The sequence below is a fragment of the Urocitellus parryii genome, chromosome 4 (genome assembly GCF_045843805.1).
Source record: "Urocitellus parryii isolate mUroPar1 chromosome 4, mUroPar1.hap1, whole genome shotgun sequence".
NCBI lineage: Eukaryota > Metazoa > Chordata > Mammalia > Rodentia > Sciuridae > Urocitellus > Urocitellus parryii.
In genome coordinates this window covers 113,566,437-113,854,794 of record NC_135534.1, presented here as the reverse complement: position 1 = coordinate 113,854,794, position 288,358 = coordinate 113,566,437, and the positions used below count along the sequence as shown (strand labels likewise).

At 47.7% G+C, this 288,358-nt stretch overlaps 2 protein-coding genes across 6 annotated transcripts; one reads left to right on the top strand and one right to left on the bottom strand.

Annotated features, from left to right (window-relative positions):
- Positions 1 to 110,719: 110,719 nt before the first annotated feature.
- Kirrel3 (kirre like nephrin family adhesion molecule 3) lies at positions 110,720 to 235,023 on the top strand. 2 transcript variants are annotated; one of them, XM_077797789.1, is made up of 16 exons: positions 110,720 to 110,791; positions 140,742 to 140,891; positions 146,292 to 146,441; positions 192,413 to 192,570; positions 201,075 to 201,225; positions 207,544 to 207,649; positions 212,781 to 212,929; positions 213,778 to 213,905; positions 214,874 to 215,000; positions 218,811 to 218,911; positions 221,350 to 221,548; positions 222,827 to 222,862; positions 226,209 to 226,316; positions 227,755 to 227,864; positions 233,048 to 233,134; positions 233,805 to 235,023. In XM_077797789.1, the coding sequence occupies exons 1-16, from the start codon at positions 110,758 to 110,760 to the stop codon at positions 234,246 to 234,248; spliced, it is 2,238 nt and encodes a 745-aa protein (XP_077653915.1). In that variant the 5' UTR covers positions 110,720 to 110,757; the 3' UTR covers positions 234,249 to 235,023. The 2 variants fall into 2 exon arrangements, with proteins under 2 accessions (XP_077653915.1, XP_077653916.1); XM_077797790.1 differs by lacking the exon at positions 222,827 to 222,862.
- A 9,621-nt stretch (positions 235,024 to 244,644) lies between these two features.
- Positions 244,645 to 287,794, bottom strand: St3gal4 (ST3 beta-galactoside alpha-2,3-sialyltransferase 4). 4 transcript variants are annotated; one of them, XM_077797787.1, is made up of 12 exons: positions 287,721 to 287,784; positions 279,735 to 279,822; positions 252,499 to 252,574; positions 252,117 to 252,201; positions 251,519 to 251,599; positions 251,204 to 251,301; positions 250,923 to 250,983; positions 250,299 to 250,394; positions 249,993 to 250,182; positions 249,113 to 249,256; positions 245,564 to 245,707; positions 244,645 to 245,273 (listed from the first exon to the last, which is right to left on the bottom strand). In XM_077797787.1, the coding sequence occupies exons 3-12, from the start codon at positions 252,512 to 252,514 to the stop codon at positions 245,187 to 245,189; spliced, it is 1,002 nt and encodes a 333-aa protein (XP_077653913.1). In that variant the 5' UTR covers positions 252,515 to 252,574; positions 279,735 to 279,822; positions 287,721 to 287,784; the 3' UTR covers positions 244,645 to 245,186. The 4 variants fall into 4 exon arrangements, with proteins under 4 accessions (XP_077653913.1, XP_026260338.1, XP_077653914.1 ...); XM_026404553.2 differs by lacking the exon at positions 279,735 to 279,822 and having other exon boundaries at positions 252,117 to 252,225; positions 287,721 to 287,794; XM_077797788.1 differs by lacking the exon at positions 252,499 to 252,574.
- Positions 287,795 to 288,358: the final 564 nt, after the last annotated feature.

Genomic DNA, 288,358 nt, shown 5'->3' with positions numbered 1-288,358 from the left:
AAGATTCATAGAGAAATCTCATTATAGTTTTAATTTGCATTTCCCTATGACAAATAATATTGAGCATCTTTTGATATGCTTATTTGCCATCTTTATATATTCTTTGATGAAAATTAAGTTCAGATCTTTCACTGTTGTTTTTTTTTTAATTGGACTGTTTTCTTACTGTTGAGTATTAAGATTTCCTTTTATATTTTGGATGCAAGTTCTTTTTCTGATATGTGATTTGCAAATATTTTCTCTTACTAACTTGTTTTTTCAATCTCTCAAGAGTGTCTTTAGCAGAGCAGAGGTTTTTAAATTTAATAATGCCTAAATTATCAAATCTTAGTTTTATGGATTGTGGTTTTGATATTAAATTAAAAACTCATCACCAAACCCAAGGTCATACAGATTCTCTCCTACATTTTCTTCTGCAAATGTTATAATTTTCTATTTCACATTTCAGTCTGTAATTTATTTTGAGTTTAGTATTATGTAGGGTTCAAAATCTGCTTCATTTTGTTGCATATATGTGGCAATTGTTTTGTTGAAAACATTGTCATTTCTACATTGAACTGCTTTTATGTCTTTATAAAAAATTAGTTGGGCTGGGGATGTGGCTCAAGTGGTAGTGCACTCGCCTGGCATGCATACGGCCCGGGTTCGATCCTCAGCACCACATACCAACAAAGATGTTGTGTCCGCCAAAAACTAAAAAATAAATATTAAAAATTCTCTCTCTCTCTCTCTCTAAAAAAAAAAGAAATTAGTTGACTTATTGCTGGGCACAGTGGCGCACACTTATATTCCTGCCAGTTTGGGAGACTGAGGCAGGAGGATTGTGAGTTCAAAGCCAGCCTCAGTAACTAAGGCCCTAAGCAACTTAGTGAGACCCTGTCTCAAAATAAAAAAAAAATTAAAAAGTAAACAATGGGCTGGGGATATGACACAGTGGTTAAGCACCACTGGTTCAATCTCTGGTACCAAAAAATTAGTTCACTTTACTTTTGTTGGTGTATTTCTGGGTTCTGCATTCTATTCCACACATCTATTTGACTATCATTACTCCAATACCATACTGTATTGATTACTATAGCTCTATATTAAGTCTTAAAATCAGGTAGTATGAGTTTTCCAATATGCGTGTGTGTGTGTGTGTGTGTGTGTGTGTGTGTGTGTTATGTCTGTGTGTTGTTCAGGGCTTTGCATATGCTAAGCAAATACTCTATCACTGAGCTATATCCCCAGTCTTTTTTATTTTATTTTGAGAATGGGTCTCTCTAAGTTCCCCAGGCTGGACTCAAACTTATGATCCTCTTGCCTCAGCCTCCTGAGGTGCTGAGATTACAAGTGTGCACCACCACACCCTAGCCTGACTTTGTTCTATTTTAGTATTGTGAACATTCTAGGTCCATTGCCTTTTCATGTAAAATTTATATTCACTTCATTGATATCGCAAAATAATTTTCTGAAATTTTGATTGAGATCACATTGGTTCTATCAACTGAAAAGAACTGACACCTTCATAATATTGAGTCTTCCTATTCATGAACATGAAATGTCTCTTCCATTTATTTAGATCTGTTTTGATTTCTTCCATCAGTGTTTTTAGTTTCTCACTTTAGGTGCTGTACATATTTTATTAGGTTTATACTTAAGTACTTAATTTGGGGGTTTTTTTGGTGGGAAGGGAGAATACTCTTACAAATGGTACTGTTTTCTTAATTTTGAACTCCATGTGGTCACTGTTGGTACAAGTAAAATAGTTAACTTCTTTTTTCATTCAAGACACCAATTTTTATTTCTTTCCATTAAACCATTTATCCCTATTCATAAAAGCAAAATGTAGTCTGCAAAGATAGGACAAGGCAAACACCTTGCCATGACTCTTTCTATTAAAAATCATTAACTTGTATATTCATCTTGTATCCTGAAACCTTGCTATACTGGTTTATTAGTTCTAGAAATTTTGTTTTGTTTTCTTTATAGATTCTTTGGAATATTCTACATGGGTAATCATATCATCTGTGAATAAAAACAGTTTATTTTCTTTCTTCTCAGTCCACATGGTTTTCATCTCTGTTACTTGTCTTATTCTACTTGCTAGGACTTTCAGGACAATGTTGAACACGAGCAGTGAGAACAGACATCCTTGACTCCCTCCAATTTTAGCACAAAACCATTCAGCCTTCTACCAATAAGTGCAATGTTATCTCTTGGTTTTTCTTATGCTCTTCCTATTGTTAATCATGTCCCCTATTCCTAATTATTTGATAGCTTTTATTATGAATGGATATTGAATTTTGTGGCAAATGTTGATTTTTTTTTACATGATCACACTGCCAGTTTTGTGGAGCATGGATTTTTAGGGTGCAGGAAAACTAACAGAGACCCTACAAGGGGAGTCTAAAACAAAAGCCCAGACAAGGGTTGTGCTACAATGACTGCAGTGGAGAGGTGCGAACAGATTCTGGATGTAGGTTGGAAAAAGAGTCAACAGGATTTTCTGGCATGTTGAATGTAGTGAGAGAAGGAAAGACAGAAATCAAGGAGAGTTTTTTCTATGGTGGGGTGGGGGTGGGTAAGCAGCTGGGTGGATGGCATTCAAATGTATTGGCATGTCGAAGACTGGGAGAGAAAGACTGGCAGGTCCAGGGCTGCACATCAATTTTGGACATATTATAGTCAATAGCTACTAAACCTCCAAAATATATTAAGGAAAGCAGTTGAATCCACAAATCTGGAGCTCATGGGATAAGTCAGGGCTGAATTTATAATTTTAAAAATTGTCTGTAACTCAATGGTATTTAATACCTTGGAATCTCATGCAATTATCTTGGGAGAAAAATGTAAATGGAGAAGAGAGGAAAGCCCACGACGAAGCCCAGGAGTCCTCCAACATTTGCTGGCTGACTGGGTAATCTGACTCCTGGGAGGCTTGAATGAGTCAACCATGGAGTTAACAATTTTCAGTGTGTGCTGCTGAGATCCGTAGCTGTGTGCTAGAAAAGATGTATTGGTTCCAAACCTGGAGTTAAAATTCTAACTGCCCCACAATTAACAAAGAAACCTTTAGATACACAGATACTATAAGAATTAACTAAAGAGATGGGAAGATTGAGGACTATGAATCGGTTAAAAATCGACAGTTCAGAGGGGACTGTTTTCTGGAGGAGGACAGGAAGGTGTCCCAGGGAAGGAGAAAGACCAGGTAAGCATTTGAAATAATCTGGGCTCAAGACCAGGACCCTAGACCTCAAGGTCCCCTTATTGTCATCTCTACAATGGACCTAGCAATTCCCTGCACTAGTCAAAAAAAAAAAAAAAGAGAGAGAGAGAGAGAAAGAGAGAGAGAGAGAGAGAGAGAGAGAGAGAGAGAGAGAGAGAGAGAGAGAGAATTCCTGCCAAAAGAAACAAGAGGTAGGTTCACATCCCAAAGAAGCAAGAAAACAAAAAGCCAACAAGTTGGGAAGTAGAAATTCCTTGATTGGTTTCCTATGGGAACACCTCTTGACATTGGTTGGGCTGGGAAGTCCTGGACAGATGAGTGAGACTTGGGGATGTCACTCATCTCAGCACTACACATCACCTCGACAGGAACAGGAAAGGTGGGCTGAAATTTTCCTTAGATGTAGAATAACCAAAAAACTCAGAAATAGATTCTTAGCTGCACACTCAGGGCTAGGAGTTTAAAATGGAGCTGAAAGTTATTAAAAACCAAGGTGAGCCACCTAGGGGAATTACATTTAAAAAAAAAAAAAAAAGAATGACCTGCCAACAGCTCTTTATAGATTTGAGGCAGAAAATGGCACGTTATCTGCCAACTCCCAGCCATCATGAAAAGTGAGAGGAGGCCCTTTTTGTCATCCTGGGGAATTGGGAAGAAACTAATGAAAAAGAAGCAGGAAGAGAAGCCATCACATCTCCCTGGGTCCAGTTGACAAGGTCTTTCTACCACAGGGGACACGCCCCAAACTTAGACAGCAGTCAGACTGTGGGGAAAGGGAAACAGTCTGGGGAGATCAAGTACCGTGTCCCTCTGAGGCCAGCATGCTAAGATCTGAGTGGTATGAGGACATTGGCATTCAGGAGGTGATTGGTGCCTGTATTAGTTAACTTTTCAATATCTGCGACAAAATACCTGAGGCAAACTACTTCTAAAGACAAAAAAAAAAAGAGGCTGATTTAGCTCACAGCTTGGGAAGTTAAGGAAATGACCACTCAGCTCTTGTGAGGCTTTTTTGGCTATGTCCCATAATGGTGGATGGCAGGGACAGAAGCACATGGAAACCAGCAATTGCATCTTGATACAAGGAGCCAGAGAAAGTTAGGTGGGACCTGGCTCTGGTCTTTATAACAGTGCTGTCTTGAGAACTACCAAGCAGTCACATGAGAACTACCTTAATCTCTTCCATGGACAGGGTCCCAGTGACCCAAGGACCTCCCGTGATGCTGCACCATCACTTCCCAGTACTACCTCCTTGAGCATGAAGCCTCCAACATGCAAACTCCTGAGGGAAAAACCAAATCCAAATCATGGCAATGCCCTGATAAAAGAGACCTAAGAGACACCCTTCCCCCCTTCCATCTGGTAGTGACACAGCTAAAAGTCACCATCTGTAAGAACATGCCCCTTCCCAGTCCTTGAACCCCTTGGCTCCTTGATGTTGCACTTCCCAGCATCCAAAATTGTGAAAAATAAATTTCAGTTGTTTATAAGCCACCCGGCCTTATGGCACTTTGTCATAGCAAGCTCAAATGGAATAAGTCACAGGGATTCAACTATCAATCGCCCAGGAAATACTGAAGTGGCTCAGAGACATAAGATTCTTTATAACCACAAATCACCAACGAGTGTGAACAACCAGCCCCAACCCAGGAGTTAGCTATAGGATTTTTCTCAGAGGTCCCAGGATTTAAATTGCTTTGTCTCAAGATGAGGGAACAAACCTCCCCACACCAGCCAAATCCAGGATCTTAACTCTTTTGTGCAGTACTCAAAGGGTCTCCCCACTCCTGCCCAAAGTAAGGTTTCCCCAAACATCACTATCCTTGTTATTTCTCTAAAATTGTACCTGCCACAGACACACATCTACACACTTACACACTTCTCAGTAATGGAAGTTGTAAATATCTCAGATGAGGTCCCGAGATGGGCCTTAGAATCCAGGTGGATGACCATTCAGCTGCGCCAAGGAGTGGAGATTGTGTCTGGAAGAGAAGTCTGGGCTAAATTGTTCGTTGAGTCCATCACAACAAAGTAGAAGTCATTACAGGCATGGCTCTCCAGAGAAAACAGCTCTGCGGAGGCTGTCTGTCTCTCTGTAGTCTCCCCCAAACTCCCCTCCACCCATATTGGGGGTCAAAAGTGCATCCTTAAAAACCCACTGTTTTCCAGGCAATTCCCTTCTACAAAACTCCATTAAACTCAGAGGCTACACCTATGTGCAAACAGCCAGTTCTTTCTAAAGCCACATTATTGTTGCTCCAGCAGCCATTTCTAGGCAGGCAGTTTTGATCCGAAATGTTTGCCAAGCAACTTAATATCCAACCGTGTGTGTACAGTGCTTCTGAAAGATATTTGCAACTGGAAATTGTTTGTGTAGAATTCAAGGGAATAGAAATGGACTTTTGTTATGATTGAATTCATTAGCCTCTTATTTTATTTTTCCCCTCTAGCCTCCCCACTTTCAAAGTTACTTTCTTGAGATGCTTTGTCCTCCATCATGAATAAGCCCAGAGCTTCCCCCACCTTTTTTTTTTTAACCCAAAGTGGTATCTGTCCCTGAGAGAACTTGGATGAAATGATCCAGAACTATTGGCAAATGAAAGCACCTTGTTCAAAAAGCTTCCAGATCACCTCAGAATTTCCTGAGAGAGTTATCAGGGACCTGAATTTTGTAGGACTGGGAATGTTGACCCTCATCCAAGCCCTCTTCCTCCCCAGGAGTCTTTCAACAGGTATTAACCCATTCCAGACCCAAAGTCAGCAACCCACACCAGCAGGGTGGATTGATCTAGAATAATGGTCTCTTATCCTTCTGATGAAAGACCTCATCATCAATATAAATAAAAAACCATAAAAGAGAAACCTTCACCAGAGGAAAAACAGAGCTGTTCTCACCCCTCAGTGTTAATATTGTGCAGCAAGAAAATGAGCCAAGTTGGTAAAGAAGCCCAAAAACTGGGCAGCACAAATCACTGATATTGTTTTCCTCATGCCATGGAAGTGAGAAAAATGTCTCTTCATTGTTTCTAAGTGAAGGAAATGGGTTATTGTTCAATAAACTTTGCAGTAACTTTCTTATCATTAGATTTGTCCCATCTTGGTTAGAAACCCTCAGGCAGCTCAGAGCCCCTGGGGAGCTCTGACCGTGGACAGCGGTCCATCATCTGGGGGCTGGAGCAGGTTGGTGCACCACCCCCACTCTTGAATTCTTCCCTTTCCTGGCTCTCAGGCACTCCCTCGCCCACTTGCATGCAGGCAGGAAGAAGAGCTGGTACCTCGGCAGGAAGTGAAACCCAAGGCTGTCTGTTTTAGATTCAGCAAGAAGGAGGATGGCAAGATCCCTTGAAATCATTTGCCAAATGAGATTGGATGCTAGGATTCCAAGAGCTTCCTACTTAACCAACATCCCACTGCACTTATTTATTATTAATTAATGTTTCCTCAACTTCTGTCATGTAAACAATCCAATGAGTGAGTGGTTCTGAAGCAAGGGCACAACTCAGAATCTCCTAAACTGTACTTTCCACATAAAGATGCCCAACTCAGACCTCCATGGTTTCTGATTTGGTAATAATAGCAACAACTTAGACTTACACTGTATAAGTGTCAACTACGCTAAGCCCTCTGTATAAATTCCCTCCTGAAGCAGCAGTTGTATACAAGAGGTTCTATTATGATTGCCAGTTTACAGATGGAGAACTGGACACACACAGAAGTCAATAAACTTTCCAAAGTCACGCAGCTAAGTTAGAGGCAGGTGGCAAACCCAAATTGCATTTTCCAAGTCCATTCCCTTAGCCACAGGACTCAAGTATATGCCTTAAACTATTTGGGCTGCCATCACAAAATCCCTTAGATTGGTGGATCTGTTGATCAGCTTGATTTAATCACTCCACATTGCACCCCATAAATGTATGCAAGTATGATTTGTGGATCAAAAATAATATTAATCATAAAGAGTAATAAAGAAAAAGAAATCAAGACTTGGGGAGATAATTAACTTGCCAAAAATCAAATAGCTAATAAGTAAGGGAAAGTGAATTTTAACAAAGAAGGGAGATTGGAGACTCAAGGTAACTACAAATCTTTCACACTCAAAAAATCATGTCTTAACTGGGTGTGGTACACATGTCTGTAATTCCAGCAGCTCTGGAGACTGAGGAAGAAGGATCGCAAGTTCAAAGCCTGCCTCAGCAACATAGCCAGGCCCTAAGCAACTTAGCAACACCCTGTCTCAAAGTAAAACTAAAAAGGGATGGGGATGGGGCTCAGTGGTTAATTGATCCTGTGTCCAATCCCCAGTTCCAAAAAAAAAAAAAAAAAGAAAGAAAGAAAAAGAAATCATATCTTTTCCACCAGGTTACCTTTCCTATCTGCCAAATAAGCAACACCCGGTCTTACAAAAAAGCACCTGAAATTGGGTAATTTTGTAAACAATAGAAATTTATTTCTCATAGTTCTGGAGGTTGGCAAGTTCAAGATCAAAGCGCCAGCAGCCTTGGTGTCTGGTGAGGACCCACTTTCTAGTTCAGGGATAGCAGCTTCTAGCTGGGTCCTCACATGGTGAAAGGGGCACGGCAGCTCTCTGGGGTCTCTTTTATAAGGGCACTTCTCCTGCTCATGATGGATTCACCCTCATGACCTAATCACCACCCAGAGGCCCCACCTCTTAATAGTATAGTGTTAGGGGTTAGGATTTCCACCTATGAATTGAGGGGGGAGATTGTTCAGACCATAACAGCCAATTTCTACTGAAATATATCCTGAAACGCATATCTGGCAAACAGCCACTGCACTAAATCTTATTCTAAATGTTCTCATAGTAGAGTTTTCTCCTCGGAGCTGGCAGTCTCATGTGGCAAACACAGGTGTAGCACAAACAGAATGTGTCAACCGCATCATCCCACAGACACCAGTTGCAGCGCGTATTGGCTGTGTTTGGATTTTCTTTTTAATGGGATCTGTTTTTCTGCATATGAATTGTTTTCTTGGTAACAGCAATGAGGCTCACTTCAAACAAGTGGAAGGAAGTTTATAATTTTAAAAAAATTTTACATGTGATTTGCCCTACACTTCACATAGAGGGTACCAACTTAATAATTTAGGGTGTGTAGAGATAATAATGTAGTATGATGGGAAAAAGAGACATGGTCCCAAGTAACACTAATATTATAAGTAGTATGTTGAAGGATGCAGAAGCTTAGAATAAGATCACTGTTAATTCTACCTGAAGGGAACAGGATAATGGCTTTCAAGCTGGTCATTGAAGGATGAGCACAGGTTACCTGTGGATAAACATGAGGACATTCCTAACTGTCTTAGTTGTTTTCTATTGCTATAACAAAATACCTGAAGTCAGGTAATTTATAAAGAATAGAAGCCTATTTGACTCACACTTCTGGGGATTAGAGGTCTAATATGAAGGTGCCAACATCTGGTGAGGTTATTCTTGCTGCTTCATTAAATGGCAGAGGGCATCACATGGTGAGACTGCAGGTGTGCTGGCTCAGGTCTCTCTTCCTCCTATAAAGCCACTAATGCCATCATGGTGGGCCCCCCTCTCATGGTCTCATCTGATTCTAATTACCTCTCAAAAGCCCTGCCTCCAAGTAGCATTAATACATGACGTTGGAGATTAAGTCTCCAACACATGAAGTCTGGGCAGACACATGTCTAAGGGCTCAGGATGTCTATGGAGTAGGGAACAGTGTCATGTGGCTACACCTAATGATGGAAAGTGAGTGACATTAAGCCAGTCTCCAGGGTCTCTGAAACAAGCACACCAGTTCTGAGGCATCCCACACTCAGGGAACAGTAGTGGGCATCTCCAAATGGAATTGGCCTTGGCTGTGTAGAAAGAGCATAACAGAGCTGGTAGGGACAGTGAACGCCCATCCAGGTGGCTCTGCTATGAAAATATCCCCAAGGGGTGAGACCCAAATTCAAGATCCCCATCCCCAGTAGAAGACCTGATGCCTACCCTCACTGGGACTGTTCCAGCCAGTGTTAGCAGAGCAGTCTCATTCAAGGAAGTAGATGGTAAAAGGTAGATGCTCCTCCATGATGAAGAGGTCAAGTCCACATCCAGGTCTCATCGTACTTCACTTCTACCTCTGCCTGCCTCCTCTTCCACTTTCGCCCTTCCTGCAACATAGGACAAGACAGGTACTGTGTGATCCTTTTTGGACTTTGCCTGCTCTGTATAATAGGTGCTGAGGATGAAGATAATCACTATGGGACATATGCTAATGGCCCCAGCAAACGTGCATGACCTCTCTCTGCTCTTCAGACCGGTAATGGAGGATGGAAGGTGCATTACAGATATTCCCACCCAACTTGATCTTAACAGCTTCAGTATTAATGGAAATTTTAATGAAAAACTAAGCCTTGATTAGGCTGCCATGCAGAATTCCCACAACATGCAGAGTCTGGTTAATTTCCCCTGTGCCGGGGGCATGGGCTCAAAATGACAGACACATTTACTCTCAGGCAAATTCCCTCCGATCTCTAGATCTTGCGCTTTCCTCTGCCTATCCAGCTCTTGAGGTCTACAGGATTGGGTGGCTCCCAGGCTCAGTGGCACTTTGGGAAAAGATGATTGTACCATTCCCCATTTCTTGCTCAGAGATCAGGAATTGCCAGGGAATTCTAGAAAGAGCATCCAAGTCTCTTGTCTCCTTCTTCTGCTCAGATGGAATCTGGAACTGACTCCGGGGAGCAATAGGCTCAGAGCTTAGAAATCCAAGGGCCTGGGTGCTGTGTCTCTTCCTTGCTGCCTAGCCCTAGAATGTCATGTGCTACTTCCCTGGGAACCTACCATGCTTAGCTGCTTGTGCATCTTCCAGAGAAACACAGAAGTGTCCACTCCCATGAGGTGTTTCAATCATGACAGGCAGATCTATCTAACCCGGTGTAGTAGAACACAGCTCCACACTAGGGAATGCAGGGCGTGCAGGAGAGCTGCAGTCTATAGCTTTGTCTTGTTAAATCCCAACACAATATAGAGACTTCCTCCTGCCCGCACAGCTCTCTGCTCATACTCCTTGGTCCCCTCCTCATGAATCCTGTGGGTGACACTGTACTCTCTCTGCCTATAGTTCTTGTCCTGCAAGGGGCAGTCCCACGGACATCTGCTCTGCCTCAGAATTTCTCAGAGAGGACGGTGAGTAGGGACTATGGATTCCTGGCTTCTATTCCAAGTAGAAATATGTAAGTAAGGAGAGGAGAGATGGAGCAAAGAAAGAGAAAAGAAATAACTTTGGAAGGAGTAAGATCCTACGTGCTACAAGGTGATGTTGAGACCCCATTTGAAGCTGAGGTGACTCACTGGGTCTCTTAGTTCTCTGTTCACAGGTCACTTCTGTATCATGCCACACGCTGCTTTTCTTCTCTCCTACTACCTGTGCCCAGCTTTCAAATGCCTTGCCATGGTTCCAGTCAGTGTCTCCAAAGGCCCAGGGTTGAAGGCTTAGTGGCCAGTCTGTGATGCTGTTAAAAAATGGGGGAACCTTTAAAAGGGGGTTCCCCCTGGGAGGAAGTTGGGTCACTGGGGAGTGCTCCTGGGACCCTGGCCCCTTTCTCTCTTTCTCATTGCTTCCCAGCTACCAGGCCTCTCCTCCTCATGTGCCTGCCATGATGTACTATGACACCACAGGTCCAGAACAACAGGACCGAGTGACCATGGACCGAAGCCTCTGAAACTAAGAACCAAATTAACCTTTCCTCTTTATAAGTTGATTTATCTCAGGTACTTTGATACAAAATAGGAAGCCTTTAGTATTCTCCAAGGGGCCTCTACCCAAACCATTTTCTGGTTTCTTTCATAGTCAAGAGATAGATTCCCAAAGTCAATTACAGTTGTTATGGTAATGGTCAGAGTGATGTATTTTGCCTTCTTTGAGCCCCTAATATTGCTATCCACCAGTCGCCTGACTCTTCTGTGATCACAGATAGAAATACTGGATTTTCCCGGGTGACATAATTTTCACCAGGTAGAGTAAACACATCCTTCACATTTTAGACCCTGGCTGAAAAAAAAAAAAACTATTTGGAGAAAACCCATATTATTTCTCCCCTCTCAATAAGCTATCTGGCTCGCTCCCTTTCTTCCTCCCCTCTCCCCCTCTTTTGCCTTCCTATTTGCCCCCCATCCCCCATGGCCATTTAGTTCCAGGAATCTTTTAAAGATAAGGAATGCTGTTTCCAAAGCCAGGCTTGATCCTCAGTTCTGGGAGTTGAAGTAGAGCTTCCTGTTGTTCCTCCCACCACCAAGAGGGCTTTTGCTTGGACCTCCTCCGCTCTGCTTGCATGTAAAATCTCCTTGGTGCTTTTTAAATTTACCCGTGGTGGGACCCCACCCCAGACGAACTAAATCAGAATCTCTGGCAGAGGAGCTTGTTCTGTTTTGTGCTTTATTTGCCTAGGATATTCCAATGTGCAGCCAGTGATGAAAGCTACCATGTCTAGCTCCTGTCCCAAACCATAGGCAGCTGCCCTCAGAACGCTATCATGTAATAATCGTACTGTTCATGTCCTCCAGCTCCGATTAGGAGGTAAGGGACAGGGGTTGACCAGGCACAAGTGAAGTCAGCAGATCTTGTGCTTCATAAGAGGACACATAAAAAAGACCCCCTGAGCACAGTGAAACCCTGGACAGAGGTTCTGTAACCCTCCTGAGTGATGTGCCTCTGCCTTCAATTACCCTTTAGCCCAGGTGATTCATGTCTCATTATTATTTGGGACAGAACACAGAATTGTAAAAGTTGTAGGGGACTTCTCTCATTCTTCTTGCAAAAGGCAGCTGCTCCTGAGCCTGTCTGACAATAGTATCTGTCCTCTTTGTGATAAACAGCATACAACTAAACAATACTTATCAGAAACCCACATGAGGCATGACCCTCTGCTAGTTGCTATTTATTCTAAGAGACAGCGTCCATGCCATCTGGGAGCTTATGTCATAAGAAAAATGACACCATCCAAAACATGGTTACCCAGAAGGTAGTTACAACTTTGTGCTTTTTTTTTTAAGTATGTTTTGGTTTTGAGATCTATTGGGGGTATTTTCCCATGATGTTATATGACAGAAGACTATGGCTGAGACACATAAACATCAGTGGTGTCTGTAAAGACTGGGTTGCTGTGGAGGCGTATTCCTCCCAAGTCTTTCATTCGGCCCCAGGTGATTTCCCCACTGGCCTGTATCTCATCCTCACTATGCAAAAGTCAAAGCAAAGCACTTATTTGCCAAGCCTCTGTCCCCTGTAGCCTCCAGGATGGTGTTAATCTACAGCCCAGGGAAAACCATATTGCATCTTTTATTGGTCCTGGGATGGCTTCATCCTTTACTAACCAAGCCTCATCTTTCTCAGAGTCAGTGCATGTTCTAGCTGGGGGACAGTTTTATGGTTTACTGACTTGGCAATCAATGTGACATTCTGAACAAGATTGCTTCTCCAGCCTGGGAATGGGCAGGTCATCCTTAAAAAAGTTTGCTCCTCCTCCAATGAGCACTCAACCGAATGTCTCCAGCCATTGATTTGGCTCTCTTGGGGAGTCCATATCATCCAGGCAAGAGTTCCCTGCTTGGAAATGGTCCAAAACACACAGTCAGTTCTCAATTAGCCATGCTAATGGAGGGGAGCAGCAGTGCAGACGATACAAACCAGCAGATTATCTGAAAATCACTTTTATTGGCTTCAGAACAAAGGCAATGATGCGACGCGTGTCAGTGTGCATATTCTCGTGTGTGTGCGTCCAGCAGGATCATGATTTCTGGGGGTTATCTGTGCTTTATGTGCCTCAGTGTCTGCATTCGCTGAGGTAACAGTATTTGGAAGTGGGAATAGGTGTCCCAACTGTGTTATGAGTGAGAGAGGAAAGCCAGGATGGAGTAGGAAGGCTCCCCAAGGTATTTACAGAGCAATGAAGAGGGGAGGGAGCTCTGTTTCAGCGGTTCTGTGGGTGGCTCTGGCTTCACGCCACCCCTTCCCTTAGGGGACACATTTTTCTCTGCACATTCTCCGAGGTTGGGGGGCCCACTCTCTGCCCCCAGATCCCAGCAGGGCTGTTGGGAGATATCCAAGCCACTCTCTACAGACTGTATATATGCCCCCGCTTGGTAGTGACCCCAAATTTTTATTGCCCCTTTCACTACCAGAAGGCCATATAGGAGGTGGAGCTTGTCAGATGCTCTACAGAATCAACGCGAGCACTCACCTTGCAAAATTTCTCTGAAAACTAAGCAACTTCTAGACTTTCTTGTAAGCTTATTGCAAGTTTTAGGGTTTTCTTTAAAGAGACCACTTGGTGGGCTAAAATTCTCAGATTTATTGAACTTAAGAATCACTGTGGAAATTGTTTTATTTGCGAATGCCTGGACCCTACTTAATGAAATTCCAGCTCATTTGTCTGAGGCACATCCTTTAATTTGCAGTGCCATCCAATGTACCATCCTTTGCAAGACACTCTCCAGGAAGATCTGTTTAGAGGATCTGATTTTGAGCTGCAGCTTGAAGATCACTTTTCTTTCAGGGACTTTTTCACTCCACAATCCATGAGCCTTGCTCCAAGACTAATGTTTGATGGGCCAGTAATTACTTAAGGATGCCAGGAAGCAAGGTGGCATGGTCAGGTGGGCTAGGCAGAGAACCCAGGTACTTGGGCCAGTGCATCTTCTTCCCAGCCTGACCATATCCAAAAATCCACGGGCAGCACACAAGCCACAGAGTCATCTTAGATGATACAATGATAATAACTCCTGCTTATTGAGCACTTACTAGGTGGTAAGCATTATGGTAAGTGTTCCACATGAATTTTCTGATTGAATTCTTTTAATCCTATGAGGTGTTATTCTCATTTTTGGGAGAACCTGTGGAGAATCTATCTCAGCCTTTGTAGAGCCAATTTTAAAATAAGAGAAACAAAATAAACAAACCCAGCATGTTTGAGATTCTTGAAGGAAAGACAGCATGTAAATCAACTAATTATTATTAACATTCATGACTACATCCTTGCAGGCAAGAGGAAAAGGGTCTGATTTTCTATAGTTTTCTAAGAAATAATTTAAAGCACAGTGATTAGCTAATTGGCCAGTCCAAATGGGGTTTCTCTTGATGGATGCCCACTGGCCTATTCTCCTTGCAAGACATAAGGGTTAGGTCAATCCAACAGCTGTGACCACTGTCTAAATAGAGTTATCACTTCGAAGAAATTCCGTGCTTCAAAGATCAGGACGGACTAAGTAACGAGTTTTATTGTTTATGTGATTGCTGACTTTCTAAAATAAGCAGGTAGATTCATGTTCCCATAAAGGACACTGTTTCCTATAGATTAACTGGATGTCAGTCTCCAGGCAGAATCATGCAGATCTAGTGGAGGAGCAGGGAGTGGAATGAAGGCCTAAGGCTACAGGAAGAGAATGCTGGTGACAGAGGCCCCTAAAGACAAAGAGCTTAACAAGATGCAAATCCCATTCAGGAAAGCTCTCCAAGTCAATAATTAAAGTATGTCCAGGAATGCAGGGCTGGTGAGGTATAAAAGATCAATAGGTTAAATACTTTATGTTGTTTAATCAGATACTTAGCACAAATCAAATATTACCTTCCTGAGGTTATTAGGCTAAATGAGGGCACTGCGGTGGTGAACATTCATTACTGACACACCAATGGATCATGAAAATAGCAAGGTACATTCCTGAGTCACCTCCAGCCTAAGATGAGAAAGAAGGAGACCAGAAAGCCTTTAGTCCCTGCACGGGACTGAAGTGGCATTTGTGCTTTTTCATAAGAATACTTAGGAAGTTGGGGTTATGTGTTTCCCTAGAAAATTAAAGGTACCAATCTTGAAATAAAATTAAAATAATGATCTCCTTGAAGCTGAGTATACCCACCATTGTACAAAAATGAGAAGAAATCCATATTATTCAGGACCATGGAAAGCCCCCTCATTCTTGCATAACAATGACTTCTTTATTTTGTCCATTACCATTGCAGACATGGCAGTTTTGGGGTATTAAAGCTGTGCATCTTGAAGGGTCTTTTCTTGAGAAGCAATCCAAGGAATCTGTAGCCATGACCGAGCCATGACAGTGCCAGTCTTTCTCTGTTAAGGGAATGGACATTCCCAAGGAGAACCTTGTGGATTGATCAGTCACTGGGCTCTGCCAACTTTAGCCTTCCTCTGGTCAGATTACTTCCCTGTCTTTTCCAGTAGTTTCTAGTGAAACCAGATTGGAATTTCTCTGAAAACAAAGAGGATGAAAAAGGCGATAGAAATGCAAAAAACTTCACAATGACTAGCTGAAGCACAGTTCTCTGCATGGACACATCCACCTGACCCCACCTGCAGAAACCTCATCAGGTCCTCCCAAGCTTATTCATCTTACTGTCTGCATGTGTTTCTCTGTCACTGTCTCCATCCCCTTAGGCCCCCTCACCCCAACCCATCTCCACAACTCCTGGCCCCCTCTGGATGAGAAAAGAAAACAAACACTGCCCTTGCTTTTCCAAAGTGCATGCTCCATTCTGCCATCAGTTCTGCAAGCACTCACCTTGCAAATCTGTTCCCTGCCATACTGAAAGTTTCTCCTGAGCTACTTCTTTCTGGGTTGGTTTTCTTAATCCACTAAAACATGTCAACCAGCAGGGTTGGTTAGGCAGGGTTCTACCTTTTTGGAAATGATTTACTGATTCCCTAACATTCTAACCCAGTAGTTTTCTAACTGGGTTCCTCAGAACCTTGAGGTTCCTGCAAGGTCCAAACCGCCTCTACAATCAGTGCAGAGGCTGAGCAGGCAATGCCCGTGACCCTTCCACTGCTTGTCACCCACTATCTTGTATCAGTTTTTTTTAAAAAATCTATTTAATATAAAAATTTCAGAAGTCATTATTCAAGGTTTTCTGGAGACTCCAATGATACTATCTGTCTTAGGGTACTTCATGCTGCTGTAACAAAATGCAACTCATTGGGTAATTTATTAAAAATAAAATTTATTTCTCTCTGTCTGGAGAAGTCCATGATCACCGTGTAAAGTGACACCAGGGTTGTCTGGTGAGGGCTGCTCTCTTCTTCCAAGATAGCACCTCATTGCTTCATTGCTGCCTGCAGAGCAGGGATGCTGTGTCCCCACATAGAGGGACATCAAAGGGCAAAAAAAGTAAATAAATAAAAGACAAATTTCCTCATCAACATTTTTAATAAGGACACCTAAGACCTCACGGCCTAATCACCTCTAAAGGCTCCTCCTGAACTTTAGAGGGGACACACCTAATTTTCTATTGCTATAATTTATTGTATTTTCTTCCACAACAAACATGATAACAACCCCAATGATAACTAACCATTTTTTCGGGTTAATTCTTTGTCAAGAGTTTCCAACATGTTGTCTTACATAACCCATTTTGCAAAAGAAAAAAACTGAGAAACTAGCCTGAGACCTTACAGGTACCTTAGTCACTGCAAACAGTGTCAGAAACAAAAAGAATAAGAGAAAATCACACTGTCCTCAAAATATAAAGAACTAGTGTTTGTTGCAGTGGTCACTGCTATGGCCTCCCCACGCACGCATAACTTAGTAGAGTAGATGGGACTTTTATCGTGTTACTATCACATAGAAACCCAAGCCAGGACACATCTAAGGAATCCAAGCCACCAGGACTGCCCTGTTTCCCAGCCTGGGATTTTCCCCCCAGTACTGCAGCCCCCTGCCATGATCTGATGTAGCTTTCCTAAGACTCTCTTAGGGCAGATTGGCACACCCTGCTCCAGGACAACAATTGTGTCATGAAAATTGCAGATCCACACCCTCCTTAAAGTGGTTTCTAGTCTCCAAGGTGATAGTACAGTGGCTTCCTTCGTGCCCTGGATAAGGAGGGAAACAACTTCAGAGGGGAAGACAGAGCTTTGGAGTTGACAAATAAAGAGATTTTTTTTACCCTTCCAAATTCAGTTGTTCATAGGGAGAGCAAAAAGGTGAAGGAGAGAAGAGCAGGTGTGAATGCTTCAGCAAGTCAGACTTTTCAGAGAAACATAAGCAGCATTTGTCAGAGCAGAGAGCTGCGTAAACCCACCGAGAATTCAAGCAGTTAGCACCCTGGCAAGCCCCTGCCTCTGCCAGCTCTGACCCAGTTTTGAGAGCTACCACTCATATTGTTTTCCAGATAAAAGCAAGCTGTAGCAAAAGCTCTCCACCCCTCCGTGAGGCTTTGACATCAGGGAAAATGATCCCGACTCAAGTGACTCCTCTCCTTTCTTACCCTTCCCTCTGCTCCAGCCCTTTGCCCTTCCCTCTCCTTCTCACACATCTCCCTCAGAGCTGTCAAATCACAAGCCTCAGCATGGAGACAGACAGCTCCACCACCACCTGCCTGCAGCTGGAGTGTCTCTCCATGCCTCCTTTCCTTCTGCTTAAAACTGAGCAGCTAAAGCTGTCTTTTGAAGGCCAAGACAGAGCAAGGAGATAGCTCTGGGTTGAAAGAATGAATGACCCTCTGCAGACTCCTGGCCTATTACCCAGTAGGTTAGTGGTAATGTATAAGTCATATGGAAGATGAGGCAGTGAAACCTTTAAAGAAGCAAACTCTTAAAACACCCAAACTTTTGTTGTTGTTGTTGTCTATTTTCAAGGGAGCATGGAAGGGGAAGGGGGTAGAGGCTTAGATATGCAGGATCCATATATTATGGTTTAGATGGGATGTCCCCCAACAGCTCGTGTGTGAGACAATGCAAAAAAGTTTGGAGGAGAAATGATTGGACTATAGCCTTAACCTAACCAGTGAATTGATCCCTGATGGGATTGACAGTGGTGACTGGAGGCAGGTGGGATGTGGCTGGAGGGAGTGGTTCATTGGGGGCGTAGCTATGGGGTGTATATTTGTATCTGGCAAGTAGAGACCTCTCTCTCTGCTTTCTGAACATCATGTGAGCTGATTCCCTCCATCACACTGTTCCCCCATGATGTCTTGCCTCACCTTGAGCCCAAAGGAATGAAGCCTGCTTCTATGGACTAAGACCTCTGAAACCATGAGCCTGCAAATAAACTCTTCTTCCTCCACAGTTGTGCTGCTTGGGTCTTTTAGTTGCAGTAGGGAAAGAGCTGACTAAAACACCATGGGAGGCCAGGAGACAGAACCGCTCAGATCTTCCTCCACCTCAGCCATGAGGTTGCCTGGCAGGAAAGGGCTCAGGATGTGGTCAGGCTAACGCCCCCTCCAGACAGATGCAGGAGGATGGTTTTAGGGTCATTGTGGTTTTAGCGTGGGCGAGGGGAGGAGATAACTGAAGCTGCCTACTGAGACAGAGAGGGGCTCCATTACCTGATGGGGTCCAGCTGGTGGCCCTGCTGCCATCCTGTCCCTGCCCATCCTCACTGAGCAATTCACACCCGACTTGCTCTGCAGAGCTTTCCTAGACTGTAGAAGGCCCCAGTGTTGTCTCCTCCATTTTCCTGTATCGAGCTTACTATCTGCACCTCTCAGATGCCTGGTTATTTAATCACTCTCTTGTTTACTTAACTTTTCAGCTGTGTACATATATTCTTCACAAGAAAATTATAAACAAGGTGTCTGCATACGCTTTATTATAACCTGCTCTCTTTCCCTCCTCCTCCCCCCTCCTCTACAAAACCCAATTAAGAGTGGAGGAGACATTTAACAAATACCGGCTGCTGAATGCATGAATGAATGACTTTTTTAATCAAATATAAATTAAACTGGTGTCTCATCCAAAAAAAAAAAAAAAAAGCTTTTTTGCATTAACCCCCATAGAGCCTTTCTTAATGATAAATGGTAATAGGGGATCAGTGAAGTGGCTGGTCCTTCAGCTGGGGACTTCAAGAGGTGAAATCAAAGGGCCTCTGTTCTAGTGATCACCTGAAAGTCTGAGATTAAGATTTCAAAAAAAGAGTAACTCTTCAGAGTTCCCCATTTGGTTAGTAATATTAAGGTAGTAATGATGGGGTTATAATATCAGCACTCTCTGGGTAATAGCAGGACCTATGGGAGGCCATGTACACAGGGTTCAAGGGCCAGGCTCCAAAATCAGACATTCCAGGAGCCTCAATTCCACTAGGGATTGAATGGATGACCTTGGGCAAATTCCTTGACCTCTTGTCTACAGTCCCCCAAAGTAGAGATAATAACAGACCTATTATGAGGATGAAATGATGTGTATATAAAATACCTGGCATGTGTTTGTTGTTTTTGCAATACTGGGAATGTAACTCAGAGCCTCATACATGCTAAGCACATGCTCTACCACTGAGCTACAGCCCCAGCTCTGCCCAACATTTGGAACGTGCCCAAAGTGTAGTGGCTCTTGCTCTTATTACCATAGATTCTCTGGGTGAGCTTGGCCAGCAGCCCCTCCTGCCTTGGTTCTTCCTCATGCCCTAAGGAGACAGCTGAGATTCACCATCCACAGAGACTCCAGCTTCTGGCTCCTGGCCAAGAGGGTACCAGCTCCACCCAAAGAACAACAGGGGCTAACAGATGCTGAGGCCCAATCCAAAGAAGCCCCTCCTTTTCTTCCAAGGAGCTGAAACCCCAGCCTTCCAGGGACCCTCAGAACCTCGGGTTCTTCTTAAAGGAATCGTCCAGACAGACCAGAGATCATGAGTGCCCATCTTCCTCCTGGCCCAGAATTAACAAGCCCTCACTGCTTCATTTATTCTTTGCTTAGCACAAGGTCGAAATCCCATTTTTGCCTCATTTTCCAGTTGGCACAATGACTTCTCCCACCTTCTTTTAAATATCTGAATTCAGAAACGTTAATTAGGGACTTCCCACGACTTTATGGAGGTGTCATGATTAGACCTATTATTACCGCCCCAAATGGGAAAATTGAACATCTACTGCTTTATGAACCCTTTATCACAATTAATGCTGTCTCTAAAGCTTTCCATTTATTGGGTTCTCTAGTATAATCATTCCTTATATGTGTTTCAAGACCTTGTACAAGTACAAATAATTTAAACTAATTAGCTTATTATAAAAAAGGAATGAAAACAAATGGCACATGAATGAATTGTGAGGTTTCATATGGAATTAATATCTCCCTAATACCCGCAAATTTGGTAAATTCATAATGCATCTATAATCAAACCTGATGAATCCCCTAGATAATTCAGAAGTAATTATGCATGAACTGCTGCCACTTATTTTAAAGTGCTACCAAAATAAGAGATTTATCCCCAAGATCCAGTCAGGCTCCAGGATAACTAGCTCTAACCTGACATCTCCTGACAAGATCAGCCAGGAGAAATTACACCAACTTTTCATCTCCCAAATGCTTTCCCCTGACATCTGTAAAGAGCAGCCACAACCCTCAGCAATAGTCTGCTTGGGGCACAGAGTTGACTTGTCACTGGGATTTTTTTTTTTTTTTTTTTTTTTTTGTCCATGAAGTTTGGGGAGGACGGAGAGGAATGCAGGTTGGAATATCCACCAAAGCCCTCAGAACACCATACATCGCACAAAGTCACCAATTCCCAAGAGCCTTTTTTGGTCTAGTTGAATGAATCTGTAGCAAGGAGCCTTTTTCCTCCCCCTTGTGATGGTTTAGATATGAGGTGTTCCCCAAAACCTCTTGTGCAAGACAATGCAAGAAAGTTTAGAGGTGAAATGGTTGGGGTGTGAGAGTATTAACCTAATCAGTGCATTGATCTCCTGATAGGGATTAACTGGGTGGAAACTGAAGGTAGACAGGGTGTGGCTGGAGGAGGTGGGTCACTGGAGTGTGCCTTTGGGTTATATATTTTGTCCTTATTGGGCAGCATTCTCTGTACCTCCTGGTGCTTTCCTCTACCACACCCTTCCACCATGATGTTCTGCCACATCTTGGGGATAGAGCAATGGACCTGGCTGTCTATAGACTGAGACCTCTGAAACTATGAGCCCCAAATAAACTTTTTCCCCTGTAAAATTGTTCCTGTTGGGTCTTGTGGTCACAGCAGAAAAAAAAAAAAAAAAAAAAAGCTGACTAAAATGCCCCTCCATAGGGGTTGCAGTTATTTTCCCATATGACCCACCTGTAGTTGTAGGGCCCTGACTTTAGTAGCCTGATCCCAACCAGGCAAAATTAATTCTCCTTTAAACCACCATTGACTTTAATTCTTAGCTTTCCTTAAGAAAAAAAAAAAAAAAACTCCTAGTTATTTTTAGATATAGCTCCTATTTGATTATATGTTCCTTGAAGACTATGATAGTGCTGTTTATTACATATGTTCATTATATACAAAATATTCAACAAATATTTCTAAATACCTGTATGCTAGGCCTTCATTTTTATTACATCAGTAAATAAAACAGACAACTCTCTAAGCCTTCATGGAAGATATTCTAGTGGGGGAAACATAAAATAAACAAGTAAGATAAATAATGTGTCAAGTGGGGGTAAGCACTCTGGGGACAAATAAAGAAGGGTGAGCCATAGGAGTGCCAGTACAGGGGAGGTGCACATTTTAAACAGAGTGGTCAGCCCAGAAAAGTTAGCAACTGGGCCATGTCCTGAGGAGGTGAGGAGCTGAGACTCAGATGACTGAGGTCAGAACATCTCAACCAGAGAGGACTGTGAGGCAGGAGCATGCTTGGTGTGTCAGAGGGACAACAAAGAGGCCAGAGTGACTGGAGCAGAATGAGCAAAGGACAATGAGGCAAAGACCATGGCAGACTCTGGACAACACAGAAAGGGTTTTGGCTTTTCCTCTGAGTAAGATAAGAAGCCTTTGAAATGTTTTGAACAGAAAAATGATTCTACCTGACTTATGTTTTAAAAAGCATCATTTTTCTCTGATGAGAATAGACAGTGGATGGCAAGGACAGAAGCAGGCTGTATTAGAAGGCTAGTATTAGAAGGCTCTGACCATCATCTAAGGTCTCTGTGACTCAGCCCACGGTGCAGCCACGGAAGGATGAGAAGTGGCCATATCCCCAATTTATTTTAAAGGAAGAGCCAATGGAATTTGCTAATGGATTCCATCTTCCTTATAAATGTCTCAGCTCCACAAGTGCATCTTCCACCTAGAAGGTGCCTGATGAATGTTTGCTGAATGAATGGAGCAAACACATGCATAAAGGAAGAATTCAAATAATTTGGACCCCACCCGGGGGCATGGGATTGAATTTGATTAGTGGGGAAAAGAACATACCTCATACATCTCAGCCTCTCTCCTGGGGCTGCGCTTCCTTACCTAGTAGAAACTCATTAAATATTTGTTGAATAGGTGAATAAACGAGTTAATTAAAATGAGTGTGCTAGACCTGGGCTTCCAACTGAAACACAGCAGGGAGCCATTGGGTCTGAGGGGTTCCCTTTCTTTAGCCCCTGGCAGGGTAGCAGGGGAACCCAGAGCTTCCTAAATACTGCAAAATGGTATTGATGCTGAGGTCCAGAAAAGTGCCTCAGATGATTGTCTGGCCTTGTGTTTGTCAGTGGTTGGGAGATGAGAAATACTTTTTAAGGACTTAAGTGCCATCATCATCACTAAATTGCTGTAGGACTAAAAATTCAGTTTATACTATTGAGGATCATTAAACTCTCTTCTGAATCTGATGCCAAAATTGAAATAATTGGCTCATCGGTGGTACAACATGGAATATAACTACCACATCGGCTTGCAGGGAAAGTGTTGTCTCAACAAGAAGAATGGAAGGGGAACTTGGGTGGGTAGATTGGTTTTGTTGGCAAAGTGTTGCTATGTTGCAATTACAGCTGACAGCATAGATCCTGATTAAAAATACTTGGAGCACAAATTTAGAGTTGCAGGAAAATAAATGGATTTTGCAATCAGACCAGAGTTTCTAATCCATTGGATTTTCCAAGGCCTGGTTAAATTCTTTTTCGAGAGGTCAACTACAGATCAGACTTACTGATACCCAGTGCAGGGGAGGCCCTAAACAAGAACAAAATAAATAACGATAATAATAGATTGAGCTACAGTCCAAGAACAAAGATGTGTTTTAAATGAAAATCATTACTCACAGATGCTGGAGCAAAACCCCAGACTGATTCAGTGCCGACTCTAAGGTAGGGGGGTAGTGCACAAGGCGATCAGATCACTAACCTGCAGCCGCTAATGCTGACCTGTGGCGGGGGGCGGGGTGGGTTAATTAGCTGCCGGTTGTAAAGCATTATTGCCTTGCTGAGTATTATTATTTTAATAAAAGAGGCTCATGAAAACGTCTCTGGTGGTAACTCATGAAGAATCATTTTGAGGACAAGAGTACTCGTACATCATTCTGAGTGCCGCCTATGTATTTGAGTATCAACAAAAAATTTACTGTTTAAACATAAATCTCTGGAAGAAGTTGAAGTTAATTAAAAAGGTTTAACAGCATATGCATTAGTATTAGCCCTGGCCCTCTTTAGCATGGAAGGAAGGGAAGGAAATAAAACAAGGTATGTGTGGAAGCAGTCAATGTAGGCATTTAATTAAATGTGGTCCAAAGCACAGGTAAAGATGCCACCTTATCTGCCATTCAGTGCAAGGAGAGAGAATGGGAGGTAGAGAACGTTTCCCTGAGGAGCTGTGCATGTTTTTAATTAACAATGGCTTTGAGAGTCCTTCCTACAGTTTTTTTTTTTTTTCTTTAGAAATTTAGGATTTCACCATGTGCCATGAGGTTTTCTGTTCAAATGCAGAAGACCCTGGCCAAATGCTGGAGACCAGTTCCCGGGCATATTCTCTGATTTATGCCCTGCCATTACTCATTGATTGGTCCATTCATGCTGCAGATATCTATGGAGCCCTCACTCTGCACCCTGCATCACACCCTGTTGCCTGAGGGGGTGCCAAGGTGGTCTGGTCTCTGCCCTTGACTGACTCCCAGCAGAGTGAGGAAGACTGGCATAACCACCAGGACCATTCGCTATGCCACGAGAGGGTTGTGTCCTCAGCATGTGGGGACTGCAGATCAGGATGTTGGAGGTTCATGTACAAATTAAAATACTGCAATTGGCCCAAGCCTGTGCCTGCAGGAGAATCAAGTGGGGATGGATCATTGGCTTTTACAGTTTCATGATGTCAGTCTTCATGCCTGTATTTTCGGGCCCCACTCTGTATTCCCCCCACTTTCTCCTTTATAATGTCCAGCTTGCATCCATCCTACACTAGCTTGGGAATACACCAAGTTTATTCCTCCTCTGTTCATTTATTCACTGTCCTAATGCTTAAAATCTCCCCTCCCAATTCCTCCCCCTCTTTCTTTTTTTAAAAATATTTATTTTTCAGCTTTAGGTGGACACAATATCTTTATTTTATTTTTATGTGGTGCTGAGGATGGAACCCAGTGCCCCACACATGACAGGCGAGCACACTGCTACTTGAGCCATATCGAGCCCATCCCCTCCTCCCCCTCTTTCAAGGTTCACTGCAAATCCACCTCTTCCAGGACAGGTGTCTTAATTCTCCTGGGCTGTGGTGGTGTCTCATGGGACTTGGAATGCTCACCATTTGTCAAAAGTCAAATGATTGTCAAAGGCTGTCCAAAGTCAGTGGCTGGTGAAAGGCGCCGCTCTCAAGTGACTGTGTGACCGTACCATACACTTTAGCACTTAAAATATTTGCTAGCTTTATAACCTATTGATTATTATTTGTTTCATGGGTAATCTTTGTCCCATCAACTTAAGATGTTAACTCATGGAGGCATTTAGTAGGAAATCAATCAATTGATTCTTCAGAGTGCTTTCTCCAGACCACTTCAAAATTCAAAAATTCCTCCCACTGTACCAATTTTTTTATTCTTCTCACCTCATCTGCAGATTTTCAGTACATGACCCCATCCCCTTGAGGATTTTAGCTCCAGGATCTCGGTTTCCTCACCCAACCTAACCCATCACCCATTTCATCCTTGATAACTTCAGACCCTTCCAAGCCTCTGACCTCTTCAGTTCCCAGCTGTCTTTGCTCTAGTAGTCTTTACCTGTAGCTCTGCATCTTGAAACTCATGACTCAGAACTGCTGAATATTCAGGTCCAATTGTCAAACTCCCGCTCTCTCCACACCCTTTTTCTCACTCCCTCTTGACCTGGTTTTCTGGTTTTCTCTTGGCCTTTGGTCCTTTCATCTTTTCCTCTTTTCCCACTTCCCTCCCCAGCTTCAGTCACTCTGAACTCTATGGCCAAAGGCTTCACCTCCACTCTTGCTAACACTCTAGAATTCCCTCTTTGTTGTCCTTCCACCTACTTGATTTTTTCAGCCCCCAATTCTCAGTCCACTACTCACTGGATCCATTTCAATCTAGCGTGCTAATCCCATAATCCAGGGGTTATTTGAGTCCTTCCCCACCATATCCGTCTCACACTTACAGTGGTACATATCAGGAACATGACTGTCCGTCCAGATCTCCAGCATTAGCCTGGGACCTGGGCTGACTGCAGGCACACTGTTCTCGCTGTATTGAGCTACCATACTGAAAAGTTTCCTGAAAAGTCCCTAATGCACCGTCTACAGTACAATTTACCCTCCTCCAAAAACTCTTGCATTCTCTGTGTTCCACACACTACAGTCAACATCAGGGTCTTCTCAATTTTCTCCCTAAACACCAAAGTTACCCTTGACCCTCCCTCTCTCTCACTCTCCATATCCCTTTGGTCTGCAACTCACATTGACTCTGTTCCCCTTCCCTTAGTCTCTATTGTCACCAACTTTGTTAAGATCCTTATTTGATCTCTCTGAGATCATTATTGCCCCCAAACTCCTCTACCTCCAACTCATCTCCAGTATGATCCAACCCATTTAATTGCCACATTGGTATTCCAAAACTCAGTCAGACCTTCCCTGAAATCTCTGATGATTCACATTTGCCCCAGGTTCAAGTCTTTGTCTTAGCATGGCAATCAAGACTTGTCATGATATAGCCTCATCCTTCATCTTCCATCCCATTTCCTGCTACTCACCTCTCCTGGAAGTACAATCTCCGCTCTCTCACTTCAGTACTTAAGCCGTTTCCTCTGTCTGAAATAGCTTCCATCTGTACATGTCAAAATCCTCTATGCCCTTCCAAACCATCTCAAATATTGTCCCTTCTATAAATTTCAGTCCAATCTCTCCCAACTATTGATGAGCTCTCCTCTGTGTTTCCCTAATGTTTTTTTCCTTTGGCAATTCATTCATTCAACTAATATTTATTAAGCATCTACTATGTGCCAAGAACTTTAATATACATTACTTTGTTTAACCCTCATGTTATCCCTATGAAATAGGTATAATTAATATTCTTGTTACAGAAATGAGAAAATGGAAGCTGTGTGAGTTGGAATTTTCTATTCAATATTACAATTAGTAGGTGGTAGAGTCAGTTTCTAAATCTGATTCCAACATTCTTCGCATCAGCCCAGAGTTGCCTGTCCTTAACTACATAATACACTTTGCATTGGATGGAAAGAGAAGGAGAAAAGAAAAGGAAGGAGGAAACGGAGGGAGTGAGGGAAAGGAGAATAGCAGGAAGGAAGGAAGACCCAACTGCCTTTTGGGCCCTTCTAGATTGAACTCAGGAACATGCCTGGTTCACCACTGAATTCTTCACTTTGAGCTTTATGCAGAGGAAATGCTTAATAAATGTTGACTTTATTTAATAAAATATACAGTTCAGAATTTTGCACATATAAAATCATAAACCTGGAAGAGGCATAAACCCATCCCCTGTCTGCATAAGATTAACCTTATAGCCCTTTCTGGTTCCAGCCCACCTCTTGGGTCGTCACCTCCTCCAACTCCTATCTGTCCCTAAGACCTTCCTTTCCTACAAGATGCTCTTGGCTTTCTTGAGGCATCTTGCTTGTTCATAGTTACTCTTAGGCTGTTCTCTTGGAGATGGTGGTCAATGTAGGAAATTGAAATTGATCTTTTTACATTGAGAGTTTGCTAGGAAAAGGTAAAGGAAAGGGAGGGAGTAGAAAGAGGAAGGCAGAGTTAGCATTTCCGGTGAGTTGAGTTTGTAATGCTCTTTCACAGAGAGGCAATTTCATCCCCCTCCTGTTCCCTCCAGGAGTCTAGAGCAAATGCAATGTTATCTCCCAGGAATGCATTGCCTAGTGTGGGCATAACCAGGATATGTGCCGGGAGACTTGGCACAGACAGAGCCTCTTGCTGGTCTCAGAAGTGGGAACAGTGAGAACTAATCACTAATCCCAGTGAGACCGGCGCAGAGAGGATTCTGAAGATGGAGCTAGAAGGCAGGGAGGCATCTATCAAAAATCCATTATTTGATGTGCTAACAAGATCGTTGGAGCCCCCTGCCCTCCTGTGGGTTCTGGAGACCTACCCTTTCTTTCCAAAGGGGACTTTGATTCTCCAGCAGCTGCCTATTGAGATCTGGGCTCTATCCCAAAGCATCCAAAGATATTCTCACGTTTCTGAGCATTTCAGAGGAAGACCCCTTCCAACTGGACATCTGCCTTTTGTAAGATGGAGAGAGGGTCTTTTCGTAGCTGCCACTTAGCACCATAAGCCGTTCTTTCCCACAGTAAGAAAAGAAGTTGGGAATATGCCAATCCACGCAAGAGTTCTGTCATGGGGGTTTCATCAAGTAACATGGGTTTCTATGTGGAAGTGGATTCACTCTGAATTCTTGAGTACACTATTAGTTGTTACATAAATGGATGACAGTATTTAAGTATAGTGGAGTCTCTGGATACAAAGAGAGGATTTTCTTGCACAGTAGAGAAAGAGCTAGTTGCAAGGATGGGGTGGGACATCGTGCATACCCAGTGTCCTCACAAGAAGCTGAGAGGTCTGTGTTGAATATAGCCTACAGAGGCCTTGGTGGGACATTTCTCACTCACAGGAACTTTCTTTGCTTACCATCTAGAGGGGAGGTGCAATTTTCTCCTTTCTTGTTACTAATTCCAAAGTTATCCCTTTAGCTCAGATCTTTGTAACCAGAGCTATATACTTTCACACGACACCCTGAACCCTGAAACGATAAAGTGGCAAATAGCTTAGTGAACACCAGGAGATTCCTCTGAGGCCAGGCCTGGAGTGAACATCCTGCTAAACTCAGAACCTGGAAGGGGCCATAGCAACCATCAGGAGAGCCAGTGATGACAGCTTGGACCAGGGTGACAGCAGAGGAAGTGGAGAAAGGTGGCGGCTTGTGGATATATTTTGAGACAACATGATAGGTTGACAGACTGGATATGGGTGCAAAAGAAAGAAAGTCTAGGAACACTCCAGGGTTTGTGGCCTGAGTAGCTAGAAGGATAAAACTTCTATTTACAAAGATGAGGAAGACTGTGAAAGGAGAAGGTCTATGGGAGAAGGTGGGAGCTCTCTTGGGACTTGGGATGCCTGTCAGACTTCCAAGAAGAGAAGAGTAGACAGTTAGTGTGTAATCTAGAGTTAAGGGTAGTGACCTGGGCTGTGAAGAGAAATTCGAGAGACATCAGAGTAGAGTGGGTATTTTAAAGTTCTAAGATTAATGAAGTTCAAGAATTGATGCACAGGATGCTGCTATGAAGGTCAAGGAGAGAAGGAAAAGAGGTCAGTGACCTAGGAGGAAAATGGTCAGTAGAGAAAACCCAGGGACATTCTCTCCCATGTGCCTTTACCATGATTTACTCCTCACAGAGTTGTGCATGAGGCCCTGTTGTTCACCCCCAGAGGTTCAAAAAGAACCTATGTGAAGCAGCAGCAAGCAATCTGAGAGGGTATATCTTTAAGACCAAATTGTGGGGTTCAGACAAGAGCTGTGGGGAGTATTAATCTGACTACTAGGGCTTCTTAGCCACACTTTTCAGGTACAGGCAGCCAGGAGGAAAAATCTGACTTTAATTCAGAGGCCAAATTCTTCCCTCAGATCTATGCATGTAATGTATGCAGGAAGCAGATTGGAGTGCTTTTGATGTTGCTAATCTGAATTGACAGTCTGTTTGCTAGTTCCAGATGAGGACACCTTTCAATTCCTTGTGTGTGTGTGTGTGTGTGTGTGTGTGTGTGTGTGTGTGTGTGTGTTTCCGTCAGAATTGACAGTCTCCTTTCCCAAACCAAATTGGGACCCTCAGATCCCCTCCTCTGCACCATCCACAGCTATTCCTCAGAGTGGCTTAAGCCAGTCTCTATCCTATAAATAACAGGAGCTCTTGGGGACCACTCAGCAGCTGCAGGAAAGTGAAGTGATGGACTCAGAAAATCAAAGCTTCCATGCCTTATTTTTTTTAGTCAATGCAGGAGAAAATAAAACAGTAATGGCTTGGGAAGGTGGGAGATTAATTGTCTTCTCTGGGCACGTTCATTTCATATTCATTGTCACAGTGCTGATCATAATGAAGTTATTTAGTATTCATGCAGATGTCACATCAAGTTCCTCCATAGATGTTTTACTGTAATTTAGCATAAGTTAATGGATATCTATATTAAAGTGTTCCCAATTAAGCAAGTGGCCTTTCTATTCTACAGGCCAGATTGGATTGGATGGCCATGAAGTGTAAGCAAACGAAGCCTTCTCAGATCCCAGCCGCAGAGGTCAAACCTGAAATGAGTTTAGCTCCTTCTTGTGTCTATTTCACAAGAATCCTAGTGGCTCAAAAATAACTTGGTAATTGACTGATCCAGACAGATGAGTTGGAAAGTGGGTGATTGATGGGCCCAATATATTTGAACAAAATCAACACCAGGGAGAATACTAATTGCACAGTTGGGCCAGCTAGCAGAGCTGACACAAGAACAGAGTCAGGATTAGCTGATCACATCTCCAGCTTGCAGAACCCTGAGACTTTCCAGCAACTGTCCTGGGATGCAATTGGTGGTTGTTTAGCATCTGTCATCTGAACTTTCCTGGATTAGAAGCTGCCACATTGGAAATGGTTTATTGAGCTCAGTGGAGGTTACTTTTAAAGGCTTAAGGGATTGGGTTCCATTAAAAAAAAATACAAACAATTTTTAAATGAGGTTTGGTCAAGCAAAAGAACTTTTTTTCCTTTATGCTTACCCAGAAGTGGAAAAAGAAAAGAAGCAAGAAATTCAAATAGAAGTACAAATAGCTGCTTAGACCTTCATTGGAGATAGGACTGATTCAGTCAATACATAGGTTTCTTTTTTTAAATGTTACCAAAAGGTCAGAGCCAGTGGCCTTTGAAGGCAAATCTCATCTGACAGGTGGCCCTCCAGAGCTTAAGTCTCCAGATCCATTAGCACTGAAGTGTTTCTCTTGATGGGCTTTAGGATGACTGGGGGCTGGCCAAGTCACAAAAAGGCTGCAAACTTTGGCAGCCCAGCCCAGGGCTGAGAGACGGCAGCAGGACAAATGGACATTTCTCTCATATTACTTGTAAATCTCAATTCATCCAACCAAAAGTCATTAAACTGCACTGTCCCAAGCCCTGGGGATACAGAGGTAAGCAAAACAAAGCTTACTCAGTATAGAAAAGGAGCTAGGTAATTAAACAATATCTAAACACTATGCCTTCTGTCACTGGGCTGGGGGGGGCATTGGGTGATGCCTCAGTCACCATCTGACTCTTAAGTCCTTCCACATAGTGGTCCCCTCTGCCACAGCAGCAACCTTCTTACCAAGGTTCCTACGCTAAGTGAATTTCATGTCCTTAGTCTGAATCCCAGCTCACCAAAGTTGATCTATGACCACAACTCATCACAAATGATTGCAGTGGTGGGAAAGTGTAGGATAAGCAAAGGAAAGATAAGAAGAGGTTGTATCAATATGCCACCCCATGGTACACATCCTCCCTTGCCCATCTAAGGCAAGATGGCTACCCTTCATCACTTCAGTTGTTTGTTAACATTGTTCCAACTTCATGGAGTCATGGTTTCTAAGTCTTGTGTAGATTCTGTGAGCCCAGGAAGACACAGGATAGAGTATGGAATAATTTTCATAGTCTTGGACTTATTTAAACCAGGGATAGTGAGAGTCCCTGGATCACCTACACAGACTGACTTCCATCACAGCCAGAAGACAGACAAGAGTTTTCCCAACAGGTCATGGAACAAAAAGAAACATCATGGAGCTTTGGTTCTTTAAGAATAACAAGGTATTTCTATTCCAATCTCTAGAGCATGGAAAATCTCATCAAGAGGAAGTCGGATTTCATAAATGTTCTGTATTCTTGGATTCTGACAAGTCAGCACTAAACCCGAAAGCAAAGTCTGTTATTTTCCTATTCTGAGCTCTCTATTCCCAAAACATTATAATTCTCCTCAAAATTTGAGAAGGTAAAGACATTATAAGATTACACAGATTATTGTCTTTGGTACCATATACAAACCAAGAAAAGCAAACTGTAAAGCTAAATTCTCCTTGTTCTTCAATCATTCATGCAAGTGTTCTTCCTAAGATAAGTGGTCCCATTCTTCCCACTGACCTAGTTATCTTTCCTCATGCTTCCACTGTGCTGTTAGCATGTTTCACACCACACAGTGATCATCAGTTTATTTGCCAGTCTTCCCAACCATAGGCATATCCCCAAAGCCTCATACTAGGCTCAGCACTTTGTAAACATGGATGGATGGATGGATGGATGGATGGATGATGGATGAATGAATGATTAATGCATATATGAAATCACTTACTATTTTTTTTCCTGAGGAAAACCCTCCTTTTTAAAGTGACAAATCAGAGCTGGGTGTGGTGACACATGCCTGTAATCCCAGAGACTCAGAAGGCTGAGGCAGAAGGATTGTGAATTCAAAACCAGCCTCAGTGACCTAGCAAGGCCCCAAGCAATTTAGTGATACCCTGTCTCAAAATTAAAAATATAAAGGCTAGGATGTGGCTCAGTGGTTAATTGCCTCTGGGTTAAATCCTCATTTCCACCCCCCCACAAAAAAGTGACCAATATGCAGAGGCATCCAACCTAAAAGAAAAAAAAAATAGGTCCCCCACTCTTCAAGCAGGATTTCATCAGCCCTGATGAAAAATAACATCAGCAGTCTGTTATTTAGACATGATTCACTTTTTTCTTTGAATTGAAAAAAACTCGTGTGTGTGTAATTTTCAAGAGGACAAGCTAGTTAAGTTTGCCTGCTGGAGTTATGGATAATCAAATGGGAAGAGGCCTGGATAAGAGATAGGAGAGTATCCAGAGGCTGACCCATAGTGCTGTGGAGGAAGTATGACATCTACAGCAGGAAGAGTGGGAGCATGAAGCCAAGGGCCAGGGGAGGGTCAGGCAGTGCTCACAATGGTGTTTAGAGCATGCAGACGGAGAAGGGAAAAGAGAGTGATTGCAACGTGAATTCACTAACGCAGCTAAATCACTAAATTTTCCCAGTTACTCTGAAATCAGTCCAGATGGAAATCAAAACTCAGCATACCAGCAAGGAAAGTCTGTTCCTTGCCCTTCAAAATAGGTCCAGCTAAGAAATCTACTTTAGTGTGGGTTTTCCAGAGTATAATGAAGAGATATGGGTGAATGGGGAATAGGGGCTCTGTCATTTGAAGAAGGAGCAACTCACCACCCTGCCCTGCCCTGTTTCTAAGTAGTGTTGAAGACCAGGGGAAGAAGAAGAAAAATATCCTAGTGCTGTTTAAGTCCTTGCCTTCCTAGGTACTTTCACATGTTTCTCTTTTATCTCTCAGTAATACCATGATGTAGGTGCCAATGTCATTTATTGATGTATCAGTGAGACCCAATGACATTAAACCACTTGCCTAAAGTTATACAATAAGCAGGTAAACCAGAATTCAAGTTCAAGGCTAGGTCATCTGGACTCCCAATTGGTGTTATTTTTGTACCCTCCACAGATCTGAGGAGGCACAAAGGGATTAGTTCAGCCCATCAGACTAAGGCCATGAGCAGCAAATCAAGGGCCCAGACAGATACCAAGGAAGGCCCAGCCAGGTAATGGGTGCTGGGAGAAGAGCAGACAGTGTGCTAAGATAGCAGAACAAAGACAGTAAGTAAGATCTAGGAGGCAAGATGAGTTTTGTACTGTGAAGGCAGAGCTCCCACATAGCCTGTGGCTTTATACCCTTTTCTCATGGGGTTAATTCCAATATCTGGGCATCACTGAGCTCTCAAAAGAACAAGCTCCAAAAGGTAGAAAAGGAAAGACGCGTACTTATAGGGCATTATTTATCTGCCAGGTGCTGCTTACCTGTCTCCTCATTTTATCCCCCTACTTCTTTGAAATGGGCATTTTGTCATAGTAAACAAAGATAATTAATCCAAAAATACAAATAATAACAACACTGGCCCACTTTATTGGGTAGATGCCCTGGGAATATCCTGAGCATCTAAAAACAGTGCTATGCTGTTACTACTTCTGTATTTCACAAACTGAAATTCAGAGTTTTATGTGTTTTTTTTTTCAAAATTCTAAAAATAATAATTGACAGAGTTGAGACATATCCCCATGTCTGTCACACTAACAGGGCCTGGTTTGGGGAGCAGTCTTTGACCTGGGGACATTGGAGTCTTAGAGGAATCCTATTGCTTCCTTCACTGATCCCTCCCACCACCTGAAGGCCTTCTGTGATTTACAAATAACCAGTTATTCCTTATCGTTTTCATCTTGGGAATGAGAAACAAAGGTGGACACCTTGGAGGAGAAGGATGAGGCACCTCACCTAGGCCCCACTCTGCTCTTTACCAGGTATTTTCATACCCACCACCTCTTCAGATAAAACCACCCCCTGGGGTAGGTAGAGCAGGAATTTCATCCCCATTTTACAGATAAGATATCTGGAGACTTAACCAAATATCCTATTTGTGACAAAGCCACATTTTGGACCTAGATCTGTCCAACAACTGACCCAAGATCTCTGGTCACTCCAATCTGAGTTGCTCATCTCTATGGGTATATACCCAACCTTGACCATTTCTCACCCCTCCAGGACCCTCTCCAGGCCATCAGCCACTGTTCAGCCTCCCAGCTTCCCATAGCTCAGGAGCCAGAGGGACACCTAATCAACCCAGCCTTTTTAATGAGGAAGCATCTCTGCTCCCCCTAAGCCATAATGAAATCCCCATTGACTTACATGTGACAAGGGAGGAAAAAACTAAAGACAATGATTTGCTCTGGACCCAGTAGGGCTATGCCTCTCTGCCTTTGAGGGAGGCACTGAACTATCCAATGAAGGGCTTTAGAGCAGAAGCCCTTCTGCAGCAGATGACATATGCATTTGCTATACCTGCCTAGAGGCAGAGATGTTCTGCCTGGCCTCCTATAGACCCTCTTGTTGGGAACCAAGTTTAAGATTCAATCCTGCTTGCTGAGCAGAGCTGCAAAAGGTCAGGCCTTTAAAAGTGTTCTTTGTGCTCATCCACTCAAACAAGCATGATTCCTGATCTAGGAGAAAGTTAGGGTTAAGTTAGAAGTTAGAACAATTCTGAGTGGGCTAGCTATGGCTAGGGGGCAAATGAGGTAATATATGGACTTTCTTCCCTAAGCTTCTCCTGGCTCACCCTTGTGAAACAAGTCCTGTTGGAGACCAGGAAGGTGGCAATGCATAGTGGGGAAAGCACCAGCAAAGGCTGCCAAGAGGGCCCAGACCCATAGTCTAGGGCCAGAAGTGTTGTTTTTTCGAAAATATGATATTTTATGAACAAGGTGCAAACTGTGCAGGCAGGATGGAAATTGGGTGTGAGGAGGGCTTGATGGGGGGGTGGACTGTGTTCTACCCAATATACTCTTTGCAATGTACCCAGGGCAATGCTACCAAAAGACTTGAATCCCTTTAATGTTTTTTGAGAAAGAAAAGGCAAACCTCCAACTTGGAGAACACTAGTCAAACCTCATTTCCTCCACAAAGTCCTGGTAGCCTCTTCAGCTCAGATGGTCTTCCTCTGGATGCCACAGAGACTTAATCTGCCCCCTCCCCAGTTTCGGCTCTATCTTCTAAGCACATCAGCTTAATGAGGTACCCAGATGAGAAGGTAGAGGTGCACCCAGGGGCACTGGAAACTATGATATTGTGACAGTACTGGATTTAGAGTGAAGACTTCTGGCTCTGTCACTGGTCAGCTGTATAAGGCAGGAAACAATAGCACCTCCTGTACTCAGTTATTATGAAAGACTGCATGAAATAATCCACATAAAAGGCACATCACAGAATCTGGTACAAAGCAGATGCTCAACTGGTAGCTCCTGCTGCTCTCACCACTCAGGGAAGCTAAAGTATGATCTGGTTCCACCCTACCCAGAGCCTTAAGTACCTGTAAACAGAGAAAGATAGACAACACACTCCATCCACATGCAAATTGACCTTTAATGCTGTATTGCCTCCAAAAAAAGAGAATTTTTCCCTTCAAGCTGGAGCTTTGGAAGGAGTTAAACCACATCCCCAGGCCAGAGCTCAGAAGAAGAGGGAAAAATTCCCCAAAGCGCAGTTCTGATTCATGTGAAGTAGACAGTACTTTCCAAGGAGGTGGAAGAAGGCAAGAAATGGTGTCTGAACAGGGACTTTGCAGCAGAAACATGACTAAACCATGTGAAATGAAATCCCTGCTGGATACATCCTTCCTATCTTTTTTATGTCTATGTGGTAGCTAAGCTGTCAGCACCCAGGTTCTGCCTAACTAAACATATATGCTGGTACAAAAATATACACTGATGGATGATGGAAAGGAAGACAAGATAATATTTAAACTGGATTTTAGCAGCTAAAGGGTGATTTAAAAAATTTAGACTCCAAGTGGCTGGGCATAGGGAGATAAGTACTGATGGGGCGTCGTCAGCATATTCCTCACCCCTACAGCCAACATGAGACTGAGGATGCTTGTGGGAAAATAAACAGCTGTGGAGCTGTCCGGTGCTGACGGCAGCCCTTTGCAGCCTCACTGCCCAGAATGCCTGGGGACAGAAACCAGGGGCTCAAATGAGTAAGACTTCCCCCCAGAATTGAATAGCTGGAGGCAGAAGATGGGTTCAGGATTGAAAAGGGATTAGAAAATAAGGAAAGTCCTACCTAGGAGCAGAATGCATGGACCCTGCCACACACAGAAACAGCAACTCCAAGGTCAACTCATGAAATGGAGAGCTGAGTGGTAGGTTCCCTGCTCCTGACAGGGCATATCAGGGACTTGGAATAAATGGGATATGAATGAGAAGGGTTCCCACCAAGTTCTGGCCATGCTACTCACAGTCCCTCACTCCACTGCCCCCTCCTCAGGGCTGCTCTGTGGCAGGACAGCAAAGAAACTGCAAGGAAAGGGGGTTGGTGGCAGGGAGAAGGGTGAGCAAGAAAAAAGCAGAGACAAGAAAGTATATGCTCAGTGCCGAGAGTAGGGAGAAGGGAGGGTAGGAAGGTAATCTGTGTTATTGCCAATGTGTCAGTCACAATTACTCACTAGCGAGAAAAGTAATAAAGTTACATTATTCACACATTACGTGGAACAAGCTATTCAATGCTGCCTTCCTCCGAGTCAAATATTGTGATAATTTTAGAGATCATAACTTAATTGAACAACGAATTAATAATCACATGTGTGGACATTTTCTTTTTGTATGTAGGAACCAAAAAGCCTGAGGTTTTCTTAACATTCTCTGGGCCACACAACCCTCAGTCAGTGAAGTAAGGCACACACAAATTGCTCACCTCAGGGAGACACACTCAAAGAGCAATTCTCTCTCTGTCTGGAGTTTCTCTAGCCCAGAATATAAGCCTGAGTAATAAAAAAATCCAGCTAAATATCCATAAGGCATTACTCTACATCCGGGGTTCTCAAAATGTGTGTCCCTGGACCAACAGCACCAACATCATCTGGGAACATAGTAAAAATGTAGATTCATGGCTCCACCTAGAACTCCTGAATCAGAAACTGTAGGAGTGGGACCCAGAAATCTTTTGTGATAGTCTTCCAGCTAATTCTGGTACCAAATTAAATTTGAGAATCACTGCTCTATATAATCTTGGTGACCTGGAATCCAAGAGTAATTGATTTGAGGGAGTTTAGAAAGCCATTTTTTCCCTTCAAATGGCTTGAAATTAGAATGTGGTGCAAGAAAAAGTGGGACACAGCACACACACCATAGAGCAAGAGTCAGGAATCCAGGTTCTCATCCAGGCTCCATGACTTGGGACCAATCACATAGCCTCCAAGCCTGTTCATCTGCAAAACAAGGGTAACAATTGCTGCCTCTTTGCAAGATTGTTGTGGGGATAAAACGAGCTAATGGATTTGAAAGTGCTTTGAAAACTACAAAGTGCTAACAAAAGTAAGGGATTGTTATTATGTCAGTACAGGGAAAGGCTGTGACAACAGTGACATGCACTCCCTTCTGCTACAGATGCAAATCATCTCAGGGTGAACTGGTTCCACCTACATCCACCCCACTCTTCTCTCTTGGAGTTTTCTCCCCTTGTCTCTTCCCATTTCTCTATTTTCTACACACATAGTTGTACCTGTTCTGAGCAGAGCCAATAGACACGTGGTTTGCAGGGAGGAGAGACAGAATCTGCTCAGGACCTTCTAATCCTACATATGAAAAATTTCAAATTGTGACTAGCACTGAGTTGGAGTTTGAGAGTTCACATGCTAATGCTTCAATCCCTGGATCCAACATTTACCAGCTGCCTGAACTGTGACTCTCAGCAAGCCACTTAGTCACTTTGACTCAGTTTCTTTGCATGTAACATGGCCAAAATCATGAAACACATTGTTTTGTAAGAATGAAAGGAGTTGATATTTGCAAATTCTGGCACCTAAGGGTTACTAAGTAAATATCGGAATGAATGAATGAGCAAATGAATGAAAATTGACTGATTGCAACAGACAAGTGAATGGAGAGTGAAAACAAAGAAACGACTGGATCATTATGAGATAAACTTCAGTTAATATTTTGGTGTGGGGAATCCTGGGCAAGGGTGAAACCTGACACTTTAGGCAAAAATGTATTAGGAGAAAGTATCTTTCTCAGTTTGGGGTAGTGTGGAAAGGAAGAGGACATAGTGGAGCAACACAAATACAGAGCAGCTGGCCACAGTGTCACTCAAGAGAGCACAGCTCACCTTGTGGAGTCACTGTGGGTGGTAGTGCTCACTGAAATCTGTTACTATGTGGGGTCTGGAGCAGCAAATAAAAATATCAGACAAGAAGGCCAATGAGGAGTTAAAAGACAAGTTCTTTGGCTGGGAGGGAGCATTCTTCTAAAAGCTCAGCTCCTTGGAATGAAGCAAAAACAGGAGACAACTAATCTGCTAAGTCAAGTTAATTGGCTCAAGGGTCCACACCAGGTAGAGGCAGGAAAATATACCACCATTGGAAAAGAAAGTCTGAGAGCTTGACAGGCAGGCTGTACCTCAGTGGAGTCCTTCCCAGCTCAAAGTCAAGGCCCTACTCACTTCCCCATCCATATACCTGAAATTCAGGATCTCATAGCAAATAGGGCCAATAACAAAAGGAACAATGAACAATAGAGGGAGATTCCCATCACTTGTTCTAGAATATCCACTTTAATTCTTTGCTGAATATTAGTTGGAGAAAGCATGCCTCATTAAATCCTGGTCAAATCACTCAACTATAGTGGCCTTATTCATAAAATAAAAATAGCATCATAGACACGCTGAAAACATTTGGAGAAACAATGAACCCCACTCCCACCTCACCCCTACTCTACTCACTTAGAAGACTTCTATTCCACCCAGCACAAATCTCTAGATAAGTATTATCATTGGTTCCTGGGAAGCAAACTCACTAGCACTTTTGCAAACCCAACTCATCTATATGGGAAAAGGAAGTTTCACCACTCATAAGACTGTTCTGCATCAAAGCTGGGATCCAGGGAATAATCTGAAGTCTACAAGATGCCTCCTCTGACCATGTGTCTGGTGCAAAGGAGTAGCCTGAAGATGATGATGATAAGGATCCTGGCAGAAAACAGAAGACACTCTTGAATTGGGTCATCTGGAGAGAGTAATAGAGGGACTATTTACTAGGTAGTGCCTGGGGGGGGGGGAGGATAACACATGGAATAGAGCAGCATCCTAGTGCTCAAAAGAATGGCAGCTTCCACTCCACCCCCAGTGGTGAGGGGCAAGAGTAGTGAACAGAACCAGAAAAGAGAACATCTTGTGCAGAAGCCACACCAACAAGGTACTATGTGCTTCCAACAAAAGACACAGCCAATCCTGAGATGTCCCTCAGACAAAGAGCCAGGTGAAGGTAGTACAACCTCATCTTCCTACTTCCTCCCATGTCCTGCCATGGCCTCCTCATTGGTCAGACCCAATCAGAAGCCTGTGGTAAGGACATCCCCTGATGACATCACATGGCTCAGACTCCAGGATGCAGGGCAGGGTGGACATGGATCTGGAGAAGCAAATGGAAGGCATCCAGTGAGTAGTCACCCCACCCCAGGGACAATAGTGCAAAGCCCTCTCACAGCTGCTTTGGCTCTCCACTCCATTTAGCCATTTGGAAAGAAAAGTATCATGAAAGGCCCAAGAAACACCCCTTTGGCCCAGAAGTCCCTCAGCTGGTTCCTCATCCCTCACCCCAGAGCTTCACCACAGGAAGCTCATGAGGCTGGCAGCTGCCACTCATTCATGAGCACTCTTGGATCCCTGCTGTGCTTCCTGGGGTATGGACATCTGCTTGGCTTGAGCAACAGAGTCCTGATCCGCCTCCACCCATGTGTGCACATTCCCTGTGAAACCAAACCTTCACAGTGTACCCATGCCAAAGAAGAGCACCAAATCCCCTCACACCCAAGAGAAGTAGAAATATGAGACGCCCACTTTTTGCACAGGCCTGGTCCAGAAGTAAGACATGTGCATCTTAGGGGGTGGAGGGGAGTAGGCAGAGGAGAACTAAAAACACAGAAGCATTTTAATTAAAATCTTCAGCCTGCATTTCATGGACAGTCATTCTGGTTCCCTTCATTAGAATGTGCCCTTTAAACATTCATTATCAAAGATTTACAAACTGTGTGGGTTTGGTGCTTCTGCTGGGCCCGGAAAGTCGGCCTCCCTGCTGCTGCCAGATGCTTTCACAACATCTCAGTTGCTCAGACTTCACTCAGGACAGACCCAGTACAGGGGCAGCTCTTCTGGAGAGGGAAATAGAGATGAGGTTTTGGCACCAGGAAGCAGGCTGGTGTCCAAGAAATCTGATTATTAAAGAAATACAGGAAAAGATGAGATAGAGAGGCTCAGTATATCACCTTGCAATATAGGTGGAAAGACCAAAAAGGTTCTGGTCTCTTCTTGGGACAAAGAGGTAACAGATCTGCCCTGTCCCAAGGAAGACATGAGTTGGTTCCCAGAAGACCATAGAAAGATTGGCAATGCAATAATCCTTGAAAGAAACCGTGAGTTCACCCACCACTATCATGAAGCTGCGAGAAGAGGTCACATTGCACTGTTCAGCAGACATTTATCCACTGCCTACTTTGTGCTCTGTGGATTCCAAGTTGAGATATGTGCTCAAAACCCCATGGGACAGTGGACTAAGGCAGGTCTACACCATCTGTGAGGTGAGGCACTGCTCGTCCTTCCTGCCAGGGTGGTTCTCCAGCAGCCAGAGGAAGGAGAGCATTTCCTGCTGGATGTTCTCATTTTCCTTCTTGTGGAGTAAGTGAGGCTGGGCTGGGCCTCCAAGGAGGGAGAGAGTTGGGGCCATATTGTGGGATGCTTGATGAGTGAGCAGACAACTTGAGTAGGAAGCAGGTAGGAAGATCTGGAAGGGTAGGGAGGCGTGTTCACAAGACCAGTCCTGCCTGAGCAAAGAATGCTCCCTGACACCCCAAGGTAGACATGCCCTGGCTTTATTTCTGTTGTTTTTATGAGTTTTATTCCTAAGAATAATTTAGTCCTTTGTTTCATTAGACCTACTCCACAAACCTCAGAGGTCGGTTGAGCCGGGATCATTACCATTCCTCAAGTGAGGCCGCTGTTAGATGATGGGAAAGACAGAATGAGGAGGCAGGCTTCCAGTTTCTGGACTGTCTTTCTGACCACACTGCCATCCACCCTATCTTCAAGGAGAAAAAAAAACAAGGCCCAAACCTCCACTGGACCCTGTGTGTTCTCTCTGCGCATCTGATATCCTACCAACACCCCCCATAGAGCATTCCTCTCCCTCCCCCTGCCACCAATGCCATCTCCCTTCTCTCGAGCTAATGAGGCAGCAGGCCCCATGCAGGGTCCCAGTGACAGCTGCTCAGAGCATGTTTACTGAAGGCGACCGCTGGACCTGACAAGACATGTTAATTAGGAGATGATGTACCGTGGTAGGGCACATGGGCCACGTGGCAGCTGGATGGGCAACGTCAGTCATCGGGAGCCAGGGAGCCACCATGACATTCTTAATTAAGGAGAAGCTTGTTCCCATCTCCTAGTGACAGCCTCAGATTTGGTGAAGACAGAGTCACTGATTGTCCAAGCAAGGGCCACCCTGAAGCTTGCCCAAGCAATAAGTTTTGCCTAGAGGGCTGCCTGTGGCATCACAGACAAGATGACAACACCGCCGCGCAGCTTCCAGAGCTCTTCGTAACTGGACTTTGGCTACTTCTCCTTCTTCATCTCTCCCAGGAATCCCAAAGCACCATACCATCACGTCTCCCACACAGGGCCATGCAAACTTCCGGGTTCCTTCAGTTCCTCGCCTGAGATTCCCTCGCCTCTACCTCCTTCTCTTCATATTGAAATACAACTAAAAATGAAAAGCTCTGTCTTCTTAGAAAAGTTTTGCCTCATTCCTCCCCCTCCCTCCACATACACACACACACACACACACACACACACACACACACACACCTTCCTCTTCCTCTATGGGTTAAAAACTGTGGCTGCCCTTTAATGACTGGCATGTACCAGTACAGCAGTACCAGGGCTGGTTGGAAAAATCCTGAAATATTTTCACATTGGCTAATCAGTAACCACTCTTCTAAGCCCCCTCACCCGAACTGCTTCTTTTCCTCCTCCCAGACCCTCTTCCAAGATACCCTCTACTGTCCAGCAACTGGAGAGTTAACACCTGGCACAAGGGGCACTTCCATAACTCTGCTGTAACCCTACAGCCTGTGCCCATTCTGACTGGTCATATAGCCTAACAGTTATTGAAAACCAGAATATCCATGTTGCTCACCAGCCTGATGCTTGTCAAAGTTAGCATGCTCCTTCCTCTGTTAGAATGTCAGATTCCGTTCCACAGGAGGCAGGTTGTTGTTCAGGGTCTCCATTTTCGAGGGACATAATGGTCAAAGAGCCCACTTAGCCCCCACCAAACCTCTCCAAAGGCCCCAACATGCTTCTGAGTTAAGACACTGTCTTTCTTCCCACGGGTCTCAGTCACCTGAGGGTAGCTCCTACACCTCGAACTACAGAAACACCAATTTTTTAGGTTTTTTGTTACAGAACCCATTTATCCATTCAGTGAATAAGCACATATAGGCACCTACTGTGTGACAAAAAGAGGAATATACAAGATAATATAAGATATATATGTACACATATATATATATATGTACATATATATGTGTGTGTATTTTATCTATTTCTATATGAGGCACATTCCTTGACCACAGAAATTCAAATTCCAAAGGAAAAAGACAAGAAAACAAATACAGCATCATAGGAAAGCTGTCAGGATAAGATGCAATACAGAGATAGTGATGTTCTATGGGATCTCAGCAGAGAAACTGTTCATAACTTCCCAGAAGAGGCAGGGGCGGTTCCCAAGGGCAGGGCAGAAGAGAACTGGCTCTTGAAGGATGGATAGGAAATTCCTGGACAGTAGGTAATGAAGAAATATTCCAGACACAGAATTCCATGTATGAAGTGTCAAGAGGATGAAAGGGCATAAAACGGTCAGCAGTATTCAGAGTGCTGGAAACAGGACTGCAGAGTGGGGGCAGAGAATGTACCGGTCGAGGAGTTTATCCTGCTGGCAGAGAGAGGCTGATGGAGGTCTTCATGCTAAGAAGTGACAAGATCAGATTTGTCTTGTAGCAAGATAATGTGAGCAGCATTATAGAGAATGAACTGGAGTGTAGGAAAGATGGGGCAGCCTGCAGAATTTGACTGAAATGGGATTTGTTTGAGAGTAATTGATTCCTGACAATTACCAACCCTGAGATTCTCACAGAGACTTTTTTTGGAAGGAAATATCACTTATTTCTAGCCATAAATTCAAATGGTTTCCAGAAATCTTACTAAAAGGTGATTAGGAATGGAACTGAGTAGCTGGGCGCAGTGATGCACACCTGTAATCCCAGCAATTAGAGAGGCTGAGGCAGGAGGATCGCAAGTTCAAAGCCAACCTCAACAACTTAAGGCCTTAAGAAACTTAATGAGACTCTGTCTCAAAATAAAAATCAAAAAAAAAAATTTAAAGGGCTGGGGATGTGGCTCAATAGTAAAGCACCCTGAGTTCAAACCCCAATAAAAAAATTTTTTAAAAATAGACCTGGGTAAGAAATCCTGAGACCTGAATTCTAGCCTAGTCTGTGACCAACTCGCTATGTGACCTTGAGCAAGTCACTTAAATTCTCTGAAAACAGTAACTAGAATCATGCACTGAAGTGGTCACCTGCTCTAGTCAAGCTGGACACAGGGTAGAAGCTGTTAGAATTACAGTAGTTCTGCTGCATTATTATCAGGAATAAATACCAGGGATATTTAACTTCTGGCTAAATAGGAGAGGAAACGCACTCTGTATTCTGAATCAGGGAAGAGTCTGACCTCCCAGTACCCATGGGATTACAGAAATTACAGAAAGAATTAATCATGTGTCTAAGATGATACAGCTGAAACTCACCGATGGTTTCTTCCTCTCTTCAACACACCTACATGGGTGGAAGATCTAGCAACATGTCCCGAGGAAAGAAAGTCAGAGGCATCTCTGCATAAAGACTGGCTGTTCCACCAGAGAATCTGTCCCCTCCCATGGGTACCGGGAGATTATGATGAAAGTTAGGGATGCCCATGCCTTCCAATGATCAGTGACCTTTGTGATAAGTGAATAGAAAAGGCTGTCCACGGATCACCTCTACTTCCAGCACCAGTCTTCACCATCCTGACCTTGGTAGGCCTTGAGAAAGTGCGGGCTCCTTCCCCAAACCCTGGGTCAGTGCCCCGGAGACCCTTCCCACAGCCCCACCCTCCATGGGTGGCTTCAAGTCAAACATCTTCAGGTCGCCCTGCATTACATCATGACAGATGTTATTGATGCTTGGGAATTACTCAGCCCTTTGAAAAATCACAGCCACAATATTTGTCTCCATTAACATCCATGGCAGCACTTCAGTGAATCAATAGGATACTTAATGCTGAATTACACGACATGCCCAGGCAGCCTGTCTCTGCTGAGCTTAATCTGTCAGGTGAATAGCACAAGAGAGTGTTCTGAACCCACTCTGAAGGCACCCAGAATGGGAAAGGGAGACTAAGGTTTTTACACCCAAACATGCGTGTGTTTATCTGCTAGAAATGAACCACTAATTCTTGCTCATTCAATTAGCATTGCGTTTTAAACTTTCCTCATCTTCCTGGTGTAAGTGATTCATGCTTCTTATTCTGGAAGAGACCTTGGGTTTTGTTTTCCTCCTAGTGGAAATCAGGAGAGAAGAGAAGAGAAGAGAAGAGAAGAGAAGAGAAGAGAAGAGAAGAGAAGAGAAGAGAAGAGAATAATCTGTTTAGGGAGAATAACAGATGACCCCAGCAGTAAACTTCCCACCACTCTCTGACCCACCCATCATTCACTCTGGCTTCCCCTCCTTCGTGTCCTACTTCTTCATTCCTATTGATTTGACCCAAAATACCATTTGCCTCACTGGTTGCTTGATCTGTCCTCCCGGGATCTCAAAGCACTAAATCTGCATCCATCACCAGTGAGGATGGTCCCTCCCAGAACACAGAGAAGCAGCTGTGGCTGATGAAGAGACACGCTTCCCCACTCTCCTTGTCTGAGTTGCTCTGTCTCCCACTCTAACCAGGACAAGTGCTACCTAATGAATTCAGGAACTGATCACAATAAATTTCTCAATGGGCTAACATATCTACCTGCCTGCGCCTTCTAATCCAGGAGGGGGAGGCATGCGTTTTATTGCTGGGTTCAATGGAAGGTTCAACACCTCCCATTGGGAGAATAGACGACTACTTTCTACATAGTAGAAAGGGACTACTATGTTTGATTTGTTCACTTTTTTTGAGGACCTTCAATGTATGTCTGTGTTTTCTATCTTAATGTTTATCCAGTGGCTTTCTCTTCACCTCTGTTGACTGGCCTGTTGTTTAAGAAAGCAAGAGGGCATGCCCTGCACACCGCCGGGCCATGACCACAGAGACCCTTTCTCCTTCCTCTCAGGCCCATAAACTTCGGCCCTTTGTGCTTTCCCACTTGCTCGCTCTGATCTGGCTTCCTCCTCTGCCATTCAGGAGTCACAGAGATGCTTTGCTGATCACTGGAAAGTGGCTAAAAACCTCAACAGCACATCAAGCAGTGAGCGTGGTAGAATACTGACACACTGACATAGCTCTTCCTTCAAAGGACTTGGAATGATAGTGAAGGGGCAGCGAGCAGAGAAGGCATGTTGGACATGATGCCCAGAGAGGTCAGAGGATCAAGAAGTTCCCTCCGTGCATTTGCACTTAATCCAGACAGAGTATTTGCTGCTCTGAACATTGACCCCAGGGGCTTGTCTCCGCACCATCAGGGAGGGGACAGATTATCTGGTGCAAACAGCCAGTCTTTATGCAGAGATGCCTTTGACTTCCCTTCCTTGGGGCATGTTGCTAGATCTTCCACCCACTTAGGTGTGTAGAAGAGAGGAAGAAACCATCCCATTGGTGAGTTTCAGCTGTATCACCTTTGACACATGATGAATTTTTTCTGAAATCTCTAAAATGGGACCAAAGGTTGTTGGGAAAATCAAACTAGACAGTGTGTGATTCTCTGTTAATTACCAATATGATATGTCTGTTCATTAATTAAGCAGCTAGACTCTAAGTCAAATTGGCTGGATGCATATTCTGGGACCAATCCTCACTACAGCTGTATGACCTTGGGCAAAAGACTTCCCATATTGGTGATTCAGTTTCTTCATCATCAGTTGGAGCACATAATAGTATCTGCCTTAGGAGATCCAGTGGAAGGATGGTAAGGAAGGATGGGTGAAGCACTTGGAGCAGAGTGGTGAGCACTACAGAAAGTATAGCTGTGTGATTATTTTCCCCTTTAGGAATCTGAGCCTTCTGAATAGCCAAGAATCTAGTCCCCTCTAAAGTATAATGAAAGTGCCAAGTCACTTGTGCCAAGACCTAATGAGAGTGTGTGGGATCTCACTGTGGTCTCAGGTGTCCCTCAGTCCCTCAGTTACATAAAGATGCCTTTCCTCCAGGGGGTTGAGAGACTTGAGACAGAACTGGCTCCTCTTCCCCCACCTGCACCCTGAGTCTCTTCCTGCAGACCCCAACACTTTTATTTTAAGAATGGGGATGCCAGGTTCCACCTGAGATGAGATGTGTCACCATTTTTAACAATGTTTAGGTGGCACCTTGGAAAAAGGTACTAAAACAGTACTCAAAGATTCCAGATAACTTTTTCTAAGAACATCAAGTTTTCCGCAGGCTGGTTTAGCAAATGAGCAATTACTGTATGCAAAGTATCTTGTAGATGCAGTGTGAGTCACAAACCCCAAGGGAGAGTGGCAAAATCGTGAGGCAAATGCGATCCCAAATTCCTCCTCTAATCTGGGATGAAAACGATGACCACACCCATCAGCATCCACGCAGCACATGGACAGCACCTCAACAGCACAGAAATAAACAACCATCAGTCCCAGAGACCACAGTGTACCTTCTCCACCTCAGATCCCCACCTCTGTCAGCATCCAGAAATGAGCATTTTTCATCCATGTAGGACAAGATCATTATCTTCAGAAGGTTTGAGAAACATGATGATATATCTCATTTTATATAGCACATTAAGGCTCGAGTTTAGTGCAAGGCAGTAAAACAAATCTAAAAATATAAGGTAATATAATAAAATCAATAGGGATTATTAGGAGCAAAGTGTTATATCTGAAGCAATAAAGCTTTGGAAATCCAAGAAAACAATGTTCTTGTAAAACTATAACAAATGACTATGATTTAATCACTTGGTAAATAACTTGGTGTTTCGATGGGTTTTATAGTTTCATAGTATTAAAAAAAAAGGCACATTAGGGATTCATCCAAGACGTGTCTTACAAAGAGCATATTCAAGACTAGTATCATTTTGACAATTTGTGCTTTTAAATAATAGCAAATTATTTTCTCCATGGATCTAGTTTTTAAGCCTCTGGCATGCTTTTAAGATATCACTGACTATTAGACTATCATACAATCTCAAGTCTTTTGAGCACATGAAATTGTTATTCAGAACCTTCTTAAACTATGCTATGTACATGTGTGGATACGTCACAGTGAACTCCACTTTTACGTATAACTATAATGTACCAAGTAAAAAATTAATTAGTAAAAGGAAGGCCAATAGAGTCAAGGAAGGAGATCAGGATTCAGGAGGTGGGGAGGGAAGCAGGTAGTATTGAGGAGTGAAATGGAGCAAATTATGTTATGTGCATTTATAAATATGTCAAAATAAACCCACAATTTTGTATAACTATAATGCACTAAATTTAAAAAAAAAAAAACTCCCAACTTCATAGAAAAGGCAAAGACTTGGAAATTCCTAGAGGAACTTGGTTTTCCTAACTATTTTTCCTTCAGCTGGGTACTAATTGCAAGACATCCAGACGCTGGTTTAGAAAATAGGAAGCCATTTTGTTTGAAGTTCTCATCACCTATTTAAATAACCCAAATCAAAAGGGGCTCTCCCCATCCCCCAGTCAGAGCTGTTCTGAATAGTCAAATGAAGATTAAACTCTTGATTTAAGTAGCTACATCTTAGCAGTAATTAACACGTACATCAAATACTTTTTTCCTTTGATATGATATGGTACTAGAATTTAAACCCTGATGAAGGTGCCAAAATTAACTGCAATGGGAAATGAATAATAAATCTTGTGAGATGACTTTGCCCTTTGCATTAGCTTACATTCAAGGTCTTTACCAGGTTCTGTGTCCTGCTCTTTGGGAGTCTGCAAGTGAGGAACACAGGTCAGTTCTGAAGATCTGAGTCCAGAAAAGAAAAAGGAAAATAAAAGAAACTAACCAAAAAAAAAAAAAAAAAACCCTCTGGCCCTGGACCCATTTCTCTAAATGTTCTCATCCCGCTAGTTGGGTACAGCCTTCCTCACCAGCGCCTGCTCTAAGAAAGCAGAAGCTGACTTCTTTGGGTTTGGAGGATGTTTAAGGAGCTAGGGAAGGAATTTAAAGTGGGGCATGAGGCAGGAAGAGGAGATCAAAAGATCTGTAAAGGCATTTGAAGCAGACAGGAAAAGAGTAAATGTGGGACCAGAGAGAGACTAATTTGTAGGTTTTGCTTAGTATAGAAATCCCTTAATTTAACTTCCTAGGGCAGTGAATCTCAAGGGCGAGGGTCTGTTTGAGACTTCCGTGAAGGCTGTGCAGACACAACCTACACATATACCATTGTATACAGGGTGTGTGGATGGACCCATCCATGGGCGAGAAGACCCAGATGAAGAAGCCTCCCCTCTAAAGACAGTCTGATACTCTTCATTACTGGGTATCCTTGAAGAGTCCTTCAGAATTCTGGGCTAGTCCAAAGTGGGTGCCACATTTTAACATGGGCAAATAAGAGATAAGCCAATGAAGAATGACCAAGATGGTAGGTGTGGAATCCCAGGACCAACTGAAGAACAAAGGACATTTAGAAAGAACTACAGGGAAATATGATGGTTGGTTAGGGAAAAAAAAATGGAAGAGGGAAGTAAGTAGCCTTTGGTTTGATTGGTTTGGGCTGTAAGACCCATCACTAAAAGAACCACATTTGACCAGCAGGAAAGAGAGCAATCTTGCCAACAATCTGAATTACCTCCTACAATTCAATCTCTACCCAGAATCTTTTTTAAGATCAGAATCACATTATGTCACTTTTCCATTCAGACCCATCTGATGGCATCTCACCACACTTAGGATGAAATCCAAAGCCCTCACAATAGCAGGTGGGCTGTGCACCATCTGGCTTCCACCTCCCTCCCTGAGCTCATCTTCTCCCATCCTCCCCCAGTTGCATTCTCTGGGCTGTTGGCCTTGTTTAATGTGCCAAACTCAGCCTTGCCTCAAAGCTTTGGTATCTCCTATTTCCTTTGCCTCAAATGACCTTCCCCCCAGATCTTTGGATGGTGTATCCTTCCTGTCATTCAGGTCTGGGCCAAGTTGTCAGCTCTTGAGCAGAATCTTTCCTAAGTATTCAATCCAAAGTGGTCCCCAGGCCCAGGCTCACTAGGCCACTCTGGTTTCTTGTCTCCATTGCATTTATCTCCACCTGAAACCCTTGTTGATTTGTTGCTATACTTTCGAGTGCTTGCTTCCCCAAACAGAAATCAAGATCCAAGAGAACCAGGCCTTTGTCTGGCTTGCCAGATTCTAGAATAGTGCCTGACAGAGAGTGGACATTTATTAAATATTCCTTGGATGAACAAACAGAGGATCCAACAGTGGAACTGCTGCCTTGTAGAGTAATCGCTGACTTTTGCATTAGCAGAGGTGGGTTAATCAAGGCACAGCCCTATCAGGGAGGCTGGGAAAGTTTCCTTGCATTAAATAGGTAAGTTGAGATGCACTCCAACTTCATAGTCACACATTCATAGCCCCATGTTCACAGAGAGGAAAGTGCACCTGCTGCTATGGATGGGTATGGTTAGAGCTTACTCCCCAAGCTCCCACATGGGAGCTTGGTTCTTAGTGTAGAGAGGTTGAGAGGTAGTAAAATCTTTGGAAGTGGGGCCTGGTTGAAGGTTTTTAGTTCTCAGTAGGATTCTGAGTCAGTTCTTGTTAGAACCAATTGTTATAAGAGTGAACTGTGTTGGTTTCCTGTCACATGATGTGATCTCTCATTCCCACATACGTTCCAGTCATGACCACTCACTCTTAGGTCCTCACCAGAGGCCACATCAAGGGGGCTGCCAGATCTTAGACTTTCAGCCTCCAAAACTATGACCTAAATAAATCTCTTTTCTTTGTAACGTCACCCAGACTCAGGTATTTCATTGTAGTAATAGAAAATGGACTGATACAGCTACCTTTGAAGTCAGACACACCTGGTTTCAAATCTTAGTTTCACTATGTATATATGGCAGAACTCTAGGAAAGTCAGTTAATCTCCTTCAACCTCAATTTTTACATCTGAAAAAAATGAGAATAGAAATGCCTATCTTGCTGAGTTGTGGGAAATATTTATGAAGACAATATGTGCAGTGTGCCTAACACGATGTTAAGTATCTACTAGGGATTTAATGAATGGCAGTTGTAGTTATGTATTCATAATTTGTTCTACCACCCATCAATGATTGATAAGAAGGGTGATTTGCTGGGAATATTCAAGCAAGAAAGCTATTAAGAGGGTGTCTTTTATTTTCCTGAGAAAATAGTTTGCCTCTTCAAATTCGTTTTGTGAGTAGATAAGTGTAAATTTTGAAAAACAGAAATAAAAATGAATATCCAGCCTCGAAGTTCTGTACTGCATATCCTATTCCCTAGAGAAAGCCCCAGATTTCTAGTGATCCCCTCTTCCCTCCTCTCAGAGTTACCTTGGAGAGTGACCATCTTTCTTCACAGCCTGCCATTTGGTTCTATCGGGAGGCCCTCTGTCCACATCTGTGTGGACAACTCCCTTCCTATTTGCAAGTAGGGGCATCTCGAGCTCTGTGGGTTGAGTCTGCAGCCTCAGTCTAGCAGGACACTAGGACCATGGCCTTCCCCTCAAAACTCACTGAGCTCTGTCTGCTTGTGTCAGCATCCTTCCTAAATCCCCAACTTCAGCGCAGCCTGCCCTAGTGGGAGACCTGAAGATGGCTTGAGAGAGTGAAATGAGTACAAGTCTTTGAGTCATATTTAGGTAAGCCTTGCTCATTCTAGTTTCTAAACTGAATCTTGGAAACACCTGTGAGTCTCAGTTTCCTCATCTGTAAAACAAGAATCCCATCACCTCCTGTCTGTATTGTTTATGAGCCACAAATGGGATGAGGCACAGTATTTCCAGAGCCCATCTCTCCACTGTTGCTCCCTCTTCCTCACTCCCACCACCCGGCCCCTCCAGAGTTTTCTATAACACATCTATGTCAACCAGAAGGGTTACCTTGGACTCCGACTTAATGCCCTCTTTCTAGGTAAGCCTTGATGTGGACTGTATTTAGGAGATGTGCCATTTTAAAGGACTCACCACCCCACCATTCCCATCCCTGTTTGCTCCCCATCCCGCATTTCCTTGTCCTGTGGCTCCATGGCCAGTCCAGCCCCTCTCCCATCCATTCTCCCAAACCTCCCTTTCACAGGTCCCCTTGCAGCCACCCACTAACTGGCAACGCCATCTCAGTAATACGACTTTGGTGCCTGCGGCTCTGCCAGCACTTTGATGAAAGATTTCCTTGGAGTGCGCACTCCCGGCCCTCTGCCATGCACTCTGAGCTGTGCGGTAATGCAATCACTGTCTGTGTGAAATGAAGGGAGATGCTAACACGATGTTTCATGGCCAGAGCAGTCATGCATCTGCCCACCCCACACAAACATACACCCAGCACGTCTCTCTCCATCCTGTCCTGTCGCCAGGGGCATACAAAAGAGTGTGCTCCCCAGACATGTCACCATGGAACTTAATGAGAAATGCAGGCAGGTGGCCAAGAAGGCCACATACCTATTACCTACAGATGACCGTCCCTGTCAAGAAAGCAGTGTCATCCCAGAGCTGTGCAGCCACAAGCCAGCCCCTTGCTGGTGGAGCCTGGGGTACAGGGCTGATAGAAACAGTAACCAGGTGACCTGGCTTTAAAAATCTGCTCAGCCTCTGGCTTTATCATCATGAGGGACTGTTCTAACTCAGTCCACACTCACTGCCATGGCACAAGCAAATCACCAAATATGCTTCAACTGGATTTCCTGTGAAGCTGGAGAGCTCTCTGTCTCCCCAGACAGCCCACCCAGGTCCTGGCGGGCAGGGTAGCACAATGGTCAGGAGCATGGGTTTTCAGCCAGGCAGGCCTGAGCTCACATCCAACCTCTGCTGCCTACTGGCTTTGACTTTAACTCTTTTTTTGCAACCTCCCTAAGCTCCAGTTTCCTTCACCATAGAGGGTTAACAAATGTACAGACCTTAGAAAGCTTTAGAAGGGCTAAGAGATGAAGCAAGGAAAGTGATTTGCATAGTGGGCATTAATGAGAGCAATTAAGAATCACAGAAATTATAATAAACATTTATTGAAGACTGTGTCAGGAACTGGATTAGGTGCTGAGAATACAGAGATGAGAACAATACAGTCTCCATGTAGAAAAGACGGTCATAAAAGCAGACCCTAAGACAGAGGTATGCACAGGGAATACAGGAGCACAGTTCAACATTCCAATTCTTCCTTATAATGCACTAAAATCTGCTCCCCTGACTTTACCCACTGGCCTGGGTTCGTTCATCCCTAGAGCATCTGAAATCACTCTGATCCCTCTACCTCTTGACAGTCCTTCTGCCTCTTGAAGACCACAAATCACGTCCCCCTAAGTCCCCTGGTTTCTAGGCTAAACATCCCTCATTCCAGTCTGAAAATAATAAGGCTGCCTTATCTCTCCACCTGCCTTTCTCCAAGGAACAACAGCTATTTTACCAGCCCCAGCTCATCCATCTTCTCAGCACCATGGGGCCACAAAGAAAGGAAGATTTACCTGACCCAACCCAGGTCTGGGACCAAGAGAAATTCAATTCCATCCAGGTTATCCCTAAAGTCCCCCATGGGGGCACCTCAACCCCCAGCACAGATCGCAACCCTGTGACTGTGGCTTCACTTGTCTGCAGACATATCTCACCAACCTCAGCTGGTGAGACACCCTCCAGATGAACAGAAATCTGGAGGAACGGATGAGATTATCTGGACCGGGTGCTCAGCCCTGGATTCAAGAGAATCATCGAGGTGTCTCAGATCAAAACACCAACACCCACCCCCAAAGAAATTCTGATTTAAAAGATCTAAGGGCCTGAGCATCAGTATAGTTTTCACAGCTCTTTGGGGCGTTCTGATATGCAGCCAGGATGAAAACCCATCTATCCTCACTTAGTATTTCCTTTTGCACTTGAGAAAACTGCCCCCAAAATGGAAGTGATTTGTCCAAGGTCACAAAGTTACTTAGAGTAGAGAACAGGATTAGGACTCCTGGCTTCTGGTTTTCAATCTAGTGTCTTTGGCACTACCTGGAAATTAACATTCTGACTTGGAATTGAAATCTTAAGCATGCGTCACTAGATGTCATAGAGAAGTAGATAATAGAGATAATTCTTCCAAACCCTAAAACTCACCATGCTAATTCTCCTAAATTGAATTTAGTTTATTCCTTTATTTGGTGTTGGGGATCAAACCTGGGGCCCTTTCAGCACATGCTCTACCATAGAGTTACACTCCCAGCCCTGTAGCCCTCCTTCTAGTCTTCTCTGTTTCCCTCTCACCAGCTATATTCTGTCTTAAAATGTGGTGTCAAAATGCCATCCACAAAGGGAGACCTCTATTCGGTTTTCAGCCAAGAGAATTACACAGAAAGGAACCTCATCGTAAATCAAGAGCCAAAAGCAATTCTTAAAACCAAATTAAGGCCCTGAGCATTCAGCGATGCCTCTTTAGAAATCAACCCGTCAGGTTCACCCCCTGCTAGATAAAGGCTACAGGAGGGGAAGAAAAAGCAACAATATTAAAATTCCAGAAATATAATCTGAAATAAATAAGTGATATTTTCTGGCCAAGGTAATGCAAGGGTTTTAGTTCCCAATGTGACGGAGCTACTTTACATTTTAATAAATGCACATTGAGAAAATAATATTATTGCTCTGATATTGGGAGATTATTTGTGAGCATAAAATATTAGAACTTGTCAGGCAGGCATTTATTTTCTTTTTCCTTCTTTCTCTACTGCAATATTCTTTCACCTAATAGAAGATGATTGCAAAAATAATTATATCAAACAGTGGCCAACACACACAAAATAAATGGGGAAAAATGAAGGTTATCTGGCGTCAGATGGGAAACATGAGAAGGGGAAGTGTGTGTCAGATCAGGGGGAGGTAATTGCACATCAATCAGATGATTACAGAGTGGGTGGAAAAAATTAAAGCGACTGATTGGTTGCTGAATGTTCCGATCCCAAATGAAAATCAGAACATGGATCAGAACTCATTAACCAAATTTTCCATTTCCCCTATCCATGTACAAAAGCCAAAAAAAATGTAAATGGAGTTTTATGTTTAGGAAAATAATCTAACTTTAAAATGCATCCATGTGTGAGGCTGTAATCACAGAAGATGGGAACCCATCATCAATTTCAGATGGTTCTTGAACCCCTGAAATCATGCATATTCACAAACATGCTTTTATCTGGCAAGAGGTTCCCTGGGTTTTAGTGTGTTTCTAAAGGGGTTCTTTATCAAAATTTAATAAAAATTAAAAATTAAGAACTGCTAAACCAGCCCACCCCTTCATGTAGAAATAAGGGCTGCAGGTGGTACTCAGTAGTAGTGCACTTGCCTAGCACACATGGGTTCTATACCCAGGACTGCAAAAAATAAAAACTAATTAATTAATTAATTAAAAGGAAAACTGTCTTTAGAAAGCAGTTTGGGAGTTCACAAAAAAAGTTAAACATAGCGTTATGGTTTGGATGTGAGGTGTCCCCCAAAAGCTCGGATGTGAGACACTGCAAGAAGGTTCAGAGGAGAATGATTGGGTTGTGAGAGTCTTAACCCAATCAGTGAATTAATCCCTGGTGGGATTAATTGAAGTGGGGAATTAGGGCGTGGCTTGAGGGATATATTTGTAGCTGGAAAGTGGAGTTTCTCTCTCTGCTTCTTGATTACCCTTTGAGCTGCTTCCCTCTGCCACACTCTCCCACCATGATGCTCAGCCTTACCTCGAGCCCTGAGGAATGGAGCCGGTCTTCTATGAACTAAGACCTCTGAATTCATGAGCCCTCAAATAAAAATTTCTTCTTCTGTAATTATTCTGGTCGAGTCCTTTAGTCACAGCAGCAAAAAAGCTGACTAAAACACACAGAGTTATCTATCACAGAACCCAGCCATTGTATTTATATATACATATAGAGAGATGAATAACCAAGAAAGCAAAAACATTCACACAAAAACTTACACCTATGTTCCTAGCAGCATTAGTCAAAAGAGCCAAAAAGTAGAAATAATCCAAATGTCCATCAACTGATGAGTGGAATTTTTAAATGTGATATGGCCACACAGTGGAATACTATTTGTCTATAAAAAATAATTAAGTACTAAAGCTTGCTATAACATATATAGAGCTTAAAAACATTGTGCTTACTTAGTGAAAGAAGACAGACACAAGAGGCCACATATTGTATTATTCCATTTAAATAAAATGCCCAAAATAGACAAAACCATAGAGACAGAGAGCAGATTAATGGTTGGTAGCAAGTGGAGAGGAATGGAGATTGATTGCTAATGGGGATGGGGTTTATTTGGGGGGTTATGAAATTGTTCTGAAATCATCTAGAGGCCTTGCTTGTACATGATATAAATATGCTTTAAAACTACTAAACTATATACTTTAAAAGGGCAAATTTTATGTTTCCTGAACAATATCTCTTTTTTAAATGAGTGTGATAAAGAAAATACTGTCCCTGGTAACTTACAGCTTCACCAGTTAGTAGCACAGCCAGATAACAGAAACATAATAACCACAGGTATGAGACAGAGAAAATTAATCCCAATGGATGTCACCTGAACTTATTCGCTCCAGTGCTGATAGAGCGCTATTGTAAGCCGGGGTGCCCGGGCCCTGAGGTGCCCCAGTGAACAAGGGGACGTGCTCCTGGCTCTCGGAGTTGTTACTCTGGTCGGGGGAGACAGTGCACCACACGACCAGTGAAGGAGGGGCCCAGGGGACGTGGGAAGAGCAAGGATGTGTAACGGACCTGCCGGGCCTGGGTCAGGAGGCTTCCTAGAGGAGGTGATCTCTTCGGGGAACCAAGAGCAGTAAGAAACTGAAGAAGATCCACGTGGCAAGGGCAGGAGTGACGTGAGTTCTAGAGGGACAGCATTGTCCTGCAGGTCAGGTGAAGTGCTAGATGTTCAGCCTAAGCTTGACCAAGCTGAGACGTGATCTGCTCAGCCACTGGAGAAATGATGGAAAGAGAGGCCGCTTGGACATCCAGAGGGTGTGGAGACTTCCATGGTCTCACCTGGCCCTGGGGTCAGAACCTGGCCATGTATGGCCTGGAGAGCTGCCAACGGTAGGATGCTTATGGGAAGGGCACGGAAAGTAAAGCTGGACAAATTATGTTACAACTGCATCTGGACTCTGCCTGCCACACCTCCAGAAAGAGAAACCAAGTGAAAAGGAAGGCCAGGAGATGGGGAAGGGGTCCTCAAAACCCAAGGGGACGCCTAGGCAGAACGGAGCATAGATTCTCCTCAATGGACGTGGATGACCTCCCAATAATCCCCTCCTGAGCTGAAATATCCCCAGTCGAAGATGCACTGGACACATCTACCCTGCCGCACACTCTGCCTTAGCAACACAAGGCACCGTAGTGTTGGGGTTTCCCCTTGTTGATGGCAGAAGCGATGGAGAGCTGAGATTCACTGCTCTGTCCAGCGTGGTGAGAGGATCATCCTGCAGATCACTGACCCAGGGAAAGATCAAGATTCAAAATCTGAAGAAGAGTTTGCACTGAATGTGCATCCACTTTTGCAGAGCCAAAGTGCCTTAACTTGGAGGATTGTTAAGTCAAAGACCATCTTATAGCTTAAACCAAGGATGTGAACAAGGTGGATAAAGACTGTTAAAGGGAACCCCAAATTTTGAAAGAAGCCTAATTTTATAAAAGGCATTGTCCCTCCATAATAGTCTGCTTTCTGCTGCTGTAACTGAATACCACAGACCAGCTTATTTATGAAGGACAGAAGTTTATTTGAGTCATGGTTCTGGAGGCTAGGAAGTCTAAGAGCATAGCATCTGCATCTAAGAAGCATCTGGGGAGGGCCTAGTCCATGCATCGTCACATGGCAGGACAGAGCAAATGTGCAGCTCAGGTCCCTTTTCCTCTTCTTATAAAGCAACTAATCCCATTATGGTGACTCCACACTCATGACCTCACCCAATCCTAATAACCTGCCCAAAGCCCCCCTTCAAATACCAATTGACATGTGAATTCAGAAATTAGGTTTTCAACATGTGAATGTTGAAACCATAGCACCCTAAAGGTATTAAAAGCTAAAAAATGCAAATAAGATATAAAAGGAAAATAATGAGAGGGTAGACGGTGGTGGTAACCGTAACAGTAATGACAGCACAGAGCATTGTGAGCCAAGAACTGGGCTAAGTTCATTACAACCGTTATCTCTTAATTTCCCCTTTTTCCCTATCATACGGTGGGTGAGGTGGTGCTTCTTCTCCCTCCTCCTCCTCCTCCTCCTCCTCCTCCTCCTCCTCCTCCTCCTCCTCCTCCTCCTCCTCCTCCTCCTCCTCCTCTTCTTCTTCTTCTTCTTCTTCTTCTTCTTCTTCTTCTTCTCTCCCCCATTTTTTTCTTTTTGGTGGTGGTGGTGGTGCTAGGGATTGAACCCAGAGGCATTTACCACTGAGCTACATCCCTAGTCCATAGGTATATATATATATATATATATATATATATATATATATATATATATATATATATAATGTGTTTATTGAGACAGGGTCTCCCTAAATTGCTGAGGGTCTTGTTATTTGCTGAGGCTGATCTCAAACTTGCAATATTCCTGCCTAGGACTCCTGATTTCCCTGATATAACAGGCGTGCACCTCCATGCCCAGACAAGGCAGGTGCCATTATTTTCCTTACCTCTCAGACCTTTCAGCTTCCATTAAGAACTTTCCCAAGGTCACACAACTAAGAAGCAGTGGCAGTAGATTTTAACATGGCCATCACTTCCTATATCTGTTTTCCTAGCCCCTAAGATACCCTGCCTCTTTCTGCAAAAGCCTCCACCACAGGTTGTCCAGAGGCCTCCAGATGCATCTCGTTTCCTCCTGCATCCAGGAGGTGTGTTTCTAAAACCTGCAGCCTCCAAAGCCCTGGCTGTGTCAAGCTGAGGAGGCCCAGAGCATCTTGGGCTAAGTTCCACCTTAGCCATCTGCAAGGAACAGATATTCTCAGCTCTGTGAGCAGGATGCTTCTGTCCAGATCTGCACAGACCTGGGGAGGCTTCTGAGACTGCTTCAAAAGTCCAGGCAGGAAACTGCCCTAAGGGAGATGGCCAGCCTTCTAAGGGACAAAGGGAAGGATGGATCTCTTCAGCAAGTTCCCACTGTCCCTAACCCTATAGTCCTGGCTCCTGAGGGGAAGAGAATGACCCCTGCAGACTCTCACTGTTGGCTCCCTTTCATGATAGTAGCAGAGCCTCATATTTGTAGAGTGCTCTGTAGGCCTCCTTCCTGAATCCTCTCTCATAGTGAGTAGATGGAAGTCATTATCCCCCAGTACCATAAGGTCACAGGCCAGGCCAGGTTAGCCTGTCCTCTTAGTCCTCATGCCCAACATGCTCATTTATTGATAAGTTTTATTGCTTGGAAAACTGTTCAATAAAATCCTCTTGCAGATGACAGTTCAGAATTCCCCCACTCTCTTGGCATTGATCTCATATTTTGAAGCTCAATGAAGTACAATGATTAACAGCACAGGTTTTAGAGTCAGGTCAGGTCTAACGTTGCGACTGAATTAATATGACACCTTGGACTAATTTCCTTAACCTCCTTGAGCCTCAGTTTCTTCATCTGTAAAGTAGAAATAATAATAGTATCATCCAACAACATTGGGTTGTTCTGAGGATTTGTTGAAGCTATGCACATGAGTCTTATCTCTTTGCCTATCGGATAGTAAGAGTTCAATTAATGTTAGCTGCTAGTTTGTTAATAATTAACAAGAAAAAATTCACAATAAGAATGAGTTGGAGGTATGAGTGATTCTCAGCTTTTGTTGCATATTAGAATCACAGGGAAAATTAAAACCTCAGAGTTCCTCCCCTATAACTATTAAATCAGCATTTCTGGTAAAGAATTAGTTGTACTTTTTAAAGCTTTCTCGGGTGGATCCAAACTGCAGCCAAAATGGAGAACCATTGGAACCAGATGATCCAAGATCCCAATTCTTTTAAAGTCCTCCCAGCTCAATTTCCCACAAGTAAGCATGCATCTGAGGTCCCCCAGCAAGGAGCAAGAGCAAAGCTGTCGCCTAATTCTGGCTTCAAACACATTTTCATGCCCCTGCACTTGCCTTTCCTGAAGTCACTCGTGGCCTCAAAGACAGGTTGAGAAAGAGACCTTCCTTACACATGTCCCAAGGCAGGAATAACTCTGGTCAGTTATCCGCCGATGTCACACTCAGGATAGACAAAAGGAAATCATAAATAATAAATGCCACATAAACAATGTCCAATTAACCCAGCCACCAGCCCCTGGAGGAAGGCATGCATTAGTTCTCCTGGCAAGAGGCTAAGCGGAGACATTAAGGGAGCTGCTTAAGGCAACACAGTTGTGCTCTCAAGCCTGCCCAGTCTTCCACAAGCTGCCCCTTCCCGCCAGCAGGAGTGACACAAACCCAAGTCACATGGATGGCCAGCTCTCCCTGAAGCGCTCCACAGTTAAGCACAATTTTGCATGGAGTTATCTCCAAGCTAGGTTTCCCCCCCATTCTCCCATAATACTAATTGCATTACATTTCTTTTTCGAAACAAATACCCCTCTGGCCTGAATGTTTCTGCTACCTCCCCTGACCCACAGTGATTCATTTGTTTATCAGGGCTCAGAATGAACTGCCTGAACTGTGTGCTTCTTCAGCTGGACTCCAGGGCTCCTCTGTGTCCCTGCTCCTCCTGCCAGGGCATGCTTTTCTCCCTGGGCCTCCTTATTGCCCATCTCTGTACCAGAAGCACACTGCTGGCAGGTAAGCCCCAGGAAATGCCAGTCATGTGTGCTAGTTCTCAGTTTGCGAGTGGGCCCAGTGCTCGGATGGCCCCTGCCTCCCTCCTCATTGAATTCCCAGCACCCAGGGACCACCATCCCCTTAACCAGGGAGGGTGAGGAGGGGCGGCTTCTACTGCAGCCACAGAGCTTTGTGGATGGATTAGTTCAGGGTGATTACTGAGCTCAGAAGAAAGGAACTTAGTGATTAAGGGAGCCGTTCAGGAAGGAGAGGAGAAGGATCCTAAAAACACCTGCTTGGGAACACTGGAGTAGCGCCAGGCAGGCGCCTCCCACAGACAAGAGGAAGGGCACCAGAGGCTAAATGTAGCGGAAAAGCAAGGTTAGTGAATTTAATGAGGTGATCTTAGGCAGCTTAATTCAGCTCGATAGCCTGGGGCTAGAAGAGGAGCCCTGTGTAGGAAGTCAGAAGTTAGGTCTGCACTAATTAGATTGCACAATCGCCTGCGTTATTCAGCACCTTGTTTCTCCAGCCTACCAGGTAGACGAGGCTCCTCAGAGGAGCTCCTCCAAGGGGCTTCTGGAACTGTCCCCTTCAACTACCTCCTGCCTTTTTCTCCCACTTGATCTGACGCAGCCCCACCCCTTACCCCAACCCCCCCCCTCCCGCAGTGTCCCAGAAATTGGCACCTAACTCAGACTCCACTGGGACCACACTTCCCTCCTCAGCACAACAAGGGTTGGCCAGAGAGCCTCAGGAGAGCCACAGTGGACTCAGCATGGCCTTGGCTGCTACAATGGGCTCGACAGTGGCCCTGGTGCCTGGGTGGTCCCTTTCCCCCAGCCTTGCCGCTATGGAGCTTACCCAGGAGTGGTGTTTGTCCCTGGGGAGAGTGAGGATTCTGTCTTATCACCCTGTTGGTTGCAAGCTCTCAGCGACCCTCTCTGTTCATCTGTGCACACTGCAGGGCTAAAACCCTGAAGGGGAAGGAGACGGAGTCTGTCCTTATAAAGTCATTGAGGACTCCGTTTCTCCATCTGTAAAATGACCAATTGCAGAAGGCTATCATAGGAGGGTCACAGAGCAAACCCTTGCAGAAGTGAAGCCTCATTTTGACCTTGCTAGAAATGGCTCTCAGGGTTAAGACTCTAAGGGCAGGGGCGGCCACTTAATGCCTACACGATAATAACAGCCAGCAATTAATAATGGCAATAATAGTTCTTTGAACACGGAGAGCTGCTTATCGATGGGCAAGGGAGCTGAGCTCCTGCTCCCAAGGGACAGCCCCACCTGTGGAGAGGCTGCTCCCCCCAGTGGAAGGAAGTGGTCATGGCCGGCGAGAGCCAGGCAGGGAATCCTGCTCTTCCTGCCTGCTTGTTCCAAAGGTCCTTCCTCTCCCAGCCAGATTGCAAGTCCACACCGGAAAACAGTCCCAGCCACATCAAATGGGACTGGTCTGTCCAGAACCACACCAATGTGTCAGCAAACTCTTCATATTGCCACTAGGGCCTCAGTTTTTTTTTTTTTTTCTTTTTTTTTGGGGGGGGGGTGGGGGGTAGATTCTGGGAATTGAACCCAGCGGCATTTTGCCACTGAATTCCACCCACAGCCTTTTAGAATTTTATTTTGAGACAGGGTCTCACTAAGTTGTCCAGGCTGGCCTTGAATTTGTGCACCATTACACCCAGCTCAGTTTATTTTCCTATAAAAGCTAGAGGTGGGCCATCCCAGCCCTGCTGCTCCTTCCGTGTCCCTGGGTTTTGGGAACGGGAGGCCCCACCATCCCCACTGGCTGAGCACTCCCACCCACTGTATGGCCTCCTGGGGGAGCCCTGGCTACTCAAAATCCCACAACAAAACATGCTGCCAGAGGGAGCCCCCTCAGAAGTGAGTGACTGCTTAATGAAGTAAACATGCAGATTATAAAACCCTGGACTAGCAGGCTGTAGGCAGGCAGGTTCCAAAGCTGCTTACTTCAGCTAGAAATTGCCTGCTGGCTGCCTTGGCCCCTCCCCATTATCCTCTGAGCTTCTGCCTCCCCACATCCAGGGCCTTCCCCCACCCCACAGATCAGCTAAGCTTTTAGAAAAAGTGGACGAGGGTAGGAGCGCAGAGGAAAGCAAGCGTGTCGATGCGTGCAGCAGTTCAGGAAGTTTGAAGGCCTCTGCAGAGTTCAGGGGGAATGTCCCCAGAATGTTAAACATGCTCCACCACCCTTCCCCTCACCGCCAACCTTGAACTAAGTTGCGAAGTTTGGAAACTTAGACTGGAGTCCTTCCCCTGCTCTGCAGCAGCACACCCCAGGTCCAGGGTCTCTGCCTCCCATCAGTCCCTGGGGTGTGCAGGGCCACCCAGGATGCAGCCCACTGACTACCTGACTGTGGTGAAATGGAGAAGGCAGTTCCCACAGAGTCTGGACTCCTTTCCCCATGGCCCTGTGAAGTCATCAATGATACTAATACCCCCAATGTTCATTGAGTCATTACTATGTCCCCTTTCTAAAGGATTTGCACATCTTAATTTGTTCAACCCCCCATGACAACCCTATAAGTACCCTATAAGTACCATAACTCTCCCATATTTTACAGATTAGGAAACTGAGACACAAAAAAAGTTAAACAATTTGTCCAGTATCACACAGCTAGTGATAGATGGAAAATCCAAACCCAGGCAGCGTGGCTCCGGAGCCCCTGTTCATAAACACACTCACGAAACGACTTCTTAATAAAAACAGTATTTTAAGACCACTGGCTCCAATCTGAGTGCTTTGTTTCCTCGGCGCTGCATAAGTGCTGTGCATGCCTTATAGCATAGAATGCTCACGAGGCGAATGCCATTATTATCTCCATTTTATAAATGAAAGAGTGGAGACTCAGAGAGATGAAATAACTCGTCTAAAGTCACACAGCTAGTAGCCAACGGGAATTCCTTCCCAAGTTGGGCTGAATCCATAGCCTGAGTCCTCTGAGCAGCAATACTACTCACAGCTTTCCTCCAAAAGCTACTATCTCACCTGGCTCAGTGGTGCACACCTACAACCCCAGCAACTTGGGAGGCTGAGGCAGGAGGATCAACAAGTTCATGGCCAGACTGGGCAATCTAGTGAGGCCCTGTCTCAAAATTTAAATGGACTGGCTATGTAGTTTAGGGGTAAAGTGCCCCTGGGTTCGACCCCAGTACCACAAAAAACACAGGGTAAAATCTCAGTGCCCCCCCTTCCCTTCTGCCCTGATTTGACCCCAGAGAAAAGGTGCAAGGCAAGGAGCCTCCCTGCTTCACTCCAGGGACCAGGTTCCCGGTCCTCCCAGACCTCAGCTCTCCAGTGATGGGCCACGTGCTCCCCCCCTTCCCCTGCTCATCAGGCCAGGATGCACAGCTCCAGGCCCAGTGTGACAGATATGCATAGCCAAGGATGGCGATGTATTTATTAAGTGAAACCGACAACTTTCATTAACCCAAGTAGACATTATTAAAACACACTGGTTGTCTCTGGAAAATGAAGTGTCTAGCGCAGTCTATGAGCAGAGACCTGCCTGCATGCGCCAAGCTACTCAGTGTAGGTAGGGCCTCTGTCCCGGCATCCTGCCTCCCATCCATCATTCTCCATGAAATGGGCCCCATTTGAGCCCCTACACCATTCTCCTTACAGCAGTGATTACATCCCTCTGAGTCATGAATCTCAACCCAGGTGGTCCGAGGCCTGGAGACCAAGGGTGCTCCATTATCCCCAGGCATCCACCTGGAGACGGAGCTGCCTGGTGGGGCCCTGATTGAAAACATTAAATGCAGCCCACGAACCCCCACCAGAATCCTGGCAGTGATGGAGGAGGTACCAACTGCACACGTGGCTTGGTGGGATTCCAGCTTTCAGCCCACCGGAGTCAATTACTAGAGAGAGTTATCTCCAGGGACCCCAGCCAGGGCCGCAGGAGAGCACAGAATGCAGAAGAAACGGCAAGAGGAGGGGAGGAACCGAAAAGAAGGAACAGGACCGAGAAGGGCTGGCAGGGCTGGGGCCACTTGGTCATGCATTGTCTGTGGCCATGGGTCTTTGCCAAGGTGCAAGAAGCAGTAATAACAATCACATCTGCTGCTTCGCAATTTGTAACACGCTTTCATACATGCCCTGCCGCTGGCTCCTCCCGAGTCCTGCTGCGAGGGTCATCACCTGGGCCTGATTCCCTTTTGCACCAATGTTGGGAGGAGGCTCAGGGGGTTCAGTGCAGAATTGAGGCTGCCAAGGGAGCAAGTTGGAGCTGCAGGACAAGCCCAGCATTGCTTCTCCACTTCACCTCGTCTCCAAGACCTCTTGCTTTACTACGTTCCAAACGGCAGTGGCTGGCAGAGTCCTGATGGTCTAGGTTAGAAGGATGCTGTGTCACGCAGCCCAGACACACCATCATGGGCACTGTGGTTTTGGACAGGGTGCTGTGTGCGTTCATCTTCCACTTGTGGCCCAGTGTGTCTGTGCAATGGACATGAAACCTCTTGCCATGGACGTAACACAGGTGTTAGGGCTGGCCAACAAAGACTGCACTACCAACTCACTGTGTACCACCCGATCCTCCACTTCCTTATCTGTACAATGGGCTATGGCAGAGACTCAATGAGATACTATACACGCGTGGTCTCGTGCTACCCTGGCACATAGTACATGTTCAATTAATGATGGCTCTTCTTGTCCTTATTAAAGAATAGAACAAAGTTGCCAGCCAAGAATGTAGCGCAGCCAGGGTGGATTGACTAGAATGGCTTCTTCCTGGGACAGAAGGTCTCAGATCTTCAAGATGGTCTCCATACCTGTCCCTATGTGGGCACTCATTCACTCTTGTCAGCTGGGTGTCCTTACCATGGGCTCAGAAATACAGTGGGCATGATGCTGAGGAGAGAGCACAGGGACAGGGGCCGTTGCTTATTCACCTATTCATTTCCACAGTTTGGCTTCGTCCCTTCTAAGAAGGAGCATCAATAAATACTAATGGATAGATATAAGTGAGAGGGGAAAGAAGGGGCAGAGGAAGAAAGGAAGAAGTCAAATTAAAAATAGTTTCATGACAGCTGGGCAAAGTGGCGCACACCTATAATCCCAGTGGTTCAGGAGGCTGAGGCAGGAGGATGGTGAGTGCAAAGCCAGCCTCAGCAAAAGCGAGACACTAAGCAACTCAGGAGACCCTGTCTCTAAATAAAATACAAAATAGGGCTGGGGGTATGGCTCAGTGGTCGAGTGCCCCTGAGTTCAATCCCTGGTACCAAAAAAAAAAAAAAATAGCTGTATGATAAAAATAATGACATCCTTTGGTGGACTGCTCCATCCAAAACAGACTTGGTTTCCTCTTAAAGACTCTGGAGTTGATCCTCAGTCTTGGGCTAGTGGGAGGAGGGATCTGTCCTACAGAACACAGGTAAAGCCCCTGTAGCAGGAAGGTGTAGGTCCTCTCTCCTCCCTGGCCTCTGCCTTATGTCTCTTCCCATCAGCAGCCTGGACAAGCAGAGCTACCCATCCCTCAGGGCCAGGAAAGGTGACAGCCCCAGCACACCTGCTAGCCAGGTGGCTGCTAGGCATTTGGCTCTGCAACCCAGAGAGTCATGCAAATGCCACCAGTGTTAGGGACCTGCCACATGGCTCCGACAGCTGCTCAGAAGGCTGACAGCCATCCATGTTTCTGCCAGGCCAGCAGGTCTGTGGCAGGTCAGAGGCGGGGAGCACACGGGAGCCGCTCACTAAGATCTCCCTGCTGTTCTTCTCTGCCGCCCTGTTCCTCCCAGGCTGGTCAAGGCCCCACATCCTCAGTGCCCAGGAGCACTAGCCCCCAGCCACGTTGCCCTCCTTCCTCAGGCTCCAGGGTGGTGTGGCTCCCGTATCTATCAGGAGCCAGGGCTCTCACAGGAAGGGAGAGAGGGAGATACCTCTTTTCAAACCAGCTGCTGCGACATGATGCCAGGAGGAGGCAGAGCTGGCATGCCCCCCCCCCCCGCCTGCCCATCCGTGTTCAACGTGAATTTATTGTTTTAATCAAAGCACTGAGCTAAACAGGGGCCCCAGTCTCCTCACCCTGGCACAAGGCACAGCAGTTCAGAGCGTGCATAGGGGGTTTTCAAAATGACAGTCCACCACTGCAAAATGAATTCCCTTCTTGGGTGTGCAAGCCCCTCCCCTGCAGGGTGGCCAGGTGGGCACAAGGGTGCCTGTCCTAAGGTCCCTCAGAGTCTAAGCTAGTACAGAAAACGACTCATAATGTCCTCTATGCCTTAGAAAGTCAGACTTCAATGATGGTTTCTAGAGACCCCCGTAAGTGTGGCTGAGGAGGAGAGGCCTGCCCTTGCTTGGCCCCTTGGGCTGACCCTGACCATGGCCCTAGACTTTGCCAAGGCAGTTCTTAGAAAGCTCACCCTTCTCAGTGGTCCCTCCAGCCAGCCAGAACAGCAAGTTCAAGGCAAGCAAGTTTATCAAGGCCATGGTTTCAAGGTCAAAGTAAGAATTACAGATGAGAAGCCTCGCCCAAGTGACCCGGGTCCAAAGAGAGAGTCAGGCTTCCGTGTTGACCTCAGAGCCACATGCCATCCTTTCTGTAATGGAGCTATGACAAAATGACGAGATTGGAGGCTTTGAAGTTCAAGTGTTCAGATGCAGGTCCTAGTTCTGCCACTTACTGGCTGTGTGACCTCAGACAAAAAGCTTGACCTCGGGCTGAGGTTGTGGCTCCATGGTACAGTGCGCGCCTCGCACATGTGAGGCACTGGGTTCCATCCTCAGCACCACATAAAAATAAATGAATAAAATAAAGGTATCTACAACTTTAAAAAAAAAGATTTTAAAAAGCTTGACCTCTCTGGGCCTCTCCCTCATCTGTCAAGTGAGGATGATACTGTAGAATGGTTGTGAGGATCAAATAAGTTAATGCCTATAGGAGCTTGTAAGCCAGGAGGCACTTTTGAGTTACTATTATTAGGACTTCTCCCGCCCGGGTCAGAAGTGCAGAAGGCCAGAGGCCAGGCCTGTGAGAAAGGAGTTGGAAAGCCAGGTTCCTCCAGATCAAGCCCCCACCACGCCACGGGCTCAGTGACCTCCAGACCTGGAAAGCTCCCAAAGCCAAGGTCTCCCTGTTGGCGCCACCTCTGACAGCGCACACACAATAAGCTCTTCCTCAGAGTCGCCAGATCCAGCCTCCATCAAAAGGCAAACAAAAATGCTGTGGGCTTGACCTCCTTGCCACGGCTCCCAGGGAAAGTCTTTGTTTTGCAAGGAAGGAGGGGAGCTGCTGTTCCCCTCTCGGTAAACAAACTCAGCCATTCAATTAGCTCCTGCGAGGTGTTGATCACTCCATGTGAAAAGGCCCAGCCCTCACCAAGCATGGGTCCCCTTTCACAGCAGAGGGGTTGAATCAAAGAGGCAGCCTCCTCCGGTAACCTTGTTTCATCTCAGCGGCTCACAGGATCCCTTGTCCCCTAAAACTCATGCTGTCCCACATCCTGCTGACGCAGCCCCAGGGCTACGATGGCCTCTTTTAGTACGGAGTCCCTGGGAGATGGTACCTGGGGATGTCATTCTGGAAAATGAGCACAGCCAGAGGTTGTGGTTTGGGGGTTAGCAGGAGACAGAATTCAAGGGGCCAAACTCCAAAGAACAAGCATCTAGGAACACAGATGGGAAGACGGACAGGGGGCAGCCCAGACCAGGTGCAGAAGGCAGCCCTGGCCTGGGCCTCCTTTCTCTGGTTCTGTTAGGTGCCTGGGGAGAAGGCTGGCTGAGGATTGAAGGAGAAGTCTTCTGTTTACAGCCATCTATCTCCCATAATTAGCCATTTAGGAAGAAAATAGCCTTCAAATTCAAAGGTAAATTGACTTACATTGGTATAATAACGTTTGATTGAGCACGGGAAGTTCATCTTTAGAGTATGAGAGCAAACAAATTGCTTTTCTTCCCTAGCGCTTGGAAAGAAACAAAATGAGATTGCAGGTGCTCCCAGGGCTGGGTTCCCACCGCCTCGGGGCATTAGCGGCCCGGCCTCCGCTGCAACACCAGAGGTGCCCACCGCAGCTCCGTCTCCCTGCCAGTTGTTTTCTGATCCTTGTTCTAGAGGGTTTTAAAATTATATTGCATCACATTGATGCAGCAATCAGTTATTATTGTCAACAAGAGCATGAAGAGACATAAATTCCCTCCCTTAGATAGAGGCTGGTTCGTAAATACATTTCTTTATTGCTTCCTAGATTGGAGAGATGGCTCCACTCTGGCTTCCTGGAACATCGGGGAGCTGGGGAGGGAGGAGAGACTAAGGGTTGGAAATTTTGCTTCTAACTAAAGTTGTGAAGTCTGGGGTGATTTCCTGTAGATGTCATTGCATGCTGAGCTTCTTGAGATTGGGGATATGTAACGGTGGGTGGACGGGTGGTGAGCAGGGGGAGGAGAGGACCGGCAAATCATGAAAATAGACAGTGTGCACCACACTCTGAAAGGCGAGGCCTGTGCCTGAATTATCAGAAGTCCATAAGGACCCCCAAGCCTTATCAATCGAGCCCCTTGGAGCACTTCGGATTCTGGCAAAAACTCAAATTTTATATATGATCCTAATAGGAAGCAGGAATCAACTCAGTGGGGCTTTGGTTTCGTGATTTCTTCCTTTTTCTTTTCTTTCGTTCTTTCATATATATATATATATATATATATATATATATATATATATATATATATATATATTGATCATGCATTATTGTAATAGGGGCAAAGGGACTCAGCAACCCATTGATTTCAGAGCATGTGGGAGGAGGGGGCACATGTGAGGGGGAGGGGGCATCTGCACCCCCCAGTAACATACTCGTGGATATGAATGGCATAAGAACCTTGAGTGTAGCCAGGTGTGGTGGCACAAGCCTGTAATCCCAGTGGCTCAGGAAGCTGAGGCAAGAGGATCACGCGTTCAAAGCCAGCCTCAGCAACAGCAAAGAGCTAAGCAACTCCGTGAGACTCTGTCTCTAAATAAAATACAAAATAGGGCTGGGGATGTGGCTCAGTGGTCGAGTGCCCCTGAGTTCAATCCCCGATACCCACCCACCCCCCCCCAAAAATAGAACCTTGAGTCCAAATATAGAGAAACAAAGAAACCATTTCTCTTTTGCTAGTGAGGACCTGTATTAGTTATCAATTGCCGTATTAACATTAACCGCCTAATAGAATGCATTTTCATTATCTCCAAATTTATGTGGGTCGAAAATCTGGACATGGCTTCTGGGTTCCCTGCTTTGGCCTCTCCTCAGGCTGGAACCAAGGCATTGGCCAAGCCTGTGGCCATCTCAAGGCTTCCCTGGAGCAGGGTTTGCTTCCAGGCTCACAGGGTTGTGGGTTGGATTCAGCTTCTTGGGCTGGAGGGTTGACGGCTCCATAGCTCACGGGATACAGGCCAAGGCCCACCCTTCGTTCCTGCCTCTGGGCTTCTCCTGGGGAGCAGCTGTCCTCCCCAGGTGGGAAAGACAGATGGACAACAAAGGGGAGTAAGTCAACAAGGCAGAGCACCCAGGCCAGTCCTTTACATCCCAGTTGCAGAAGTGATCCCTCCACTTCCACTGTATTTCCTGGTGAGAGGCAAGTCACTCCAGGTCCAGCGCACACCCAGAGAGTTTGAATCTGGAACATGAGTCACGTCTATGAGTCGAGGTCCACGTGTTAGAGGCTGCATCGGTTGAGAGGTGGCAGAAACTTAAGGGGCAGGGTCAACAGGGAGGTCTTCAGGCCATTGGAGATGTGCGCTCCAAAGGGACTAGAGCACCCCCAATCTCCTCCTCTTTCTCTCTCTGTCACTTTCTGGCCATAACATGAGTACTTTTGCTCCACCATGCACTCCAGCTATGATGTGGCCCCACGGGCCCAAAGCAACAGGGTTAAGCAATTATGGATGGAAAGCTTTAAAACTCTGAGTAAAAATCAACCTCTTCTTTGTGCAAGTCGATTGTCACAGGTATTTGTTAGAGTGCTGGAAAACCAACACCCAAGCTTTCGAGGGCTTGAAGACCCACAGACAGGACTTATCCAGAAAGTCAAGCCCCCTGATTTTAGACTAAGAAAATGGTCACCAGCAGTGGGTGGAGACAGGACTAGAGCCCTCGGTGTCTGGCTTGCCCTCCTTTGCAGAGAAGCTTCCACAGCTGAGGGTGGTTGATGGGTGGACTGGAATCAGGTGTTCCCTGCGGAAGCCAGCTTCTCTGTCCAGTGGGTGTACGCTGCAGCAGCCCATGGGGATCCCAGGAAGAGGTCTGCGTTGCAAGCAAAGGCAGTGGGGTGCCAATTTCCCATGCAAACCCGTGCCCCACCCGGATCCAGCCAAATGCCAAGAGAGGAAAGAGGTGAAGAAGACACACAGGGAGTTACGGGAACAAACAGCCCAAGAAGAACCGGTCACCTTTTCATTTTAAGAGTTAAAGGGAACAGAGAAGAAGAAGAAGAAGAAGAAAGGAGCCAGGAAATGAAATCAAGGGCACAGCCAAAAGCCAGCCTGCCTCAGAGAGAGTCCATTAGGGGCCACGACACCAAGGAGGACAATGCGGCCGAGACAATGAAGGCCGCTGAAAAGCCTGGAATAGGGTGCGAGCTGCCGGCTCCCGGGACAACTCAGCAGATTAATAAGGCTTTTGAGCATCTCCAGAAACGTCTCTATGAGTCAGAGCCTGACAGGGCCAACGTGGGCTCTTTGAAGCCTCCTTTTTAGCAGCTTGAAACAGCAGACTGTCTTGGCCCAGCTGGGAGGGTGAGGCCTAGGCGAGGAGGGAAAAGCTATTGTGTCTCTGGAAAATGGGAGCCCACGAGGGGGCTTGATAACAGCCTGAGCTGGCGATTGAAGCTGGAAGGCAGGCACATTCCCTGCATCAGGAACAATTATCTGGCTCAACAATGGGAGGGAGGCAGCACTGCCAGCCTAGGAAAGCCATGTGATCTTCAGAACACGTCCAGAACCTTCTGGGGAGCCTGCGAGTGGGCCTTGCAAGTCAGGAGTAACATTTACAAGGCAAAATGAGAGCACTGTTCCCACTATAGGAGTTAGGAACCTGAAGCTCAAAGTCATTAATGACCTACCCAAGTCCCTCAGGAGTGAATGACAGCATTGGCAATCCATCTGTGTCACTTTGACATGCAACTTTTTGAAACAGATATTCAAAGTAATATTTAGTGGCATAAGAAAACCAAGGGTTAACTTTATCTCACTTTACAGGAAATCTAAGGGAAGGTAGCCAGCTCATCCTTAGCACTAGTTTCCATTCTCAGGGCATAATCTCAGGTCATATAATAGCTGCTGAAACTCCAGTCATCAACTCCACATTTCACGCAGGGAGAAGAAAGTAAGAAGTGTACCTTCCAGGTGAATCAGCTGTCTTTAAAAAAAAATCCTCCCAGTGATTTTATATATATATATATATATATATATATATATATATATATATATATCTCATTAAGCAGCCCTAACTTCTCAAGGGAGGCTATGAAATTCATATTTCATTAATTGAAGCACATTGTCATGTCAACAATGTAAGTATTCTGATGGTGAATAACTGGCAGATGTATATTAAATAGGCAGACAACATTCTTTGGCGCAAGACCCAAATTTCCTGAGTGTAAATCTGAAGTCCTTCCTTTCCACTTTCTGTTCTGCCTGGTGACCATGGAAAACAAAGTAACCCAGACTTCCCTGACTACACTGAACTATTCACCATCAAGAATGTCCTGCTGTCCCCCACATTGGTGCCAGCCAAGGGGCTCCAGGAAAATACACCCAGGTGACCAAACCTTGAGCTTCCAGCTAGTGGCCAGGCCACATCCCTCCCCTAGGGGGCGCTGTCCACTCTGCTCAGGCTCACTCATGTCTATGGCTCTTGGGCCCCCCTAGGACCAGGCACAGGTCTTTATGTTCACTGTGGGATCATTATGGGATAGGGGAGTTGATTCCGTGGCTGTGTGCTTACTTTAGAGGTAGAGTATCTGTCCAGGTCTGTAGAGAAGTCTGGAAGGAACGGGCGCAAGAGGATGATGCCAGTTGCGTATATTTGAATTAATTCCTGAGACGGGGCAGGCTGCCATATTCTGCCATTGACACCTACTTTTATTCCACATCGGGTACACCAGGGCCCTGTTTTTCACTGGCAAAGCAAACAAGGACCCCCACAGGCAGCTGTGGGGGAGGCGTCCCAGAGAGCAGAGTGGGGCCCTTTGCCCTTTGAGACCAAAATAGTCCGGAGCTCCAAGTGGAAACCCTAAAGCCGATGGCAGGACAATGTGACAGCGTTGTCCTTCCCACCAGCTTCCTCTTCCCCCATTTCCAAATTTCTTCCTGTGACATTTCGAGTTACAAGGCTCCCATCTCAGAACTTTGACTTTGAATGTCTTTTCATATTGGCCTTAAAGAACATGGTGTCATCAGTGACCTTTTTAAAGGACCACGGGGGCTTAATTAAAAACTAAACTTAGCCACTTAATTCAGACAGTCCTGTCGACGCCTCAGCACTGATGTGTGCGCGCTCAGCCTTGTCAGCAGCTGGCACTGCCCTTTCGTGTCCCCACATTGAGGAGCCCCAGGGTGACAGACAGGCTTGGGTCTAGGCACCAAGGCAGGCCACACTGCTCTCCATAAGAGAGGGCACTGGCCACTGAAAATTGCCAGGCTCTGATAGTGGGGCACTTCCCGGATCATGCGTGCTGGGAACAGAGGGGCCACGCGGGCTCCTAGCGATGTCTGGTCTAAAGCAGGGTTCCTCAGAGGTGGGACCAAATGCCACTCCCCAAATCCTCCCACACCCTGGCTTTCCTGAATAATTTAGTGGAGGGTCTAGAATCCACACGATGCTCCATCCTGCTCCCTCTCCCTGCTTTGAAGAGATTCTAGGACAGGGCATGGGAACCTGGGCCCAAGCTGTGTCCCCCAGAGCCCTAGCAGCAGAGGGACCTTGGGACCTTCTAACTTGACGAGTACAGCCAGGCGGGCAGTTTCTGGATAGGCGCGAGGTCTGGGAAATGCATCACGAGGTGCTTTCCTCACTGTGTGAGCAGCACTGAGTACACTCAGCCCTGGAAGGTACAGCCTACATCACACCTAGACTAGGTGGTGTACCGAGAACGGCCTGCTCCCAGGCTGCGATCAACCACATGTGGTTCAGCCACGCACGAGGAAAAAATGGTGCTCCAGAGACCTGGTGAACCCGTGGGCTACAAGACTGGTGCCTGGGGCAACAACGGCCCTTCAGTAAATTTTTCTTTTACACGTAGAAGGAACACATGGTGAAATAACTATGAAAAAGTTAGAATATCATTTAGTGTCATCATCAAGCATTATTTACTGTCCAGTTAGAACTGAGCCCTGCTTCTTCTATCTCGCAGTGTGGTGTGTGCCAACATCACCCCAAACATCTGAGTGAGGCTTATACTATGACGTTATAGCGGTGATGACGTCACTAGGCTGTGGGAACTTTTCAGCTCCATCATAATCCTACGGTTTCAGGGCATGTGGCTCATCATTGACCAAAACGTCTTCTTGCAGTGCTGGGCTATAATGGCTTCCTGGCTCCTTTCTGGGAGGGGAAATCTGGGCTCCAAGTGGATAAGGGAGCCGAGGCACTGAAGAGACACACCTCCTCCCTGCTCCCACGTGCCCAAGGCACTGATGAACCATCTCTTTTTACCAAGCCTCATCCGCTAACCATAGACTCAATGCAGCTAAGAAACGAGGACAGAGCTGGTCAGAAGTGGAATCAGCTGCTTGACCAGAGGTCAAGAGGCATCACATTCCTACCTTCCCCTTTCAGAAGGAAGAGAGGAAAGTGAAATGAGACCTAAATTCTGGCACTTCCCTCACCACTAACTGGCTTTATCACTTTGGGCATGTTACTTGACCTCTCTGGGCCTCAAATGTCACTCCTATAAAATATGGTTTATCTGCAGATGATGGCCTTCTGGGTTTCCTTTCACTTAATTAATTCATTTGACAATTTACTGAGCATCTACTATGTGCTGGGTACTGCATAGGTCTGAATCTAAAACAGTGAGTAGAGCAGTCTTGCTAGGTGGCTTCATGGGCATGGACACTGGATTTGGGGGTTGCTGGGACTTCTTGACAGGTGCTTCTGGAGACTGGTGAACAGATTCTGGAGAAAGCAGCTCACACAGCCAGGATTCTCAACCTTGGCTTCTCTGGCTTTCCCTGGGGTTCACCAGAACCTCCAACACAGACTCATCCTGGAGTCTCCCCCCCTCCCCCGGAGCGCCAAGAGCTCTCCTAAAGGTAGAAAGAGTGCCAGCCTGTGACTCCAGCCCTTAAGTCACAATTTATTCCAAAGAAGACCCTTGAAAGCAGACCATGCCCATGCCAGCAAAGCTGGAGGAGGCCCCAGGGAAGGGTGTCCTGGCTGGCTTCGGTCCTGGTGGTACTCTGGAGGCTCTATGTGCCATCAGAGCTCATCAATTCTAGCAGTCCCTGTCACTCCAAAGGGACGAAGGCCCTAGAGGGTGGACAATTGACTGGACCCCCCTTGGGAAAGGAGACCTCATTTTGGTCCTGTCTTTGCCACTGACCTGCTATGTGGCCTTGGGCAAAGCACTCAGTCTCTCCGAGTCACAGCAACATCATCTTCCAGATATACTTTGTAAATTAAAGAGGCTCAAATGAAAGCCCAGGTTTCTGATTAGGGTGGAAAGAGGCCAAATCACAAGTCATCAACAGAACAGGGCCTCCCAAGGCCTCCCCTCCCAGAAATGGCTTATTCTCACCCTGCCTCCCCACTGGGACCACCAGCCTTGCCAGAGGTGCTCTGCCCCCTGTCCCCGACCCTGTCCCCGCCTCTGGATCTGCAGAGCCAGGCTGAAGAGGAGGCTGACTGGGGCTCCCTTGTCCGCCCAAATGAGCGCACACCCCCTTCAGCCCCTCCCACACTCCAGTGGGTTAAGAGGCTTGGAAAGAGAAGAGAAGGTCGATGAAGTGGCTCTCGAGTGCTCTCCAGCCGGGCTGACAGCCCACAGACCTTGTCCCTGTCCCCACAGCTGCATGGAAACAGTGCCACGGGCAGCTGAGGGACTCTGCATCCATATTCAGGGCATGCTTAGGAAGAGATGCTGCGCAAGTTGCCACCAGAAAGGCCCCTATGGGTCTGAGGGCCAGGCCAGCTGCAGGGTGGCTTTGCCAGGAAACACTGCCCCTCCTCCCAGAGGCTGGGCTACTGGCACCGAGGACTGAGAAACGCAAGGGGGACATGGCAGAGAACAGCAAGCCACTCCTGTGCACGGATTCCTTCTCTGAGGCTCCCGAATTTGGGTGATCTTTAGGACAATGACTTCCTCTATTTTCTGTTCGAGTCTCTGGCTGTGTGTGAGGACCAGGGACAGCCAGGAGTAGACATTAGGGAACTGCAGAGCTGACCCTAGAGACAGCTCCGGCAGGGCCTCATTGCACTTTCAAAGGTAGCACCCGTGAGAGGAAAAAGGACAGGTACAGCCGCTCCAGCAGGAGAAGGCTGTGGTGTGTGGCGAGGAAGGACTGTCCCCACCCTAGAGCCATGCCTGCCCTTCAGCTTTGTTATGGTTTGGCTCTGAAAATGTCACAAGAGCGCCTGTGTCAGGCAGCGGAGTGCCTGTGTTAGGTGAGAGACTGGCTTCTGAGAACTGTAACCTCATGAGTAGATTTGTCCATTTGGTGGATTAATAATTTGAATGAACTACTGAGTGCTAACTATAGGCAGGCGGGGCGTGGCTAGAGGAAGTAGGTCATTGGGAGAATGTCACTGGGGATTGTAACCTGTCCCGTGCTCCTCATCCGCCCCCACCCCCACCCCCACCCCACACTGCCATGAACTGAGCAGCTCTCCTCCACCTTGACCTTCTTCCCTGATGCTCTACCTCACCTCAGGCCCAGAGTGACAGAGGCACCCAACATGGACTGAATCTCCGAAACTTTGACCCCCAAAATAAACTATTTTTCCTCCTCTAAGTTGTTCTTGTCAGGTATTTTGGTCACAGCAGCAAGAAGCTAACCCAACCTTGCTCCTTAGTTTGCACCCACCTCTCCATCTTTCCCCGCCCACCTCTTCTGCCCTCCTTCTTCTCTCACTAAACCAGTCCCACGTCCTACCTCCCACAACGCAGGGCCTGTGACCAGTGGGGACACGCAGGGACGGGAAGCAGATGCACTTGGCCAACATGCAGAGGAAAGGGAGCCATGGGACATTTCTTTGCCCCAATAAGGCAGGACTCCTGCAGACGCCCAGTCCCTTCTGTCCCTCTGGGATTTGTCAATCAGCAAGCAGCCACTTGCACCCCCAGATGAGAAGACTGTGGACCCAGTTCTTTGTGGAGAAGTGATCTGAAACCCATGACTCAGAACTGGGCTTCCCAGCTCTCTGGAGGTCACAGCCCCTCTTGAGAGTCTACTGAAAGCTATGGGAGCTATAAAAGTGCTCCCTCCCTAAAGGCTTATAGTCATATTCACTCAAAATTAAGGAATTGAACAAGTTCTGCAAGTCACCCTACTTTGTGTACCTAAGACTCCCGTTGAGGACCCTGTTCTAGATTGGCTCCTGCAGATAAGGCGATGCAGCCACCGGAAGATGACTGGGAGGCAGGCAGTTCGTGCTGGACCGGCAGCAGGGAGCAGGGCCAGGTGGATAATCACCGCCCGCCCAGTACCCAGAGGGGCTGCTGCAGCCAGGCACGTGCTGGCCTTCCTGCCGCGCCCACGTAGCACGCTGCCCCATCCCCACAGGGAGCAGGGAGGGCTGCAGCTTGGGACTATGGAGTGTGCGACAAGTCCGCTTGCTGCCGTCAGCCAGAGAGAACTAGTGGAGTGGAAATGCCGGCACCCCTGCAGCCTCCCGGTAACGGTGCTAAATAAAGGTAATTTTCAAGTCACCAGTTAACAATGGCTGAGCGCGCAAGCGGTGACCGATGAGTCAGTCAATTATGGGGCGAGCTGTGGGGAAACGACTGTGAAGAGCGGCCTGGCCCTTGGTCCGCATCCACACAAGGGTGACCTGCAGGAGACAGTGCCTTGGCTCCATAGGAGGAAGCCAGGCCCACAACATTTGTTCCTCCAAAGCCCTGGCATTTTTCCTACTGGAGGACAAATCAGACAAGACACACGTCTGCAAAAGAGGTTGGCTCTGAGGCTTTGGCAGGCCAAGAAGCCCTTTATGCAAGCTTCCTGATGTGATGGGACCCTGTGCCTCCTCCCCTCTGCCCCCTGGGTCCCAGCCTGCTCCCAGTCCCCTCACAGAAAAGGCACGAGGTGCCCGTCCCTCTGTTGTGGGCTGCGGCCTGTTTGCAGCTAAGCTGAGAGGCTTTTGCTCCAGGCTCCTTCCTGCTCTGGCCATGCCCACCTCCAGGCGGCAGCTTTTATATCCCAGAGCACTTAGAACAGAGCCTCACCTCTGACTGCTGCCAAACTCACATCCATCCCAAGACCTCCTGGAGGGGCCTCCTGGACCTACCACCCTGGCACTCCCGGCCTCTACCCAAACTAAAGGGCTCGCTGGCCCCAGGTGCACTGCCTAGTGCCCTGAGCTACTGACAGCAGGGGCAGGGCCAAGCAGGTGACCATTGTCCACCAGGAGGATGCCATGATCCTTCCCATCCTGTGCGTTCTGTTTCCCCAACCCAGTCAGCAGCTCCAAGAGGAGACTGCCTCCTCCCTCCCCAGCCTCCCTTGGAATGTTACATGGTACAGGAGGAAGAGCATGAGTTTGGAATTACTTGAAACCACCCAATCTTGACTCCCCCACTTCTTAGCTCTGTGACTTTGTGCTTCCTCTTGCCTTGATTTCTCATCCATGTAAGGGGAAGGATGATACCTACTTCACTGTGTTGTTTTTAGGATTAAAATAAGAACTGTTTGGAAAATATCTAGAACAGGGCCTGGGACATCAGAGGCACCCGATACATGGAGGTCCCCAGCCAAGGGGCACTATAGGTTCTAGAATCTGATTTCATGGTCCACCCAGGGCAGTGAGCAAGCCCTCAGCTGCCTCATGGACTCCTCTCTGGAGAGACCACAGGCGAGCAGCGCCCTGCCTACCCTTGCAGACCCCTACACAGCAAGCAGTGCCCCAAGGAGATGGAATGGGGTGGGACTGTTGGCCCTGCAAGAGGCCTGGGGCTGGGGCTGCGGCTGGGACTGTTAGGACTCCAGGAACAGTGAGTAGGCCAGATGCTGACTTTTGAGGGCTATGTGGAAGTGACGTGACCTTTCTGATCTTCCGTTTCCTTACTGGCCAAACAGAACATGGTACGATAACTTACAAATTGATCTGAGTATTTGAAGATCCTGAAATAGTGTTAAGGCATAGCAAGGGATCAAGAAATTGTAGTGATAGTTATAGTTCTCCTGCCCCTCTCTCCTGGAGGACAGAGTTTTCTCTGACCATATCGGATCCTTCTAATAGCACTACACACCTGATGGGACCTGTGTTAATCAACTTTCCATTGCTGTGACAAAATACCTGAGATAATCAACTTAAAAAGAGGAAAAGTTTATTTGGGCTCCCAGTTTCAGAGGTTTCAGTCCATTGTCACTTGGCCCTGTTGCTTTGGGCCTGTGATGACTCAGTGTGTCATGGCAGGAGCATGTGGTGGAGGACAGCAGCCAGGGAGCGAAAGAGACAGGAAGGGACCAGGTCCCAAGATTGCCTTCAAGGGCACACCTCCAGTGACCTAACTTCCTTCCACTAGGTCCCACCTCTGAAAAGCTCCACCACTTCCCAATAGCACCACAGGCTGGGCTCAAGCCTTGAGCACAAGTCTTCAGGTGACATTCAAGATCTGAACTACAGCAGGACCCCAGAGTTAGCCTTAGGTTCGGGTGTAACGTAGGATGTGATCTGGATGCCTTAGGAGACACAGGAAGAGCTCGTCACTCAAAGTAACCCAGCTGGGCTCCCATCCCTGCCCTGCCACCCACTAGCAATGGGACCCTGGGAAAGACACACATCCCGGGGAGCTTCCATGTCTCGTCTTCGTGCAGTGCACGGTAATGCCCTCCCCGTGATAACCACTTGGGGCTGACACTACACAGACTGCCTTTCTTCCAGAACGTGGGGAATTTCATCCTGAGGGATACATGCCTTTAGGTGAAGGAATCCTCCTGTTCAAGATCTGCACCCTTGGGATACAGCTGACTACAAACATCAAAACCAATTGTTAGACTTTCACATCTTAATGCCACATTAGTGCCTTAGATCACTCGCTAATAAGACAAGTCCTCAAGGGAATGGGGTGAAATGAGACACACAGGACAAATAAATTTTGATGAGAGAAGAAGTGGGGAGAAGAGTGAAGGAAGGCCTGGGTCCCGGGTCCCTTGAGGCAGCTGTCCCGAGCAGCCTGGGCTCCCGATCCCAAGGTATCTCCGAGGACAGAGACCACTGCCTGTGTCCCCAGCCTCCTTGAGCCAGCACAGCAGCCCTACAGGCGCTGCTCAGGCCCTAATTACACCCTCCATCACTTTCCCACTGAGGCTGAAATGGGGACAGATCGCTCACTGAGAAACGGCAGTGACCTTCACAGACTGTTTGCCTCTACCCAGCCCCCGACTGGCCCAAGATGAGGTTCTTTCCTCTGCTGTGTCTGCTGTGAGCCACGGTGGGAGCCACAGGAAGACAGGACCTGCCGGGGGGAGCATGGCTGGGGGCCTCAGACCTCAGCCACACAGTGGCTTTCCCACGGAGGCCCATTTCTGGAAGCCCTGGGGAGTCAGGCAGAGCCCTATAGATGGAGGGCTAACTGAGCAGTGGAAGAGGAGCCCACCTGGGACGAAGAACCCGGGAAAGGGAGTGCCACCTGAGACAGAGTCAATGGCAAAGCAATTGGGCTTTGTTTGGTCAGACCACATCTGCATCTTTTTCTAGATTTGAAGGGGGATACTAATGAAACAGACTCATTGAGGTGGTTAAGGTGAAAGACCATGTCAAATGAGGAAGAGGCAGGACAGTATGATGACGAAGAACACAGACCTCAGACCTCCAGTTCCTGGGTTCAAAAAATTGTTCAACAGGGGTGGGAGTGCGGCTCAGAGGTAGAGCACGTGCCTAGCATGTATGAGGCACTGGGTTCCATCCTCAGCACCACATACAACTAAATAAATAAAATTTAAAAATTTCATCAACAATCAATAAAAAGTTTTAAAAAAGAAATGTTCAACATTCTAAGCCAGGTTGCTATTAACTGGTGTTTTAAACTCAGTGTCCAAGGGATTTCAGTGCACTTCTGCTATTGGCCTTGACTGGTATTCAAGAGGGAGCCCCGCTCCTAAGGATGGGGCCAACACCTGGCAAGTGAAACAGGGCCTCAGCCAGCAGCTCAGGTCCCAGGACAGGTCCTGCCCAAGGTTAGGCAAGGTTAAGCAAGGTGAGGTTGAAGGCAAGGTTAGGCAAGGTGAGGTTGAAGGCAAGGTTAGGCAAGGTGGCAGGATAAGGCGAGGTTGAAGTTAAGGGCTCATCACCTAGGCATCAATAGCTGGTACAATAGTGGGGAAACTGAGGTTGGGGAGTAAGGGGATGCACTTAACCCTTACAGGGAATGTCTACCCCACAGAGGATTCTGGGTGGAATGGAGAGTGGAGGCACTTGGGGTTTGGAAACATGGAAGTTCTTGCCCCAACAATACCAATTAACAAGTTGCATTACAGTCTCTCACACACACACACACACATCCTGGCCCCGGTGCCAGTGTCTGAAGAGATTAGTTTCAGATCCTCCGAGGACACCAAAATCCATGGATGTTCAAGTCCCATATATAAAATGGTGTAGTATTTGCCTAGAACCTGTATAAGACCTCCCACAAACTTTCAATCATCTCTGGATTACTTATACCACCCAAGTCAATATAAAATCAACATAAATACTTATTATGCTATATGGTTGAAGGGATATGACAAGAAAAAAGTCTGTTCATCTTCAGGTCTGATGCCACTTTTTTTTTTTTATGGTTTCGATCTGTGATTGGTTCAACCCATGCATGTGGAATCTGCTGATATGGAGAGCTGACTGTTTTTAACTTCTCTGAGTTTCCCTTCCTCATTTAAACACAGCAGCTATTTTACAGGGTTTTCAAGTGGAGGGAAAAGCACTTAGCAAGACACCTGAGGCAGGTGGCCCCTGATGGCATGCCAGCTCCTGCTGGGTGGTGCCTTGCACTTTCCCAAGAGCATCGGGGACTCTAAGCACCTGCCTGCAGGTGGGAGAGTGGGCTCAGCGGCCACAGCCCTGCCTGCCTTGGCCAGGAGCAGCACAAGTCACTGGCACACCCAGCCCCAAGTCCAAGAGCCATAACGCTGTCCCCCCACATGCCAATACTGCCACCAGCCCAGGCTCCCCCAGCTCTGGAGGGTTTGGAGGGGCCTTCATCTGCTGTACTGTCTTTTGTTGTCCCTGTTGTCATGATGAACAGAAAAGAAATATAGTCTCCAGCAGGTACTACAGGAGGCAGCCACCTCAAGAGTCAGCAGCTCCAGGACAGCAATAGTTACTCTGATGGGAAGGCATTTTGTCAGGTTGCTAGGAGGGGACAGGGAGATCAGCAAGGTTGTGGGTGCTTCCAGGGCTCAGAGAAAATTCCAGGGGCTTGTGGCTCCCTTGAAGAGCAGGTGCCAGGTTCCATGCTCCAAACTGCAGCTCTTTCTCCCTGCAGCAAGATCCCTACCAGAGTGACAGATGCACTCCGTTTACCCTGGTTCCCCAGCCTCCGCTCGTCATTCCCAGGAGATGGAGGTTCAGCCTCACTCATAAATCCATTCACTTGACATATCTTTCCTGGGCTCCTCCTAACTGGCCAGACTGTGCTCTGGGTGTTTGAGATACATCAAACTAAGAAACAGCTCCCTGCCCTTTGAACCAGGGAGGCTGACTGTAAACATGAACATAATACATAAATACTTCATACCGACTGTTACAATGAGTTCAATACTACTTAGGAAATACCAAGCAGGAAAAGGAAGATTGGGAGTGCCTGGGGCATATGCAAGGCTTGGAACTCCAAAGGGGAATTTCTCTTGGGGCTCCTCTCTTCCCTCCCCACTCCCAGGGCCCCAGCAAAGCTCCACCTCACCATGCCTGGTTGCTGTTCCCAGGAAAGAGATGCCCCCAGACTCCTGTTCCTACCCTTATCAGCCACATAGCCCTCCCAGGTGGCTTACATGATGCAAAGCACTTTTAACATGGAAAAATCCGATTTAAGCTTCTTTCCAAGGATACCCATGGTCACCTGCACTTATTCCCATTTTGTGGATTAGGCTCTGAGAGGCTGAGTAACAAAGGTCAAGGTCACACAGCTCCAGTAAGTGGTAGACCCAGAACTGGACAGGGACTTCCACCTCCCCACCCAAGCCTTTGGTCCATCTACAATATTGCTCTAACATATCTGACTTCATTCTATCCCTGCAACAATCCCATGAACCAGAAATTTTAATAGCCCATTTTGCTAAGGGGAAACTAATACTCTGAGAATTTATGTAACTTGCCTAAGGTCACGCACCTAGCAAATGACAGATCCATTGGGACTTGCCTCCCAACTGCCCAGGGCTTCTCCCTGCATACCAGAACCTGAGGCTTCCTGTCAGCCTCTCCCTTCCGCTGAAAGCCCTCCAAAGACAGACCTCAAACCCTCCCTGCCCCAGCCCCAGCTCTCCTAGGAGTCATTCATTCCTTGTATTCAATCACTCCCTGGAACACTAAAAGGAAGAGAAAAGATAGACGGCAATAAGAATTGTGTTCAACTATTTTACTTAAGTCATAATCATTCCTAATCTAAATTTGCTGGAATGTATTACACAACCTAATCATTCACATATATTGTGCAGCGGTTTCAATTTAGTGAAAAGTAAAAGCCATTCAGAAGGCAGAAATATGTTAAATGAACATCTCGCAGATTACAGTCCTTCAGTTAGATAAAGCACAGCCGGATCCTTTTGATTCTGGACTTGGTGCTGCCTGCTCTGGTTAGGGTGCATTTCCAGCTCTTCTTTCCTGCACAACTGAAGGCTAAAGACATTCAGAGCAAAACGGAAACTTTCCAGGCTATGGGGTTGAGGCAGAGAAGCACTAAGGGCTTGGGGACATGATGGCTCCATGACTCTCTGCTCCTGATTGGAAAGATGCCCAACCAGGTCTGCTAACTGCTTCTGCCATCTGACCACGGGCCTTTGCAAGTGCTGCATCTTCAGCGTGGAATATCTGAAGCCCCATCGTTATCTGCCCATCTCCCATCTGTCCTTCTGGCTTCAGCAGAGATGTCATGTCCCCCATGAGTGTTTTCTAAGAACTGCCATGTCTGATGAAGGGCTCCCCTGGGCATGGCCACGGTGCCCTGGCTCTCTCTTGTGAGAGCATTCATCTTACTGTACAGGTTGCACATCCCTTATCCAAAATGCTTGGGACCAGAAAGTGTTACAGATTCTTCATCTCTTTGGATTTGAGGTATTTGCATGTACATAATGAGATATCTAATGGATGGTTTCTCTATAAACACAATATTCACTTATGTTTCATGTTCCCCTTTACATTTAGCCAGAAGGTAATGTTATACAATATTTTTAGTGTGCCTACGTTTTGACTATGACAGGTCACATGAGGCCAGGTGTAGAATTTTCTACTTGTGGCATCAAATAGACATTCAGAAATTTTCAGATTTTGGATTTTTAGATTAGAGATGCTCAACCTGAATTATAATGGTCTGTTGACTTGCCTCTTTCACCAGACTATGAACTTCTATCAGGAACTCTCTTGTTTACAATTGTGTCCCTGAGCTTGGCCATAGTAGGTGCCCAATAAATGTTGACTGGCTGAATCAATAATGCTGAGACTTGGCCCACTGCACACTGCTCTGCCCTTCTCCCAGGATTCCTGGAGGCATACCAGCTTCAAGGCCTCCCTGTAAGCCCAGCCAGTATTGTCCTCATCAGTCTGAGTGGCTGCCAGTGAGTCCTCAGCAGATCTGAGACCAACAGAGGTAAAGCTGTGTCCTTGCTCCCAACCCAGTGCCTTCACTCTGCCACCCTGTAATAGCTGCTTCAACATGAGCAAGTGGCATGTCAAAGTCCTCACAGCCCAGAAATCATAACGAGACCTGATGTAATGTCATAAAAATAGGATTTGAAGTCAAAAGACTCAAGTTGGGCTTCCACTTCTGCTCTGTGTATTTTGTTGTTTTGAAAAAGTTCTCTGGTGAATCTCTTTGAGCCTGTTTTCGGGTTTCTAAGAGGGAGGGTAACTGTATTAGCTTTCTGTCACTGTGACAAAATACCTGAGATAAACAACTTAAAAGAGGAAAGGTCTATTTTGGCTCAGAGTCTCAGAGGTTTCAGTCCATGGTCAATTGGCTCCGTCATTGTGGGGACTGGGGTGAAACAGATCATCATCATGGTGAGGAGCTTATTGTGGAGCAAACTTGCTCAATTTATGGTTGCCAGAAAGCAGAGGAGGAAGAAGCCAGTGTCCTAGTATCCCCTCCAAGAACACACCCCCAAAGACCTAACTTCCTCCCACTAGGCTCCACCTCCCAATGGTTCCACCACTTCCTAGTAGCACCAAGCCTTTAACACATGGCCTGCAGTGGGTATTTAAGATCCAAAGCATAATGGTAATAATACCTGCTACCACTATCAAAGTGTTGTAATAAGGAACTGATGACAACCAAAGATGGCAGCAGGTTATATACCTCAAGGTGGCAGTGGCCAGGTGAGCAGAGAAGAATCATTCTCCAGCACCCTGCCCCCACAGCCAGGCATGGAGAGACGGCTCAGCAATACCTCCTGGTGAATGTCTAGCTCAAGTCAATTACCTAGTTACCCAGTTACTCCATAATGATGCAGACAGGGGAAATGGCTGCACTAAGCAATGTGATTCTTATTGACTTTGGCTCTGCATCCCTCATGAACAAGGACACGTGAAGAGCAGCCGCTGTCATCCGAGGTCCTCAGGTGCCTTTTCCAGGCCAAATGTCTCACTGTGTTTTCCCAAATGTGCACTGTAATCTGAGCTCATCGCTCACATCCCGTCGTCAGAAAGCAGCCACGTCTTGGGAGGGATCCTGCGGCTGAGTAATGCTCTCCAATAGAGAGTTTGTTTTTAAAGAGAGGAAGTAAAGAATAATGTTCCTGTTCCGAGCTGCTGAGGGAATTAGGAAGGCAGACGGCCATTACTCAGGTTGGAATCCTGCCAGAGCTTATGATATCATATTTATTTGCCAAGAAAAACACCTCCCTCATATCGCTCAGGCAGGGAAGGGAGCAGAAACCCAACGCCAATCACGTTTTGTTCGGTGGGTTTAAGGCGCACAGACGGAGTTTAATGATAACAACGGTCATTTATGTTTATAGAGTACCTTTTAGTGAGATGGACCCCCAGAGTTTGCCAAGCATTCTGGACAGATGAACAGACAGGCATGAAGGGCTAGGCACCGATCCCTTCCTCCCACAGTTCTTAGACGGGGCCTCCCTTGGGCCCTCTTTGACGTTTGGCATAAAGATGGAAATCAGGCAATTTTCCTATCCAGTCCTCTGCTTCCAAACACAGTTAAGAAAATAGTGGATGGAAACACATCCTGCTGGTAAAATTCCATGAACTATCTTGGAAATGGTTAATTCCTTTATGATACACCCTAGCAAGCTCTACCAATGAATTCCTAGTTGTCTGATATTTTATTAGATTGTGTTAAATGCCCATCACTGGGACTCTAGCTATTGATTGTGATCCATGTGTGGTAGAGATCTGACCTGCAATTTGAAGTGTGTCATGGTGGAGAATCTCTCCCCAAAATCTAAATAAAACTCTCCTCCTGCTTCACTGCAGCCCTGTCGGTCTGAGGGAGAGGGATGGGGAGCACCAACATCTCTTATCCTGAGCACCCTGGCATAGGAGGAGTAGAGATGAGCCCATGTGGAAAGTTTGGAAAGGCCAGCTATGCCACACACCACCTACCTTGACAGCCAGGTTGGGTACCACCCATTGAATTGGGCTGAGCCAGAGAAACATACACAAGATGAGTTTTGAGACCACTGGGGTCACATATCCAAAAAAAGAGGAAGGTGATCATCTGAGAATCCAGAAAAAAAGAGGAACAGCTCTGAGAAAAAGTGAACTTTGACAAATTCCAGGGACAGGCAAGAAAAGAAAGATAGGAATTGGCCACACCGTGTAGAGCTGTGCAGAATCTAGATCTGGCAGCAAAGAGATGAGAGCCCCAATCCCTTACTTCCAGAACCCCAACCTCCACACACCCTCCTAATAGCTGAATTGTGCTACCAGGTTCATGTTTATTGTCTGTTTTCCTTGCTCAAGCACACAGCCCAAGCCTGCAAGCATACACCGGTACCCTGACCACCGCCACCGTGTTGAATTTCTCAAATTTCACTCACGAGGACGGCTTTGTGGCAGATACATCATCTCATTTTCTTGGAGGTCCTGAGGGGCAGCCACCAGATTGTACACGCTGAATGTCAGCTACATTAAGCTAACACATTCACATCCTTGAAAAACCCTATTTACACATAATAAACATGGGGATAGATGCTGTGGAGGAAATAATATAGTATTGATTAAAACAATGTCCTGTAATGCCTTGTGAAAGGCAGCAGCCACCAGCGGCTTCATGGCTGCTCCAGACAGGCAGCCTCCCTACCTGGCAGCCTGAGGCCTGCCGTCAGCTGTCACTCTCCAAATTGAGAAGACAGGTGGTGATTCCACAGGCCACAGGAGCCTCTGTTGATGGAGCCCTCTCTGCGTGCCAGGCACTGTGCTTGTTCAGTTTGGTCCCATAGCAACATCTTGAGGTGAGTGGCATTACTGTTTCCATTTCACAAAGAAGGAAGTAGGCTCAGTGAGGACTCAGATGTCTTGCCCAGGGTGACACAATTAGTAAGTCCTGGAGCTGGGATAAACTTAGGTCTGTCTAACTCCAGAGCACATACAATACTGTACTCATCATGTTAGACACCTTTGTGTATTCAGTTTCTATCTAAATATGTAAATAGATGAAGAGGAAGAGAAGCTCTATGAGCTACACTGTGTATGTGGTGCTGGGGTCCGCGATGGGTTGTCATCTCTGGTTTGGTGGAGTTAGCCAAGAGGGGACTCTAAGCAGTTCAACCTTGGCTATAATCCCAGGCATCCTGAACCAGGAAGGACTGCAGTTTGGCAGACATGGAGTTTCCAGAGTCTCTAAAATGGAAAACCTCATTTTAGAAAGATAGCTTATTGCCCCAGAGCTGCAGGCAAGCCTAGAGCCAGGGCACCTTTTTCCCGGTAACTGCCCGATCTCTTCAGTTGGGAAGGAGACCAAACAGTCAACTGAGGACAGCAGGAGGGACCACAGATCGGGTGTATCAGATGGAGGAGGCTCCAGAAGCACACAAGAGTGTGGGCCCCGGCAGCAGGCTGACCATATCCAGGTAATTTTCCATGATGCCAGGTAACTAGTATGAGCTAGGGGACACAGAGGAGAGCCTGGCTGTCAAGAATAGATAGTGGTGTCCCCTGTCAGCCTTAAGCAGCTCTGTTCTGCTCTGCCATTGACTGATTGTGTGACTTTGGGCAAGTCGTTTAGGCTGAGCCTCACACCAAAATTAAGGATGATCCTGCTTCTTGTGTCCATGGTGTGAGGACTTAATAGGAAAACGTGCCGAGCTGCGACAAGCGGCTGGTTTGCTGCGCAATCCACATTCCATTAAAGTCAAATCGCCATCTTCCAACCTTCTGTGAAGACTGAGCGACCTTCCTCTTTCGTCTTACTGGGGCTTTAGACCTGCAGAGACCCCAGTCCTCTGCACTCAGCTCTCGCCCCTTCGCCACCTGACCCGGAGCTGCCTTCCCTGCCACGCGCCTGGATTTCGAAGGTAAATGGGCAGATTTTGCATCTGCTGAAATCCTTGCTTCACTGGGTTTCGCTTTCTTCCGCTATAGCGGAGGATTTCCACTAAACCCCCGAACCGTGTCTGGATTATTGCTTCCGGCAGCATCAGGGGAGTGCGTTCTGATACCAACTCGCAGAGGCAAAACACCAAAGGCAACAGCGCAAACCGGGGCTTAGCGAGGCGGCTGCCGCACCACCAGGCTGCCGCTGGCAAAATGCGAAACGAGGGCTGCCTGGCAAATAGCACATCCTGGCAGCCGGCAGCTGCAGGCAGGGAGCGAGGGAGCCGGCTCTGCTCTGACCCTGGCCAGCCAGGAGGACTGGCCCTATGCAGGACCCAATGAGACAGCAAAGAGACGCCCAGAGAGGTTCAAGGATTTGCTCAAGATCACTGAGTAAAGCCAGACCATTCCCACAGGCAGAATCAGGGTTAAGTCAAGGGGAGGAGCCTGCTTGGGGTTGGTGGGCCTGGTTTCCAAGCCCTTGGTCATTTAACTGTGTGACCTTGGGCAGTCTGCTTAAGTCCCAGGAGTCTCTGTTTACCCTCTGTGAAATGGAACTATAAATACCTGCCTCATAGGAACAGGGATGCATAAGGCCAGGTCTGGTCTCTTATGGGGACTCAGCAGGTGGACGATTCCTTTCCAGCACCCTCCTCTCGGCCCCTGAGGTTCTTTTCTCCCAGTCACTGGGACCCCAAGGCTCTCCATGCCAGGAACTTAGTCTCCCACTCTCTGCTTATACCTGATCCTTGCTCAAGAGGAGTCTCCTGCCTACTGTACAACAGCCTGATTGTAGATAAGTAATAACCATGGATTATATCATTGAAAATTGCTAGGAGAGTAGATTTGTTCTCAACACCCCTCCCCCCAAAAATTTATATGTGAGTATGTGAAGTAATGGAGACATTGATTTAGTTGTCCCTCAATGTATATATCTTGTAAATATATACAACTTCTGGCTAATAATTTTTAAAAATAAATGAAAGTCTTCAAAAACAAATATAACATGACCAGCTCTAAACCCTCAAACCATAGCAAAATTATTTTGATAACCTAATTAGTGAGTGGATGACCCAGCATTATCACTGAGCCTTGTCTCTAAGGTCATTGTCCTTCCTGTGCAAACTGTAAACTCTCATTGGAGTCACAGTCTGAGAAAGACTCTCAGACCTATTCAGGAGCTAGGGTATGGTGTATATATTAATATCTACCTAAAAAAAAGGATGCAGATCTTCACAGATTTATTTATTAGGAACATGCAAAGATTGATAGGAGGGACCACTGAAGGACAAGTGAAACTAAGTAACTATAAGGAAGAAGGAAGGGAGGGAGAGAGGGAAAGAAGGAGGGAGGGAGGAAGAGGAAGGAAGAAAGGATTGATTCTCCTGGTATAGGCAGGGTCAGGCAGAGGTTCCCTCAGAAGAGTCCACACCTGGTACTCCCTTCTTGGGCTCAGAAGGGCAGAACAGTCCTGGGCCACACATGGCCAAGTTTGTCCTGGGTACACAAAAATCATGCCACCTACCACAGGATACCCATGGGGAGGGCAATGAAGGAATGTCCCTGACACGGGGTTTGGCCTAGGTAAGCTGGAGACTCTCCATCATGAAGGAGGAGAAATTCCAGGCTCTACCCTGTGCAACAAAGTCCTCCACAGTGTGCCTGAACCTTTTTTTTTCCTAGAGACAAAGTGCCTGCCTTCCTGCCACATGCAGTACCTCCCTTTGCCCATTTCTACCCAAACCCTTGCTCAATCCATTCCTCCTGGCTGCAGTGCCACCCCCTCTGTAGCTGACATTCTCGGTGGCCCAGTCTATTCCCACCTTCTCCATGAAGACTTCCTGGCCAGACCAGCTCTGGTGGTTTGGGTTGCCCTTTGAATATGCATCATGTCTCCCCAACTAGGGTGGGGGACCCCGGAGAGGCTGAGATGGAATCCAGCGCATTTTTATTCTTTCAGTTTTTCTCTGCAACTGGCCCGTTTCAGCAAATAGATATTAAACTCCTATTGTGAACCAGGCACTGTGACAAGTATAGAAAGATAACTTGGCTTCTGCTCTTAAAGATGTTACAACCCAAGGAGACAGACACACAAACAGATAAATATAGCACAGTACTGGAGAGAGGCAGGGGGATTAAGGGGGCAGTGAGGAGGTTTGAGGACAATGGTGACCAGCAGTGGTAACTTGTAAGAACTGTCCAGATTCCAGGTACAAATCTGAATGTGGAGAATGACATAAATGCCACCCCACTTAGCAAGCTGCCCCTTTGGTCCAGAGCTGCTTCCACCTCCCGTGAGCCTGTCCTGTGCGTTCCTCCCCTCCTTTCTCATTCTCTGTCTCCCAGTTCTCCTGTTCCACGGGATTCCTGCTTGATCCTGGGCCCCGTCTTGTTCATGAAAGAAGTTATTGGTTAAATTAGAGAGTGGTTTCTGGAGACACTGAGTGTTCAGCTGAGGAAAGGCCTAGTAGAAATCTAATAAGTAAATCAGAGGGATAAAAGCTCAAACAACAAGCAGGAGGATTTGGGGAAATGAGGAGCTGTAGTCCCAGGTACCTGAGCAAGTCAAAATTGACAGAGCAGCTTGAGCTCCTCTGGCCCTGAATGGAATTTAAGAAATTGGATTTTATACTCACCTGTGTTTGGGGAGGAACTACCCTCCCAAGTGCTGAGTCTTGAGGCTCTTGGTGGAAGCCCCTGGAACCTGCACTGCCATCATGTGATTTGAAGTGTCTGCTCAAACTCCAGGGTCATGGATGACTGGCAGGAAGGGAGAACCTTACAGAGACCCTGGCAAGCTCTGGCACAGAGACTCCCCTGGTCACTGCTTTGTGGAAATGGTACATGTTGGTGGACAGTGCATGGGCTTTGAGTTTGATCTAGATCCAGTCCTACCTGTCTCTAACTGTGTGCCTCAGACAATTATACCACCTCTCTGATCCTCGGGGTCTTTGTCGGTTCAACAGAGATAAATTCCAATCTTTGAGAGTGCTGAGGATAAAATGAAAAGCATCCTGCCATGTAGACACCTTCTCACAGACTGTCCTCAATACACGGAGGTCCCTTTCCATCTCAGAGTTGGCAAGCTCAGATGGGTACAACATGGGAGGCTGGAGTTTTTACATCTCCAAGGACACACCTGGCCCTTGAGAAAAAAATGAGTGGGATTTGTGCTTAGGTGGAGGTCCAGGTGCTCTTGGCCACACACATTCCAAGGCCTGTGCCGGCAGTGTGTACACACACGTGCTTACCCACACACCCCACATGCTCTAACATGTCCACAGACAGGGACATGTCACACTCCCTATTCTCACTTTGTCTTCATATGTGAGCCCATATACACTACCACTAATGTGTGACACACCACCCATGTGGCAGTCCACACCAAGATCAGGATCATCCCCTTTCTGTTCCTAGACCCTTAAGTCAACAAATTCCCATTTCTGACAGCAAATTCCCATTTTTCCCTCCTTGTTCTTCATGAGATTCTGAAAAAGGACCAGTAAAGGAAGCTGAGGCCTCAGATGTGCAGAAGATCCAGGGGTCTCCTCCTGGGCTGCAAAAATCCCAAGCCCCAAATATCCCAGGAATGTTTCTCTTGGAGAAAAGAAGACATAGGCTAAACTTCTGGGTAGCTGAATGGAAGGATTGGTCTCATTCTGCATGGCCCTGCAGTGCAGATTTGGGACTAATTAGTTCAATTTGTGGGCCAAGAGAGGATCTATTTAAGCTCAATATAGAATAAATTTAAAATTATTTTAGCTCTCCAAGAATGAAAAGCACAGATTGGAAGGTAATGAGCTCCCTGTCTTTAGAAGGGTCCCAGGGAAAAACACATGACTATTTCTCATAGCTGCCATAGAGGGACCCCTGCACTGGGTGTGAGGGTAGGACTGAGTGACCTTGAGGCCCCCTTATGTGTGAAGAACTTAGAACTAGAAAGTTGTCACTCAATCCCTCTCCCTGAAATGCCCCCTGACAAGGATTGCCAGAACAATTTTTTGGATACTAGTTGCCAGCTAGGACCCAGATCCCACCCAGGTTAATGGACTCTCACGGGTCCAACAGGTGTCCCCGACCTACTTGCCAAGTAGGCATTCCCCAGGTTCTGCCTGCATCCTTGGCCATCGACCTGACCTACGTGCAGAAGCCCAGAGACTAAATCTGCTTCAGGTGACATTTTGATGAATTTAGATCCAAACTCACTCGGCTTATTGATCCCAGAGAAAAGGTTCATCCTTTAAAGACCACCCAACTGCATACTTAATCCATGTGCCACACACCAGGTCGATATGAAACACTGCCAAGACAAACATGTTGCTGAGACCTTTATTGAAAGAGGGCTCGTGACATTCTGTTTCTCTCTTCTTTCCATGCGATTGGGATCCCCCACTGACATGTGGAGAAGTGTCCCACAGAGACTGGCTGGCCACCACTCCTTTGCTTACTAACTGTGGGACTTGCACACCTAGTAAAACTCAGATTCTCTGCACCTTCACTTTCTCATCGGAGAAGTAGGGAGATGACGCCTGCCTCTCCAGTTACAGGGTAGTGTAAGGCATCACCAAAAGTGTGTAATGGCCCCAAGCACTTGGCAGCTGCCCAGTGATGCTGGTCCCCTGTCCCTTCTGCATTCCAGCCCAGAGAACTTCACTGCTGCTCAGGAATCCTTTGTTCCTCAGCAGATTAAAAAGGGTCTTTTCAATATACCTCCAAAAACAAAGCACCAGGAAGACAGGAAACAAATGAATTAGCTCTCACATGTTTTACATCCAAACCAACTGACGTTACCAAGTCCCAGCCACAGGCCAAGGCATGGAGAGTGACACACGCCACCCCTTGAAGCAGGCATTAATGAGAGCATTTTGCAGATGGAGATACTGCAGCCGGAGCACATTAGAAACTTGTCCAAGCTCACAGGAAACTTCTCGCCAGAAAGTTATATGCATGAGGATAGATGCTGTCTAAAAGGGAAGCTCAGGAAAGCAAAAATTGTTGTCCATCCTGTTTGCCACCCATATCCATAGCCACTGACACAGTGAGCTCTCAACAAATGGTGAACGTAGGGATGGATTGGAAAAGCTCAAGGACCAAAATCAGAATTGCCTGGAAGGTTAAGGCCTACCCATGCCTGCGGCTGACTTGTGGCATATTTCTATGAAAAGGCAAGTAATGGTAGAGAAGGTGCAAGGTCAAAGAGCCCTGCTCAGAGTCCTGTTCTCAAACTACCAGAGAAGCTGCCAAATCTGAGCTCTTGCCCTGATTCCCATGATTTTGAAGGGACATGAGGTACCAAATCAAATGGTCACCTGTTGAATATCAAGGCAGATTGTCTCTTGAGTCACCCACCCCATATGAGTATTCACAGTCCACTAGGTGCCAGGCTCTGTGCTAGGTATCAGAGATGCAAGGGCTAATCAAGATGGCCCCACCTCTCAGTCAGAAGGATGGAGCAAAAGGTAAGAAACCAGTGGGGCACAGTAGTGATACCTGTAATCCCAGCCACTCAGGAGGCTGAGGTGGGAGGACTGCAAGTTCAAGATCAGCCCAGGCAACTTAGGAAGACCCTGTATCAAAATAAAACAAACAAATAAGTAAGAGATAGAGGTGCAGCTGACAGGTAGAATGCTCTTGTGTTTAATTCCCAGGATAGGAAGGGAGGGAAGGAGGGACAGAGGGACAGAGGGACAGAGGGAGGGAGGGAGGGAGGGAGGGAGGCCTTAGCCACATCTGTGGAGTCTCATAGCAAAGGTTTATCAAGTTAGTCCTCTGTATCTTTGGGTTCTGCATGGACAACCAACTGCAGATCAAAACAATTGTGTCTGTACTGAACATGTACAGACACATTATTCACATTTTATTATCATTATTCTCCCAATGGTACAGTATAACAACTGTATACATTGCGCTTACCTTGTGTTAGGCATTACAAGTCATCTAGGATGATTTAAAGTATCATGGATATGATGGGTATGCAAATATTACACCATTTTAAGGGACTTGAGCATTTGAGGATGTGGGCTTGCAGGAGGAGTCCTGGAACCCATTCTCCCAATGATGCCAAGGGATGATGGTGCAAGGTGGAGGGGTAGGAAGGTGTTGCCAGAGGAGGGAGTGTCCACCCATCTGGATGGATGAGAGAGACCACACCACGTATCTTGTTAGGTCTTGAAATATGGGTGGGATGAGAAGACTACAGTATCTCTGGTGGAAGGAACATGTCAAAGGCACAGAACTGGAATTGTTGGGACATGTTCTCAGAACAATTCATGCAACTAGCCCTGTGGGGTTGGAGAGAAAAGGGAGGGTCAGGAGCGAGACTGGGGAGGTAGACAGGCAGGGGTGCTCATTCTTACCATTCAGGGTGCTCGCAGCCTAGAAAAGACAGAGCTCTGCCCTGGGTGACTCTGGACAATCCATTCCCTTCTCTGAGCTTTCGGTTGCTCCTCTGTGCAAGATTGGATAAGATGACTGCTGAGGTTCCTTTCAGCTTCTAACATTGCATGACATTTCTGACTAATGCCCAAGATCAAATATGTACACAAGACCAGAGGCATAAGAAAACACACAAAGAAACATGGGTTAATCTAGTGCAAACTGTGGAAGACCTGTAAGGACTAGCTACACTGGTAAGTCTCAGAAATATCTGCAGAGTCATCCCCTGGCTTCCAGAACCCCATAGTTCCTCCCTCAGCCCTCAAGGAAGGAGGGATCCCAGTTGTCACCTGCATCAGTCTCTCCCTGCAAGATCTCAGTGCCCCTAGCAGGAATTACAGGAAGCAGCAGACAGGAGGGCTGCCTTCTTACCTCAGTGCTGGTCCAAGGGCTCAAGCAGAAATTCACTTCACTCCCCAGATCCCAGCACTCAGGGAAAAGGTACTTTGGTAAAAAGTCCTAGGAATCCTCCCCCATGGCCCTCAGTTCCTAAGACTGACTTTATTGTCAGTCTGCACTCATCAAGGAAGGGGAGGACTTGGAACCCAACAAATCCTAAAACTGGAAGGATTTTAGGAAGGTTCTTAGTTTGAGGGCTGCTGTGGTATGAATGTTCATGTCGCCTCCATTCATATATTGAAATCCCCCCCGAGGTGTTGGCATTAAGATGAGATGTTTTCTTCCACAGAGTAGAGCCCTCATGAATGGGACTTGTGTCTTATAAAAAAGCTCCAAGGAAGCCTGTCCCTTGTACCATAGAGGGACACAGTGAAAAGACACTTAGAGTCAGGGAATTGGCTTCACCAGATGTCAAATCTGCCTTGATCTTAGTCTCTCCAGCCTACAGAACTGTGAGAAATATAGTTCCATTGTTTGTAAGCCATTCAGTCTATGGGATTCTAACAATCCAAATGGATTAAGACTTCATTCTTTTGAGAATCATAAAGGTCACCTGAGCTTTCTGTAGAAAGACACAAACATATGTGGTTTGTATACAAGTTCAGAAGTGTCAAAACCCCCTTTGCAGAACATAGAGGTCCTCAGACATGGGGTTCAGGGTTTAAGGTCCCCCTGCCCTAGTTTAATCTATTTAGCTCAATGAGGAAATTGAAGCTGAGAAGGATTAAGTGACTTCTCCAGTGTCACACAGCTAATTAGAACAGAGCCAGGTCTCAGAAAATCAGGCCAGCATCAGCCCTGAGCAGGGAGAGTCCTGGGAGGTACCATCACTGTGTCTGACCCAGAGCTAGGCCTCTGGCAGATGGCGTGGCTCAGCTCTGGCAGGGGGCACAGACAGGGCGAGGGGGCAACCAAGCTGGACTGCCAGGTGCTCAGCCTTGATCATCAGCCATCCCCAAGTTTCTCTCTGCTGCTTCATTCACTCTTTGTGACAGCTGACCTTTCCCATGGCCCCAGCCAGAAGGGACTTGGATAATGGTTCCCTGACTTAGCACCCTCTGAACAGCCCCTGGGATCCATCCCACTCACCACATAGAACACTCCTCTTAAGGAAAACCAGAGGACCAGCTCTCCTCACTGGAGTTCTTCTGGCTTCCCACATTCTTGTCCTCATAATGTGAGCAGAGTAGGATCTGTGCAGGGCAAAGTCTACTCCTGGGATGAGGAGTGGGATTTAATAGAACTCAAGCTCTGAAGTCAGACAGGCTCAGATTCAAATCGTGCCTCAGCTACTTTATAAATGAGCTGACATTTAACCTTTAAAGCCTCTATTTTTCCATCTAAACAATCAGGACCATCCTAGTATCGCTTCATAGAGTTGGTGTCAGGATTAAATGAGATAATGTATCTAAAATGCTTAGCACCATGCCTGGCAATATATTGTAGCTGTTTTATCACGCTGCCCAGTGGTTCCCAGCAGAGTAGATCCTCTTCAGGATCCCAAATCTAGCTATGTATTGTCTCTCTAAACACTGGAGGAAAAGGAAGACATCTTCCATACTTTCTAAAATTTGCAAAGCGTACAAAAGACTCCAGAGAAGACTTGGAAGAGCTTGATGCCATTGGCAGCTGCTGCCCTTGAGATGTTATAAGTTTGCTCTTCTGGACACTTTAAAGGCAAGTTGTCACCTTTATGGAATAGTTAAATAGTAATCCAACAAGGAAACAAGGGAACTAGTCACATGAGCTCTCATGGCCGCCCACCTACAAGTTTATCTAGCAGGAGCTTCACCTCAGAAAACACAGGATGAGGCAAAAAGGGCAGGCAGGCACTCACCTGAAAGGAAGCAGAAACCATAGGTGAGGTCCTCAGTCACACTTACCTAGAAGCCATGGCTTGGGTAAATCATTCTCTCTTCAATGCTGTGCTAATAGACAAGCTCCAGAAGGGAAGGCAAGGAAAGGCAAGGGAAGAGAATGGGAGAGAAGGGAGGGGTGAGGAAAGGAAGGGAGAGAATCCTGACTCTAGCTCTGCCAATTCTCTTAGTATAAACACTCCCACCATGCTGGATTTGGAGACACCACTGTGGCATTGCTGAAAGCAGAGTTGGGAAGAGATGCACACCATCGGCTCTTCCAAGCTGGTCCTAGGTGGCCACTGCACTGATGGTAACCTCCAAGCCCAGCAGGACAGGACAGGGGACTTCCATCCCCACCATCTGGTCCTGACACTTTCCCTAAGGACATGGTCTCTCTCTCCTTCCTGCAGTTCCCTCACCTGTGGCTCTCATGGCCAGGCTTTGTGTCCCCAGCTTTATCCATGTGCTTCTTAAAGCCTGGCTGACAGAGCTGGCAGTACCTACCTCATGATCTGAACTGTGCCCCATAGAAACTTTCAGCACCTGCTTGGACTGGATATGTCATGAGAGAGTTTTTTTTTAGGTCTTTCTGCCTATTTGTAGTGCCCAGACGTGCCTTGGGTTCACTGTGCGGTTACTCAATAGCTTCTGGTGAGGTTGACAATAACCATTTCCAATAATCTGTTGCTCCTTGGCTCCTGCAGAACACCAGCCTGGGACCCACATTACCATGCAAGCCAGGGGTGGCAGGACCAGCAGGACACCCAGTGCCAGTCTCTCCCAGAGAGTGACAGTGTGAGTTAGGTCAACTTCAATAGGATGGAAAGGAGCCTCTCCTCAAACTACAGAAGTAGAGCTCTGAGGCCCACCTTAGAGTACATGCTGTTTGTCCTGACTTTTAGCACATCCCTTTCTTCATAAGGACATATGATATGGTTACTCTTACAACTATCTGCCACTTACACTGCGCTTACAATGTGTCCAGACTTGGTTCTGTACCTTTGGACAGATGACAAGACTGCCCCTCTCCTCACCTTTACCTCCTAGTATTTGACATGCATTATCTCAGGAACTCTCCATTCTGCATTTTGAGGACACCGAAGGTGGACACCTGAGATCAAGAGCCAAGCGTCAGTTGGAGGGACTGCTCTGCTGTGTGGGAAGTCTCAAGGGCTTGCAGGGGGAGGGGTTACAGTTTAGATCTGGAATGTCCAAAAAGTTCATGGGTCAGACAATGATGCAAAATGCAGAGGTGAAAAGATTGGCTCTTGAGGGCTCAGCAGAAGATTAATCCATTTGTTGGATTAATGATCTGAAGAGAATTCTGGATGGTAACTATAGGCAGGCAGGCATGGCTGGAGGAGGTAGGTCACTGCAGCCTTGGGGACGATATCCAGCCCTGACCCTTTCCCTCTCTCCTCTTCTTTCCCTTCCATTCCCTTTTCTGAGCCCCCGGCCCCCACTCCTCGCTTCCCTTCTCTCCTCTAGTCTCCTCTCCTCCTCCTCCTCCTCCTCCTCCTCCTTCTTCCTCTCCCCCCTCCCCTCTTTCTCTCTCTCCCCTCCCACTCCCCCCCTTCTCAGCTGCCATGAGCTGAGCATCTTCTCTCCTCCACACCCTTCCAACATGATGCTCTGCCTTACTTCAGGCCCAGAGGAATGGACTTGACTGACCATGGACTGAAACCTCTGAAACTGTAAACAAAAATAAATTCTTCCTCCTCTAAGTTGTTCTTGTCAGGTATTTTTCTACAGTGACAAAAAGCTGACATGATAACACAGGGGATCAATGGCACAAGCATCCTGAGCTGGCTTTTTGTGGACTCAGGAGCTAGGAGAAGACCTGGCCTATAAGAAGGAGGGGCTTTAAACGACCCTCCCTTTCAATGACCCTTTCTCTCAGACCAGCCTCCCTCATTGGCCTCTCTGGCCAGAGAACTTTCTCAGGATGAATAAGAACTGTGAATCCTCCTGCAGATCTGGATCTGGACCACCAAACTCCTTTTCATTGCTATGACCCCTCTGTGGATCAACTAGAGCCTCAAACAATGTCCCTGATGGTTTCCCATGGTCAAACACATCAGCAGAACACACTGATGCCCACCTCCCATCCCTCCTAAAACCTTGTAAACTCAGTTATTTCTGAACAAACAGGAAATGGCTAGTGTGCCCAGGGCTTTTCCAGTACTACTCATTCCTATTCCTAGTATGAAACAGCTCCTGAGTGGCCCAGTGAATAGGTTGGTGGGAGTAGTTAAGCAAGGGTAAAAGTGGTGAATAAATACTATTTATCTTCAAAAGGAGTTAAGTCTAAAGTCTCAGCTCTCGTCTGGAATTCCTTCCCATTCTCCCACTATAACATGTGAGCGGGCACGTATGTGTGTGCTCTCACACCTTCCTAGCCACCCTCATCCTCTGCTCTGACGGGGCTGCTAGGTGGGATGGCCCCAAATCGGGTCACCTCTCTGGGGCCCAGCTATTGATGTGCAAGGTTTGTGCAATCCCTGGTATGCCTATTAGCAATCAGCCTCCCACTGGGCCAGCCTCTTGGAAAGTAAACTTTCATGTTCGAATTAAGTGATGGCTGGTGGTTCAGAATCACTCCCCTGGATCTGTTTGAAGCTGAGTCCTTAATCAAAGCTAGCAGGCTCTCCCTTCGCCCCCTCATCACTGAAAGGTTATCATTAAAGGGAAGAAAGGAACTTTGGTTTCTGTGATTGGGTTGCCTTGCTTGGATGTGGAACTCTGAGAGAAGTAGGGGAGCTTGGTTTTACCCACAAACCTTGTGTTCAAATCCTAGCTCTGCCATTAGCAACTGGGTGACTCTAGGCAAGTTGCAGGGCCTCTGATCCTCAGTGAATGTTCCCAGGTGCTGTGAGGGTTGAAGGAAAATATATGTTTGGTGACTCCTTATTCAACTGCCAAGCCCTACAGGTGTGTTTGTTGCTAATAATCCCTATCCACAGCCTGGTTTCCACATTCTCTAACCTGTGTTCTAGTCCCTCAGGCTCTTGGCTCCAAAAGCCTTCCAAGGAACTTTCTAGAAATAGTGGACTTCATTGGCCTCTCTGGCCAGAGAACTTTCTCAGGATGAATAAGAAGTCCATAGCAAGAAAAGGGGTGGTAGAATCAAAAGCAGGATCCGAGTTGTAGCTGGCAGCAGAGCTCCCGGCCCGTGACCTTCACCTAAACCTTTTCAGGGACAGATTTGTACTGCAGACTGGCGGCTACCCAGCTATCCCCATCTCCTCCCTCCTCTCCCTGAAAGTGACACGGGAGAGACTCTATTTGAGCTTTCTTGTTTTTGAAGGCAAAAGAAATATTGCTCTAGGGCCTCCATCTAGCTATATAGATAGCTGGATAAATAATTGTTAAATAAATAAATAAGTGGAAATAAACAAAGAAAGCCTCCAATGAGCCTGAATTGCTGCCGTGCTGAGAGGTAACTGGCAGATTCCATTTAATTATAAGATACAGAGTTGTAATGGAGCATGTGGCGCTCGAGGAGGATCTCCGTAATAGAGGGCAGCAGGGTTCCTGCCTGTTCCACTGGGTCTACCCCTCACCCCTTGCTGGGGGCTGGGGCTGGTTGCAGGAGCAGCAACTTCCTGGGCCTTGCTCTGCCAGGTGAATAAGGTCTCACCAAACCCAGGCTCTATGATCCTTGGTGGCCTCAGCTCCCAAGGTAGCCTGGATTAGGACACCCTAGAGAACTGTGGCAGCTCAGGGCATGAGCACTGCATATTTAGACCCCACCCTCCTTCCACGCCAGTGGAGGTGCACAGTGTAGCTGGACAGGGCTCACCCATAAGGCCAGTCCTGGCCATTAGAAGGCAAGTGGAGGCAACTCTGGCTATGTCGTGGCTAGGGACAAGAGCCTACCATCAACACTTGACCTCCCTCCTGTGCTGCTTTTCTGCCCAGAAAGTGGAATGGGCATTCCCAGACCACTGGAACCCAGCTTACCCTCTTCCACCCAAGGTCTCTAAACACCCTACACTCTCCCATTCTCAAGAGAACTTTTCCTTCTGTCTGTCGTCCTCCCTGTACCATGTGAAAGCAGACATCTCCCTCCACCCCCACCCAGGGGTCTCAAGAGCAAAGGTTGGCCACTCCTGATGACTCCAATGGTGAACTCTTAGGGACTCTCAGTCAATCCCCCACATTCCCAATTTTATTTAGGCCATAAGTGGTGGCGAGGTGGTTTGTAAGCACATCACTCAACAGCAGTCTTGCCCTACTGCCAGCCCACCCTGAGCAGGCAGGCACCTACCATGCTTCCCGACGTCTCCCCAGGAGGTAGTTTACCCCAACCCGTCCCCTGGGATCCTAGGAGGGTTTCCGGTGCTCCTGACCACTGGGTCGCAATGCCCATGACCATTGGCCAGCACCTTCTAATGGTCCTCTCTTCCTGGGTCTCTCCTGGTCCCTGAGCAATGCTGAATCCTGGGAGAATCCAGGGACTGGGGCTGGACTCTGGAACCAAACAGGCCTGGGTTTTTATCCTGGATCCTTTACTTCCCCATTGTGCAAGCGCAGTGAGGCAGAAATTCTATATCTTCGTTAATCTGTGTGAAGACTGAATCCTCAAGTCAAGTTTATATTCGCAGGTTCTTATTGGGCCTCTGCCTTTGCAAAGATCTGGACCTCAAGAAAATGGCCATGGACAGTACGGGAGCACTTGGCAGCAGAGTGGGACCCCTCATTGTCCTTGTGCTGAGTCTTTTGGGGACTCTGTTGGTCTTATAAGAAAAAAAGAAAAATAAGAGCTGCCCTCTCTCTGCCTGACCTGCTAGCCATGATTGACTGAACGTCCCAGGTGGAACTCCCCAGGGGCAGGGCACACAGCTGCTGTGCATCTGGCCCCATTCAAACATCACTCACTGCCTTCCAACTTCCTCTAACAAGAAGTCTGAAAGGCTTCCAAGCATATGGCCCTCAGCAGCTCCTGCTCCTCACAGGGTACATAGTCTGATGACAGGCCAGGAGGCCAGAATGACCTCCATGATCCTATGTTTCCCCACTGAGCAATTGACCCACTGGGGTTAGACATCTTAAATAGAGATGGCCTGAGCTATTCCTGTCCAATTTCTCATAGAATTCTTTAATCAACATTATTACCACCACCCTCCTCCCCCAATCCTCCTCACAAAGAGATTTCATCTAATTAATTTTACTGTGCTCAACACGTACTAGCTATAGGGCCCTAAGAACATTACTTAACCTTTTGGAGCCTCAGTTTCCTCTTCTGTCCAATGGGAATACCTTATAGTTTTTCTGAGGATTAACAAAGATAATACATGCAAAATTCTTAGCTCAGAGAATGATTATTCACAAGTAAATGAAGTAGGCTTTGCCCCAGGTGGGTAAGCCCTTAGTGACTGCTAACCATGGAAAGGGACAAGGCTTGGCTGTGTTCAGCCCCCAAGAGGGATAGCCAGTGTCCCAGTTCCAGTATGCAGAGGGAAGTAGTGGACTCTGCCAACCTGGGGGCCCTTCCTGATGGCTAAGCATCCTGAGGAAGGCCACATTGGGCATCGGCTGGTGGCCAGTTGGAATTCTAGGCAGTTCATCAGTTGAGAGAAAGAGCCCAGGCAGTGTCTGAGGGGAGGGGAGAAGCCCAGCCAGCCCTCCAGGAAAGAAAGGTGACAAGAGTCAGCCAAGGGATTGAGACTCAGAATGGGTGAGGGGTTGTGTCTCACAGAGAATGGAGTCAGAGCGTGGTAGGATGTACCGAGCAGTGGGCTGGCAGATGGGGCTATTCCAAGCTTCACCGCTTGACAGCTGTGGGCACTGGGCAAACTCCTGGCCCCTCTAAAATGTCAGTTTCTGGGCTGCAGATGTAGCTCAGTGGTAGAGTACATGACTAGCAGGTGCGAGGCCCTGTGTTCAATCCCTAGCACAGGAAAAAAAAAAATCGAAAGTCAGTTTCTTTATAAATAAATAGGCATAATAGTATCTATTTTCAAGAGGTTGTTGTGCAGGTGGAACAAGAGGAGAAGAATGTTCATTGCCACTCGGTCAATGTGGACATTCCTCCCACCCCAGGATGTACAGACTCAGGCCAGTAGAGCAGAGATGTGGAGAAACCAAAGGATTCATGACCACATGGGCACCCAGATTTCCTGCAGGCACTTGGGATCTGGAGCCAATGGCAACACAGCCCATTCTAGACCCCACAGCTGGTGGTGAAGAGTTGCTAATAATGCTCCTGCCTTGGCCAGACAGTGATTAGGGCTGTGCCAACCAGAAAATGGCACAGCTGAGGCAGGCCGAGGAGGGCAGGGCTGGCAATCAGCTGCCCCAATGTCAGTCATTGCTCCTGCTTCACAAAGCCACAAGCAGGTGCCTGAAGGAGCGTTGTCCCCACCAGAGTAAGGAAGGATGGACTGGTGGTCACAGAACCTTTTTGGAATGACCACACATGATTGTCAACTCTTCCTTAAAAAACAATATCTCAACATGAGCTTTCTGTGTAATTCATTATTTTAAAAACTTAATTTAAGACCACAGCTGTTTCAAGTTTCTCTTATAAGAATTTAATTGGTATGTAATAGCATAGTTAATTAAATACAAATCAATAGTTTAAAACAACTAATTGATACTTAATATGAATGGGGGGAAACTTAGTTCTAATATAATTAACTCATATTAAGTAAGCTATGAAATAGCAATTATGTCTTTACAACAATGTAAAGTTTATAGTTCTTTAATAAACTTAGATTAGCAAGCAGTGAGACTCAAAAATTATGAAACAGGTATTATTGTGCTATCAAACACTTATTATTTGTCCTAGAGGGCCACATCCAGGCACTAGTCAAAATTAATAAACTACCTAATCCTCTTCCTTAGGTCTCTTTACTATAGAAGTTGATCAGAAAACGGTGATCTTTGCATGATTTATGGACATCATTATTGCCTGGGATGTGAGTAATTATGCTGAAAATAGAAGTAGGCAGAATGGAGGCAGAAAACAGGAGTTTAGCAGAATCAAGGTGGAAGCTTCCCCAACACAATACTCCAGTGTCCTGCAATCAGGAAGAAATTGCAGGGCAGAATGGCTACTGATGGCTATTGATAGACGATCACCTATGAGAGACAGGTGACGGGCACCCAACAAAGACCAACCCAGGACAATCTCCAGCCCCTCGGCCCTGTGTGGGGCACCCCTCAGCAGCCTGTGGCTCTGCTTCCCCCTCAGGGCTCCAGCAGCAAGGATGACCACTACTCGAGTGGAAATAACTTGTGTGCTGCTCATGACGCTTTCTCTGCTGAACTGTTACTTGTCTTGACTTTCATTTAGCTTCTCACAAGTGCAGGTTGAGCACTCATAATCCAAAAATCCAAACTCCAAAAGGTTCCCAAAGCTGAAATTTTGTACCCCAAAAGTTTTGAATTTCAGAGCATTTTGGAATTTTTTTTTAAAGAGAGAGTGAGAGAGGAGAGAGAGAGAGAGAGAATTTTTAATATTTATTTTTTAGTTCTCGGCGGACACAACATCTTTGTTGGTATGTGGTGCTGAGGATCGAACCCGGGCCACACGCATGCCAGGCGAGCGCGCTACCGCTTGAGCCACATCCCCAGCCCGCATTTTGGATTTTGGACTTTTGTATAAGGGATGCTCAAAGAGTAAAATCTATGTAAATATTCAAAAGTCAAAAAACTCCAAAATTGAAACACTTCTGGTCCCAAGCATTTGGATAAGGGCTACTCAACCTGTCTGTGCCTTTGGGACAGGAATATGGCCTTACGTGGTGAGGTGGTAGAAATTTTAGGAGGTAGTAGTTGATGGACTAGTTGAAGTAAGTAAGTCACTGGGGGCATGTTTTTGATTGATGTATCACATAGTCAATCAACCCCTCCCTTTCTTTCTCCCTCCCCACCCCTGACCCTCACTTGCTGGCCATTGTTAGGTGAACAGATCTGTGTTATCATGTGCTCCTCACAGTGCTAGGGCTAAGTAACTATGGACTGAAACCTCTGAAATTGTGAGCCAAAATTAACCTTTTCTCCTTTAAGTTGATTCTCTCTGGTATTTTGTCATAGCAATGGAAAACTGACTAACACATGCATAGCAGCCTGTCAATGAGTGTTTGTGGGGTGGATTTTATTCCACTCAATTTTATCATTAAGTGCTGATTGTGGAGGGTGCATGAATGCTTGCAGCAAAGGCTACCCATAGTGCCCTACTGTTGTTTCTCCAGAACAAGCCATTCATGCTCTGAGTTCAAGGCAGCTGGTTAAATATGTATTCCCTCAGACTGAAAATTCTGCTCACATTATCAGCTGGGTCCTCTTTGTTGGGGACCTCATCATCTCAAACACAGGAAGTTTCCTTTGTCAGCACCCTGCTTTGATTTTGTGCTGATCTTTCCTGTGAAAGACATTGGTCATCTTTCCCCCCTTTCTCTGATTGACCCACTCAGTCGCTTAGCCTCAAAATCTCTCCTTCGACTGTCTCTCAGACTCACCATTTCTTCTCTGTTCCCAGAACCTCTAGTCCCTTAGCCTCCTCTGCTTCTGCCCATTAGCTTATCTTCCTGACAACCTTCATTTTTTCAGTCCATCTGACTTATAGCTACTGAACAAAGACCACCTAATAGTTCATTGCATGACCTTGGCAAAGTCATTCTAAGTCTCTGTGTCTCTGCTTTCACGTTTGTTTAGGAAAAAAAAAAGATGTGAGGATGGTCCTTGCTGATCTCTAGACCCCACTCTGATATTTTGTTTCTGGTTACTGAACTCACCCTTCTTAGGTACTTCATGCCCAGCACTTTTCACTACATGTTGGCTCATTTGATCTTCATAGTCATCGTGCAGGCAGGGTCTCAGTATCTGCAATTTATAGATGAGAAAACTAAAGTTCAGGGAAGCACTGAGGACTGCTCACTGTTAAGTGCGCAGCACGGCATCAGAGAGCTCTATTAGTTCAGCAGCATCCGTGGCCTCCCGGTGACTCCAACCAGGTCCAGCTGGCATCTTCTCCATATGGCCTCAGGCACCATCTGGGGAATTGAAGCTATTTTCAGCCCCTCTGTTGCTCTCTGTGTTGAGGTGGCAGGGATCTGGAGGCTCTGAGTGTCCCCCTGAGAAAACTCAGCGTCCTTTCACTTGCTTTCTGATCTCTGTCTTCAGAGAGCAGGAAGGGGGAGCAGCTGGAAAGCCATCATCTTTCACCTGGAGTATGGCAATAGTCTCCCAGCTGGCTCCCTCCTTGGGCTCTTCTCCTTTATCATCTGCACTCATGCTAACGTGATCTTTATTCAATGCAAGGCTAGCCTCTCCATCCCCGGCTCAGCCTTCCTCTTGGCTTCCCACCCCCTATAGGAGAAAGTTGAGACTTCTAAGGAGGTTCTCAGCTGCTCCAGGATCTGGTCTCTGCCTATGTTTCTTTCTTCTCTTTTCCTTTCCTCCCCAATTCTCGGCCATAATCACACCAAACTGCACACCAATAATATTCGATTTCTTGTTTGGTGGATCTCTAGAGACATGCTCAACTCAAATAGCTCCAAGTGGAAAAGATGAGTTTTCAGCAACTGAATGAGATTGTGAATTTGATGGCTTCCGAAAAAATAAATAAATAGCCCATACAACTGTGAAATTTCCATAATACCTGAACTATTGTGAGTGGACAATCTGGGGACAGGATAGGAAGTCTTCCTACAAGCAGACATCGCAATGCACTGGTCAGCTTCAGACATGGGGAAGGAGCAGGGGCTGGCTCCTGTCTTAGCCACAGTTACTTGACAGCTCATTAGCCTCTGGATGGGGTGATAAGCAAGCACTGTGCTGGCCAGCACGGTCCTCACAGAGGAAGCAGGAATTCCAGAGACACCCTGGGCTGCCAATGGGTGCTCTGTCAAGTCCCTATCTACAAATGAGATCCCATTCTGAAGTATTGGTATTAGGATTTTAACACATGAATGTGAGGGTCCAATCTGACCTTTAATACTGCCCTTTCCCAGACCACTGATGTCTATTCTTTGGTCTGTCTTGATTTGTAGCAACTGCAGCCCTATGATCCCACATCTTTCTCTAAGAATTAAGCCAGAAATCAGCCCTGAGTTGTGGGATGAGCGAGAGCTTTGGCCTTGAATTGTCATTTCACTTCTCTGAGTCTTGGTTTCTAAAACCAAAATGGAGGAAATAATTTCTGCCTAGCCTGATTCACAGAGCTGCTGAGAGCATCTAATGAGACAGTGAATGTGACAATATGGTGAAAAAAATAAGTATCTCACAAATGTGAAGTAGTATCACTGCATCATTATTATTACTAAGATTAAAGGAATTCTATAGCTAGAAAAAGCCCCATCTACACCCTCTGAAACTGAAGAAACCCATTGCATTTATAAAGCCATCCCTTTTTATTCCTCCCAAGAGGAAATCCCACAATGTTCCCCGGTTGCGGAACTGTTCTGTGTCCCAATGAATTACAAGTTTCATTCACTCTACAACCATCCTCACCTCCCTAAATGCATTGTGCTACATCTAAGCCCACCTGTTTTCATTGTGACCTGGACTGGGGAGTAATGATCACTCCTGGATATTTTTAGTCAGCCCTTTCTTTAAGCCAGCAGATTTTCCCCAAACATTTGCCATGTAAGGAACATTGAGCTGGGTACTGAGACTGAGAGCTGAAAAAGGCACAGTCCTGACCCTTCTTTTGCTCACAATCTATAAGCCAAGAGTTCCCAGAGGTGCAAGCTTCCTTTCTCCCTAAAAAAAGCATACCTTGTCCTGATAACTGTTTCCTTGAATAGGCAATATTGCCTAAACTTTGTTCTCCCAAATACTGCCCTCCACACCCTATTTGCAGATGACCCTGAACTTCTTTGCTATAAATTTCCCTTTTAAGTTAGGACTTCATTCATGTAAATCACTTCCCATGAATGCCTTCAGTGTATCTGGGTGGTTCTGCTACTGATTGAGCCAAAGATGTCAGCCCAGAGCCTTCTTGGAGAAGACCCCATCATCTTGCTGTTCCCAAATGGGCATCTGTGATCTGACTCAACCATCTCAGTGCCATATGGCAAGGAAGGTGACCATCTGGTGGCTGATCTACCTCACAAAGTGAGAGATTCCTGTTCTTTCTGCAGTATTCTTTCATCTCTCTATTCAGTTCTGTTCATTTACAGAAGTCAATACCCTAGTTATATTGACTTTGTGGAATTACCCCCAAGTCAAAGTGGTTACTTCCTGTTCCTTCCCACTTCTCTCTGCAGTCTGTCTTTCACAATGGCCCAATTCCTCAACTTGTTTCCAGATTCTCCTCCCCTCCGAGCCTTCTGTCCCTGCATCATGCCTCCACATGTGGACTCAGTGACCTCTAATTTAGCTCCACATTCCTCTCCAAGGAGCATCTCAAATTTCCCTGTACAGAAAACTAGCTAATTCTCGCCTGACGAATCCTCCAACCTGCTTGTTCTTGCAGAGATTCCAGTGGTTTTTTCCCACTTCTCAGCAAAGACTCTATCAGAGAGCCCTCTCACTTCATAAATATCTGCAGTGTGCTTATTAGCGCCGTGTAATGTAGCCTCCTAAATAATTAAGACTAACCCACACGTGTCAAATTAAATGAGCCAAATACATTGAGAAATTACCTCGTCCTCAATTTCTTTTATTAATCAGGGTTTTTTAAAAACTTCTTTTCCTGCTCATTTACAAAAATCAAACATGGTTAGGGAGACTCTTGCTCATAATAACTATGCACATGAAACATCTCCTTAGGCAACAACCCCGAGGGGACATTTTAGCATGTGACAAAGGAAAAGTTGAGTTGGACTGGGAGAGACAGCCAACATAGATAATCAAATACAACAAGCTGCTTAGACTTTAAGTTTTTAGGAGGATTATTCCCCCTTCCACTTTCCTGTGAGTTCAGGAGACTATTGAGAAGACCAATTGGAGCACTGGCCAAGTCCATCCAGCACCTCTGCCCTCCTTCCTCAGAACTCCCCTGGGCTCAGTCCAGGATCTCAGACTCTCTTTCTCATTAGCAACCGCTGCCAAGGTTTCTATTTGCTTTAAATGGGTATAAGAAGTCAATGGCAAATATAATAGGAATCGTCAGCAATTGTATCCTTCCAATGACGGGCAACGCCTAGAATTCTAATGCCTGTCTTCAGCATGCTGAGGTTTCAATACCATCTCCAGCAAGAAGCTATTGTTGGATGAAGCTCAGTGCCTCCTCACAGCTTGTATTTCCGCTGGCCCCCTCCTGGCATGCTGCATTCCTGCCTCTTGGAGGTGGTTGTTAGAAAGAATCCACAAATATAGTAAGTAAACATCAAAGGGGCTTTGATCCACACGGCCCTCGACAGAGCAGGAGCCCCTGAAGAAAGGGCCAAGGCCTTGGATGGAAGAACTTAACATCGTCAATTTGGGTGCCTGAGATGTGATGCTGTTTGAAGTGAGGGCGGTTTGGCTGCGCCTTCAGATCAGCGAGCGAGTGTGCAGGGGAAGGAAGAGAAGTGAGTGCCTTTGGAAACAGCACCCTCAGATCTGCCTCTCTGCTCTTTACTGATAGTCAATAAACCCCTTTAAAGAATCAGGAGATCAAAGCAGGCGACCTCCCTGGGCCGTGGCATTCTGCCACCGCCTGCCACGCTTTGTTTTTCTCTAGGGCAGGAGCCCCCAAGCTTGACTTATCTGTCTCTCCTGGGCCCTACACTCCCTTTTATCTTGCTACCTTGGAGGGGGGACCTGAACAGCAGAAAGTGGAGGGAGAGGCAGGAGGAGGAATGAGTCCACTCTGTCTGTCCCTAACAGCCCAGGCACGGACTGGCTGGAGCTCAGACACATGCAGAGTCTCCTGGAGAATTTGCATGACACCCCACTCACTGTCCTCTGAGAAGGGAGGAAGCAGCTAGGTGCCTGGGAATCCTGGCAAGAACTCGGGGAAACAGTAGTCTCTTTCCCTCTTCCAGAAATCACACTCCCCATTTTCCCAGTTTATGGCAGCTGTCACATTTGTATGATATGTACACAAAGAGGTGGAGATGAGGAGTCTAAAATCATCAAGGGTAGTCATTTAACGTTGTTGAAACTCAATTTTCCCATCTGTGTCACATGAATAGCATTAGCCCATCTGCTTATCTCCAGGGGCTGTTGTGAGCATTAAATGGGAAATTTGGTATGGAATTGCTTAAGAACCCTGATTTGCTTAAGACAAATCAGGATCAAAGGATAAATACCAGAGAGGAAAGCTTGCCGTCTTGTCTCATGAGGCAGATGTCCTCTACTCGAATGCTCCACACAATAGGCACTGATTTACAAAATACTGTGAAACAAATAGATAAATGTCTCTTGCATTTGTTACCTGGAATTATTGTTCCATCTTGTTTTTCCAGTTGGGTCAAAGCTCTGTGGGTTCTTGTGTCTCTCAGCTCTCCAACCCCTGAGCTCTTAGTCTACACTTCTTAAATGCTGGACAACAGTGCTAAATTGGTGTCTCAAAATAGGGAAGTCCCAGAAACTCACCCATTCCGAAAAATAGAGAGTCCTTCTGCCTATACCTCAACCCCTACATCTTCCCTTGAACTCACCCAATCACCTTCACCCTGGGGTACCCACTATGTCTGATTGTACTCTCCCCTAAGATACCAGAAACTAGTCCTGCCTCTCCTCTGGCAGGTCTGACCACAATCCCAAGGTGATTTTGCCACTTTCCCTAAGCTTGGGTAATAAAGGTCCTCAAGAGCCCAGAGTAATGGTTATGATCATGGATTCCAGAGCCACACGGTGTAGGTTCAAAATTCTGCCTCTGCCATCTGCTAGCTCATTCATCTAAGGTTACTTATTTAATATATTCATAAATGGGGATGATATCAAATGGGAAATGATCTTGCATGATGTTGTGAGACACAAATAAGAACTACTGACTTGAAATTATGCCTGGAATATAGTAAATGCTATATAAATGTTTGTTAAATAAATAAGAAACCCTGTTTATAAAAGCAACAAACTTCACAGCCTCTTACAGAGGGGCTTCCCCTGATATCAGACTCATTCTCAACTCACCCACCTATGTTTTTCTTCCAGAGCTGGGCCTCCAGAAGAGAGGATGCTGTCTGGTGCTGGGCTATATGGCCAAGGACAAGTTTCGGAGAATGAATGAAGGTCAGTGAGAACCTCTCTACTGTCTCAGGGGTGATGTGGAGGGAAGGAACTATGCCCTATGGCTATGATACAGAGGAACCTGAGACATCTCAGAGAGTGGGAGGCTCCATTGGATTATCAGGAACCTGTCTGCATAGTAACATGGGAAAGAGCAGCTAATGCCAGAGACACAGGATGCTGACCCATAACCTTTTCTTTTTGCTATCAACCCTCTTCCCTTTGGGTCCTCTACTTTTCTTCCTGTCTCTTCCCTAGCTTTGTCCCTCACCCACCTACCCGGCCATTTAAATCTGCTTTTCTCATCTTTCTAATCCAAACATCTCTGTCCTTCTCTTCAATCATTCACAGTTCTTGAATGCCTATTGAATAAATAGCACCTTGCAGAGCACTTAGGAGAATCCTAAAGAATAAGGCAGTGCCTGGACTATAGTAAGTGCTATGTGAGTGTTTTATTCTCAAAGAGCTTGCACTTGGAAATCTGTCCTTTTCCAACTCCAGTGACCTGCCTCTCCCTCCTACTCACAAGCCATTCTGCTTTCCTCTTGTACCCGGTCTTTCCTCCGAGGCTTGCCTGAGTCACAGAAGACTTGGAGAAAGTATTAACATTGACGCAGAGGCTTGGATGGAAGAGAAGTGCCGTCACTTATGGGCCTGCTGTAATAAAGAACCAATCCTCTCTATCCCCAGCCATCTGTCTTCGTGCAGCTAATAACCCTCTTCATCAGATGCCACAGACTGTTTGTCAGGATTCAAAAGTAGATAAACAATGGCCAGGGATGCCATTTATTCATTAAAGTCAGACAAATGAAGCCTTGGCTTCCCATCAACCCCACTTGCCACAAGCTGGGCCCCTTCCTCCCAAGGCTCAGAGCCTCTGGAGCCTCATCCCCACTCCAGGAAAGGAAGAGGAAGCTCACCTCCATCCCCTGTGTCCCCCAGAGGCCAACCACAGCAGAGTTCTAGTGTCCTCTTCCTATGACTTTCATCTGACTCTGCTTCCAGCCCACCATTTATAACACCAACGACCCCATGTGCTCCAGACCTGAGCACTTACCAGCTATGGTTCTGCCACAAGCACCCATCATGGTGACAGTCTGATAGGAATTAGGTCAGCACAGTTAAGCCCAGGAAGCGTTCACCTCCCCCATTTGCCACCTCTCTATGTAAGAAGGCTCTGGAAGCCACTTCTCAGTTAGGGGAGTCCCATAGCTGAGCACAGTTAGTATGGGGTCTAAATATTCTATGTCCTGCCCATCAATCTCTTTCACTGACTTTCTTTCTCTCTTCCTTTCTTTCTCAACGGACCCCTCCCAACACTGCCACCTTGACCAGAGTGCTAGGCTGTAATTTCTCATTTGCAGGAATGGGTAGTGTGCCCCTGTCCGTGGTGCTGAACAGACATGCTCTCTTGCTGGTCATACTCGCTAGAAAAGCAGCACCAAGGTTCCTAGGGATTGGGGAAGCCAAAAAAGTCAGGAGCTGGGTTGGATTTGAAACTCCAAGCTCCAGCTTCTAGGTGACCATGGAGATGAGGGGTGGTGAGCAAGCTGAGCCAACATGTGTGATGAGTTACAAGTCTCAACCAATAAAACGGAGACAGGGTGAAAGGAGGGTGTGAGTGGAGCAGGAGAGGCACAGTAGGTAGGTCAGCTTGGACTCTGGAGAGGTGGAAAACATGGAGGTGAGGAAGAGGGAGGACTTCCTCTACTCCGGACATCCATGATACCCCCAGTGCTGCATTATACATGTTTCTCTCTAAAGCTCACGTGCCCAACCTCCAACACATCTTCAGATAAGAAAAGGCATCCACAAGCATGGGGAGCTGTTTTATGGTTTATAATTATCTCATACTAATACCCAAAAATAATTATAATTCACACATATTAATAATTTAACTGGGATAGCAGTCATGATATTAATCAAGAAACAGAAATCTCTGTTCATGCCACACAACATACCTTGGTGTAAATTGAACAATTGGCAAAATAGTAAAAAATAATTATTTTTCTTCCAGTTGCTGGAATTAGTAAGATACCGGAACAATTAGCTGCTTCTTCTATTAAAGATAAGGTGGTGATCATTATACTTCCAATTCAGAAGAAATACAAAAGACCTGCTTGTGCTGTGCGAAAGCATATTTGTTTTGTCTAACAGTATCTTAATAGGGCGTCTGTCACCCAGGGACAAGTGGTCCCCTATTTCACTTGTTTCCCTGTTAATTTGGTATCTTTTTATTTTCTTCTCATTCCACTCCCCCCCTCCTCACTATATTCCAAAAAAAAAATAACAGCTTGAAAAGGAGCAAAAGGAAAATAATGAATGAACAGGAGCTTTATAGATCTGGGATTTATCATAAGTTAGAGTAATCGCAATTGGTGCTGTTAAACTACACAAAGCAATAAAAAAGAAAACGCAATTCAAAGATCATTTAAGGAGGCATGTGATAGTCAATGAGAGGTTTGCTCTATTTGGAAGTGCTTAATAGCTTCACAGAGAGAATCTGCAACATTCACAGGGATGGATGTGGTTGGTAATGCAGGGTGTGTGTGTGTGTGTGTGTGTGTGTGTGTGTGTGTGTGTGTGTGTTTTCTTTCCTGTTTGGACTCGACACATCTGAGGCATCCAATGGCGATATGAACAAAAATCAATGAGGGGCAGACAAGAAAGGAGGGAATAAAGACAGGCTGGCCATAAGAATATCAAATTTGTTTGCCATCACTGTCTTCCTGTGATTAAAAGCAGCACACTTTAAAGCAATTACAGAGAGGAGATCATTTCTTTATGCATCAAATATTCATTGAGTATTATAAAAATTATGCCAATTTAAAAAAAAAATAAGTGCCAGGCATTCTTGTAAGCACTGGAGATATAAAAATAAATAAGACATTATCCCTGCCCTCAAGGAGCTCACAATAAAAACACTGGGGCACATCACAGTGTAAATGTCACCTCCACAGAGACCCTGCCATATGCCTTACCCAAGCTGAGCACCCCTTTTCCCCACCATACGCTCCATCATGGCAACCAGTCTATTCATTTTGTTGTGTTTAATACAATTTGCAATTACATGTTGGACCCAGAACTAGTAGCAGGAAGGAAAAATCTTTACTTTCTTCTTCTTCTCCCATCCCAGGCTTTGTGTCTTGCACACTCAAAGTTTATTTAAGCATTCATTTTATTTGAATGAGTGACAGTAAAGGAAAGTACCAAATCACCTGTAGGTGTCAGGTGTGTCTTGAGAAGAAGCTCATCCAGCAGAGCAGACAGAGGCCGAGAGTTCCATCAAATGAGTCTCCACGTATTCAGCAACTCCCAGACTCTCACTTCAATCCCAGGACTAGAGCCCCTTCCTGGAAGGCCAGAGCAGAGGCAGGTGAGCAGAGCAGAAGGGCCAGGCCTTCCTGGGGGTGATCTTCCTGCTTTCCACACGCATTCCTGCCTCGCCCCACCTACTGCTGGGCGTTCTTGGGTGTCTCTAGGCAGATATTACCCATTATCTCTGTTCTCACTCTTCTCTCACCCCTCATTCCAACACATACACACACACACACACACACACACACACACACCCTTCACCTCCCTTTCTCAGATCTCCCCCTGATGATTCCTTCTGCCTGAAGCCGCCAGAACCACCTTCTTACTGAACGTGGCTCACACAGAGCTGGTCTTCTTCCTAGGCAGAGCAGAAAGCTGTCACAAGGTATCAGGTGAGGAGCTCTGCCTGCCTCAGAAAGCTCAGTGGCCCTGCATGTTGGAACCATGGACAACCTCAGAGATGACAGTGCAGCCTGCCAACTCAGGAACATGGAGCCACATACTAGGATCAGGAAGTGGACTCTAGTCCTGGTCTATGGACTCTCAGGGCTCTGGGAATTATTATAGATGAGGCTGAGATTATGAACAGAGCAGAAGCCCCCTAACTCCTTAACTTGGCTTGGTTTTTCAGGGTGGCTAGAAAGGCAGAGAAAGTGGTGGTGGCAAGGAGAAAGAAAGGGCGGAATGCAAGAGAGACTTGGAGCAAGGAAACAGTCAGGAAAGACAATTAATTCCTAAGGAACCAGAAAATTCCATGATAGAACTGCTGAGAAGAGGTAATGAGGAAGAGGATGCTTAAGGGGTGAGGAAGCATGAAGCTTTGACCTCCCCTTCCCACCAGCCCCTGAGGCCAAGGTGGGACGACACAGGAGGGCTCTCCTTCTTCATGTGGGTGCCATCCCCAGTTGCAGAGGGGGCAGGCAGCAGATTTCTAGGACATTCATTTAGTGACCAGCTGCCTCTCCCAGCTCAGTGAAGGGAAAGCAGAAATGCCTCCCAGCACTCTCCCCTTCACCTCCCCTGAGTGATTAGTAAAGGAAGCTATGCTCACTGCACATGCAGGGCTTCCTGGGGAGGGGCTAGAGCAGGCTCCACAGACAGCTGGCCCCCTACTGGCTCTTGCTTGGGCCACAGCTCTTAGATGATGCCATGGTCCTAGTCCAGGCTCTGTGTGCATACGCTCCTCCACTGTGGTGTCCATCTCCACCTGTCAGCCCTATGAGGGATGCTGAGCCCTGGAGGGATGAAAATCTGGCATCTCCAACAGCCCTGAAATTATCTGTGATGGTGTGGGAGTCTGTTATTTCTTTCTACATCCCATCCCTAATCCTTAAAACTTCCACAGAAGAATTCGAATTCCCCAGAATTCATGGGGGCGGGTAGAGATGCCCCACAAGTCAGGGAGTAAGTGCCAACTGTGAATACCTACCCCTGGCAAGTCTCCGGACATCTGGATTTCAATATTCTCCTCTAAGAGATTGAATAATGTCAGATAAGATCACCTGTACGGTTCTAAATGTCATTATGCAAAACTCTTATTTGGCTCTCAATGCCCTGTCTGCACCTTGTTCTCATCTCCCATCACATAATTTTTTTTTTTTTGTCTGTGTGGTACTGGGGATTCAACTCTACCACTGAGCTACATCTCCAGCTCCCATCTCATGATTTTTAAAATGCCTTGGTCACCAAAGGAACCAGTAAGAGGGAGTCAACTAATTTTTTCTTGGCAACCTCCTAAGAAAGATTTGTTTCTTTCTTCTGTCTATTCTCACAAGGCCTGATCAGACCACTGTCATCTCCACTCTTGGTGGCATAAAGGCAGTTTAGAAAGCCTGCAGATGAGCTGCATTTGTCTCAGGGCATAGGGGAAGCAGGAGTAAGGTAGCCTGGGGGACCTGACCCCAGGAAGAATGAGCCTCGCTGGTGCAGCGCTTCTCCCCCGGAACTGTGGCAGCCACACTCCGGCTCATGCTAAGGGTGCACAATCATTTTCCTGAGACCGTTTCTCCACTGCCTGCCAGAGCCCCCGGGATGTTAGCTAATATTGTCATTTTGTTATTTGGGGCTTTTGGGTGCATTTTTTCTTATTTCATTTTTCTTACTGATGTGTTTTCTTCCACTGGGGCTGCAAAGCTGGTTATTTGTATAACGTCCCTGTTTATTATTTATAGCAAGACTCAGATTTCCGGGGCACTTTATGATTGTTATTTAATTCACTCAGCACCTTGGAACAAGAGACCCACAATTTCCATTCTCTTGCCATGATCCAATGGAGGATTCTAGAACTGTGTACCAGGCTCATTTCTCTGGTCACCAGACATCTCTCCTACTGGAGAAATGTTTGTCTAAGGCAGGGGTGTCACCTAGGCTGCAGAGTCCACCAAGATCCTTTACAAATTTCTTTTTCTCTCATGCCCATATCCAGTCCTCACCAGGTCCTAGGACATTGGTCTCCTGAGTGTCTCTAGAATCCACCCGCCTCTCTCCATCCCCATCCATATGTCCAATACCCATCTCCGTCCCTAGTCAGTTCATTTTCCACACTTCATCCAGAGCCATGTTTCCAATACAAATCTGATGTTATGTTCCTCTGGAAATTATTTCAACGGTTTTCCATTGCTTTTTGGAAAATGCCCAAATCCTTTGCATGATTTGTAAGTCTCTGTGTGATCTGGTTCTTGCCTATCTCCAGGGCCTCATTCTACTCCCTTAATATTCTGTACCCCATCACATGGTCCTTCTTCCTGCTCTTCAAGGACAGCATGCTCCTGCCTACATGGGGCCTTGGTTTTCCTAGTTCCTCCTCTTGGGATACATGTCACACTGGACACACCCTATCCCTAACCCCTGACCTGTTAATTCTTGCTCATCCTAGAAATCTCAGTTCAAATATCTGCCCCACTGAAGCCTCCTCTGACCCACCCTCCCCAGTCTAGGTCAAGCAACTGTACTATGTACACAAATAGAGCCCCACCCCTTCCATCTAAACTCGGTTTGCACATGAGTTCATATTGCAATTGTTTAATTGATAGCCATCTCCCTTGTCAGTAAGTCAGTTCTGTTTTGTCTCTTTTATGCCCCCAGAGCCTAGCAGAGTTTGCACAGAATGATCAGTAACAGCAAAGTGAGGATAGTAACCTTTTCTGCCCCTGGTCCGTATCTCCAAGATGCTAGAGCTGGACAATTTGAGAATCACAAACTCTTAGGGAAAAAAAAAAACTTAATAAATCCACCTGGAGAAGAGAAAATTGCAACTCAGGAAAGGCATGTGACTTGCTCAGCGTAACACAGCCAGGGGACAGTCAAGCCAGGACTAGAACCTAATCTTCTGACCTATCTTTCTCCATTTCACTATGCTATTCTTAAAGTCTGAGGATGACATGGTTAAGTGGATCAATCAGGGACACCTGCCTGCCACAAGTTTCAAGCCATATTTTGAGACAAGCAGCACAGGTCCTGGAGAAATGGAAGGGAAGTAGGTCCCTTGAATATTGACATGGCAAATATACAGAGTAAAGTCATCCCCTCCTGTGGCCCAGCACTGAGCCAGGAACAGAAGCTCCCAAGATCATGGACATGATCTCTGTCCTCAGAAATTGTTGCCCTCCACTTGGAGACATGGGACACACTTCCCACCAGTTGTTCTGGGCTTGATTTTGATTTTAGCTTTTCATTTTTGCATTGTGACTCGTACACTTAATGATCAAGCATTATGGCTTAGGAGTCAGAGAGATTCTAGGTTCTATCCCAGATATAGTCAGAGCTGGCTTAGCACCATATAACTAGAGATTCTTGAGGCCAGGAGAGATAAAATGTCATCTAATGCACAGTTCTTCTGCTGGTTCAATCTCCCTCCCCACCAGGCACCAGCATAGTAAAGACTCGATGAACACTGTAATACTGGGTGCTCACCTATTCACTAACCATATACCCAGTCCTTCTCAGTGCCTGGTCACGGGCTAGACCCTGGAATGTAAAGGCACAGTCTCTGCCCCCACGGATGTCAAGTATATAAGCAATTACAATATAATGTCCCAATTACAGTAATTGAGGATGAATAAACTGCTATGGGAGAAGAGGAGTCTCATCAAACTGTAGGTGAGGAGCACCCAGGATGGCTTCCTGGAGAAAGTGATATCTAGCCGTTTTTAGTATAAGAGGCCATTGCAATGGACTTTTCATTCAGCTGTAAAGATGAATGAAATTATGTCATTTGCAGGAAAATGGATGAAACTTGAGAGCATTATGTTAAATAAGCCAAGGTCAGAAAAGTCAAGGGTTGGATGCTTTCTCTCATGCATAAGCTAGAGAGAAAGAAAAGGAAAAGAAAGGTGGGGAATCTCATGAAATCAAAGGGAGATCAGTAGAGTACAGGAAGGGAGGGAAAAGGGGAAATATTGGGGAATGATATTGGCTAATATTGCCATATTGTGTGCATGTATGAAAATGTAACAATGAATTGCACCATTATGTACAATTATAATATGACAATAAAACTATGAGGGAAATAAATAAAAAGAGGCCATTGCAATTTATGCTTGAATCCCTCCAGAGGCAGGAATCTCACTTCTAACCAAGTCACGGGAACCCCTCAGCCAGGCTCTCATAAAGAAATTCCACATACAGTGTTGCTTCCATCCAAAGAGTCTTCATTTTAACATTCCAAATGCACTGTTGACAAAGGGACCCAGTGACTTGAGCAGCAGCCACTGGCAAGGGCCCGTGGTCTCCCCCAAAGCCAACTGTGTCCTGATGAGGCCTCCTTTTTTCTCTCTGCTTCATCCTCATCTAGTCTAGAAACTTCATCTATGAATTGATTGAATGCTGACCCTCCCCAGGGTCTGCAGGAAGTCACAGAGGAGTGGGAAAAAAATGAGGGTGCTTAATGGCCTGCAGTGCCATAAAGTTTTTAGAGCTGTGTGCTGGAATGAGCAGGTTCGGGCTGAGATGAATTATCCAGGGCTTTCATCAAAGGAAAGTCAATAAAAACCCGAAGGAGCTCGCCCCACCTCCACAGAGCGGTCATGTCACAGTGCCAGGCCAGGGCTCCGGAGGCAGCAATCCCAAGGCCTTGTTTCCCCCCACCCACGCCACCTGCTTCTTCCCGGTGCCTTCCCTTCTGAAATGTATTCGTTTCTATGGAAACGGTGTTGTTACTTGTATGGGAGGAGTTTAATGACATTCAGAAGTACCCAATCTAGTCCATTTATATAATGGTTTGAAATACACATAATGGCCTATGGAATATAGGACACGGTGACAGTTTCAGTAACTGCATACCGAGGGTGGGATAAATAGAGCAATGTAATAGTCCCCAACTCTGAGTCAAATGGACTAGGAACAACCACCATTCTTAGTAGTAAAGAGAAGCACTTCTCAGCCATTATTCATGAAAGGATCTCAAAACCCTACACCAAGCCATTCTCCTCTCATCCAAGATGGACACTGGACCATGGCTCCTCTGCACTCACTAAGGTTTGACCAGGAATCAGGCTGGACAGGTACAGAGGGGAGAGTGTGTCTGTGGATGATCCCTGATGTGGAAGGGAGCAGGCATTTTGTCCAGCCATCACTTTGGCCAGCCTACTGTCCTCATTGCACTGATTGAGAGGCCACTCTTGTGTCTGTTCTTATGTCTCATTTCTGTTTGACTTAGGATTTATCAGGTTGCCAACTATGTGCCTGGGGGCGGGGGGCGGGGGCTAGTCAGTGGTGGAAGATGGTCCCCTAGAAGCGGACCCTAAGCAAGGAATTAAATGTGATCATTCATCTGGAGGTGCAGAGGGGACTGGAAAGGCTGTAGGGAATTGCTTCAGGAAGTGGAAGGCCAACACAGGGGTGTCATCCAGCTTGCTACCACTGTGGGTGGCTGAAGCCTGATCTCAGTGGGAACTCTGACAAGTGCTATAGAGTACATACCTCAAAGTTAGGACACACGAGGAGTGAGGTATTTAACAGCAGCTCCTGTAGGGAATGGGTCAAGTGCTGTTAGCTCCAGGTACCGCTGGCCTGCTCCATGTGGCCTTTGCAGCCGTTGGAAGCTAGCCTGCAGGCTCTGAGGAGGTCCAGCCTACAGGATCCTGGCAGGGCTGCAATAGCCCTCTGAGTCCAATGGGGAGAGAGCATACAGTGAAAACTGAAGGCAGGGTGGTACAAGAGCCAAAGAGATGTACAGTGTATAGATGTCACACTCTTGGGACACAGAGGTGAAGAAAGCCATTTGTTCTGAATGGAGAGACAGTGGGGGACTTCTGAGAGCTCAGAGAGAGGAGCTAACCCATGAAGACACGGGACAAGGGAGGAACTTCACACACTTATATCATTTAATCCCCGCCATATCCCAAGGTAGGGGTTTAATCCCATTTTATGGATGGAGAAACTGAGATCTAGAGAGACTGGGTCATTTACCTATCGACATGCAGCTGTTACAACATAAAGCAAAGAGGCAAACCCTGGTCTTCTTACCCCCACCCTGCTTCCAGGAGCTTTTGTTTGGCTGATGAGAGTAGGGTAACATCCCCCACTGCCATCAGGACAGACATGACTGAGACACGCTGTGTGTCCCTGTCCACTTCTTCTTGGCCCAGGACTACCTCCCCTGGTGCACTGCCCACAGACCCTGCCAGGACAGTCAGGTTGTCCCTCTGATCCTGCCCCAGATGTAGGTGGGGCTAACTGTGCCTAATAGTGAATGCATCATCTTGGCTTCACTGCCCAGGGGGTACAGGGAGAAAAGGAAGCAACCTGGGTAGGGAGCCCTTCAGCCCTGTGGTCCGCTAAAGCAGGCCTTCTCTCCATCCCCAACCCCTGTGCTCATCTCCCCCAGCCTTGTCTCCAGAAGCGCAGGGGAGGAGGGACAGTGTGCACACACTTCCCCGGAGCAGCATTTCTATGGCACGTTAATAGGTTTTCTGTGAAACACAGCCTCCTCAGTCAGATAAGGCAGGGAAAGTCTAGGCGAGACCTAATTAAACAAGTCTCTCTCCTAAGGAATGTCTCGGAGACTTGAATGCACCAAGGGGCATGATGAAGCATCGGAAGCCGGAGACGGTTCACAGAGTTTCCCAAACTCACTTGCCTACAAAATCATTTTGCCTATAGCATGCAGTAGGCCTAGTGTTCCTTAGAATCCACTTTGGGGAATAACAGTTTAAGGCCTGAATCTGCCACTAGCTAGTGTGAGAGCTTGGTCAAATGAGAATAAATTGTGCCTGCCTTGTAGGGACAGTAAAGTAACATGGATGAGCACTCTTTATAAAATACTACTCAAAAAATTACATCATTATTGCTTTGCATGGAGCTAATCCACTCCATTGCAGAGAACAGTTCATTAAGATTCAAAACAAACAAATAAAATATGTTTTTGAACATTAGTTCTGTTCCTGAGTAGGTATGTGACCTTGACCTTAATCTCTTTTAGCCTGTATTTTCTCATCTACAAAATGGGTGTACTCTAGATGCTAGCCCTCTTTCCTCCATGTATTCTCTGTAAGGATAAAATTTGCATAATGGCTGTGCAAGGTGCTTTGGAAAAGTATAAAGTGCCATCAAACGCAAGACATTGTTATTAGTGTTGCAGGTTAATACCCTCAATTCAGTCCCATTTTTGCTGAGATCAAAACAGAAGGTGTGTTGAGGGAGGGGGTGGGATAGTGAGAGAAATAACAATGACTAATAACCTTCATCCATATTTATAGTGTTAGGAGACTTGTATGAGCATGTCACCGAGGGGAGAAACATGAATATTTCATGAATAAATGGCTAAATGCATATTAAAATGAAATGGTCAGTTAAAAGCTCCACTTCCCTGTGCCTCCAGGCTGTGCTGGAGAGGTCACTACAGGCTCTAGGCCTGGTCTCCAGAGAGTTGGGGCTGCTAGTCAGAAGGGATGAGCTCAGCCTCCCAGTGCAAAGGAGGGTCTGTCCAGGGAGGACAGGTAAAAGGAATGCTGCCCCCAGGGGATAGGAGAACTAATGCCAGCTCCAGGTACTGGCTGAGTAGCCTTGGGCAACTTCCTATAACCATTTTGAGCCTGCATTTCTATCCTATAATGGATACGAGAAAAATCAGCCCAGACATTGTGAGATTCCAATCCAAGCTCAACTGTTTGGAAGAGGGTTTGTAACATATATATATATATATATATATATATATATATATATATATATGGGACATGTTATTTTTCATTTATCTGCTCAAAAGACACTTATTGAACATCTACTATAGGCAAATCATTGCCACCACAGACACTGATTTATCATTTATCATTGCACCTGGTTTAACCACACCCACAATCCTGAGTGGTATCTTCTATTACTCCCATTTTCCAAATAAGAAAATAGAACTCGGAAAAAAAATAACTTTCCCAAAGTCATATGGCTTCTAAATTGCAGAGCCCAGAGCCCACCTTGCCTGTTCTTCCTTGATTTATAAGTGCCTCACACTTCCTATCACCAGAACATCCTCCCAAGCCAAACGAGTTAGTCCTAGTATCCCCTCTTTAGCCCTGCCCCCATCCCTCTATTTGTTTTCCATCTCTGCCTCCCCCCTCTTCTAAGCCTCCTCCTGGCTATCTGTCCTCATAATATAGTCGTCCTAGGATTCTAATTTCCATCTCCATTCATCAAGGACTCAGCCTCCCAAGACCTTGGGCAATGCATATCACTTATCTGGGCCAGCCATCAGGTGGTGCAAAGATTGAGCACCTCCCACCCCTAAAAAGCCCTTAGAAGATGGAGCAAGGACAGATAGGGCAGTGCCAGGTTAAATACAGCCAAATCTCCCCTGCTCCTGATGGATGCCCCTGGAGCCTCCCCTTGGTGCCAACTTGATGCTCCTGGCTCTCTCTCGTCCACCACACAGCATGAAGACACAACCATCTCTGCAAATCTCTTCCCTATAGGGCAGTTTCCTGTTATCTTGCCTCATTTCTTCTCCAGAGATGAGGAGATTGTTTTAAACCTGCCGCCCCACCAGTTCTGCTCCTAGCTTCCAATGCCATTAAGTTTCATTATAACAAATAAACACCACAATGACATTTATAAGTTACCACTGAGCACAGAAGCACAAATATGAAGCAGATAAACTGCATTTGATCCAAATAATTACTGCAGGCAATATTGGGCTTAGTCTGAGCTGGCAGCCGGCTACCGAGTAATTTATTAGATTGCATAAGGCAATGTTGCACGTTGAGTTTTTCATTATTGTGTCTTTTCCCCTCTCCGTGGCCTAAATAGGTTAGAGGAGTTTAGACAGTGCATGGCCAAACAAAGACAGACTTTGCTCAAGCAGATTAGGGCCGGGAATGTCGGCCAACTGTCCAGGAATGGCTGCTTCCCAAGCAACACCCGTGCTTGGGAGAGAAGAGAGGACTTCAGTGATTATATTGATGCTGCCCTCCAAGAATGGTTCCCTGAACTCCCCACCCACTGGCCCAGATACAAAGAAGGGACCCCGTGGAGGAAATAAATGGCAGAGGCTGGATTAAGTCCCCAGGGCACACAGCCTGGATTTCTGCTGCAGACTCTCAGCCAAAGACCCTCTCTATCAACAGGCCCCTCCATAATGCCAGGTAGCCCTGGGCAGCCCCAGACCCCAATCCCAGACCTGTCCTCCTGCAACCAATAAAAGGAAGGAAGCAATCCACCAGCCAACTCTGCAAAACAAAGCAATGAGAGCTGGCTACAAGCAGCGGCCTCCCTGCCAAACCCAAACTCATAAAGTTTGATTCAAGGGGTTACAATACCTTCTATTCAGCGTCCCTCCTGCCCCATTCTCCCAGCCTTAGTAAATTACCCAATAAGCAGCAAGGACCTGTAGTTATTGTGCAGTTAAATGGTATTTGCCCAGTAAATCCTGAGCAGAGTACTAACGGTGATATACAGTAACTAATTACGGACATGAATTCTCTCCCCAAGACGCCAAGTGTTACCAAATATTGCTGCGTTTAGGGGAGGAGGTTTGAAAGCTGTTCTGTTTTCTCCAGTGAAGCCATGAGTAACTCTCCTATTAGAGAAGCTGTCGACATCTCCAGGGGCACTCCAGCTACAAAATAGAGATGTCTTGGGAGACAGGCAGGGATGGAGCCACATCTTGCAAGATGGCGGCCATTCACTGCCCCGGAACCCATGCCCTAGCAGAAGGACCTAGCCAGGCACCAGCTGGTCCTCTTTGGGTCGTCTAACAACAAATAAGTGGCTCAGCACCACAATGACTATTGCAAAGGCCCAAGGCTCCAGCAGTGCAGGGAATGGAAGTCATTATTCACTAAGCCCAGGATGGAGCTAAGAAAGCTATTGCAGGATCCACTTCTATATGGGGTTGCACAGGGTAGGGTTAAAAATGGTAATCCTTCAGCCTGAGTGCAGATGATTTTTGCCCTAAATTATTATTCACAGAGCTGATCTCAGCCCCAAAGGGCACCTCAGGAGTATTGAAGATGTCTATGGTCTACAGGTAGGACAGGGGCCGTACATGGAGGTCATGAAACAGATGTCCCATCAGCTTTATATCTGTTTCTGGAGCACAGTGGGGTAGCCTTGGGCAACTTTCTATAACTTCTGTTAGGGGCACAGAAGTCAGTCTTCTGCTTTCTGAAGAGGAAGGTCACTGATCAAACACCCTCTGCTGAATACTCTTGTATAAATAAAGGCCAGAACTGGAATCCAGTGGTTGAAATCCTAGATCCAGTACACACTATGACCTTGATTAGGTTACTTAACATCTTTGAGCTTCCATTTTCTTATACATTAAATAGGAATGGCCCTGTTTTTAAGGATTGTGCTAAAAATGGCTAGCTGAAGTTGGGGCTACCCCTCCCTCCAAAAAGCTCTGTCCCTGCCAATTTCATCCTCCCTATGACCAATCTATCTTCTGAGATGCCTGGGCTCAGAGACCCAAGCTGAGCCTCCTAGAAAGGAAGAAAACCTCTCTTCCTAGGCATTCCCCTGGAGACTGCATACCTCCTCTCCCTTTTCTCAACTGCTTCCAGCCCAAAATCTCTCCTTCATCAACATTTCCACTTCAAACGCTCAGGAAGAGTGGACGGTCATTGCAAGTGAGCTTTGTTCTCTTTGCTGCTGCATTTTCAGGTTGCTACAAATAACTGAGCCTTTTCCAGGGCCCCTACTAGGTAGTGATAAAAGAGGCAGAGGGAGATGGAAGAGGGCTGAATCAGGAGGGTAGACTTATGGTGGGACATTAGGCTTTGAGCCTAAGCTCTTCAAGACTCCACATCCGGTTGATGATCGAAACTCTCCACAGGGTGCTGTGAGGGTGGATTAAGTAAAAGAATGTATGTGAAGTGCTTTGTGAGGTATAAAGTGAATACAAGAGTTAGTTGTGGTTAATATCCCAAACCAACCAGAAGACTGGGCCCAGGATCCCAGGGCAGCGAGAAGAAGAATCACTTTTTTAATTAGGACACATATATAGTCAGCTCTCAATTATCTGTTGGCAAATTGTCCCCATTCCTGGCAAATGCTATCACCAAGATTGCTTAATGAAGTCCTCTGTTAACATTTCACAGCTTCTTATTTTGCTCTTATTTGCATGAGGCCCAAAGGGAATGAAAGTCCTTTAAAGGCAAAAATCAGTTAAGATCCCCATCCCTTCCTAGGAAAGGTGTGAGCCAAAAAGGCATAAGCCTGCATGAGCTCTGGACCAGTATCAAAGGTGATGTTCTTCACCAGCTGAGTAGGAGACAGGGAGGGAGCTCCATCATTGGGTTGTGTGTGTGTGTGTTTTAAGTATTAAAATTTCCCAGAACATCAAACACATCCATATTCAAACATGAATAGCAAAATGCATTTTAAAGTCAAAAATAAATGTTACTTAGGATTATTCATTATTTGGGGTTGTCCATCATTTGGATTATTCATACCCTTGCTCCTCTCCATTAGCAAAGATAATTAAGAGTTGATTGTATTTAGTCTCCAAGAGGGGAGAGATTCAGGACATTGCACAGAGATTATTTACTTCCAATTGGGAATAATTCCTACAGCCACAAGAAGACTCCTCTCTGAGCACCAGATTTAAGCTGTGATTCTCAATTTAGGCTTAGTGAGGGGGACCAAAATACCTTGTTCTTAAGTCCAGCCTGCCTCAGCCACACAGTGTCACAAGGTGCTGGGCTTACATTCATTCATGTCGATAAGACAATACCACCTTGCCCTTCATGGAGCACCTGCAGATCCTCAAAACCACACTGCACCTTCTGAACCTCTGAGCACTGCACAGAGAGACCTTGGTATACACCGTAGGGGGCCAGGGGCAGGATCAGTCCCTGGGGTCTACCTCAGCTCTGCCTCTACCCATTTTATACATTGGGGTTCCACGTGGGATTTCCATGACAAAAGAGTTGCATAAACTTAAAAGAAGGTGAAAACTGCTAACTTTGGTCCAGAGCCTTCACTGAGCAGATGGAAAAACCAAGCACACTCAGGAAGAGAGAGCAGCTTGATCAAGGCCACAAGGTTCTCAAGGTCAAGAACCAACGCAAGAAAGAACCCAGCTCCTGAGTCCCATGCTGTTTGCATACAAGGATGCTTCTCAGATGTGATTCAGAAACCATCTGCAGTGTGATTTCAGAAGGAAGCTGTTAAATAGATTCCTCAACCCAGCACAGACCCACTATCTCAGAACCTCTGAGCTGGAGTCCAGGAAGGTGTATTTTTAGCCATTTCTATCAGTGATTCTTACATATGGGGAAGTTTTAGAACCACTCTGACTGACAACAGCGCAAAATGATTATTTTAAAATATTTGCTTTTAAAAAAATAATATTTAGGAAATGAATTTTCCCCTAAAAAGCCAAGTGTCCTTGAGACTTTTTCTTTTCTTTTCTTTTTTTTTTTTTTTTTTTTTTTTGCTTTTATTATTTTTCCCTCCAATAAGACTTTGGGTAAGTTAGAATGCAGAGCATTCAGGTTGGGAGGAAGGGGTCTGACAGATTAACTAATAGTCTAGACCCTAAATTTTGTGAAAATGGAATCTGTGCCTCAGGGAGGGGTAGAATCAGGCCCAAGGACACACAACTAAGTGACAGCAGAGGCTGCATCACACTGGTGCCTTCTGGGTCTGGGTACTCATGGCAAGGACCGGGTTTTGCATATCTGTACTGTAGCCTTTAGAAAAGGAAGCAAGAGAGGCATCAAGGGATCAGCCAATCCACAGCCCAGTCTCCAGCCTGTCTCTGTGGTGCCCAAGCTTATGTCCTCCAAGAGGCTACTGTGGGCATGCTTTCTGCGCACAGTCAAGCCTTCACTGCCCTCTGGGACGAATGACACCCAGTTCTATCACTGCTCCTTAGTCCCACTTCCTCCCCTGCTTCTCCCTGGCCTTCCTCTGGGGATGGTTCCCATAAGTGCGTATTCCAAACCAGAAATCACAAGGACCTGAGATGCAAAGACAGGAACATGGCCTGAGTCCCTTGACCACGCAGCAACAGGCCTGAGATACAACCAGGGCCCCCGCTTCATGGGCTGCAGAGTGTCTCCCTTCTGCACCCTCCTGCCCCCACCGTGTACACTTACTGCTCTACCTGTCCCCGTCCACCGCTGGGTGACCTCAGGCAAGGATGGATGGATGGGCTCCCTTACAAGCACCAAAGAGTCGGTATTTCCAGCAGCACTTATCAGTGTCTTCTTGGCATCCAGACCTTGGCTGGATCGATAGAGGAGCCCCTCTCCATGCCACTAATGAGCACAGGGCAGGCACTGGCTGGGGCTGCAAGGCTGATAATCAGTAGGCAAAGGATTTATAGTGACTTTGGACTCACCCTGCCTTAGCCAGCCCGATTGCTCTTCATTAAAGACCCAGGCTGTCCAGGACGACCTTGGTGGATTGTATATGCTGAGAGAAGAGTGAGACTGGAAGAATCACAAGCTACCTGGGCTGTCCCAGCTCAGGCAAGGAAGAAGGGTGAAAGAATGGGCCCCTTGCACATTCTGCCCCTCATCCAGACCTGGGAAGAGGGGTCCAACTCTCCTATATAAGCCCAAACAAAATTTTAGTCATTTGGGGGACATTTGTGATATTGGCAAGCTTCTCCTCACTTGGGCATCAATCAAGTCACCAGTAGGGTTGAAGGTATTCCCAAGTCAACAAAGGGCTAAGAGAGACTATGGTGAGAAGGTTCCATTTTCTACTCTTGCTTGGTTCTTCTGGCTTTTCTATTTATAATTCCCACCCCAGACCGAAGGATTAAGCTAGATGACCTCCTAACATCCCAACAGAGTTCAAACCCTGTGCAAATTTTGACAAGAGTCAGATGTTCCACCACAGGCAGCTGGTTCTAACAACCCAAGCCTAATGTAATAAACATGACCCTCTTAGGTAGTCACATAAATGTCTATAACTTTGGTGTTTGGAAATGAAGTTTCAGATAAATACCAGATGAGAAGCCGTAGAAACACTTCTCCTATGCCTGGTCCTGGGTGAGTACTCAGTAAGTGTGAGGTATTCACACCTTCTCCCAGCTGCAGACCCAGAGCCCCAGCTACATCCAGGGTGTCCCCAGCTACAACCAGTCACTTAAGTGACTCCAAGCTCCCCTCCAATGACACACCAAGAACTGAGCTCACTGTCTCACCTGAAACCAGCTTTCCTTTTCTGTGTGATGGGCAAGGCAGGGGGTAAGCAGGGATTGAATCCAGGGGTGCTCTACCACTCAGTTACATCTCCAGCCCTTTTTATAATTTTATTTTGAGACAGGGTCTCAATCTTAAAATTCCAATCCTCCTGCCTCAGCCTCCCGAGTTGCTGGGATTACAGGTGTGTGCCACCGTGCCTGAGTGAAGCCAACTTTCCTTCTAAGAGCACATGGCTCCCCCATCATCCCACACTGAAAGCCAGGACCTAGAAACCCATAAGTGTCTGTCTGCCTCATCCCCTATAGAGTATTATCAATTCTGTCTCCAAATGGCTCCAAATGGTCCTAAGCCCATTTTCTTCTTTCCACTGATGTGCCCTTATGACAGGCTAAAGCTGCTGATCAGTCTTCCTGTCTTCAGACCTACCCGCCGCCCATCCTCCTCACTGTTACTATTCTGATCTTCTGAAAACTCAGGTCTGAGCATGTTGGTCCAAAACCTTTGATGACTTCTCATTAAATTCAAGCTTCTTAGCATGCACGTGAGGGACCACGCAGTCAAATCCCCCATGCCCACCTAGATTACACCCTATTAAATACCTCCCCACACACAGCCCATGCACCAGTCACACCACGTTTGTAATAATAGTGACAGTTGCATGGAAGGCAGGAAGGGCTTTGTGCTCTTTACAACAAATGTCCTATTCCATTTTAACAAACAACCCAACAAATAGTGTCTGCCACCCTAGTGGGGAAATTGAAGCTTAGAGGGACTAAGCAGCTTTCCCAGGGGTGCACAGCTATAATGACAGTACCAGAGGTCAACCTGAGACAGTGTAGCATGGGTGATTTCACTCCTTCAACACACTCTGACCCCCACACTTTGCTTAAGTTGCTCTCCATTCCTGTGAACATTCCTTGCCTCCTCCATCCTGCTTACCCTGCAGCCCTCTTAAGAAGCCAGCCCACTGTGACTCCTCCCTGGGGACTGTGCTTACCTTGCTTTTGCCTTTGATCCCAGCTCGTTGTGCTTATATCTGCTTTTTCCAGGTTCTAAGCCCTGATCAGCAGAAAACATAGCTATCTCTCTTCTGCACCCTGTACCCAGGCCAGGGTCTCAGAGTTGGCCCCCACTCCTGCCTGAGGCCACTAGAGCATGCCTAGGGTTGGCACAATCCCTGGCATCCCTTAGACCATCCATAAAAATCAGATTTATTAATTATATGTCAATCAGTGGGCTAGTGCATTCCCATCACTACCAATCCTGTGCCCCTGTGTTACAACAGGGCATTCTGGAAATCTAAAGCTCACTTCCCTACATCAAGAGCTGGCCCAGTGCTGAGCAGCAGAAAAAAAGCAGAAGTCAAGATTTGGGCTAACAGGAAGGATCTGAGCCATCCTGCCGCGTCCCTCCCTGCCCCACCTAGCAGCATTCTGATATCCTCAGGGCTGCTGAGCTGGCTCTTTCTTTTACCCTTCCTTCCATTTGCCTGCTCCTCTGGACAAGGATGGTTTTCTTTAAGCTCATAAGAGGCAATTTGCTGCATGCTCAGGCTGGGAGAAAGCTGGTGATAAATATCCCCAGTACGAGTACTCGTAAGCCTTCCCCAATTGGTCACTAATAAGAGAGCAGACAGTGATATCTTAGCCCTTTCTGCATGGCTGATCTGCCTCAGCAGGAGACAGAGGCCAGCTGGGACAGGCTACCGTGGAGCCACAGAGGCCCCCACACTCAGATCTCTCACCTGCACCACTGGATAGGAAGAAGTAGATGTCTGATTGGTCCTATTTCTGATTTGCAAAGACTCCATTCTCAGCTGGACCCAGGACCCCTCATGACAGGTGCTGCTCTGGTCCCAGTTTTAACATTCCCAGGCTCAGAAGAAACTCATGGATTATTATGCAAGAACAACCCTTCACTAGGCGCATTCCACCTGCCAGGATCATTTACACACAAGGCCTGTCATCCTCACAGCAGATTTGCCAAGTAGGTGTGCCATCCTTATTTTGCAGATGAGGAAACTTAAGGCTTAGAGAGGGTGAAGAGCTTTCCCCAGTTCACACTGCTAGTGACAGGGTCAGAGTTTCTTCCCAGGCAAGACTGACCCTGTGTTTTTTCCTACTCTCCAGGACTCAGACCCTGGCAGGTGACCCATTGGTCAGGTACTCCAAGTGGGCAGCTAAGGGTGGGTATTCATCACTCATACTTCTACCTGCACCACAGTGACATTACTCCTCCATCCCCTTCCCCATATCATGATTCCTCCTCCTCAGAGCTTCTCTGCCACCCCCTTCCCAAATTTCCACACTTGAAGTAAACCCCTCTTAAACACCAAAATATCTTGATATGATATCTTCATCAAACTGATCATTTGATCCCTTTTAGTCCAGTGACCTGGGATCAAGTGTGACCATCCAAAGACTCTAAGTTTCACTGGATGTCCTGAGAGTTGAGACCAGGGTAGCAGGATTTCAGCTGGGCTGCCCCAGCTCACAGCCAGGAGGATGGGCATGCACATGTGTTTGCAAAAGACAGGCTCCTTAGAAGCAAAGGCACACATCCTGTGACTCAGACATTCTGTCCACGTCTAACTAAGGACATCGTTCATCTCCCCTCAACCTGCTTCTGAGACAAAGTCCAGGCCTAAGTGGCTAGTCTGAGAAGGGGTAGAGTGGATACACCCTTGCACCAGCCCCCACGGCCTCCCAGCTGACCTCCAAGCATGGATCAAAAGAGGGAGATTGTAATGGAACAGAGGGGCATGCAGCACCCCTCCTCCCCCATCAGACTCAGTGCAGAGCGTGTTCCAAGGCTCTAGCTCCTCTGTCACACAAACCACCCCATGCTTTTACACTCATCTGTGCTGAGCCTGCCCCACCACTGTGCAGCCATAATACAAAGACGTTTGCCTATGGAGTGACAACAGACTTGGAACACTGGAGGACCAGAACACACCCTCAGAAGCCTGGGGACTGACAGTTGTGGGTGGCGGGGATGAGTGAGTACCAGGGCTCTAGGAGTCCAGATCGAGAAGACCCCAATCACCACGGACTTAGTGACGCTGGCTGTTTTCCTACATGCTCTGCACACACAGAGACCATAGCACCATGAACTCTAGGGTCTTAAAGACCACGCAGACCACTGTCCCCTCAGAGCTCCCAGGTGGCCCTCATGGCACAGTGAGGCCTAGCCTGTGCAGACAGAGAGGGTTTCAGGGAGGTAGAAAGGTTCAATAGAGCTGGGAGTGAGGCCAGGAGAAGAGGAAGTGGGGAGGGAAGGGCCAAGATCCACAAAGGCTTGAGCACAGTCACCTTGATTCCTCAGCTGGCATTTTACTCCAGAAAAAAAATAAAAAATTCTCCCAGAAATTCTAAACCAGAGGCTTTCCTACTTTCTATAAGAAAAGGTCTGGCTGAGAAAGGGGTGGAGCCCAGAAGCCAGTTCCATCAGTCTCTCAAACACACCTGGGTGCGCAGGCACCACGGCAGCCGGGCCCCAGTGTGGGCTGGGAATCCATCACTCTGCGTGAGCCGGCCTTCGTAACCTCAGCCTCCCATGTCAACACAGCTCCTCCCTCCCCAAGAAATAATTGGGGATCTCAGGGGCTGGGGGCAGAGGTACGTGAGCTCTTCATGAGGTCATCAGCTTTTTAAGTGTTCTGCTGCAAGACATTGGAGACCGCCGGAGCCAGAGTGGTGGTTTTTCCATGCTGTCTTGAGCTGTCAGTCCCCCAAAGAGGCCAGGGAGGGGGTGCAGTCTAGGTCAGAAGCTTGGGGGCTGATGGAGATGAAGGAGGCAGTGAACAGGGAGATCTACGGGGACATGGAGAAAAGCATCTGGAGGAGTCCTGAGGAGGGAGAAGCTGTGATGTCCTGCTTCTGCTCTGCCCTGAGCAGAGGACAGAGGGCTGGGGAACATCTGCAGGACAAGGGGGACGAGGGTGAGGGAGGAAGGCAACAAGCTGAGCTGAGAGAGAGGCAGCAAGGACACTGACAGCCTGCCCCCAACCCCGCCCCAAGACCAGAGCCCCCTGAGGACCACCTGATGCCCAGCTCCCCTGTCCCTCTCCCTGGACCAGTCTGCACCTGTCTCTTCCAACACCACCTGTCGCCACTGCTGCCCCACTTCCTCCCACTGGCTACTCACTAGCACCCACTGCCACTAGCACCCACCAACTCAGCACCTCTGCATGGGTGCACATGTGACCCCATAAGATGCTCCCGATTGAGCACACCCTCCTTGTAAGCCTTCTTAGTCAAGCCTGTTAGCCCGGCCACCTCCTCCTGCTCCTGGTTCCTGCTAACCTGGGTTAGAAAGAACTGCACAGGAGGGGCCCTCAGACTTAGATTCCCAACTCTCCACCCCTCCACCTCTCCTCTCAAGCCCGGCCGCCCTCCCCTCCTTACCATGGTGTTAGAAAAGTCCAGGGGGGGGCCTAGGGTTGTGGCTCAGTGGTAGAGTGCTCGCCTAGCATGCACGAGGCACTGGGTTCGATCCTCAACACCACATAAATGTAAAATAAAGATATTGTGTCCATCTAAACTTAAAGAATAAATATTTTAAAAAAGAAAATAGAAAAGTCCAGGGGGCTCCTTGGTAAAGGGCTCCCTCTGCCTGCCCAGGCCACAGCAGCCTGAGCATGCAGGGGATGCACACAGGGTGAGGCAGTCACCTCGGGGTTCTGACATGGCTTCATCTCAGAGTCCCTGGGTCCCCCATTTGGCAGGACCACTCCCTTGCAGGAACAGGACCCCTCCTTGCAGTGAGCAGAACATTTTTCTGCAGAGACTGAACCCACCAAATGTGGAAGAGTTCAAGTGCTTTCCCATCCAGGCCCCTCCACCACCCTGCACAGGACACACTCACACAGCCTCTCTGGACAAATGGAAGCCAACACAACACTGGCCAGACCAGGAACCAAGCTGGCCCTCCATGGCCCAGGGGATACCCCCAACTCTGCCAAGGCTAGCAGCCCTCTAGCAGCTACGTGGGCCTGTTGCTCACCCCTCCCCTCCCACCAACAAAGCTTGGCTCACAGCTGCCCACATGCCTCGACATCTGTGCTTGTCCACCCCAAATGCCAGCCTTGAGAGCCACCTGAAAACACCTGAGAACTAAACCATGGTCTGCCTGCAAACAGGAGCAGCTGTTTGCCTGAGTGAAACATCGGCTCCTCAAAGAGCAGTTGATACTAATTAAAAGTCCACCTCGCCTTCCCCTCTCATGTCAAAAAGGAGTCATCTATTGTCCTGGTCACGCCTCCCACCCACACCCACTCTCCCGGGGAAGTCAGCAGCCCTGGCCTGGTGTTCAAGATGGAGGTCAGCTTTCTGAGAAGAAGAAGAGCATTCCTGATGAAAAAGGGCCATTTCCACTGAGCACTTATTGTGAGCCAGGCCCTGAGCCCAATGGCCCAGATGTGCACTCTTTCTTAATCTCCAGAGTGACTTTCTGATGGTGGGTGGTATGTGTCCCCATTTTATGGATAGGAAAACTGAGGCTTGTCAAATCAGTGGACATTCCAGGTTTCAACCCCAGATCATTCTGGAATCCCTGGCCCCACTCATTACCATGACACTACCTCCTCCATCCCAAAAGGCTGCCCAGTCCACAGGGTGAAGGGACAGAAGGATTCTTTGGGCTGATGTGGTTGTGAGGGACGGGGTGATCAGAGCACCCAGGGGCCCACATTCACACTCTCGGGTGAAGCTTCCCTGGCTAGGCAGTCAGCTCTCACCCACCCAGAGAATCATGCCCATAGGACATTATGCCCAGGGAAGTCAGTCCACATCCTCCTCTAGCACTGGCCTAGGGCTTAAGGCAGTTCTGTGAGTTCCTGGAGATCCAGGACCGCATAGTAAAGTGTATAAGATCCAAATAAGGACCTTAGGACACGGCTCTGAAACAAGACTTCTGGGGCCGATGTCCTTTCTAAGAACAAATTGTGTGAATTTGCCATTCTGCCAGAACGTGGGCCCCAGACAACCTCATCTTCACATGAGTCTAATTCAGTACCCACATCAGAGGACTCGAGAGAATTCAATAAAATAATCATGAAAAGCTCTTATTATGTGCTTGACCTTCAATAAAAGTTAGCTATTATAAATTTTATAACAATGGAAATATGACTTATAATATTTCCTGACTTATGATGGGATTGTGTCTCAATAAACCCTTCATAAGTTAAAAATATCACAAGTTGAAAATGCACGTAATAGACCTAACACACCAACAATCATATCCTGCATCGCGGAAGGCTGCAGAGGGTGGTCCCTCCCTCAACCCACACTCGTGTGAGTGACAGGAGGCTGCTGCTGGCTGCTCTACCCACCATCGCAAGAGACAACAGTACCCTGTATTGCTCACCTAGGAAAAGATCAAATCCAAAATTTGCTGTGTACTTTCACTTCCACACCCTCATTAAGTTATAACTTGTGAACTGTCTTACATAATTATAGAATATGTATATTATGTATAGAATTGTGTTTTATGATCATTATATAAGTAGGAGTTATTTGTACAATAATAAGTAACACCCATTACACATCCTTTCTTTTATCCCTCCTGGTATAAAATTCACCCTCAACCCCAGCTCAGTCTTATTGACCCCCAGCTGGGAGGCAGACCACATAAGAACCAGGAAAACATCTTCACTCGAGAGATCCTCCACCTCCCTTAGATGGTCTGGGAGGCTGCCTGGTTGGTGGGGTGAATACTAGCTTGAGAATCAAAATCCAGGTTTCGGGTCATTAATTCAACATCCAGTGGATATGGATATGGGACAGTGGATAGTTTGGGATAGTGGATATGGACTCTTGGGTTTGAGTTACACCCAGGTTACTCATGTGACCTTGGGCAGGTCCTTCATTTCTATGAGCCTCATGTGTCAATCAGTTTTTTTATCACTATGACAAATAACTGAGATAATCAATATTTACAAAAAGGAAAGTTTTATAAAAAGAAGATATTTTGGCACACAAATTCATTTTTTAATTTATTTTGGCACACAATTTGGGGAGGTTCCAGGGCATGATCCAGAAGATCCAGTACTTTTAGGCTGCTGGAGGGGCACTGGATGGCAATGGCAGAGCACATATGGCAGAGCAAAGCCGCTCACCCCCTAGCTGTGAAACCAAGACATGGGAAGAGATCAGGGTCCCACATTCCTTTCAAGGATGCACTGTCAATGACCTAAAAACCTTCTCCCAGTCCTACCTCTTAAAATTCCCACTACCACCCAACACCTGGGCCTTTAACACCTAGGCTTTTGGGAAACACTTAAGGTCCAAACTCCAGCGCTCAGTTCATCTGTAAAATGTGGGTGACAATGGCCACCACACTTTGCAGGTGCAGTGTTTGCATGCAAACCCTGGACCTGGCCACCAGTGGGTCACACATAAATAACTCAGTGGTTTTCTGGTTTTTTTGTTTTTGTTTTTGTTTTGCTGTAAAACCTAACTCCTCGAGACTCTGGCCCTTCCCCTTTATCTTTCACTTTTCTCACTCTGTGTGGTGTGCTCAGCACAGTATCTGCTTGGTCAGTAGTTGATAATGCAAAACCAATTTTCCCACAGTGATGACCGATCTCAGCGACAAACTAGGGTCGGTAAGCCGCAAGCACACAGGCATGTTCAACAGATAGGCATGCCATGTTCTCACTCAGAGCCAGGCTCTGGGGACAGAGGTGGAAAGATAGCTATGACCTCTGCCCTCAAGTGAAAAACACTGTTCCTTCATTTTGTTTCTTCAGCATCAGATATAGTAGGTGCTCAACAAATGTCTGGAGAAATTGAAGGAGATGAAGGGGAGGGGAAAGGGGGAAGTGGGAAGGAAGGGAGAAAAGAGACAGCGATCCCTCTGGGTAACAGCAGTTTCCTGGGAACAGAACAGGGTCTTGGATGATGGGCAGGGCTGCTTAGGAAGGGTCCGGTGAGGAGGAGGTACATCCCAGGATGATGGAACAGAAAGGACATGAGCAGGTCGCATAAGTGAGCAACCGCATAGGGTGCTGTGGACCACACAGAGGGAAGGAGAGTCAGTCTGTGGAGAAGCATGTGACCCAGGATAGGAGGTGACATGTTGTCCCGCAGACAGTGCACAGCCATGAGAGGTGGCAGAGAGAGTTGACTTAAGAAGGAAGATCCAGGGTGACACGTGCAATAGGGGGTGGGGGTGAGGAAGCCTCGGGGTGTGTCGAAAGAATCCAGGTGGTGGCGATGAGGGCACGGGCCTTGGGTTGTAGCAGAGGAAATGGAGACGAAAGGATGAGCCCGAGAGAGCTGCGAAGGACATCTGGACCAGAGTCTGAAATGGTGACAGATGGAAAATGGTGCCGGAAGGCTGGCGATGCAGCTCAGGGGCGGAGAACTGACTAGCACGCAAGGCCCTGGTCCCTTCCCCAGATCACAGAATTAAAAAGAGAGAGGCAGGACAATGGAGGTGGCACTGACTGCCAGGCTTCTCATCATTGTCATCGGGCAGAATGGGACCCTGAGGTGGCAACCTGGGGTGCAGGTGCTGGGCGTGTTGAGGCTACACCGAGGGCAGGAGCTCCGTGGCTCAGCGCCTGCTCCGCGCTCACTCACTCGGACGGCCCAGGTCCCATGACAAGGCTCCAGGCCCATCACCTATTTCCCATGAGAGGACAGGGCTCCTGCCTCGCAGCGGGTGTCAGTCAAGGTGCGCAGAATGCACATGTGCTGGAGGAGTGGCCGTCCACTCAAGATCATCTCCAGGAGGTTAGAGAAAATGATTCCAGGCCCATCACATTTCACTGCATTGGAGTAGAAGATCCTATGGGGAAAAGAAAGCAGGGAGCAAGGGACAGGGAAAGAGCATTCTTTGGGCAATGACACCCATCCATGGCTTGAGACTATGCTCCAGGAGCCCTCGGCAAGGAAGACCTCAAGATCTGTCGCACAGGTGAAGAGAGTGGGCCCATCCTTCCACTCCTCTCCTCCACAGCACCCCAACTCTCATCTACTCCACATAATCAATAGCAATATAAGATTCATGAGGGGCTGTGGGTGTGGCTCATGGCAGGGTGCTTGCCTAGCCTGGGCACGGCCCTGGGTTTGGTCACAATACTGTAAAAACAACCCCCCCAAATCTGAAAAAGCATCTCGGGTTTCAGAGAAAACAAAGGTATTTTTAGTGGCTTAACATACTGCACAAAAATTAAAATTGGACTGAAAGGGAAGACTATCAATTACAGTACTCATCACTAACCCCCCTAAGATAATAAATAACTTTACATGTTTCCTCCGTGTTTTCTGAGATGATCCTGTGTCTCCATCTCCCCCAAGAACATTCTTGCCATAGAAAATTCCAACAGGTCCAAAGAGACAAAGTGTGAGCACTGAAGCCTTCAGGGGACTTTGGGGCTCGGTGCCCTAGAGCCCTCTCAGACCCTCTGGTGAGCCATTCAGGACCCTCTCTACTCTGCGCAACCCTGGGGAGTTCTTCAGAAGCATCTTGTGCCTGCCCCCAAATCCTGGTCCTGAGACACCATCCAGGGGACTTTGACCATGCAGAGTCCACCACCCCCCCACCCCGACCGCGTCCATTGAGCTAGAAGGCATTGAAGACAGCCCTGTGCTGAGCTCCAGAGCCCGGTCTCCATGGTGACAGTCCAGGACTCACCCTTGCTCTGGGGATGCCTCCTGCACCCCCAACTCCCCAGATGTCCTCACCCAACACCTCCTGCTCCCTCCAAACAGAAGCAGGCTGGAGGGGCGGAGGGCGAATGGGACAATTATCCGTATCTAATAAGAGACATTTGGGAGGACTCAGGCACCACTTCATTTAGGGACTTCTCATTACAGCCCCTTCAGCTCCAGGCTGACAACCTGATAATTCTCTCTGATAGCACAATATTTGGCGGCTACCTCAGCTGCCTTGACATTGTCCTTCTTCCAGGAAAGATTTTGAGATAAAAGAATGAGCTGTGAAATCACCAATACAGCAGGGAAAAAAGGGCCTGGGGGAAGGCGTTCTCCCCCCTCGCCTGCCCCTCCTCCCCTCCCTCCTCCTCCCCCTCCTCCTCCCCCTCCTCCCCTCCTCCCCCTCCTCCTCCCCCTCCTCCCCTCCTTCTCCCCCTCCTCCCTCCTCCTCCCCCTCCTCCCCTCCCTCCTCCTCCATCTTCCCTCCCTCCTCCCTCTCCTGCCCCTCACTCCCCTCCTGCCCCTCACTCCCCTCCTCAGCTCCTTCTCCAATCTCCCCCTCCTCTTCCCCTTTCTCCTCTCTCATCTCTTCCCTCCTTTTCTGTTTTGGTGCCAAAAACAGTCTAATTACAACAGAAAACTTGAAGAGACAGAGAGAGAAATCCACCACACAGCTGATTAAAATGTCCTATGAAATCTAATTTGTAAAGCTCAAATCAGAATAAGAAGTGTTACTCCCACAATTCAAGGCCAATTTGATTTTTAATGAGACTCCTCAGAGACGTGCCAGGATCTCATCAGGCTGTGAACCCCACTACCTGCCTGCCTGCCACACGCTCTCTGGTGTGTAGCTGCACCTCTGCTCTGGGGCAGGGGCCTCCAGCACACCCTCTGCTGCCACCACCAGCCTCCCTGAGGCCACCTGCTGTTGAGAGCTGAGCCCTGTGTGTGGTCTGGGCCTGGGGCTAGGCCCTTCCAAGAGTAGCAGCTAGAGTCCAAGACCCTGTGGTGCCAGGTGGGAGAGGAGAGGCTGCACCGGCTTCGGTTCCTCTTGGTCATTTATATCTGTAGGGTAGCGGGTAGAGGAAAAGTGAGGGCTCAGAACTCAGATGGACCCTAGCCCAACCACCATTCGTTAGCTGTGTGACCTTGGGCAGTCTGCCATGCCTCTCTGATCCCAGTTTCTTTGTCATAAATTGGGGATATTTCTGCCCTGAAATATATTAAATGAACCACAGGAGAAGGAGAAGGGGGTGTGTAAACATAGATCACACTGTGTGCCAGATGTTCAGTGACTTGGTTTCATGTTGTGGTCAATTGTAAGTGCCCAGGGAACACAGACCATGTAAACTCCCTTCTTTAACAACTCATTCTAGGACCAGGCTTAGGGAGCTGCATCAGCATAGCTCAGTAGAAAAGAACGAGGTCTATAGGGTCGGAAGACTTGCATTCACAACCTTCACCTGCAACTAGATGATCCCTAGGCACTCCAGTTAACCCCAAAGCCCTCCTCTGCCCACTCCCTGCAGAGTCAGGTGGGTGGTGCTCAGATGAGTGTGGCAGGCAGGGCAGGGACCAGTGTTGATGAGTGAACGAGCAGCACAGCTTCTGTTACTTCTCACCTCCCTCTCTCTAGCTTCCGCATCTGGAAAATGGGCATAAAAATAGTGCCTACTATTTTTAGTATTTACTGTTTCACTGTTGTAAGAACGAAAATATTAGTGAGCTAATATCTGAAAACCTCAGAACAGAGCCTGCATCTTGTACGCGTGGCCGTGTGTTTGTTTAGTAAAATATGAACTGAGAGCTGTGTTGGCTTTGGCCACCTTGTTTTGAGGTGTGGATGGGAGACACCGGCTCCTCTGGTGGTTTTTCCCTAAGCAGGAGGAAGGCTGGGCAGGTTCCTGCAGCACAGGAAGGGGCAAGAGAATGTGGTGAGCCCTGGCCACCAGCTCCCTCCAGTGCACCTTTGCCCACACCGCACCACCACCTGCCCCTCTGGTTCACTAGAACAAGAGTAAGAGAATCAGAACCACAATCTGATTTATTGGACCCTCGGGTTGAACTAAAACCACATCATTCGCCAAGTAAGTGGGGACAGGTAGGAATTCAAACAAGGAAAAGGGGGAGTGGCCAGCCCCAGCATGTGGGAGTGGGTGGCCTCTCGGGGAGCTGGAGTGTGGCAGACCCCCAATGCCAGGGATAGGCATTGATGAGCAGAGGGGCTCGAGTTTGGAGCCAGTTCCTGAAAGAAGGGGACAAAGCTAAGGGTAGGAAGGGAGGCACCTGGGGAGGCCTGGTCTCCGGGGCCAGCCTCAGCTCTGCTTCCAGCACTGTAGGGGAGCCCTCCAGGTCTGACCACAGTGCTTGTCTCCTTCCTAGGCCAAGTCTACTCCTTCAGCCAGCAACCCCAGGACCAGGTGGTGGTATCCGGACAGCCAGTGACGCTGCTGTGCGCCATCCCAGAATACGATGGCTTCGTTCTGTGGATCAAAGACGGCTTGGCTCTGGGTGTAGGCAGAGACCTCTCAAGTGAGTACCTTCAGACCCCTAGGCAGGCCCAGCCGGGCCACTGCCCCACCCACCGTCCACTCCCCTAGGGAACGCTCATCTTCCATGACAGGCATGGCGGGTCAAACCTCCCACGGCCACTGTACTCCTGGGCAGAGCCAGGCTAGGCAAGGCTGGAGTCTAGACTCCCTAGGAGTTCCAGGGTCTCTGGCTGCCAGTGATGAACTACCCTCCATCCTCAGGCTCCTCCTGAGCCTAGCCCACTGTTGCCCTGGAGAATCTATTCCCAAGTCAAGCACCTGAAGTCTGATTTCCAGAAAATAAGTGCTCTAGTTTCTTGGCCCAAGATATAGTCCCCATTTTTCAAAGCATAACCTGGCTTCCCACCCAATTAAGGAAGACAAGTGAACTAAAAAGTCATAAAGAAACCTAAGTTGGTCTTAGAGATCATCTTACGATGGGGACAGGAAACAGGAAGGTTTTTGTTGTTGTTTTGGTACTGGGCATTTAACTCAGGTGGCAGACCTGAGTACCACTGAGCCACACCTCCAGCCCTTTTTATGTTTGATTTTGAGACAGGGTCAAGTTGCCCAGGCTGGCCTTAAATTTGTTAAATTTGTTATCTCAGCCTCCTAAATCACTGGGATTAAGAACACGCACTACCACACCCAATTTAGGAAGGTTTTACAATGAATGCCAGACCTCGTTGGGCCCTGCAGGCTGGTGCCCCCACGCTGAGCTCCAGGGTTCCTGCAGCTGCTGGCCCATGAACTCCCTGATTGATGTCTGTGTTGTGTCATTTGCTGACTATTGTGAGTGGCTACCTGTAAACCCATCCAAACCCCTTTCCAACCCACCTCTCCCCAGCAGAAAAAGAATGGAGTCATCCTCCCGCTCACTCCCTCCTTAGCCATTGTTATTCTGCCCCAGGGTGGATAGACACATGGTTGCTTACTGAGCTTGACATAAACAGTAAAATTCACAAAGACAGATCTGGGTGTCATTCCCCTGTGATTTGGGAATGGCTGAGGGTGGGCGATGAGTGAAAAATCTGTATTCAACTGAGAAGTAGCTTTTGCCTTGTTCATGGTATACAGCTGCAGGAAAATAAAAATCGAAGTGCACTCAGGAACCTGATGGCTGGGAAATTAATATTTTAAAATGTGAGTTATGTCTTGCCAAAAATGTATATTGAAACATTATAGCAATGGTCAATAGCAGTCACAGGGTTTGAATGCTGCAGCCCAGCTGAGCATGGATAAAATACACAATAATATCTCCAAAATATACTGTGCAGCCATAAAGTTTAAGTAGTATGGGAACGAGCCAATTTCAGAGACTCTGAATTCCCTTACCCTAGAGAAACTGGGAGAATGATACCACCTTCCCAAACAAGAACGGCTCATGTTCTGGGAGGCTCTGAGCTTGGCCCACAGAGGCCGTCTGGGCTCCTGGTCAGGGGTTTTCAGCCTTTGGTCAGGGGCATGGGTTTTGCTAGGTCAGTGGCCAAGAAAAGGTCCCAGTGACCATGGAGGGTTCATAGAATGGTCCTCACAGCATGATGATTGCCCCTCTATGATCCAGTTCCACAAATGGCTTTCTGGGGTCAGGCTCCAGGCCTGCTTGGTGCCAGGACAATGGGTCTGAGGAACTGGGGTCGGCTTCCTCTCCAACTTGTCTCCAGTTATAGGAAGAAGCTGGACCCTCTCTTCCTACATAGCCCAAGTTGAAGCTCCTGATAAATACCTGTTCTGTATTTGATCACTTGTCCCCAAAACTGCATCCTGATAATAATGATCGATACTTGTCCGTCTCAATAAACGCTCCTAGCCTGCCTGATGAGGAGAGGAGCATGGCAGAACCCACCCCCATTCAGCAAGCACTTGAAGAACACTGAACACCTTGAAAGTTTTCCTGGAGGGAAACTGAGGCCCGGGGTTGGGCCCTTCCTGCTGGGGGTCTGCCCACTTCCACTTGAACCATGTTGCCCCCCCCCCTTTGTGTACCAGGCATGAGACCCTCACGGAAGACCTCAGTGTCTTTCTGGTCACCAGGGCTGGAAACACCAGTCAAAGAAAATGACTTATAAATCTACTTCCTCATATGGATAGAACATTTTTCTTCTAAGAAATTGAAGCACTTCTCAGATATAATCTCAAAATCTACAGTTGTCCAGAGGGACAAGAGGATTTTCCCCTTTATTTAATAGATAAACAGAGTCACAGAAGAGAGAGAAATTGTGTCATTTATATAACCAGTGCCAATGCACAGGACCCTGTCTGCTAGCCCCAAAGGGGGGGACCTCACCTCTAACTCACTGTGGTCTTTTATTTAAATTAACCTTTAATACACCAGGCACTTGACACTATTCTGCTTCATCTTCGCCTGTCTCGTCCTTGCATTGTCTTCATTTCACTGATAAATAAGGAAACAAAATCACAAATAAGTTAAAGAAACTCACCCAAGCCCTGCACAGTGGCACAGGCCTATAATCCCAGCAGCACGGGAGGCTGAGACAGGAGGATCACAAGTTCAAGGCCAGCCTCATCAATTTAGCAAGGCCCCAAGCAACTTAGCAAGACCATCTCAAAATAGAAAATAAAAAAGGGCTGGGAATGTGGCTCAGTGGTTAAGCATCCCTGGGTTCAATCCCCAATGCCCCACCCCACCCCACCCCAAAAAAAAGGAAGAAGGAAGCTTGCCCAAGACAACAGTGAGGCCGGCATTTAAATCCAGGCAGTTTGACTTTAGAACCCAGACTCTAAATAATTCTGCCTCCTTTAGGAGTAGACAGAGAGTAACGATGCTGTGGAAGGAGCTAGAACATCCTCAGAATCTATGCTTCTGAGTCTGTTTTCCGAAGATGCTGCCAGTCCTTGGGATAGCATCGCAGCTCCCCGCCTAATTAGGCAAATACAAACAAACCCATCACTGATGTTTTCAGCAGCTCATGAGAGTGAGATCCTGCTGGTGATAGCTTACAAGACAACAAAAACACCAGCTCCAGCCAAGACGCCGGCAGGGGACCAGGGACTAATCACAGGACAGCGGGATCCAGAGGCTGGGCTGCAGGGGCTGGGGGCGGTGAGCCAGCTGCACTGAGGGCAGGCAGCTGCGAGAGGATCTGACTGGACAGCTTCCAGCCCGGCCCCACTCGAAGCCCCCTGCCCAGGCCCCAGGGGCTGAGCCAGCTGCCCTCACCTGGGCTCCTTTGCCAGTCAAGGGCAGGTGAGTGGGCAGGAGGAGAGAGGGTGCCCTCGGGGGTGCAGCTGATTGCCTCCTGAGCATCTCTGGCCAGGACTGCACAGCTGTGGAGAGCAGAGCCCCTTAGTAGCATGATGGTGGCTATAAAGGGCCCCCCAGAGCATGCTCCCAGGCCTGGCGGAGAGTCACAGATACTCACCCCACTGACCAGCAATGGGCACTGGTGGCCCAGGGAACCCTGCCCCACCTCCAGACTATCCTTAGCTTATGGAAGGGGATGGGTCTTAGAGCTTACCTAGTCCAGTCTTTCATCCAGTGTAGACATCACCCCAGCAGCATCCTGGAGAGGTGAGCCTCCAACCGTGGCTTGACTATAGCTGGGGATGGGGACTCACTGCCTTTCTTGGCAGCCTGGACTGAACCCTTGTTAGACTCCTCAGATGTCTTGACGTGCTGTCTGCGGGTGTCACTGCTGTCCTGAAGAGCGAAAGAACACATCTGACCCACACCACGGGACTTGGGAATATTTGAAAAAAGTGTCTGCATGTCTCTCTCTGTCCATTCTCTTTCTCTCTCCCCCTCTCTCTCTAGCCCTTGTCTCTTCTTTAAAAGGCCAAATGTGTCCAAATCCTGAGATGTTCTGAGAATGCCCCAACCTGGGAAAGGTGCCTCAGAAAGCGCAGCCATGTGGGGCGGCTGGAGGGTGGGTGGAGGCAGGCAAGAACCAGGAGGGGGTGCGGGTGTCTGTGTGAAGCCCAGGGTACACAGGTTTCCTGGGGAAGGTAGAGTTCGGGTGAGGGGATGCCAGGAAGATGGATCCTGCTGGGATAGACTAAGGAGGTTGAGGGCCCCAGATCCAGGAGAAAGAGGAATGGCCCGGCCTGGCCAGCTATTACTAAGTTAGCATTTATATTCAGCCCTACACAGCAGCAGGAAAGCTGATCAATGATTTATCACCCTCAAACTTTTATTTATCTATTATTCATTGCCAGTGGTAGAAGGGGGTCCCAAATTCCTAAGTGTCCGGAGTGCCTCAAGTGCTTAATCAGGCCCTTGGGCTCTGGAGGTGGTTGATAGGAAAGACTGGAAAAGGGCCACTTAGGGTTCAAAGTGCCCTGAGGTTCCCAGGTCCCAGTAGATTTCTGCTCCTGTCCATCCTGGAACAAAAGTTTTCCCCAAAATTCACCTTTGATCCTTTTCTAAATATTTCTCTCTCTCTTTTGTTTTTCCTCCCTTCACTCTCTCACTCCGTCTTTTCTCTGTGAGTCTGGCTTGCTTCTTTCTCTCTTGCACGCCAGCCCCCCCCCCCACTCCCCGTGTCTCCTTATCAAAACACTGTCTTCTTAGTAGACCACAGTGCTGAGCATTTCACTTTCTAGAGCAATAACCCAGCTGTATCTGACCGCACTTAGCGTTTCCATTTCTTCTCTATCCTTTCCTCGTAGTGCTTTGCTCCAATTGAACATAAAACCCACAACATCTTTGCCCGCACGCATACGCACACACATACACACGCTCATGCACACCCTGCCCCGACACCCTGGGAAACTCTGACTTTTTTTGCTCCTTACAGGAGATCGGGTCCCTGAGCCATAACCAACATTCCTCCACCCCCACCCAGCTCCCCTGAGCTAATAGAAAAGTCTTCTCTTTTTCCTGAGGGTCTAATAATTTTAGCCTGTGACATAAACTGACAATAGACAGATTAACAGGGGGAGTAGACAAGCTTATTAATGTACCGAAACATGGGCGCCATCCTCAAAGTAGGAGACTCAAAGAAAGGGCCAGATAGTTGAAGCTGAAATAACATTTTGAGCTCCTGAAAGAAACAGATTGTTGAGGCTGCTGGAGGGAGGGGGCGATGAAAGTTCTGGAAGGGAGAAGGGAGGGAAATGCAGGGAGCAAAGGTGGCCTTACCCTGCAGATAAAGCCTGTCAGTCCCAGTCACCACAAGGCCATCTCTTTCTAGGCCAGGGGTCAGCTCCACAATCCCTTCTCCCTGTGAAAAGATCTTTCCTCAGCAGATAGTGGAGATCAGATGAGCTTCTACCTGCTTCCGCTGCCCACTAAGTGCCTTTCTTTTTGTAAGTGGACAGCTTTTCAGAGTCGATCTCTCTGGTGCCTGTAGCGCCTCCAAATAGCCATCAGGAAACAGGCTACAGAAGTCTATTGGGGTGGGATGTTTTGATCTCCCTCATCTGCCCGCTGTCTCCACAGGTTACCCCCAGTACCTGGTGGTGGGGAACCACCTGTCAGGGGAACACCACCTGAAGATCCTGCGGGCAGAACTGCAAGATGATGCTGTATACGAATGCCAGGCCATCCAGGCTGCCATCCGGTCCCGTCCCGCACGCCTCACCGTCCTAGGTAAGAGCCAACCACGTGAGGGGGCAAGGATTCTCTGGCCACCACCAGGCTCAGCTCCAGGAGGGGCCTTCTGGGCAGGTGGGGGACCCCCCACCACATCATCTCAGGGCCCCAGCTGCCCCCATGGTGTCTGTGACCCCCCTCCCCTGTCCCTCCACCACAGGGGACAAGTAAAGGCTCCTGCCTTAAAATGTCAGAAGGCCAATGTCAACTAACTCTGCTGTGTTTGACCACACCTTAGGAGCTAATGAAGGCTCCTGGGTGCTCTGTACATGTGAACAAGACCAGGCCACAGGGCAGGCAGTGCACAATCTCAGTCCCTTCCTTCTGAGTTGTCCTCTGCCAGGGTGCCAACAAAGCCCTACCTGCCCACCTCGTCTGTGAAATTAGTCTTAATCTTGATTCCCCCATAAATTCGGTGTTCATAGGGCCAGTTCTTTCCCCACACCACACAGTTCCCCAAGAATCTTGGTTCTCAGGTTATTCCTAGAAAAATTTATTTAAGGCCCTTATTCCAAATCATACCTCTCCCCCTTGATCTTTCTTCACATGGCTCTGGGACAGCTCTCCTAAAGAGGTCTCCACTCCTTCGTTCTGGCAGACTTGCATGAAGACAGGGATGGGCTCACTTGTTAACCCCTTAAACCACTTCTGATTGAGAGTCCAGTCCCCAGGAGTCTCCCTCCTCTGGCCAGATGTTCTGAGAATCAGTGTTGCAGGGAAACAGGTTTTGCTCCTAAGTAATAACAGCTCACATTTGCAGAGCAGTGCACAGTAGCTTGCAAAGCCCTTGACACACATCACCTCTTCCATTCCTGAGCCACTCGTAAGGTCAGGGATTGTTACCCCAGCTAAGAAACTGAGGCTCAGAGAAGCAGAGGGCCTGGCCCAGGTTCTGCTGGCCAGGGCTCCTTGCACCACCTCCCTGGCTCCTTGTGGTTGAGTCTTTGCCAAGCACATGGGGGATGGAGCACCGACAGGCAGAAGAGGGAAGCCCCAGTCTGCCCCAGTCTGCCCCAGCCACCTCTTGGCAGCTGCCACAGAGCAGTGACCGCAGGGTCAGCAGCTGGGGTGCAGCCTCAACGTCTGGAAGATAAGGTGCACGGCTGCTCAGAGATGAAATATTTAAGAGCGTGTCAGGTTATCTTCAAATCTACACAGCCAAACACACTGGAGCAGATGATTCCAAGCAGACAGGCCCCGGGGGATCACTTACAACCGGGAGCTGGGCTTATTGGGATGGGGAGAGGGAGTTGAGGCCAACCTCCCAACTTCCTCCAATCTCCTTCTGGCGGGTGAGGAAAGGATGTGAAACAAACTGTTCTGCAGGGTAAATAGGCTGGATAGTGGACCAGAAGGAGGGGATTGAGAGGGGCAGCCAGGGAGGCTAAAGAGCATCCCCAGACTTAGTGCCTAATGGTCATTCTGATTTGAAGGCTGCTAAATACCAAAATGGATTGGCTAAGTGATGTTATAGGATCTCTATCTTCATAGATGATCCAGGCTCCATCCTGCAAAGAACCTGCAAAGAACCTCTCTTGTCTTGGGGGGCAGGGTGGGAGGGGGTGGGTGCCACAAAGAGCAGAACCTAAGTAAGCATTGTTCACTCCTCCAATTTCATGCAAGACCTAAATTAGATGGAGACATACCCAGTCCTTGAGGCATACGAGCCTCACCAACCAACCCTGGGCATTCATGCTTCCTATCCTCTACCATCTCAGTAAACCACAAAGACCAACATTCTAAATCTAAATTATTCCTGTGTTTTACAGATAAGGAAATGGAGAGACTCAGAGAGGCACAGGCACTCACAGGAGGTCACAGAGCTTAATTAACATCGAAAATCAACTCCATGCTTTTCCAACTTCTAAACAATGCTCTTAGCCCAGTCTCCTCATTTCAAATGCCAGCAGACTTCATCTGTCTGGCTGGTTAGGAGCCAGACTTCTCAGAGCAGGGCCTTGGGATCCAATCTAGATACCTGATTTTGTCATGAATCACATCTAAAAGGCATTTGCTCCCCACTTTCCAGTGACCTGACCTGACAATGTTTTCTGGGCACAGAGCTGGGCTTGGGTGGGGGAGGTGTCTATTCAAGTCTGGAAATCAGCCAAAGGGAGAGTAGTCATAAAGGGCCCCAGCAGGGTCCCCTCAGTACAATTTCTGAGAGTCACAAAGGGAACCCGGACAGGCATCTTGTCCATCAGCCTTTCATGCAGTCTCTGTAAAAACCATTCATCTAATGCAAATTAAGCCCTGGGTAAGAAAAAGCTACCTTGAGCTCTGCCTGGAGTCCTTCCTTATTCCTTAGAGTCTCCCCCATGCCCCCACCCCTCAGCTGTTCCTAATAGGTCCCCCCTTCCCTGCCCTAGCTGGTCCTAGAGGTCCCCCAGCCACCAGCTCTGCCTGGCTGTTTCTCCAGGTGGAGGGCTTCACCTGCTGCCCTGAAGGGAGGCCCCACAAGCAGAAGCTGACTCTGTTTGCTGGCAAGGGAGCCCTGATCTGGGAAGGGTGGGTGGACACTCGGCTGTTCCACGGAAGGGAGAAAGGTGTTGGTGCCCCCTGGCCCAGCCGCCTTCCTTCCACCCAAGACCCCATCTGCTTTGCTGTGACATCTTAGCCTGGGAAAATGTCCCAGCCCGTCCCCCGAGGGGGGCTACCTTCCCTGTGTTCCAGGAATGAGAGAGCTTCCTAATTTAGTCTGTATTTGCCTGAGATAGATTTTTAATTAAATAAAGTAAGAGCCTGATTAGAACCTGCAGAAGACGTGAGAGCAGAATCAGATGGTATTCCTGCAAAATTGCAAAGCAAACACTTTGGCTGGAACAGAGAGAGGCCCCCGGGGGTCTTCCATCAAAGCACCAAGTGAGGAGGGCAAATACGAGAGATTATATGGCCAACAGATGTGCATTGTTAAAATATGCATCTGCCCGCAGCAGCGTGCTGGAAGAAGCCAGAGGGCCAGTTCGAAGAGCCTCCGGGCTCCAGGGAAGGGATGGGGCCTGGGCCCGGCAGGCAAGCCTAGAGTCACAGACACATTAATTAGCATTGTGTTTCCAGCTCTCAGATGCAATCAGGCAAGGAGCAACTTTGAGCTGAACATTTGCTACCCCGAGAGGCAGAGGGAGGGAACTAGAAAATGAGGGGAAAACATGGGGGAAGGAATTGAGTTCGCTAAACTGAGAAAAGTTTAGACTGGGGAGCCACAGTCCAGGTCAGTGGTCAGGCTCCATTCCCTCTGTGATACACCCAGCTGCCAGGGACCAAGTCTTTACTCAGTCCATATAAAAACAGTCTTTGTTCTGCATGCAGAACAACTCAGGAATCTTGGTATCATAAAGAGACTCGGATTTAGAGGCAATGATCTTGATCCTACTCTTGGCCAGCTATGTGATTCTGGTGCTATTATTCAACCTCTCTGGTCTCTTTCTTCACCTGTAAAATAAGAGATGATGATTAAAAAAAAAAAAATGTTTAAGAACTGTCCAGCTCCCAAAAAGGCTATACTTCCAGAGTCAGGAGTCCAACATGCTACACCAACTATTTTAGGAAAATGGGCCATCCCCCACTGGAACCAAGATTCCTACGGTGCCTGAGGCCTAGAAAGTAACTGATTAGGATGGTCTAGACAGCATCGCACCTTAAGGCTAGAAGATGGATCTCTCCGAGTCCCATCCAGCCCTGGGATTCTGGGCGTGGCTAGGTATCTTAACTGCCAGGCTTCCCTCGGTATCCGACTTCCGCGTTTACCCAACCTCCTGTGCAGAGACTCAGCTTAGGTGAGTGTCACAGGGGCCCTTGCACATGTGCAGAGCTGTGGTATCGGAAGAGGAGCCCCAGGCTGGGAAGTAGAATACTGTTTGCAGCTGACTGTGTGACCTTGTACAATGTCCTTGGGGCCAGAGCTGAGCCTGGCGTGTTCTTTATAACCAGCACTTACTACAGAGTAGGTATTCAATAATATTTGTTTGGTTTAATTTTTAAGTGCATATGAATGAATGACTGAATGAAATTTCTGGTTCTTCATCTATAAATGAGGAAAATAAAAATATCACCCTCACAGAGTCATTATGAACTTCAAATACACATGCTCTATAAACAATAAAATGTCCTCTACTCTAAAGCTGTACCCACACTCACACACATCCACACTTTTCCCAAGTGCAGGAAGCCCAGGGCTCTTGTTACAGGTCAGAACTATAAGGATGGCTTTGCACTTGCTCTTTCCAACTGCCTGAAGATGGGAAGTAAAAATTGGGGGATCCAGGGTAAGGAGAAAATGGGTACTAGGAATTTGATCCACAAATATTTACTGAGCACCTATTATGCACCCAGCCCTGATCTAGGACTCATTAGTAAATGAAAATCAAGACCACCCTTGCCCTGGTAGAGCTTGCATTCTAGGACGGAGTGAGACAATCAATAAAATAATAAACAGATTAAACAAGGAAATCACTATAGAGAAGAAAAGAGTGCAGCAGGGTGAGGGGATTGGAAGTGAGGGTGTCGGATGTCTGATAAATTATTTTTTAAAGGGCATTTTTCCCAATCTTTTTCCTGACTTCCCTCTTCTTCTTGGACTGTTCCAATATTAACTCTGCTGTCTTGTGACTCCTGGTAAGAATAAAGCTTTCAAATCAACATGAATTTTTAAAGTTGGAAACCAAGTCGATTCAAATGAAGAGGGTGTCTTTTACAAGAATGCCAAGCCCAGGAGGCAGAGGGGCCGAGATGAGGTCCGGTATGTTCTGTGTCCTTGACTTGCTCTCCTGGGCCCTCAGCATGGGCAGCATCTCCCAGTTCCCGATGCCCAAATCCTCTGGGCAGATGGGGTCCAGAGAGGAGCTGAGAATAACGCAGGCACTTCCAGCCAGGGAATGCAGAGTTGAAACAGAGCCTGAGAACGTGGGCTTCTAATCGGTCTTTCCAGAAACTGTTTCCGAGAAACCCACCCACAGGCATCTCTACATAAAAAGGCAAGTCAGTAGGGAATAGTGGGAGCAGTTTTTTGGGGTGAGAAAGTGTCTCTGAAGAACAAAGCCTGCCATGGCACATGGGGCCCTCCCAGCCTGCCATCTGCCCTCTCTCCAGCCCCAGCTCTACCACCCACTCACTCAGATCACAACCAGCTTGTAGCTCCCTTCACTGACCACGCCTCCAGTTAGATGCTCTTCCCACCTTTTTTGGCTAACTTGCATCTACCTGTCAGGGATTCACTTTAGACATCTCCTCCAGGAAGCCCTCCCTGAAGTCCACACAGCCTGACTGTCCTCCCCTTGATCACAGCACTCAACCCGTTCTCTTGAGAATAACTGTGCTCATGTCTGTTTCTCCTGCTGGGTCTGTTGGGGGCATCTGGCACTCTTCATGCCCAGCACAGCCTGTGAACACAAATTTGTTAATCAGCAAATTTCTGTCATTTAATTGAAGCAAAAAGGGCTTAGGGGGAAATCATGAGTAATTTACACTGAATCTCACCATAAAGAACAGTGCCTGGCAGATAGTAAGCCCAAAGACTTGTGAGTGTTAGGTTGGGTTGGGTTGGGGTGGGGTGGGTTGTCTTGTGTTTAGGGAGATCTTTCTGCCACTGTGACAAAATAGCTGAGATAAACCAACTTATAATGGGTTTTCAGCCCATTGTCCTTTGGCCCTATTTCCTTTGGGCCTGTGGCAAAGCAAACCATCATGGCAGGAGCACATGGTGGAGCAAAGTTGCTCAACTATTGTAGCCAGAAAACAGAAAGAGAGGGGAAGAGGAAGGCCCTGGGGTCCCAATACCTCCTTCAAGTGCATCTCTCCTTTGATCCAGCTTCTACTCAGTAGCCCCACCTCATAAGAGTTTCACTCCCTCCCAACAGCCCCACAGGCTGGTGACCAAGCCTTTAACACATGGGTCTCTGGGGAACATTTCTGATCCAAACTACAGCAGAGAGGCAATACAGCTTGATGGTTTGGAGCCCAGCTCCAGGAGCCAGATTGCCTGTGCTTGGAACCTAGCTCTGTCGTTTTACCAGTGGTGCCAACTTGGTCAAGTTACTTAACTCCTCTGTGCCTATTTCCTTGTGTGTAAAATGGGAGATAAGATCCTAACTGCTTTCATAGAGTCACTGAAAAGATTTAATGAAACAACATAATGCAAAGCACGTCTCAGAATAGTGCCTGATGTCCAGCAAGACAAATCAGCCCATGGCTGTTATTGTTTTATTAACTATTCTTATTATTGTGCAATGTCAAGAGACACCATGGAGGGAGCCCTCCTTCCAGGGCATCAGACTCCATGTCCTACAGCAGCTTTCCCAAGCAGCCAGCAAGGCAGAAAGACCTGGTTCCTGCAGGCCCCTCCCAGGCGCATGCCTGGGAAGACAAGCAGAATTGATTTCCTTATCTTCTTATTAGGCGTGTTTTGCCTGGGCCCCGGCCTGGTCTTAGGTGCTCTATCTCATTTGTGCTGTGTGCTGTTTCCTGCCACATTCATTACCCTGCAATCACCCCCAAACAGGGGCAGCAAACAAGGCACAGATGGGAGAAAAGTGCAAGAAAACATCCTTATCTCCTGAAGGTCCATATGGAAGCCAGTCTGAGCTATTGTGCACCCCATTCCCACACACCCCACCCTACCACCAGCTCCTTCCCTCTCCCTCCTGGCTTCTCTGCCCTTCTTGTTGGCCCTGGCCAACCCCGGAGTCCCCTCCCCTCTTCTCCCTCCCTTTAGCCACTGCACACCTCATTTCCCTCTGAGTTTAACTCTTAATTACCTGCCCTGGCCAGTAACAAGGGGAACATAGCATAGAACCGAGGAGCTGCCTCAACGGGACTAATAAAGTCTCCCTTCTAAATTAGAATTCCCTTGTGGGAGGGCTGATGATCTCTGAGGTCAACACAGAGGATTCCAGGCCATGTGCCACCCTGAGTGACTGCCCACAGCAGCTGGTGGTGAGGGTCAGGGACAATTGAGGGCCTCCCTGGGGCTCTCTGTAGATGTTGGGTTGTGGCCAGCTGACCTCCAGAGCTTGGTCTCCCTCCAACTGCACTATAAGATCACCCCCGTGACCATGGCCCTACCCCACTGGTTTGCCTGTGGCCCCAGAAAGGAAGGGCCTCTGCCTTCTTCTCCCTACCTTTCTCACCATTCTTCATCTCATTCATTCCTCTCTGGAATGTGAGTCCCCTCCCTAGCTGGGGACATCCATCAGGCTGAGAAATGAGGCGGGGAGCACAGATGCTAAACTACTCCCAAGGCTCCACAGCCATCAGGGATGAAAGTGAACCTGGGACTTCCTTTTCCTGCCTACATGTGGTGGCAGTCACAGGCAGGTTACTGCACAAGAAGGGGAGACCAGATGCCAGGGATACACGTCCCCTACTTCTAGCCCACCCAGCATCGCCAAGGTCGATTGAAACAGACTAGGCCGATTGTCTCATCAGCCTTCCAGAGTGGCCTTGAAGTCCAACACTGCTGTCCCAGGGCCACTCGCCATTTAAAGCTGAAAGCAGCATCCCAAAAGACCACCCGAGAAGCAGCTCCTCCGGATCCTTTGGCTTTCAACACCAGGACAAGGCAGGGGGGTTCTTAGGAGTCTGCTCAGGGTCTGCAGCACACAGGTGCTCAGCTTCCTGCTCCCTTCCCAAGTGGTCCTAGTTCTGCCCATCTCTGAGTGTCCCCCATCCCCATCACCAGATGACTTAGGCTCTCCAGGGCAGTGCCATGCAGTCCTGAAGTGTGACTCCACCATACCCAAGCATTAGCAATTCTCCAGATCCAAGCTGGACAGAGGGCCCTCATCCGGGAGCTGGGAGGTTTGCTTTGCTGTCCTGGTCCTGCCACTGTCCAGCTGTGAGCCATAGGATAATGATGCTTAACCTCTCAATCCCTCTTTCTCCCTGGGAAAATCGGAACCTGGAAAGATGAAGTGGAAATCCACTCCGCAGTTTGACAATGATTCTCCCACAATTGCTCGTGGTTTGGGGGTCCAGCATGAGGTGCATTGTTCCCTGAGCCCCTCTTCTTTTGCTCCTGAGAGCAAGGATAATATGTCCTTCAGCTGCTTTAACCAAGCATGACCCTGGGAGATGCTGAGCAGGCTCAGCTACTCAAAAAAGAAGAGCGTGAGCTCAGACCACGGAGATTTGCAAAAAGCAGGACCTTGATCCTCTGGTGTCTGTCTTTGGCATAAAAGCAGAAGCTCCAGTGTTGCCTGCGAAATTCAACCCCCTTTTCTGCAACCTTTAGAGAGCAGCTCCTTGAGGAAGCCCTCTCTACCCTTCGTGGGCCTGGCTCCAATACCCCTGAAAGCCTCAAAAAGCACAGACAAGGGCCTACCTCTGTCCTGGTACCCTACTGGGGTTCTCAGGAAATCCATCTGGCCACTGTCCATTTACAAAGTTTGATTATGCATCATTCACACAGACACTTTAGCTTCAGGGAAAATGTGTACACACACACACACACACACACACACACACACACATACACACACACACACACACACACACACACACACACACACTGCAAGCATGGCTAAATCATCAGTATCCTCGTGGCAGAAAGACACAAGAATGCTCAGTCAAGGGAATCAGTCGCTGTTGGGAAATGGGCAAGTTCTTGGTGACTTGACAAAAGTATCGACTCTCACTCTGTCAAGCCCAGAAAAGAATGGGGTAGTTGGAGCATGGTATATCATCGGCATGAGCCCCGCTTCTCTATCGATTTCCCCTAACGACAAATGAAATGCAAGAGAAAAGAGTCACCACAGATGAGAGGGAGGACAGGTCCACCAGGCCACCCAGGACTGAACCCTCAGGACTGTCTGAAGCCAGCCCCAGGGTAGACCCAGGGAGGTTGGAGCTGGACAGGGAGCCCTCAGGATTAAAAATAGCTCCCTATTTCCCCACTCTGACCTCAGCCCGAGCCTGGGACGAAGCTTTCATGGCAAATTATGGATTTAAAACTGGCAATGAATCTCCATTACAGCATGAAATGAGAAAGGAAAATGCCACTAAATGGAAGCCTTCCCCCAGCAGCCAGTGGGGTAAGGGAGGGCGCAGTTTTCAGAGAGTTTGGAGACAAAGTCACACAATCCACATTACGCTGGAAGAAGCCAAGATCAAGGAGAGAAGGGACCAAGGAGAGTGGGCAGGGCTCCGGTCTAAGGGACACTCCTCTGCCCCAGATAGAGCAGAACTCTACAGAGGCAGAGGATGTGGTAGCCACTAGTCAGGAGCTAGGACCTGGCTGTGGTGAGTTTTCTGCAGACGCGCTGCATTTCAGAACTGAGAGTGTGACTCCTGTGCTGTGATGGCACCTGCCATAGGTCTCCCTGGAGGAAGTGGGAACCATGACCCACTGCCTTTCCAATCATCCCAGGGGCCAGTGGAGCTCCTGAAACTGTCTTCCTTGTCATTCCATACCAGGGTGACATCCCTGCAGGCTCCAGAGATAAGGGACACAATTAAGAATTCTCTATTAAGTTCTAACACATACACACTTATATGTGTGCCACTCACATACACTTTCCCAACACTGCACATCTTCAGTGAGCCCAGTTGGCCCTCATGTGTCCCTACATCCCAGCTCTCTGCCATTTACCCTCCCTATGGGTACTGGCCCTGGGAGGGAGGGGGTTGTCACAATTTGGCTCAGACCTTGGGAATAGACAAAGAGGAGCAAGAGCAGAGAGAGCTAAGGGGTCAGCACACCCTGGCGGCACCAGACCCAATCCTTGGCCCAGTTTACCTGAGCTCAATCGGCACCATAGACAGCGCAACATCCCTGAAATCTGCCGGAGAACTTGGCACCTGGAAAAGATATGAGATGTGTACTGTGTACACAGTAAAAGAAGTGGGGAGGCTCAGCTTGCTAGAGAGAAGACTTGGGAGAATATGGTCCTTCTCAAATATTTAAAGAAGAAAAATAGATTTATTCTGTGGAGCTCCAGAGGGCAGAACCAGGGCTAGGGAGGAAATTCTTTTAATCTTGACAATTAAAACTAACAGTCAGAGCGTGGTAAAGTAATAAGCTCTCTGTCTCTGAGAGTATTCAAGCAGAAGCTGAGTTTTCCCATATGCCTGACGTTAGAGGGAGGAAATCAATTTATTCCCAGAGGTGAGATGATGGCAGCAACAATCCCAGTTCTGGAGCTGAGCAGGAGTCGGTGGGCTGGCCCAAAAAAGGGGATGATGCAGAGAGAAAAGCAGAACCATTCCAGATGTCCTTGCCACACATTTGTCATGGATTCTGCAGAGAGAGTTCCAGCTTCAAGTGGGTTATTAACCCAGATCAAACGTTTTCATCAAGAGCACTGAAACTTGGTAGAACTGGCATAAAGGAAAAGTAACAGGTAGTTAAGTCACTGAATATCATTCAGCCCTGCTGTACTGCAAACCTCCAAGTAAGATCTGGGTATGCCATGGGATTGTCACAGATATGAGCCTGAGCATAATGGCTGGGAGAAAAGAGGTGGAGACCCCCATATGTCCTTTCTTACGACATGCACACCAGCTACAATAATGTCTCAGAGTCTGGAGAAGGAAAGGAAAGCTCAAGGTCAATAGCAGTTAAACAGAGCCTCCTTCCTGGAGGAATTCCATGTGAAGCCAAGCTTGGAGAGCATCAGAGACGTGGTTTAGAATGAAGAAGGGGTGAGAGAATTCCCAGCCTGGGAATTTACCTCTAGGAAAGAGCAAGAATCAATCCAGTAGGAACAGGGCGACTGAGTCAGAGTTCCCACAGGAGCAAAAGATATGTGCCAGGACAGAGTGAGAAATGATGGCAAGATGGCAGAGCAACGGGCAGGTCTTCTTCAGAAGACTGCCTTCATTCACAGGAAGATCTGACCTAATAATGACAGGGATGGGACACAGCTTCAGAACCCTGGTTCAGGGGTGCTGGTCCTGCAGCTCCCTGGGTGTGTGCCACTGAGCATGTCCTCTATCCACAGAAAGGGCAGCACATCAGGTGGTCCCAAATGGAGAGAAAGAGAAAGGGAAACAGCAGTGAACTCCCACTGTACACCAACCACCACCCTGGGGAATCCATGCATGTGCCTTCACTCACCTCCTTGCCAACTCTGCCCGGCAGGTCCCAAGCCCATTTTTTGGATGAAGAAACTGACACACACTTAGACTCATTAGCTTGCCCAAGGTTTTCACACAACAAAGGTAAAGATTCTGAACTTGGGTTTTTCTGTCCTAAATTCTTTCTTTTCCACGTTCTGCTCTATCTCTCAGCTGCCTGTTTCCCCCCTTAAGGTAATGAACAATGATCGAGAGCTCTTTCCAGTAATGGGATCTCCAGGAGCCCGGTGCTTAGGGCCCACGGAGTCAGGGAGTTGCCTGAATAGTGAACCCAAGCCTTTCAAACACCCTTTCTTGCAGTCCCTGTTCCCCAGGTGTGCCTTAGGATCCAGGACCCTGAGACCCACAGCACCCACTTTCCTGGGGACTCTGCCACTTCTTGCCCCATCACTCTGGACCCACATTCCTCTGTGTGGAGGGGGTTCTTCTGAAAGGGAGGTTCACAGGCCCCCAGAAACCCCTAGTTGCCTCCATCTCACAAAAATAATTAGCTGAGCCCCGCAACCTGAGAAGGCTGGCTTCCAAGAAAGTGTCACATTTTCACAAGTTGATCAAGGTGTTTGTAAATGTTTATCTAAGGGAAGAACTTTTCCTGTGTAAATATGTCAGGAACAGTGTGAACAGCTGGGAAATCACCCAGGTGGCACCTTCAGGATGGAGGCAAGAAAGGGAAGAGAAGGCTGATGGGCACACAGTGGTCCCCTACAAGGACTGGCCCTGCTCTACCCGCAAACACACACTCCTCCCACCTCTGATCACTCCTCCCCACGTGGAGTCACTAGGGTGCTCAAGAGAACCCATTTCACAGATAGGGCGCTGGGGTGAACAAGGAAAGGAAATACTGTCAGCTTTCCTTATCTGAGAGTTCCGCAGCTTTGAAAACAAATGGCAAAATCGCTTCTGTACTGAACATAATCAGACCCTCGTTTTTTTCTTGTCATGATTTCCCTAAACAACTATCAACATAGCATTTACACTGTATTGGGTATTACAAGGAATCTAGAGATAATTTAAAGTATGCAGAAGGATGTGGATCCTTTATATGCAAATGCCATGCCATTTTATATAAGGGACTTTAGCACCGTGGGTTTGGGTATCTCCAGGGGTCCTTAAGACAATGCCTCATAGATACCAGGGATGACTGCAGGCTTGAGGCTTCACGATGCATGGATAAGGGATAATAAGTCCTCTGACTCTTCCACATGAAGCTGAACCCTGAGCCAATGTCACTGGGAATTCCCTATCTCACCCCCAGGACCAGCCCCAAATATCAACTTGACCTGGGCAATACTTCTAATTAAAGACCACCAGAAGCCTCCAGAACCTAACTTTGATTAGAGCTTTATTAGAGAATTTGACAGATGGGAAGGGATATGCTCCCATTAATGGCTCTCCATTCACTCTGTGTTCAATATGTATTCATGTACCTCCCACACACCCAGTCCTGGCACTGGGAATGCCCATCAGTGATCCAAACAAACAAACCAACAAACAAAAAACTCCCGCTTGAATGAAACTGGTACTCTAGCAGAGGGAGCCGGACAATAATCATAACAAGAAAATTATATAGTTTATTAGAAGGAGATAAATGTGATTCAAAAACTCACAGCACAGTATGAGCATTAGGGTTTCCTAGGGGAAGGGCAGGCCTCATAGAGAATGTGGCCTTTTTTTTTTTCTTCCCTTTATTTTTTAACAGCTTTCCTGGGGTAAAAATGCAACATTCAATTAACCCATTTTAAGCATACAACACAATGATTTGTCGTAAAAGAAGAGAGTTGTGCAATCATTACAATCCAGTATTAGAACATTTCCATAAATCTAAACAGCCCCTTATCAATTCCCCTCTCACTCCAGGCATCTGCCCGTTGGTTTACTCTCTATGGATTTGCCTTTTCTGGATCTATCATATAAATAGTTCTCAGTTTTTTTGTTGTTGCTTTTGGGGTTTTTTGTTTTGTTTTATTTTTTTGGTTTGTCTTATGTGCTACTGGAGATCAAACCTAGGGCTTTGCACATGCTACGCAAGCACTTAAACACTGAGCTACAACTCCAGCCCTATCATATAATAGAATCAGAGCATATGTGGCTTTTTGTATCTGATTCCTTTCACTTAACATAATGTTTTTTGAGATTCATCTATAGTGAGGCACATATCAGGGGTTTCTTTTCATCGCTGAATCCTATTCCATTGTATGGATATATCACTTTCTGTTTCTTCACTCACCAGTTGGTAAACATCTGGATGGTCTCCAGTTTGGTGCTATTGTGAGTACTGTTGCTATGAACATTCACAAACAAGTCTATGTGTGGAGACCATCTCATTTTTCATGGTTATGTTTCTAGGAGTGGGATAGCTAGGTCACGTGGAAAGTTTATGCTTAGCTACTTATGACTGCCAAACTTGTTTTCCAAAGTGGTTGTATCATTTTAATTCATTTCCACCAGCAATAAATAAGCATTTCAGTTTCTTTACATCCCTGCCAACACTTGCTGTTTATCTTTCTATTATGTTCATTCTAGTATTTTTGAAATAGCAATCTATCATGACTTTAATTTGCATTCCTCTAATGACTAATGGTGTTGAGCACATTTAATGTGATAAACAAGGTGATATCTATCTGTGTGTCTATTAATACCTTTTGCCCATTTTTAAAATTGGATCTCTTGTCTTGTTATTGTGTTGTAAGAGTTCTTTATGTATTCTGCATACAAATCCTTCATCAGATACATGATGCACAAATATCTTCTCTTGGTTTGTGGTTTGTGTTTTTGTTTTCTTAATGATGATTTTTGAAACACAAAAGCTTTTAATTTTAATCAAGTCCAATTTACTAGCTTTTTTCTTGTATGAATTATTCTTGCGATGCTGGATCTACCAAACTAAAAGTCACAAAAATTTACTCCTATATTTTCTTCTAGAAAATGTATAGTTTTAGCTCTTCATGGAGTCTATAATTCATTTTAAGTTAATTTCTGTGTAATTTGTGAAGTAAGGGCTTAAATTCATCATTTCTACAGATAAATATCTAGTTGTCACAGCACTATTTTTCATAAATAAAATATTTTACCCAACTTAATTGTTTTCACATCTTTGTCAAAATTCAACTGACCAAAACCGTAAGGGTTCTCAATAGTGATATATTGATCTATATGTCTATTCTTTTTTGGCAGGGGAGGTACCAGGGATTAATCTCAGGGGCATTATAGCACTGAGCCACATCCCCAGCCCTATTTTGAATTTTATTTAGAGACAGGGTCTCACTGAGTTGCTTAGTACCTCGCCATTGCTGAGGTTGGCTTTGAATTCAATATCCTCCTGCCTCAGCCTCCAGAGCTGCTGGGATCACAGGTGTGCACCACTGCACCCAACTTATATGTCTGTTCTTAAACCAGAACCACGCTGTCATAATTCGTATAGCTTTATGGTTAGTTTTGAAATCAGGAAAGGTAAGGCCTCCAACTTTTTTTTTTCCAAAATAGTTTCATCTATTTTGGGTTCCTTGCATTTCCACTTAAATTTTAGGATAAGCTTAATCTCTGCAAAAATTCTACTAGAATGTTAGTAGGAATTGTATGGAAGCTATAAACCAATTTAGTGAAAATTGCCATCTTAATAATATTGAATCTTCCCATCCATAATCATGGAATGCCTTTCCATTTGTTTAGATCTTTAATTTTTCTCAGCTGTGGTTTGTACATCTTATACTTCTTTTGTCAGGTCTGGTTATAATTATTTTGTTCTTTCTTCAATTTCTACTTGAAGTGAAAAATACAATACACCTATTTCCAGGTGAATGGAATTGTTTTCTTAATTGCATTTTCAGATTGTTCTTGCTACCATATAGAAGTACAATTGATTTTTATACAGGTGCTTCTCAAACTTACTATGGGGTTATGTCCTGATAAACCCCTTTGTAAATTGAAAATGCATTGAATACACCTAATCTACTCTCATCCTTGCTGAACACTGCAGACTGTCAGTTGTTTACCCTTGAGATCCAGTGGTTGATGGGGAACTATGACTCAATGCTGCTGACTAGACAACATCATGAGAAAGTGTGGTACCATGTATTGCCAGGTGAAAACAAAAAACTAAAAATTCAAAGAAAATTCAAAGAATGCATATTGCTTTTATTATATCATGAAATGAAAAAAAGTAGTTGGAACTATTTTACATCAGGGACTGTCTGTATATAGACCTTGAATTCATAACCTTGCTGAACTAATTTTTTAGGCTGTGTGTGTGTGTGTGTGTGTGTATGCATGTATGTATATGGGTGTGATTTCCTTAAGATTTTCTGCATACAGGATCATGTTGTCAGTAAACAAAGATTGTTTTTTACTTCTTTTTCAATCTGATGCCTTTTTGTCCTTACTATACTGGACAGAACTTTCAGTATTGCAATGCTGAACAGAAAAGGTGAGGACAGACTTATGACCTTTGTTCCCAGGCTTAGGGGGAAGAATCTAGTCTTTCATCCCAAGTGTAATGTCAGTGGAAAGTTTTCCATAGGTGCCCTCTATAGAGTTGAGGAAGTTTCCAATTGTTCCTATTTTGTTGAGATTCCTTTTAAATTTTTTTTTTAGTTGACACATAATTTATATTTATGGGGTATTATGTAGCATTTCAATACATGTATACATTATGCAGAAATCAAATCAGGATAATTAGCATATCCATTATCTCAAACATTCAACATTTCTTTATGGTGAGACCACTCGAAGTCCCCTCTTCTAACTATTTTGAAATATACATTACATTATTGTTAACTATGATGAGCTTACTGTGTAATAAAATATCACAACACATTCTTCTTAATTGTAACTTTGTACTCATTGACTACTCTGTTGAGAGTTTTTATCATGAATAGTGTCAGATATTGTGACATGGTTTTTCTGTTTCCCTAAAGATAATCATGTGGGTTTTATTCTTTATTCCTCTAATACAGTGTATTGTATTAATTGATTTTCAGATATCAAACCAACCTTGAATTCCCCGGATTTAAAAAAAACTATTTGATCATAGGTATAATCTTTTTTATATGTTGCTGGAGTCAGTTTTTCATTTACATTCATGATGACTAATGGACTGTAATCCTCTTTTCCTGTGATGAGGTATAAGGGTAACACTAGTATTATAGAATTAATTGCAAAGTGTTCCTTATTCCTCCATTTTCTGAAAGATTTTATGAAAGATCATATTATTTGATAGAATTCATCAGTGAAGTCATCTGGAACTGGTTGTCTTTATGGGAAGATTTATTTTTATTAATTTAATGTTCTACTTGACACAGGTCGATTCGGATTTTGATAAGGTGACTTTTGAACAAAGACTTATATAGGTGAGGGAGTTAGCTGTGGATCTTGAAGCAAAATTTCTACTTGAAGTGAAAAAGCAGTCATTGAAGGTTTCTAAGGAGAGGGATGACAGGATCTGACTTGTATTTTAAAAGAATCACCCTGGCTGCTGTTGAGAACATTCCATAAGAGGGAAAGGAAGAAGACAATAAAGAGGATCTTGCAGAATACATATGAGGGAGGAGAGGACTCATCAGCATAGCAGCAGTGGAGGTAGAAGACGTCTGATATGAGAGAGAGGGATCCAGGATGGTGCCACGTTGTTTTTATGTGGGATCTTTTACTTCTACAAATTAGATGCGAAATTTTGAATGTATGTATGCATTTCTAGGAAAAGGTTCTATATTCTCAAAGGAGTTGGTCAGCTCTAAAACGTTTAAGAATGACTAATATAGACCAATGTCTAGGTCAGCACAGGTTGCTATAACAAATACCAGAGACTGAGTGACTTAAGTAACAAACATTTATTTCACACAGTTCTGAAGGCTGGAAGTCTGAAATCAGGGTGCCAGCATGGCCATGTTCTAGTGAGGGCCTACTTCCAGGTTATGTCCTCACATGTCCTTTCCTGGTGCATGCACACAGAGAAGAATCTCCTGTCTCTTCCTCTGTTAATAAGGTACTAATGCCATCAGGAGGTCCCACACTCATGACTTAATCTAACCCTGATTACCTACCAAAGGCTCCACTCCAAATATCATCACATTGAGGGTGGGCTTGCAACATATTAATGGAGAAGACACAAACATTCAGTCCACAGCAACTCACCTCTTCAATTTTGAGAAACTAAGGCTCAGAAGGATCGAGTGACTTTCACATGACCAGCTAGCTAGCTGTGAATCTAGGGCTACCTGAGTGCTTTTCTACTGCACCAGAGCTAGCCTAGTGGGATGCATAATCAGAGCCCCTCCACTCAGACCAATGAAACCATTCACCCACTCCTAGGAGCACCCAGGGAAGAGAGAAGTTGGACAGAGGTGGCTCCTCTGCCCCTTCCAGCTTCCAGTGCCCACCTTCCTCACAGGCCAGAATGCCCTCCTCCAGGCTTACAATGCCTGGACAGCTGCCCTACCTCCTTTCCTGTCACCTCTGGTCCATTTAGGATCCACAGGCCCTGAACTATATCTGCAGCCCCATCCTGGGAAGATCTAAGGGAAAGTCTTTCTGCCGACTCAGCTCCCTTCACACACTGAACCTCAGAAAAGCAGCAGCTTATCTGCCCAGAGAATGAGAGCCCTTGTTTTTTATCAGTGCAGCAATCTTATCTAAACAGGTTAGGTGGAAAGAGTGAGGGAGAAAAATAATTAAAGGGGAGGTAGGTGAAACGTTGACATTATTATTACTTAAGTGCTGCAGAGCTTTCGGTTCCTGTTTTTACACCAGTGACACCCAATGAAGGGGAAATCAGTGTGGCTGATTATCTGAGCCACACACTACCTCACGCCACCTGCCTACCACCTATAAATCTTATTGAACAGGTTTCATTGGCAAGACAGAAAAATAATTAAGGCAAAGAGAGGTGAAATGTTGATGTTATTACTGTAATACAATGGCCTGTTTAGTTTCTACACCAATGAAATGCAACCGAGGGAAATCAGTTTTAAAGATTACCTTTCAGAGATGCAAACCAGAGCTCCTAGAATCTGGGCCCAGAGAAGAAAAAAGCCACAAACCACGGAACATTTCCAAGTGTGTGCCAGTCTCAAAGGGACTTGTAAGTCCACAAGTTACTTTTTGACTGTGTTCTATTTTCTCACAAATCCTTTCTTTCCCACTTATTTATTGACTAGAGACACCGCACCAAAAAAAGAAAGAAAGAAAAGGAGAGTGATTCTCCAACCACTGGTCTCAAAAATCCATAGCAGAAAATGGTTCTCTGGAGGGAGGTTTTTAGCACTCACTAGGAGCCAGAACTTAATTGAATCACTTTCCCTCGGAGGTGGGACAGCTTCTTCTGACTATGTCAACAGAGGGATCTGCCCCATCTCATCTTACCAGGGGGAGTGGAGGGTTGGTGGGCAACACACCCAGGACAACCCCTAGGCTCACACCCATGAGGGATCTAGAACTCTGTTCTTCCCTAGAGACGTGCTGGTCCAACGAGGTGAGTCAATGATACTCTGTGCTGAGCAGCAAGGGTTTGCTCAACGAGCCACCTGCCAGCACCCCCACTTTTAGAGTGAGCAGAGACCATTTGAATGGCTAAACCTAGCTTTCCAAAAGTATCTGGCAACTGGCAAGCTGAAGCTAGCTCACAGACAGGTCTGACCAGTTCCCTGGGTGTCTCCAGAGCATTCTACAATTGTTGTCAGCATTTAAGATGCTACAGGGTTTTTGATTAAAATTCAGATTTCTGATCATCGCAGTGGTATACACTTGTACTCCCAGCTACTCAGGAGGCTGAGGGAGGAGGATCACAAGTTTGAGACCAGATTGGGAAACCTAGAAAGATCCTTTCTCAAAAAAGATTTCTAATATTATTAAGGGCTGAGGATGTAGTCCAATAATAGAGTGCTTGCCTAATATGTGCAAGATTCTGGGTTTTTCCTAGGCACCAAAAAAAATTTTTTTTGGTTTTGTTTTTTAAAATTTCTGACTTCTCTTGCAAAGACTGGGCAACATGGCTCATTTGCCTGCTTGGCACCAATTGTGTAGTGGCTGCTCCTTGTGGGAGGATGTGGTCCTCCAGTCCCCAACTTGCCATGTCTCACCTCAGCTACTTCGTGTATACACGTCACCATGTCACCAGCACTTAAGTTGCAGCTGCCAATCTCACCCATCCCAGAGGGAGACCTCCCTTCAGGGGACTCACAGTGGGAGGAGGGTTACAGTAGAAATAGAAGCAGGAGAGGAAAGCCAGCAGAGGCAAGCAGTGCCCCGTTGTGCCAGGGGAGGCAGCTTTAAGGAGGGTGTGGGCCAGATGAGAGGCATGAGTGGAATTTGGACAGATGAATCCACTTGTCACAGATGAGTGGGCAGCACGTTACTTCTCTACTAACCGCTGTCCAAGTTTAAAGAGCCCAAAATTTGGAGTCTGGGTTCGCACTCTAGCTGGCCTCTAAGTATGGTATGAAGATGCTCCCTTCCATCTGTGGCAACAGGTGGTAGTGGAGTCTGCTCCACGTGTGGCCCTGCCTTCCTCTCCCCGGCACCCTTATTCCCCAAATGAGCCTTCTCAGCCCCTAAGACTGATGGAGAAATAGTCTGGATTACTGGTAATCCAACCTGGGGCCAGAGCCGGGCAGGTTTGACTAACCAACCACTTCTCTCAGAGTCCTCAGACCAGAGAGAGAAGAGTGGTTGGGCCCTGCTGTCGGCCAGTAGCACCCTTGTGTTCAAAATACCCTGCCCCGGGGCATGAGGCTGTTCCCAAGGAAATGAAACCCAGAGCAGGCTAAAAAAGGCAGATCTGGAGAGCTGGGAAGGAAGGTCTCTACAGGGGGTAGCAGGTGTCAGAAGAAACAAAGATGACAGTTGGGGTCTGTATGCAGATGCAAATAGGTTTACAAGTGCAAGAAACCAGCAGCCATCATGGGGCGGAGGGTTGTAAATAACTAAAATGATACTTCCTCCCCTGGCTTGGTCAGGGAGTAGCATTTCCCGTTAGTCTGGGGTTCTGGTTAATAGCTGTCAGATCCACATGCTCACATCAGCAATGAAAAATAATTCAGATGCAGTACAAAACATCCTGTTTTTTATTTTCAAGTAAGTTAATATGAGTCACCGTAATAACTTGTGGCCAGATTCATCTGGCATCAAAAAGGTCTAGGCCCTCTGTGCTGCCCACCAGAATGGACTCTCCCAGGGCTCGCAGATGAGCAGCACCATCCAATGCCCAGTACGGCTGCTGTGACCACCTGATCTGAAGGTCCCAGCAAAAGAACTCTGGAGGGTACAAAGTGTGGGTCTGGAAGCAGAAAAGTTCATTAGAACTGGGTTAACAGAAAGTAGGGCAGCCCAGAGTTTGCAGAAGTCCTTGGTAAAGACAGAAAAAAGTAGACAGTCCTGGACCAGGGGGCATCATGTGGGGTTGGAGAGTCACTCACCAGAGGAGTCCTATGTCATACCTCTAGTGCCACTGAATTCAGCAACGATTCCAGCAGTAAATATCCCAGTCTTCCTAAGCAATGTTCAGTTTCTTTAATGATCCAGAAGTTTCCATGCCTCTGGGCCCTGAGCCATGGAATAATTGGCTCCGAAGGTGTCTGTATGGTACGAGAGACCTCAACCTCAGGTCCACGTAAGGAAAGCACTCCTGATGGGAGCAGGCACACCACAATGCCAGAGCAGCTCTGTCCCCGAGGGCCGGACACCTCCGGGTCCCCAAGCCACACACTGCAGGCCCTGAGTCTCCTTTGCTCACGGGCAGGGCAGGGACGTGAGGTCACCTGTTCCTTACAGGCCCCTTTGCTTGCCTCTGTGGCACTCAGCATGCCCCGGAGACCATTAGCACCTCTCTGGGAATATTTAACTGAAAACAATTTCTAGTCAGGATCTGTTATAATTACTAATTAGATCTGATTATAATTATCTCTCATTGCCATCCCTTACCTGACACCCAGGGTAGCGCCAATGCCTTGCAACAATTAGCGGTGAATCTTTCCCGATACACTGGCTGATTAGAAACACAATTGCGGGGTCGAAGGAAGAGCCTGGCTTATTAAAGGGGGCCCGCTGTTTACCGAGGATTGTTGTGAGCAAATTAGATTAAATTAATGAGGGGGAAACTTGGAGTAAGGAAAATGGGCATTTTTTTTTTTCCTTTCTCTTAACCGGATGACATCACTTAGGGAAAGAAGCTGAATTCCCCCTTTGTGTTCCCCAACTCCGGCTTTCAGGCAATATTGACCACTCCGATTCTGCCCCCTTCAGTTCAATCAGCTCAGTCCCAACCAGTGCCATGCAAGGGACTGAATGAGCAGACTCCATAGCTTTTTGACTTTGGGTAAGTCAATTGCACTCTCTGAGCCTCAGCTTCCTCATCTGTAAAATAAAACACTTGTCTACAGAAGCTCTGGGAATATTAGGAAGGGACCGTGTTTGCACAACAAGGGCCCACAAGTTGCTGGGGACCAGAGACCACAGCTTAGGCATCTTGGAATCCCTGGGATCAGGTCTCAGGCTGAACACAGACAAGTGGCTGAAAATTTGAAGGAGGAACTACACTGAACTCCCATCTTGGACCAATAGCAGTCTGACCAGTTAAAGCCACATTTGGATTTGAGATCCTGGTCTAGGAGCCAGTATTTAATCCCTGGCTCCCCAGGGCCCTATCGGGACAAAAAAAGAATCTGCTACCCAAATCCCCTCGGAGTCACTTCACACAGAGGGCAGGAGTGAGGCGCAGGGTAGGCCTGGATTCTGGCACAAGATACTGTGGCTGGTGGGGCCCACCAAGACAGGCTGTGCACCCGAGGGCAGGCAGGGGCTCCCACACTCAGGTGCTGATGGGGGTGGGGCAAATGGGCAGAGGCCAGGCTCCATCCTGCTTTGGAGGACAGCAGCTTCACTGAAATTTTTGTCTGCATGTTTAAGAGAAAACAAAATGCACACTGGCTTAAGCACCCTAGGGGAGATCGCACATGCACTTTGGAGTGCTAAGTAACCATAGGAGTCTAGCTACCCTGAAGTCATCTGTCCATCTCAACCGCACAGAGGTGGGCGAGATTCAGCACACCATCCGCAGCTGTTTGCAATCTTCACAGCCAGGCACTAGGCAGGAGAATACAGAGGGTTGGAGATGGCCCGGCCCCTCCTACATCTGATTGCAAAGAGACTTCCTCAGCCAGAACTTTCTAGCTGAGTTGTCTCAGCTTCTTGACCTGCAGAAACTCTGAGAGCTAAAAAATTGATTCCTGTTGTTTTAAACCACTGAGTTCAGGGGTAATCTGTTATGCAGCAATAGGCAACCAGACAGATATTACAGAAATGGCTAATCAATCCTCAAATGTACCTGTGCTCAGAACATGGAGAGGCACTGTGCAGTTTGGAAGGTACCTTCCTATACATATTCATCTTACTCTTTACCATGACGCTGAACGCTGCTGGGGCAGGTATACTTAATTCTCATTTTATAGATGGAGAAACTGAGGGTCAGAGAAGCTAAGTGAATTGGACAAGAGCCCAGGGCTGGCAAGTGAAAGGGCCAGTACTATACCCTAGGAATTCTGAATCCAGGGTGCAATATCCCCAATTCTCCCTGCCTGCCCTCAACAAGTCAGTCCATCTTTCTAAGCCTCAGTTTTCCCATCTGAAAAATGAAGATAATAATAGCTGCCTGTACAAAAGGGTTGCCACGGAGATCAGGTGTGTGCTGAACGTGAAAGTGCTTTATAAAGTTCTGAAGGGAAGGTAGGGACTGTCACCCTTCCGTGGGATGCTGGAGCTGACTTGTTCGAGTCCATTAGATCAGGTGATACATTCTCTTCCCAACTCAGCATTGGTGACAACATGTTGGTGGCTTGAAAGTGGCCTTGATAGGAGCATTTACAGCATAGAAATTGGCAACACTGAGAGGACTGGGGCTGTAGCTTGGTGGTAGAGCACTTGCCTAGCATGTGTGAGGCCCTGGGTTAGATCCTCAGCACCACATAAAAATAAATAAATAGAATAAATGTATTGTGAAAAAAATCTTTAAAAAATAATAATAGTGATACCAATCACGAAGCCAGAACTCTGATCTCAAAAAATAAATAAATAAATAAATAAAAATTAAAAAAAAAAAAGAAATTGCAACACTACGAGTCAGAATTTTGTTTACTTTGTCTGGAGAACCAGTTTACCAGCACGACACTGCTCGGGCACCTCCCCTGACTCAATCTAAGACCTTAGGCAGGTCTCTGTACCTTTCTGAGTCTCCAGTTTCCTAAGTATAAAGTATGCCTGCCTGTCTCCATTAACACACTGAGGTTATTTGGAGTGCATGAAAGTACCCCGGGCTCTTTAACAGGGCCAGGGTGGAGAACCCCCAAGTGTGACCACCATTCCCCCCAATTAAGGCCCTTTATTATAATCATCCTACATCATTAAATAAGCAAGAGCAGAAACTGGAAGTGACTGACAACAGGAACCCGGCGCAGACCAGAGACAACGGGGATTTGCCAGCTGTGTCCCCAGAGGCCAGCCTGGGCTTGGGCCCTAGCAGAGCAGGCACCATTCAGGCTATAGGGCCACCCAGCTGGGCTCCAGGAGCCCTGGGCTCTAGCCAGGATCTGCCTCTAACTTGAGTGTGGCACTGGGCATCTTACTTTACCACTGTGAGCCTCCAGGGATTGCCAAGAAGATGAAATAGGACCCTGCGCAGCAAAGCTATCGGAAAAGCATAAACTGAAAACAAAAGCTAACTGAATACACAGTGGAATCCGTGGGGTGCAGAGGGGGACTTTTACTAGAGCGTGAGATAAGGCCCATCATTCATGTGCAGATGGGAGAACCAAACCAAGTTAGAGAAACTGGCAGTAACTAAGCTCTTCTTATTAAGCACTACTATAAACCATCACTATTCAAGGCACCAGAAATACAACAGAAAACAGAACAAAGTCCTGTTCTCAAGGAGCGTCTACCAAGAAAAGAGTTAGGCCATAAGCCAACTACAGTGTCATGAGTACCCAGAAAGCAGGACAAGGAGGAGGTGTGGGAAGATACAGAGGAGCCATTTAACATGGTTAGGGAAGGTGTCTTTGAGTAAAAAATAATAGTAATAATAATAATAACCAAAGACCTGATAAAAACAAGGGAGTAGGCCAAGCAAACATTTGGACAAAGAGTATTCCAGATAGGGGCTACAGGAAGTGCAAAAGTCCTGAGACAGGAGTGGGCTTGTCATCTTCAGTGTCAGCAAGGACGCCTGTGTGGCTGACACAGAGTGAATAACAGAAAAAGTAAACAGAAATGAGACCAAAGAGAGCAGGACCAGATCTTGCAGAATCTCATAGCCCCAATAGCAACTTTGGGGTTAACTCTGCATGAGATAGGACACTACAAGCAGCTTTGAACAGAGAAGTAACAACATGAACAGAACTGGCCTGTTATTTTAAGGAGTCCGCACAAGGTAAGGGTGAATGCAGGAAAGCCAGAAGCCCTGGAGGAGTATGGCGTGATTTGAACTGGGGCAGGAGCAGGTGTGGAGAGGCAAAGAAACCTATGTGTGCCCATATGTCTATATTTCTTTTTTCTTTCCCTTTCTTTCTTTTTTGAGGAGGGTCTGGTGATGCTGCCCAGGCTGGCCTCAAACTCCTGGATGTAAGTGATCCTCCTGCCTCAGCCTCCTGAGTAGTGAGGTATACAGGTTTGCGCAGGGCTTGAGATCTGTGTATTTCAAAAGTGGTGCTCATCGCAATCAGAGAACTAGCAAAGTCCAGGACGGCCCCCAAGGGATGTGGCCTGAGCTGCTGGCAGCAGGGAGCTGCCACTTGCTGAGACGCAGGAACAAGAGCCCCAGCATCGAGTCCCACGCTCAGGCTGGCTCCCAGCTCTGTCTTCTGTGAGGAGAGCAGAGAGAAGCTCAGGGAGCATCCCCAAGAACTCAGAGAGGGCATGGGTGATCCAGGTTCCAACTGTGACACCAACGGAGCCCTGTCCCCAGGCAGTCACAGTCTGAGAGGACCAAACAGGGTCACTTCATCCCAAAGGCACTTGCTGCCCCTGGGGTCAAAGTTCTGAGGAGGTGTCCAAGGGCAGGTAGCAATCCAGGCGCCCCGAGAACTCAGGGCCTGCTCACCACCATGCAGGGTCACGTGTGGAAACTTGCCCTGAAAGAACAAGTGGGAGAGTCAGGAGTGTGGGCAGTCGGAGGAAGCTTCTAGAAGAATCAGAACCCAGGTCTCAAGGATGAACCACTCTGGGGTCAACAGGGAGAGCAGAGGGCCCTGGGCAGGGGAGCAGGGAGGAGGGTTCATGGGGAGACCTTAGGTGGGCACAGGACCAGAGAGGCTGGGGTCAGGTGCAGAAGTCCTGGAGGTCGCTGGGCATAGTGGCACACACCTGTAATCTCAGTGGCTCGGGAGGCTGAGACAGGAGAATCAGGAGTTCAAAGCCAGCCTCAGCAAAAGCGAGATGCTAAGCAACTTAGTAAGACCTTGTCTCTAAAAAGGGCTGAGGATGTGGCTCAGTGGTGGAGTACCCATGAGTTCAATCCCCAGTAACCTCCCCACCCCGGCAAAAAAAAAAAAAAGAAATCCTGGTGGTCATACAAAGGGTTCAGACTCCATACTGTGGACAAGAGGAAGTCACTGGAAGTTTCTGGAAAGCATAGAAGAGCAAGTTTTCAGATCCTTCCCTAAGCAGTCCTCTTCCATTTGTTTCCACTTGGTACCCTCTCTAGCTAGTCTCTTCCAACCCTGAGTCTGACCTGGGGTGTGGCAGCAGGGTTTGGGGTCTGTCCAGAAGACAGGGGCTCAGAGGGGCCAGCTAAGTACACAGTGTCCCCTGGAATTGATCAGTGCACAGCCTGGCTGCCTGGCTAAACCTCATGCCTCTCTAGGCACCAGCTCGGACCCTGCTGGAGCTTCTGCTCAACTAGCTTCTCCACATCCCCCATCCTTCCTGGCCTGATTAAGGTGAGTGTCATCCCACGGGGGACTTGATGGATGAGCTTAGTAAAGGCTGCCTGTTTCTATCTGGAGGGCGTTGGGAGCCCATCCATCTTCCTTTGGCAGCACATGCCAGCCCGGGAGCTCACCTCCCCTGGGGCAACCCCAAGCCTGAACATGCCCCAGGTGGGTCCAAGCATCCAAGGGTTTCTCTTGTGTTTTGTCCTCACCAAGGACAGGAGATAGGGACAAAAAAAAAAAAAAACAAGTTTGGGTTGAGGCACCCTTTCTTGGTCACAAAATTTCAGGGATATCAAAAACTCAGTAAGTTAGGTAATAATATTTTAATGCAATATCTTTGTGTGTGGTCGGGGGGTGCTGGGGATGGAACCCAGGGCCTCACACATGCCGTCTACCATAGAGCTACATCCTCATGCCTTAATGCCAGTTCTTTAAAAATCAAAATGAATGCAAAAAAATAAATGATGAACAAAATATCAAACTATTAAAGAGGATCCGTAACAGCACTGAGCCAAGCCATAAGCAAGCCCAAGGCAAGAGGGAAAATGTGTGCCCAGTATGTGTATTTTTATGTACTTTTTTAATGGTTAATTTTTTTCTAGGACATTAAAGTAGTCGGGAAAATATTGAAACATTTAAAAGTAGGTATATTAAAATGCATAACATTATTTTAAGCTTAAATATTTTGTTTACAGCAGAAACTGGGTGTACTTAATTTCACTACCCTGGTTTTCATGGCAGTGAACTCAATGGTGTCTATGATTCTCCACCTCTGGACTTATCTCATTTCCTATTGAGAGAGTGGCTGTGTTGGAGCATTTCCCTTGACCAAGTGGCCATCTTAAATAGCATCTCACTAACTGAAGTTTCCTCCTCCTGTCTTCCTTTGAATCGTAGCATTTTGCATTTTCAGTCTTTTTTAAGTTTGCGTTGAGATATTATGTATCTCCTGATGGAAGTCTGGGAACGTCTGTAAATATGTACCTAAGATAACTGCCTCACTTGCCTCGCCCATTCCTGGCCCTGAGAAGGAGCAAAGGTGTTGGACGCCCGCCCTCGGCCTGAATCAGGACGGGATGCTGGGGACGAACCAGCTCTGAGTCCATGACTGACAGGTCACCATGCATTTGTGCAGGCAGGGCCAGCTGAAGAGGGTGAGTGTAGGTGGCTATGGTGTATGGGGGCTGGAGGGGACACCACCGTGGACTACAGTTGAGGTTTCAGCTCAGATTCTTGCTGTGGGTGTTGGGCAAGTTCCTGGTTCCCATAAGTAAATAACTGAACAGAAGTCCGTCTGCAGCATGCAGTTCAAATGCCCACCCCTCACTGGTTAGCCACAGCACCGAGCTATACTACAAGTCTGGTCACTCAGTCCAGCCTCAGGAAGTTCTGCTGTGTGTCTCATTTCAGTCTTGCACCCTCATTCTCTGATCCGCCTTTTCTGGAACGCCAGCTCTGCTGTCTGGCTTGGAGGGTTCAGTTCAGTCCCCCCCGCCCCGTTACTCTCCAGCAAGATTTCCAAGTGTGGGGAAGATGGGAGGGCTCAGGCCAGGTAAGCAGCCAGCCTCCCTCTGTCCAGCCCACCCCAAACCCCATCAGCATCTTGAGAGCTCACCATTAACAGTTATTGAGGCATAAGCGGCTGCTAAAGCCTTTTCAGAATCAATTTATCAAAGTTTGATAGGAAGCCGTAAAAAAATGCCTGGTCTGTCTTCCCCCTGCGACAGCTGAGTGGGTGAGCAGAGGCCCGATGCCTGACAGGGGCAATTAGCAGCCATCTTCGCGACCTCCTTTCTCCCCACTGCAACCCCATCCCTCCTGACCACCTCAGCCGCTACCGTCTTCTCCCTTCCTCTTCTGCAAATAGAAACAACTTTCAGAAAACTGGACAGGCAGAGGCTAATTGGGAGCAGGAAAGTAACTTCAGGAAAACTAATGAGCAAGTGGATAAGTGGACACGAGCTGAGAGGGACTCCAAGAAACCATCAAGTCCATCCCCCTGCCTCAGAGGCATGTCATCACATCACCTCCAACTCATTTCTGAAACAGAAAAAAAAAAAGAAGTAAAAATAGAAATGGGCTTCTTTAAAGAAGCCTGGTCCTCTCCCCTCAGCTGTATCTCCAACAACAGTTCAACCTGATGTCTAACATCACTCCCTCATGCTGCATCTTGAGCCCATGTTCCCCCTTTCACAGAGAGAGAGAGAGAGAGAGAGAGAGAGAGAGAGAGAGAGAGAGAGAGAGACCATCCTCTCAAAGACCACTCAATCACTGAGTGTCCATCTATAAGTTACCCTTGCACTTTATAAGCCCTGAAGAAACAAGGTAAGCAAAGATAGGGTCATTTGGAAGTCAGTAAAGAAAATAAAAGTCTGGATTCTGAAATCACCTTTTCAGTACCTCAGATCTGTGGGAACCCCAGAGAGATGACAATTTGCTGTGTTGCTTTGGACATTTCACTTAACTTCTCTGGGCCAGGTGTCTTGTCCATCAAGCAGGGAAGGTATATGAGGTTGGATCAGCTGCAAGGGCTTCCCATGCCAACAGCCTGGGTCTGGTCCAAGCTGAAATACTTGCATCTTCTCTCTGGGACACATGTGGGCAGGTGCCCCTGATGTAGCCTCCTTACCTGCCACACACCTTGACTAGGGGGCACAGAATACAGGAGCACAAGGAACCATGAACAGGCATTAGCCAGAGTCTGGTGGCCCTGAGTTAATTCTCAGCCAGCCAGGCGGGAAGAGAAGTGAGAAGGCACCTACTCATCCACACAGAAGCCAGACCCATGCAGAGCCTTCACCTGTCATCCTGACACCAGTGCAAAGCTCCGTGGTCACCAGCCTGGCGGTCTTCATGACCCTCTGACAGTATTTACTGTTATGCCCACTTTACAGATGCAGATGCTGAGGCTCAGAGAAGGGAAACCTGCCCAAGTTCATACAGCTAGCAATTGGTGGCCCTGAGCCTCGGGTCCCATCTGTGGAATCCACATTCAGGAACATCTGAAGCCCTCCCTCTCTCCACTCAGGACCCCTTTCCACTACTACATGGACATGAAATTCAAACAGCCCAACCTCCACTCTCCAAGGGGACCCAAGGCTCTCCTCCACCTGCTAATCCCTCTCTGGGCAGGTGGCCTGTGGATTCTCTGCATTTATCCGCCCTCGGTTTCTTTAAGAAAAATCATCGCTTCTGCCCAAACTTGGGCTCCAGCAGAAAGCTGGGGTCTCTTCTTCTCTGGCCCCAAGAACTGTTGTTAGCTTTGCTTGGAGCCTCAGAACACCATGTGGAGGAGATGTCAGAGGTAGAACCACACTTTGGGAGATGAGGAAGGAGGAGACAGAAGAAAGGAAATGAGGATTAGCTGAGCCCTGGACCCTGGATTTGACCTATGCCATCTCACAGAGCCATCCCACAATGCTTCCCATTTTTGTTTTTAGTTGTGGTTTGTTTTGTTTTGTTTGTACCAGGGATTGACCCCAGAGTTGCTTAACCACTGAGCCACATCCCCAGCCCTTTTTATATTTTATTTAGAGACAAGGTCTCGCTGAGTTGCTTAGGGCCTCTCTGAGTTGCTGAGGCTGCCTTTGAACTCACGATCCTCCTGCCTCAGCCTCCCCAGCCTCTGGGATTACAGTGCACCACCGTGCCTGGCACTTCCCACTAAGTTGGATTATCCTTCCTGTTTCATGAAGGCTTGGAGAGCTAATCAACTTATCCAGAGTCACGGAGCTGGTGACAGAGGAGGCCAGGCTTCCATCCCAGTTCTGGCAGCAAATGGAGCATTGCATCCCTGGCCCAAGGGCACGTTCTCAGAGATAGTTGCTCAGCCTGTGGGAATTCTGAGCACCCGAGGAATACAGGCCTGGAGAGTATTTGCAATGACCCGCCTCATGGACAGCACCAGGCTGATGAATGCTTTCAACAGAGATATCCCTGCTCACCTCTCTCCTGGCCGCCCCCGTGTCTAGTGAATGCAAATTAACACTAATGGGAGTCTAAAATAAACACTCAGAAAGTGAAGCTGCCTTGCTTCTCCTCTTCCCAAGCACTCATGTGCATGTATGCATGCTGCATTCCAAAGTCAAATGCAAATGATATTTTCAATTATATACCAGATTTGGATTATCCACGCCTCTGGCCACAAATATTAATGCCCATCATGGGAGCTGACTGTGACGTTAAGACACATCCAATTCATTTTTCCCTGTACCAGTGCTGAGTACCTCCCCCCATTCCCTCCTCAGAGCATCTCATGCGCTGTTCCCAAGCTTCACGCTTTCATTTTGACCAATACATGCCGCACCTATACCCTAGAATCCAGCACAGTGACCATGATGTAGATCTGAGCTGAAACTCCTATGTCCTAACACAGACTGATCCCAAGGCACCCACACCAACTTGGTGCCATCCTGTCTCTTTTATAGAGTGTGTCATTTCATACAGAACACTTTCCAGAGCAAGTTGGTTGCTAATCAAAGGGAAAGGGAAGCCTTGGAGGGAGACAGATGAGAGAAGGGAGGCGATTAAGGATCCAGGCATCACTGGGACTGGCCAATGGGTCCCAGAGAAAGGGGTGTTGAAGGTAGAGAGAAGAGAACACTAAGGTCTCAGAAAGCCAAGGGACACCGGCGGTCCTGGTTCCACACTCACATGATTCAAATGCATACAGATGCAGCCATCTCGGAACAAGCAATGCCCTTATGGAGCCCAAATCCCAACATCTCCCAAAATTGACCTATGAATCCAACATGGATTGCCAGTAGGGCCAAGGGAATCTTCTGGAACATACTAGATAATCAATTCACAGGCATGTTCTCTGGCTCTTCCCTTCTCATAATATCCACATCTGGAAGCTCTTGTTTTTCCTGCCTAACTCCCCATTTCAGGCAGGCATCTCTCCTCACTGTCGGGTCGTATTTTCAGTGTTCATCTGTTCAGCACCTGCTCTGATCAGTCCCCAAGCTGGGTCAAGAGGTACTATAAGGAACCCAACAGGGCTGTTCCCTTGGGATGCTCACAGCTGAGCTAGGCACCTTGATCCAGCCACCAGTGACTCCCAGGCACCAGTTCTGCAGGTGAAGGGAGCTTCTGTGCAGCTGGGCCATGGCTGAGGCACCATGCTGGGCTCTGGAACACACATGGATGACACTGGTCCCTGCCTCACAGGTGCTTCATCTAAGTCCAGTGGAGGTCAGAGGGGGAATTCGAGCAAAGCCTGAAAGTCACATAGGTGACCACAGTCAGAAGAGAGAAGGAAAGGCATTCTAGGAAGACAGAGTGGCAGTCTGGGCCCAAAGCCTGGGAGGCCATGGCTGCCAAGAGCCATATGGCCGCAGTCAAGAGCCATAAGGCCAGAGGTGGGCATGGGGTAAGGCTGCACAGGTGGGCCAAGCCCAGGTGCCACAGAGCCTTGGGCACCATAAGCAAAGGAGCAGTGTGATTGGCTTGTCATTCCAGGTGGTCACCTAGCAGGCTGTGGGAGCAGATGGGAGCCAGGAGAGGAAGAGGTCATCTTGCAGGCTCCTTCTGATCTCTCACAAGTGATGGAGGAGCATGGCATCTAGTCATGGAGCATCCATCTTCTGCTCTCCATGGGCCGCAGGTCAGGAAGCAGCTCCACGCTGGCCTGCACCACCTGCCCCTCCTGCTCTTGGGACCGGCTCCACTCATCTCCCATCCTGTCTGCCAGGCCACCCAGGTTCCAGGCACCTGCTCCCAAGGCCCAAGAGATGGGTGATGGAGAGTGCTCACTCTGCCCTCAACCCCCAGATGAGAACCAACTCCCCAAGACCAGTAAGAGGGTGGCCAAGCCAACGGAGAGCAGAGAGAAAAGCACCCCCTCCCTAACCTGGAATTTTTAAAAAGAAGAAAATTTTAAAAAGAAACTTTAGAGTTGAGATCTGGACCACACTTTGGTGTGAATTCACATTCTGGGGGAAGAATAGTAAGCCCAAAGATCCCATCAAGATCCCAGATGGTAGAAGGGGCCAGACTGGAGTTCCAGAGTGTCAAGAGAGCAAGAGCACATGGGATCCAGACAGGAAGGAGAGCCAGAAGAGCAGAGCTTGAGACCCCTGCTTCAGAATAAGGAAGGTGGGCATCTTGCCTGTGAGGCCATCACTGGGGCAGGGGGTTCATCCTGTAGCCCTCTCATGTGCCCAGGCTGCCCAGCCCCTGCTGGGAAGAATCAAGTGGAAAGGGCCCTAGGCTTGAAATCAAGAGGGTGAAATTAAAATCCTCATTCTTCACCTGAAAAGATCTACTCAGATCCCAGTTTCAATCCCTGGATTCCTGATCACCAGAGCAGCCCCTCCATGCCTACTCCCTGGGATGTGAGGTCACTAGACAGTGGCTGACTATGGGGCAGAATCTAGCACAGGAGTCTGTCCCAAGTAGGTTTGTAATCATTTCTGTCATAAAGTAGAAAGCTGGTATAAATGTTAGGAATGTCTAGAGAGCATCCTTCTCCATCTGGCCAGACCCCCAACCCAGTGGCCACTCAGCTTACCTGCCCTATTTGGCACTATAGGCCGATCTGATGAGGTCACCCATGGTCATTGCCACTATGAGACATTGTGGCTATTCCCATGTGGCTTCCATACTATTGCATATGTGCGTTTGATTTAGGATTCCCTAATACTGTTACCCAGGGAAGCACTCTAACATGAGCAAAGGTGGCAGGAGCTCATGGCAGCCCTCATCTCAGTCAGCCCAGCTGACTGCTTCCAGAGCACCAACCACATCCTAGAATCTCGTGAGGCCCATCTTAGCTCCACTTTACAGAGGAGGACACTGAGACTCTGGAGGTGCAGAAGTTGTTCAAGGTTACCTTCTGGGGCTATGCCCTTTCCTCACCTCACCTCACCCAGCTCCACAGGGGTACCCAACACATGCACACACACACCCACCAGCCAACACCAGCAAACACCAATTATAGAGATGATCAGAATCCAATGGAGAGTCCTTCCCTACTCCCAACAAATACAGCTTACTCTTCCTTACCTGATAAGCGAGTGCTTGTCATATAGGACTTATTCTTTTGCAGAGCACTCTCTGCCCAAGCCACAACCCCATCCCATCTCAATATGATAGAGAAAAAGGAAAAAAAGCCATCATTCAACCCTAGTGGGCAATACCTTGTAGCAGATGTGGTGTGCCACCCAGGTTTCCAGCTTCAGGACAAAGGTCAAAAAGACATTGACCTTTGGCTCCAGCTGCTGGGGTGCTGGAGGCACAGTTCTCTGCTAAGTCGGACAATGGGGACTTCCTATGGCTAAAGAGAGGAAGCCTGTTTTAAAGAATGGTCTCCCACAGGGTGCAAAGGCCAGGTCCTCCTGCATCAAAAGGGGACCATTCTAAGGGCCCTTCAAGCTTCAAGCTCCCTGCAGTATCTGCTGAGAACTTTTTGCTGCCAGCATTGCCCTGGGTCCAGATGTGGTTCCTACACCCCCGTCAGGGACTGGTCCTGAGAGCCCTCCCTGCTAATCTTCTGCTATCTTCTGAGTGTCAGCTGGCAGGACCCAAATGTGGGACAACTCCCAGGCTGGGGCTCCTTGAATTTTTTTTCAGGGATGCCCTGGAGCCACGAAAGAGACAACAGCCTTTTATTTCTCCCATTGAAGCATCCTAAAAGACTGGAGCACAGGAATGTTTCCTATAAAATGTACCAGCTATATAAAATGAAATGCGATGCTCACCCACTTGTGTGGAGAAATGTGACTTCCCTTTGTGAAGAAAAATGAGGAAGATGGGAGGTTCCAAAAATATCTATAAGGCCAAACTCTAGATGAGAATTAAAACACCTTCCCATAATGAATTCTAAAAGCATTCGTTACCCTTTTTTAAATTTAGAGGCTTGTACTTTTTGGAAAAAAAAAAAAGGCTGGGGTCAGAAAAAAGAATTTGACTTTTTTCTATTAGGATTCTAGCACCTAGTGAAGCTGGTAAATTTGCATAAATTTGAAAGGTACATTTTAGTGGTTTTCTGGGATTCCCTGAAATGAATTTTTATAGCAAGAGGCTTGGAGAAAGTACTTGTTTCCTTCCTTGGCATGCTGCCATTTGGTTTTACTGTTCCCTGCTCCAAAGAATAGTGTGTTTTCTCTCTTCACATCTGACTTCTTCCTGAGCAGGTGACTCGAACCCCACCTGGCTCTGATTCTTCCTCTCTGCCCATCTCTACCGTTTGTGCCCTCCTTTCTCATGGTCACTCTCCAGCTCCTTCTCCTGTCTTCCCTGCTATCCTTTAGCCAAGGTGTTTCTAGTTTCTCATTCCAAAAGACAGTTGTTGGCATTTCCGTGGTTTATATTTTAAACCCATTAATGAGGTGACCTTTTTCCCCATTCCCCTCCATTTTTTTTAGAGACCTCTGAGGCTCCAGGCTGTCTGTTGGTAGGGAAATTTCTCATTCTGGCCTCATTTTCCTCCTCACTGAAAGCCACAAAAATCCTTGAGAAGGTGGATGTGCCTAATGGGGAGCCCAGAGCAAAACCAACCAATCAGTTCTGCTTTCTATTTATGGGATGAGTAGGGACACTCAAGAGTCCCTGCAGGCCTTTTGCTGGGTCAGCTGGACCGCCATGAAGTTGTTGAAGCAGCCAAAGTAAACAGAGGCCAGGTTCTTGTGGGTCCCCAGCTCCCACACATGCCAGTGTGTGACTTGACACAGGCGACTGGCCAGTCTAAGCCTCAGGTTCCCTATCTGCAAAATGAGTAGCGGACCAGGTGACCCAGCAGTGTGGTGACTGTGAGGTTTAAACAAGCACGAGGCAGCCACCATGACAGGCTTCTCCCTGAGATCAGGCAAGGTTGAGGGGGAGAATTCCAAAATGAGGTCAAGGTCAGAGCTAGGAGAAATTCTTTGTGAGCCCTGGAAGAAAGCCCAAGGAGGCTTCTCCTGGGTCCTGTGGTCAGCACAGGAGCTGAGCTGCTCAAGGAGGCCGTCCCCTTTCTCTGCGGGCCTAGGAGGGCAGCTGGTACACACCTCCTAGCTGGCCCAAGGGAGCCACCACACCTTAGGCTGCTTTTCCTACCCATCCTGCCCCAGCCTCTCCTCTCTCCCACCCCACACCACGCTGTCCCTTCCCTGCTGGCACTGCCTCCGGGAGACTCTGTCAAGCCCTCCCACATTTGCTGTGTACCCAGCAGCCACGCACTGCCTTCCACTGGGTGGAGTTGGACACGGTGGCCTCCCGCACATGCGCACACGCGGCGAGTCGGTTTGTTGCAAGAGCACCGCGGTGGCGCTCCGGGTCCCCTGCTCTCCTCCAGCCCTCTGCTTTACATGCATCCTATGGTTTGTTTGCCTCCTTGGTATTAATGAAACATCCGTCTCCCTGCAAACAGTCCCTCCCTGATGAGACAGCTCAGATCCTCTTGCCGGTTTCATCGGAAATGTTTCCCGGTACTAATTTAACAGGGAAAACAAGGAGCCAGCACACGGTGCATAGGACTGTAATCCAGCGTCGTGGGAGGCTGAGGCAGGAGAATCACAAGTTCAAAGCCAGTCTGAGCAATTTAACAAGACCCTGTCTCTAAAAAGAGCTGGGGACATAGCTCAGTGGTACAGAATTTGCCTGGATTCCATCCCCAGTACTGCAGCAATAAGGAGAAAAAGAGAAAACATGGGACTATTTGATTTTGTCACTCACAGTATCTGTCTCCTTTGTCCTCACCCACGCCCCTCATCTCTGCTAGGCCTTGGTGTATAACCTCCTCGGGTTTACTGTGGTGGTTTTGTAGGTGCTTAATCCAACAATCCATCTAGAGAGTCTGGGGCTGCAGCACAAAGCATGGTAACAGAAGAAGATATTGGAATAGCCCATTTCACACCACGAGGAGTGGAGCTACTTGTGGAATAGGCAACCATAACATGCAGAGCTAAAGTTGACTGAGTTCTTACCATGGTGCCAAACTCTGGGTTAAGGCATGTTTCCAACCCCTTTATCAACTCATTTAACCAGCACAACATCCTGTGAAATAAATCCCATAATATCTATGACATGGTCTAGCACAGACAGTTAGGGAGTCAGGCCACAAGACCAGTGAGTGATAAAGCCAGGGGCCAAGTTAGGCCTCTGGGTTTCAGAGCCTCCCTTCTTACCCGCCACCATATGAGCTCCAAGGGAGAAGACCTTGGATGTCTGCTGGTCCAGGGTCCCTCCCAGGACAGGGGCAGAGCCTCCAACATACCTCCCTCTGAGCCATCACCCCAAGTCTGTGCAGTGCTCCTCCTTCCTCCCTCCCTCCCCGCCTTACTTCCCAGGTGGTGTCTGTGCTTTGTGCCAGAGTGTGTGGGGAGCAGTGCTCCTCAGCTTTTCATCACTACAGTGAATACCTGAAATCATCACCTTATATAGGAAAATGCTTATTTGGGCTCACAAATTTGGAGATTTGTGTCCATAATCTGTTGCCTTCTTCCTCTGTACCTGTGGCAGCACATCATAGCAGGACAGCGGGGCAGAGCAAAACCATTCACCTCATGCCTGAGGAGGAAAAAAGAGAAAAAGAAATGGAGGTCAGGGTCCCACAGTCCCCTCCAAGAGCATGCCACCAATGACCTGAAGACCTCCCACTTGTCCCCACCTCTCAAAGTGCCTCCCAAGTGCTGCTGACCATGTTTTTAACACCTGGACCTTAGGAAGAAATTCCAGACCCAGCCTACAACAGACATCACAACCTTAAAAACCCCATTTGTATCCTGTTCTAAATGGAGAGAGAAGAGAATGAAAAGACACCAAATTAATGAAAACACATATATGTAATTAACACATCTACAGGATTGCCAGATAAAATACAGGATGTCCCATTAAATGTGAATTTCAGATCAACATACTTACACTAAAAATACTTTAGTTTTCTGAGGTACATATTTAACTGGGCATCCTATATTTTTATGTGCTCAATCTGCCCACCCTACACATATCCCAATTCTACTACTTACTAGCCATGTGACATTGGGCCAATAACTTTGCTTTGTGCCTCTGTTTCCTCACTTCAAAGATACCCATAATAAATGTATCTTCCTTTTATAGGGTTATTGTGAGGCTTAAATGACATTTGCATTGTACCCACAAGGAGTGTTTTCCCTATAATCCCTAAATCAATGTTAGCACTTATTCATATTATTGTTATTTTCTTACAACTTTCCAAAGTAATGTGCTAAGTGGTGGGAGAAATGCAAAGCAGTGACAAGACAACACCCTGAAACTATAGGGAACCTAAAGCAAGTCCACAAGCAGATGGCATGCAGATGAGGTGAGGGGAAGGGGAACAAGCAAGGTGCTCAGGGGGCAGGAGGGAGTTTGCTTCACATTCAGTGGAATCTGGCCAGGACCGCTCAAGGAACTCACAGGCTACTGGAGCCAGCAGACGGAGAGAGCACTAAGTGGCACAGGTACCCAAGGAGGTGATGGCACCAATGCCCCACATACTGGTGGAGATGCCCTCATGGTATCATGGCTGGAGAGGGGAAGGGCAGGGGCTGGGATCAACAGGAGATTTCCTGCAAGAGGTGACAATAACTGGGTTTAAAAGAATGACCAAGAGTTAACAAGGCAATAATAGCCCTTGCACAGATTGAGAAGACAATGGCACTCTGATGAAGGTTTGGAGCAAGGACACTCAGCAGAGGGGACTTCACAAGGAGGGCAAGCTCCTTGAGAAAGGTGAACTGTCCAGGTCAGCTAAACATGGAGAAAATAGCTAGAGAAGTAAGTCCTCATTGCAGGAATCTTGATCACCCTCTGACCAGGAGTGAGTTTTTATGCTGAAGCAGCAGGAGCCATTGAACATTGTGATCACAGAGAGTATGCTTCCAGAACAGTGCCTGGCCATAATGGAGGTAGGCTGGTTTGCAGTGGCATGGAGATAGACAGTGTGGGCCCTGTTGTGAGAGTCCTACAGGAGCTCAGAGCTTTGGGCCGTCATACAGGACTGAGAGTATCAATCAGCTTTGACTAACTGAAAAAGTGCAGTATCTTTTTCTCCCCCCATTGAAAGCCTCCTGGATGATACCCCTAAAACAAAAGACTGCTTTTAAAAAGAAAAGTATAACAGCTAGGGCATGATATTTGTACCCCCAATGCTTGAAGAGGGCCCAACACATAGTAAGTGCTCAGTACAAATTTTCCAAGTGATTATTCAGCCTGAATGATCCACCCTTGAAATGAGTTCCTTCTCCCTTGTGTCCTGATATCTTGCATTTCAAAACTTTGGCCATTAGGTGGCGCATTTGTGTAAATGAGGAAACGGATTTGGGGATTCCTCATGACCCAGAGCCTGAGATATGGGCAGAACCACCAAAGTGAGCAATGAGTGGATATGAACTGCTAAAACCTGCACTCATTCCTTTAGCAGACACTATGAAAGCACCAACCATGAGCCAGGATCATGCTTCCTGTAGCAACAGAAATTCAGATTGGGGAAGGGCAGGGAGGAGTGTGGGTCTGAATGCCCAGAGGCTTAAGACTGTCCCCAGGAACTGTAGGATCAAGATGAAGGTTGCTGGAAAGGGTTGGCAGAGAAGGTTACTGAGGTGCAGGGACTGGTTTGTGAGCTTCTCTGACTCTAGCAGGATATATTATAGGGTTAAACAAACCTGAATCTAAATTCCAACTACACCACTTACAGCTATGTGATGTTAGCTAAGTAATTTGCTCTGTTAAGACTCAGTTTCCTAATCCTTGAAATAGAGGGGGTTTTTGTTTGTTTGTTTGGGTTTTGATTTGGTTTGGTTTTTGCAGTATTAGGAGATTAAACTCAGGGGCACTCTACCACTGAACTACATTCCAGTTCATTTTATTTTTATTTTGAGACAGGGTCTCTCTAAATTGCCCAGGCTGCCCTTGAACTTGTGATCCTCCTGCCTCAGCCTCCCAAGCCACTAGGATTACTGGTGTGCACCATTGTGCCTGGGTAAAATGGAAATCTTTATAAATCCTGTGTCAAGGGCTATTGAAAACAGACCAAGAGGTCCTTAGCACAGTGCCTTTCACATAACCCCTAAATATGATTCTTCTTAAAAATTAAATATAGTAACCAAGATGTGTGTAGCCCTTTGCAAAGTCCTTGCTACATTCTTTATATCTTAAAGATGATTAAATCTGCTTAATAATCCTGCTGGATAAGCATTTTTTATCCCATTCTCAGATAAGAGAATTAAAGTTATCAGATTATATCACCTGTCCACAAACACTTGACTGGTAAAGTGATGGACTCCTGCCTAGTTAAGCCCAGCAAACATCATGCCGCCCCTGCATCCTGTGTGGCTGGTGCTCTACCAGGCGATGGGGATCAATGGATGAGGTCACGGCCTAAGGGAGAGATAGCACATGCAGATATTTCCATGAGATATGTTAGATATTGAGATGGGAGCATGCCCAGGATGCCATGGGATAGAGTCAGAAGTCACCTGGTATCACTGGGAGATTCGGGAAATACTTCTTAGAGAGGGTGACCTCTTTGCTATGTCTCAAAGGCTGGGTAAGGGCCACCCAGGAGAAGAGGGGAAAAAGAAAGCCAGCATTTCAAGCTAAAGACATGGCATTTGAAAAGGACCTATTCTGAAATAAGGACCTCTGACTTCAAAGCCAGTATGCAAGGAGTCTGCATCTCTTCTCCAGGTTGAAAGCCAGATAGGACCAGAGCTAGCAGGAAGCCAACGAAGGAACCAGAGCAGTCATCAGTGCTCTCCTTGTCCAGTGAGCTTCTCCTAGAGTTCATCCTAGAACCGCCTTAAAGCAGCACTCCTCAAACTTGAGTGTGCACACAAATTTTCTGGGATCTTTTTCAAAAACAGAATCTGACCAGGGCAGGGTGAAGCACACATGTAATCCCAGTGACTAGGGAGGCCAAGGCAGGAGGATCGCAAGTTGGAGGTCAGCTTCAGTAACTTTGCAAGACCCTCTCACAAAAATAAAATTAGGAAGGCCCGGGGGTGTAGCTCAGTGGTAGACTGCTAGTCTAGCATGTGTGAGACCCTGGTTTCAATCCCAGTACCAGGGGGAAAAATGCAGATTCTGACTTGGGAATTCCAAGGTGGAACACAGGGAGTGCTTTCGAATGAGCTCCCAGAGGACGCCTATGCCACACACAGGTCATCCAGGCACCAGCTTTGAGTTATCAGGGTCTCACCATCAGCTCAGAGAGGGCAGTGCATGTGCTGTTACAATTTGTAACATGGAAGAGGCCCCTGAAAGAAAATGGAAGCAGCAATTTTGGGATGAAGGGAGGCAGGGCAGAAAGGAACTCTGGCTGGCTGCATGGGGTGGAAGCTGGGGACATTGGGACAAAGAAGATTCTCAGAGTGTGAGAATTGAGCCCAGGGGCCTTGTCCCATCTCTAGTCAACAATGGGACTCCTAGTACAGGCTCAGCCACCTAACCACCCCTTTCCCAGAGCCTCTGGGGTCTGGGGCTGAACCCCAAAAGCAAAGAAATGCAAACCGCCAGCCATAAATCTCCTCACTCAGACAAGTATCTGATCTGTCACCATGCTATCATGTCCTCCCTCTAGCCTGGGATCCAGGCAAATCAGACTGGGGTTCCTCTCCTTCCAAGAGGCTGGTGCTGCTGAGAACCAACCCCAGTCCCAGCACCAAGCACTCCCCAGCCCTGGCTTCCCTCTCTCCAGAAAGGCCCTAGTGCCAAGCCAGATAGTTCCAGCAGAGCTGTCTCAGTCAAGCCTAGGAAGTGCCTCCTCTTTATCCACTACTTCCCCAACACTCCTTCATCCCACCCCCATGTGTCCTCTACACACACACACACACACACACACACACACACACACACACATTCACACATACACACAGTATAAAAAGTGCTTACCTCAGAAGCCAACATCTGTGCCCCCTTCCTGCTGAGGATATTTTATTTATTTGAAAATATTTATTGAGCCAAAGCCAACATCTGTGCCCCCTTCCTGCTGAGGATATTTTATTTATTTGAAAATATTTATTGAGCCCCTACTAAGTACCAGGTACTCATCTAGGCACAGCAATGCCACAATGACCAAAGCAGACAAGGTCTTTGTTCTCCTCTCTACTAAGAGGTCACAGGTAATAAATAAAGCCAGTAATGGGAGAGATGAAGTGGGGTGATGTAATGAAGAGATATCAAGGGGCTGTAGCTTGGGGTGGTCAAGGAGGTCCTCTCTGAGGAGGTGACATTGAAGGTGCATCCTGATCAATAGGAAGAAGCCAGCAGGACGAAGGCAGAAAAGAGCATGCCAGATAGACAGAGAGCCAGGGCAACGCCCTGGGCAAAGGAGGCGATTGATTGTTCAGCAGACAGAACAGCTGATGGGGCCAGGACCTGGGAAGCGAGAAGCAGGTGGAACAAACTGATGTGCTGGGGGCAGCGAGGACCGTGGGTATGGATTCTTGCAGGCAGCATCAATAAGTTCAAGTGCAGTGGGGAGCCCTCGAAGCAGAGTAGGGCCCTACTAGATTCTGGTTTTGAATAGGCCATTCTGCACACGCTTTGTGGAGAATGCGCTGTTAGTTGTTGGAGACCCAGCCCTGCTCCACAAAGGGCTAAGCATCTGTAAGTTTCCCCACTATGCTGTCTGAAGGCAGGAGGATGACCGAGCTGACCTCTTGTTGCCCTATCGGTACCGCTGATTCAAGCCACAACTGTGCCCCAGAGGGGACTTCTGTGGAAATACAACATCTGGGCAGTCAGAGCATCTGAGGAATTTCTGGAAACCCAGGCAGGGCCCCCTTGAATGACCAGGTGGACTCTGGGGAAACCTGTGGTGTTGTCCGCAGAGAATCTTCCCAGGCTGCTCGGCCAAGGTTGGGCAACAGGTCAACGAGCTTGACCCTTGTGCAGTCACTGGGCACAGAGGCCCTGAGTGGACAGCAATTCCAGAATGGAGCAGAGGCCTCTGACCCCAGCCTTCTGTCTGGCCTCTGTCTTGTCCTATGAGAAGGACCCCCTCACCACATGCTGATGCCCCAGGTCTTCACGGGAGCACTCCTTAGAGCTATAAGGCTGGGCGGTCGTTTCAGACAATTTTAGCTACAGAATCTTGTTCAGGTAGAAAGGAAGTGAGAATCTGAGTTCACAAAACAGATGAAAGCTTGACCTCCCCGCTTGGAGCCAGGATGCACCTCCCAAGCCCACCTCATCCTTCAACTTTGGGACAGCCCCTTGTGCTCTCTGGCCTCAGTTTCCATCTCTGTCAATGAAGAGCTGAGCTGTGTGATGTCTCCTCACCCCACCCTTCCACAGGGACCCCCTTGTGCTTGGCAGCAGAGCTCATAAGAAAGCCTTCAGGAGCTCCCTGCACACACAGGGAGAGAGACCAATGGCCCACATTGCCCACCACAGCAGGTATCAGGGAGAGGAAGAGCAGGGATGGGACCCTCAGCTACTGCCCAAATCCTAGATGACAAGACAGTAAAATGATAAGAGCTGCCACCTCCATGATGGCGGAATCTTCTCTGGAATGTTTGTTCCTTTCCTAAGTAGTGCCCCAGGAGCGAGGTGGGTGCTGTCGTCTCCTCATGCCAGCCCGTCTGAGGCAGGGTGTGGCCTCCCTCAGGGCCAGTGTCCAGCTCCGGCACGCATTCTGCCTGAGAGAAGATCAGGTCTCCCCCAGGCCTCCGTCCCCCAACAGTTAATGCAATGTTTCTTCCTGACTGACAATAGGCACAACACCAAAACAGTCAACTATTTTTATCTCCGGATTAATCACAAAAAGGCTAACGCTTCCACCTTCCTTGTGATTAAAAATTAGGAGACCAAACGCTATAGTGGTTCAGGATAATAACCAATCCTGGGAGGGGGATGTATGAATAATGCATCTCCAGGCTCGGGCTGCTCCACAACTTCCTCCCCTCCCAGCTGCCCCAGCCCTGGGCCCCAGTCTGAATGGAGAGGTAATGAGTCGCCCCCGCCCCCCCATCTGAGCTACAGCTGCCAAGAGCGACTATTGATTTCTATTCAGCCGGCTGGTCCCTAAACATCCTCCTTCCTCACCCATCCCCACCCCCACCTGCCCCAGCCCCTACCCACACCCTCCTACCCCCATCTGGTGTGCAGCGAGGCGAAGGCCAATCAATAATGCATGGCTACATGAATAACCAGCATGATAACCACTTATTTGGGAAGATGTAATCAGGACCCATTCTGAGGGTGGATGTTTGTGTGTGTGAATGTGTGTGTGTTCGCCCGAGAACTCCCACAACAGCCCCCACTCCCTTCTCCCCTCATCCGCACTCCCTCTAATCCAATATCCCTGAAAGACAACACTAGAGAAGCAAGAAGAAATGGCTGAGGCCTCACTGTTGGGCTTTGGGGGAAGACCCCTCCCCCAAGCCTTTACACCTAGATCGGAGTAGTATAGTTCTATGCACCTGAGCAAAAAGCCCAGAGAAGACTGGCTCTCAAACAAGGTCACATATGGGGATCATGGGGACCGGCACCTGTAATCCCAGCAGCTCAGGAGGCTGAGGCAGGAGGATCCTGAGTTCAAAGCCAGACTCAGCAACTTAGCAAGGCACCGAGCAACTCAGTGAGACCCTTTTACTAATTAAAATATTAAAAAGGACTGAGGATGTGGCTAAGTGGCTCAATTCCCAATCACTGCCTCCTCTACCAAAAAAAAAAAAAAAAAAAAGTCCTAATGCTCAGGGTCCACCTGCAGAGACTGGGATCTAGTTGGTTGGAGTGCAGCCTGGCAGCAGGATTTTTGAATAGTCTAACAGGCAGCCAAGCCCTCGAACCCATCTCAGACCCAAAAGATGTCGATGCTGGAGAGAACTTCCCACGTCCTCTGTTGAACCTTCATATTTTATACTTAAGAAAACCAACACAGGGAGGAGCCAGCCTTCCTGACATCTTCCTGAAATCCATATCCCTTGGTTCCTCACTGGGGAGGCTGAGGAGACGAGGCTGGGCCGGTTCATTCTGTTCCAGAAGCTCCAAGTGGCTCTTCCCTGGCCCCCAGCAGCTCAGGTGTGACTCTTCCTTGAGGGAGCCCAGTGGAGGCAGGGTGCAGCCATCACAGAGAGAAAGGGCAGTGGCCCTGGCCTTGTGCAGGATGAGGGCTGGATTCTCCTCCAAGTCCCAGCTCTCCCTGCTGGAAGGGCCCACCCCATTGCAGGCAGATGAAGTCCTTCTGCTGGGCAGCTAGTCCACAGCCATTGATGGAAAGCCCTCATTAGCCTCCTGGCTGCTCGGCGGCCACGCCCACACCAAGGAGTCCTTGGGGGCTAATGAGAGGTTTGGGGTGGGCGATCATGGGCTGTGTCCTGCCCAAACCCGCCTGCTTCCTCTGACCCTGGCAGCTCCAGGCTCCCCTGGGGAGGTCTGGCTTAGAACCCAGGCCAGGCAGCACTGGACTAGGCTGACTTCCTTCCCGGGCCAGGATCCCTGCCATCCTGGGCTGGCTGCCAGGGGATCAGTGGTCCCATCTTGGGAGCCCTTGGGGGTTGGTTTCCTCAAGAAGTGGCACTGCTGGGTTGTTAATGCCAAGGCTGGGCAGGGAGCCGGTGAACAATGAGCCTGAAGGTTTCATGCTTTGGGGACTGATCTGGCCCCATGTGGAGCCCTCCCAGAGGTTTTAGAGAAGCCAGAGTAGACTAAAAGAAGGACCAATGGCTGGTGGCTGGCAAGGAGATGCCCCCAGAAGATACGGCAGGTGGGCAAACTCTGGGAGCCACCCTGAGGACTGATGCTGGAAAACACAGTCCCCCATGAAGAACTCCCAGACCCACAGCCACAAACACAGACTCTCTCAGACTCTAGGTGGAAGGATGGCCTTCCTCTAACAACTGAGCAGGAAGACCCTTTGTGCCAGGTCCCCAAGCCTTAGTCATCCACTTACCCCTTCATTCACTGAGCACACACACAGCTCACACCTCTATTGTGTCAGGGGAGACCCTGAGCCCCTCCTACACTCCAGAGCCAACTGACCCCAGTCCTCCAAGTGGAAGGGAGACAGGTTCCTCAAGAAACAGTGGCTTTAGGTGGTCTCCAATGGGCCCTTCCCTTTCTGTGTCTTGTCCAGGGAGAAACAGAGTCCTGAGACCCTCAGTGTGTCCATGAGCACAGTGAAGGAGGCTCTGTGTCTTTAGACAAGTCACTTGACTTCTCTGGGCCTCTTCTCTAAATGATAAAATGGTCCACCATCAGAACTGCTCATCCTATAGCCCATGATGATCATGAGACCAAAGGTGTGACTCAGAGTTAGCAAATGTCAGTTGAGCACAGGGACTCTTCACAGTGGGGCACTGCAGTGCTCTTCTTCTCCTGGCATTCTGGGTCCCTTGTTGGGGACCTCCAGCCTCCAATCATGCTACCAATCCAGCCACCAATCACGAACAGTGGAAAATTCAGGGCAGGAGAGACTCTGGGGATGCTCAGCCAATGCCAGGGTTACATAGTGCTCTGGAGAGCTGTCCCCACCCTGAAGCATCACCTTGTCACCTGTCCCTTGCTAGGGAAGGGACCAGCCTGATCTCCGGGGGTACGGGCATAGCTTCCAGCTCTGGCTCTGCCAGGTATTGGCATTTGCTGTGTGATCTTGACCAAATCGCTTAATCCTACTTAGCCTTGGTTCCTGGATCTATATAATTGGGATAATAGTGTTTGCTTTGAAAGACTGTTGTGAAGACTAAATCAGAGACAGGTGGGATAGCACTCTGATTCTTTAAAAAGAAGTTAAAAAGAAAGAAACCACAGATATCATCTTGGCCACAGCATTTTGCTTCCAAATCTAAAAGACTAAGGAGGACACCTGCCGTGTCCCTTCACGTGCTCATCATGGACCAGAGGATAACTGACATGTCCTCTGCAGATATGCATGTGTCAGGAACACTGCTGTTGGTGCAGCTATTGTCAGAATCCATGGTATTTGTTGATGATTTGGTTAATCATTGTTTCTCATCTTCCCCCCAGGACTCACCCAGCCAGCTACCCTGAGGGAAGGAGGAAGGGGCTGTCCCCAGCCTAACTTCTCTGCTCCTCTTTCCGCAGTGCCTCCTGATGACCCCGTGATCCTAGGGGGGCCTGTGATCAGCCTACGGGCAGGGGACCCCCTCAACCTCACCTGCCACGCAGACAACGCCAAGCCTGCCGCCTCCATCATCTGGCTGCGAAAGGGAGAAGTCATCAACGGGGCCACCTACTCCAAGGTGAGCCAGGGTGGGGAAGGACAGGGAGGGCTCAGAGGCAGAGAGGACAGCTCTCCCTGTCTCTCTCTCTCTCTCTCTCTCTCTCTCTCTCTCTCTCTCTCTCTCTCTCTCTCTCTCTCTCTCCCCCCCCCCCCGTCCTTATCTCTCTCTGCATGTTTTCTGTCTTGCTCCGCCTCTTCCTCTCTTTCACATCATGTCCCCTCCATCCCCCCCACCACTAGTCTGTCTCTCTGTCCCTCTCACTCTTTCCTAAAGCAATTGCTGGACCAGGTGAAAACCCTACAATAGGGTATGGTCAGAAGAGGAGACTCATGGACAGAAGTGACCAGGGTCTAGGGCTGCCAGGCTGGCCTTGCAAAGCCCATAGGTTTAAATTCTACCCCTAAGGGATGACTTAGGAAGGGGGGCCTTTCAGAGGTGGCTAGGTCACAACAGTGGGGTCCTTTTGAATAGGATTGGTGCCCTCACAAGAAGCCCAAGGGGTACCTCTTGTCCTTTCCACCATGTGAGGTCAGAGTGAGAAAACTACCATACAGGAACCAGATGTCTGGCCCTCTCCCTACTCTGAATTACCTTGATCTTAGACTTCCCAGCCTACAGAACTGTCAGAAATAAGTTTCTGTGGTTTACAAGTCACCTAGTTTATGGTATTCAGCTACAGTAGCCTAAATGGACTCAGAAAAAAAAATGTCTAATTTAATTTCAATTTCAGAAAAACAATAAGTAAAATTTTAGTTATAATCATGTCCCAAATAAGTATTGCATGGAATGTATTAATGACTGATGATTATGCTGAAAAATAATGCACTGTTTATCTGAAATTCAAATTTAACTGGGCATCCTAGACTCGGGTTTGGCTGATCTGCATATCAAAGGAAGTTGTTAGTGAGTTAGCTCATCCTAGGGCCCCAAACTGTCAAAACATTGTCACACATGGCAGGATCATATCCCTATCCCAGGGCTGCCAGGTAAAGCAGGTTCTGCCCTGTCCAAGATTCCTGACTCAGGAGCTATTTTTTAAAACCAGTGGGAGCTAGTTTTTATAAAGTACTCAAGATTTGATTTTGTTTGGGTATCAAGTGAAGCCCAGACCCACCGAAGTTATTCAAGTTGTCCAAACCTAAACCTGCTCAGCTGCCTGCCTAACCCTGCACCACCCATTCCTTCCCACACAAGCCAAGACCAAGCTCAGCTCCTCTCCGTCCCTCTGCCCCTGACTGACCCTGGTTCTTCCCCCATGTGACCCTATCTGGCATGTTGTGGCATGACATGCCCCCTCCTCTGGGGAACTGTGAGTAATAAACTTTCTATTCAATGGCAGTGACCTCCTCTTCCGTTGACCCCATTATAACTGAATAAATACAAAATCCTAAGTACTTTTCAAACAGCCCCAACCAAACTTCCCTCCAGGAGACTGCATAGATTCTCTGACAGGCCTAATATACATGGAACCTTTCAGATGAAGAGGGCCTTAAAGGATGGGGATCTAAGCTTTCCTTTCTAGGGACAGAAAATTGCAAGGAATTGTGTCCTCTTCTCAACTGTACAGTGGCCAGCATCAGGATGAAGCCACGGTCTCCTGACACTCAGGCCTGTCTCTTTCCTGGGTTCTTCCCCGATAGCCTCCAACAGAAGGGCAGCTACCCCACAAGCCCACCCAGAAGTTGTGTCAGGGTCCATGGCCTCTGAAGCTCTCAGAACCCCAGGGCTCTCCTCCACAGCCTCAGAGAGTGGGGAGGTGCTCGGCTTGCTCCCCAGCCCCAGCCCACCCCTGGCTCCTCTTCATGGATCCTGGAAAGAGAAGAAAGGCTTTTGCCATCAGCAGAGGATATGAGGCAAGGCTGTCCCTCCTCTGAGAATGTGTCCTTCCCATCCAAAACTGACTACCCTGCCAAAGGTTCATGCCAGGGCTGCTGATCAAAGCTTGGCCGCCACTCAGAGCCGGCAGCCAGCTCCCAGGACCAATGCCTTCTCCCGGGCACAAGTCCATGGGGGGAAGCTGCCTCTTGGGAGATAAATCCTCTGTTCGCATCCTGGGCTGGAGCCACCCTATTATATTATGAAATACAGAAATATGACACGGGGAATAGATCATCCAGAGAAGGAGGGGGAGGGTTGGGAGGGGTGTTCCTTCCAGTGTGGGTGCCGGTTCAGTCCCTCCCTGAGGCTGGGCCAGCCTGGCCCTCCTAGGGTTTGTGTCCTGCACAATCTCTTCATGGGGTCATGAAGCCCAGCCCCAGCCCACCTCTGTGCAGAATCCCAGGAAGGGAATGGCAGCAGGTGGCCACAGAAAGCCGCAGGAGGCAGCAGGGCCAGGTTCACTCCCGGCACTGCAACCTCAGGAAACTCACTCCCTGGGCTCCAGTTCCTCATCTACAAAATGAAGGGTTGGATCAGACGCCCTGGAAAGGTGCTCCAGTTCTGGCAAGCTGCAGATCTATAACTTAGAGCAAGCTGAGAGAGGCAGAGAGTACAGCAGGGGCCATGTGGTGTGGGCTGTAGGGACTATCAGAGTGCCCTCCCACTCTTCCCCGCAACACCTGGCCCTCTTCCCTCCCAGAGCCTTCCAGACTTCAAGGTCCATTATCATAGGCCAAATGCTGTGTCTGATTTCCAAAGGCAGAGCAGCTCCAGAGGAGGGGCTGAGGGATCAAAGGATGAGAGAGAGAGGAGAGAGAGAGGGAAGGAGGGAGGGAGGGAGGGAGGGAGGGAGGGAGGAGAGAGAGAGAGAGAGAGAGAGAGAGAGAGAGGGAGGAGAGAGAGAGAGAGAGAGAGAGAGAGAGAGAGAGAGAGAGAGAGAAGAGAGAGGAGAGAGAGAGAGAGAGAGAGGGAAGCGAGAGGGAGGAGAGAGAGAAAGAGAGAGGGGAGAGAAAGAGAAAGAGAGAGGCACACAAGTACACACAAAGAAAGCAGGCTCTGAGGTCCACAGAAAAGATCCCTCAGGGCAGCTGGCAGCTCTCCAGTCTGAAGCCCTTAGCTTTGTTGCATGGGCCATTGTAAAGCCCGTGGGCACAGGAGCTGGGTGGTCTGAACTTGAATCCAGGCTCTGTCACCTTCTGTCCTCCCTGTGCCTCAGTGTCCTTGTCTGTACCATGTCCTTGTCTGTACCATGCAACACCACCACCCATCCCACGTCAAAGAATGGTTTTAAGGATTGAACAAGAATCACCTGGCAGAGTAAGCTAGCATTAAGCCCAGCTTGTGAGACTATCGCCTGTCCTTCACTGGATTCTCACAGGCCCTGGGATCCACCTGGACACCTGCATTCCCTAGATGCTATGTCAGTGTCAGAGTGTCAGAGTACAGCGGGCCACAGGGTCCTACAAACCCGGGTTCAAACCTGGGCTCCATCACATATTAAGCTTTCTGCCTCAGTTTCCTCAACTGAAAAATGGAATGATAATAATCGCAAACACATGTTAATGTTGCCGAGGGATTTAAAATATGCACTGAGAAGACCTTGTAAAGAGCATGGCAAGGAGTAAGGGCCCTATAAATATTTGTATTATTATGGGCTCCCTTCCCCCAGAGCCTGCATGCCCCAACCTCAGCTCCCCAGCTCCAGAGGTCAGACAGCTGTAAAAATCATAGCTATCATATTGGCTTCATTTTCATAAAAACCAGTCCTGGTTTCAAAGTCCCCAGATTGCTAGTCAATTCTGTTCTTCCACCACGTGACCAGCAGGGGAAGGAAGGGCCTCATCCCTGCAGGACACTAAGCCCCTTCGGAGGAGGAGGCCTGGGAAAAGAAGGTCCTCTAGCCCTCTAACCAACCCAGGCTGGTGATGCTTCTCCTGGTGATCTGGGGATGGGACAGGCTGCATGTCTGGGCAGTGGCTTTGGCACCCTCCATGTCTCTTCCAAGACACCTAGTCCCAGGCATCTGGGACAGCCAAGCTCCTTCCTTTTTCCTCCTGCTTCTCAGGGCCTGATATGAGAATGGAGGTCACATGGCCTTCATGTGGAAAGCCAGCAAATCCACAATCCTAGAGGAAGAACAGACGATGGAAAAGGAAGGAAGAGAATGGGCTAAGTCCAGAGGAAAACCTCCCCCATTCCCTGGGAGTTAGCTTCCCGCCCTACCTGCTATTATCCAGGTAGAGGACTAGGCCTTGATCCTGGTGTAAGGACCAGCCAGGCTGGAGAGCCACTTGACCTGAGGTACCATCTTCTAGTGCTATCTCTGTTTCCTCCAGCTTCAAGACTCCTGCTTGTTCCCAGAAGCCACTCACCCGCCCACCACTGGCCTCCATTGGCCCCAAGCTTAAGCTGCTCAGAAAAAGGGTGAAGCCTCGCAGCCCCCAGGCCTCTCACTCTCCATTAAGCAACCCTCCCCATCTGTCACCCCATCATCTTTTTTCCCATCTGTCCAGCTTAGGGCCTAGAGCCTCTAACCCACCTGAGTCATGTGGCAGCCACTTATCCTGGCCTCCTCTGTGAAGAGCATCCCTTCTGGCTCTAGGGCACAAAGCTGGATGCAGGGTCTGGGGCAAATGGCCCTGTGCAGTGCTATACCTTACCCATACATACAGACCAAGTGACAATAGGCCCACATGGATCCCCAAGCAGCCATAACCAGGGAAAGTAGAGGGGTGATTAAAAAAAAAAAGAAAAAGGGACACAGCAGGTGGGGGAGGTGAGTGGGGAGGGAGAAGAGAGGAGGCCCTGTTGCCAGGCAATCAGGCCTGCTCAGGGCCTCTCCAGGCAGTTTGCATATCAATGAGCAGCCCAGATTTAGTACCAGGGTTGGGACACCCACACACTGCATTTCCTCCAGGCTGCCCATATCTGAGGGCTCAGCCTGCTCTCCACTGCCCACTGGGAGGCCTGGTGGCTTTGAAAGGAGCAAAGTAGCCACTGCCACCCACACTAGGCAACTGCCCCAAGGGTATTAATCTGCCCCCACAGTCCAGCCTCCCAGATCACTGCTAGGAAACCAGAGAGATAAATGTCTACTGGATGACCTCAGGGATCAGTGGGAGGGCGGGTGCACAGGTACATGTAGGCAGACAGGTGAAGGACAGAAACCCAGCCCTGGAGAAATATACCCTGGCATGCTCATTCCTGGGCACATGATATATGTTCTGCATGGTGTGCATGCTGCGCGTGCGTCAGCCAGGGTCCATATTTATGCATGCACATGGACCCCCCCAGGAATTGCCATCACAGTCACATGAATCAGCCAGGACAGCTAGGAGGCTGGAGACTGGCAGCACATTAGCACCCATGGAGCTGGAGGGAGGCCTTGGAGGGAAACCGTGGCCCCAGAAGCTAATGACTTGCAATTAATAATTCGCCCCCACCCCCGGGTGATTTGCATGCTAGTGGAGGTTTCTGAAGTCCAAGGTGGGGGGCTCAGTGTCTGAGGTGTATCCCCAGAGCAAGTTCAGTGAGGGGAAGAGATGAAGGAGGGGGAGGCGAGGGGCACAGGGCTGGAAGGGGCGGGAGAGTGGGCTGTGAGGAGAATCAGCAAATGATAGAATGTTCCACCTGGAAGATACCTTCAAGGCCACCAAGTCCCAAGGCTTCATTTGCATATGAGAAAAGTGCCAATCAGGGGAGACTTATAAAAGAGAAATGAAGCAAAAGAAAAGAAAGAAGACAGGAGAGGTGAAAAGATCAAGAAGAAAAGAGGCAAGGAGAAAACCCGGGTACAGATCGGGTAGCCCGGGTGCTCGCCTTCTCCTTGCCTTCTCCTTTGTTTAATGAACACATCTCCCTTTTTCTCTAATTAGGTGAAACAAACAACTTGAACCAGAATTTGTATTTCCCAGAAAGCACACGCCCGGACACAGTAAATATGTCATTAATCATCATTCCCAGGCAGAGGAGCACGCTGGGCTGGAGAGGAGGGGAAGCAGTCAGAAGACCTAATTAGAGCCCAGCCTCCCTGCCCCCTCCCACTGGCACCCACACACAGGCTCCCTGCCACCACGACCAGAGTCCAGCAAGTGGAGGGTGGGGGGGGGGTCCCCAGGCAGAGTCAGAGTTATATAAATATCCCTTGTTAGCACCTCAGAAGAAAGGAGGTGAGAAGAACAATGCAGTCCCCTCCTCCGCTCCTCCCCTCACCCCACCCCCAGGTCTTATTCTCATCCAGGAAATTGTTCTTATTATCACTTAGCTATTTATAGTCACAGTGAGGTTTGCCGAACAGCCCCAAGCCAGCCTGGTGCTGTGGTGCTGGCTCTAGCTGGGGGATAAATGATATGCCCTCCAGACATTTTTTGGACCTCAGTCAAGCACCCTGGCTCAGAGGCGACCTGAAGACTCTGGCCCTGTGGGCTATTTGGCCTGATCCCTTTGTTTGCTAGGACTGGCCACATCCTTCTCCTCTGGTCCCTGTGCCCAGGACCAGTGCCTCCCAGTAAAGAAAGTGCTGAGTCCTCAGGCCACCAAGGCCTGGCTGGTGTACAGTATAGGAGAAAGTCCAGAGCTACTGCCCTGTGGCTCTCCCTAGAATGTCAGAGTCTGGCTTGGCCCAAAGCAGGATGTGTTGTTTTGTTGTTGTTGCTTTTGTTGTTGTTGTTGTTGTTTAATTTTGAAATCAGGGTCTCAATAGGTTAACGCAGGCTGGCCTCAAATTTGAGATCCTCCTGCCTCAGCCTCCCAAGTTGCTGGGATTGCAGGAATGCACCACTATACCCAGTGATGCATTGATCTAGGCTGAGGCTCAGGCTAGGTTCTCCTTGTCCCAGAAGTCACAAGCTTTGCCCCGTGTTGAGAAGGATCACCCCAAGCTGAGATAGATTCCAGTAGCCCACAGATTTCTGCTAGTTACCTCAGTAGTCATTCTCCTCCAGAGTACTGAATCAGTGATTGTTTCCACCTGCAAGGCCCAGGTCATAGGAACTGACCTCTGGCATCTCAGGAGGCTGGACGGGGTCACTCATTCTGAAATACCAGTCTACACTCTGCCCAGTAAGTTCCTCTTGCTCAGTTTTCTCTTGCAAAATAACGATAATGCTCTTGAGAATGAGAAGCAACCCCATTGTTATTTCTTGGGAGGTTTTGAGGAAGTAGAGTCATCTATTCCCTGGCCCCAACTGGGGCAAAGCACGGCTGCTTCCAGTACCTCTTCCAAAGTGAAGTCCCTCCCAGGATGGGACAGAAAGTCTTCAAAAGATGAACAGACTCCAGTTTCTACCCTCCCACCCAGACACCCTCCCCAGCACGTGACTCCCTTGATGGGCCCCAAACTGATGGGGAGGTAGCTAGAAAGAGGAACAGGGGAGGGCAGAAGGTAGCAGCCCTGATGAGAGAACTAGGGACAGAATGGCATTTTGATCCAGTAGGAAACAGCAATGGCCCCAGAAGAGAGGGGACCAAAGGCTTTAGGACTTGCCTTGGTTTCCAAGAGCTTCCATAACAAAGCACCACATTCTGGTGCTTAAAACAGCAATGCTTTGTTCTCGACAGCTGTGGAGGCCAACAAGTCAGAAATCAAGGTGACGGCAGGCTTTCCCGCCTTTCAAGTATCTAGAGAAGAAGGCTCTCTGTCTCATCCAGCCCTGGCGGCTCCTCTTACATGTGGCAGCATTATTCCAATCTCTGCCTCTGTCTTCACATGGTTGCCTCTGATTCTGTGTCATCTGCTCCTCTCAAAAGGACAGTCATTGGGTTTAGGGAGGACCTAAACCCAGGAGGATCTCATCTCCAAACCTTAGAGATTAATAAGTACTTAACTAATCTGCAAGGCCCTATTTCCACATGGGATCGTGTAAGTTTCTGGGTAGACATGAATTTGGGGATACAGTTCAACCCACTGCACGACCCAAGTCTTTAAGTCACTACCAACATAAAGTATGAGTTTAGTCAAGTCCTGTCTCCTCTGTTAATTTCACCTGTTTCCTCCCCAGTCAGATGGAAAATAATGATATCTGTCCTGCTATGATTTGGTGGAGGCTCTAATGAGATAGGGAAGGGAAATGGTTTGAAAAGACAAAAGGGAAATATGTAGGGAAATAATTAAAAGTGGATGTGCATTGCTTCTGCCTACATCCCTACCCTGCTCTGTCCTTGCCTCCATGCCCCCAGTCGCATCCCCTTCTGCAGACCGTAACCTTTCAGGGGCCACAAGTGGCCGCCCATTGCAAACTACCTCCTTGCTTTTTGCACAGACCTAAGACTCACCCTGACACCAGAGGCAAAATAGATGTCAGTTCATTTCTACATAAAACCTACTTGAAGCCTGATTTCCATTAGCCCCAGCCTGATTTCTTCTGTGCTTTTAGCTTACAAGTCCAGGCCGATTTTCACGCATGATAATAATATTTCTAGTTGCTTTTTCCTTCCACACCCCAGCACTCATGCCAGGGAACCAAGAGTAACCTCACCCCCAGCTCTGCAGAGAGACTGAAACCCTGGTCTCCTGAGCTGACCTACACACCCACACACTCCATCACTGCTCTCTCTTCTCCTCTCTGAGCTGGGCCCTGAGCCACCCAGGCCAACACAGCCCAGTGACATGGGGCCTTCTGTCCCTTTTCCCCCTCCTCTTCCAGACCCTGCTTCGAGATGGCAAGCGTGAGAGCATCGTCAGCACCCTCTTCATCTCCCCCGGTGATGTAGAGAATGGACAGAGCATCGTGTGCCGTGCCACCAACAAAGCCATCCCTGGGGGGAAGGAGACTTCAGTCACCATCGACATCCAGCGTGAGTACCGACCAGCCTCACCTGGCCTGGCCAGGCCCAGGATGGGAAATATCTTTTACCCCTGACCAGAGCTGGGGCCATCTGAAGGGAGAGGATGGGCCAGACAGCTCTGTGGATTGGCCAGTTTGTGTGAATGGGCACAAAGGACTATCTTGTTCTTATTGTCATGTGAAGCACAGATGAGAGTCCTCTGCAGAGGACATCTTCGAGTCACATTCACACTATATATCCACGTCAACCAACAGTCAGCAGCTGGCCCCACTGGCCTGCGGGAAAGGGAGCCAAGGCAAAGATGCTGGGAGCTGACAGGCACTCAGGGTCCAGAATGGGTCATAGCCGTGTGCCCTGGAGAGGGTCTACAGAGCCGCTCTCATGCCAGGGTTGGTCAAGGGGATTAGAGGAAGAGGAAGAAGGATGGGTGTTCATTCAGCTCATACTTTGCATGCATTGTCTCCTTTAGTCCTTACAACAGCACTTGGAGGAAATATGACTGTGGTCCCTAAATGGGGAGAGTGAGGCATCAAAAGGTTGGTTAATTTTCCCAAGGCCACAGAGGGGGCCAGGCACCAGAGCTTTCCAGAGCCCACCCTGATAGCCCAACTTCTATACTCCGAGTCAGCCTTCAGCAGGTATGGCTATTACCGTTGATATCAACAATCACATGCTGTTAAGATCCACCAGCAACACATCCCAAAAGCCACCTAAAGGAGATCCCTAAATGTCCCCTAAAAAAATCCCCCTAAAGTGCCTGTAAGCCCCAGGAGCTTGACAAGGCCTTACTCACAGGACCAGTATGGGGTAGGTTTAAAGTATCATCCCTCAAAGGTGGACTTCTCCCCTCTCAGATGCCCTCCCTGCCATGGAACATAATGCCACTACATGCTGGTGACCTCGCACATAGTTGGTCATAGACTCTGAGTGACATGACTGCAGTTGTAGGCTGGCATTCATGGTCTCCTCAGCACTTCACTCGTTTTTGAAGAAATGCTTTATAACACTTCCTAACAGCCCTGACTTGTCTAAGGGTTCTTGACTCTGGGCATCATATGGCTTCCCAGGGATGTGGAGTCCACAAGAGCTGTGCCTTAGGATTTCTAGAGCCTATCTTGGCATCCAGAGAGCAGAAGTTCCTCCCTCACTGCCAGCATCCTGACCCCATTTAGATTCCAGAGGGAGAAAGAAATGGTTATAAACATCAGGAAGGTCCCAATGCCTGGAGAGAATGGTGGAGTTCTTGGGAAGGCTTATCTTCACTATCTTGCCAGCAACTAAAAATCCCCTTGACCCCACAATGCACACCCCAGGGCTACTTCTTCCAGTTACTCTTCATTAATGAGAGTAGAGAGCAGCAGAGCTCTTGCTGAGCCTAAGGCCAGGAAGCTAGAGGGAGGTGCCAAGGGCACAAAATTTAAGGAGGCCTCCTTTGATGGTGTAAGTATAGGGTGGGTCCTGAGAGGGAGGGCCTCCTTCAATTTTGCACCTGAGGTTCCTCCATTTCTTGGCCCTAGTCCTGCCCTGGCTCTCAGCACCACCTGCTTCTGTCCCAGTGAACTGGGGTTTGGAGCACAGGCCCAGCTCTGAGAGGAGGCAAGATGCTCTTGGGCTGGACAGCGTGACAGCCAGAACAGCTCCACCACTCCCGAGCTTGGCAGGCCTGAGCTTGTCAATCTTCACATCCCACCCCCAACTCGGGTTTCTTGTCTGATCTGACCAATGATGTCTCTAGGATTGACCATGAAGAAGAGCTCACTCTCTCTAGACAAAAGCCAGATCTGGGGGAGGCACAAAGTATCAAAGCCCCCGAATATCTGTGGCCACTGCATGGAGCCCCTGATCTCCTTCCCCCAATCCTGGGCAGGAGACCTATACCAGCTACAGAATCCCATACAAAACAGACAACCTAGCTGGCTCTCCCAAGACAGCAGCCAGGACCCTGGCAGGGAAGGGGGGAAGTAGCAGTGTTTCTGCTCCAGGCCACTCTCCATCACCCAGAAGAACCTCTCCCAGCAACAAGAGAGTCATCATAGTAATAGCCCACCCAGCTATTCAAAGACATCCTCTAGACGCACTCCAGCAAGAGGATCAATTTACCAGGCTGCACATGCTCTGGGGTCTGTATCAAGATGTCAAGGGCCTCTCCAGGTCTCTGGGCCCTGCCTGACTTTGCTTCCAAGGACATCTCAACTGTATCAGGAGGGAGGCATCATGACTGAGGTCAGGCTCAGAACCCAGGTCTCCGGTTTCCTGGAAGGGCCCATCCAAAGCAGCACAGGGTAGTCGTTAAGGCTTGGCATTCTTCCTGGTTTGAATACTGAATCTGCCACTTACTGAGTGACACTCACCTGGTTAGTTACTCACTCTGTGCCTCAGTTTCCCTATTCATACATGGTGGTAGTCAGACTTACCTCCTGAGGTTGCAGTGAGAATTTCATTCAATCACTTACGTCAGCCCCTAGCACCATGCCTAACTCATTAGGAGCATTGTAGCCAATGCATTAGGACAAACAGCCACAAGTACATGGCGGCCACTCCCCAGGGAGCCCCCCCCCCAGCCCTAACAGGGGACAGGCCTTTATCCATTGGCCCCTGGACTCCATCTCCCACAACCAGAAGGTGTTTATAAGTGCCTGCCAAGCAAAAGCACAGCCTCTCCCTCAGCTCCCTCCGCCTCCTCCTTCCTCCTCCATTGATTCATTTGTTCATTCTGTAAGCGTCCGACTGTTTGCCGTGGACACCGTGGGCTGGATCAGAGCCGCCTGTGCAAACCTGCTCATTTTCTCAGTCAACCAAGAAGCATCCAGACTCAGCAAAAGCACATTTGTTGTTTGTTTCCCTTGGTCTTTATATGTTACCCAACGGAAGACAAAGCCCCCAGATTGAGTAATGGGAGAGAAAGCTTAACACCCCCAAAGCCTCGCCACATCTGGACTCCATGTCCAGCTGCCAAGTTTCAAATGGATGTGCTATAAAATCACTGAGTCATGAAGTTTCTCTTTCCCGCCCCCTCCTCCGTGTAATACTTTCCCTGAAAACACACACACACCCACATACACACACGCACGCAGGTTGCTGATAGAAACACTAACAGACTCTCAGCTGTAACATCTGTTCAATGTGATCTCAGTTCCACTAGCTACATCAAAGCTGCCCTCCTGCAAGTTATGCAGCCGACATCACAAGTGGGATTAAAATCATGTTTAATAGTTGGATATGACATAAACTATTTATACTTCGGGAGCTTGGCAGACTCCTGGAAATTCATATCCTGCACATCCAGAGGAGACGGGAGAGGAATGGAGAAGGGATGTAGGCATCTCTGAGTCTGGAGTAGAGGTGTGCAGGTAAAACTGGTGTGTGTGTGGAGCCCTCCTGGGACTGCTCTCCTGAGGCTCTTCAGGACAGGCTGGGGACTAAACATATTGTAGAAAGGAAGGGAGAAAGCAGAAGAGAGGCCTCCACCGGCTAAACTGATAATGGCAGGTGTGTGGTGGAGCATCAGGCAGAAAGAAGGGTCCTCCAACAGGTGGGCTCCATTCCCCTGCCTCCCAAGAGCCCAACACTTTGTAAAGGACACTTAGCTAAGGGATGGGCCTTCTATTCCTCAAATTTCTCCCCTAATTCTATGGTGGGTTCCTAGATTCTATTGAAATGACACCTTCACTTCCTCAAACAAAAGCTGGTTTCACAGTATTAGAATTCATCATGTGAGGACACGGGCCAGCTGCATATTGGATCCAAATGACAATCACCAAACCCCTATGCCTCCAGACATGCTTCTCCACAGCAAGGTGCAACCTCCCCTCTGGGTCTCCACAGGTGATCAGCTTAGCCACCAGCCCTGCATGGAAAGAGGGTCAGCTGCCTGATTCAGCCTTGCTCTGGAAGCTGGTGGGCAGCAGCTGGGGAGAGGATATAGGATTTTCTAGGTGGGTGGGCAAGGGTCCTGGGAGGTGGAAGGAGAGTTCTCATGGCTATTCCTTGCTAGATACATCTTTGTGACCATTTGCATTATTGGTTGAAATAGCCACCTGTGTTAGTCAGCTTTCCACCACTAAAAGAAATATCTGGGATTATCAACTTATAAAAAGGAAACATTGATTTTGTATCAGAGTTTTGGAGGTTCCGGTCCATGGTTTATTGACCCTGTTGTTTTGGGTATGTGGCAAGGTAGCATATCATGGCAGGAGAGTATGGTGGAGCAAGATGGCTCACCTCATAACCAGGAAGCAAAAGAGAGAAAGAGGAAGAGACCAGGATCCCACAGCATTCCCCACCCCCACCCCCCGCCAAAAGCACATGCTCAATGACGGAAAGACCTCCCACTAGGGCCTGCTCTCAAGGTTTCCACCACCTCCCAACAGTACCTTGTAATTGCCCACAAAAAGGTAGCAGACCAGCTGCTCCTGCACCAGATGCTTCCCAGATATGTAGTTCCCATCCTGAACTAGGAGATATTATGAGAATAGGCTTCCAGCATAGGTAACTGCCCACTGCTCAGATCATGGAGTTCTCCCCAGCATCTGCAGATCCTAACAAGTCCAGTGGACACCTCGCAGGACAACACCTATGTTCCCACACTGGCAGTGAAACATGGCACTAGCATGCATGGGGGTCAGTAGTCCTGACCTCACCTCCAGCCTTATTCCACAGCTGCAGGGTCTCAGAACCCCACCTGCCTCAACTAGGTGCCCACACCCAGTGGCCACAGTCTTTTTCCCTGTGCTCCTTTTCCCAGGGAATCAGAGTGATCAGTATTTTTCTTGATGGCCTCTACAGAACTGGCTTCCTTACTTCTTTTTCTGGGCTGAGCTGAACCCCCTAGCAAACCCTCATGACCTTTCACAATTTGCTTTGCGTGCTGGTGGGGAGCAGCCCAGGGTGCTGGCTAGCACGTGGGAACTGAAGTGCCCTTTAAGTCAGCCTAAAGTTGAAAGCCAGCCTGGCCTCCAGGCTGTGACAAGGGAGAGGGTCGAGCACTGGATCATGGCCTCCTCTCCCCTGGGGTGCAGATGACGCGGGGGAGGTCGAGAGCAGCTGCCCCTTAGCAGGGCAGGGCCAGGCTGACATGAGGCCATTTGTGGGCTGATCTCCACCTCTCTTCCTCTCTGCTGAAGTCCCCTCAAACTCTATTCCCATTTTTCCACCTCTCAAGTCTGTTTTTCCCTCTCCCTTTTCTCTATTTCTTGTTATTTTGTTTGGAGTTTCTCCTAACACCCTGTCATTTTCTGTCTCCGCCTGCTGGGTCTCCCTTTGTCTTTTCTGCTTTCAGTGAGAAATTTTCCTGTGATTATGCATCGCTGCAAATATGTCTGTCTGTCTCTGTCCATCTCTCTGCTTCTCTAGGTTTCTGTCTCCTTTTTTTACTCTTCTGCATTTCTCAATCCATGTCTGTAAGTCTGTTGTCCACCCGTGTCTCTGTCTCTCTCCCCTCATCTTTGTACCTATCCCTCTCTTTCCCCTCCCTCATCTCTGTACCTATCTCTCTGCCTCTCTCATCCCTCCTCTCTGTTTCTGTCTGTCTGTCCCTCTCTGTAGTCTCTCCCAGGTCTCTGTCACCCTCTGTGTGTCTGTCTCTCCAACATGTCCGTGCCACTCTGCTTGCCTCCCAAACCGTCTGTGCAGATCTCTCTGTGTCTTGCTGTCGCTGGTTCCTGTCTTCCTGTCTCTCTCCCTCTCTCTCTTACTTTCTGTCTCCTCCACCTCCCACCATTTAGCACTTCAGAGTTTGGCTTCTTATCATGTCAAATGAGAAAACTGTAGCCCCAGCCCTGGGAGCTGAGGGACTGGTGACACCAGTCAGGACTCAGTGGAGATGATCATGCTGATGAAAGGCTGTAAATGCCACTTTCAAGTTACCAGATGCCCCAGAACCTTCACACAGAGAGAAACAAACAGACATTTCAAAGACAGGAAGCTGGTATTGAAATGGAGCTGGGGGTCCACACTCCCCCAAACCCTGCACCTGCTTCTCCTCTGCTTCCTGAAGTGTTTTGTTCTGTCCAGAAGCTGGAGGCTGGACAGAATGTTCCTGGGACCCAAACAATGGCAGCTCCCTGAGGGACATTCACTTCAATACCAGGCCTTGAATCCACAGAGGGGCCAAGGTCCCCCCAGGACCCTTGAGGTTTGCACCTCCAGGGAGCAGGAGCCTCCTGCTGAGCCCCTCTTTCTGAAGACCTCAAGCCTGATGGCTATTCTGAGGTCCCCATATGGTGGCATCTCTGGCCTTAACCTCCTTGTGTTCCAGAGGGTCTTTCTGCCCTAAAATTCCACGCCCCCCCTCCGCCCCGACTACAAGAGAATCTCTTCTCCCTGCAGACCCCCCACTTGTCAACCTGTCAGTGGAACCGCAGCCGGTGCTGGAGGACAACGTCGTCACATTCCACTGCTCTGCAAAGGCCAACCCAGCTGTCACCCAGTACAGGTGAGCATCACTGCTGTGGAGGCACAGCCTGACCTCAGCCCCCCACCCCATGCCTGTCGTGTAGGATGTCACTTATCGTCCATGCATGGCTACCATGTGTGATTCACTGCAGGTGTCCAGATAGCCTTGTAATCAAATAACCCCCACACCCACCCACCTGCTGGCCAGGTGGACTCTTCCCTTCCTTCATGCGGCACGCATGCCTCTTCCACAGGAGGCAAGATGCTGTGCCCCTCTTGTTCAAACAGCTTGGTTACTCGGTATTTCTGAAAAGAGGGAGAAAGGCTCAGGAACAAAAGTTAAAACACACCAGAAGACTCAGGAGAGTCATTAGACTCTATTTGACTGCTCAGGGTCCAGTGGGAGCTTCAGGACCCATGTGTTCTTGCCACAACATTGATAAAACCATCACTGTTTTTGGGGGTTTTTTTTTCTTTTTTTTTGTTGTTTTAGTATTAGGGATTGAACACAGGAACTTTTACCCCTAAGCTACATCCCCAGCCCTTTTTATTTTGAAACAGGCTCTCACTCACTTGTATCTTTGCCTCTTAACAGAGCTTCTTAAAGGCAAGAACTGCAATTTAGTCACTTATGGCTCTCAGCATGTAGCCCAGCGCATGGCATCAAACTAGGGCTCCTTATGTGCATCTGATGGATGCGATCTCTGAAGGCCCAGAGCTGCTCCTCTGGGAGCCGCCCCACCTATGTGCATCGCCACACAGGATTCCAGAAACTAAGTGTTCTGAGAGTTCCTCAAATGCAGGCTGAGGATACTTACCTCACCTCCTTTGGATGTTCCTTTGTGATACTCACCAACGCCCTAACTCGGCCCTGTCCTTTCCCACCAGCCCGGGCTCCATGGCAGGGCCCAGGGCATCACCTCTGCCATGGATTCGGTCATTAAGCTGCAGCCTCAGAAAATGCCAAGGAAGATAATGGTCTCGGTCTAGGAAAGCAGCCGGCCTTAGGAAGTGGAGGACTGGGAGACAGGAGGCAACACGGCCCCAGCAGGCAGAAGGCAGGGAAATGGGTCAAAGAGGCAGCCGAGACTCAGGTTGCACATAAGGAACAGCTCCCTGCAGCGTGGATAATTAAGCAGCCTGGGAACAAGGAACCCAGGAAGGGCATGAACCTTTCCCTAAGGACATTTTAAAATAGGATGGAAACCCATCTGCCCTGCCTGATTTAACCCTTCCCTACCCTGGATGCAGTAAGACCGGGTGACCTTCAGGGTCCCTTCCAAGCCAAGGACCCCTGGCTCCCAGAAATTGTGCAACCCACTCAGGTCCAGCAGGCAGGTCTGATATGGCTAGGGTCTGGCGTCTGTCCAGAAGTGACTTAAAGATCCAGAAGGAAAAACCAAGACTCCTTCTCTCTGAACTGTCACCCCAGGCCTGCTGGGCCTGGGCTGCTCTCCTCTGTCTGCGCCCATCCCTGAGTTCATGGTCCCCAAATACCAGGTGTGACATGCCCAGAAAACTCTGCTAATGCCAGTTTCCCAGGGCGGCCCCTGTCACCTAGAGAGCCCCCACCCAGGACCTACCCCTGCCCCATTCACCTTCACAACCAGACCCCACATGCCTGCTGAATCCCAGAGACAGGGACAGACAGATTCCAATTTCCACTTCTTGTCACTGCCAAGATCCTGGTCATCTGAGTACTTAGTGATCAGAGACTGGACACACAGCAGGACAAGACCCAGAAGATAGAGCCTCTGCCAGCAGGCCACCCCACACCGTGGCAGGTTATGCAAATGTGCAGGAAAGGAGGCTGCTGAACCTGACTGCCAGGGCCACCCACTTAAAAAAAACAGCAAGAAGACCAACGATAATAAGGACAAGGTCATTATAAAGCACACGTGGTCAATCGTGAAAACTGGTGAATCTAGGCAAAGAAAAGATGGCAGTTAACGGGGCTATATTGTAACTTTTCTCTCATTTTGAAAGTTGGGATTTTTTTCAAATAAAAAGTTAATAAACACACAGAGAACATACAGGTTTCCCTAGACACTAGGATCCTGTGGGATTCCCTTCCTCTCTGTCCCACTCTGGAGCTCAGGGAACCCCAAGCGAGACCCTCGTGTATAGAGGAGCACTGAGGAGCAGGAGGGGCACTAGTTCTTATTCATCACTGTCCCTCATCATCAGCCAAGCGCCCTGAAAACATGTTAGTGCAGGCTTGGGCTCCCTCCAGGATTCCAGAGGCTTTGGGGGAGCCCTCTGGCACCCAGGAAAAGGCAGGACAGTCTGGGTAGGCTGAGCTGCAAAACAAAGGAGGTGGAAGGGCTGTGGAGAGAGGAGGCTGCGGGCACCTGCAGGCACCCGAGCCCACCCACACCTGCTCAGCCCCTCCCCACCCCCACAAGACCTCACCAGATTCTCCCTCTAGATGCAGCGTTGGAACCCAGAGGGAAAAGCCTTAAGCAAATCCCATCACCTAAGTACATTGATTTTTCCCAACTGACTTTGACACGATTACAGGGATCTTTGTTTCTTTATTTTGATTCGTCTTGATTGCTTCCTCTCTGGTCTACCTAAAAGGCTGTAATCTCTGAAATTAGAGATTGGCCCTCCCCCATGCCAACATCCCAAAAGGGGCAGGGCTGGGCAGAGAGGCTGTTACTTCAGCTGCCCCTGGGACCTGGGGCGAGAGGTGCTGTGGGCTTTTTCTTTGGAAGGTTTTTCTGTGTGTCTCCAGCAGACAGCAGGATGGGGGGCTGGCAGTGCCCAGACGAAGCGCAGGGCTGTTCAATGCTCCAGTGTGAGGGCTGTGACATGCCAGGCCTCCTGATTCTGTGATATAAATAATTAATCCTCTTACATTTGTTCAGACCAAATTAGACATTGATTGGGAAAGGCTTAAGCTGACTCCATTTCAGAGGGGCTGGGAGAGGCGGTGGAAGTAACAGCAGATGCACTAGAATGTTCCGACCCCCAAGAGGAAGAGGAGCCACAGACCAACAGGAGGAAAGGGAAGAGATGAGAGGAGGTGGGGGCTCTTTGGTTTCCAGCCCCATGCTGTGGCTGGAGTGCAGTGGTTAGAGCCTTTGGGCTTGTGAAAAGGCCCCTCAGAGGGCTGTTTAGTGTGGGAGGGAAGAAGAGGGGGAGGAAAGACTGGCTGGACAGGCTGAGCAAGATGGGAGCAGAGGTCTCTGGTGGAGTGGAGGGAGGGGTACCACCTCAAAAGGCCCTGGCCTTGGGTTCCTGAGGATCCTACCCCCACAGCCAGCTCCTGCTACAACTCTGAGAGAGCCTCCTCCCTAAGGGTCTGTCAGAAAAGGCCCAACCCCTCCGAGAGGCCCTGGGGAAGGAAAAAACCTGGGCCTGCCCATCAGACCCAGTAATCCTGGCCCCAAGCCAGCCCCGGCCTCAGCCCCAGTCCCCTGGTGCTGAAAGCAGCCAGGAGCAGGGGCCTGACTTGGGTAGAGCAGAGCTTCTTCCTGCCCTCCCCACTGCTCCAACCCCCTCGCTTCAGCCGAGTAGAAGAAATAGGGTCTGGACACAGATCCTCGGCTGTGTGTCTGAAACTGAATTAATCCACCTCAGGCAGGGGCCGTGCCTGACTATTAAGTCTGGTCATTAAATTAAACTTAGGAATTGAAACGATTCATGAATAACTCATAATGGTTTGTTGGGAAGCTCCTTAAGCTCTCAGGGAGCTATGCTTTGCTCTTGTTGTTAAACCATAATTGTTATTATTAATCGGGTTCTTAATAATTACCCGATATTAATTCAAGATAACCACCGCGTGGTGCCAGCCTAGGTGTTCCATGGGATGCACAGGAGTGGTGTCTTTCGGGACTAGACCAGACTGGGCCAAGAACTGATGGAGGGGAGGGAGGAGATGGGACTCAGTAGTACCAGGAAAGATCCAAGAGCACAGGAAGGGGAAGAGAGCAGCCAGCAGCCACAGGGGAGCTGTGGCTGTAGGGCACCATGGTGGAGGCTGAGCAGCCTCTCCATCTTCAGAAAGATACAGCCCTAAAGCAGCCTTGAGCTACAATAGGAGGAACCTGGTTAGAAATTCTGTGATTTCAAAGAGAGGGACTGTTGTCCGTAATAGGATTGATTATATCAGGAAAGTGGTGAGCTCTCTCTCCTTGGAGATCTGCAAGGAAAGGTCCCACCTTCACACACGTGCACACGCACATGTGTACATGCTCATACCCACGTGCAAAGGCTCACATGCACACACATTCTCGATGCATGCAAGCACCCTTGTGGGGCTGCAGCTCTGCAGACACATAGAAGGGACCTGGTGGCTGGTCCAGTGCAGCAATTGCCATCCCAGGGTCAGTTAGAACCAAGCCAAGCCTAAGGCTTTTCAGTCTCTGCCACCTCCATTCCCTGTGGTACTGACTGGCATCTGAGAGAAACCTCCTGTCTGCCCCCCCACTCTGAATCAAGGTTGATGGAGATGTGACCTTGTAATAATAAAGGCAGGTGAGAGAGCAGAGGCTGAGGAGGAATCAGAGCAAGTGCCAACCCTGGGAGAGGTTGAATGGACTTCCAGGGAGAGCAGGAGCACCAGACAGGCTCTGCCCTAAGAGCAGGAGTCAGGACTGAGAGCTGAGAGAGGGGGGCATGTGGGAAGAGAGGGACAGGCAGGCACCTCACACCCCTCCCACATCTCACTGTGCTTGAAAACCAAACTTCCTGGGGCCCCAGTTTTCTCTTGTGTGTGTAGGGACGTGTGTGTCCACATGCACACTGGTGCATAGGCATGTAATCGTTAGACCTTGAACTCCCAGGGCATAGATTCATACCCCTTGTCCAATGTTTCCCAGGGTAGGGCCTATGACAGAGCTCAGAGCAGGACAGCCAGGCTATTTGGTGTCCAACAGTTGGGTTGTCCATGGTCTAGCCAGGCAGATGGGCTGGCCAGCCCGATAACCAAGATACCTCCCTCCAGAATAACCCACTTGTCAAATGCCACTGACTATGGCCCCAAAGCCCACCGCCTGCATGACCTATGGGAGGGTGCAAGTCCAACTCCTCCCTGAGCCTTTGAAATAACCCCTGTGCAGAGACAGCCCCTGTGAGAGCTGCTTTCTTGTGGGATGAGGGCATCCAGCTCCCTGAGGGATGGCCTTGTATTCGAGATGCACCCAGCACCCTGGCCTCTGTTGCAGATGGGCCAAGCGGGGCCAGATCATCAAGGAGGCCTCTGGGGAGGTGTATAGAACCACTGTGGACTACACGTACTTCTCAGAGCCTGTGTCCTGCGAGGTGACCAATGCTCTGGGCAGCACCAACCTCAGCCGCACGGTGGACGTCTATTGTGAGTACAGAAATTGGGAGCTTCTCTGCATGAGCAGAACTGGGTAGTCTCTGGCTGGAGGAACCATGGCTGGATTCATTGCATGCAACATAAACATCATGCTTCCCAAGCGTACAGTGCATTGTACTTTGCAAAAAGCTTCCTTGTCTAGGGTTTCATGCTGATTTTGATCTTCAGAATGACCCAGCTCAGACTGCTATAACAAATTACCGTAGTTTGGATGACTTAAACAACAGAAACCAGAGTGCCAGTGTGGTTGGTTCTGGTGAGGGCTCCCTTCCTGGCTTGCAAACAGCTGCCTTCTCACCTGTTATCACCTGGCACAGAGAAAGAAAGGAACCAAGCTCTCTTCTGTCCCTTCTTAGTTATTGTTGTTTATTTGTTTTCTCAGTATTGAGGATTGAACCCAGGGGCACTCTACCTCTGAGCTACACCCCCAGACCTTTTTTTTTTTTTTTTTTTTTTTTTTGAGACACAGACTCACTAGGTTGCCAGGCTGACTTTAAGTCTGTGATCCTCCTGCCCCAACCTCCTAAATAGCTGGGATTAGAGGTGTGTGCCACAGCACATGGCTTCAAGCACATTTTCTAGGGATGGTACTGCCTACTCCTTGTGGACCTAAGAAAGGCTGAGTGTGGGGGACAGGGGTCTCCTTCTCACTTCCCAATCCCACTCCCAGACCCCAGGTCTAGCCCAGGCAGAAGGGTAAAGGAATGGGCCGAGTGGATTGAGATGGCCCAATACCCTGCTCTTTCCTTTCTTCCTGTCACAATGAGGGGGGCAGCAGGAGGGTCACGGGAGCTCCCCAGCCCACCTGAGGCCTCTCTTCTTCTTCCTCCCCATCACAGTTGGACCCAGGATGACCACAGAGCCCCAGTCCCTGCTCGTGGATCTGGGCTCTGATGCAGTCTTCAGCTGCGCCTGGATTGGCAACCCGTCCCTGACCATCGTATGGATGAAGCGGGGCTCTGGCGTGGTGAGTCCACCACATTGACCCCAGGGGACCTCTGGCAGGGTGGGGGCATAGTAGACAGGAGGACCCCTCTCATAGTTAGGTGAGGAGAGTCAGCCTCCAGAAGAGGATCCCATAAAGAGGAGAGGGAACCCAGGTGCCCACCTGTACCCATCTCACCCTGAACACATTCGGCTTTTGCAATTTTGCCCTATGGTGAACCTTATAAAGGCAGGTAGTCAGTAATATGGAGTTGGGGGAAGTCACTTGAAAGACTTTTCAGTTCCCTCCCGGCCCAAAATGTTACCCCTAACCTTGGAGTTACCCTGTGCTTTCTTCCTGGGGTCTTCTTTTGAAATGTATGTATTCTGTAGTGTTCATGAGTTTGCCAGACGACCCTCCACAGGGACAGCAGTGAGGACCTTGGGTCAGGAAGGAGAGGGAGACAGAAGGAACTGAGCCTCTGAGACGGCCAGTAACCGACCAGAGCCACACGGGTATTAGCTGCCAGAGCCAGGACTCAAACACTGACCTATCTAATGCCAAAGTCTACTTTCCTGTCATCGCCCCAAACTGTGTCCCAAAGGGATACTGAACCTGACTCAGACAACACAGGTCCAGGACCCTCCGCCATTCAGCCACAGGGTAATCTCATCCATGGCCAGCCTGGGAGAGGATGAGCCATTGAAGGTAGAGGATGGTCAGCATCCCCTCTCTCTGGGAAAGCTGGGGGTACCCAGCCAAGGAGTCCTCCCTCCACACACTGCCCACAGGGCTGCACCTGGACGTACTGCAGCAGTGTCTCTGTGTAGGTGGGGGCTGCTCTCCACATCCACAGGGCCCAGTCTGCCTACTGCCTTCCCACCCGGGGTTTTACCAGGACACTGTCACCTACTTACTACCAGGCCTGCCTCTCAGCCACCAGGTTGAGAGACAAAAAGAGAGAATCCCCCCCCCAGCTCTTTGTGAGTGACCTTCCCCCATTTTTCCAGGTTCTAAGCAACGAGAAGACCCTGACACTCAAATCTGTCCGCCAGGAGGATGCTGGGAAGTACGTGTGCCGGGCCGTGGTGCCCCGGGTAGGAGCTGGGGAGCGTGAGGTGACCCTGACTGTCAATGGTAAGACCCCCAGGGGGGTGGGCTGGGGCAGGGGGTGTACCAGGCATTGCCCCAAAGGGACTGTCACTGGCTCTGGGCCTTGCTACCACCTCCAGCTATGGTCCTCAGTAGTTATGTCTGCCCCTTTTGGAGTCCTGGTCAGAGCCAAGTTTGGAGGTGAAGAAGAGCCTGGAGGGTTTTCTGATCACATCTCTCCTTTCTGTTATGTCTAAAGGGGTCTCATAGTAGCTGATGATTTTTTATCCTGGACAGGAAAAGAGTCAGAGGTCACCTTGTGACCATATCCCTTGTCTGCCCTTTGATCTTGACCTGGCCATGGGGATTTTAAAGGCACATCCCCCACTTTTATGGCCATCACACAGAGCCACTCAGCCATGGAGAGCTGTCACCACCCCAGGGACCAGGTGTGTAGGGGCCTCTTGAGGGCAAGGAACATGTCTCACTATACACAACGACAATAATGACAGCAGGACAGTGTTGTAAGAGTGGGAGTCAGTCAATAGCTAGGGTAGAGGGGCAGGATCTTCAGATCAGATCTGGCTGCCGATGTGGGTGGCCATGGAGAAGCTGGGACCTAGCCCAGGCCAGACCCAAGAAGGTGTGGTGCCAAAACAGAAACCCCAATGTCCCCACTGTGATGTGTGCTTGGGCTGTGATAAAGCTACCCATTGGAGAGGGTGAGAGACACCAAGGCCATGTCCCTCAGCCACCTCCAAGGGTTTGACCCCATTTCTGGTGTGGTCATGATCCTTTGGGAGCCCCCTGCTCCCACCAAAGGCTGCCTGGGATCAAAAACCTAAGCCACAGACCCAGCTGTGTAGGCCTCTAGATCTGGCTCCAGAGCAGGGGCCTGGGAGGGGACTCGCTGAGGGAAATCAGCCTGTTGGCTTCATCTCCACCCAGGGAGCTGCCCACTGACAGCCTCATCTAGTCTCCCCCTTTGCTAGAGAACTAAACCAGCTTGGTGCCTCCTCAGCATCCCCCTCTGCGTTCCCATTAGCCAGCTCCCATTCCAGGTGTATTTCCTTTCCTCTGCCTCCCCGACAGGTATGGCAACCCCAGAGAGAGGGTGAATCTGCCCAGACACCAGAGCGTTCACAGACCACCTGTCCAGGGCAGAACCCCAGCTCCAGAGCGCTCCAGCCTTCCTGTGTGTCCCCAGGATGCCACCAATAAATTGGCACTGCAGGGCTAAAAATAACAGCATCTGATCGCGCCTCCGTATATCCATGGCAACACAGGCTGCAGCCTTTTCCTGCCGTGCCAGTGTCTGACACTCGGCTCAGTGCACCAGGCCACAGTGAACCAGCCATCTTCCCACTGCCCACTCTGGGGAGGGCGCTGGGGAGTCGGGCTGTCCACGCCTGCTGCCAGCTGCAGTCCACACGCCTGGGACCCTCAGACTCACAAGTGCCTTCCAGGGTCCTGGAGCCAGAAGCTATTAACTGAGCATCCTGGTTTCTGGGGAAAAGGGTGAATAAGGAGGGGCTGACATCTTTCTGTCACTTGTAGACATTCAAGCACTTTAATGGAAATTAAAAGAGGTTTTGTTTTGTTTTGTTTTTAAAGAGTAGAAATCCCCACCCCAACCTGCACCCTGGGGAACTCAAGCTTTGGGCTGGACACAGCAGCCTGGGCCCTGGCATTCACCTGGGGTTTAATTTTTCCATCTCTCTCTCAACCTCCACGTCTTTCAGCAAGTGCCTCCCCTAGGTTGCCAGGCAGAGAAAGGCTGAAGGGATTGAAGTAAGGAAACTGCTGTTTACTTCTGCCAGTCTAGGGCTGCCTGGCACTGGGGCAGGAGGCTGGACGAAGTGGCTCAGGGAGAGGAGCCTGCCAAGACCCCTTCTGTCTCCAGCTTTGGAAAATAGGTGGACGGGTAGTGAAGCCCTCGGACAGGGGCCAGGCATGTGTCAAAGGCATGTGATGGCATAGAAGCATCCAGAATGAACTGAGTTCCCATCACAATAAATCCCTGTTCCTGGGCACCTGCAGGCCAGAACCCTTTGGGGAATGAATTGGCACGGATCTCAACTGAGCTTGCTTAAACCAGGTAGCTGCAGGAAGGGGAAGATATTTGCCATTGGCTGACTCCCCCAATCCCATTTTTTTTATCCTGGCTTTTGTTTTCACTTAAGGAGCCCATAAATGCATAGGCATTTGCTGATAGTTTTTAGAATCTTGTGAACCCCTCTGGGAATTCCTAGTTCCTGGGAAGTGAAAGGAAAAGATTTTATGGTATCATCACTGTTTAGCCCAGCAGCAAATCAAAGAACCATCCATGTTCCAGAAACATAGAGTCTCATCTCTTTGGACCAAAGGCCTCTTGGAGCTAAAGAGATTTAAAGGCGGAAGGCAGGGCTCAGCCCACTCTTACAGCCATCTGAAGGTGGAAGTCCCTGCCCTGAGGTTACCCACCTCTTCCCAAGCCCTTTGTATCCTAACCTCAAGAGAAGCCATGGGAGTGGCTCCCAATACCTTTTTTCCCTTGGCTGAGAGCTACTCATGGAAATGCAAATCTGTTTTAATTAAGGTGGCTAATAAACAGCAATTATGTTTGCAGCGATTTTTGTTTTGTTCCCAGCATAATTTTGCACATTCTCCCCATCATTACTCTTATCTGTCTTTCCTAAGACATCAACCCTGAGATGGGGAAGGGAGTTCAACCACACCCCATCCCCAACCACTTATCCCAGCTAGAAAATTAGCTGAGCAAATGGTTGTAGTAGCTGTTTCTCTTTCCCACTTTCAATGTCAGGTTGGGATCACACAGAAAAGACTTAGGTTAGATAACTGGCAGAACTGGAAAAGAAGCACTATAGACAAGTTCTGCTTCGGGTGGACTCTCCCTGTTGCCTGATGTGCTAAATGTGACAGGCACTCTCAGAACTTGCCACCCATAAACATGTCGTACCTGCATGCATATTGAATGGGATAATATTGAGGTTAGTTTTAGAGCTGTGGTCTCACTAGGGCCATCTACGTATGTGTGTGGAGACAAGATTATAAACTACAGGATCTACTGAGACACATATTGGATTAAGATAGTGAACATGGGGCTGGGGATATGGCTCAAGCAATAGTGCGCTCGCCTAGCATGTGCAAGGCACTGGGTTCGATCCTCAGCACCACATAAAAATAAAATAAAGATATTGTGTCCACCTAAAGCTAAAAAATAAATATCAAAAAAAAAAAAAGATCGTGAACATGGCCAACACATTTCACCTATCCTGGGTGATTTTGGCCCCTGGTAGAGGGACAGCACCCTTTTTCTTCCTCTGGAGGAACCTGGCCGAATACAGCCAGTTTGTTAGGCAAGAGCGCCCTCTACTGGAGAATTGAGAAATGGCTTGAACTCTAACAGCTGCCTAGGCGGGCGACATTCATTAGGGCTGTTCTCCTTCATCATGACACCTGCCCCCATTCTGGAGCTTCCCAGGTTCACCACCTCCTTCCTAAAGCTTTCCCAGAACGCCAGATAGAATTATTCTCTCTCCCCTGAAGTCGGTTGGCAGTTTATCTGCACTGCTTCTGTGCTATGAACGCTCACCACCTTTTATTACAGTTATTTATGTCTTCTGGGGATTCTGACTTAGAAGCATTCACTCATGATCCCTTGAGAGGTTTACGACTTAATGCCTAATTTATCTTCAAGTCGCCTACCTTGCACTCTGCCTTGCACATGTGAGCCTTCCGTAAATGTTTGCTGAATGCTTGGATTAATGAGTACACTTTTGAACCCACCACAGAGGGTGCCAGCTGGAGACCTGCCCTTCCTGGATCCCTAATGTGTTGCTGTCTCCCCAACAGGACCCCCCATCATCTCCAGCACCCAGACCCAGCACGCCCTCCACGGTGAGAAAGGCCAGATCAAATGCTTCATCCGGAGCACACCGCCACCAGACAGAATAGTGAGTGCTCCAGGGAACAGGGCAGGCCTGGCGCCCCCACCCCCAGCAGCCCAGGGGTCACCTCTGCCAAGAGCCCAGCAGTCAGCCAGTGGGGATACACCTCCCAGACTCACTTTCCTCAAGGAAAATCATACCTACCTTCTCTCTCTTGGGAACCCATCCTGAGAACAATTACAGGCAACCTCCCTTCTTGGATCAGGAGTGTTCCCAGGATGTGTCTGCCGTTTGGCTGAGTTCAGGGTTAATGATTCTAACCAAATCTGCATCCTGGGGAAGAGGGGAAAGATGAATGATTTCTTCTGTTTCCTGGGTTCAAGGCCAGTCTGGCAAAATCGTAAGCTGAGTGGAGTTTATAGTTGGCTACTGCTTTCTGTGCCTCCCAGAGCCCTTCTCTTAAAGAGTCTCTTCTGCCCTTAATGGCAACAGGGAACCCCTCATCCTGCACCATAAGTGCTCCCCTCTGAAATGACTGATCCATTCTTCCCTTCCTCCAGCTGTACCCTGCAAGACAGTCAAGGCACCCTGTGAACTGTTGCCCACCCTTGCTCCCACTCCCAGGTGTTTGCATTTTTTTTAAAGAGAGGGTCTTGCACCCAAATCCATCTGAAATTGGCAGAAGCTCAGGCATGAAAGTAATGAAAAGAGAGCACTCGGTAGCACAATTGGGGACAAGATATTATTTCAGCAATCCCCAATACCTAAGAGAGTCCTGCTCTAAGACTGCCCAGGGTCAACTCCACAGGGAAGTCCCTCCTTTCCACAGGGCAGCAGTGCCTGGAGAGTGGTGTCGGGTGGGGCCAGGTGCTGAGCTTGTGAGAGCCTGTGTGTGCCTGAGACATCAGTCTGTGCAAACAGTAAATGTCATCTTAGTAAACTAAGATTTTATTAGAATGTTATTGCTCTTACACATTTTCTCAGGCATTCTGTTCATTCATTGTTTGAAAGATTCACCAAAAGATTGTAAAAACTCCCACACTGAACTAATACCTATGCCTCTCCATTCACTTTACTTTTTAATTTTTAAAAAAATTATAAATGTAAGCCCACACATCTGTAATCCCAGTTATTCAGAAAGCTAAGGCAGGAGGATCACAAGTTTGAGGCCACTTACTGAGACCCTGGGGCAACTTACTGAGACCCTGTTTCAAAACAAAATATAAAAGTGCTGGGGGTGTAGCTTACTGGTAGATTCCCAGACTTACCTAGCATGTGAGAGGCCCTGGGTTCGATCCCCAGCACCACACACACATAATTCATAAATACAACACATGCCCCTTGTAAAACATCCCATCCAATCACCCTTGAGCATTTTCACACCATCGTTCTCTCACAGATACCTAACTGTAACCTAGTGATTCTCAAGTGGCAATTTGTCCCCCAGGGGATATTTGGCTGTCACAACTTTGAAGGTTGATGCTGGTGCTTAGTGAGTAGAAGCCAGGGCAGCTGTGAACAGCCTGCCGAGCACAGGGCAGCCCCAGCACTAAGAAGGGGTTGGTCCAGAGTTTGAAAAGCCCTGCTCCAGCTCACCTGGATGGAGCCTCTGGGCACTACTGGCACGACTGAGTTCCCATGAACACTGCTAGCTGTTGTGTGCAAGAGACACCTTGAGGTGTTTGCAATGTTCATGGAATGACTCTGAAAACAATTAAATTATCTTCCCTGTAAACTTTTGAAAAGGCCAATTCACAACACTAGATGAATCATTCTGGGCTACCTCAGGCTGAGTGAGTTAGCAGCACGGCACAGGGTGCCCATGAGGAGGTCCACATGGGAGAAAGACACACACAGGGCTCAGCTTGTCACCATAAGAGTCCCTCTTTGCCAGAAAATGTTCCAAATGCAGTTGTGCATAAGGCCCTCCTTGGAAGGAAATGGCCTCTGAGATGACCCTAACTTCTGTGTGTACATGCGTATATGTGTTTGTGATGTGTATACATGTATATGTGTATAGTGTGCTATATATGCATGTATATATGTGTGAATATATGCTGTGTGTGTAGTGTATATACATGTAGTACACATATATATGTATAGTGCAGTGTGTATGCATGTGTTTGTAGTGTGTGGTATGATAGACACACACATGTACCTGTATATATATATATTGGTGATGTGCCTGTATGTGTGAGTTGTGATGTTTATACGTGTTTCAGTATATGCAGGTGTGGATGCATGTTTGTGGTGTATGGTACATGTGTGTACCATGATATGGGTGGTATGCTATGTGTATACATGCATGGTGATGTGTGATGGTGTGCACTGTTTTATGTATGTGATGTGTGTGCAAGTATTCATGTGTACACATATTGGTAGTGTGTGGCAGTAAGCATGAACTTGAGCCTGGCCGTGTCAGTGCCTGGGGTGGGGAGGTGACATTGAGGTCCTGGCATGGGCAGCCTATAGGGGTCTCCTACTAACTCTGGGCACCCTGGCAGGCCTGGTCCTGGAAGGAGAATGTGCTGGAGTCGGGGACGTCTGGGCGCTACACAGTGGAGACGGTCAGCACGGAGGAGGGTGTCATCTCCACCCTGACCATCAGCAACATTGTCCGGGCGGACTTCCAAACCATCTATAACTGCACCGCCTGGAACAGCTTTGGCTCTGACACCGAGATCATCCGGCTCAAGGAGCAAGGTGAGGGCCACCAGGGCCACCAGAGCAACTTGGTGGTCCCCAAGCAGGGTGCAAGGCAGGTCCGAGAACCAGTCACAGCATTCTTTACCTGCCACACAGCCCCCACTGGCTCCCCTCTGAGGCAAGGGGCACCAGCCCCATCAGGAAGCCAGAAGGGGAAGAAATTTCTGGGAGTGACAGAATACTTCAGGGAAAGGTGACCACAGAACGAGCTGGGCTGACCAGTCTTGTTGAGATGCCCAGAAGCTTCCAAAGGCCCTGGCCTCCACACCCTCTGCCCTTCCTTGTAGGCGCTGGTCTGATGCCAAAGTGCCCTTATGACAGGGTAGAAGTCCAGCAGGGGGTGCCAAGCTAAAACTGGGGGGGTGCCTGAGGGTCCAGATCCCTGGTGTGGGGAGGCAGGACCCAGACCATCAGCAGTTCCAGGACTAGACACGTGGACCACAGAGCTATAAAAGGAAGACTGGGCAAAGGGTGCAGAACAGCCAGGTTGGCATGAAGGGAGGAAAAAGAGTCCCCCACTGTGACCCCATGCATAGACTGTCCCAGCTCCTTGTCAGACAGGTGCTAAGAACTCCAGTCTCTGCTCAAAGTTCCTGGGCACCAACTACCAGGTGGAGAACCTCAGAGGGCCACTGCGGGCTGGTTGCAGAGAAGCTCCACATGCAGCCAGCAGCGCGGCTGCTCCTGAAGTGGGCCGTGGAACTTGCCCCTGGGCCAGTCAGAGCTCAGCCAGGGAGGTCCCGGGATGGTGTTCAGCCAGGTTGGGCCTCCCCAAAAAAGATTCAGGGCCAAGCAGTTTGTCCCAGCTGAGCCCCTGAGGCCTCTAGGGATCACATGGCGATCGCACCTAAGGGTCAAATCTCAGAGTGTCTCCTACCTCCTCTACCTTAATAGGAGCTGCTTTGCATAACGCTTTGCACATAATTTGCATAATATCATCCACCTGTCATCCTAACCCTCCTGGCCCCCTGTTGCCTACCCTCCTTGTCTTCCCCTCGGTGCCCCACCCCCGTGCCCTCACCTTGGTGTTTTCACCCACCCTCACACCCCCTCCCAGGCTTGACTTTTCTCTCTCCACCCCCCTCTGGAGTGTCCAAGTCAGTCTGAATGAACTCCAAGTTCAGTTGGGCGAGCCTGGATCTCTGGGGCAGTCCAGGGATGTGATGGAGGAGGGAGCCCCCCCTTGCCCCAGCCCCCTCCAGGTGGCCAATCCCTGCCCACCCCACCCTGGCCAGCCAGGCCCTGGCTATGGACGCTTGCTTTATTTCCAAACAGGTTCAGAAATGAAGTCGGGAGCCGGGCTGGAAGCAGGTACGGAAGGAGATGTTGAGAACTTCCCTGGGATGGGGGAGGGACTTCTTGGCTAGTGGGGGAGGGGACTGACATGGGGTAGGGAGGCCTTAGCAGGCCACTAACATCCCTGCCCTCCCTACATGGTGGGCTTAGTGCAGTCAGAACAGCGGGAGAGGGCCTCCCAGCCAACTGGGGTCTAGGGACCCCAGAGACCTGTCTCCTGTCTGCTGCCATGGCCCCAGGGCTCCTTCCTCCCCAGGACACTGGCTCCGCTCCTGTCCCCTCCATTCCTTCTTTCCCTTCTCTTCACAAGCCCCAGCCCCTGGCCCCCCTGTATTTCCAAGCTTCCCCGACTTCTCCCCCATTGCCTCCCAGGAAGCCTGCCTCCCAACCCCTGCTGCAGCTTGCTTAACCCTGCTTGCTGGCATTCCGCCTCCTCCCCCATGAAGTGTCATCTCACCACCAGGCCGAGACTGCTGGGCAATGCACACACCCAGCCCCCACACCCCCTGCATCTGCAGCAGAGTGGTCATCAGACTCCTTGGAATGAGTTGCTCTGTCTAGACACTTGTACACACACACACACACACACACACACACACAACCAGGACAGGGTAAATCAGACTCCACAGGGCCAAATAAGTTCTCACCAAGGACTCAGGGGGTCTTCTGTCTCAGTTTTCTGCCCATTCTGGCCCCTGGCCCATGTTACCCCTCCAGGTGGGCCCACATACCTCTTCTCTCTGGGCACAATCCAGGGCATGGCCAGCTCACAGCCAACCCATGCAGCCCACACAGAGCTGGCCCCAGCTCTACTATCTGGACTCCCTCACCTCTGGTGGTTCCGTCCTGTCTCCATTCCATGTCTGTCTGTTCGCACTCATCTGGAGTTTTCTGACACTTTCTTCCCACGGTGTCTGAGACTCCTCATGCCCAGTCCCCCTCCTTGGATGGAGTCGAGGCTGAGAGAGGGCAGCTTCCCCTCCTCACTCCTTGAGGAGGAAGAGGAACTGCCTGCCCAGGCTGCCTAGGCCAGACTCCGGAGGCCAGGCAAGGAAGAAACACCAGGAAGAGGAAGGGATGCCACCCAGAGCCCTGCCCCACCCAGGCCCCCTCCTCCTCCACCCTTGCCCACCTGCTTGGAAACAGTTCTCCAACCAAGATGGCAGCTCCCTCACCCTGGAGCAGCTGCTAACTACTCCAGGAAACACAGACTCAAGAATGCCACTAGTCAAAAAGGACCTTAGATACTGCTGCCCCAGCTCTGTGGATTTACAGATGAGAATCGAGTCCGGGGATGTGAGGACAAGTCATGACCTGGCTCTGAGTTCAGCTGAGACAAGCCCTGAGTTTTTCCAAGAAAGTTTACTAGGAATCAGAGGTCAACCAAATCAAACCCCAATTTATAAATTTGAAAAGCAGAGAACCAATGAGTTGTCAAAGCGGTTTTCCTTTCCTAATGGAATTAAACCAAGAGACAGTAGCATTTGTTTGTCAAAGCAAACTCCCTGAGGTCATGTCCCTTTCCTCGTTCCTGACTGTTAAAAAGCAACCCAGATGCTTCCCTTTCCAACCTGAGTGTTTGCTGTCCCCACTTCCTGCTGGTCACGTCCTCTGTCACTTCTGCAGTGGTCTCGGCCACCCATAGGTACATAACACGTGGGTTAGTGTGCAGGTCCAGGGTGGCAAAGGAATGGACCAGCTTAATCACACACTGCCAACAAAGAGGCACCAGCTCCTGCAGGTTAGTGTCCCCACCACCTTCCACACCCTTCCAGCAGTGCCTTGGGGACCCAGGTGTGAGGGTTTGTTCATCTCATCCTATCAAGAAAACACCCAGGGACTGAGGTTGGTAGAGTATTAACCGAGCATGTGTGTGCCCTGGGGGTCCATCCCCAGCACCATGGTAGGTGGACCACGGTCCAGAGCAAACACCACAGTGTCACAAAGTCCATCCACACTGATGAAGGTGGGGAGGGGGGCGACGAGGCTCAGTCTTTCAGAGGAGCGTGCTTCTCCTTAAGGTTGTGATCTGCTATAGTCAGCCCTTCCTGAACAACAACAGGAACAAACACTGGCATTAGGGCTGGATGCCGGGCCCTGCTCCAAGGCCTTCCTACACAGTCCTTCGTCTCAGCCCCGCAATAACCTTCTGAGGCCAGCACTATTATTACCCCCCTTTTGCAGACAAGAGAAGTAGAGTTAGCTTGGAAGAACTAATGGATCCAGGACTCCAGCAGCCAGCAGTCTGGGCTGGATAGTTACATGTTAAGATTTGGAGGATGCCATGTGACACAGTGGACAGAGCTGGATGGGATGGGGGCAGTAGGAGGAGACCTGGATTTACCTTGGCTCTACTGCAGCTGTGTGTCTTTGACCAAATCACTTGACTTTTCTGGGGCTCAGTACCTCTGTCTGCAAATGGAAACCTTGGATTCAGTGAGCCCCAAGGTCACCAGCCCCAACATTCTCTAGTTCTATTCCTGATGTTCATTTGGGGGGTTCCAAATTGTGTGTTCAGGCCACATATCAGTCACAGAAGGGCCAGGGCTGTCTGGTAATGCAACCCCTCTTCACCCCCCAATCCCCACAGCTGGGCCAGGGGACAGACTGCAGGCAGGGACTGGGGGCTGGCCTAGCTGGGGTTCCCCAAATGCTCTCACACTGCAACAGGTGCCAGGTGCTCAGAGAGCTGGAGGAGCAGGCCGGTCAAGGGAAAAGGTCATTTCTCCTTAGAGAAGTGGGGTAGGGAACTCTGATCCTGCCCCCTGGCTCCTGAGATATGGATACCTGGGGGATCCAACCCATGATGCCCTGCAGGCCCTGAGGGGAGGCTGCCTCCAACCTGGAAACTAACAGCTGGTATCCGCACGTATCCTCCACGTACCTGGGGAAAGGAAGAGAAGGAAGGAACAAACTGGACAAACAAGGGCTGTGACCATAGTCATTTTTCAAAGAAAAACCAGGACTTATGACTCACCAGCCACCACATGACAAATTCCTTGTTTAATGCCAAAGAACAATAAATTACGCCCGCCTCACCCTGTATTTGCAGTGTTCCTCTCCCCCGCCCTCCCTTCTCTGTGTCTGCTCCAGCGTTTGTCCCTCCTTCCTGTTCCTCCACACTCTCCCCTCCACTTTGTGTCCTCCACTCCCATCTCCACAGTCCCACCCAGAGCTGACTCTGGGGGGACTCTGCCTGTGCCTTTCCAGGCCCCACCAAGGTATTACCCAGAAGGGCCCATGTGGCAGTGGTCTGGCCCCAGCTTGACAGGGGCTGCACGGAAGGGGACTGGGTGAGGTCCTGGGGGGACAGTGTCCTGTCCCCTGTCCCTCATCAGCCGTGCCTGCTTCTCTCCCACAGAGTCTGTGCCGATGGCCGTCATCATCGGGGTGGCCGTAGGAGCTGGTGTGGCCTTCCTCGTCCTAATGGCAACCATTGTGGCCTTCTGCTGTGCCCGTTCCCAGAGAAGTACGGGAGGGAGACCCGGGATCTCAGGGAGGGGGACAGAGAAAAAGGCCAGGCTTAGACTTCCCCGGAGAGCAAGTAAGCAGGAGTGCAATGAACCGGGGCCCTAACAGTGCTGTGAGCTCCTGGGGCAGGGATGGGTCTGACGTGGTCATTTCATTTGCAGTGCCTTGTGGGGTGTCTGCACTCAGTGGGCATGCAGCTGAGGTTGAACTGCACTAGACTGACCTTCATCCAGCATGGAAGGCAGCCAACAATTTGGGTTGGACAAATATGTCCCTCTCGTCACGGAGAGTATACAGATCCGGGGGAAAGAAGTGGCTTGCTCTGCCAGGGCTGCAAGTCTAACCTGAAAAGCCAGTCACCTACCCAGGGCGGGGAAAAAAAAAAAAAAACATTCAAGGAATTGCTCTGAAGAATCCTTTGCACCCAGATCTCCATACTGGGCTTAGCTCTGAAGTTGTGTGACTGACAGACAGGTGCAAGGGGAAGACAGAATGGCAGAAGTGAAGGCAGTAGAGGTGCAGGCCCCTAGTTCCACCTCTTCCTCCATGTGATTCAGGGAAAAACCACACCTATTCCTGGCCTCAGTTTCCCCATTTGTGATATTAAGGGGTTGGATGACTGAAGTTTTATGACCCTACTTGGCTCTAAACTTCGATGAGCAGAAAGCACAAAGTGAATCACCAATATTATAAGTCTGCTCCTTCCACCACTCAGCCCTTACATGTTGGAAGGAATCCAGGGTTCCCCTTACATTTTCTCCAGTCTAGCTAAGCAGCCCTGGTTCCCATGATTACCCCCAATTATGCTTTCTCAGGACCTCCCTTACTGCCTTCCAATAGAAATTATAGAAGAATATATTTTAGCAAGAATTTTCTCAGAAAGCTCTCCAGCTAGAAACAGGCTACCTCTTGTAGAAAGAGTAAAGTTTCCATCATGGAAGCTTCAACAGGAAAAGCTGGACCCCTGTGTGTTTGTTTCTGCTCTGGGTGAGGGGTTGGCTATGAGATCTTAAAGTCCATTCTGATACTAAGTCATGGTTCTGTGAATGGAGAGAACAGAGCCTGGTAGAATGGGTCAGAGAAGCTTCTAGAAGGAAGTAAGGATCAATAAGGTGGATGATGGATGAGGACCGCCTCTCCGGCCAAGGGGAAATGCCTAAGGTGCATGCATCAGAGAGCCAGGCGGCCCGTGTGTGGCTGGTCTCTCCGGAGGCCCACGTAGTCCACAGCATATCCACACAGATGTTCTATGGGCAGGGGGTTGGGGGGCGGCTGGTGAAGCTGCTGAGTTCAGGGGTTGAAGGGAGGGTGAATCCTGCAGGGTGGTGGGGTGAGGGGTGGCATCAGGCAATTGTGGGGGAGCATGACATCTCGGGCCTTGATCCCTGAGGGTGAGAACTGAATTTGTCGCCTACACTTTCCTATTTTATGTCCAGACCTGAAAGGGGTTGTGTCAGCCAAAAACGATATCCGAGTGGAGATTGTCCACAAGGAGCCTACCTCCAGTCGGGAGGCAGAAGAGCACTCCACCATCAAGCAGCTGATGGTAAGAATGCTGCCCATTCTCCACCATACCCTGTGACCATGTCCCCAGAAGGCCCTGGGATTGGAGGCTTCTCAATGTCCTTGACACTTCTGAGAAGCAGAGCATCAGTCGAGATGCTCTACAACAGACCAGGCACACAGTCTCAACCAACAAACATTTATTTGTGGGCCTGTTGTACTGCGCCTGGTGATCCGGAAGACTTGAAGACATCTAAAGTACAGTCCCTGCCCGCAGAGAGCCTGACCACTCAGCAGTGAGAGTCCATAGGCTTAAATTGCCATAGTACGTTGCTAGATATAATTCCACACACATAGATATAATAGACACTCGGTACATTCCTCTTCTCTCTCCTTACCCCAAAACTTGTCCGTAAGAAGCATAGGTTCCTCTTTGGGAACTGGATTGCCCACCAGAAGCAAACTCAGAACCTCTCCAGTGATATAAAGCCTGCTGTACCTCTTCTTTTTTTTAAATTTTTTAATATTTATTTTTTAGTTTTTGGCAGACACAACATCTTTGTTTGTATGTGGTGCTGAGGATCGAACCTGGGCCGCACACATGCCAGGCGAGCACGCTACCGCTTGAGCCACATCCCCAGCCCTGTACCTCTTCTTGATCCCTCTTCATGACTCAGAATCCACCTAACTGTCCAGGCAGAAGCCTAGACAACTGTGTTAGTCAGCTTTTCATTACTGTGACAAAATATCTGAGAAAAACAACTTGAAGGAGGAATGATGTATTTTGGCTCATTATTTCAAATCCATGGTTAATGGCTCCAGTGTTTCTGGGCCTGGGGTGAGACAGAGCATCATGGCAGAAGAACATGGCAAAGCAGCATGTGGAGCAAAACTGCTCACTTCAGGGCCGCTAGGAAGCAGAGAGAGAGCAAGGAAGTGGTCAGGGGTAAGATAGACCCTTCAAAGGCACACCTCCAATGGTACACTTCCTCCATGGTGCCACCTTCTACAGTTTCTACCACCTCCCAGTAATGCCATCAAATTCTGAATCTATCATTGGATTAATCCACGGTTGAGGTTAGAACCCAAAACCCCACAGCTGAACATTGTTGCACTGAAGAGCAAGCCTTCGATACACGAACCTCATAGTAATGAGGGTTGTTACCTAGGTCAGGAGATGAAAGGAATGAGGGGATGAAGGTCTCCCCAAGGGGAAGCTAGCCACAGGGCCCTCAGCAAGTCCCTTCTGCCAAATACCCCACTACTCTTACCAAGATACCCAGTGAACCCCACTCTTTGCTGAGGGTGTAGAATTGTCTGAGACAGAGAGAATATTTCAATCGGAGAGAACTCAAAGGCCCATTTGGGAAGAAGGATTCCAGATCCAAACTATAACAACTATGCTAGAAACTTGAGGTGCATATTGTCATGGTAGGAATGTGCTGGAGTAGCAACAGCAGAGCAAGGGGTAAAGAGCTTCAGGGTCCTCATCTATGAAATGAGCATAAGATACAGGGCCATGGTGAGGCCCTGAAGAGCCCAGAGCCCATGAATCAGTACAGTTGTTCCTTGGTATCTGTGGGGATTGGTTCCAGGACCCCCTAATGATACCAAAATCTTAAGATGCTCAAGTGTCTTACATAAAATTGTGCAGTGTTTGCATATAATGTGCCCAATCCTCCCATATACTTTATTTTCATTTATCTATTTATAAGTTTCTTGTTTTGCAATAGTGGGGATTGAACCCAGAGGCACTCTACTACTGAGCTACTTTGCCAGCATTTTTTTTTTTTCAATTTTGAGTCAGTGTCTTACTAAGTTTCTGAGGCTGGACTTGAACTTTTGATCCTCTTGCCTCCCAAATTGCTGGGATTACAGGTGGAACCAGCCTCCTTTAACTCATCTCTGGATGAGTTAAATACCTAATACAATACAATGTAAATACTATGCAAATAGTTGTTACATAGTGTTGTTTAGGGAATAATGACAACAAAACAGTCTGTACACATAACTTTCTTCCCAAGTGGTTTTTGATCCTCAGTTTGTAGAATCCACAGAGCAGAACCTGGGGATATAGACAGCTTACAGTGAATGCTCAGTAAATGTTAGTTACTTGTGTTGCTCTAAAATCACCCACTAGATGGTGAGCAACTACTATCTTGTTCATCCCTGGCAGGGGCTCACAAATGTTTATTGAATTGAACAGACTTTTCCCTCTGCTACTCTTTCTCTATCCAATTGATTTTTAGGGACTGTCAATTCCACCTCAAAAATTGTCTCAAATGTGTATCCCGCCTCCCCTGAGCTGTCACTTCCTTATCTCAGGCCTCATCCTCACTCCCCTGCAGAAGCCTTCTAATTGATTTTAGCATTTGCCACTTTTCTCAACCTATCCTCCTGAGCCCTATCAAAGGGTTCTTCCAGAATGCAAATCTGATCTCCTGATTATCTTACTTCAATCCCTCATTGGCTCCATGTCCACTGGATAAAGTCCAGCTGCCCAGCATGTCATCAGACCCTTCCTGCAAGGCAGCTGCCAATCTTTCTAGTTCCATCTCCTGGCCAACCACATCTGGCTTTGCAGACACACCAAAGAGACACACCTGGTCTTGGAGTCCTTTATACCTGGAAGGCCTATGCACAGCCCTGTCAACTTTTTTTTTTCTTTGAATTTTACATTCTCTTACAAGAATCAGCTCAAATGTCATCAACTCCATGATATTCTGTGCTTGCTGGCCCCCTGCCCCACTGACATTGAGCTACACACCTTCTACTCTTCCCAAACACTCTGTGTGTGCCTCTTCCATAGTGCATTGTTCTAATTACACCTTACCCCACCACCAATTATCCCTGAGCTCCTCAAGGACAAAGGTCATGTTCTGAGTCTACACTTGTCTATTCCCCCCAGGGGCTAACTTAGCACCTCACTTAACAGAGTGTTTAATTTACAAGGAAAGGAAACCACAGCCTAGACTTGAGCAGGAACCAATCTCTCTGTAGTTAAGCTTCATAGATCTATCCTTCCTGAATGGGCCATTGAATTCCCTCCATTGGAACATTCTGTCTCAGACAATTCCACATCCTCAGAAAACAGTAGGGGTTGCTCAGTATCCCAGTAACACCAAGCGGTGTTTGGTAGAAGGGACTTGCTGAGCCTCTGCCGCTAGCTTCCCCTGGGGGAAATCTCATTCTTCCTTCCTTTCACCTCTTGACCTTGGAAACAGCCCCATCATCCAGGGGAGGTAGGTTTAGAAGTTGAGTGTGGTGGGAAACAACTCTAATCCAGATAGAGCTGAAGCATTTATTGCAAAATGGGGGGTAAAAAAGTAGTAGTAGTAATAGTGAGGCAGTAACAAGATGGAAGCACATTGGCTGGTTCTGTGGATTTCAGAAGGAGAGGAGGAAGTTCCTGCAAGAGAGAAGGAACTTCCTGCTGAGAGATTATGTGGGAACCTGGCCTACACCATGGACTTAGCAGAAGTGATACTTGGGAGGTATCAGTTGTGTCACAAGTGAGGCATCACTGTGGGTATTCAGATTACTGCAAACACCCACTGTGTGCAAGTATGCTCTGTTTTTCATCTTATGTCTAGTAACTATTCTCAGTGATTGAGATCTAAGCTGCTTCACTCATTCAGTCATTCAACATAAATCATGATATTTGGAACAGCCCTACTGTTTATCTGGCACTGTGCTATGCCCTGTGAATCCAAGAATTAATATATCCCATTACAAAAGTCTTCTGGTCAATGACCACAATATGCAAGGAACTGGACCAGATGTGCATGGAACCCAAACAGAGCAAGAAGTAGTCCTCCATCTTAAGTGGTTTGATAACTGTTAAGGAAGATAACTTTCCAGTGCATCTAAATCACTGCTATGAATAACAGATGTGGCCAGCTTTCTATTGCTATGACAAAATACCTGAGAAAACTGACTTAATGAGAGGAAAGGTTTATTTTGGTCCACAGTTTCAGTTTCAGAGGTATTACTCCATGGTTGCTTAGACCTGTTGCCTTTGAACTTGTGATGAGGCAGAAGAATATCATGGCAGATACACATGGCATAGGAAAGCAGCTCACCTCATGACAATCAGAAACAGAATGAAGAGAGAGGCCAGGTGCAGTGGTACATGCCTATAATCCCAGCTACTTGGGAAGCTGAGGCAGTATCATAGCAAGTTCGATGACAGCTGGACAAGGTAGAAAGACCCTGTCTTGGGTTGCCGCTCAGTGGTAGAGTGCTTGGCTAACATATGTAAGGCACTGGGTTCGATTCCCAGCACCACATATAAGTAAATGAATAAAATACAGGTTCATTAGCATCTAAAAAATATTTTTAAAAAAAGAAAAAAAGACCCTGTCTTAAAATTTAAGAGAGAGAGAGAGAGAGAGAGAGAGAGAGAGAGAGAGAGCGAGCAAAGAAAAATAGGGCTGGAGATGTCGATCATTGATACAGTGTTTGGTTGGCATACATGAGGCCATGGGTTCAATCCCCAACACTAGGGAAGGAAGGAAGGAAAAAAGAAGAGAGGAGGGCCCAAGATCCTGACCTGCCTTCAAGCGCATGCCCCCGGTGGCCTTACTTCTTTCCACTAGGTTTCACCTCCTAAAGTTCCACCATCTCCCAACAGCAACACAGGCTGAGGACCAGCTTTCAACATGTGGCCTCTGGGGGACACTTCAGATCAAAATCATAACACCAAAGGCCTTCATTCAGCCCTAGCACTGGTTGATGAATTGCCCTAAAAAGAGGGAACTATGCCCTGTACTTGATGTTCTGTAATTATGTATTTCCAGATCCAACTCCCTGATGAGCAGGGCCATATATTAACGTATCTTCATCAGTGTATCCCTGGACCTTAGCACAGTGTCTGGATAATAAATTGCTCAATGAATTAAATTGAATCAGCCAAGGAAAATCCCTGAAGGAGATGATGACCTAGCCTAGCTGCAGACAGCGTGGCCTTAGGGGCCTGCCCCAGGCTTCACCTCCCCTACCCTTCCTGCCTCTCTGCCTCAAAGATGAGGATTCCAGGAGTAGGAATGAGGCCTAGGATCTCATCCCCAACTCCTTCACCTGCCTTCTGTGGTCCACGCAGGGAGAGGCATAGAGGAGGTGAAGCATATGTGATAATCCTTGGAGTTCATTTCCCCATCTTTTCCTTGGAGGAGGTGGAGTTGAGCCCACCTCCTATGCACTGAGATGTCATTTTTTGGATTATAGATGGAACGGGGTGAATTCCAACAAGACTCGGTACTGAAGCAGCTGGAAGTCCTCAAAGAAGAGGAAAAGGAGTTTCAGAACCTGAAGGTGAGAACAACCACAGGTTCTAAGAGGCAGCCATGGAATCTGCTCTTCAGCTTTGATGGCCCCAGCCCCAGTCCCTACAAAGAATGGTAGCCAGGAGAAGGGAAGGGCCAGAAGCCAGCCTGGGGACAGGTCTGTAGCCGCCAATCCCTGCTGAAGGCATCCACTCTATCCACCCCAACGTGGAAGAGACTGAGAGTTAAGACTCATCTAATTCACCTCTCCCCCTGCTCCTCACAATTAGATTTTAAAATCCATTATCCCTGTTCTGGACAAACACAAACAACAATTAAAGTCTGATTTTCAAGTTTTCTTGAAACAGAAAAAAAAATAAATGAATAAAAAGAAAAGAAAATGATCTTGCAGTGCCCTAACATAAACCCTGGAAGGTGGTGGCAGAGGTTATCAGAGGCCACTCAGGAGGTGTCCAGTTCTGGGGTCTTCAGCTCCTTCCCTTCAAGAACCTGCCAGCCCTCTCCTGGCATCCAGCTTCACTGACCCTTCCTGGGTCTCCGGTTGGGTGTCCTTCTGCCTGCCTCCAGGCCTCCCCAGTGGTTTCCTTCCTCCTCCTCACCCCTCCCTGGGCAAGGTAGGGCTGGCTGGTTCTAGATTCCCCCCACGGTGTCCAGCAAAGGCTTCCCCAATGATGCGCTTCTCACTCTCACCCACTCAGGACCCCACTAATGGTTACTACAGTGTCAACACCTTCAAAGAGCACCACTCGACCCCGACCATCTCCCTGTCCAGCTGCCAGCCGGACCTGCGTCCCGCAGGCAAGCAGCGTGTGCCCACAGGCATGTCCTTCACCAACATCTATAGCACCCTGAGCGGCCAGAGCCGCCTCTACGACTACGGGCAAAGGTTCGTGCTGGGAATGGGCAGCTCCTCCATCGAGCTTTGTGAGCGGGAGTTCCAGAGGGGCTCCCTCAGCGATAGCAGTTCCTTCCTGGACACACAGTGTGACAGCAGCGTCAGCAGCAGCGGCAAGCAGGACGGCTACGTGCAGTTTGACAAGGCCAGCAAGGCCTCCGCCTCCTCTTCCCACCACTCCCAGTCCTCTTCCCAGAACTCCGACCCCAGTCGACCCCTGCAGCGGCGGATGCAGACTCACGTCTGAGGATCACACACCGTGGGCGGGGACAGGCCAGGGAAGAGGGCAGGGCATGCTCTGGCTCTCCAGGGACTAGGGCTACTTTGCAGAGGACCCCAGAACTGGACACCTCCAGGATGGCCTTTGAGCACCTCTGCCAACACCTTCCTGTGAAACTCTGATCAAGCACAAACCTGGGTTCCCAGCAGCAGCCTGCCAGAGGCAGCAGGTGGGGAAACGGATGGAGGATGCCGCTGATGTGCTTGGTGCTAGACACCTTTGTCCCCAGCCCTTTTCTGGAGGCCCCTCTACCACCTCCTCCCACAGGCACTAGTGGCAGCTATAAATTTGCTTTCATGAAACTGCCGTCCACTCTCTGGTGTCCCCTGGGATTTCCCCCTTGCTGCCCATAAGCCCTCCCTGTGCCTGTGCTCCTATACAGCCCTGGGGAGAAAAGGGGAGTTCTTCCCAGCACCAAGCTGCTCCAGAGACCGCAGCTCCCCGCACTGCTCCCAGCCCACGCCTCAGAGACTTGAGAAGCCAGAAATGGCCCTGGCCAAAAGAGCACACCACCTGGGAACCTGGCTCCAATTTGTTTGGTGTTTTGTGTCCATACTCTTGCAATTCTGTCCTTGGACTTGATGCCTCTGAACTCGGAGGTGGGACTGGCCCAATCAGAGCCTGGTGTCCTGTGGGGAGGGAGACTGTGAAGCCTGGGGAATACCATACCCCTCTCCAGACTGCGGGATTCAGAGCCTCCCCTGCCCCCTGCTTTATGTACTCCCCACCTCCCCACAGCACAATCAGAATTAATATAAGGAGTGAGAGTTGGTCTGGTCAGGGTTCTGTGAACAGTCAATGGAGAGTGTTTCCGGGTGGTGTTGGTTTGAGGGGGCTGGAGATCAGGTCCCGAAGAGGATGAGACTCTCCTTCTCTGCTGATGAATACCAGGAGCAAAGATCCTGTCTCCAGTAAGACTCCATGGGCAAGAGGGAAAGTTCATCTGCGCCTCTCCTCTCCCCCCATTCACCATCTGAAAATAAATGTTAGGGCCATTACCCCAGCAAATCCATTCTGTTCTTTTTTTTTTTTTTTTTTTCCTGCAGAGTTACAGAAAGATCCCAAGGGCTCAGAGTATGTTTTGGGAACCCTAGTTTCTTTACCCTTCTTTGATTCAATTTTCTCAGACTAGGAAGGCAATTGATGGGTCTGGTTGTGGTGGTAACAGAACCTATAGACATACTGTCCTGGTGGATGGGCCTCACCAATCCCAACTCTTTTCTAATACAACTGAGGCAACAAGGTCATACTGGACATTTGTCAGATCATTTTAGTCTTTTCTCTTGATATTTTTTGGCAGGGCAATCTCCTTCCATTCAAGTTCAGGGAAGGAGCCCTCTTAAAAGAAGTTAGACCATCAATACCCTAATACTCAGATGTGGGACTCAAACAATGTTCTAAGAATGGTTTTGCTTGGATGGAAAGCTGGGTGATGTCATGGAGGTGGGATGGATAAACAGTGGCTGGTTAGAGTGCTAACACAAAGGTTGTGATTTAAATGGAACTTTGAAGAACACAGATTGCACCCCAAGGTTGTAGGTTCCTAATTGGCTTTATAGCCTATTTCTCCAACCTTCCCTCACAGCCCTTATCCAGCATAGAAGCCACCACCGTAGTCTGTGCTTTCTTCCATTCACTGATTCCTGGGATGGCCCCAATCTGCAGATTCTATGCTTAGCCCTCACAGTTCCCCCACTCAGGGGAATTTTCTGCTTCAGTCATACTCCTAGTGATTTAAAATCCCCCAGTTCCCTGGATATCTTCCTTTGCATCTCTCAACCCTAAGGGAATAGAAACTGATCAAAAATGGAAGTATACATCCCAGTCCCACATCCTGCTCTGGGTGCCACTCTGGTCTGGTGAAGGTGTTAGGATCGTTGACCTCTACCCTCTCTAGGTTAATCTCAGCATGCTTTCCCTCTTATACATGTTTTCCTTTTGCCAGCAGGGAACAAGGATCCAAATCATATGCAAAATAACTTGATGTGACAGAATAAGGACAAGATGACTTAAGAGAATTTGTCCATTCATTTCTCCTCACCTTGGAGACAGGTGGAGAATCTACAACTTAATCCTCACCAGAACTTCCATTGCCCCCTAGCCCCCCACCCCCCCCCCAACACACACAACTTGTAGGGTGAAAGTGCCTGTTCTTTCTACAACCCAGGGATATGACAAAATAACCAGAACAGAGAAGATACCTGTTCTGTGAATGGAATGAGCCCATCTCCCTCCTATGCCATGGGCAATCCCATGGCAAGAAGATGAACTGTTCTAGAAGATGAACAGAGAGCACCACAGGGCCACATTCAAGGATGAGGCTATAGAATGTCAATCTTTTGAGCTCTCTTCAGTGCACAAACACAACAAGAATGGCGAAGAGACAGTAGATTCTGAGAATGGTCTTTATGAGGGGGAACAGCAATGCAGGGAGAAAATTAAGGTGAATGGGAGTAGGGTGCTCTGGAGCATTAAGAAGGACCCCAGATTGAGCTATGTGCATCCCTTACTTGTGTCCAGCTCTACTGACTTCTCACGATGTGTGAGGGTACAGAAAAGCCAATAAAGGCAATTATTATTTTTTTTTTAAAAAAAAGGTAGTAGGAAGTCCTGAATTCCCTAGTAGGTGATTGTACATTTAATAAAAAGAGGGCTCAATACCTGTAATCTTATTTAATCCTTACAATTCTACAAAGTATCACCTTTTCTTACAGAGGTGAAAATGAAGCTTAGAGAAGCCAAAGACTTGCCCAAGGTCACAGAGTTAAAGAGTGGCAAACCTGAGATTTAAACACACAGGATTTCCACTACAAGATGTTTCTATCCTGCAGTGCAAACTCAAAGCCACTCTCATCCTAGAATATGAATGGAAGTGACTGACAGTTAAGTCATCTGCTAGCTGGCGCTCTGGGGCAGGCTAGGCGAGGACAAGCCACAGCTCCATTAGGAAGGCAGCACTGGCATCCTCCACCTAAAGTCCCCAAATGACCTAGAAAGACCATAACTCCCTGGGAAACAAAGCTATTCCGTGTAACAATTCACTGCCACCCCTACTAAGGCCAGGATCCAGTTTTCTGATAGCTTTAACTTCCATTATTGGCACTGAGTCACTGGACGGGAGCCCAGTTTCTAATTCTCAGGCTCACTATCAGTCTGCAAAGGCCAGGGTTATTTCCACCACTTTAACTTTCATGGAGTAGGAAGTACTCTCACATGAAGAGCTAAAATGCCACATCAAGTTCATTTCTGATGAAGCCTATTTAAACAAATCCTATAAAGCAAAAGTCCCAAAAGCACTTTTGAGTTTCCAGAATGGAAAGGATCCAGGGAAATGAAAGCAAACACGATGCAGTCCTTGAGAGAGTTCTTAGAAAAGCAAAAAAGGAGTCAACAGGAATTCCACTTCTCACTTCCTGGTTGGGGAAGGATATATGCTATTTATGGTATTTGCTTATGGAGTTGGAATTAAACTGCAAGATACGTAGCCACAAGTTTGATTAATTCTTCCCAGACATCATGTGTAGAGTTCGTGGTGGTACAAGAAAAAAAAAGACAAAAGAGAGTCCTGTTATTAGTGTCTTCTCTTCCCCCCTCCCCCTGCATGGTGCTTGGATCAAATCCAGGACCTCATGCATGCTAGGCAAGTACACTACCACTGAACTACATCTCCAGGCCCCAAACTCTTTATTAAAATAACAGTATAGTCAGGCACAGTGACACATGCCTATAATTCACAATGACTTGGGAGACTGAGACAGGAGGATGGCAAGTCTGAAGCCAGTTTGGGCAACTTAGTGAAACCCAGACTCAAAATAAGATTAAAAGGTCTGGGGATATAACTCAGTGATAGAGTGCCCCTGGGAGCATTAAGAAGGACCCTAGATTGAGCTATGTGCATCCTTCATTGTGTCCAGCTCTACTGACTTCTCACAATGTGTGAGGATACAGAAAAGCCAATAAAGGGAATTATTTAAAAAAAAAAAAAAAGGTAATAGTAAACCCTGAATTCCCTAGTAGGTGATTGCACATTTAATAAAAAGAGGGTTCAATATCTGTAATCTTATTTAATCTTTACAATTCTACAAAGTATCACCATTTTTTACAGATGTGGAAATGAGGCTTAGAGAAGCCAAAAAAGTTGCCCAAGGTCACAGAGTTAAAGAGTTATAGTTAATAACCTTATTATTCAATTCTTAGTACAGATAAGAAAAAAATAGACCAATGATATCACAACTAAAACATGAATTTTCCTTTCCCTTTAAAAAAGTCTTTTGAAAGCCCCATATCTAAGTTAGTTTTAGAAGCTGTAACTGCATACTAGACATTTGCAGCTCTACCACTGAAACTGGCAGCAATCTCTGGTAGTAACTGGTAAAGAGTTTTCTGCTTATAATTGCTTATCATTTCCACTAGGGCTCCAACCATCCTTTCCCCAGCGCCCTGTGTTTCAATCTTCCTAACCAGGTCATAAAATGGGGAAATTTCAAGCTACTCTTCTTTCTACAAATACAGATTGTTTTCTTGAATGAAGACAAGTTTGTCATAAGACCATCAGTTCTTTCCCTCAATAATTATTATTCTTTCTTGAGCTACCTCCTCTCATCTCTAATGCTAGGTCTTTGACTTACTCGGAAAGCTTTCATTACTGTAAGTCCTGTAGTTTTAGTACTACTACAATGCTCCTCTTTAAAAGGCTTTTTATAAAGGATTAAGGTATAGTTTAGTAGCAAAACATCTGTTTAGGATGGGCAAGGCCACTACCACAAAATAAATAAAAGATGTTTTGTGAACATACATCATTCACAGGATATGCCATTGAATTGTGGTCTGAATCCCTGAGTTTATTTTATTTTATTATACTGAGGATTAAACCAGCAGCACTTAACCACTGAGCTATATCTCCAGCCCTTTTTAAGATAGAGTCTCGCTAAGTTACTTAGGGCCTTGCACTTGTGATCCTTCTGCCTCAGACTCTGGAGTCCCTGGGATCACAAGTGTGCACCACCATGCCCAGCTTCATCCCTGATTTTATAGTCACACACGCTTCCCCCACAGCTGGGGACTGAAACCAGGACTTGCTCTACCACTGAATTACAATCTCAGCCATTCCTGTTTATATTTATGCTTCTGCCACTATCTGCCTACCACTCCATGTAGCCAGTGCTCTTCTCAGACAGTCCATTCAGCCCCAGGACTAGGACATCTTCAACTCTTAGGTCATGAGTGTCCGTTGAGCTCCCTGGCTAGGAAACACCAGACAAGCACAAGCATCTGCTTCAGCTGCTCCTGAACATCATGGCCCTTGACAATATCTCGGAATGCAAGGAGAACATTCAAAGAATGTTCTTTTATAATTGTGTTCTTTGTGGCAATTCTAAAGTATTAACATTCAAAAAGAAGGTAAGTGAAGTATTGGGAAACCAGATCTTCATTGGGAGAATTGGGGTCTATTCCTAATTATGCAAGAGGAAACATTGTACTCAGGATAGGAACTGAATATAGGAGGATATTTGTCTCACTAAAGATCACCTCCACTTAGGCAAAGTCAAGATCAGGTGGACTAAGTTAAAGATACCATCTTTACCACTTTTGCATGGAAATTTAAGAGCCAGGGCTTTGCTGGCTGAGGACTAGACATTGCTTTTCTTTTTCTTTCTTTTTGCAGAACTCGGGGACTGAACCCAGGATCTTGTGCATACTAGGCAAGCTCTCTATCACTGAACTACATCCCCTAAATCATCTTTATTTCTTTTTAAAAAAATATTTATAGCTGTAGATAGACACAATACCTTTATTTTATTTATATATTTTTATGTGATGCTGAGGATTGAATTCAGTGCCTCACATGTGCTAGTAGTGCTCTACCACTGAGCCTCCTTTTTGTTCATTTTTTATTTTTTGATTCTGGGAATTGAACTCAGGGACATTCAATCACTAAGCCACATCCCCAGGCCTATTTTGTATTAGAGACAGGGTCTTAGCGCCTCACTTTGCTGTGGCTGGCTTTGAACTCACAATCCTCCTATCTCAGCCTCCCAAGCTACTGGGATTACGGGCATGTGCTACCACACCTGGCCCCTCTTGTTATTTCTTGAGACAGGGTCTCACTAAATTGCTAAAACTGGCCTCAAACTTTTAATCCTCCTGCCTCAGCCTCCTGAGTTGCTGGGATTACAGGTATGTGCTACCACTTCCTAGCTTAGAAATTGTATTTCTGATACTAATAGGCATTGTACTGTCAAGAAATATTGAAAGAAGACAAGAAAAGATAAAGTGATACAGATAAGGAAGAGAGACTTTTACAGCAGAATTTGAGATAACCTTGTTTAAAAGTTTCCTTAGCTTTCTCACCATGCAAGAGCTACATAAGTACAACATAAACCCATAAAGAAAAAGTGAGCACAGAACTGCAGTCTCTCTACCAGTCTCTAACTTGGACTTTTGAGGATTTTTTTCCTCCAGCAGAGTAGCTCTGTACTTAGTAAGGATAAAAACCCATTTTTAAGCAAGTGAAGACACCCTATAAGTGTTAAAGTGGTGATGTATGTAAATAGTGTTTTAGAAAGCCTCAGGATAATAGACGGTTCTGAAATAGCTTAGTTCAGTAATTCCAACTTTGATCCCCTAGGGTTGTTTCAACGTCTGGACCTTCTCTCATTCTCTCCACCCAACTCCACCTTCCCAGTCCAGCAAAGCTCTAGATAAGAAGATAAGGCTCTGTTGACTGGGAGAGTATACTTGAAATTGTTAGTCTTCCCTAGGAACCTCATACAGGGCAAGAAAAAGCAGCCAACTAATCATCTCAACCCTGTAGGGTCTCCTAGCTGCCTCTCAAAGTCTGTTGTCCCTTTAAATGAAGGAGCAGAGCCTTCTAAGTCATCTGGACTTCTTCCAAAACTGTCATCTTATGAGACTCAAGGTTCATCTCCCATTTTATTTCTTGGGTACAGAATCCCGAAGGTCTCTAACAAGTGAAGTTCTTTTGTTGAGAAAGAACTGGACAGGAAAGCTGATTTAACCATAAACACATGCTCATATCACCCTTGACCTCTGATGGGGTTATATACTTGCACACACCTTGTAAATTGAAAATATCTTACACTGAAAGGGCATTTATTACATCTGATTACAACACAGCAGCTGTAGAGTCTGTGGTTGCCCTTCCTGCTGGTGCGGTTTACTTGGAGCTTCAGTTCACTGCCACTGCCCAGCATCAAGAAAGACTATTGTACTCCTTAAGGTCTCTGACGTTAACTTTAACTTGAAAACTACTGCTAGAGAGAGAGCAGCTTGAACTCACAGCTCATTGATTATGCAAAACCTGTGTTCCAGTCATTCCACCCTCCTCTACCTAGCTTGTGGATGGTTTAAAGAGTTCTGTATCCAGCCATGTTATTCCGCACCTGTTTCAAATGCTCCCCAAGTGTTTTCCATTTCACAGGCAGCTTTCCAATCCCATGTTTATATTATTTTCCAGTCTACAAAATATCTTAACGTGTTCCCATTAGATCCTTAAAATTTCGCTGTGAGATAGGCATGCATAATCTGTATTTTCCAGATGGAAAAGCAGAGGTCTACTTGACTAATTAAATGACAGAAGAGGGAGGGGAGCCAACCATATTTTGCGCGCGCTATATTTCATTGCCTCCCAGACAGTATTGTTTCTGAGCTCAAACTTTTTATAAGCTAGACAGTCTCTGGAGGAAGGCATTTGAATGTATTAATGTCCTTGGGAAGTGCAAATAAAACCCCTAAGTGTCCAAAGTTAAGGCACAACGCCATGTGATGTGAATATAAAAATCATTTCCATGCGTTCCTGGGCTAGATAAAAGACCTAACTCTTGCCTCACCCAGGAAGGAGGTCCTGCCCCTGGAGTGGTTTCGCGTCGCTGGGCCTGTTTCTCTCTCTGTGTGTGAAGGGCTGCATTTATAGACTAAATTGGATGGTGCAGGTCTTTCCCGCTCCCTCGCCAGGTTTCACCCGGGTCTCGCTGAAGTCGGTGGGTCACGTGACAAAGCCCAGGCGGGAGCCCAGCAGCTCTCGAAAATGCCGGCACCTCGTGCAAAACCCGTGCGGAGCGGCGCGGGCCCTGAGCCGGTTGCCAGGGAGGCGCCGGCCTCTCTTGAGGCGGGGAGCCAGGGCCCGCGCCCCTAGGGGCCTGAGGGAGGCTACCAACCCAGCGGGAGCTCGCGTCTGTCCACCACCTAGAGGCACCGATGACGCATGCGCGGCCCCGCCCCGCTGACACACAAACACACACACCACCCCTCCCGCTGGCTGCGAAACCTGTGCGTGCGCCTCATTAACACAGTTCAAGGGCACTGGAGATTAAGATGGGCTTTACACGCAGACCCGAGAGTGAAGCCGTCCCTGGAGATCATCTACACTGCTGAAGCAGGGGTTCTGAGCAGTGGATTCTTGTTAGAATCCCAGATTTCTGGGCCCCACCCTCAGGAGTCTAGGACCCAGGAATTTCCATTCTTCAGTCACCACAGGTAATTCTGAGATAAGTAGTTCTCATTAGCTGGACTTAGCCTCCTATTTCAAGAAATGCAGTGATTGGGACAGAAGTCAAGAACCGATGGACTCAAGATTCAACAGAGGCAAATATGTGTCATGGCATAGCTTGTTGCGGAACCCAGTTTTCTTGACGCATTCTCATACTTCCAACTCCTTCCTCTTTCCCTCTTGCTGCATTTTCAGTGTCTAGTTTAATCAGCACCAGGCAGGCTGGCAGGCAGTCCATTCACATTGGTTGGGCTAACTAAAGACTGGAAGTCTCTTTCCCAGAACACCAGACAACTCCAACAAACTCCTCTCCCAGCATTAATCCTCACTCAGCACTGCTTCAACCTGAACAGGGTTTGGGGTACCCTGAAGAAAGTTATGCTTACCCCCAGCAAACAATGGCCTGTGTGGGTGTACAAACACACACCCATACACTCTTCTCTGTGTGCAGTCATGAAGAACTGTCCCACATAACCTGACAAGAATGTTAAATACTCCCATGTCTGAGTGTGTGGAGTTTGGAAGGGTCTGCCCAGTCCCTGTGTGTTGGATTCTGGCTCAAGTTTAGGCACGTTCAGTATCAGACAGTGGCCTCAGTCCAAGACGGCTGGATCTTGTGCACAGACAGCCACTTTCAATGGCCTTGGACAAGGAAACAAGACACTCCCTTGCATATCCTCATGAGAAGCATCTGGGAATAAACAGAACTGAGATCCCCCCACACACATTCACAACCCTGTTGGAGTCAGCAAGTTTCCTCCCCAGGACAAAACCTGGAAGACAATGCTTGCCTGTGGGGGTAGAGAGGAGGGGGTTGGGGTTGCAGGACCCTATTTGTTTTCAGAATCCCCCATCCTTCTAGGGGGAGAGCAGCTAACAAGGTGGCCAGGTTTCTGAGAATGCGGGCAATTCCACTCTCTGCAATAGTCCTCAGAAGTGTTCTGAAGAATGAAGTTGGTTGATCTCTAAGACACTCCAACACACTGTCCAGAACTGTGACATCTTCTGTCCCTCTCAAACCCCTGTCCCTCATTATCTTTCCCGTCCCAGCCTGGCTCATCTCAAAACCTCAAGGCTTTCCGAGAAAGCCAGGAACACAGCTGAGTTCCAATCCCCCCAGGGAGTTCCAATGCTCCCTCCTGGCTCCAGATGTAAAGGAACAGCTGTGGAGGTGGCAGGAGGCCCAGTTGGCAGTGGAGTAGGGACTGGGAAGATGGAGAACAAAAGCCAGAGATACAGGCAAACGGCAGGACTGTTAAAATTCTAGGGACTTGGGAAAGAAACTGTCTCATCCCCTGGCCAGGAGACTGGCTGCCAGGCCTTGCCAGATTCCTCTGGTGCTGCCCTCCAATTCTGGAGCCTGTGCCACTGGCAGGGCCTTCCATAAACTCTGTTTTATGATTCCCACTTAATCTGAGAAGGGAAAATTGGCTTGCTTTGTCTGACCCCACCCCGTCCTTAAAACATGCACTTCCCAGCAAGAGCTTTTGGTAATTGAAGAATGGTGAGGGAGAGAGGAGACAAGAAAGGATTCTACCCCTCCATCAGACATCCTCTTTCCCCCTCCTTCCCTCTTCCTGGGAAGTAAACCAGGATGCTGAGTGCAGGCTGGGTGTCCACAGCAAGGCCACTCCAGGTCCCACTTGCTGTCCTGCTGTGCCTGGTGATACTGTGCAACTGGGCACGGGGCACAGTCTCAGTAATAATTATTCCTCAAATGGCAATGTCCTGCTCTGGGTGCACTGTCACACCCCCATCTGTGTCCTCCCCAATCTGAAAGGACACAGGGTCTCACACCTGCTTCCGTTTTAGGAAAAAATATTTTAATGGTAGGTTTGAAACCTCTTTTTCTGAGGTCCTCTTCTTGGTAGAACCCCTTCACCCATGCTCTTCCCAGTCCGGCTGGGAAGTAACAGCTCCTCTCTGGAGGACACCCAACCACTCCTGGTGACTCGCCCTCCTGGGAGGCCAGCTCTGGGTCTAGGCTTTGGTGGGCCCATCACAAGTAAGTTTTTATAAAAAGTGGGCAGAACACTGTACTGTGCCCCTTTTCTGGATGCCATGGGACCAGCCCACAGCACTTTCCTACCCCTTAATTAAATAGCCCATTAAATAATCTCTTGGTGCTAGCAGAGGGGGTACTCAGCAACAAGTACCCTGGCTTGGCCGGGTCCCTGTGGTCCCCAATGCCTATACCATGACTGGATCTGGGACCCCTCAGGTAGCCAGGGGCATGGCCTCATCTCAGATTGGGCCAGTTCCAAGACCCCCCTCCCCAAACAGGAGAGAGTGAGTTCAAGGGGGTTGTACTGGCACCAGGCATCCCTGCAACCATGGACAGGGGTCCCTCAGGCAGTGGAGTAGGCAACCCTCAAGGGTTACAGCTCTGGCCTAAGTCAGAAGTACGTGAGGTTCTTCACAGCTCCAATCTCCAGCATCCGCTTGATGGCCAGGGCCTCTTGGGACACGTTGTGGCCTGACCCCTGTGGAGACAGCCAAGGAAGTATATTGAGGGGCTCCCAGGGACCTCCCTGTCCTTCCCCATGGCCCCACACTTCTTGGGAGGTCTTTCCCTGTGTTGGCTCTTGGAAGGAAGGCAGATCCACATGGCCAAATACAGAAGATACCAGCCAGGGGTTCAGAGCTCTGACTCTGACTGACTTCATAGTGAGGCACCTCTGGGTGCCTTCACCTCTCTCTCACCCAATGTCTCTCTGGTAGTCTGGTCCCCAGATCCATCTGAGCCATGGAACTCCCAAGCAGGGCCACTTACCGCCATGGACTTGAGTGTGATCTGCTCATAGTAGTGAATGGTCTGCTTCTTATTGTAGGCATCTGGGTAGCCAAAGCCTGCAATGTGCACTGAGTCGCAGAGGTGAAGGGCCAGGGTGATGGCCAACAGACCTGTGGTTGGTTTCTGAGGGACAAGACGGGAGGCATCAGAGGGTGTCCTGCTCCTCCCCTGTCTTCTGTGTCAGTGCTCTGATGGAATTTTTGGAGTCATGGACATGTGCTTCTTCTGCACTAATAGAATAGCTCCTAGCCAGCTGAGCACCGGAAGGGGCTAGTGCAGATAAAGAAGCAGATATTTTTTTCTATGAAATTTTAATTCATTAAATTTTTTTGTGGTATTGGTACTGATGACTGAAACCAGGGGCACTTTACCAATGAGCTATATCTCTAGCCCTTTTATTTATTGAGACAAGATCTCACTAAGTGCTGAGACCGGCCTCCTGCCACAGCCTCTCAACTCTCTGAGATTACAAGTATGTGCTGCCCCCTAGCTCATGCATTCGAGTTGAAGCACTCTACTGAGCTATACCCTTAGCCCAAGTTAATTAAACTTTAAATTTAAGCAGCCACATGTGGCAAGTGGCTACCATAATGGATCATACAGTTCCACATATCTGGAGGGAGGGGTTGATCCTTGAAGGAAGACAATGGGAATCAGGATGACAATAATGGCAATCGTCATAATACTATTGCTTTTTGAGCACTTACTATGTGCCAGACACTATGTTAAGTGTTAACATAGTATGTAATACATCATCTCAACTAGTCCTCCCCAAAACACTTGCTATTTTAGTATTAGCTCCATTTTATGAAAGAAAAACTAAGGCTTACAACTATTAAGCAACTCAGTGAAAAGGAGGAAGGGATCTGCTATGTGACCCTTCATGGGATGGGCTCTCCCCTTCTATAAAGTGAGGATATTAATACCTTTCCTATCCAACTTTTGGACCACTATAGGACCTCACTTCCTCTACCTCTAATTCATCCACAGGGATGGGCAACCTGATGTTCAGACTTCACACGACTTGCCTTCCTCAGCTCCAACAATCTATTTTGCAGAGCATCTCAGCTGCCCATTCCATTTGGGAACTACCTTCTGATGTGTCAGCCCTGAATGACAGTTTTCCCAGTTTTTCCTCCAACATCCCTTTCAAACTCTTGGTCTTCTCATTTCTGTCCCCTGCCTCGACTCTTTTTCACTCTTGTTGCTTTAACCACCGCACCACCCCCCCCCCCCCCGGCGCGGTCTCTTATCCAGTTTGAGCCCTGCAGAGAACCATACTGCCATCTCCTAGTTAATTCTGCCTGGACATGGGTTCCTGAAACTCACCATGCTCTTCTTCTTTCCTGCATTCTCTGAACTAATTAAATATATTACCATCCATCCACTTGTCCAAATTGGAAACCAAGAACTGGTCATATACCTTTCAACCCCAGAATCCTAGGAGGATCCCTACTGAATCTCACTTTTATATAATCTACTCCCCTCAAAGGTAGATGAAAATTGCCTATGGGATAAATACATTATGCTTCACTATGTTACTTTACATGGCAGAGTTGGCCAGAAGAGAGGAGATAATCCTGATGGGATGACCTAATTACCTAAACCTTTAAATCTGGGTGTTGAGGTCAGAGATGAAAGAAGTCAGAGATCTGAAGCACAAGAAGGATTTATCCTGCTTGAAGTCACTGGCTTGATGATTCTTGCCATATGGATCCCTCACTTAGCTGACAGCCAGCAAGGACATGGGGACCTCAGTCCTGCAACCACTGGAACCCAATTCTCTCAAGAGCAAGAATGAACTTGGAATGATTTTTCCCCAAAAGCCTCCAGACAAGAACTCAGTTCTTGTGACCAGTCTTGTGACACCCTAAAAAGAGCCTACAGGAATATGAACTAAGATGTGAGTATTATTTTAGGCCACTAAGCTCATGGTAATCAGTTAGGCAGCAAGGAAAAAAAACAAGACAATGTCAAGTCTGTGTCCAATCCTTCCTTTTCCTTTCCCACCGCTAGGAGCTGGATTCAGTTACTTACCTCCTTGTACCTCTCTCTCTAGCCTTCACTCTAGTCTATGTTCCCATGGCATACGGTGTTTCTTGCTGCCCCTCAATTCCACTTGCACTGAAACAACTTAGTGGCTGGAGGAGAAGTTTGGTATTGCCAAATGGAAGGATTTTCCCCAGTTCCCTGCTTGTTGGGCCCCATGATCCCTCCAGGCCAACCCCAGTACTACTTCTTGTGGGGAGTCCCCCAGACTTCCCGCAGAAGAAGTGTGCCCCTTTTCTGAGTCCCACTGCCTTTGCAACATTTTATCACTCATAGTGCAACCTGGAGGCTCATTCTGCTACAATGCCTCTCCTTAGGACAAGGAGCACATCTCTCTCACAAGCATACAGGCCTGGAGCCTGGCACTGAGAATCACACAAGTAGACATTCACCACATGACACTGAGTAACAGTAGATATTCAGTCAAGAATAAAATGATTAGCCAGGCATGATGACACATGCCTGTAATTCCAGCAACTCAGGGGAAGTGAAGCAGAAGAATCACAAGTTCGAGGTCAACCTGGGCAACTCAGCAGGACTCTGTCTCAAAATGAAAAGGGCTGGGGATGTAGCTCAGCAGTAGAGCACTCTGGGTTCAATTCCTAATACCAGGAAAGGGGGGGGGCATTTATTCAAAAGTTGGAAAATATTTACTGAGGAAGCACTGCATTCCAATTTCCGTGATAGGCATTTTACATAATTAATAATTTCTTAAATTCTATAATGGTCTTAAAAGTCAGAATGAGTATTATCCCCATCATACAGACAAGAAAACTGAGGGACCAAGTGGTAGAACTGCCCAGTGCTATACAATAAGAGGTACAGCTCAGAATCCTGTCTATGACAGTTGGTTTTGCTCCCTCCAACATCCTGCACAGCACCCTGAGGGGGTCATAAGATATGTGGATAAGTTCTTGGGAAACTACAAAGTGGATGACAACCTACCAGCTAAAGACCTTAGGGCACTAAGAGCTGAAATCAAAACTGTGACTCACAAAACTATACCATGTCAACATAGCAAACCATGACATGCAAGGCAGACTGCTAAAACTCAGACTCTCTTAATTCAGTCAGACCAATATGTTCCAAGATAAGATCACAGACTAAGCATCTAACAACTCTACACAGGCTTAAGCTGTTCCAAAGATAGAACCAGAGACTCTTCCAGCAGCTCCCAGTTTACAAATTCTGACCAGCGCCTGCCAAAACCACTCTCTAACTCCAGCCCCCAAATCCAACACATACCTCTTGCTCATTTCCCCTGTGGAGATGCCCCACAATTCCCCAAGGCATGCACTCTCTCTGCCACGACAGGCTAATAAATCTACCTCTAATTACAGGTCTGTTCCTGAAGGTCAAGTGTAAGTTGCTCTCTCTTATTATTCTCCCTGCTCCCGCATCCCTCTGTGTCACCTCCCCACCCCCTCCACAGGACCCCAACCCTCCGGCCTGGGCTTCTTGTCACCAGCCCATTGTCACCTGTTTAATCTTTCGCGGCTGTTGCATTGGCAGGCTCAACAGTTTGTCAGCTGCAATCTCCATGAAGAAGGGATTGAGAATCCGAATCTGTTTGGGGTTGACGTCCCAGATGAGGGGGGGCTGTTTCCAGAAACCTTTTCGCACCTAGGGGGAGGGGGTTGGAAGGGAGAGACATGAGAGTGGATGAACAACTGTTTTCTCCTTTCCAACTCAGTCTCTGGTCATCAGCATGGGGTCCAAGTGTAGGCAGAAGGCCTTGGGAGTGCAGGTAAAAGGGAAGGGAGATGGCCTGTGCCAGACATGGAGGGAGACAGGCGAAAAGTGGAGTACCACCTCAGGGAGGCCAGGTGACAAGGTATGTAGAGTATGGGGTCCAACAACCTAAATATTCAAACAGGAAGAAGGGGCCTCAGCTTTAGACTATCTAAACACTTGGCAAAAATGCCAGATGGGGTAGTTCAGGCTTCAACCAGATGGCAAGGTGAGGGAGTAGGCTCGTTCTGGGGACCATCTGGAAGGGCTCCCAGCTTGTTGTTCTGGCCTGCTCCTCGCTGCCTGGAGGTGACTGCTGGAGGGCGCCTCTGCCCCCATGTTTCACATAGGCAGACACATTCTGGTAGCTTTCCTGTACCAGACTCCTCAAGTGTGGGAGGGCCTTTGGCTGCCACTGTCTGACTCCTACAGGTTTTTGAGCCAGGCTACTGGGTAGTTTATCAGAAGCCCTGCAGGACACTGCCCTTGGCAGGAAGCCTAAGGCACTGACCTCTGAGAGCCTGGTTCATGCTGTCCAATCACCAGACCTTTAGGGCTGCAGGACAGGAATTGTGGAGCGTGAGATCCTTACTTGGACAGAGTCCCCATGGGCCCATCCCCCATTTACCCGCTTCTTATCACTCAGGATGGTCTCAATCCAGTGGAAATCCATCGCCTTGAAAGCTACTAGAACCAGGAGTGTGTCTGGGTTGTTCTCCACTTTGGGGTCGAAGTGGGCAGATTCAGGGTAAAAGAGACGCATGGTGGTCTTGGAGCCCACATCTCCCTCGTAGCCAGCCACTGGGGCGTTGTTCAATCTAGGGCAGGGGAAAGGAAGCCTGTTATTAGAGCCTCCCTTTCCCCACCTGTCTACAGTCCCCTGCTTGGGATACCCAGCGTCCCAATAGAATTGGGAAGGGACAGTCATACACACCTGATGACCACATCATACTTGTTGATGGCATCTCCCAGGGAGCTGTTCCGTAGTCGATGCCCATTGCCCACCACAACACAGCGGCGGCACTTGAGACTGCATGGGAAGAGGAGTCATGAAACCCAGGAGTCCTTGCTCTACTTAACTCTCACAGCTCTGGATCTGTCTGGAGCTCATCTCAGGAGCACTTCCTCCACTCTCTGCAGCCCCTGGTCCCCATGGAGCAGGCATCACCAAGTAGCCCTGCTTATGATCATGATGACTTTGTAATTCTGGGCCTTAAAGGGAGAGGTAACTCCCTTGAGCAGAACATGGCAGAGAGGCAAGGAGGGAAGATGCAATGGGACCAGTGCAGAGCTCCCTTGCAGGGAGCCTAGTCCTGCCTATTGCCATGGAAATACCCTCAGCATCCTCTGGCACCTGGATGCCCAGGCTAGGTTGCTGTGGGGATTGGCATACCTATATCGCTGAGAGATAAGCAGGCTAGGAAGGAGGATCAAATTTGCCACAGGGAACCCTCAACAGGAGGCTCACTGGGATGGTGCTGAGCCATGACAATTTCACACTGGGGCAGGAAAGAGGAAGAGGCAACCCAGTCTTGAATAGGAGGAGTTATCTTCTTACCTCTGGATGCTCTCAGGTATGGAGTAGCTGGTGATGGCTAGCACCCGGAGGAGCAGGTCCTCTACAAACAGAACAAATGGAAAGGAATGAGACAGCAGTCACCAGCATCCTGAAGGCTGCCTGCCCTGCTCCATTCCTTAGAGCACTGATCCTTCTTCCACCTTGATCCTGATGCCTGGGCCCAGCTTAGAACTTAGGCACAGAGAAAGTGGTTGGCAAAGAACAGGCATCAGTGTGGCCAACATGATTCACTATATCTGCTAAGCTGGGCAGAAACTTACCACTTCCCTTGGTCCCATAGGGCAGCTCATAGGCAGAAGGCGTCTTGACCCAGAAATAATCTTTAAGCTGCAGGAAGATGGGCTGATCTCGGGAGTGGCTGCATGGGGTAGGGATGAAAAGGGGATTAATTTAGATGCCAGGGCAGGGTCAGGTCTCTGACTAATATTACATGGTCTTTCCTTTACCCTCTGGCTTTGTCTAACTTGTGTCCATCAGCACAGCCCCCTCCCTCCAGCCAGCCAACACTGAGGCTGAAGCCCTCAATTTTGGCACTCCCCATACCTTGTCCTCTCCCCTCAGCCTCACGTACTTACTTGCCAAAGATCTTAGAGGCCTTCCTTTCTGCCTCACCCTGGAAGCACGGCTCCTTCTTCTCTGGGATGGGAAAATAAAAACTGGAGACAGAGAAGAGAAGGGAGCCCTAGTCAGATCTGGGGCCCCATGGTCAGGGTTCCAGGCAGCCCCTACCTCCCCCATGGCACACAAGTCTCAAAGCCCTGAGATGGGACTTGCAGGGTAGAAACTTTTTAGCTCATGTCCTTTTTTTGCAGTGCTGGGGATCAAAGCCAGGGGCTTAAGCATGCTAGATAAGCATTCTACCTCTGAACTACATCCCTAGCCCCTCAACTCACATTCTAGTTTGAACTCTAATCACTAAGGATCCAACTCTTCCTGCCCCTGTACTCCCTTTGAGGATCAGGGGAATCATCCAGATCCTACCCACAGCAATGGCCACCCACAGCAATGGCCACCCACCACAATGGCAACCCACCCTCAATGGAAGGACTCTGTCCTAGTAGTTGGAGAGGAAGAGTCATGAACTGGCTCTCAGAACCCTCCTGCCCTGCTAACCCTGCCCTGAATGCCCCATCCCTGGGAAGAACCAATGAAAGGACATAAAGATGCACTCACAGCTCAATGTACTTGTCTTCTCGGGAGATGGAATACCACACCATGACAACCAGGACCAGAGCCAACATGGCCAGGAGCTTCCAGCCTGCAGGGCACATGCACAGAGGAGCTAGAGGCAGAAACAGGCAGTACAGCCCATTCTTCTTACCTGCCCCATTCTGGGCCCCTCCAACCCCCAGCTTGAGCAGACCCAGTCTCTGGCCCTCTCCTAGCCCTAGCTCAGGGCTGGGATCTGAATATTTCTAGTGTTCTTTAGGATGAAGAGAGGGTCCCTGGTTCCCAGTCTGACCCTCCACCACCCCCAGGGGGTGCCAGGATGCTGCAGAGATTGGCTTCTGGAGGCCCATCCTTCAGTGAGGGGGAGCCCCTGGACAACACTCACGGGACTTGCTGATCATGTTTCTCAGCAGGTAGCAAGGTTCCTGGGGAGAACTGTCATCCCGGCTGCCTCGGGCCACCTAGGAGGTAGGAGTCCCAGGTGTCTGTCTAGTTGGCTCCACAAACACTCCTGCTTAGAGCAGGACACAGCCACAGCCCACCCCTTTTCTCCTCCTAAAAGCACAAAGCCACTCCCTGGGCAGCATCGCCAGAGCCACTGTCTCACTCTCAACATCCTCCTAACCCCTCCAAGGGCAGCATCAGGGATCCCAGGCTAGTCTTGAACTTGTTGTCCTTCTGCCTTAGCCTCCCACATAGCTGGGATTACAGGCATGTGCCATGGCTCCTGGCTCCTGGCTCCACCCACATTTGACACAAAAATTAAGCTAACTGTACCAGGGATGGATTCATATTTTATCTATTCTCCACCATCTAAGGCTCCCCTTGCTCTAGCCACCACTTCCCTCTCTTTATCTGTCTCCCACAGCTCCTGCCAAGCAGGTGTGCTTGTGCCATAGACTGAGAATGAGGGTGGGGCTAGGAGGGACCCCATGGGCCCCCCCCCCTTCTGGGCCTTCTCGGCTCTGACCCCAGGCAAACAGTGCCTGAGTCTCACCCCACATCCTATAGGGTGAACTCAGTGAGAAGGGGTGATGAAATGGGGAGACAGAAAATGGGGAGCCATAAGGGAGTAGTTAGTCAATGAGGAGTCTAGAGAGACTTCCAGCAAGGTAAGGGCAAAGGACTGGGTGAATCCAGAAGGGGGGAACTGCCTTGGACTCAAACTTAGTCAGGGTCATGCTGCTGAATCACTACATAACAAATATCTATGCCTTCCATAGCCACAGGAAGAAGCACAGTGTCCGCCTCTTCCATCACGTACCCACACACACACATTCCAAGGGCCCTGCCCTGCAGACCCACCCAGGTCAGCATGGGTGGGGACTGGGACTGTGATTTTATAAGAGCTCAGGTGACTGAGAATGAACCAGGAAAGGGAAGAAAGGACTAGTGTGTGACAAATGAAAAATCTTTGATTATTTCTTAGGGATAGGGAGGGACAAGGCCTGGTCTTTGTTACACATCACAGACAGATGATCCTGAATGCTGTTCTGTTATGGATCAAATTCCCTGCTCCCCAACAGGGTGTTCCTCAGGCTATACTCTGAGTCCACAGTCACGGAAGAAAGAGTTTTCAGTGCAAGGGACAAAGCCAGGGAAGGACCACCACTAGACATCCTCAGTAGGGTTAGTAGCAACCATCGACAGATCCCAGAGGAATAGAGGATGGCCCTAGCTGGTTTTAAAAAGAAGAAGTCGTCGTCAAAGATTCCCCCATTCCTGGGCCTCTCGCATTGTAGGCAAGCACTTTATCATCGAGCTGTCCCTACAGTGCTGAAAAGTTAGAGATTTGTAATCAGAAGTTCCCAGTTAAAGTCATTATTCTAGAAACCCCCCAGATAGCTCTGCCCACCCACAGCAACCTCCAAGCCATTTCCCACCACATGGCCTCTTCATCTCCTTCACAGCCTTCTTTTGATCTGTAGTGACCTTAGTTATTTATTTGTTTTCTGTCTCCCCTATTGAAATATAAGCTCTGCAAGGTTCAGAATAGGTCTGTTCTATTCCCAACTCCAGCCTCCAGCATGATGCCTGGCACAGAGTAGAATATACCAGAAAGCACAGAATGAATGCCAAGTTTGTGGATGATCACATCTCCTTCACTGACCCTCAGTTGTCAGGCTGGAAAGTCAGCCTAATAGATCCCTGTTGCTCAAGATACATTTATCAGATCAACAACATGGGCAACACAAAGACCCTTATTAGAAATGCAGAATTTTAGGCTTCCTGCAGACCTACAAAATATTTGATCATGATCCCACATTCAAGTCTGAGAACCACTGATTAGGGAGGTTGTTTTCACAATGGCTGAACAGAATTTCCTGCGGTACTCAAAAAAAAAAAAAAAAAAAAGAAAGAAAGAAAAAGAAAGAAAGGTGTGTGTGGGGGGGGTGGGCAGGTAATACAAATTCCATACCTAGAAATTCTCAGAGAGTTAGTCTGGTCTAGCCTGGAATTTGCTTACACACTAGGTGATTCTAATATACAGCCATGGTGGAGAACAACAGATTGGACAACCTTGAAAGCAGACTTTTCAAACTTTGATGTGCACATTCTGATTCTTATTCAGAGAATATGGGTGAGGCCAGAGGATCTCTCCTCCGACCAGCTCCCTGGCCAGGCTCTGCTGCTTAGCTGGACCACACTAAGTTGCAAAGCTCTAGGTCAGAGTCCCTCCAGCTCTAATGTTTTTCAACTTTATCAACTGTACCATCTCCTACACTTCTTGCTCTCCTGATCTTCGTTTTGTAACTTGGATTCACTCCCTCTCAGTGCATCTCTCTTTATATCAGTAAGCCACAACAATGGCTGCACAGTGCAGTCAACGGAGGAGTTTTAAAATATCCAGATGCGGGCTGGGGATGTGGCTCAAGCAGTAGCGTGCTTGCCTGGCATGCGCGGGGCACTGGGTTCGATCCTCAGCACCACATAAAAATAAATATGTTGTATCCACCGAAAACTAAAAAATAAATATTTAAAAAATTCTCTCTTTCTCTCTCTCTCCTCTCTCTCTCTTAAAAAAAAAATCCAGATGCTCCACTCTCCAAGATTTTTATTTAATTAGTTAGGGGTCCAGGCATTAGTAGTAAAAAAGCAAAATAAATAAACAAAAAGAAACACTGCCTCTATGGTTCTAATGTGCAGCCAGGATGAAAAACACTACACAGAGCATGTTCCAAGCTAACTAAAAGACAAATACTCAGCCTTGCTCTAAGCAACCTTGAGGGTAGAAACTGGGGATTGGAGACAAGTAGCTTGGACCAAACCCAAACAGCAAGGCAACTAGCCCTCCTTTGACCTCTTTCCCAATAAAGTTCTGCATCAGCATGTCTTGATTCAAAAATGGAGCCAGTGTTGTGCTAAGCAGACCAGCTACACTCAGGGTTGCACCACCCCCTCTCCTTGCTGGGCCAAGCCAAGAGGATTGCCCAGTGGCTTCAGGAATTCCAAGAAGCACAGCTTCTTAAGCACATTGCTGCCCAGGGAGACTTGTAGCTTTTTCCCACCCACTGTCCCACATTGCTGACCCAGCTTCTCAAAAAGGCAGGAGAAAAGTCACAGTAGGATACCTGGGTAGAAAAGCTAGCATCTGATCCATCCATGTTCAAGGTACACCAGCCTCTAGGATTGAGCAGCTGCCAAGGAGACCAGCTCATCCAGTCTGCAAGGCAAAGCTGACCCAGGGCAGGAGGGCTATTTGCTCTCACGGCTCTCTGCCAAGAACCAAGGTGTCCGTGGCTAAAGAGAACTAGGGGAATGGGGTGAAGAAATAAGGCCCACTGGGAGCAGGAACCATGGCTCATACTGCCCCCGGCACTGACTGTCTAATGCACAGCAGGTACCCAGTGAACCGAGAGGAGCACAACCTGATATCCCCCAGGGCAGAGCATGATGCCAGGGTCCTGAGCCCCCAGATCCACCACAGGATCATGGTTTAATGTTCTAAAGAAGGGGGCTGGGGAAGACCAGTGGGGGCAAAAGCCCAGGGTTTACTTAATGTTGCCGCTGAATCTCACTATCCCTCAGTGGTGGTGGTTGTAGTTTTTGGTACTGGGGATTGAACTAAGGGGTACTTAACCACTGAGCTGCAAAGCCCTTTTTAGTTTTTGTTTACCTATGTAGGTACAAGGGATGGAACTCAGAGGCGCTCCACCGCTGCATTACATCCCCATCCCTTTTTATTTTATTTATATATTTATTTTTGAATAGGGTATTGCTAAGTTGCTGAGGCAGAGCCTCCCAAGTTGCTGGAATTATAAGTGTGTCCCTCACACATGGCTCACTGACCCTCAGTGACCCTATAACAAAACTTGGAATCACTTTCCTCCCTGCTCTTTCAATACTCTCCCACCACTTCTCTCTCCAAATCCCTTCCCTGATCCCTCCCCATCACTTTCCCAGAACTGGTCCCAATCAGTGACTCCATCCCCCTTGACCCTATATCTCCCACCTCTGCTTCCTCCTCTACTCTCTCTGACTTATAGACACATTCCAGACCCCTTCTTCCTAAAAAAGCAACAGTCTGTCTCAGCCTCTAACCCCTCTTCCTGTTACCCCTGCTTCTCTCTCCCCCCTTCCCTCCATCCTTCACTCCCTCCATCATTTTTATGCTAAAATTGTTCCTGATGAGAACATTTGGTGGCTTCCCTCCTCCTATTTGATCTAGGGCAGGAGGGCTATTTGCTCCTTCAGACCCACAAAATTAGAACCCTGCAAAGGGTTATTAAAAAATTAAAATATTAAAAATAAAAAAAAAACTCAATTCCAGGAAAGCGTTATTTTTCAATCTCATCATACTGTGACCTTGTTCACTGTTGACCATGCCTCCTTCATGGCTTTTAGGTCAAGGCCCTCTCCAGGTTTTCCTGCTACCCCATCCTCTGGATCATTTTTCCCTGGCTCTGCTTTCTTTGCTCACACTTTTTATTTTGCCTCTCTCCCTCCCTCTATGTGTCTGTCTGTCTGTCTGTCTGTCTGTCTCTCTCTCTCTCTCTCTCTCTCTTTCATACTGGTGATTGAACCCAGGGGTGCTTTATAACTAGGCTACATCCCCAGCCCTTTTTGTTTTTTTTATTGTGAGACAGTGTCTCCCTAAGTAGCCCAGGATGACCTTGAACTTTTGACCCTCCTGCCTTAGCCTCCCAAGTAAATGGGATTACAGGTATGCACCAACAACAACTTACCCACATTTTTTAAAAGTATATCAGAACTTATAAGGAAAGAGAAAAGGAAGCACTCTCAAGAGGAAAAGTGGGTTGTCTCAGAGAAAAGATTGTTCTTGCTCACATTTTAAATGCTAGCATTCTCCAGGATTTGTCCTGGAGCCCTTTCACACATTTTCACAGGACAAGTTCATTCATTTTAGAGGTTTGCTATTATTTGTACACTGATGATTTGAGTTCTTTATCTTTAGCCCTAATTTCTCTCTCAGGTTCATCCTACTATTTTTTTTCTTCTCTCCCCCACCTCTACTTCCCTCTCTTCCCTCCTTTTTGCAGTGCTGGGATTGAACCCAGTATCTCATACATGCTAGGGAAGCTTGCCACCACTGATCTACACCTCCACCCCACCCCACTTTTTAAAATGAGTTTATTTTGAAACATCGTCTCCTAAATTTCCCAGGTTGGCCTTGAATGTGCAATCCTCCTGCCTCAACCTCCCCAAGTAGTTGGGATTACAGGCATGCACACCTGGCTTCCATCCCAATATTTCTAATTGTCTACCTGGATAATCTTAATTCTTCAAACTGAAGCAGACTGTCCCCAGCAGACTGATCTCAGCAGCTCCCCTAACCACCAACCACATCCTCATCAAGCCTCCCAACTCCTCCTCCTTCAATACCTCCCTAGCTGGTTACTAAATATCATGGGTTCTGTCCCTCCATAAACTTACCCAGCCAATGATTGCTGAGCTACTTTCCTTATGCCTGGCACCGAGAAGGCACTAAGGATGTTGAGCTTTATAAACCTTAGCTCCAGAGGCTGGGGCTGTAGCTCAGTGGTAGAGCACCTGCCTCACATGTGTGAGGCACTGGGTTCGATCCACAGCACCATATAAAAATAAATAAAGATATTGTGCCCATCTACAACTAAAAAAAAATATTAAAAATAAAAAACTTTGGGCTGGGGCTGTGGCTCAGTGGTAGAGCGCTCACCTAGCATGCACGAGGCACTGGGTTCGATGCTCAGCACCACATAAATATAAAATAAAGATATTATGAACTAAAACGTTATCATTTTAAAATAAATAAATAACTCAGTTCCAGTGCAAAGGCTACATAGACTTTCAAAAACATTTTAGAATGCAGCCCCTCCCTGTCCTGGTTTCCTGAGCCACAGCCCGATCCCAGACTGCACCCTAAGTTAGCTGCTTCCTAACTGGACTCTCTATAACTCTTTTAACTCATATCTCTTCCTTAGAACGGCCAACATGGTATTGTTCTAAGAAATGATTTGGATCAAACCACCTTCCTTCATTTGCTCCCCATTCCTTGAATGGAAAGCCAGAGCTCCTTACCAAGCAGCCAGAGCCCTTCAAACTCAGGCCTTGAGCTCAGCAGATGCACTGCCAACCCTCCCCCAAGCACATGAAAGGAGCCACCATTTCCGGCCCACAACTTAATCTACCTTCCATAGTCCCCACTTCTACCCAGCTTTAATGTGTTAGGATGCCTGCTTTTGATTCAATGTGGCCCCAAAGTTCAAGTGTTGCAAACTTGACTCCTTGGTGTTTGGAGATGGGACGGTAAGAGATGTTTAGAGCTGGGAACTAACTCAGTGATACAGCATTTGCCTAGTGAGCCTGCAGCTCTGGGTTCATCCCCTACTGAAAAAATGGGGTGGGGGGGTGTTATTAGGTCATGGGGGCAGAATCCTTGTGGATTAATGCTTTTATTACAAGAATGGATTCATTACTATGGGAATGAATATGAGCACAGTAATGTATAGTAATGTCCAACAGGACATGCTCAGCCAGCCATCTCTGCCTCTCCCTCTTCTCCCTTTGCCTCCTGCCAGAAGATAAAGAGCAAGAAAGCCCTAATCAGCTAAGCTCCCTTGATTGTAGACTTCCTGACCTCCGGAACCAAGTACTAAATAAACTTCTATTCATTATAAAGTATCTAGTCCATGGCACTGTTACAATAGCACAAAACAGACTTAAGACAGAAAATTAGTACTGAGACATAGGGACATTGCAATAACAAATGCCTAAAATTTGGAAGCAGCTTTAGAACTGGGATAGTGGATAGAGGCTGGAAGAATCTGGAGACACAAGCTAGAAAAGGCCTAGATTGCTGAAAGCAGAAGATTATGAGTGATCCTGGTGAGGGTTCAGGAGAACTGTAGGGAAGGTTTAAAACTTCTTAGAGATAACTTCAATGATCTTTAATAGGATGTCAGTTGAAATATGGATGGTGTCATGGTTTATGTATGAGATATCCATCAAAAGTTCTTGTGTGAGACCATGCAAGAACATTCAAAGATGAATGTTATAATTTAATTAGCAGATTAATCCACTGATAAAAATTAACTAGGTGGTAGCCATAGGCAGGTAGGGTATGGCTGGAGAGACATGTCACTGGGGGGTATATCTTTGGGATTTAGTTTGTCTATGGTAAGAATTCTCTCCAATTCCTAGACCTTGAGCTTCTTCCCTCTGCCACACCATTCCACCATGATGTTCTGCCTTACCTCGGGCTCTAGAGCTATGGAATGGGCCAACTATGGACTGAACCTCTGAAACTGTGAGCCAAAATAAGCTTGTCCTTCTCTACATTGTTTTTGTCAAGTTTTTTTGGTCACGAAGATGAAAAAGCTGATAAAAGAGATAGTAAAAGCCATTCTCATGAGGTCTCAAGTGGAAGGGAAGAACAAAGTGCTGGAAACTGGGATAGAGACCAACCTTACTATGTGGTGGCTATGAACTTGGCTGGTTTGTGTCTGTGTCCTAGAACTTTATGAAGAGCAGAAAATACGTGAACAGCTAGGATATTTGGTAGAAGAAACATCTCAGTCACAAAGCACTCAGGTTTCTGCATGGCTGCTTTTTTTTTTTTTTTTTTTTTTTTTTTTTTTGGCATCAGGGATTGAACCCAGGGGTGCTTAACCACTGAGCTACATCCAATCTCTTTTTGATTTTTTGAGACAGGATCTCACTAAATTGCTAAGGCTGGCTTTGAACTTGAGCTTCTCCTGCCTCAGCTTCCCAAGCCTCTGGGATTACAGATGTGTGCCACTGCCCCTGGCTTGCATGGCTTTTTTTTAACTGTGTACAGTAAAACCTAAACCCCAGAGACATATTCCCAGAGACCTGTTTCCTCCAGCCACACCCTACCTGCCTACAGCTACCACCTAGTTCATTTTTATCAGTGGATTAATCCACTGATCAAATTATAACTCTAATCATTTCATCTTTGAATGTTCTTGCATGGTCTCACAAAAGAACTTCTGGTGGACGCCTCATGATTTTAAGTGGAATTTACCATTAAAAGGGAAACAGAATTTAGGGATTTGAAGAATTCTCAGCCTGGCTGTGTAAAGCATTTTTAGGAGAAAAAAAAAAAACACCAAGAGATCATTTGATAAAGAGTTTAGAATGGACAGAAAGAAGCCTGAGGCCATTCATCAGGAACCCAGAAAAATGGCCCCAAAGGCCCTACACAGATTGTTGGTGCTGCCCCTCCCAACACACACCCAGAGCACCAACCCAGAGGGAGGGAAATGTGTCAAAAGGCCTAAGGCACCCTCCAACCTCAGGGCTCCATGCCCAGGACTGCTTTGAGTCTCCACTCCCTGCATGATGGTGCAGCCCACTCTGGGCCCCGTGACTCAAGGTGTAGCTTGGCCCACCACTCCAAAAGGAGCAAGCAGTAAGCATTGCTGGCCTCCACATGGTGCCAATTCTGCAGGCTTGCAGAATGCAAAAGCTGGGGGACATGCATTCCCCACTGAGATTTCACAGGATGTCCTTGAGCAGCCTGGGGTCTAGGTGGATTTGTCACAGAGGCAGACACTATAGAGAATCCCTCATAGGGCAATGCCTGGAGGAACTGTAGGGTCAGAGCTGCAAGTCCCCATTTAGGCCTGAGGTAGGATGGAAAAAATGTTTTAAAAGGCAAAAAGAAGATAAAAGGAGGAATAAGGAAATATCATTCATCATTAAAAGACAATAAAATCATGGCATTTGCAGGTAAATGGATGGAGCTGGAGAATATAATGCTAAGTAAAGTTAGTCAACCCCCCAAAACCAAATGCTGAATGTTTTCTCTGATTTAAAGATGCTGATTCATAAGGGGGGTCATGGGAGGATTAGATGAACTCTAGATAAGGCAAAGGGAAAAAGTTGAGGGAGGAAAAGGGAGGGGGCATGGGGGTGGGAAAGACGGTGGAATGAGATGGACATCATTACCCTAAGTACATGTATGAAGATACAAACAGTGTGACTCTACTTTATGTATAACCAGAGATATGAAAAATTGTGCTCTATATGTGTAACATGAATTGTAATGCACTCTGCTGTCATATATAACAAATTAAAATTTTAAAAAAGGGAAAAAAACCCAGTGTACTACAGTGACACAGCAACTTCAATGTTTATAGCTGCACATTTCATAATAGCTAAACTGTGAAACCAAACTAGATGCTCTTCAATAGATGAATGGATAAAGAAACTGTGGTATATATACACAGTGGAATATTACTCAGCATTAAAAGAGAATAAAATTATGGCATTTTCGGGTAAATGGATGGAGTTGGAGAATATTAAGCTAAGTGAAGTAAGTCAATCCCCAAAAACCAAAGGCCAAATGTTTTCTCATTAAGTGGATGCTGATCCATAATGGGGGTGGTGAGGGAACATGAGAGGAATGGAGGAACTCTGGATAGGGCAAAGGAGAGGGAGGGGTAGGGAAGGGGCATGGGGGCAGGAAGGAGGGTGGAATTAGATGGACATCATTATCCTAGGTACATGTATGAATGGTGTGACTCTAGTACAACCACAGAAATGAAAAATTGTGCTCCATTTGTGTACTATGAATTTAAATGCATTCTGCTGTCATATATAACAATTTAGAGCAAATAAATAAATAAATTTTTAAAAAGGAGGAACAAGGAAACAGAATTTTAAATATAAAGTTCTGCAGATGCCTATAATCCCAGCTACTTGGGAGGCTGAGGCAGAAGGATCGCAACTTAGCAAGACCCTACTCAAAATCAAAATAAGGGATAGGGATATGTATAGCTCAGATGTAGAGTATGCCTGGGTTCCATTTCCAGTATCACAAAAAACTAAAAAAATAATTTAAAAAAAATCTATAGTTCCACATACCTCTCCAGGCCAATCATATTAGTTCTTCTCAGCCTGTCTTGCCCAGATTTATGTGAAATCTGTAAATTTTAATATAAATTCACCCACTTAAAAAATAACCTTTTGCACTGTTAATTAGCCCATACAATAAATAGATTAAGGATGTGAGGGCAATCTGGCTGGACATCTGTCACCCTATTGATCGCCAGAATTGATTCAGCTGATCTGGTTGGCTAGGCAGGAGTCCTCATCCTCCCGTACTGCTCCAAGAGCTTCTCTCTCAAAGATGCGCAGTCTGTTGAAGAGGACGAACTTCCCCAATAGAGGAGGACTGTTCTTCGGTCAAGGGTGTAGAGTAGCTATGCTCCCTTTCTAGAACCCCCCAAACAAGCTCTCAATAAATAGATTAAGCAAAGAGAGATACATTTTGAGAAATCTATAACTTAGGGGATTTTCTAACATCATCAACTGATTAGATAATAACATCAATCTAAGGATCCTGAGAATAACCAGACCACTCTAAACTGTCTTGTGATTGCCAGACTGTTGTCATTACCACATACTTTCCCAAACCCTCTCTCACCTCTCACTGTGTATCCTTTAAAAGAAGAGCCAGAGACCCCCATAGCATGTCTCTCTCTTGCAATACCCCTCAATGTCCCTTAAATGTACATCTGCTTTCCTAAATCTCTTTAAGAACCTGAGTCTCAATGTAATGTGTGCTGAAATTCTTTTCCGTCACGTATGTCAAGGACCCCATTTGTTCTGAGGTGAGGTCCCCTTCTGTGGGAAATGTTAACCTGACAGAGCTGTAGGAAACTCTAACTTGTGAGCTCAGCAAAGCCATAAAGGCGGGTGGGACAGCCCTAGGCCCCGCAGATGAATCAGCCCAGTGTGTCTGGATGGCAGAACATGGAGTCAAATAAAGTCCTGGAGCTTTATTACTTTCTTTTCTCACCTACTTCACCCTTTAGGGGTGGGAAAGTACCTCCTATGCTGTCCCTCCTTTGTATCTCAGAAGTATGTGACTGGTGATTGCATTTTGATTTCACAGGCTCCGAGCTAGACAGGAATTTGCCTCAGGATGAATCTTGCCTCAGTCTTACCTGTATCTGACATAGATGAGACTGAACTTTTAGGTTGGTTTTGGAACCACGTTAAGACTTCAGGGCTTTTGAGGTAGAATGAATGTAATTTTTTTAAATCAACATGAAATAATCAATAACTTTTAAGAATAACTTTATTTTAATTATTTATATGTGGTGCTGAGGCTTTAACCCAGTGCCTCCCACACACTAAGCAAGTGCTCTACCACTGAGCTACAACCCCAGCCCCAGAATGAATGTCATGTGCACGTGAGAAGGACATGAGTTTAGAGAGGCAGGGGTAGAATGTTGTGGCTTGCATGAGTCCCCCCAAAGTCCAGATGTTGCAAAAATATTCCCCAATCTGATGGTGGTGTCGGGAGGTGGGACTTTTAAGTGATACTTAGGTCTTGGGGGTTCTGCCCTCATGAATGGATCAATGCCATTATCTTGGGAGTAGGCTCCTTTAAAAAGGCCGAGTCTGCCCCCATTCTTGCCCTTCTACCTTCTATCTTTCACTATGAGAGGATGCAGCATGCAGGCCCCTACCAGATGTGGTCCCCCAATCTTGACCCAGTCTCCGGAACTGTGAGGCAAATAAACTATCCATTATAAATCACCCAGTCTGCAGTATTGTGTTATAAGAGCAGAAAACAGACTAAGACAATAATCGAACCCCTCCCCACTCTGTCAACAATCCCACTCCTGTAGCATTGGCTCAAATGCCCCTCATCTATGAAGTCTGCTCGAATATTTCTATGAACAACTAATGTATTTGTTCCCATAAAATATTTTTTATACCTTGAATTCTTTACTTACCAGGTAAAATAATGTTGTATTGTTACTGGTTTTATGTTTTGTCCATTATCCTATGACCTTTAACTTATTTATACAAGAGCCTATGAGAGAACCTGGATTATCCAAGATGCATTGTCACATAATGTAACTTTATATTTTATAAGTATGTGCTTGTTTACTTCCTTCTCCCCCACCCCTAGTACCAGGAATTGAATCCAGAGGTATTCTACTACTGAGCCTCATCTTCAGATCCTTTAATATTTTATTTTGAGAAAGGATCTCACTAGGTTGCCCAAGCTGGCTTTCAACTTATAATTCTCCTTTCTCAGCCTCCCAATTTGCTAGGATTGTAGGGTTATGCCACAATACCTGTCTGTTTTATAAATGTCTGCCAAATAAGTAACAACATGGAATTAAAAGATGTACTATATTTCTTAATAATAACTGAAATGTAGTACACACTTACTATTTGTAAGACCAGGATCTCTCAACCTCCACACCACTGATTTTGGGGGCCAGATAACTCATTGTTGTGTGTGGGGGCTCCTCTAACATGCACTATAGAATATTTAACAATAGCTTGGGCGTTTACCCACAAGGTGCCAGTAGAACATCCCACTGTCTAGTTCTGACAAGCAAAATGTCTCCAGCCATTACCAAATGTTGAGAACCACTGTGCCAGAAACTTTCAAGGGTTGTTCAAGTATTAACTCAACCCTGCAGGTCAAACACTGTAGTTATCTCCACTGAAGAGAAAAGGCATGAAAGGGATGGGGGAGGTGCCCAAGTCATCCAGCTAATGAGGAGTGGAGCTCCTACTGAAACTTTAGTCCTTCCAGGACCCAACTCCTAATCTTTATTCCCTGCTGCCTCTAATAAAACCGTCTCATGAAGAATTGGCTCCCTACATTTCAAGTACTTTAAGTGACCCCACACTCCACCACTGCCCTTTGGAGCAACTAGAGACGTGGGGTCTCTAGTATATCAAAGTCCTTCAATCAGGCCACTTCTCGGGCAGGCTTCCTTACCGTCACCAGCCTCACGGCCCTGGTGCCCCTCTGCAGGCTCCCCAATATGCTTTTAATGTACGTGGCTGCATTCATGGGATCACTGACACCCTCCAGCTGGACACAAGACTTCCCCACATGCTGTCCTCTTCCTGCAGCCATGGCACACCACAGGCACAGGACTTAATCACTCTGCTCCTAAATCAGTTCTCCAGGGTCCTACTCTCAGTGGCAAGTGTTCCAGATGTCAGTGTGGGATACGCCTGCACCTGCATCCACACATTTCCCCAGCCTGTCAAGGTGTGTAAGTCTGGTCCTAGTAGCCACTGCCCATATCCCAGTGCGGTGTGTAGTCCAAGCTGTACTGTGAATGCAATGCAATCAATGCAGCCGCAAGTGAAGTTAAGACGAGGGCAGAGGTATGGGAGCTCTCCCTTCACGTCATAATCGACCTTGATCAGCCATTCTTTGGTACAGATGACCAACTAATTGTGATTATCCTGGATAGACTGTCATTTTTATCACTTCTCTACTCAAAACCTTCCATGGGCTCCTTATCTCACTTAGAAGAAGGCTCACATCCTTGCTCCGCCCTATAGCTACCCATATGGCCAGCACCTCTCCTCCTTCTTTTCCAACTGCCCCCTTCTATTCCACATCACCCAGTCCAGCCTCAGCAGCCTCCTCACCACCACCACCCTGGCTTTTTTTTTTTTTTTTTTTTTTGATGGTGGTACTGGGCATTGAATCCAGCAGGGCTCCACCACTGAGCTATATCCTCAGTTCTCTTTTCAGTTTTGAGATAGGGTCTCATGAAGTTGCCTGGGCTGGCTTTGAACTTGCAATTCTCTTATTTTAGTTGCCCAAGTAGCTGGGATTACCTGAGTAGGTCACTGCAAATAGCCACTCACCATGTCTTGATGAGGCTAGCTAGGCAAACTCCCTCCTTGGGGCCTTTGCACTTGCTATGCCCTTAGCCTAGGATGCTTGGGCTTGGGTATCTACTCCTCCAGATCTTTCCTCAACTTCTCCACCTCCCAGCAGCAATTCCCCACACACCCAATATTGTAGATCCCTTCCCCTACTTGCAAAGACTTTGTTGTTTTGCTCACTGCTGCTGTTGTATAGCCAATGTCTAGAATAGTGCCTGGCACACAGTTAGCTCTCATACAAGTTTACTGAATGAACAAATGGATCTATTCATCAGGATGTCATTGTCCCAGTGCAGGTGGAGGAATGGGGAAGCAGTAACAATAGGTCAGGTCCTCTCTAGCACCTCTGGTGCAGCCTGTGGCTAGACCCTAGCTGAAATTGGTGGCCTCACCCCATCATTGTACAGTGATGGCACTATGCCTGGGGGGTGAAGGAGCTGTGCTTCCCCCAGGCTCCTTAGAGACAACAGAGGGCAGAGTAATTGACTACATCAAGGCCACCAGTGGGAGTGTCTCTCAAGTCATCCAAGCTCTGAGGAAAAGGAACCAGACAAGCTTTCCACTGCAACCACAATGCTTTCTCTGTTCCCCACCCTTGGGCTCCATAGGCGGCCAACAGCTTTCATAGCAGACTTTTGTACAGAAACACTGTATCATCCATTTGACCAGCTGCCAATCACAAGACACCACAGGGAGCCACCTGAAAATCATACTTCCGGTGTCTGCCTGGAGAGGCAGATGCTTTGAATTCTATTTTCAGGGTTAGAAAGCTAAAGCCCATGTGACAAGGTGGGAATCAGGAAGACAGGCCAGGCCGAGGATAAATATAAGAGAATTCACTGCCAACATGGACCCTCCCACCCAAGAGAAGCCATGAGCTCGTATTAAGGATCTATGAACTTGGGGCTGGTACCCCACATGCCACCAGTATGTCTCCCTCCTCTGGCCCCCAGATGCCTCTTCTAGAAACAGTGGATTGCATCAGCCCTGCCCTTACCACACAATGGCTCCAATTCCCAGATGACTATCAAGTACTTGCAATGTGGCTGGTCTACCCTGGCTAGCACTGTAAGTAGAAACATATGCTGAATTTCAAACGCTTAGTATACACACACACATACACACACACAAAAAAAATATATCACCTTATAATGGGTTAAAATATTTAAATTAATTTCACCTCTTTATTGTTACTTTTTTGAAAATGTAGCTAAATTTAAAAATTTTTAAATGCATTTTAAATTATGAACTATGAATGATGGCACACACTTGTAATCCCAGCAACTCAGGAGGACTGCAAGTTCAAGGCCAGCCCCAGCAACTTAGCAAGAGTCTACCTCAAAAATACAAAAGATCGGGGCTGGGGATGTGGCTCAAATGGTAGCACGCTCGCCTGGCATGCGTGCGGCCCGGGTTCGATCCTCAGCACCACATACCAACAAAGATGTTGTGTCCGCCTAAAACTAAAAAATAAATATTAAAATTCTCTCTCTCTCTCTCTCTCTCTCTCTCTCTCTCTTAAAAAAAAAATACAAAAGATCTGGGGACACAGTTCAGTGGTGAAGTGCCCTGGGTTCAATCCCCAGTAACAAAAATAAATAAATAAAGAGAGTGGCTTGCATTTGTGGCTCCCTCCCAATTTCTATAGGGTAGCATTGGGCTAGACAATCCTTCCTCACTCAAACTTTCTATTATCCAAGGGCAGTGGAATCCACCCCCAAGTGTCTACTGGAAACATCTAGAAAACTGCATCGCTTCCTATGTTCCACATTAAAAGGCCAGCCTTGGGGTCTGAGATGTCTGGGGGAGGGCCCCTGGTAATTCAGATGCACAGCCAAAGTAGCACTGAAGTCCTACAGTCTTAAACACATCCTAGTCCAGAAAAACTCCTTGCTGTGTCTTTGTCCCTCTCCTCCAGGATCATGAGTATGAAAGCAAAGTTTGAGATGCCATTGTCCTTGGCCCACAGGCTCAACCTCTACCCACAACCAACTTCTTCCTGACCCTTCTTGCCCCGATGCCTACAGGGGGTTACCCCTCACACATCTTCCCAGAGTCTACGAGAGTGAGCAGCTAAATTTGGGTATGCCAGATGATCAGATGGAACTGGTTCACCAGAACCTTCCCTCCTCTGTCCAAGAGCTGTGCCCTGGAGATGGGCCATCAGGACTGACCTCTGCTTCTGCCACCTGCAAGATATGTGACTTTAGATCATTAGCTCTCCTAAGACTGAGCTTCCTAATCTCTAAAATGGAGGAAGACTCCTCCCATAGAGTTTCATCATGGTGGTGAAGAGATAACAAAAGTCAGGCACACGAGGATATTCTCAGTTTTTGGCAGTGCTCCATTTTCGTGTACAAGGTGCAATTCAAAAACCACAACAGTGTAAAATGTGGGGTGAATAAAAATATTCTTTTTTTTAGTTATACATGGGCACAATATCTTTATTTTGTTTCTTTATTTTTATGTGGTGCTAAGGATCAAACCCAGTGCCCCACATATGTGAGGCAAGCACTCTGCCACTGAGCCACAACCCCAGCACCAAAAATATTCTTAATAATACTATTTTTTGATATACACGCCCACAATCGAAAGCACAAATAAAACTGTGAATCTTATACTATGCACAACTGACTATTCATTAAGAAAAGAAAGTCCCAGATGATTGCCCTAGGCCTTACTAGTATTTCCTAAACATATCTTCCCTCCCCAGAGGTAAAAATTTTAGTTTGTATGTCTCATTTGCATGAGCATGCACACATGCACATGCATATACACACACACAATTTGATAATGGAGACTAGGAGTCAAAACCGAGTTTCACTTAAGGGTCTTTATCCCAGCAGGGGTTTATGGTGTTATGAACATTGGGGAATCTGGAATCAGTAGTTGGGACCCAAGACCAGATTTCCCGCCCCATCCTCCCCTCCTTCTGCCACAGCTTCCTCTCTGGACTGCCCAATCACCAGAAGCCTCATCACTCTACCTGATTTGACACATCAGCCTGCTTCACTTCCATAAGTGACGATTACACCACAAAGTCTCTGGTGTATGCCCCAAGAATGCAAGGTTTTCATACACTCCATAGTCTCTCCAATACCAAATTGAATGCCTGGTTCATAATAGGTAATCAGTAAATATTTAAATGTATGAACAGCTGAATTATTATGTGCATACTGAAGCAATAAGTAAGACAACTGTGAACAGAAACTTTCACCAAGTTAAAACAACTCAGGCCCCTCTTTTGCAAAGACCTGGGCGTCCAAGGTGCTGAGAGCTTGCAAAAGCTCAGACTGGGAGTTCACAGAGCCAACAAGGGTCACCACTTTCTGCCAAGTGCACGTCACTAGGCACACAAGGACACCCTTATCAACAGCCAGATGTGGGTTTCTAAAGAACTAGCCGTTGCCAACTTTGACTCAGCTTAACCACTATCAGCTCCCAGGGTGCTAGATCACATCAGAGGCTGATGTCAGCAAACTCCAAGAGTCCTAGGAGAGTCGCATGCTTGAGGACATTCCATTTCCTAGGAAATCTCCTCCTTCCTTACTTGCTTATCAAGATGGCCAGCTCACCAGGACCCAGCTTCCAGGGAATCAAAGCACTATTAGCAGTGGAAAGGGATATGGACTCAGAAAGTCTTTGATAATCCAGCCTCTACATCCACTGGCCTGGTGATTCTCACAGTCTCAAATTCTCACAGTCTCAAATTCCTTCTCTAAAAAATGGGGGTACCAAGAGCAAGTTCTCAGAGATGTCATGACCTTCAAGATATATCATGAGCTGGGCACAGTGGTGCACACCTCTAATCCCAGTGACTGGGAGGCTGAGACAGAAGGATCCAGGTTTGAGGCCAATCTGGGCAATTTAGCCAGACCCTGTCTCAAAATAAAATTAAAATGATCTGGGGGTCAGTGGTAGAGTGCCACTAGGTTCAATCCCTGGTACCAGAAAAAAAAAAGACACGTCAAGGTATTTAAAATCCGTTGCCTCCATATGAACCTGGCACACAGTAAGCACTCTGCACCTGTAAGATGACAGTGACATCTGGTCCTGGTGCTGCCTACCCTTCCTTCCACATGGCAGTCTCTCTCAACTCAAGATCTGTCCCATCCCAGCAAAGAGAGGAGTCCACAGCCACAGCTCCTACCTGCTCCACAACCACACTCACCTGTCGTCCTGGCTCCACTCTATCCACTATACAAGACAGCAGCGACCAGGGAGACAGTCAGACTGCCACCCAGACTCGGCCCTGCACTGAACACAGATCCACCTCCTGGCCCTGACTCAAGGGCATATTGGTAGGGTGGGTGGAGCACAGAGGAGGGAGACAGGGAGGAGGCAGCACAGGGGAAGTCCCTTTTGCTCTGTCTTTCCAAGTACACCTTCTAGAATTTGTGTCCAACTCCCTGATCCAAGCCCTCTCCTGAAGTATACCCCTTTCCAAAGCTGCTCCCCAATTCAGCAGGGATGCTGGTGCACATCACTCAAGAGTTCAGGCTTTAACTAAGTCACAGATGATGCATATGACCCACAAATGCTTAAATATATCAACAATCCCACAAATAAGAAAACAAAACAAAAGCAAAGGGACATGATTTGATCTAGCAATTTCACTTATGGTATATATTCCAAAGAATAGAAATCAGAAATTTGAAGAGATTTGTATGCCCACGTTCCTAGCTGCTTTAGTCACGAGAGTTTAAACGTGGAAGCAATTTGAGTGTCCTTTTAGGGATAAGTGAGTGCGAAAATATGATACACACATATAATTGAGTATTATTCAGTTGTAAAAAGGAAATTCTAACATTTGTTACAAAATAGATGAAACTTGAAGGCACTATGCTAAGTGAAATAAGCTAGTCACAGAAAGACAAATACCGTATGATTCCACATACAGGAGGGACTCAGAATTGTCAAAATCACAGACACAGAAAGTAGATTGGTGGTTGCCAAAAGATGGGGTGGGGTTTTCAATTTTACAAGATGAAAACAATTCTGGATATAGATGGTAGTAAAGATAACACATTAAGAATATATGAATGTATATAATGCCACTGAACTGCACACTTTAAAATGATTAAGATGGTAATCATTTTTACCATAATAAAAAAATCAAGGGGTGTAGCTCAGTAGTGGAGCTAGGCAAGGGCTCTACCACTAAGCTACACCCACAGTCCTTTTTATTTATTTTGAGATAGTGTCTCACTAAACTCCCACGCTGGTCTTGAACTTGTGATCCTCCTGCCTCCCCCTCCCAAGTAGCAGGATTATAGTTGTGTCCACCATGCTTAGCCCCTTTATTTCTTGAAAGAAAAAAATGAGGTAGGGGTGGGGTTGTGGCTCATTGGTAGAGCGCTTGCTTAGCATTTGTGAGGCCCTGGGTTCGATTCTCAGTACCGCATACAAATAAATAAAATAAAAGTCCACTGATAACTAAAAAAAAATTTTTAAAGACTGACATATATTGGAGTTGACTGAAACAAATGGAAGAGTTATCCATTGTCTTTAATTTCATCATCCAAACTGAATATTTGTATCTCAAGCAGAAATAAAATGTGCATTCCTGACAGGCATAATGGCACACACCTAATCCCAATGATTTGGGAGACTGAGGCAAGAGGATCAGAAGTTCAAGACCAGCTTGGGCATCCCTGTTTCAAAAAATAAAAAGATCTGAGATGTAGCTCAATGGGAGAATGCCTCTGGGTTCAATTCCCAATATCACACACTTGAATAAAAGAGGTGTAGTTAAAAAAAAAAAAAAAAAGTCTGACATAATGGGCTATGGGTCAGTGGTAGAGTGATTCCTTAGCATGTGTGAGGCACTGGGTTTGATCCTCAGAACCACATAAAAATAAATAAATAAAATAAAGGTCTATCAACAACTAAAAAAAATTTTTTAAAGAGTCTGACATAATATGAAAAATGTTCACATTTGATAACTTGTTTATTTGATAATATGGCTGATTATCAAATATAAATTTCATGTTTGAAATATTTTTATATTAAAGAGAAGGAATAAAGATTTTGAAAAAATAAAAATTTAAAGGCAATACAAGAAAATAGGGACATATGTATCTACATTTTTAAATTTTAAGAGAGAGAGAGAGAATAATTAAAAGACAAATGACTAACTGGGAAAATATATCTACAACACATACACAGGATGATAGACCGGTTGATTTCTCCAGCCTGTAATGTGCTCATGCAATTAAAAGGAAAAAAGCCCAAACACCAAATTTAAAAGTAGACCAAGGACATGAGTGTACAGTTTACAATAAAGATATATAAATGGCACATAGGAAAAGATACTTGTCTACACTTAGAAATTCCAGTGTGGTTGAGACACAGTTTCTCACTGATCTTAACAGCAGAACACAAGAGGCCTAAGACGCACAGTGCTGGGGGATGGGGGAAACGGTCCCTCTGACTTGTGTCGGGTGTGAAAGCCAGGTCAACCTTGTGAGAGAGGATTTGGCAATATCTATCAACATCCCCTTTACCTGCTTTTACCTTGTGGATTTCCTTGCCAAAAGTTTTCTCTACAGAAAAGTCCCTTAAAGTTGCACAGAAACTTGTCTATCAAGATCTTGGGGGCTGGAGTTGTGGCTCAGTGGTAGAGTGCTTGCCTAACCTGCTTGAGGCACTGAGTTCGATCCTCAGCACCACATAAATGTAAAATATTGTGTCCACTTAAAACTAAAAAATAAATATTAAAAAAAAATAAATTGTAAAAAAAGGCAGGCAGCGGCCGGGCTGGGGTTGTGGTTCAGCAGTAGAGTACTTGCCTAGCCCTGGGTTCAATCCTCAGCACCACATATAAACAAATGAACAAAATAAAGATATTTAAAAAAAAAAAAAAAAGGCAGGCAGGGAAGCATTCTGTGTACCCCCAAATGTACTTTTGCCCAAAGTTCATACATACGTATGTTCTTATGAATAGATTACTCAGAAGATTACAAAAGAAACAAAGGTGGTTGACTCTTAATAGGGCATACTGGGGGTACAGAAGTATGACCTAGAGGAGATTTTCTTTTTATCATCTACCCTTTTATAACTTTTTTAAAAAGTTACAAAAGGTTTAACTTTTTAAAACTGATGTGTGCAATGCACTTTCAACAAAAAAACTTGATAGAAAGAGAAGAAAAGGCAGGTACACACTAATAATCCCAGCAACACACGAGGCTGAGGAAGAAGGCTACAAGCTCAAGAGAGAGAAGTATCAGTACCTTAGCAAGACCCTGTCTCAAAATAAAAAATAAAAAGTGCTGGGGAGAGAAAAAAAAAAAGCTGCCTGCGCTTGGGAGGTAGGTGAGTGGTAAAGCACCCCAGTGTTCTCTCCCCAGTAGGGAGGGAGAGAGGGAGGGAGGAAAGGAAGGAGGGAAATGTAAAGGTTGGAATCTCACACACCTGGACCTGAATTCCAAATTAACCGTCAGTTGTTTGAATGTGGCCATGCTAACTCCCAGGTTTTAGGTTTTCATCTGGGTGAATGCAGATAAAAACAGCACTATCTCTGAGGGTGTGTGAACATGACAGAAAACAGTGGCTCCAAGGATCATTATTGAAGTAGGAACAGCTGATCTCAGTACAAAGAACTGCATCACTCGCTGCTTTCACAGATTGGCCTTTCTTGTCCCTCTTTGTGTCCCACTCCAAGGACAGGGACCGGCATAGTATACACACTGGGCAAACAGCTTAACCAGGGTGGCAAGTCGGGCGGAAGTCCAGCCCTCCCTCTGCTGCCAAAGCATATGGCCCATTGCATGGCTGTGTCCAAATGGAGGGGTAACTTTTTCTAATTTACATAAAAGTTTGGCGTGGGCTAGCAGCAATGCCATTTAGAGCACCTTCCTCCTTCCTCTTCTCTGCAAGTTAAAAACAACAAGGACCTGGGTGTGCAGACCAGGCTTTGCCAGAAGCACCCCTGGAGAAGCTGGTACAGCAAGCCCATCTGTATTTATTCTTCTACCCTTCACTTCCTCTGTGCCCACAAGGATTCTCTTTTCATAAGCAGCTGTGGTTTCTGCAGAACTGACTCCTATTACCTTGAGTTCAGTCAGATTCACTTCCTAATTCAAAGCTCTAAAGTGAGGTCACCCAGAAGACTAACCCTGTGTGGCCCCAGGAGAGCAATGGGCCAAACCTCCCTCTTCCTCTACCTGTTCCTCAGAAAGGCTAGTCCAGAATAATATCCCCACTATAGTGCAGGTGGGGACCCGAGGTCCTCTGGGGTACAGTGAGGTTGGGCAAACAGTACAAACAGAAGCCAGCATGGACTGAGGCCTACTGCATGCAGGGCAACGTCTTAGGTACTGCACTGAGTAGTAAACATGACAGGCCCAGGCTTGCAGAGTTTACACCTAAGTGGGGACAGCCTCATGACTGACAAAAATGGTGATGGTTCTGTAACAATGACTCAGACCATGAGGGCACTGGAGCACAGAGTGATCGGCCAGCTCCTTTTGCAACAGGGTAGGTGGGACCATCTCTGTGCGGAGCTGGCTGTTGACCTGAAATCTACATGAAAAGGCAGCCATGCAAAGATGGGAATGAGCAGGGGCAGAAGGTTCCAGATGGACAGAAGTGCAAAGACCCCACACTTGTCCGATGAAAGGAACAAGGAATAAGTCTGATGTGGTCACAGAGGATGAGGAGGGGCCCAAAGTGTACTGGCGAGGCCATGGGGACCAGGTGGTATAGGACATTGTGGCTCACCCCAAGGAGCTTGGATTTTATTCTAGGGGTCATGAAGTTATTGAAGGGTATTAATAGGAGTGACACAACTCTCCACCCTCCCCCCCACCACTATGCTAGGGATGAAATCCAGGGACTTTAAAATGCTAGGCGAGTGCTTTAACACTGAGCTAAAGGCCCAGTCCTGGATTAATTTTTTGATTTTTTAGTTGTTGATGTACCTTTGCTTTTTATTTATTTATATGTGGTGCTAAGGATCGAACCCAGTGCCTCACACATGCTAGGCAAGTGTTCTGCCATTGAAGGACAAGCCCAGCCCCCTGGATTAATTTTTAAAAGATCCTTGGGGAAGTTCTGCAGCTATTGTACATACTCTCATTTAATTTTTAAACTCCTTTATGTGACAATTTACTTTTATTCCTATTTACAGATGAGGAGTGTCAGTTTCTTCCTGACTAGGAGGAGCTGACTGATCAGGGCTCCAGGACATTGTATAACTTGCACATCCCCACCCAAGAATTCAGCCAAGCCTCATCAGTTCCCCTGCCTTGCAGGTAACAAAGAGGCAGGGTGGCAGTGGGGAAGCCACTTTCATGTTTTCCCTTTCCCAATACAGCACCTTCCAGAGTTAGTGTCCAGGTCCCTGACACAGCCATCCCTTTCAGTCATACATGCGTCCCCTCTTCACCATGGTGCTAGCTACTCACAGAGTTCCCTGTCACTGAATGGCCTCTTATTTCCAGAGGTATGTTCCCTTGGTGATTAATGTGCTTCTCCAGAGCAGATGGAGATGCACCTTGACTTATGATAGGGCTGTGTCCTGAGAAGCTAAAAATATTTCAAGTCAAAATGCATTTAATACACCTAATAGAATATCCCAGCCTAGCCCCAGTGCACCCTAGAGTACTGGTGGCTGCTGCTGCCCAGCATCACAAAATGATCATACTGCATATCACTAGCCCAGAAAAAGGGAAAAATTCAAACTTCCAAGTACAGTTTCTATGGAACACACATTGCTTTCACACCATCATAAAGTTAAACATCCTAAGTAAAAAAGAAAGAAAGAAAAAAAAAGCTATCTTACATTAAGGACCATCTGTACTCCTAAAGGCTCCAAGCAGGAACGGTGTAGAGCACTGTTCAGACCTAGTATCCCCACAGACATGGGTAAGATTCCAGCTTTGCCCTACAAATGCCTCTGGCTTTCAGCTCTACTTTGGAGTATGTGGGAGCAGCAAGGATCCCCAGAATCTACTCTTTCCTGCTCCCTAGTCACCTTTACAGAACTTTTATTCCCTTCTCTCCTCTCCAGAACACCTGGTCAGAACTGACATGAACTAATCAGCCCTTGTTGGCAATTCAGGAACAAATAAATTTCTGGACATCAGCAGAGGAGAGTTTACTCATGGATTTCTATTATGAACTCAACAAGGTTAAAAGGGCTGGGTTTGAGAGAAGTAGAAAGGGCTCAGGTGGAGGGTGCATGTTGGTGTGGGGCTAAAGGAATGTGTCCCCTACAAGAGAAATGAAGACTGTGGGTAAGGAAAATACAGCTTTCTGCATCAGCCTGTCAGCTGGGAACAGAGAAGGGGGTGAGTGAGTCCCTCTGGAGGTTATCAGCGTCAGTTAAGACTTGCTGATGAACCACTTGTACATACCCTTCTCCTCAAAGTAAAAGTAGAGAAGGAGGGAAGTGGAGGAATGGCTGACCTTCTAGGTGGTGCTGGAAAACACCAGACTGCACTTCTGAGCAACAGTCCCTCTGGGTGAAGCAGTGGGAATGCTGGGGAAGGGGCTGGCTGACATTCAGGTTATCAGAGGTAACATAGGGCCACCTCTCACCTGGGGCTCCCAAGCCCCCTGGGGGAATGTGGAAGTGAATCTAAGCACTCACAGCCCCATCATATCTCATGGCCAGAAGGCCCAGGTAACTCTTCTCAAGCCAACCTTTCCTGTCCCAGTAACACATACTCACACTCAGGCCCTGGGCTGTGATAGCCTGTACACACTTCTCAGTGCACACAGGAACACAGCCCTCTCCCCCCATTTTTCCCCTCCCCCTACACATCCTGACCCACGACATACAATTTCTGGGGCCTGTTGGGCCTCGGCCAGAGCATTCACTTCCTCCATTCCTTGGCGGTATTCTATGCGCTGGTTCCTTCACCTTCTGCTCTGGCGCCTACTGTTTGTTTGTCAGGTTGCAGGTCCCTGGAGCCATCGGCCAGGGAGCCTGGAGCTTCAGGAAGAGCAGGGAGTGGCTACACCAGCCCTCTGGGGACTCTGAAAGTTGGGTAAAGAGAAGCCCTGGGCTCACTGTCCTATGTCCTGATAAACCCAATTCATAGGAAGTAAGTCTGGCTCTTGCTCAGGTACTAAGGAGATGGGCTGCAGTGGGAGGGCCTGCAGGAAAGCAAGGGAGAGAAACATGTACAGCAGAGGGCTGGGGTTGTGGCTCAGCGGCAGAGCACTCGCCTAGCACATCTGAGGCACTGGGTTCGATCCTCAGCACCACATAAAAATAAACAAATAAAATAAAGCTATTTTGTCCATCTACAACTAAAAAAAAAAAAAAGATACACAGCAGAGGCCCTGGACAGGCACTGCAGCCACACTGCTAGGCCCTGTGGGTGTATCCCCAGCAAGGCTGAGAGGGTTCTGGGGCAGCCTATAGCCATGGGCACACATACCGCAGAGGCTGCTACCTATGGAAGGCTGTCCCTGCCCCAGCACCCACAGCACACACTTACCATCCTTCAGGCCTATCCCAGTCTCTGCATCTGTGCCTAATTCCTGTGAGAGGAGCTGTCCTATCAGCCCTCAGAGTTCCCAAATCCAGAAAACTCTGGGCCCTCCCCAATTGGCCCTCCCACCAGCTCAGACCTTCTCAGCTCTAGCCCTTAGGCTGTAGCGATTTCAGAATCATCCCAGCAATCAGACCTGGAAGAGGTAAAGGGAGGGCAAGACTCAGGCTAGACAGAGACTGAGGACTGGGGATTCTGGAATTGGCCTATTCAGTAGGACTCCACAGAGAGGCAGGCTCCTGGTCCTACAGGATAGCCTATAGGCAGAGACCCCCAAGTCAACCACACATAGTGCCAAGGGCCAAGCAGAGCACCAGAACCCACTATTAGGCCCAAAACCCATGCCCAGGGTAATCTGGCACCTTGGCCAGTAGCTCCTCCTCCTGGCCCTTGTAGGAACCATCTTTGTGCTCAGGTTGGAAGAACGTGGCCTATCCATTCTCTGCAGCATGGGGGCAAGCACCACCAACCCCCACCAATGCAAACCCAGAGGCTCATTCCAGGGACTTCTGTTACCAGAAAAAGACTCAGAGAAACTGAGGACAGAGAAGCCACGGACTCTTGAGACAACCCAGGAGATGAGTCCCCACCAGGGCCCTGGCTCCCTCTGAGGGCAGGAGAGGCCAGAGTCCCACCAACCTGGCCTCTCTGTGTCCTCCTGCCTAGGAGAGGGTGAAGGGATCAGGCTCCAGACACAGTACCTACCCCCACTCCAGAACATACCCAAACCTGGCAAGCTCACCTAGCCTCCAGGAGCTGTTAGTCCAGCTGTTCCAGAAAGAGAACATTTTCTTTCCTGTCTATTCGGACAGCCGCAGGGATAATGATGGTGAGAAAAGGACAGCAGAACACTGGGGGCAGGAGATGCAGACAGCAGGACTACAGGGTTTCTGATGGTGGGCCAGGCCCCAAGCTGGGCCCCTGGGTAGGAGGCTGGCTGAGTGAGGTGGGGAAGGACCTTGGACCTGGCAGGGCACAGGGAAGGGCTGCATTGGTCTTCCTCCTGAACTCTGCGAAGAGGTACGTGTGAGCAGTGGGAGGGTGGTTCTGGAAGCAGGGCAGGCTGGGGAAAAGGGAACAAAAGCCCAAGGGCAAGGAAGGAAAACGATTCCCTGCTTCATGGAATCTGTTCAGTTAAAAGGTGGAGCCCAGGGCTAGCCTCTAATAATCCTACCTGACCTCACACCCAGACAGGTCCCACAGGCCCCTCCTTAGCTAGTGCAGGGTTGGCGGGGCCCCAGCATCAACAGGCAAAGGTCTGGACACCTAGAGTCCTACTTCAGGGGGCAGGAAGTAAACTACGAGGCCAAAACATATTTCTCCCCCTCCTCCCATTTCCCCTTCTTCAATGGTCTCTCACCCTCTCCCCTCTCTTCCTAGTCCTTGTCCCCTTCCAGCCATCCCACCCTGGTGTCTCCGGGTCTCCATCTCCACCTCCTCCTGCTGCCTCCCCTGCCCCACCCCCAGTTATGTAAGGGGCCTGAGAAGACACAGAGGAGCTTTGTTGTCAAACCAAATCCATAAGGAGCCGGAATCAGCCAACGCAGCTGTTCCCCATTCCCTCCGCCTTGGCAGGGTTGAGACTCCGGGCAGGAAGCCCCTACACGCCTCCATTTGGGGAGACAGGGTACAAACACTGGCCCCAGGGCCCCCAGACAGCTGAATGGGTGGCCAGGGATCAGTCACCACTGTGTGGGACCACAGCAGGGGACCAGCTGGCCCCTAAGGCAGAACAAAGCCACAGTGCAAAGCCAGAGTCACAAAGACCACAGAGATGCAAGCTCTGGGCCAGAGGCAGGCAACTCAGTGCCAGGCCCCAGGGGAGGGGGTAAGGACCAGTGAAAGTGCACCCCATGTTCTGCCCATATACCGATGCAAGCCCATATGCTCTCTCCCACATATAACGCATGTACATATCCACACACTTACAAGGCACACATGTACACACAAGCACATGCATCAGACCAAGCACAACAGGTGCGCTCACCTGGCAGGGGTCTGAGCAGAAACCTCCTCTCTGCTCTGGCCAGCTCCCTCCATCCTAGCAGGTAGCTCTTGGATAAAGAGCTGGAGCTCTAGAGAGAGGAAGGTGGAGGAAGTCAGAGGCCTGGGAAGCTCCATCTGACAACCCTTTGGTGGAGACCTGCTGCAGAAGGACAAGATCCTGCCCATGTGCCCAAGATGTCCAAGGATATGGATAGGGTCGAGGAAGCAGCAATGAAGATCACAGAATTGCATAGTCTTAGCAGGCACTGTCCTTCCCCCACCCACATGTTGAAAGAGCCATTTTTGCCCTAAAATTCCAAAGCTGCGAATACCTGGAGCTCTCTTTGGACTCTCAGTGAAGTCTCTCCTGAGTACCCTCCACTTCAGTGAACCCAACCACATCCCATGAGGACAACCCAAATGCTGAGGCCTAGGGATGCAGGAGCAGAGGGACAAAGGGAAGGAGAGAGAAGAGGTGGAAAGGAAGACAGAGGAACAGAGGAGAAGGAGAGGAATGCTGGGGATGTGTCTTAGTCTGAAGCGCTTGCTTGGCATGCACATGGCCCTGGGTTCAATTCCCAGTACTGAAAAAAGAAAAAGAAGAAAGTGAGCAGGTGCTGTCTATCTTGAAGGGGAAAGGAAGGAAGGCAGAAAAGGACAGAGGAAAAGGAGAAAAGGAACAAAGTGGGGACAAGAAGGAAAAAGGGGCACTAAGTCTGGAAAGAAGGGCCCATGCTGTCCCCACCCCTCACTCCATCAACATACCCTCTGCTCCCAGCCCCTTGGATCTAACTCTTCCAGTTGGACACAGCCAGGCTAGGCCAGTGGAAAGGGCATTTCCAGACCAGATATCTTAGCCCATCCTGTCCAAAGGGTCCACTATATCCCAGGGGGGGGTTTAGCCTCAACAACCTCAGACCTTCAGGGTCTGGAGAACAGACAAGCTGAATGAAAAAGCATGAGTGGGAGGACAGGGAGAGAGCCCAGTAGCACTCCTGGGGCTCAGCCCAACTGGGCAATGTCCTGCCTCCTCCCTGCCTGGGGAGAGAGATGCTGTGACCCTGAACAATTAAGTGTCTTTTCTGAGCTTTCACTCTGTCATTTGCAAAAAGAAATACTTATGGAGGAGCTACTGAGTGCTAATGTGGTACCAGGTGCTGGGAATACAACAGTAAATGAGACAAGTAACGGGTCCTGCCCAATCGTCCAGTGACTATAAGCTCACCTCTGAGGGCTCTCTCAGGTAGAAAAATGTCATCCCATTTGTGTATCACCATCCTAAGCAGTGGATCAGACACCATTATCTGTACCCCAGTGAGCAGACATGCTGATTGAAAACCAATCAAGTCCAAGACCTGCCTGAGGTGACACAGCTGAACAGAGAGGGGACAGAAGCAACTCCTACCAGGCCACCTGCCCCTTTTCCCCTGGGGAAAATAAGTAGGCACTCTTTAATCTCAGCGTCCCACTCTGGAATAACAGAAACACCAGCCAGCATTTATACAGTACTAGGTTCCAAGCACTGATGGTATCTCTTAAGAAGTGCTAATTTGTTAGAGAAGTAAACAAAGGTAACAAAGGCAGGCAGGGAGCTCTGCTCAAAGTTAAGCAAGGAGGGAAGAGCTTAGAGTCTATAACCTGCCTCTCAAAATACAAAGCTCCTGGCCCCACATCACACCCGGAAGCCCAACCCCAGGACCTTGGTTTAGCCTGTGTGGCACTGAGATGTACTCTGGACGCATCAGGCCCAAGATCACCTCCATGTCACAGGAGAGGAGAATGCAGGGGGGCTTCAGGGAAGCTTTACAGAACAGGGGCTTGAGTTGATGCTGAAGGACACTGGCCATTTAGAAAGGTCATTGTCAAAGATGCCTAAGCTGTGGGGGTGTGGGGGTGCTGGTGTAAGTAAAGACAAGGAAGTAAAAATACATGAGGCTTCTACAGAGAATATAAGAACACACTGGAGCCGGGGAGCGGAGGGGAGGGGTGGTTAAAAAAAAAAAAATCTTTTAAGCCAAGAAACCCTCTGTCCCAGTTTCAAAAGAAATTTTAAATGGAAACTCAGCATGTAGAAGGAATGAAAGTGGAGCTGGTCGGATTGAAGCAAAAGAGGGTGACTCCCTTACTCCAAGGGAAGCTGCACCACCAAGATCCCTTTCTTAAGAGGGCCCCAAATAAGGAGAAGACTGACATAAGGACAGGAAGTGACACAGGTCTGGTCTGTGTAGGGACCTGAAGGTTACTGAAGAGCGGTGACAGGTGCAGAAATGTGAGCAGCCAGACCTGAGGTGGGAAGAATGGAGCATGCCCTCCTCAGGGGACAGCCTGCGACCCAGCACACCAAGGCTCCTGCCTGCATTTCTGGTGTCTGAGCAGGGCCCCCAAGGTGATAGCACACACTGGGGTCAGGCCAATCTCTGACAAACAGCTCACCTGGCAAAGAGGGAAACTCTTTTTCCTTTGCTCTCAGAAGAAGAGGAAGCAGGGATGGGAGTACATAAAGACAATGGTAGAAAACCTGAGCTATGTTTTTCACTCATCCATCAAACACTCATTTATTGAGCACTTATTATTGCTAGTCATCATTGCAGGCACTAAGAACATAGCAGTAAATAAGACAGACAAATTTCTAGAGTTTACATTAAGTAAGCCACATTTGGTTTTGTACTAGAGATTGAACCCAGGGGTGCTTTACCACTGAGCTATGTCCCCAGCCCTTTTTATTTTTCATTTTTGAGGCAGGATCTCACTAAGTTGCTGAGGCTGGCCCCAATCTTCCAATCCTGCTACCTTAGCCTGGTTGTTGGGATTACAGTGCCACAGAGCCCCGTGGAGCTTAGATCAAAATCCTAAAATAAAATACCTTCAAAGTGTTCAAACCCATTCTACACTACAAACACACTCCAGCCAATGCCTGCATCTCCTCTATTCTGTCCCTGTCAAAGTCACAGGTCTATGCTCAAAGACCTCTATTAACAGGGAAATTGCCCCTTCCACAGGCAGAAGCATGCCTCTGAAACGCATAGGTGGCCATCCTGACAACCCTGCGACCTCTCCCTCCCCAGCCTCTTCAGATTCTTAGGCAAGTGAGTCAACCGAATATTAATGCACTATTAGGATGCGTGCATTTTGTATCCAGGCAATGTGAGGTTGTATCTCTGTTCTGTGTCGATTGTTTAGGGTCAATGAAACCAGTAGCTCCATTCTCACATGTCCAGAGCTCCCAGGATTCCTTGGGCTCTGCACCAATGCTCCTCTGTTTGTCTTACTTCCCAGAGATTCCCATCAGTGGGAGTCCAGGGTGTGTCCCTACTCGTCTCTATTTCTCTCCGCCAGGCACCCCTTCATTGAAGGTGAGCAATCTCAAAAGAACAAGGAGGCCTATGGCTTTTGAGCCTGTCTGCAAAGTACAAGAGGAGGTTTCAATGGCTGGAGAATGGGGTGTTTAGGGAACCTCTCTGACCTTGAGCCAGCCCAGGTCAGGGAGGTCTATGCAGCAAAAAGTGCTCCTACCTGGCAGGAACACTGGAAGAAGCCACCTTGGATGGTTTGATTCCCCATGCCCCGACCCCAGTAGGGCCCCTCCCCTTCCCCACGCGTCGCTGTGGTTGCCGGATGAGGCCTTGCAGCCATGTGGGCGGCCGAGGAAACGCATTTCCAAAGGAATAGGAGCGGGCAGGCGGGCCAGATGGAAGCAATTACCGGCGGGAAAGCGGGCGTGGTGGGGGCTGGGAGGGGCCGGCAGGGGCCGGCAGGGAAGGAGGAAAGCCGGGAGGCGAGATGGAAGGAGGAAGGAGAACCCGGGTCTACCCAACTGAGAGGGCAGACAAGCCCGACTCAGGAATTCAGGGGACTGGGCTTGGATGGGCAGGGCAATGACTTAGACTCAGGGCAGCACGCAGAAGCCTGGGTTTGTGTCCCACCTTTGTCACTAAAACACTGTGGCATTGGGCAAATCCCTTTATACCTGAGTCCAGAGCCTCTTCCTTCTTCTTCTTCTTTTTTAAATTGCAAGCCCAACAGGTAAGGAAAACCAGTTCAGGGGCACAGTTGAGAACTGGACTGAAAAGTTCAGGGTTTGGAAGCAGGCCTGAAAGGGAGTCCCAGCTCAGCTGCTTATGAGCTCTGATCTTGGCCAAGTAGTTTAATCTTTCCCAGCCTCTGTTTCTTCACTTATAAAGGGGCTCAAGAATAGGGGGTTTGGGGATTGGGGGTACAGCTCAGTGGTAGGATGCTTGCCCAGCATGTGTGTTCAATCCCCAGCGCTGGAAAAAAAATAGGATTTGGGGGTTTGGGGTGAGGTGGTAAGGTTTACATTAAGTGATGTGAATAAGTGCCTAGCACATTTTTTTTTATTGATCAGAACAGGTCTTTAATAAGTGCTTGGTTGATAAATAATGACTCCTTTTGTTATTTGCTAAGTCCCTTTTCATTATGACTTTTATTTTGCTTCAATGGGAGGAAGACACAGAGTAGATGGTGGGCACAGTAGTACTGCTGCAGCAACAGGAACCTGCACCCTGAAAGGGGGTTTGGGCCCAATGCAGAAACACAACCACACTCCCTGAAATGCTCCCCGGACTCTTCTAGCTGATTTTCCTCAAACAGGAAAGCAAGATTCTGGAGTCCCTCACTCCTAGCAAGGGACTGAACAAAGCTGCAAGTGGAAGAAGAGGTTATCCTACCACTCCGACTGCTCCTGGGCTTCTGCAGCCCAGCCTTCCTCACACTCAAGGCCCACATTGAAAACTGAGGGCCTAGCCAACCTACACATCACCACAGTCTGAATAGCCGCACCCTCCTTCATACTGGGCCAAAAGCAGAACCCAGGGCTTCAGAGTGTAGACAATCACATCATCCTTCTGTATGGCAGCATTTGGGGGTGGGGTGGGTAGAGATGGGGCTGTGGTCTGGCCCTGGCTATGTCTCCAAGACTTAAAAGAAGAGCCAAACCTCTAGATACCCACTCCCCTCATCCTGAAAAGCAACACCTTTTGGTGGAATTTAGCACCTGGCTGGGACCACAGTATCACTTGCTGCTGCTCCCACTTGAGGCTGCACTGGACCACCTCCTCCACCTGCATTGCATCATGTGAGCCTGAGTCTGCTCATGTGTGTGTGCATGCGCGAGCACACACACACATATACACACAACAGGAAATGGCGCTCCCTGAAATGCTCCCTGGACTTTTCTAGTTGACTTTCCCCAAACAGGAAAGAAAATCCTGGAATATGATAAGGTTTGGGGAGATTCTGAGGCCAGGGGTGGCTAGAAGCACATCCAGGGGTGCTCAGTATTTATACAGAAGCACTGAACACCCCTGAGAAGGGGTGAAAAAGGAGAGAAATATGCTAATGACTACAATCACCCAAAGTCCCCTACGCTAGTCATTTCCTCCTGGAAACCAAAAGCTTCTGGTCAAGACCCTAGGTCTTGAGAAGGAAGGAAAATCCTGAGGGCCAGGGAACAAGAAGCAGCAGCTACACCAGCATCGGCTTGTTGCAGAGAACTGTCTAACATATACCAGGTGAAATGAACAGTTAGGGGACGGGAGCAGGTGCTGAGAACTCAGGAGTTCCCACTCTTTACCACCTGTTCTGCCTTCCTATGTCCAAGGTCCACCTCCAGGGACAGAGAGCCCTGACTTGGCTTTCTGACCCTAGTGGAAGCCCAGGCTTCCCACACAACCTTGCTTTACCTTCTACCCTTTCCCTGTGTTCCCTCCTCTTCCCTCCCTGTAAGCCCAAGGACCGAACTCCATAGGTATCTTACAACTGTTTCATATTAGTCTGAGGTACAGTGATCCCTTCCTTACAATGGATGGTGCAAACCTTGAGACCCTCTGACAGGAGTTTTCAGCTCCACTAAATAACCATGGAGCAGTCACTCTGAGATAAGACCCAGAGACCAGAGGCAGTCTCCAGGGCAAAGACAGATAACAGGCCCAGACAAGGTTACTGCAGGGAGGCCACAGTTCAAGATAGTGCACAGAAAGGGAGCTGGCCTCTCTGATCCTCCCTGTGAAGGGGAGGCCCTTTCCAGGACTTCTTGCAGTTTCAGAAAGGAGTAGATTCTTGGTTCTACCCAGAAAACTAAATCCTAAGAGTGTAAAATGGCTGGGAGACTGGAGGGGCCAAGACAGTTTCTGAGGAGTGGGGAATAAGTCACTGCTTCAGGGAAGGGAGGGATGGAGAGAAGGGGGAAAGTAGTCCAGAAGGCTCCATGGACTTCCTTGGTCCTTCATTCTTGGGGAAGGGGTGCCCTCCTGTGTTTGAGAAGCAACCTATTCCCAAGCCAAAGATGCCCTCTCAGTACAAGGTCCAAGCAGGTGACTCCTACTTTTGTGTTAGGCAAGTGCTCTAACCACTGAGCTACACTTATGGCTCCTAATTTACATTTCTAGTTTATTACATTCACATCACCCTTCTAACCTACACTATCACCTTGAAGTCTGGGGAGCTGGCCCCAAGTCTGTGTTCTCCCTCAACTTCTTGGTGGAGCCCAGAGCCCACTGACATAGCCTATGATCTCCCACCCAGACCAATCAAGATACAGCATAAGGAGCACCCTGAGAATGGGGGCAGAAGCAGAGCAGGAAATAGGTAGAGGAAGCAGGGCCACCTCAGCTTAGGCAGAGGGTATCCCCAGACCAGCACCCAATATAAAAAAAATTGCTTGATAGTCAATTTCCAGGCCCCAAGCAATTGGCACCTCCCAGGTACCTCATTGAATTACATGGCAGTTTTGGAGAGTCAGTATAGGAGAAATAGTTCTAGTAGCAAACACTTACATAGTTCTTCCTCCCTGCAAGCACTTTTCAAAGTACTTAATACAGATCAACTCATTTAAAACCTGTGGACAGATGCCAGGACCAGGGCTTGGAGAAGGCAAGTGGGAGGGTGGGGTCTGTAGGACTGATCCTGCACAGTGTCATGGGTTTGTGCCTTTTGTGACAACCCAGCCTATATCAGGTCCTTTTCCAAGGTTCTACAGGAAGTAAGTCCACCTGAACGTGGCTTCCATTCCATGCTTCCCACCAGTGGTGGAAAGCACAGGCTTCCTTGCGGGTGGGGGAAGCTTGAACTCAGGGCATAGTTGGGCACCGAACTCGGCTTACACCCCCAGCCTTCTAGCAGCAGCCCCCTAAGCCGGGCCCTGGGAACCCAGACTGAGGAACAGAGGAAGCTACAGAAGATCCGGCCAAACACAGCCCTGAGGAGCCTCCTCCAGGACTGGGAATGGAGGGGCAGTGCTGGCAGACATATTGGCAACTCTGGGCTGGCCACGGGTCTCTGCCAGCAGGGGTCCCAGGGAGGCACCTAAAGCAGATAGCTGAGCGCAGGATCTCTGCCTCATCTCCTGCCCTGGAGCTCTAGCTCACCCTCCCTCAAAGCCATTCCACTCCACTGTCCACCACTCAGGCAACTTGGAAGCATAGTGGTCTAGGTCCGCCATAGACCGCCCACAACGTGGCCCTGGTGCTCTGGGAACCGCCAGTCTCCAGCTGGCAACCCTACCTTTGGGTTCTGCTCAGCGACCTTGCAACTCCTGCACACAGATAGACCCCGCCAAGCTTGTCACCTCCAGCAAAGCCAGACCATATGTACCAGACTTGATGGGGACAGTTGTGGGAGAAATCATCGCTCTAAGAATGCTGGAGGTGAGGGATGCCTCTTCACCAGGCACAGGGGTAGGAGGTAGAAACTTTCCAGAGAGGAGGGCTGTCCTGTTTGCTCACTCCGAGGAAGCCAGGAGAATCTAGAATCGGGCTTCCCGCGAAAATGTGGTCCAGGGAAAGGAACCCCGGGAAGCAGCTCCCCAGGGCTGTGGCTGCCCCACCCCAACCCCGAGCCACGCTGTGCGCACGTGCCGGGCCCGACCACCTCCCTTAGCCACGGCGCTGGGCTGGGGCCAGGCGACCCGGGCCCCCTCGCCTCTCCCAGCCCTCGGCCGTGGGCCCCCGGCTGTCGGCCGCCGCGTACTCACCCTGGCGGGTGGAGCGGGGCGGGGCAGGGCAGTTCCGCACACAGCACCGATCCGCTAGTCGCAGCGACTGGCGGCGCAGCGCTGGCGCAGCGGCTCCGCTCCGCCCGGTCCCTGTCCCGGGCGCGGGGCCGGCCTGGGAGCAGGCAAGTCTGCCTGCAGGGGAGGCGGGGGCCCGGGCCCGGGCCGGGCGCGGGGCGGGGAAGGGGCCGGACACGCTTGCGCACACTGCCGGAGAGTCGACTCCGGAGCTGAGGGGAGGAGGAAAAGGGTGGGGTGGAGGAGGAGGAAGGGCGGGGGCGATGCCGCGCGCGGGCGAGGCGGATGCCCGCGGCGGCTTGGGTTAGCTGGAAGGCTTCGAGGCCCGGAGAGAGGCAGGCAAGGGCCCGAGGTGCGGTAGGCGCGGTGGGGTGGAAGAGCAGACCGGATGGGGTGAGGGCAGAGCCAGGGCAGGCGCTGACTGTGAGTGGCGCCTATAATGGGTATGCCCAGCTCAGCCTCCTCACACCCTCCCCAGAACAATGAGATCGAAGAAAGGGTTCTCTGCCCTCTCTTGGGGTGAACTGTGTCCTTCCCTCACTGGAGAAACTGAGACACAGAGGAGGAAGGACCTTGTTCCGGGAGCCCTGCCTCTAAAGCGC

Coding starts and splice junctions, on each gene's coding strand:
- St3gal4 (XM_026404553.2), bottom strand. Junction 251,302..251,518: donor GCCTCTAAGATCTTTGGCAA/GTAAGTACGTGA, acceptor TACCCCATGCAG/CCACTCCCGAGATCAGCCCA. Junction 250,984..251,203: donor CTATGGGACCAAGGGAAGTG/GTAAGTTTCTGC, acceptor TTCTGTTTGTAG/AGGACCTGCTCCTCCGGGTG.
- Kirrel3 (XM_077797789.1), top strand. CDS start 110,758: ATGGCCAAGGACAAGTTTCGGAGAATGAATGAAG. Junction 110,792..140,741: donor GTTTCGGAGAATGAATGAAG/GTCAGTGAGAAC, acceptor TCTCCTTCCTAG/GCCAAGTCTACTCCTTCAGC. Junction 222,863..226,208: donor GGGAGCCGGGCTGGAAGCAG/GTACGGAAGGAG, acceptor TCTCTCCCACAG/AGTCTGTGCCGATGGCCGTC.